The 250,011-nt window shown below is 50.3% G+C and overlaps 13 protein-coding genes across 29 annotated transcripts; 6 read left to right on the plus strand and 7 right to left on the minus strand.

Moving 5' to 3' along the window:
- Window positions 1-18,735: 18,735 nt before the first annotated feature.
- Window positions 18,736-27,163, minus strand: TNFSF4 (TNF superfamily member 4). The gene is made up of 3 exons (XM_069023745.1): window positions 26,815-27,163; window positions 22,277-22,319; window positions 18,736-20,839 (listed from the first exon to the last, which is right to left on the minus strand). The coding sequence occupies exons 1-3, from the start codon at window positions 27,010-27,012 to the stop codon at window positions 20,484-20,486; spliced, it is 597 nt and encodes a 198-aa protein (XP_068879846.1). The 5' UTR covers window positions 27,013-27,163; the 3' UTR covers window positions 18,736-20,483.
- Window positions 27,164-49,151: 21,988 nt separating this feature from the next.
- On the minus strand, window positions 49,152-65,402 carry TADA1 (transcriptional adaptor 1). Its single transcript, XM_069023744.1, has 8 exons — window positions 65,277-65,402; window positions 64,843-64,934; window positions 63,690-63,755; window positions 56,916-57,013; window positions 54,547-54,756; window positions 53,379-53,530; window positions 52,348-52,510; window positions 49,152-51,402 (listed from the first exon to the last, which is right to left on the minus strand). The coding sequence occupies exons 1-8, from the start codon at window positions 65,348-65,350 to the stop codon at window positions 51,250-51,252; spliced, it is 1,008 nt and encodes a 335-aa protein (XP_068879845.1). The 5' UTR covers window positions 65,351-65,402; the 3' UTR covers window positions 49,152-51,249.
- A 15-nt stretch (window positions 65,403-65,417) lies between these two features.
- On the plus strand, window positions 65,418-73,554 carry PRDX6 (peroxiredoxin 6). The gene is made up of 5 exons (XM_069023743.1): window positions 65,418-65,592; window positions 67,402-67,558; window positions 71,523-71,669; window positions 72,178-72,324; window positions 72,904-73,554. Exons 1-5 carry the CDS (start codon window positions 65,501-65,503, stop codon window positions 73,033-73,035), a joined length of 675 nt encoding a protein of 224 aa, XP_068879844.1. The 5' UTR covers window positions 65,418-65,500; the 3' UTR covers window positions 73,036-73,554.
- FAM78B (family with sequence similarity 78 member B) lies at window positions 73,473-81,076 on the minus strand. 3 transcript variants are annotated; one of them, XR_011152602.1, is made up of 3 exons: window positions 80,761-81,076; window positions 74,431-79,358; window positions 73,473-73,695 (listed from the first exon to the last, which is right to left on the minus strand). XR_011152602.1 is itself a non-coding variant. In XM_069023739.1 (2 exons), exons 1-2 carry the CDS (start codon window positions 81,021-81,023, stop codon window positions 78,836-78,838), a joined length of 786 nt encoding a protein of 261 aa, XP_068879840.1. In that variant the 5' UTR covers window positions 81,024-81,076; the 3' UTR covers window positions 73,473-78,835. The 3 variants fall into 3 exon arrangements, 1 of the variants encoding a protein (XP_068879840.1); XR_011152601.1 differs by having other exon boundaries at window positions 73,473-73,771; XM_069023739.1 differs by having other exon boundaries at window positions 73,473-79,358.
- Window positions 81,077-81,234: 158 nt separating this feature from the next.
- PLPP6 (phospholipid phosphatase 6) lies at window positions 81,235-84,580 on the plus strand. Of its 2 annotated transcripts, none has more exons than XM_069023740.1 (3): window positions 81,235-81,305; window positions 81,526-81,944; window positions 83,781-84,580. In XM_069023740.1, the coding sequence occupies exons 2-3, from the start codon at window positions 81,542-81,544 to the stop codon at window positions 84,149-84,151; spliced, it is 774 nt and encodes a 257-aa protein (XP_068879841.1). In that variant the 5' UTR covers window positions 81,235-81,305; window positions 81,526-81,541; the 3' UTR covers window positions 84,152-84,580. The 2 variants fall into 2 exon arrangements, with proteins under 2 accessions (XP_068879841.1, XP_068879843.1); XM_069023742.1 differs by lacking the exon at window positions 81,235-81,305 and adding an exon at window positions 81,346-81,395.
- Window positions 84,581-86,355: 1,775 nt separating this feature from the next.
- On the plus strand, window positions 86,356-91,626 carry LOC138114372 (flavin-containing monooxygenase 5-like). Of its 2 annotated transcripts, none has more exons than XM_069023735.1 (9): window positions 86,356-86,573; window positions 87,903-88,056; window positions 88,267-88,455; window positions 88,536-88,698; window positions 88,937-89,079; window positions 89,424-89,623; window positions 89,922-90,271; window positions 90,594-90,666; window positions 90,896-91,626. In XM_069023735.1, exons 2-9 carry the CDS (start codon window positions 87,925-87,927, stop codon window positions 91,239-91,241), a joined length of 1,596 nt encoding a protein of 531 aa, XP_068879836.1. In that variant the 5' UTR covers window positions 86,356-86,573; window positions 87,903-87,924; the 3' UTR covers window positions 91,242-91,626. The 2 variants fall into 2 exon arrangements, with proteins under 2 accessions (XP_068879836.1, XP_068879835.1); XM_069023734.1 differs by lacking the exon at window positions 86,356-86,573 and adding an exon at window positions 86,601-87,485.
- A 546-nt stretch (window positions 91,627-92,172) lies between these two features.
- Window positions 92,173-97,604, plus strand: LOC138114373 (flavin-containing monooxygenase 5-like). 3 transcript variants are annotated; one of them, XM_069023738.1, is made up of 8 exons: window positions 92,173-92,465; window positions 94,251-94,439; window positions 94,520-94,682; window positions 95,354-95,496; window positions 95,729-95,928; window positions 96,019-96,365; window positions 96,764-96,836; window positions 96,921-97,604. In XM_069023738.1, the coding sequence occupies exons 1-8, from the start codon at window positions 92,331-92,333 to the stop codon at window positions 97,276-97,278; spliced, it is 1,608 nt and encodes a 535-aa protein (XP_068879839.1). In that variant the 5' UTR covers window positions 92,173-92,330; the 3' UTR covers window positions 97,279-97,604. The 3 variants fall into 3 exon arrangements, with proteins under 3 accessions (XP_068879839.1, XP_068879837.1, XP_068879838.1); XM_069023736.1 differs by lacking the exon at window positions 92,173-92,465 and adding an exon at window positions 92,487-93,448; XM_069023737.1 differs by lacking the exon at window positions 92,173-92,465 and adding an exon at window positions 93,488-94,009.
- Window positions 97,605-97,847: 243 nt separating this feature from the next.
- Window positions 97,848-105,657, plus strand: PRKAB2 (protein kinase AMP-activated non-catalytic subunit beta 2). 2 transcript variants are annotated; one of them, XM_069023755.1, is made up of 8 exons: window positions 97,848-97,914; window positions 100,515-100,692; window positions 100,922-101,088; window positions 101,931-102,024; window positions 102,593-102,713; window positions 103,909-104,042; window positions 104,336-104,404; window positions 104,765-105,657. In XM_069023755.1, exons 2-8 carry the CDS (start codon window positions 100,531-100,533, stop codon window positions 104,840-104,842), a joined length of 825 nt encoding a protein of 274 aa, XP_068879856.1. In that variant the 5' UTR covers window positions 97,848-97,914; window positions 100,515-100,530; the 3' UTR covers window positions 104,843-105,657. The 2 variants fall into 2 exon arrangements, with proteins under 2 accessions (XP_068879856.1, XP_068879857.1); XM_069023756.1 differs by having other exon boundaries at window positions 102,593-102,707.
- A 181-nt stretch (window positions 105,658-105,838) lies between these two features.
- Window positions 105,839-134,647, minus strand: PDE4DIP (phosphodiesterase 4D interacting protein). 9 transcript variants are annotated; one of them, XM_069023753.1, is made up of 41 exons: window positions 134,386-134,647; window positions 133,876-133,952; window positions 133,121-133,244; window positions 132,892-133,046; window positions 132,502-132,619; window positions 126,289-126,408; window positions 124,616-124,735; window positions 124,287-124,379; window positions 123,958-124,173; window positions 123,292-123,450; window positions 122,805-122,918; window positions 122,449-122,586; window positions 121,963-122,142; window positions 121,521-121,715; window positions 121,043-121,186; window positions 119,974-120,052; window positions 119,357-119,445; window positions 119,051-119,167; window positions 118,473-118,610; window positions 118,038-118,150; window positions 117,191-117,318; window positions 113,180-113,271; window positions 112,910-113,058; window positions 112,494-112,809; window positions 112,234-112,402; window positions 111,988-112,104; window positions 111,435-111,909; window positions 110,964-111,199; window positions 110,691-110,742; window positions 110,204-110,418; window positions 109,847-110,041; window positions 109,088-109,309; window positions 108,792-108,923; window positions 108,556-108,675; window positions 108,291-108,468; window positions 108,085-108,209; window positions 107,773-107,898; window positions 107,008-107,585; window positions 106,796-106,934; window positions 106,648-106,694; window positions 105,839-106,409 (listed from the first exon to the last, which is right to left on the minus strand). In XM_069023753.1, exons 1-41 carry the CDS (start codon window positions 134,524-134,526, stop codon window positions 106,377-106,379), a joined length of 6,474 nt encoding a protein of 2,157 aa, XP_068879854.1. In that variant the 5' UTR covers window positions 134,527-134,647; the 3' UTR covers window positions 105,839-106,376. The 9 variants fall into 9 exon arrangements, with proteins under 9 accessions (XP_068879854.1, XP_068879851.1, XP_068879852.1 ...); XM_069023750.1 differs by lacking the exons at window positions 132,502-132,619; window positions 132,892-133,046; window positions 133,121-133,244; window positions 133,876-133,952; window positions 134,386-134,647 and adding an exon at window positions 129,882-131,265 and having other exon boundaries at window positions 107,008-107,151; window positions 107,398-107,585; XM_069023751.1 differs by lacking the exons at window positions 132,502-132,619; window positions 132,892-133,046; window positions 133,121-133,244; window positions 133,876-133,952; window positions 134,386-134,647 and adding an exon at window positions 129,882-131,264 and having other exon boundaries at window positions 107,008-107,151; window positions 107,398-107,585; window positions 107,773-107,874.
- An 11,566-nt stretch (window positions 134,648-146,213) lies between these two features.
- PHGDH (phosphoglycerate dehydrogenase) lies at window positions 146,214-149,824 on the plus strand. Its single transcript, XM_069022936.1, has 12 exons — window positions 146,214-146,460; window positions 146,701-146,852; window positions 147,032-147,097; window positions 147,175-147,229; window positions 147,308-147,406; window positions 147,510-147,642; window positions 147,722-147,870; window positions 148,092-148,244; window positions 148,370-148,502; window positions 148,696-148,820; window positions 149,017-149,245; window positions 149,525-149,824. Exons 1-12 carry the CDS (start codon window positions 146,323-146,325, stop codon window positions 149,680-149,682), a joined length of 1,590 nt encoding a protein of 529 aa, XP_068879037.1. The 5' UTR covers window positions 146,214-146,322; the 3' UTR covers window positions 149,683-149,824.
- Window positions 149,825-150,304: 480 nt separating this feature from the next.
- On the minus strand, window positions 150,305-153,777 carry HMGCS2 (3-hydroxy-3-methylglutaryl-CoA synthase 2). Its single transcript, XM_069022830.1, has 9 exons — window positions 153,603-153,777; window positions 152,922-153,361; window positions 152,525-152,650; window positions 152,069-152,233; window positions 151,830-151,998; window positions 151,574-151,744; window positions 150,948-151,054; window positions 150,719-150,844; window positions 150,305-150,638 (listed from the first exon to the last, which is right to left on the minus strand). The coding sequence occupies exons 1-9, from the start codon at window positions 153,713-153,715 to the stop codon at window positions 150,532-150,534; spliced, it is 1,524 nt and encodes a 507-aa protein (XP_068878931.1). The 5' UTR covers window positions 153,716-153,777; the 3' UTR covers window positions 150,305-150,531.
- Window positions 153,778-154,762: 985 nt separating this feature from the next.
- REG4 (regenerating family member 4) lies at window positions 154,763-156,579 on the minus strand. The gene is made up of 6 exons (XM_069023064.1): window positions 156,501-156,579; window positions 155,700-155,775; window positions 155,491-155,588; window positions 155,272-155,409; window positions 155,087-155,192; window positions 154,763-154,924 (listed from the first exon to the last, which is right to left on the minus strand). The coding sequence occupies exons 2-6, from the start codon at window positions 155,761-155,763 to the stop codon at window positions 154,851-154,853; spliced, it is 480 nt and encodes a 159-aa protein (XP_068879165.1). The 5' UTR covers window positions 155,764-155,775; window positions 156,501-156,579; the 3' UTR covers window positions 154,763-154,850.
- A 3,047-nt stretch (window positions 156,580-159,626) lies between these two features.
- Window positions 159,627-243,025, minus strand: NOTCH2 (notch receptor 2). 2 transcript variants are annotated; one of them, XM_069022331.1, is made up of 33 exons: window positions 242,811-243,025; window positions 233,309-233,390; window positions 223,454-223,713; window positions 222,441-222,776; window positions 216,496-216,618; window positions 203,184-203,417; window positions 202,235-202,390; window positions 200,988-201,176; window positions 199,714-199,827; window positions 198,452-198,565; window positions 194,939-195,172; window positions 194,322-194,432; window positions 192,475-192,667; window positions 190,861-191,006; window positions 190,245-190,364; window positions 189,982-190,134; window positions 186,966-187,194; window positions 184,274-184,475; window positions 181,612-181,765; window positions 180,484-180,668; window positions 179,512-179,644; window positions 177,187-177,432; window positions 175,120-175,232; window positions 174,071-174,600; window positions 172,992-173,339; window positions 172,605-172,747; window positions 171,613-171,823; window positions 170,899-170,995; window positions 170,225-170,393; window positions 165,602-165,903; window positions 165,108-165,255; window positions 164,759-164,856; window positions 159,627-163,383 (listed from the first exon to the last, which is right to left on the minus strand). In XM_069022331.1, exons 1-33 carry the CDS (start codon window positions 242,890-242,892, stop codon window positions 162,043-162,045), a joined length of 7,296 nt encoding a protein of 2,431 aa, XP_068878432.1. In that variant the 5' UTR covers window positions 242,893-243,025; the 3' UTR covers window positions 159,627-162,042. The 2 variants fall into 2 exon arrangements, with proteins under 2 accessions (XP_068878432.1, XP_068878433.1); XM_069022332.1 differs by lacking the exons at window positions 159,627-163,383; window positions 164,759-164,856; window positions 165,108-165,255; ... (17 more) ...; window positions 192,475-192,667; window positions 194,322-194,432 and adding an exon at window positions 196,624-196,664 and having other exon boundaries at window positions 194,947-195,172.
- Window positions 243,026-250,011: the final 6,986 nt, after the last annotated feature.

Raw genomic sequence — 250,011 nt, forward strand, 5'->3', positions numbered from 1 at the left:
CAGCTCCCAGACCATGAGAACAAACCATCCTTCCTCTTAACAGGAGGGGACTTTTTCCTTGTGTCTTCCTCTGAAGAAATGGAACTGGAGAGAGGTACATTACAGTGGGATATATCAAACCGGCATCCCGAATTAGCACTTGGCTTCTCCAGGACAGATTCACAGTTTGGAAACCAGAAAATAAGAAGCTGGCCTTCAGCAAATGAGTCACTTGGCTCACCCTGTATTTTGGTTCAGTACTATGTGTACAGTTTAAAAAAGCTCATTGGGATTAGCTCATGAAACGCAGAACAAAATTTAATAACTGGGTTTTTTGCTAGGTTGTATTAGCGCTTGGTAAAACCAAGAGTGAAAAGGCTTTTATGCCTGGTGAATTACCATGATTTCTCAGCCTCTCTGGTCCCTATAGAGCATCATCACTTGATATCACATTGGAACAGTGCACATCGTAGGTGCAGGAGAAGAAAAACCAGAGAAATAAAATCTGATTTTTTTTAAGCTTATGGAAACAAAAGGAAAATGCTGAAGACATTGAGGAATTGGTGAGACAATAAGGGCTTGGTGAAAACATTATCAGCTGAAATCTTGGGAACGAAAAGCATTAGTAGTCTTCAAAAGAGGAAAGAATTACTAGGTTGAAGTTAGCTGATAGCATCAACACAGCACTGTTAATAATTAGCAACACTGCACTCCAGAGTTAAGAATTTTGCTTTGTCCTTACCTGCTTGTGATGGAGCAAACAGAAGACTGTAGAAACCAGGGCTGAAATAATAATCAACACAAATATGAGAGCATAAAAAGCCACTTGCACACATGTGGATTTCCTGTTCTGTGGAGCATTTCCATTCTCCAGCATGGCTGGTGCTTCCATGATGCTTGTCATTGGTACAGCTGGAGGTGAGGATACAAACAGCACCGCAGCTGAGAAAGGCACTGCGAGAATTCCCGAGGTCCGTGTTGCCACAGCGGGACATGGACACAATTATATGCTGGTGATTTCCCCATGCTAATAAGGCCAAGAGGAGGAGCTACAGGATTTCATCATCAGCCCGGGCTAAAAGGCAGTGAATTAGCACTTCCTCACGAAACTGAGGCATGGAACTTTCATTTGGCTCCTGGCCCAGAAAGCCTGAAATGAAACCGGCAACAGGCTGTAGGGCTCCAAAAATCACCTCAGAATATCAAGGCAAGGCATCAAGGTTGAAAACTCTTCAGTGAACACAAAGTGAAGGGATGAGGTACCAAGCACAGGAACCTCACCATACCTGTGTGCCACCTGCTTCTGTCTCTGGAGGTACCAGTGATTGCTTTTTTCTACCTGAGAAGTTGGCACTAGATTGGATCTGGTTCTCATTTTGACAGCAGATCCGAGCGCTGATGATGGGAGGGCATTTTTCCAGTTCCCTGAGGACATGATTCATGCAGTAAAAGTGAAACTACACACACTCAAAAATGTGACGCCACGCAATAGTCTTGGCAGCAAATGGAAACAGCGAATGGAATCCAACTGTCAGCCTCCACTTCCCCCTGACGCCACTGGAGGATGAGGAAGAGTAGGAAAAGAGTTCAGATTTTGTAAATGGCTTTCAATTTGCAGTTTGAAATGAGCTGGCTGAGGCTCAAGGTCTTCCTAAAATAATTTTTACCTTTTCCCTTCCTATTTTTTTCTTACTTGCTTTTTGAATTCCTTACTGTGGGAACAAAATTATGATTAAAGTGTTGTGAGGAGAAGGCAAAAATAAAATTTTTAAAAAGGGGGGGAAAAGGTAAGCTTGAGAAGTAAAAAACAAATATAAACTAAATAAAACAACGAAAAGAAATATAATTTTAACTGTCAACCTTGAAAGTAGTTTCTATTTTTACATTCTGTACATTCTTTTGAGTTTTATTTTAACATGAAAAAGTGCTCTTCATTGGTGTTTATTTTAAAAAGAAATTCTGATGTCACAAAGATGTAACTAAGAGATCTCTGCCAGCTCTTCTGCACGCCCTTTCTGGGGATGGAATGCATAAAAAATAAACTTTATAAACGTTAGTTTTGGCTTATCTCTTCCTTTTCCCAACCCGTGGGCGAAACCTCAACTCTTCTAGCTGCATAAAACAAAAATTAAATATCTGTGTGGTGCAGAGGGGTAGAATGGAAACAGAAATTTGCAAAGGGCACAAGAACAAAACTAAAAAACCTGAAATGCTGTGTTAATACCCTGCTTTGTCTTTCGAATTCTCACTGAGTGATTCAGTGGGTCCTCAGCACAGGTTAAATTTGGGCTGTGCCAGAGAGAAACCTGCTTGTGCTGCCTCCAGCAAAGAGCTGAGCTGAGCTGCTGGGAAGCTCCTCGCTGTGCTGGTGCTGGCACAGGAGGATGCCCCAGTGCCAGCCCAAAGCCCCTCTCCTGGATTTTTGTGGACAAGCCCGGAACTTCTCCACGGCAAAGCGGGAGGGAGCTGAGTGAAGCCAAACCTGGGAGGGCAGTGCTGGACGCAGCTGTGAGCTGCCTGCTTGGGGCTGGCCTCTGGCAGGGCTGTTTGCCCTTCAGGGACATCCTTTGGGGGCAGGTTTAGGGCAAGCCGTGAAAAAGGAAAGCCGTGGGGAGCCTCAGTGTGACTTTCCTGTGTTGCCCCTGCAGTCCCTGGATGTTTTTTGCCTGACTTAGTAGCGATTTCACACGATTAATGTCAAGGAGGCAAGGTACTTTCCACAAAGTCCTTCCAAAGGAAACCATTTAAGGACTTGGCCTGTGTGGGGAGACCTCTTAACTTGTGTGAGCGAACTGTGCCTGCACCAGCCCCTCTCTCCCTTAAAAATCGTCTCCTTAAGCCCTGCATGCAAGAGCCCGGGATTATCTAGCTGTTCCTCAGAGATGAACCAAGTCCTGCTATCACCCTGGAAAGCAGCAGCTGACAGTGTGACAAGTACAGCCCGCCAGCCGGGATTGTGCCCAGCAGCACGCAGAGCCTGCCTCTCCTTGAGCACTCCCACAGGACTCACAAGTCCCGCTTTGACCCCAAAATAGCACTGGTCTGCGGCTCCAACCCTGCGGCCCCACACACCAAACTCACCACTTGCTAAACTCCTGGCTTTGACCACAGAGAGACCTAAGCAATCTTCATTTTAAAGCATACAAATGAGATTTCCTGTGACATCCCATAGAGAGCAGAGACAGAAAAGGATCTAAAACCAAGTACATTAAAAAAACCAGGCCAAACCAAGAAAATACCACAAGAAGAAGTTCTATCAAGGTGTTTTTAACCTGCAAAACAACCACTTGTTTTGTTCAAACATAGAGCTATTATTGCTACCACAAATAGAGCTCAGGGCAGAAAATGTCAGTCCTGGGATGCGAAATTTGCCAGTTACTTCGACAAATACAGGGTTAAAATGGGAATGACACACAAGGGGGGGATCATACAGGATCAAAAAGGATCTGGAGTTGAATGCTTCCAAATATTGAACAGGCTGGACTCTACCTTAAGTCTGTTTTTATTTTACATTAATTATATCATGTTACATTAAGCATGGATACAGTTGCCTATGTGACCCGCTGTTAAGGGGCAGCACTGGAGGGCAGTGGCCAGGGACTGTAAATCTGCCTTTCTGTCATGTTATTTGTAAATATACTGCCAGTGCATGGTGGGGAGCGAGCGCTGGCACTGCCACCCTGTGCCAGCACCCCAGTGATGCCACAAGCCCTGTGCAGGGCTGGAGGAGCCCTGGCAGGAGTCAACAAGCAGCATTTCATTCTGCTGGTCCCACCAGCCTCAGCCAGGCGTAGGAGCAGTGAAATCACTGTTTAAATTAAGCCTCTCTCTCTACTTGCAAGAAGATTTATGGCTGCATCTCAGCTGTATTTTCCCTACAGCAGTTTTTGTTCAGCCATTGTTTAACCTTGTTGCTCTCAGCTGAAAAAAAGGCTAAGCAGAGCAGAAGATGCAATCACAACCAGATTTGGGCTCATTCTCTTCCTCATTCCTCACACTTCTCAAAAGCAGCCTCAGCTCTCGGAATGGGGTTTTGCAACCAGTGTGTATATTGACAGGATGCCCCCTGAATGTTGTTGTCGTCCTTCCTTTTCTTTTTTTCTCCCTCCTCACAGCCTGTTAGGAAGGGATGGAAACAAATCTATTGTGGAAGCAGTTGTGCTCTGCACAGTGCTTAGAAATATAGTCTAATGGTGGACCTGGCAGTGTTAGATTACTGGCTGGACTCCACAATATTAGAGCTCTTTTCCAACCTAAATGATTCTAAGATTCTTAGGAGCAGGATATGATTCTTACCTGACTTTTCACCCTTACTTGCTTCCTCTGGTATCTTTAGAACACAACTATTTGGCAGGCTTCACACCAGCAGTGTCACAGCTCAAAATACATTGAGTTAATTTCTAGTTTTGAATTTCCATTGTGTTGGAGTGTGTAGGTGCAGGTGTTTGACTCTCTGCCAATTTCTTAATATGAAATATCTGTTAAAATGATTACAGAGAGTATCATGTGCTCCACTGTGGACCTCACTTCCTCTGCCCAGCCCTGGGGACTTGTGGTAATGTCTCAGACACAGACTGGAAGTAGCAAATTTACCACACTCATTTTCAGCCAGGAACTTTCCATGACTCTGTGACAACCTTCGTTAGCACGTTTGTCCCAGCCCCTCTTGCTCAGATGCCACCGAACTGTGCTTTGCAGCCTGTCCTCTGGGCAGCTGCTTTCCAAAGCCTCCGTAGTCTCATAAATATCTGCATTTTTCATCATCAAATAAGACACCATCCAGTATAAGGATGAAGTTCGCTTTAACCCTAGAGTAGGTAACCCTGGAGTGCTGACCAGCTTGTTTTCTGTCAAATCAAAGATTGCCCTGTCTTTACTTTGTGGTGTAGCCTGCCTTTATGTGTGTTTGTGGGAAGACTGGCAGGTTTCCAGCTGTCACAGCTTTCCAAGAATATGAGAGAGGCTTATGAAGCATAGGAAAGACCTAGTGGAGTTTCAGCCTTAGTCTACAGGAGCAGAGAAAAAGGAGGATTGATTCATTTGAATTTCAGATCTATCTGTTGCAACGTGTGTCTGGGCACTACTGCTGTCCTTGTTTCTCCCAACTGAGTGTTTTGGGGACACAACAAAATCAATGGGCAAAAATGGAAAAAATTGGAAATCCGTAGGGGAAATGCCAGTAGGAAACCATGGCAGGATGCCTTTTTGGGGCAGCCCCTGGGCACACCGAGTCCCACATCTCAGGGCCACAGTCTGTGCAGTGGGCACAGTGCCAGAGTGAGGGGACCACAGTGGTGAGTTCCCCAGTAGGAATCCAGGATGTTAAGAGTGAAGGAAGTGATTAGAGTTCACTGGAACCTTGTCCTGGCTTGTTTCTCCTGCATTGTCTGCCTTTGTTTTCTATCCGTTTATATTTCATTCAGCCCCTGGCTGCCACGTTGGTGAGGGGTATGATATGAATAGTGACTGAATTCAGGGCTGGGTGAAGCAATGGTCTCATGTTAAATGGGATCTTAGAAATTTGCTGTCTGGGTGTTTGATGTTGTGACTTGTGATTGGAGCCTTAATCCAGCAAAGCCTGGAGTTCCTGGAAACAGACTGGAGGCAGCTCCAGGCCATGAGGTGATGGGCAGAGTACCCTCCTCTTCGGAGAGCTGTGGGACTGGGAAGGGTGGGAAGAGGGGCTGAGTCATCACAGCAGGCTCTCATAACTCCAGAGGACCTACTTCCATTGCACAACAGATGTTCCTGGTTTGGGTTTTACAAAAGTTCTTTCCTGTGAAGATGGAGGTGTTAGACACAGTTTGATGGTTCTATTTAGCCACTTTCTTTTCCTTGTTCCCTACTTAACTCTTCTGTGTCCTTCAGTGGTATCAGCCTGTAAACACTGACTGCTAAAGCAGCCAATTTGCAAGTGTCAGAAACATAACAGGAAGAAATCTCTCCAAAGCAAGCAGCACAAAGGCAGTGGCAGCATCATGTGGGTTGGGTACTGCTATATTGCCACAAGGTTTGGTGTCTTCATCAGCCTAATGAAAAAGAGTAAAACCCGGAGAAATTGTAGAGCAATATTGACTGTGTTCTCTGCATGTGCTGGGGTGAGTGATAGATAAGGGTTTCCCTTTGGGCCAGGGAAGCAAGTGGAAGGAGACCTGCTCCAGACTCTTGGAAGTGTTTGCTTGGGCTAAGGGTGCCAGGGCCATCTAAGCTGTCGGTGCTGCAGGGATAACAGTTTGGATCTCTTGTTGTACATGCAAATTTTTTGAAGAGATTGAGAGTCTCATTCCAATTGCCCAAGTCCTGCCCTCAAACCAAAACAGGAGCAGAGGACTCCAGAGAGGGAGATAGTTCTCTGCCTGACACCCTATAGGAAAATGGTGATTTGCCTAGTCCAAAACTCTAAAGAGTCTTTCCTGATTTCTCAGCCCTTGGGGTTGGAAGAAGGAACTTTCTTCCTTGGGGCTGGAAGAAGCAGTGCAACCTCATTTTCTGCTTCCTCTTGCTGCAAAGGCGGGGGAGCTGTGGCATGAGACCATGAGCGTAAGTGGAAACAATGTGAATGGGACAGGATGAAAAAGTGCTAATTGTGGTCTTCTAAAGACACCAAATAAAGAAGTGGTTGTTCTCGTATTTGCACTCTCCTCACCTAGAGAGTACCAGTGATCATGGTAAATCTGAAAAATCACAGTGGTTCTGCATCAGTCTCAGAAAATCTGTTTGATATTTGCAGATAGATGGGTGAGTTGGTTTTCCATGTCTCAGTAAAGCTGTTGCAGAAACCTTACGCTTGTTCTCTCCTTCAGCTGCAAGCATCACGTGCCCAGGGAGATCCTCTGCCCCCTCACCTCATCCCATCCCATGGCAGGAGCACCAACTGGTTCTTGCATGGTACCTGAAAGGAATTTGTCTAACTAAAGACCCCCAAGACGCTCTCTGTTCTAGGGCTTCACTCTCCTTAAAAATGTGGAGCTTGTCCTCTGTCTCCCTTGGGCTTCCAGATTAAGCCTGTGGCCCCTTTCATATTCACCATGGGCAGATTATGCCTTTCTCTCTGCATCACTCATTTATGGAAAATCTTTGCAGAGGACAGCAGGACTCTTGGGAGATGTTTCCCACATCTCCAAATATCCCAGTTTTCCTTTTAGTTACGTGTCCTGATTCATGCCCTTTCAGGAAGTGGGATACTTGGTTCTAGACACAGCCCTCCCACATGCACCTTCAAGCTTCCACGTACAGAGTGATTTCTGCTTTTTCCACTGAGTGTCATCTCCAACCTTGTCCCAGGACACTGGGATGTGTCCACAGATGCTTTTCTCACAAATTATTTGCTCCTTATTGCATTTCTACTGCAGATAACCCCTGCTTATGCAGAGTATGAACTTGCACTTTCTTCTTCCTCAGTTGTGTCTCGTTTTTTCAGACACCCTCTCCAGACTATCTGAATTTCACCCTGCCCTTCTGTAACACTCTTGCTCTTGTGCCCAGACTTGAGAGCCTACACTTGTACTTCTATACCCAGTGCTGCACATAGCACATTAATCCAAATGGATCATGGGCTCTCACGGTAGGAAAATGTGGGCTGCATGAAAGGAGATGTGACCAACAGATCAGGGGAGGGGATTATGTCCCTTTCCCCTGCTGTGGTGAGATCCCATCTGGAGTGCTGCATCCAGCTCTGGGGCCCTCAGCTCAGCAAAGATGAATTTGTTGAAGTGAGTCCAGAAGAGGACTAACGCAGTTCTTGTGCTCGAGGCACGAGCTCTGGCGTGCCCCAGGTCAGAGAGAGTCCAACTGCGTTCCTCTGTGCGTCGCTGAAGCGACTTCGGCATCAGGAAAAGTGCTGCTGGCTGGGCTCGCTTGCTGGCTGCTTTGCGGAGGGAACACGGCAGGAGCCGATGGGATTGGCTCACGTTAGCTCGGAGACAAAGGAAGAGAGAGGCTGTTCTGGTCGGCCTCCTAACAAGTTTATTGTTAGAAGTTTCGCAACCTGAACAAGCTCAGAAGGGATGGAATACGATGGGATCCTTCCCCAAGGCTTGTCCTCAGTTTTATAGGCAATTTGAAAACCGCGGGGAAAGGGGAAAACAACCAATGAGTTACAAGCCAGGGGGAGGATACAATTTAACAAGAGCCACTGGGGTAAACCGAGAGACGGGAGTTAAAACAGAGAACCAGTGAACAACCGAGTAACCCGGAATTTTCCCGAACCGGGGAGGTGGCTTGTACCCGGGCACTGCCCAGGGGGTGCAGCTTAGGCTTCTGAGCTGCCCATTGACCCACCCTCTGAGTCTGCCTCTTCGGGAAACTCGATCCAGGGGATGGGCTGGGATTGATTGGCATCCCGCTGCCCCAGCCCCGCAGTGAGCTGAGTCACCGCAACAGAGGACCACAAAAATGATCAGGTGGATGGAGCACCTCTCCAATGGAGAAAGACTGAGAGAGTTGGGATTGTTCAGCCTGGAGAACAGAAGGGTTCAGAGAGACCTCATTGAGCCCTTTCAGTACTTATTGGGGGCTTATAAGAAAGGTGAGGACTGACATTTTAGACAGACAGAAAAAGGGGTAGTGGTTTTTAACTAAGAGAAGGTCAGTTCAGACTAGATATACAGAAGAAATTTTTTACAGTGAGAGTGGTGATGTTCTGGCATGGAACAAGTATGTAGCAATGTCTTTTCTAGTGTGAGAGGTTGTGTAGGAAGGATGGGACTCGGGTTTTGTGTGACATTACCGAGCTCTTAGGCATGTTGTGGAGTGCACAGATGCCTGGCATACCCAGGGCATGTTGTGGCAAGGAGCCCAGAGGGAGGAGTGGCGGAAAAAGAGCAGTTACCTCCTTCAGCTCTTTCACTTGCCTTACAAATTGCTTTAGGAAAGTGAAGAACTGTTTGTTTATTCATCCATCCTACTCCTCCTCTGGCAGAGATCCCAGATTGCTGGGATGGGAAAGAGGCAATCCCTCTGAAAGCTGTGAAACCTTGGCATGGTTCTTCCCCAGCCCAGGGCTGGGAGGCTTGCATCACCCACCAGACACAGAAATTTTTCTTCTAATCCTTCAGAAAGACTTAGAGCTCAGAATCTCACATTACATCAGCATCTGGCAGCCTGCCTCTTTCTGCTTCTGCCCTCCCTGATAAAATGAAACTGCCCCACTCTTGCTGTCACTCAGCTTGGAGCTCTGTGTCCATTCTGGGCCAGCCTGCCAAGAGACCAGCTCTGAAAACGTTGGCTGAAAACCTGGATTGCTTGTTACCTCAGCAATGTCAGGGGGCTGTGCAGTGTGAGCCAGGCACCTCCTACCTTCCCCAGGGCTCCCCAATGGGCACAGCCCAGCTAAGGGGTGAGCCCCCAGCCCCTGCCCTGGGCTGTCCCTGCTCCCCACAGTGTTGCTCAAGGGTGGCTGTGCTAATTGTACTCTCTTATTCTTGTGCATGGATGTTTTTATAGTTTCCCCCTCCTGACTTTCTTCACATTGCATCATCAGATGCTGCTTTTATTTCCTCCATCCATTTGAGGAACCGCTGCCTTATGATGGAGCTGGGGCTGTGTCGTCAGCACTTCCAGTGCTGCTTTGCAGAACTCCCTGCCCTTAATCACATGAGCTTTGCAAAAGGGGATTTCTTGCCCTGGCGGGGCAGCAGGTGACAGGCACTGCCATGGGGACATCCAGCCCTGGCACACCATACAAAGCTGGCCACAGAGGGCCCGCAGGCACACAGGGGAGGTAGCCTGGCCTGCCAGTGCTGTGGTTTGACTACTCAGCTCTGGGGACCCATTTTTTGAAGTGTCGGTCTTTCCATTCAACTTTGTATAACAATGGTTAAGTCAAGTGGGCTCAGAGGCCCAGCCAGTGTGGTGGTATCCTGCCTTAGACACCAGGTCTGATGTGTACTCTGTTTCTTTCCTTTCAGTAGTTTCTGAGGGATTTCTTGTGTGTGAATCTGCTGCTTTCTGAGCCTGTCCAACCTTTTAGCTTCCTCCTATGGCAATGACTCCAGAAGGTTATTTGCCTATGGCATGAAAAAACTTTTAGAAGACCTTGTTTTCCATTTAATCCTGCTATCTGTCCATTTAATGAGATGCTCCCTTCTATCTGAGCTCACTTTGTAAGGAGCAGCCAGCACAGACCTCATGTCACCCTCCTGATACTTGTGGATCCGAGGGCCCATGCAGGGTCCTGCAGCTTCAGGGTCCTCTTTGGTCATCCCGGAGTGATGCAGCTCAGGGTGGTCCTTTCTCCTCTGACCATTCATGATCCTGGTACAGAGGCAGGGATCTGGTGGAGAAAAATCTTTGGAATAAGGAGTTAGGATAACCCAGTGCAGGGTTCTTTGGAATCTGTTGCATTGTGCCATCCAGAAGAGCAAAAAGTGCCTCCTGTGCAGTTTGTGGTGAGCAAGCTACATCATAAATACAGCAGCCACGCTGTGCTGTGGCCCATGCCCTCACAAACATGCTCCAAAAGACCACAGGCTGCAGCAGGCACGTCAGTCACCTGTCCCTCATCCTGCCCTGCTCCCTGGGGACAGGATGCACACGCGTGTGGCTGGCGCCTGAGATGCTGTGAGCAGCCCCTGACTGGCTTGGCTGGTGGGCTGGGACCACAGCAGTCTCTCCTGCTCTGAACAGATTTGGCTTGGCAGCTTGTGAACACACTGTGCTGTTAGAAACCCCATGGCTCTGGGTCAGAACTCCTCAGCAGGGGTTTCCTTCCCATGCTTACTTGGCAGATGGTTTCTGAGCTCTATCCAGAGGAGGGCGAGCAGAATGGAAATGCTATGAGGAAAGCAGGCTGGGGATCCTCATCAACCACCCAAGGCAGTCCCTTTCCCTCTCATGCTTGCCAAGAAGCCGGGGAAGAGACATCTGAGCACTGGCCTGGGGCTCAGCCAGTTCTGCCACCCAACACCCTCAGCCTCCCCACCAAGCTGGGTTGCTGCCTATCATCTCTGCACGTTTGCTTTTGTCTTCCCAGAACTGGGTTTCTGTTACTGCTGTCTCCAGCAAGGTTTAGAAAAGCATGAGTCATTCTCAGCCCAGACCAGAAGCAAGGAAAAAAATCCATCCCTTCAGGCACCTTTGTGCATTATCACTGCAAAGTTCCCCAAATTTGTGCTTCCTTGCACAGACTTCCTGACATTTGGGAGATGTCCTGGACAGACCCCATGGCTTGTATGAAAAACTTCCCTGGAAGTGTTTATGAGCAGAAAATATGTAAAGCTCAAGAAGGAAAAACATCTGCTCTTCCTTGCAGACAAAAATGTTACAAATTCAGATATAAGGGTATGACATTTTGTTTTCCTCATAAGGCTTTTATTTGTTTGGCTTTGAAAAAAAACACTGTTATTTTTTAAATAGAGACTCATTTTTACATGAAACATGGAAACAATCTTGATAGGAATTAAGAGAATATTACTGCCTGTGGGAATGTGTTTTCATTTGTATCAAAATTATGCTAATATGATTCAGTCCAACCCTTCAACTGATTTTATCCAGCTACTGAATTGCATTTAAATGGGCTCAGAGGCTTTGGCAGAAATTAAGAGATTTTCACCCAAATCAAGTATGTTTGCTCCAATAAAGGACAGTCACCAGCCTTAACCTAAAATCTAACCTGTCAGTGGGCCTTTCAAAGGGATGGTGCTTGAGTGACTGTGTCAAGATCCACCACTTTCTGTGTACTCAAACCCCTGCTCACTGACCCTCTGCTGCCACTGGGGTATTTATTTGGTAGGTTTTACAGCAACCTATGCTTGGCTTCTGCACGCCCTTACCTAAACGAGTGAGTTTGTTTTAGTAGGGAGCTGGGAAAACAAGGCAATTCCCCAAGCACAGCTCATGGTGGAATAGAGCCAAGCAGTTGAACTGCAGTTTACCTGATGTGGTGCCTGGAGGGTTGAAAGCAAAAGCTGAACCTCTCTGTTTACTCAGCTGCCTTGTCTATTTACTATCAGAACAGAAAAGCTGATTGAGACTCAGGCAGAAGAAAAACTAAGATTTCAGCCAATTTTTCAGCCATAGTTAGGTTTTCTGCCCAGCCCAGAAACCAATGTATGAGCTGGCATTACCAGTTGGCACCTGTTGCATCCCTGTTCAATTATCAACCTCCTTTGGAAGCCTCTCCCATCAGCATCCCCTGGCAAAAGAACTGAAATTCCTTTCCTGCTTCTCTTGGTTAAGTGAGATGTCATTTATGAGTTCACAAACAGGACAGGTTGCTGACAGATCTCAGCTGCCCACACAGCACCTGGCAGGATGATCTCATGTGGTACATTGCTCTCCTCAGGTGAGGGCATAGAGAGGAGGAGCAGGCAGGGAAGATGCAGGAAAGAAAGGAAGGGTATTTTTATGTCTGCAGGTGTTCTGACTTCAGGGCACTCCAGGAAATTGCTGCAAGAAAGGTCTTATGATGACAGGGCAGCCTTGCAGGGCTGTGACATTCCCTCTCACTCCTGCTGTGAAGCAATCCCTTGGGAGCTCCCACCTCCTCATCCACACAGTGCTTGTTTTTTTACAAAGATCCAGATGTTTTCCCCACACATACAAGCTTCCACTTCCCGTATGTGTACCACCTGCCAGCACATCAGGAGATAGCCAGACCTCATAAATGTAGGGGTATCCCAGGCATCTTTTTCCCCCCAAGACTGCCCAAGCTTACTGGCATGTAGTGTAGCTAGAAGTCTCTCTGTTGAGCCTGAAGCTCCCTGGGTGGCTAATTTTCTCATCCTGACATGACTCAGTGTGCCTGTTCTCAGCAATGCTGGATTCTTCTCCCCCTGCTCGAGTTCTATTGCAGTGTAGATGGACACAGGAAATAGCCTAAACCTTCATTCCCAGGGAAACTTTAAAAATCAGACAGAGACTGAATTCTGCTGTTGGCCTGTTTTTGCATGGGAAAAAAATCACATGTGAAAGACAAGCAACAGGCACTGTTCAGCCTGAGATAAGACTTGCACCCACAATGAGGCCTCTCTCACTGCTGCATGGCAGCCATCTCAACCTTCCTGTTGAGCTTGAGTCACCATACAAAGGTGATGGTACAGGGAGAATAAGCCAGAGGCATCCCAACTCCAGTTGCAAGGCTGTGATGAGTGCCACATCCTTCATAAATTTTGCTTTAGGCCCTTTTTTTGATAAGCACCAAAACCAGGTCCAGGAACAGAGACCAGAACTCCAATCACAATCTTTCCTTACTCCCAGCCTTTGGCTTAGGGCCACAGGGGCTGCAGGCAGTGTGTGTGAGAAGTCATGGTCGTACTGGCTGCTCTCTGTGGTTGATGGGGACCTGCCCTAACCCTTGTCTGAGCGTGCCTTCTTCTCATTGCCTTTTTGTGTCATCTCTTGCTGCTTTTATCCCTTTGCTGTCTGCGACCAGAACAGCAGCAAGCAAAACTCTCCATTGTCTGAACAGTGTCAGAGTGATTCCTGCAACCCCCCAGTGGCCAGTCTGGTATTTCAAGCTGGGGAAAACCACCACAGCAATTCAGGGCCATTTCAAACGCAACTGTGAGTCTGGGCCTGAGGTTTATTTTGCCACCGTATTGCTGAATTCATATGCCTTGCTATTTGCTGAAGTTGGTCTTACAGGAGCTGTGAGGAAAACGTGGTACACCTGGCATATCTGCACGTGTGTTTGCAGGGTGTGCAAGCATTGCAGAACAGACTTAGAAACAGCTAAACTGAGATGGACAATACTCAGATATTTGTGACACAATACCCATAACCGCAGTCCCTGCTTAATATGTCTTAATTTGTTGTTGCAGTTTCCTGGGTTTGAAGAAAGTGCAAGAGTCAAAGTGTTGCAAGAATGAGACCAAATGTACTTTCATTTGAAGTATTTTAACATACTCATGCTTTTGATGATCGTGGTCAGGAGGACAAGGAGAAAAAGTTTGAGACCTCTAGGTCTGACTCACTGTGCTCAGTTTGGGAGAGAGGGTGCAACACAGGACAAAGCAAAAAACCAAATTGCTCTCACATGCTGTTGGGGCCACAGTGACCAGAGAGTGCTGGTGTCTCAGGGATAGAGCTGGTGTAGACAAAGCCACTCATTCAGAGCTATGCTCCAGAATTACAAGGCCAGAAAATGTTTCCCTCAGGGTGGGATTATAGTACAGCCTTAGGCCCAAGGAAAATATACACCAGAAGTGAGACATCTGATAGGCATCACTGCTGAACAAAACACCTTAATTAATTCATGTGCTTACGCAGATGACCCTCAATAGATAAGGTCATTTTTCATTACTTGAGAGAACTGCGTTCTTTCCTTATGACTTATGCCTATGTTCTCCAACTAAAGTAGCTTTCTTTTCAATCACAATAATTCTTATCTAAAACAATGTGATTTTACATCCATTTGGTAGGATATGTTGTATTACAGTGACTCCTGATGCTGTATGATTTAGTACTTTGCCTTGGGCTGCTGTTAAGCCAAGGTACTGTCCCAGCCTGCATGTCCTTCCCAGAAGCCTTCCAGGGCCAATTACAGTGCTTTTCATGTGTAGGGTCTGTGAGTGTGGTTTTCCTAGGATCCAAAACACACTGTCCTGGGGAGTTTGTGGGCAGGAGCTGCTCCCAGCCACAGACAGGAATGCTCATCTGCAGGTCAAGAGCTTGCACCCAACACACATGGAGGAGCCACTTGTCTCTCAGCAAAGCCATCTTCACAATCTGTTTGGAACACCCCTCAGAGCTTTCCCTGCTCAGCACCTTTTGGTGATTTTGTCTCTCTCTGCTCTTTTGATCAGCTGTGTTTACAGTGTGAAGCACGGCAGGTGTTAATTATGCAGCACCAGTTGTTTCCACCAAGTTTAGGTTTTGATCACTGATTCAGCCTCTTCTCTGGTCTAACACAGCTTTCTTTACTCAGCATTGTTGCACTGACCTCAAATCTTGGAGTATTTATGGTATGACTGGTGTTCAGTTCAGACCAACACCACCTGCAGCACAGTTCTTGCAGACAGCTAGAGCTTCTCTGGTCCAAACTGTGTGTAGGTCCCTATGGAGGTCTGCAGGGTCAGTGGAGTCTCTCCATCAGTTTCTTTGCAGTTATTTTTGCAAACCCATGCATGGGACAAAGGTGTATGTGACAGCACCCACAACAGCAAGGAGGAGTCCTGGCTCTTTCTGGAATGGGGCAGTGAAGTGTCTGTCTGCATCTGTGACAGCACAGTCAATGCAAACATCAGTTTGGCACATGGGCCATGAAGCACTGGCACAGCAAGGCAGCACCTACACCTGCTTCTAGAAGGAACATTTTTGGAAAAAAGATCAAGCATAACACAAGGCACATCTGGGAGATGACTTGAGTTATTGAAAGCAACTGGAAATGCAGTGGGATTTGTCTCCTGTGACCTGGAGCAAACCTTTTTTGTAAAGTGTGGATACTCTGGGGACAGTGTATAATCTGAGGCTCTTCAGAGTAGGTGAACAGCTGCCAGAGTTAGTTCGTCACATTTTCCAGGGTGGAACACATGGAACCACAGAATCATTTAGGTTGGAAAAGAATTTGACTATCAAGTCCAGCTGTTATCCTAGCACATATGAGACATTAAAGAAGTTTCTTGTTGGCAGTGCGTCACTGTCTCTGGGTCCTATGGGAAGTGATGAAGGGAGAAGCAGATCAATCAGTGTTTCAAAATGCTGCCCTAAAATAACCCCTAAAAAAGTCTGAAACCAAATTTCCTCTGTTTGTCCCCATCGGATGTGTGTGTTCTGCTCACTTTCTTTGCTGGTGACAGTAAGCCAAATAAGCAGACACTGGCAGTAATAGAAACCTTAAATTAACAAAAGAAGACAAAGGAAAGTGAGTCCTTTGAAGTCCTTGAGATAACACCAGTGATATCTTGTCTCAGGCATGTACTTGGTGATGAAACGATAGAGCTGCTGTATCCTTTATGAATCAGATCCTATGCTGGGTTAAATGTTTATCTTTGCAGTGTGTTCAGCACCACCTTTTCTTTATAAAGAAATGGAACAGGTCTCTGGATTGCCAGTAAATAGATGTGAATTTTGCCTTAAAGCAAACAATGAATGCAATTATTAGGAAAGTACATCTGTGACCATATCAAGTTTTATCTTGCCCCAAACTGTGTCCTGTTTACTCTCTGAGCACTGACAGACCATCCAAGCACATTGGCCAGAGGCCCAGCTCTGCACCCTGTGCATTGGCTGGCCATGAACAGCATGGACTACCAGCCCCCACAAACTGCAGAGGCTGGAGAAAGTGCAGGTCTAGGAATGGGAGTGCTCTTGCGCTTGTGAGCAGATGGGACTTGTAATCCCCTTGGGACAACAGATGAGCAAGAGTACAGAGCTATCACACTTAGAAGGTAATTGTGCAAGACGAGGAAGTGGGTGTTTGAGGAGGCAGTGGCAGTGTTTAGGTGTTTGCAGAGGTTTGGTTCACTGAGAGTGAGCTCACACGAGAAACACTCCTTTAGTCCTGCCTTCCAACTCCACACTGTAGTCCCAAAATCCTAAAGACAGTCAATCCATGGACCTGCTACCAGCTTTGCATCTTTCCTGAGCTCTCCTTCCCTGTGCTTGCCTGGGCTCTATCCCCAGTGTCCTTGCTCCCCTGGGACAGGTCAGCCAGCCCCACTGTCCTCTCCTGCCCTGGCCTGTGGGTTTTCTAGTCCTCAGGCTCCTCCTTCCTGGTGCAGTGGGCACAGAGAGCCTCTCCCAGCACAGCATGTGGGGTACCAACAGGGTATGTTCTGCTCTGGGATGCTGAACAGCTGCCAGGGAGTTGCCTCACTGCATGGCATCTCCATGGGGAGATGTGCCCCCAGTCTCCAGTCTGCTTGCTGGGCTTTCTAGCTCTTAACAGCTTTACTCATCTGCTTGGAGAACTGAGCTTTTAGCAGCCTTCTTCATCCACGTGGAGAACTGAGCCCTTAAGCTCCTTCCTCATCCACTTGGAAAATGGGCAAATAACCTCTCTGATCCTTCATGGCCTTAGGGCATATAAGGCTGCAGATAATAAATCCTTCTACTCTGCTGCCACTGTCCTTTCCTGGCCTGGCACTAACTCCTCCCAGTCCTCAGTGAGTGTGTTGCTCAATTTGCTTATTTTGGTGGATTACCCCATAGCTGGACACAAGCATCTCTGGGGCTGGCCTGGATCCCTTGGAAAACAGGAACCAACTGCCAGCTCAGAGAACAGCTCTGAAGTTAGAGATTGAAGTTGCTGAGAAAAGTCTAATAAATCAAACCTTCCCAACTAGTTACTGCAGGAGGCTGCTTGGTTCTATGCCATACTTCCCCATTTTGATAGCTGGATAAGGAAACTAAATTCCTCAGGCAGCTTTCTGCTGCCTGAGCTGACAGTGCTGGCTCTACAACAGCAGCAGTCACCTGCACTTTGCCAAACACACTTCAGCTTTCTTGTTCTCTCTATCTAGCAAAGCTGACAGGCAATAGCTGTGACTCACCCTGGCTGATGAAATGTAAGTGGTGTCTAAAAACCACAGGCTCATCATCCATTATTACTGGTAACCATATGTGGTAGAAAATGAGGTGATTTTCACATGGATGTGAATGGACTTTAAATGTTTCCCATCATTTCTTGTGTAAGCAGAAGCAGCGTGCATCCCATTCTGCTCTGCATCACCTTCAGTAGTTCCCTCTCAGCTGGATTGCAAGATGGGAGCAGCGAGGCCATCTCCTTCCCTGGGGTGGCCATGGCTCGTACATCAGCTTTGTCACCCTGCCCTTTTTTTTACTGTTAGTGAGGAGAGATGGGAAAGAAGAGAGAGAAGGGAAGGAGTACACAGTGGCCACCTCTGTAGCTTGTGTAACAACATGTGTTAGACAAAAAACACAGTAATGACCCAGCTGGTGGCTGTGTCCTGTGAAATGGCCCTCATGGAAAGCCTTGTGGAGGACAGACCATGAGGCCCCCTTTCAGTGGCAGTAAGTACAGGAAGAAGAATGTGCTGCCCCTCTGGAGTTAGGGACTGTGTCCAGGAACTGCCTAGTCCAGCCTTGCACTTCCACACCTCCGGCTTCAAGGGGTGACCTAAACCCTCAGTGCACTGACCTGGCTGAACAGAGCTGTAAGATGGGACTCTAGCCCCATCTGTAAGCTCCTATAAGGCCTTAACAACCCCAGGAACAAAAATTAACGTTTCTCATATCAAAGAGACTTTTAACGTTGTGGAAAAAGGGGTCTCCAGATGCAAACAAAAGGTGATGGTATGGAAACTTACTGATGAAGACAGTCAGTCCCTCAAGTAATTAATGTCAGGTATTGAATTGTTTCAACTTTTATTTCAAGACAAGTGCATGTGTGTGTATATATGTAGGCCAGTCTAGTTCAGCCTGGAAGTACAGTGGAACCAGTGTGTGTAATGCCCTCTCCTGCTCTAAACAAGAAGAAAGGGTGCAGCCTTCCAAAGAACAAATCCATTTGTGTTCTCTAGGCTTAATCTCTCTTGCTATCCTGTGCACCCTGCACACACCATGGCCTGCCCTGTCTGTGTTAGCACACGTTGGGAAGCACTAGCCCTGCATACCCTTGTGGAGAGCTGAAGCAAAAGCTGAACTGTAAAAAAAAGGAAGTATGTGAAAATTGCATATAGTTTTCACACCAGTAGAAATGTCTGCTCAAACACTGAATGTATAATTCACCAGTCACTGCCAAACTCCTTCTCCCCCAGCCCCCACCTTCAAGGGACACTACAAGCCCAAATGTTACAAAGGAAAATTTTATTCTTTTTTAGCAAGAGAAACATATTCTCACTTCAGCTGGGGAGTGTGACAATCCCCATCCTGGGGGCAGGGTGCAGCTGCCTTCAGTCCCCGTGGTGGTAAGCGTGGCCACAGTTATAAGCCCAAATATCCCTTAATGATGAGCATTCTGTGGGTGCAAGTCAGCCACAGCTTCTCAGTTGCAAGGAGAAAAGCTGCTTCTTTCTTTCTTACATGAGTAACTGCTTCAGCCACGGAGGTTTCCCCTGAGGCTCTGGCCTGGCCCAGGTAGGGAAGTTCTTTAGCCTAAAGTACATGGAAAGCTCTCCAAGGCCTGGAAGATTTCCTTAGCTGCCTGTAGCACCTGAGCCTGCAGGAGTGCTCAGCCATGAGTGGGTCAGTCCAGCTCTGGGTGTCTGGGTGCCTGCAAAGCAGGAACAGTCCATGGCACTGGGAGCATTTTCAAAGAGGAGTTCAGTGCTGACAACCTGGTCTGAACCCTTCCCAGTGTTTCTAAGAAATCTGATGTAGCATTCTGACGCCTATCTTTTAAATACATAAATACTTTTAACAAAAGGCTTTTGAGTGTACAGCCAGCAGTGACATGCTGAAATGTTGATGGAGTTCTTTGGGACACACATAGTCAACTTGCCCTTAAAATCTGCCTTGCTTCAACTAAAAATCCCACAGCTGCTGGCTGTGCTGAGGTCATGTGCTGCCTGCGGCATGGGCAGGGCAGGACTTGTCTCCAGTAGCCCCAAGCTGCAACAAGAACAGGGAGGAGCAGCCCAGGATCACTGAGAGCAGTCTGACTTCAGCAAGAGCCAGGCAGGTGTGCACAGGGGCCTCATGGAGGTCGTGCCTGTGAATCCCTGGTGCACACTTGTATGACAAAGTCAAGGGGGGTCACAAGAGCCACCTGAGTCCTCCCTGAGGAAAGGATGCACAGACCTACAGGTTTCACTTGGTCCATTAGAGAGAACTCACCAAATCTAGAAGTCTTCACGTTTTCTCAAGTTTTTATGTGCCTGGATCACTTTGGGTCAAGCCAGTGTGTGTGTGCTTGAAGGAGACTTTCCTCTGAGACCTTACATCTCAAGATGTACATGTCCCACCAGATATTCCTTTGGGTCAGGCTTCAGTAGGCTGCAGACAGCTGGAACAGCCAGTGGGCCTCCTCTCTCAAAGGCTGCTCCCCAAAACCCCACAGCCAGTGCAAGACCTGTGCTTCTGCTGTCCAGTGCAGTCCTGTCAGCTCATTCCAAAATACCTCCTTCTTTCATGGCCTTTTCCTGTCAGAAAGCCTTTATCTGGATCACTCCAAAGGCATTCCCTTGCTGCCTCTTCCCAGTTTTTCGTCTTGCCAGGCGAGGGGTTGTTGAGCAGACTTGTGCTCCTCCTACTCCCAGTGGCTTCAAGACACTTGAGGTATCTTCCTGACTTACCAGACTTTTATTTGAGAAAAAATACAGCACATTTCTACTATATACAGATACTGTCAAGTAAATAGAGAAACCCAGGGTTTCTCTGAATATGAGCTAAGCTTGGGTGACTTTCTTTGGCTTTCATCACTGTTCTCTTCAAGAGCTCCATGCATCCCTTTCCCCAGTGTTGGAAAGATCCATCCTAGGTAGCAAATCAGCTGCACAGAGCTCCAAAGAGGTGAACCCTGCATGCACTATATAAAGCCTGTCTGCACTGTGGTTTATCTGCACTCCCACTGAGGCTTTCTGCAGCCCCAGGGAGGGATTTTAGAGCAGTCTGCCTGTACAAGTACAAAACCTACAGATTGGTAGGGAAGGCTGTACTTTCCATCAGCTCCTACAGTCAGCCCTTGGTGTCACTAACACCAGGCTAAATGACAGACCTGAGATGGTGGCATTGGAGTTGGTCAACAGAGTGATTCTGTCTTCCTGAAACAAGAAGAGCACTGTGGTGAGATTTACTGTGGTGTCGCTTCTCTGCACAGTCTGCTCCCACAGGGCACTTCTGGTTGTTTTGTGTGTCCCCTGCAGGGTCAGCTTCAGCAAGTCCTCCTTTTCCATGTAGATGGAACTCTTCAGGGACACGAGGTAGAGGCCATCACAGGGGATCATGATGGAACCATTTCTGATCTGAATAGGGCCTAATTCAGCACTGAGGTTCATGGCTACCCCCTTGATGCTTTTACCTGGAATGGAAGAGAGCAAAGTTGATGGCAAATGTCTTCTAGGAAATGGGTTGTTTTATACCAGCTGGCTGCAGGAAAGATTGAAAAATACAAGAAAGGGAAGAGTGAGCTAGAGAACAGGGCAGACCAGAGCTAGAATATCATCTACTCTAGACAGACATCATCTACCGTGAAAACTTATAGGTTCCCACTCTTGACTGAGCTGTGCCTTTTGGCACATAGTTTATATGGATTACTCCTCCAAATTTTTATTTATGCACTATTTACTTATTCTGTGTCTTAGAATACAGAAAAATATAGTAAGTAAAGCATAACTTTGAGTTTAGAAACACAGGTTCATAAAAAGAACAGGAAAATTAAGACAGTAAATAAGATGAGGAAAAAGCTTTCAGAGCTGGAAGGAAGACAAAAAGTGGAGATATTGGTGACATAAGCCTTTGTCTTGGGTTTGGCTGTGTTGTTTTTTTTTTAACAGAAGACAGCATGAAAGAGCAGCATAGAGACAGAAACAGAAGGAAATAATTAAGCATAATAAGGAGAAATTAAACCGGAACTTAGCATGAAAGGTTTTCTCTTGGAATGAGCAGTAACAGTTCTGAGAGCTATGCTGGTCATGTTTCTCTGCTGTGCCCCTGGGTTTTTAGCACAGCAGCTGAAACCCCTGGGACCAGGGGACCCAAAAGTTTTCCAGGCAGGCAGCACAGCCCCTCTGGGCTGGGGCCAGATTTCTCAAGCTTTTCCTCTGAAGGGCATGAGTTTCCATTAGGTTGGACTCACTGCTGCCTCACGCTTTTAACTAAAAGGAAAACTGTCAATAATATTTTCAGTATTATTTAAAAATTTTAGTAATTGGTTTTATCATTGAGGTGTGTCATTGGACAAACATCCAATGTAGCTGGCACGCAGAGGAGTACATCTGATATGGTGTGTGCTCTCACCCACTCTTCCCCAGGAAATCATTTACATTTTTCATAAATCAGGAAACCATTGACTTGTTTCAGAAATACCCCAAGAGTGTGCTGTGTGTACTTAGTAAATTCTCAAAAATGCCTTTCTTGTTCATTCACAGAGTGAAAGCTTGTTTTAGGAGATAGGTGAGGGTTGCAGAAATCCATGTAGATTTTCACGTTTTTTGTTCTGCTCTGGGAAAACCCATTTGTTTCATTTTGGCCCCTTGCAGCACTGGGGCAGGCTTGGCCCCTCTCCCCCAACAGCTCACCTGGGACCTGTCCTCCATCAGAAGAAATAGCCATCACTGTGGCACAAAGCACATAAGAGCCATTTAGGTATTTTAGGAGCCACTGGATGCCATGGAGGTCATGATGGTAGAGTGGGGAGTCAGGAGACCACCCAGTGTGCCAGGGGAATGTGGCACAGTGGTGGCTGTTGCACTGGGGGATCATCAAGGGGCCAGGGTCCCCCCACCCCAACACCCACCTGTGTACCGGATGTGGGTCCACAGCACTTTGTCGCTCTGGGTCTGGAAAACAGAGAAGGTAAATCCTTTTTAAGGCACGGGGCTAGTACCTCACTGCTGCTGCTATCACTTTCATTTCCCAGCCAGGATTGTTCATTCCCTACAAGGGCAGAGCAGCTGCATCTCCAAAAGCACAGCAGCCAGCCTCGTTGTCACAGCTGCTGCCAGCCAGCTATGATCTGGACTTATTTTAAATCATTATTATCAAATACTATTTCAGCATGGTTCCCAGCCAGTGCGACTTCCAGCCCAATGCTGAGCCCTCCAGAGCACCCCGGGCAGTGTTTGTTTTGTTTAGAAAACCACGCTGGCATGTGTAATTGAGTCAGACCAGACAGCAAGGAAGGACCTTAGGGTGCAGAGTCTTTTCTGCATGACCTCCTCGAGCCTGACTTACAGTCTGACTTACGGCGCCTGGCAGACAGGCATTGTTCGCAGAGCGGGGACCTTGGAGTGCTGTCTCACCCTCCTGCAGGGCACCAAGAGGTGGGTCTGGCTTTATTGTTCCTTGCACTTTGGGTCAGGCTGTTACTGGGTGTGTGTCTCTCAGGCGCTCTTAAGTGCACTGAGATGGGTTTAAAACTGATTGGAGCACCTCTCCTATGAAGGCAGACTGAGAGAGCTGGGGTTGTTCAGTCTGGGGAAGAGAAAGCTTTGGGGAGAACTTAAAGCATCTTCCAGTACCTAAAGGGGCTTCAATAAAGTTGGAGAGAGACTTTTGACAAGGGCTTGGAGTGATAAGAGGGGGGGGAATGGTTTTAAAATGACAGAGGGCAGGTTTAGATTAGATATTAGGAAGAAATTCCCTGTGGGGGTGGGGAAGCACTGGCACAGGCTGTCCAGAGAAGTTGTGGATGTCCCATCCCTGGAAGTGTTCAGGTTGGATGGGGATTTCAGCAACCTGGTCTAGTGGAAGGTGTCCCTCTCTGCTTATGGCAGAGGGGTTGCAAGGAGATGATCTTCAAGGTCCCTTCCAACCGAAACCATTCTATGGTTCTGTGATTTGTATTTTATGAATGTAACAGAGAATGTGAATGCAAATATAGAAGTATGTATCTTACTGGTCAGATATGAAGACACCAAGCTTCTGTATTGGATTTTTAAATCTGAACTTTGCATCTCAAACTTGTCTCTCGTCATAACCACAGGAGACCCAAATCTGCAGTCTCTGCACAACCACAAGTCTTCAGTGTTTTGCCTGATTAAAGAGTGAAAGCTTAGGCTCAGTGCTCTGTGTTCTTCTCTTTATCTATGCCAAAGGCTTCCTAAGGGAGAAGGTGTGCTGGTGAGATGTGGGTTGGGCTTACTTTCATGTATTTGGCCTCCGGTGTTACAGGGGCAGAGCATCCCTGAGCACTGGGAATGTGGAGAGTGTGAGCACAGACTGCAGATTCAGGGCAAAGGCAAGCGGCAGGGGAAGGCGGCGGGAGCCCGGCTGCCCGGTGTGCTCTGTGCCGGAGCTGAGGTGGGTGCCGGTGCTGGGAAAGGTCTGCTCTGGCACCCTCTAGTGCTGCCACGGCTGATGCTGCGCGCCTGCTCCACCGGCACGGCTGGATGCCACTGACAAACAGAAGCTTTAATCGCCCCGTGACTCTGGTGGAACTATCTCCCTTGGCATTACTATCCCGATCCATTGCCTCAGCTGGAATCTCATGCTTGCTCTTATTCTAGGCACCCGAGTGCACAAGCATTTCTCTCCTGGCTCAGGCGGGATTTCCAGGTAGTTTCTCAGCAAGACAATAGCAAAGCACTGAGTGTCTGAGGTCAAACAACATCTACCTCAATCTGTGTGATCTGGCCACTGGTGGACAGGGTGTATTAAACACAGACAGCCTGGGTGACAAACATGTTGCATTTATAAGAATAGCAGCCCCATTGTCACTAATGCAAATTACCTATTCTACGTATCTCTTCCAGTTATTGCATGATCTCAAAGCACTTTGCAGGTACCTACTGTGAATCCTGCTGAGGGGATAATGTAGTACTGGAAGGACTCTGGGTGCTTGTACCAAAGTTAGTGACCTCTCTTTGTCCTGCCTTCATATGGCATGTGGGAAAGGGTGCCAGGAGGGCTGAGGACACAGAGGCGCTTCTTACTAACAGCTTCAGATTTCCCTGCGTCATTTACACACAGACTCTTCCTTTCTGCCTGGTCAGGATCCCCAAACAGGAGACTTCCTCCCAGCTGGGACACTGTGTCCAGAGCCATGCCATGTGGCAGAAGTTTCAGGAATAAGTTTGTACCTCACAAAGCGCAAAGCTCAGGGGGCTGATTGAGGGGACTGCTGTGATCAACTGCCTGTGTCACACATGGAGGTGTCCTACAGGTGGCAGGTGACCATTCTCTGGAAGTGGGTTGTGCCTTCTCCTCACCAGGAGCTATTAGGAACATGGATTTTACCTCCCATGCAAGAGGAAAGGTGTGGAAAGAGAAGGTAATTCCAGCAGAGGTGGGAATTGCAGATGCAAAAGCAGGCTATCGCTAGCCTTTGTTTTAACTTCCTCATTTGGAAATCTCAGCTGAGGTTTGTCCTCCAAGTGGCATCGTGACAGAAATGAGATCACTGTCCCTTTTTGTTAAGCACAGTCTGGGCTGAAGATGCTGACTTTCCTGAGTATGTGCCATGACATTATTTATGCTATGTTTTCACACAACAGTCCAGGAGGGTTTTTTTCAGAGCCATGTTTCCATGAGGACAATGGAAAGAAATCAAATATGGTCTTTCTGTGAAAATCACAGTTATTCCCTTGTGAATGTAGTTAGTGTGGCACTCTGCACCTTGGAGAACAGAAGGAGACTCTTCCCAAGGATAGGGAGAACCACTCATTCACTCCCATGGACCAGCACTCCCAAGCCTGCCACTCTCATCCTGCTGTGCCCCTACTTCCAAAAAGTCCATCTATCTAAACTCCCTACAAGTCAAGTCAGATCAGTACTGCTACCCCTTCAGGAGACATTTATATGGTCAGTTCATGATTATTCAGCTGAGCCCTGTAATTGCACTGCAGTAAAATCCCCCTCATGTACAGCCCACAAGACCACTCCTGCACAGCACAGCGCACTCCAAACAGGACACCAGGGTTGTCTGTTAAAATAATAGAAACCAGTCCTAACCCTGTAGTTAGCAAGTGTTTAAAATTGAAAAGGTCCTTTGGTGATTCCCAGGACCTGAACTTCTCATCTGTTGCCATTGCTGGTCCTCGAGCACCCTGTTTCAGTTGTTTCTGTTGAGGAAGGGAAACTCCAGGCGTGCACTGTGTCCCCTTGCCTGCTGCTGCTCTCTTGGTTTTGTAAGGCTCACAGGCAGCAATGCCAGACCCTGCTATATTCCTCTGGAAGAGGAACATTTTTATAGAAGAGCCAGATATTGAGAGATGAGGCTTCACAGCCAGAGTGTGACCTGGGAGAGGTTTCTGCACCTTGAGCAGTGTGATTGCTTGCTCTCCTCTGTTGGCTTACAGTGCAACTTCTCTCTCCCAGACTAGTGGAAGGAGAACAGGACTGACCTGAATGACAAGAGTTATCTTTCAGAGTTACCAGGGTCATTGCTGTGAGACTCAGGTCAGCGAAACTTGTGCAAAGCACAAGGGTTTTCATTAGACAGCAGAGGACCCAGAGCATGAGGCCATCCCTCTCTTGCATGGTTACATACCTGGCTTGCTTCTGTGCCAAGCCTAGGTGGGAGGAAAGAATGAACTTGGGTAAAACAAAGCACAACAACCTTTAAAGTGGTACAAAGCTCCTGGAGAAGGAGTGGGAGGAGAAGCCACTACTGCACAAGCAGCACTGAAGTGGCAGTGAAAGGTTGTTGACAATCCACCAGCCTGCAAGCACGTGAGAGAGGCAAACATGTATTTGCTGCAGCTTGTGCTAGAGCATTGTGAGCTTCAAGCATCTCTGTTATTTATACTGTTTGCTCTGGTGTTATGGGCACACGAAACTCTCTCTGGAGACACCAGCATTTCTCACACACGCACAGACATGGATGACTGCTCCTAACCCCACTTTATGGGCAGGCTGAGAGCACCCGAAGGTCTCAGGGGGTCTTCCTAGAACTGGCACAGGGTAACTTGCTTTCTCACACATCTGCCTGCCATATGGTGCACTTCAAAAGTTCAAGAGGTGTTTATGAGCAAATTGGGTTGTCATTCACGCACATGATCTTATTCAACTAAATGGAAATACGCACAAGTCACTGCAAGGAGGGGGGAGAGTGCGAGGGAGTCAGACCTCCCAGGGGTCAGTGAAAAAAACATTCTTGGAACAGTCACTCTGCTGGAAACTTGGCCCCAAACCCTGCACTGGGCAATACTGAATGTTGAGGACAGACAGTTTAAAAAAAAATTAAAAATTACTATCATACAGAAGGGATTAAAAACTTGGGATTTGAATAGGGATAAACTTAAAGCTTTTTTTGTTTCTTAAAAAAAAAAAGAAAATAAAACCTATACAAAGCTTTACAGACCAGCAGACAAAGGGTTGAACATGAGCTCTTACCGTTGTGGGCCGCAGAAAATCTATACCAAGGTAAATCAGGCAGGCAAGCAGCAATATCCACTGAGCAACTGCGGACACGAGGTGCAGCGTGTTCCTAACCTGTCCTCTTTGCCAGTGCTTCCATTCATCCCCCACAGCTTCCCTCTCACAATCCATCTGCTCTCGATCTCTTGGCTCTGCATCCGGCTGTCCTTCCATCCCAGCCTCACTGCCAGCAGCTGCTGGGGAAGGGGCCAAGAGCACAGCAGGAGGCCAGAGGGACCAGGGGATTAATGAGCTCCTGTCTCAGGAGCAGAGATGAAGTGAAGACAGTGCCTTCAGGAGATTGCTTTATGCACAGAGAAGCAGGCGGGGGAACTTCTTTGTGACTAATCTAAATTTCCCCTTCCTTCCTTTCTTTCTTTCTTTCTTTTCTTTCTTTTTTTTTTTTTTAATTTTTTTTTTTTTTTTTTTTGGTTTTCTGTGTGAATGTGGGGGCTGATTTATTGCATCCCAGTTCAGTTTTGAGTAAGGGCCTTTGAAAGGAGAGGTGTTTATATCTTTCATAGCTTCAACTGTGGACGTCTTGATATGTGTTCTTTCCAACAATAGCAAAGAGTTGGGTGGACAGTGCTTGTCTTCACTCAGTCTTTTGTCAGTAAAAGCTCTCACCTCTCTGTTCAGCCTCAGGTGGGGAGATTACAGGGCTGGCTCTCTCCCTTGCTAGCATCATATAAAGCTCTTGAAATCTCTTTTCTATAAAGAAGCAATGAATAGGAAGGGATGTGGGACAGGTGGATAGCATAAGGGATTGGAGAGAAAAGATGCACTTCCCTTTTTACTTTCTTCTTCTGGTTTTAAAGCCATGGGATGTTGTGCAAAGCATAGGAGGGAGGAAATGGAGAACTGTTGGAGAACAACTTCCATTTTTGCACACTCCAAAACCTGTAGTCCAGAAAATGCCTCCAGAGGGACATTCCCTGGCCATCCAGGCTTCCCTCCTGGAAGAGGGAAGCCTGTCCCTTGGGATACCAGCACAACCCTTTGGCTGGTCTATTTGTGACTTTTGCTTGTGACACTCAGAGCTGCCAAGTGTCAGTTGACTGCAGCAGGGACCATCTCCTGTGCTTGTTTTGGGTGACAGACTTTGCTTCACTTTTTGGGGGCAGTCCAGCATTGGTCTTTCCACTGCTCTTTTTGCTGGACTTTTTGCTGCTGTAAATTACCATATCATGACTGAAGTCAGGTGCTGCCTTCTCCTGCTGAGGATAGACCCCATTGGGAGTATTATTACCTGCCTGCCTTCTAGGGATGAGTTGTCAGAAAGTTTCCCTTCCCCAAAATGTGCCCTCTTAGTCTGTCACAAGGCACATGTCCTGACATGTAACCTGCATGCAGAGGAAGCAGGAGTAATGTTCTTTCATGTGTTTTCCCATCTAGGCAAGGATATTTCCTGTGAACATAAACCAAATGTAGAGGGTAGTGCAGCAACTGGGTAGGCAACCTGCCATGAGGACACCCCATGCTCACTGCTCTTGCTCTTGAGTTGATGGTGGATTGAGTCAGGAACACACTCTGGTGTTTGTTGGAGAACACACCACAGGTCATGGAAACTTAGTGAAGAAGGTTCAGCTTTCATATCTTCCACTGGCTTTTGAGTGCATGGAAATTCTTTTTCCCCTCCCACCAGTGGTCACTCTCCTGGGTGTGCTGGAGCTCCTGACTGAGCCCCAGCCCAACAAAGAGGCCCCGGGAACAGCCCTAACCCCCCTAACCCTCCTTCCTTAACCAGAAATATGACTGCAGCTGCGGCAAGGAGGGTTTGTGCTGCCCCAGAGCAGCTCCCTCGAATGCAGAGTGTGAGTTTGGAGGCAGTGGGAGTTTGGTGGTTTGTGACACTTAGCAGTCACACAGCACCTGGGAACACCGGCTGGGATGGGACCCAGGCTTGGCCAAGTCCTGCAGAGGAATGAAGTGATGCCTTGAGGTGCTGCAGAGGCCTGTTGGGGCTGGAGGGATGTGAAGAAGGTTGTTTGCTTCTATGGATCTGCAATGTCATGTCTAGGGCTTATGAGGTCCCCAGGAAAGATGCTCTGAGTGGTCCCAACCTGCTTCCTCCAGGAAAAGAAACTTGGGCTTGCTGCTCGCTTAGTTTCTGCAAAAATGCCAGAATGCTGAGCTAAGACATCCCAAATCCTTGCAAGCCTGTAATTCTCACATTTTTCACACATGCCTTTGAACCAGATGCAAGCTCTTACCTGTCTCCACCTCCTCTCTCCCCGACTCTAGATTTTGTACTGGTTTTGTTTCTAAAACTCTAAAAAATCCTGTGGGTGAAGGTTGTGCTTCTGTATTTCTGAAATTGCCTTGTCATTTCTGTGCTCCTACAGTGCAAGTGTCTCTCAGCCTGAGTTAGCAGCACTGGCAGAACAGAGGATCAAAAGCTGCATTTCAAGTAATGTCCCTGGCATTGTATCCGAAACAGGAAAGAGGACAACTCATTCAGGGGCATCACAAACACCCATGCATAGACTCTTCTGTGGTTTTGATTGCTTTCAGCTTCTCCTCCTGCCTTGCTTATGGAAACCCATAAGTGCATGCTACTTGGTGGCTTTCAGAGGCCCTGCTCTCCCTCTGAAGGAAACCTTCCAGGCCTTTGGAATCCTGACACATCGCAGACCTGCTGCACACATCCAGCATTTGCCAAAATCTCCTGTGTTTATCAAAATTGTTTTGGTCTCTCTTCCACAGGGACCCTAAAGCTGGAGTCTCTTGGGGTTTGCCTCAACCCTTCGCAGTCATCAAGTCATCCAGTGGGCAGGCAGGCTGGGATGGCTTTGGGCATGCTGGTGCTCTGGTCATCTTGTTAGTTTTCCAAAGAAATGCCTCTCAGTGACACATGCAGGAACTTTAATCCAGCAAGGACTGAAGGAAACCAGAGTGAGTTGGTAATGAGGCATGCTAGTTTGTTTGGTTTTGATGACAATCCAATATCTCTTACATTAGTCTGTCATTTATGGGCTTTCCCAGACTGGGGAGCTGAGTGGTTTACAGTTAAGGCTAAATCCTGCTAAATTGTCATGGTTGTACCAGAACTCAGCTGGAGCCCCAGCCTACCAGTGCTCTAGATCAGTGGGAAGGGGTGCAGACCAAGCCCCTGGCCCGTGGGGAGCGCTCTGTGTGTGAGAGCCACAGAGCAGAAGCCTTTAACCAAGACCTGGCAGCCCTTACTGGCACCCACCTTTATTTAGCTCCCATTTCTCAGGGAAAGTGCTCTCATCCCCTCAAAAGGAGGAACTGGGGAGTTATATAGGAGAATTTAACTTCTCAGAAGAACAGTGGAAGAACCAGTTAAACTGTTTGTAAACAGCTACAAGGAAAAAGGAAACAAGTAGCAAGCACTATGGGTTTCCAAGAACAAAACCGGATGTTGTCTGTGGGGCAAGGAAAACTCTTGGGCAGAGGAGTAGCTGTGGGCATGCACTGTACCTTCAGCAATAGTCTTGTTTCTTTTTTTCATAATACCTGTGAAGCATGGTCTGTGTGAAACTGCTGCTCAGCAGGTGGGGAGCTAATTGAGTGATTGTTGATGGTTTGTTAACCAAATGGAAGGAAGCACCTTGTCCTCCTGCCCTTCTGCAGTGTGCCCTTTTCCTTGGGGATCCTCTGGCAAGCCAAGCAGGAAGGAGGACATGCTCACAGGTGAGATCTGGCCTCTCAGCTCTTACTGGTAGCTTTTACCTATAATTTAAGGGTTTGGCCTGCACCTGAAATTAATTACCAGGAGAGCAATGCTGTTGCTCTCATTGCTGCAGTCAAGTAACACAACTTATACCTGATGCTAGGTTGTCTTCTTGTGTGTTTTCCTGTCTTCCACCAAGGCTGTCCTTGCCTCAGGAATAACTGGTGGCATGGCTTGAGTTAGTAAAACAGTAGAGAATAGCAAAGGAAGCCGTTGAGGGGGAGAAAAGCAAAGTGTTACAAAGGCAAGATTTTTTGTTTGCCCCTGCTGCCGCTGTTTAATGTCTCTGTTCACTCCAGAAATAAAGTATTTTATAATTAAGATAGGTTTATTTATCAAAGTCAAGGACATCTGCCTAAAAGGTTTGTGGAGTCCTGCTCCAGTGTCTCTGAACCACATTAACTATTTTTCTCCCTTGGTCATCAGAGCAAAAGACACCAATGTCTTTCACATTCAGCACACCAAGAATCTGTTGATTCCTGTTTGATTTTAGTTGCTCAGTTCATCCTAAACTGGAAAAATATTATCTATTTTTCCATTGCTAAAATAGATTATGAATCTGAGCTGAAAGGTTATTCTTGGAGGTGACAGGCAGAGAAGTCCTCTAAAAATTCAGGAGTTGGACTAAATGATCCTTGTGGATCCCTTCCAACTCAGGATATTCTATGATTCTGTGATTAATTTCGCTTCCATGTGGCTTTTTCTTGCTCATTGTGTACAGCCTCTTTTTGGCTGATATGTGTGTGTGTGTGTGTCAAGGATTTCTGACAGCAAAGGCACTGAGCCAGTAAGGAGGAATTCATGTTAGTCAGGCTACTTTTGGCAGTGTAAATTAGAGACAGAAATGGCGAAAATGCTGTGAAGTCACAAAGAAAAATATTGATATTTAGGCAGAGCCAGGATTCTGTGGAGAGATCACCAAAGAGGAGCATGATCACTTCACTGAGTTAAATCTCACTGTGCCTCATCCCACAGTGCTGCACTGGTATTTTTCCTAGGAAGCTGCTTTATGGGAGCAGGGAGATGAGCAGCGGATGGATTCCCCAGCACACTCCTCCAGCAGCTGCTGGTGCCTCACTGCAGTGTGCAGAGTCCTTTTTCCTGGTTGTCACAGACCCTGGGCCAAGAGAAGGCTGTTTTCCCAGAGGACACAGTGCTGAGCACCGGCTGCATTGGGCACAGCAAATCTAGGCAGGACTAGGACCTGCCCCCCTGGCAGTGCTGGCAGCTGTTCTGGTGCCCGGCCAGGTGGGATCTGTAAGTGGATGCAGTGACTGGGGCAGAGCCCGGTGCTTAGTGGTGGTTTTTCATGTCAGTGCTGTGGTTTCCAGCACAACCCCGATGGGCAGCAGAGCAGCCTTCCCAGCAAGCCAAAGTCAGCCTTGCCTCAGCTGGCAGCCACCACAATTCACACCGGACTTGTCAGGTTCCAAAGATCAGCTGCTGCCCTTTTTTGGATATGACAGGAGATTTTCCCATTGCTGATGGTGGTTTGCCCTGAGCATTGTCTCTCTGTCTCACAGTGGGCCGCTGTGGACTGTGCTGTTCTGTTCCTTGGAGTGGACTTCCCTTATCAGCCATCAGCTGAGTGGGTTGGGGCTAAGCATTCACTGTGACACCTTTGAAAGGTCGAGGTGAACTTAGTCACACACATCTTCCTTCCTATGTTTTACAGCTGCTTCAGTCAGAAATCCCACCGTAACACACCATCTTACGGTAAGATATCAGGAGAGAAAAATCAGATACATCTTTTGACATTTTCCTGGTACAGAGAATAAACAACATGTTGTTTAAAAAAAAAAGAAAGAATTCTACAACGGACACCCAGAAATTGAGCTCTTGCAGAGCTTGCTGGATAGCCCAGCTCCATTCCCACTCATTCCTGTGGTGTTAGAAACCCCAGAGAGGGACATGAAGATCATGATGCCCCAGATACAGCTCTGCTCTGGGTTAAGGAAGTGGTTTACTCTTCCTATCTGGTCCTGCCATCATTGACCTGACTGCTTCCCCTAATCACCCCGTGGGAGTTTTTTGGCCAGCAAAGATGGTCCCAAATTTATTCCTTCTGAAAAGGAGGGGGTTTTGCAGCTTTTGAGTCTTCCTGTGTGTTTCTAACCTGTTCGCTTCTTTTAACCTTGATGGGAATTGCAAGTAGATTTTGGGGAAAGATTTGCAGGCGGAGGTACTTCCTTTTCTTAGCCTTATTATTTCCCTTAAATAGCTGAAGCATGAGCAATTGGGTGATAAGCAAGTAGAGACTGCAGTAGGAAGAAATGGAGTTAAGAGCTGGTGACCTTTCTAGGACAGACACAGGCTGGAGATTGCAACAGCTCTGTCTGCAAATCCCAGCCTCTGTTTTAGGGTGGCTTGTGCTTTTTAATCAGTGGTGATGGCCCTGCATTTACTTCAAACTGTTGCGGTACAGAGGTGGAGAAGGGTTAGATGTTATTACTGCCCCAGCCAAGCCCAGCAAGAAAGATCCATGTGCAGTGCCATTTCCTGCTTAAGCCACTTCACCCCTTTGCCAGTGTTGTATTGGGATGATATTTTAGCATCCTTTGCTGATCAGGATGCATGTAATACCTCTTCACCTGGCTCTCACCATCAGCTTCATCAGCAAAGATTAATCCACTCACCGTGGAACTTCAGAGACTGAATCAGGATCTGGTGTCAATCAAAACACACTGATTAGAGCGATGCTTCACAGCCTTTCCCTCTATGAACCCTTTCCTTTTCTGTTTTCTCAATATTGTTTTCTGATTTCTAACGGCTGTCAGGTTAAACTTCTGGCTAAATTGTTTCCTTCACTGTCTCTCAAATACATGTTAAGGGGTTCTTTAACTTTCCATTCACAGTCATTTAGCTATTGTTCTTTCCACCTGGTCAGTTTGGCTCATAATTTCCCCTAACTTATATTAACTCTTTTGCAATACCTAGTAGCTGTATTACTGGCTGGGGCTGCCCTCCTTTCATTCATACTGACTATAGTCAGATCATGGTCACTGACTAGTGACCTTAAGCCCCGACCACTTCTTCAGCAATTAAAAAACTTCAGCACTTGAAACCCACAAAATATAGTGCTTGCATCCAGTACAATAGTTCCAGTATAACCATTGCAATATTAGGAAATGTCCATCTGAAACCACTGTAAACTCTCCCAACATTCTCCTTGGTCTCACACAAGTCCTGATGGAGATTTTCCTAGCAGCATCACCGTTCCCTTCTCTGGACCCTGCAGGGGGAAGGTTGCTGGGACCTGGTGCCAATCTCTGTTTTAACACAGCACATGGAAAAAACAGTTTTCTCTTTTTAATCCTTTTATTTGCAAAACACTGAATTATCTAGATGCAGCTTTAATGATGGACTGAAAAGTTGTTATCACAACAGGGTTTACATAGGCTTACACTTTTACTTTTTGGGCGAGATGAGGAAAGGCCCATATCTCCAGAAATCAGGCAGCTGCTTACCCAAGGGTGCCCCTGGCAGATAGTCCTTGAGGCCTTCAGTCTTCAAACTTCAGTGCCTGCATGACATTAATCAGCAGCACAGCAGGAGCAGGAGACATTTCCCGGCTGCTGTATCATTCTCCTACAGCCCAGCAGGCAGGCCCGGTTTGCCCGGGGCCGTGCGGGAGCAGCCCGTGGGTGCTGTGGAAGGAAGGGCAGCAGAGCCGTGGCTGTGTTTGCGCACACGCAGGGGCTCCAGGGATGAGTGCGCCCGGCCCCTGGCAGCGCCCGCTCGGGGGGCAGCCAGGCAGCACCGAGAGCCCCAGATGAGTAACCCCGGCCAGAGGCTTTCTCTGTTTTACACACCGCAGCACTCGCTCGGCAGCCTTCACAGCAGGGGCACAGCACCCGGGCTGTGGCTGCCACCAGAGCCCCCAGAGGCTCTGCCTGCCTGTGCCACGCTGCCAGCCCCGAGGGACACGGGCAGGAGTGCAAAGGGTGCCAGCAGTGTGAAATCCAGGCAGGCTGAGCAGTCAGCCCCTCATCGCTGATGTTTGCAGTTGATCGGAGTTTGTTCCCTTCTCCATCTGCCACTTTCACTAGTCCTTAGCTGAAAAATGAACAGCCCAGCCTTGTTTCTCCCCTAGACACCCAGACAAATCTGGGCTTCAGGGACATGTCTGGGGCTCCCTTGCCTGCATCCCCTGGGGGAGCATGAGAGGGGACGCTTCTCTGCAGGCAGGCAAGCAGGTGTGAGTTCCTACCAGTGTGCCACTGGCAGCACAGGCAGAAAATGTACATTCCTCACATAAGCAACACCAGTGGCCTCATCCTGTTCCCCTCTCTGGCTTACCAGGATGAAAGCCCAGAACATACACACAGTATAAATTCCTTCAGCTGCTGGTGTTAGCTATACAGTCTCTGCAGTCTATCCTCCTGACTCCTGAGCCTTTTATCCTAGTTTTCAGCTGGCCTGGCTCACTGTTTGCTAGCCAACCTACCCAACCACACCCTGGTCTCTCTGCCATCCTGGCACACAGGCTGCTTTGCCCCATGGTGTCCCCCCCATCACAGGTACTCCAACCCCCTCACGTGCCTGTGCACACCGAGCAGAGACTCTCAGCAGGGAAACAGCTAAAAAGAGTTTGGAAAGCAGATAGGACATGCTGGAACCGCCAGGCACAGGGCATGGCCAGACAGGCACTTGAGCAGCCCCTTTTGTCCCCCTTTCCCTCTGTTTTCCTGGTTCCTCCTGGTTCCTCCCACCTTGATTCATCCCTTTCCCCAGGCATCCCACAGCAAGTCCTGCGCAGTCTCAGAAGGCTCTTCCCAGCATCCTGTAATGAGCTCCATGTGCCTTTGGCTGATCACCCTCCTTGCTTGGCAGATGGGAAGGGTTTCCCAGTTCCTCACCAAGGCAGATGCAGTAACCCAGGCAGTGTCCTCTCCCTCCCAGTCCACCAGAGCTCACATGTGAAACAGATTATTGGAGCATTTGATGCCTTTCGTTTTCCTTCAGACAGGTCCTCTGGGCAGACACCCACGCTGACATCAAACGGCTCTTAAATATTTTCATTGCGTGACTGCAAAATCAGTAAGTTATAATGCAAGAATTTGACAACATCTCCATCTTGATCATTTATCTCTTCCTTGTCTTGTGTTTAAGGATTCTTTGCTTTTTCAGTGTCTGCAGCTTCATAGAACCTAAAAGGACTAATTCCTTAAGTTGCATCTTCAGTACAGACACAACAGGTAACTCAGATCTGAGCAAGACAGTTTATTCCCCTAAGACAACTTTTCCTTGCCAATATTCTCAGCTCCCTTCAAGGCTGGGCATGGGAGAAAGATCCCCAGATTACCTTGTTTTTCACAGCATCTCTTCTCCTTCCATGGTGTCTGTCCCAGGCAGGGAGGGAGCAGTGGTGGCCAGACCCACCAGCTCCCGTGGGAGCACGTCAGCATTGGGGCATGGCTCCAGGGGGTCACCCGCACCCCACCCGTGGCACCTCAGAGGTGAGGTGAAGCTTTGCTGTCCTGACTCTGCTTCAGATAAACCCCCAGGCAGAAAGAGCCTCAGCCCCAGCCCTGCTCCCTTTATAGCTGGAGAGGCCATCAGCCTGCAAAAAAAAAGTTTGCGCACATAAAAAAAGACATTTCAGGGAAAAAAAGAAAAAAACATAAAAAGGTCTGTCTCAGCCTTTCTTTCGCAATTCTGAGCAATCTTTAGTGCCAAGAACATCAATAAATCTGTGCTTTTTCCCAGGAAATGCTTTCTGTCTGTGGGGGGTGCTGAGAGGGCCACAGCCAGTGGCAGCAGCGCCTGCCTTCCACTGCCCCGGGTTCAAGCAGCCTTGGGAGGAGCTCAAACATGTGTCCTGCCCCCAGGAGGATGGTGTTCCATGTGGGAATGGGATGGGTTCCATGGAGTGACAATGATCAGACAAACCACACATGGATATATTTTCTTTGAAACTTGAGCAAGAAAAGCACTTGCAAGCAGTAAACACATATCTGAATACACTTAGTGTGTTCGAACCGGGGGTTAACACCCAGCCAGGCCCTGCAGGAGCTCATGCAGAGCCTGGCTCCTTTCCTCACCACCCAACCCATGCCTTCAGCTTGTGCCATCTCTCCCACACATCACCTGGGAGGGAGCTGCCAGCCACATTCTTCACTCTGGCCAGAGGAAGATAAATCACAAAATCCTCTTGGACTGCAGCATGGGGAGCAGGCTGGCAGGATGTGGATGCAAGCAAGAGCTGGCCCTGCCTCGGGTGCCCTCTTGCCCTGCTCCCCCACCTCCGTGGGGCGGGCAGTGGCCCTGTGCAGAAGCCCCTCGCTCTCCCCAGAGTGTCAGTGCCAACCACAGCGCGGGATGTCTCCGGCTGCCATCCCCCCATGACTCAACTAGGTCACCGAGGCAGACAGCGACTGAGCAGGGAGGCAGCAGTGCTGCAAGCGGGGGTTTCTCTGCTCTGAGTGCCACAGGCTCTCGCCGACCTGTGACATTTTCCAGTCCTGATTTGAAGACGGAAGTGGTGGGAAATCTGTCTACGCTTAGGCTCACTCTTGCACATACCCTTGGCAGCTCCTCATGGACACTGAACGCTGTGTGAGTCCCAATGGGAGCGAGCTCACTGGCTCTGGGACAGAGGGGAAAGCAGGACACTGCCTCCAAGCTGGTGTCCCATCTGCCTCGATGGTGGATTATGGTAGGAGACCTAGCTGTGAGGCACCATCAAATCTCAAATGGTTTGGGCTTTGTCAGGTTTCATGCCCATCCTTCAGGCAAAGATTCTCCCAGTCAATTTTCTACTTTCTCCACTGATTTTTCTGTGGTTACATTAATCCTGGCAGGCTAATTTTGCTAATGGATAAAAATGTTTGTGGTTATGACTCATTGGTAGTTGCACACTTGCCAAGTGCACAATCCTTGTAGATCTGGGTGGAGATGTGGGTAAGTACTGGAAAATAAAGCCCCAAGGTTGTGATATACTCAGCCCTGTCTCATGTCCACCCTGCCTCCCACACCTCCTCACTGGAATGAAGACTTTTAAAGCCACTGTCTCCCTGGCATCTTATCATGCCAACAGGAGTGTTTGAAGATCTTCCTTTTGGTCCCTTTGCTTTCTAGCATTAGTTTGATATGGGTTTAGGGTTAGGTTTAGGCTTAACTGCAAAGAAATCAGTTTGGGGTTTTTTTATTGTGTTTTTGGTTTGATTGTTTTTGTTGTTTTTGTTTTTTTGTTTTTTGTTTTTTTAAAAAAGACTTCTGGTATTCAGTGGCTGAACAAAGGGAAAAAGAAAAAGAGAAAAGAAAAAAAAATCCTGGAGAAGTTCAGCTGATAATGTGGCAGCATCATCTACACAGTGCTAGGAGCAGTGCAGTCATGTCTCCCCACCCTGTGATATCATCAATACTGCTATGACTTGGGCAGAAGATAGGCTGGAAAAACTGAAACTGCTCAAGTCAGCTGGAAATTTTGAGGTGGAGAGTGTGTCTGCTGCCTCCCAGGAGCCCACCACAGTGGGCAGCCCCAGCTGCACAACCATCCCTGCCCCAGAGCCACACCCGAATGTGTGGCAACACCCCAGCAACCAGAGAGCCCAAGCCCAACAAAGAGACCCTGGGGTGGAGAAAGCAGAGGTGGAGGAAAAATTCCAGGCTCTAAAAAGGAGATGGCTGGTTCTCCTTCAGCCATACATCCTGCTGAAATGAAAGCCAAGGGGTTGTGGGCTGCCAGAGAGGCAGATGCAGGCCAGGAGCTTTGTCAGTCTCTGGCTAGCTCTGGCTGCAGGTACATAAATGTGCACTCCTGAGCAGAGCTCCCCGTACCTTTGCACTGAAAGTACTGACAGAGGCATAGACACAGAGCAGGAGCCTGGGAGCCCCTTCACCCAACATCCCAAACCTGGGGCAGCACTGCTCCCCTAAGGCTGAGAGAATTGGGATTGTTCAGCCTGGAAAAGAGGAGGCTTTGGGGTGACCTGAAACGAGCCTACAAGAAAGAGAGAGACTTTTTGTAAGGACAAGGGGAAATGGCTTCTAACTGAAAGAAAGTGGATTTGGACTAGATATTAGAAAAAAATTCTTTACTGTGAGGGTGAAGAGGCACTAGCAAAGGTTGCCCAGAGGATATGTGAATGCCCCATTCTAGGTTGGACAGGGTTTGGAGGAACCTGTCTAGTGGAAGGTGTCCCTGACTATAGCAGGAGGGTTGGAACTGAATGGTCTTTAAGGTCCCAACCCAAACCATTGTATGATTCTAAGACAGACACCCCAGAGACAGTGGGTGCCAACTGGTCCCTGCTGTCTCAGCACTGTGTCCCTCAAGCTGAGCAGGGGGGTTTGATGCTGGGAGTTGTGGGTTGTTGTCATTTCTTCTTCCCATGAAGAGTCCTTTGTAGGTTTTTAATAAACAGTGTGAATGTAGTCAAATCTGGGGTAAAAAAGCACTACTTATGGCTGTGATTTTCCCAAAGTCACAGCAATCCAGTGCTAGCATCCTCAAGACTTCTGAAATCTTTCAAGATGAAAAACCAAAACCCCACCAGTCAGATACTGACAGGCTTCTGGGGTAGAACGTTTCTCTGTGCTGGACACCAGCTCCTTGAGAGGAGCACTGCCTGTGGAGCAGGGACACAGCCTTGTCCCTGGAGTGCTGCCCTCGCTGCAGGAGCTGCTTGGGGTCAGCTTCAAAGCCTGTTAGGAAACCCAGCACTGCTCTGAGGCCTCAGAAAGGAGTCAAGCAGCCGAGGGAGTTGTGTGTCCGTGCCCAGACAGAGCTGCCTTGGAGGATTAGAGAGCCAAGGGCATCTGAGCTGCAGTTCTCTGGTACCACGGGCGCCTGGTGTCTCAAACCACAGATTGCTTGGGAAGATCTTCGTTTTGAGCAGTTCGTGCCTCTGCAGGAAATCCCAGTCCCTCTGTCTCTGTGCTAGGTGTCATGAGAGCTGAAGGGAGAATGACAAGCTGGGTTCCACAACAAGCAGTTTTGCTATGCAGGAAGCAGGGAGAAATTTCCCTGGAGCCATAACCCAGTGATGCCCCCAGCAAAACAGGGTGGCAGGGGAACCACTGGAGTGAGCCCTGTGAGCTGCGTTCCATCCATCTCACCACAAGCTGACAGTGTGGCACTGCCGAGCCCACTCCGACCATACCTCTCCCCTCTCCTCCCCACCAGTCTAGACTTTTGTGCTTCTTTTAGACATCTTCTCAAGATGATGCCTCCTGGGCTCAAAAAATCTCTTGGCAATCTGCTGTCTGCCAGCTAATCCAGCAAATGATCGGCTTAAACAAATTTAATGACTGCTAAGTGCCGTGAAGCATCACCCATGGTTGCGACACCCCGGCAGCGGCAGGGCTGGATGGCTTGCTGGGCTGGCGGCCTGCGCCTTCCCCTGGCTCAAAATCAGCACAAGCTGATAAATCTTTGGACCCTGTTATCAGCTTCACTCGCCTTCTGGTGACCACCTTGTGAATGAAGCATGATTTGCTCCAGGAGGTCATGTGGGAGCAATGGAGGGAATAAAGTTAATGGGATGGATTTCAGACTACTGACATTTGGAAAGCTGGTGTGTCAGGGTTAGGGTTCCCTGTTTGGGGAGCCAGCTCACTGACAGCAGATCTCTGCAGTGAGTAATGACTTAAGGGCCCTGTGGGAGCAGCATTTCATCTGCTCTCTGGAGCTTCCATATGCCATCAGACAGCATTGTGTCACATGGCCTGGTTGGTGCTGACTCCAGGAGAAATAATTTTGCATTTCTCAGGTTTCCTGTGCATTCCCGCAAAATTAATTCATTTGAGTTACCGGATGCGATATTTCTCTGAGACAGTGCCAAGCTAATGCCAGGAATTTATGTTCCTAAAGGCCTTTTCCAAGCCTAATGATACTATGATTTACAGCACACAAGTTTCCCAAGAGGAGATAAACTGCAGGAAATGAGCTCACAGAGAGGCAGCAGTGGGATGGCAACTGCTCTGTCATGTGTCTGCTGTATGAGGCCTGCTGTGGACCCTATTCATGGGTGCAGAGCCCTCAGAGAAGCTTCTAGCTGACTGCAGTCTCCCCTTTTCAGCCTGCTTCCCTCCAGGCATCGCCACTGTCTCTTCCAGCTCTCTGCACACATGTGCAGCAAAGTCCTGGTGGGCTGCACGTAAACCTTGCACTCCAGAGATGGGCTGTGAGAGTGGGCCAGGAGGAATTCCCCATGCTGGTATTTGCATCATGGCTTCCTCAGGCTTTGGAGGAGCATTTCCCACCACGTGGGACTGCCCAGGGGCTGTGAAAGCACCTGTCAAGGGGTAGCCTCAGCAGGGCCCGCAGTGGTGAATCTCCTGTACTCTTGCGGTTCCATGACTCACCGAGATAAGTCTGAGCTCAAGTGCTCAGTGGGACTGGATGGTTTCATGCTGGAGTGATGAGGGAGCTGGAGGAAGAGCTTGCTAAGCTGCTCTTCACCATTTATGATCAACCCTGGATAACCAGGAGGGTCCCAAATGACTGGAAGTTGTCCAGTGTGAGGCCCACCCACAAGAAGGATGTGGGGAACTACAGGCCTGTCAGCCTGGCCTCAGTGCTTGGCAGGGTTATGGAGCAGATCACCTTGTGTGCAATCACACAGCACACACAGGACAGCCAAGGGATCAGACCCAGCCAGCACAGCCTTAGGAAAGGCAGGTCCTGCCTCACCAAACTGATCTCCTTTTATGACCAGGTGACCTGCCTGGGGGGTGCAGAGAAGGCTGTGGATGTTGTCTACCTGGATTTCAGCAAAGCCTTTGACACTGTCTCCCCCAGCATTCTCCTGGAAAAGCTGGCAGCCCATGTCTTGGACAGGTGCACTCTTGGCTGAGTTAAGAACTGGATGGGCCCAGAGAGTGGTGGTGCCACATCCAGCTGGCATCCAGGCACCAGGGGTATCCCCAGGGATCAGTGTTGTTTAGTGTGGAGAAAGCTCAGGGGTGACCTTACCACTCTCAAGAACTCCCTGAAAGGAGGTTGTAAGCAGGTGGGGATCAGCCTCTTCTCCCAGGCTATTTGTGATAGGACCAGGGAACAAAGTTTTAAGCTGTGCCAGGGGAGGTTTAGGTTGGACATTCAGAGGAATTCCTTCACAGAAAGGGTGATTAGATGCTGGAATTCGATGCCCTGGGAGGTGGTGGAGTCACTGCCCTGGAGGTGTTTAAGGAAAGACTGGATGTGGCACTCAGTGCCATGGTCTGGTTGACAAGGTGGTGTTGGGTCAGAGCTTGGACTCACTGGTCTCAAAAGTCTTTCCCAACCAAACTGATTACAGTGACAAACACTCCAGGAGGAGGCACATAAGGATCTTGTTTACCCAGACACCACCGAATCCTCTCTGTTATTCCACGGACATGTAATTGACTGTGCCTAGCCCAACAAGGGGAAAAGCAGCATCCTCGTGCCAAGTGAGATGCCAGACCCCCTCCCCAGGCAAGCTCTTAGCTGGGGAACAGTGGGTCCTGAGATATCAGCCTTTGTGCTTGAAGGGTGATGGACTTCTGCCTGGTGGTCCTAGGAATTAGACTTTAGATGATGTGCTTTAAATAGAAAACTCACTCCTGAAGTGAGCAGAAAACCATAGATAAGGATGATGTAAAGATATTGTTAAACTGGCAAGGAATTTCCCCAACAAAGTGAGATGTGGTGGCAGCCGCAGCTCTCCCTGATCTCCCTTATCCCCCCGCCTCAGCCTCTGCCAGCCTCCCACCATGGTGCCAGGGGATTTCCAGAAGACCCAAGCACACACACGGAGCCTCCCGCAGCAGCACGCCATGGGCTGGTCCCACAGCACTGTGGGCATTCATTTGCACAATTGGTGATGGCCCCCCAGTGCCCACTTAGCAAGCTGTGCACAGTGGAGAGGAGACATTGGCCATACCCTGGCATCCACAGGGGCTGGGAGGGGAGGTGACGTGGCATCAGCATCCAGACAGCTGCTTCTTGGCAGTCATGCTCAGGCTGTGCAGCCCGGTACTTCCCCAGCTGTTCAGTGATGGTGATGGGGTGGCTGCTCTCTCCCTGTCCCCTTGTGCCCAGCTGTCCTGTGTGCCCAGTTCTCTGGACCCTGGAGTGGCAGCTCTGGATTTGGTAGTGATGCCAAGTAGGGCTGCCACACCTGTCCCTGGGTTTTTTGGGTCAGTGCAGCTGTGAGGCACTGCCCAGCTGTGACAAGCCCTGGGACTGCTGCTGGGAGCAAGGACACCTGGGGCTCAGACACCTGTTCCAGAGGGACAGGCTGAGCCCTACCTCCCGCCTGGAGCAGCTAAAGGGGGCTTTTGGAACCCCATTCTGTGCAGCCTCCCAGATCCCCAGCTCCCTGTTAATCTCCCAAAAGGCATGGACACTGCCCACAGCCTTGTCCTGTGTGGCTGCCAGCAGCTGCACGTCTTCCTGCTTGCTCAGCCTCTGGACTTCTCCAGGCTTTAAACAAGCTGGGCAGCCAGCACCTGCTCCGCTATAGCAGCACAAGGCGGCAGCACTGTTATCCTACCCAGGGGAGAAAATGTGCCTCAGGCATGCTCCAGATATGCCTTCATGCTCTGCTCTTTGAAAAAAATCCTTAGTGCTTCTCTTCCTCCTGAGTTTCAGTTTGAAAAGCAGCTCCAACTCCTCCCTCAACTGTGACACTGACAGGGAACACATTCTCATGCCTGAGGGCACTGGGATCCCAGGTGCGGGACACACAGTGCCTGGCCCTAGAGCACTGATACCAGCCCAGCAGAGAGGGGTGCATGAGACCAAGGACATGTTTCTGCCGGAACTGGAAATCTTGTTTTCTTAAAAACGGTGATGGTCAAAATCATCCCAGCCAGTTCAGCCCAGCCTCTGGCTAAGGACCACAGTTTCCCCTGTGGTTACCATTTTCAGAAAACATTAACAAATAAATAACTAAAGCCCCAGAAAGCAAAAGCCATGACTAATGGTCTTTGAGTTTCCTCCAAGTTTAATATCAGAAGGAAAAACGATTACAGGAATAGGAATGAGACCAGGCAGTGAGGTTGCTGGGAGTGCCAAGATGCTCCACTATCGCCTGGACAATCTGGTATTTAGGAAGTCAGGCCCATGCTTTTATTTGTCACATATTCCCTTCTAGCAGTAGCAAAAGTAAGAGCCATGAAGTGCTCAGGGAAGCAGATGTGTGTCCTCACCACGATGCCAACCAAGGCGCCCATGGGAGCCATGCTCTGCGTGCTCCTCTCCCAGTCTCCATCAGCACCTCAGGACCATGCAGGATGTGCTTCCACAAAGCTGGCCTGGCCTGACACCTCTGCCCCAATAGTGCGACCGAAGCCCTGGTGTGGACCTCGAGCACCTTTGAGGTGGAGCAAGAAGCTGCAGAAGGGGACCCATCAGGTTACTCGCACAGCACAGGCAGAGGCACAGCTGTGGTTAAGCACCGGCCCTGAGGTGCAGCTCATTTGCATCGTGCACCTTCCTCAGCCGCTTTGATGATGCACGTGAGGTTCTGGGTCGGGGTGCCCAGAGCTCCTCTTTACTGCAGGAGCACAGCCCGCTCTCTGGTGAACTGATCACTGTCATCCAGGCAGCCTGGCTGGCTGCGGCCACATCCCTGCTTCCCTCCCTGTTCCCACTGTGGCCAGCTGAGCCAGCAGGAGAGTGGCACACAGGGGACATGGCCCCATTTGTCCATCACTGCCTTCCCAAGAGCCAGTGAGGGTTTGGGTGGGGGCCACAGGTTGGGAGGGAACTTGAGCCTCTTCAGGCACGGGGGAGGCTGCTCCTTCCTCTGCTCACACCTTTGTGTCATTTCTGCAAGATGGGGCAGGGGTTGAGGGTCAAAATTTACCTTTCTGGAAGATATTTCTCAGTCTTGCTGGCCTCACTGCTGGTGTCTCTCCTCCAGACAGCCCATTCATCTTGGCATTGTCTTTTCTCTTCCTTAAAACAAAAGATTAGCCAAGCCTAAAACGTTCACAGTGCAATTGCTTAATCGTAACTGTCTAGCTATAGCCACTGATTAATGACTAAAAGAAGAAATAGCAAAGATGGTTCAAATCTTGAGGGACTTGATACCAGTATTTCAAAGTGTGATTTCCAAATCTGCTGCTCTGTATTAATGATGCTCTTCAGACTTTGTTTGTTTTATTCCTTTATTTTTTGGCTGTGGATGCATAAGTGTAATTTTTATGGGATCAGCAGTGTGCAGGTTCAGCTTCTCCCTTGAGCACTGATGTGGAGGAGGCCAGTTTACATGGATCCAGAGCACAGATTTTCTGTCTACAATGCCAAAGTTGCAAATACATTCACTACTTGCATATCAAGTCCTCAGGAGCTGGAAATAGGAGACTGGGATGAGCTGTAACACTGCCCCCCCCTCCCCGCAGCAGGGAACAGCCAGGCTGAGCAACAGCCTTCAAAATGCAGCACTTTCAGAGTGGCACCTCCTGGCATGAACACGGTGGGTGTCTGTCACCCACAGCTGTTGACCAGCCACAGCTGGGCTGTGTTCAGGTGGTTTTTCATGTCTGTGTGTGCTATGGGGTCTCTGTCTTTGCCCCTCTTTTTTTTTCCACTCGTGGGTGTCCTGAAGACTCAAATGACACTGTCCAAGCAGGGTGAGGGGAGCTGGAACTCACAAAACCACGAGGTCAGAGGAGCAGCTGCCCTGAGAGGCACTGACGTGTCCCTCTGGCAGAGACTGCACCTGTGGCTCGAGGTGTCTCATCTGAGACAATACCCTAAATCAAGCCCTCCATGCTGTGTTTTGCTGGGAAGCTCCAGGAAATTGCAAGAGAACTGTTTTGGCAATGGTGATGGGCTTCCCAGCCATCCCCATGTCCTTTGCAGGGGAGGTCACAGGGTCAGAAAACCACAGGAGCTGCTGCACAACCCCACACTGCCCCCTGCACCCAGCTGGCTGAGCAAAGGCTGCCCTTAACGCCTCCTGGGGTTTGGAGGGCAGGTTCTATCCTTCCTTCCTATCTGTTTCCCATATTAGCTTTTTCAACATTTCTAATTTATAAAATGGGGAACCTCACCACACTGGGATGTGCTGCTGTCCCAGGGGCAAGGACACATGGTTTGGCTCTCTTCTAGCAGGATTTAGGACTTGCTGCATCAGTGTGCACAAGCGGGTTTGGGGCAGCAGAGTATATACTTGATTTTTTTGCCCCAATGCCTTCCCCCCCCCATTTTTTAGCACCACCAACACAAAGAGTTGTCATCTGCAGCTGCTGCTGTTCTCCAGGGCTCTGTGCAGTGCCTGCAACAGCTCCAAAAGGGCCACCAAAGGCAAAGCTCTGCTCTGTGTCCCTGGCTCAGGGACAGAGACACCTCTCTGTCTTGCCTCCCTCCACTCCTGGGGGACGTACTGGCAGAATAAGGGCCACCACACACTGGCATCTACTGCCTGCAATGGAGGTCCAGCCCAGCTCTCACACACCCCCTGCTCACAACTTCCAGGGGAAACCATGAAGTCCAGTTGAGGTATTTTGCATAGCTGGAGGAATTCAGAGATGAATCTCTAACATGTGAGGAAGGAGAAAACCTGCTAATGAGCCTGCAGCACCAATCCTCGGGTGTGAGCCATCAGAAAAACAGCAAGGCTGCACCTGCACCAGGCACTCCCAGGGCACAGGTGCAGAGCCAGGTTCTTGCTCTGGAATCTTTAAGGAATGCAGAGAGTGGATAAGGATCATTCCGAAGCTATTTATTACGGAGCTATTCAATACTCTATTTATTACAGAGTTTAAAACCACATTTGAAAACTTGGAACAAACTTCTGGTGAGTATTTTGGAGAGGTTGGAGAGAGAGGCAAAAATAAAGCAGGCTGAACTGCTTTGTACTTCTTTTTTTTTTTTTTTTTGGTGGGAAAACAGTATTTTAGTGAGAAATTAAAGTTTCAGTGGAAAAAAGAAGTCTGAAATATTTATGTTGCTCTAGGGAAAAACAGAGTAGCTGCTTCCATCAACAATACACCAACAAACTATAAATATCTGAAAATCAAGCCTACATTTCACAGAAAGACTACACTGCACAGACAAGCACCTGCTGCTCCTCTGCCAAATCCAGCTGGAGCATCTCTGTGAGATATAAATAGAAGCACAGGGAAGATTGCTCAGCCAGGGCCAGATCACCTCCTGGCATGCAGAGCTGGCCAGCTGTGCATGTGGAGAGAGCAGCAGGGAAGGAGAAGGGAAACACACCCATCTGCCAGGACTTGGGCAGGAGCCCTGCTGATGCAGTCCAAAACAGGGTTTAAAAGCCTTCAAAGGATTCAAAGAGGTTACAGGGTGCTCTATGGAAAGGCCAGCAGCCCTTCCTGTGGGATGAAAGCAGCCCCAGCTCCTGCTCGTTGTTCTTATTGCAGTGGCATTTCAGAAGTGGCTGTCATTGCACAGAAGCAGATATCTGTGGGGGGCTTTAATTCACAACCCAACGCACCACTGGGAAACTGCGTTCAGAAATTCAAATGGAAACAATATTTTCTCATGATAACCAACAAAGCCCCAGTGAGGCAAGGCTGAAGCTGATCCTCTTTCTGAGGGAGCCATCCTCAGAGATGATTCCTGTGTTTACCTGGGCACCAGATCTGGATGGAGCAGAGCAAGCTGCCAAGCACCTTCCCAGACAGGCATCCAGCCCTGCTCCTGGGCACAGCTCCCAGCAGGTGACTCACAGGGCAAGGACTGGAGATGTGGCTCACAGGCTGTGAAACAGCAACAAAAACCATCTTTCTTGCTCACCAGTCTGGGGAGTGAGGGTTTGGCTGTTTGGGAGTTTTGAGGAGGGCTGCATTCACACCCCTGGGATCCTGCTTGGCATGCAACTGGAAAGGCTTGGTCAGACTTAAGCCAGGTCTTGCAGCTGAAACTGTCTGAAAAGTAACAGATTTTCTTTCTGTCTCCTACACTCGCAGGGATGCAGATCACACTGATCACATCTGTGATGAGATGAACAACTTCACCCCAGCTCAGGCCATGAAGCAAGCCCGGTGAAGCTCTTGAGCACTCTTTCCCCCTCTTCATGAGGTGGCCAGTGGTCTTTCACTACAGATATAGAAGTGGAAGTATAAGCAATAGAAATTCCAAAAGTGGCAACTTTTACTACACTGCACAGTTCCTACTGGGTTAAGAGCGTAAGATGCAATTCTCACTCTTGAGGACAAGGCAGGTGATCTCTTATTCCTTCCCTTCTGTCTTTCCATTTTCTGGGATGACTACAACAAATTCCAGGCCTGCAGCAAGAGGCACAGGTCAGAGGAAAAAGCTGTCAGCGGTGAAGGCCACTAAAAGCACACCAGGTTGCCCAAGATAACTCTGAAGTTCCACTGTAAGTTTATCAGGTAGGATCTGTCAAGAACAGTTTTGCTCAAGCTCAGCTTGCCACACACCTGGCAGGTGCTGGGTGGATCTTGGGGCGCAAGACAGACCCTGCCAAACTAATCTCTGTGCTGCTTTGAAGTTCAGCTCATTTTAGAGGGCTGGCTACTGCAGTGAAGAAAGATATATGTCATGTCACAGCCTACCAGTGATACCTGTCAGTACCATCACCCTGCTCTCAAGGCAGGTCTCCAAGGAAAAACCTTCACTGGCCACGTGGTCACACACTGAACTGGAAATGACAACTTCTCTGGTCTCATCTCTGGAAATAAAGAACCTGCTCTAATTTTGAACTTGGCCCTTCTTTCAGCCAGGGGTGGACAAAGCAGCCACAGGGATTAGCTCAGTTGGTTAGAGCATGGTGCTTATAATGGTTCTAATCCCCACATGGGCCATCCACTTAAGGGATGGACTCATGATCCTTGTGGCTCCCTTCCAACTCAGAATATTCTGTGATCCCTTGCAGCTCCATGACCCAAGAAGCCTGTAAAGCATTGTTTCTCACAAAAACTCACACTTCATGGGAAAGTGCTTTGAGAATATGTGCCTTTCAGTTTTCAGATCTCTGAAATGCAGCTGACCTGAGTTCCTTGTTCGAGCCTTTGTTGTCTAGCAGGCATACCAAATAACCCACATTTTCAGTGTGGAATAGATGACTTGGCTCTTCAGAACACAGGCAAACAGAAGTGAGATTCTAGTGCCATAATCAGCATTTTGTTTCAGAACCCGCCTGTGATGCTGTCGGAGGCTGGGTGCTTTCTTCAGATCTGAGATCCTCCGAGCTGCCCCAGAGTTTCTAGCAAACAAACTTAATGCTTTCATTTTATACCAGAAGCATCACAATTATCTGGGAAATCTCCCTCCCACACCCCACAGTCTGTATTTCGGGTGGCTCGATGATGTCACCACCATACAGTTACTAAGGTTAAACACTGCCTTTAAAAACTTTTTAAAGTTTAAAAAAAAAAAACCTTTTAAAAGCCACTGAGGTCAACTTTTAAGCTCAGGCCCTCTTTGACCAGCTTAAATACAGAAAAACAAAGCAGCCAAAAGAACAGTACCAAAAGAAATCATCCATCTTTTCTCTCCCACTCCCCTCTTAACCACACACTGCCTGCAACTGTTCCCATCCTGCTAGGCCCTCCTGCAGTTCTCTGTTGTTGCCTTTCCCAGTTTCTTCATAATCCTAAAGTGGTCTTCTCATGAAGAGAGCCACCAATATCTGCCCAGACACTGCCTCTTGCCCTGCCTAACTCCACAACACATTCCAAAGGGGATGCAGGAAAGCCAGGAACACAATGACAGCTGCACAGCCCTTTATTACAACGCTGGTCCAACATGAACAGACATGGGGGTCAGGAAAGGAAGTTACAAGAACAGTAACCAGGAAGAAACATCGCAGGTCTGCACCCTCTTCAGTTGTGGGGGTACAGCAGAGAAGAAAACTTCAGAAGAAAATTTCACAAGAAATATGACAAGTCTCCTATCCAAATACATTCCAAATAGGAAAACCAGAATGGAGTGGAACCATGAGCTTCCCCTTTCACATTCCCCCTGAGAAGCTGTGTCTTTGTTTGAAAAGACAGGTGTCTTCCAAGGAAGGCAGGAGTCTCCCTTGAAATGAAAAAAAAAAAAAGCAACCCCCTTCCCTCTGAATTATTATAATTTTGAAATTAAGGGGCTTTCAGGCAAAGATATGAGGAACAGGAATAACAGTTCTTTACTATTATATATCTATATGTGTATAACCAGTCAAACAAACAACAATAACTGTGGCAGTAACAGCAAACAATCCCAAACCCAGTCCCAGCCTTCTCGGCTGTCAGGCCCTTTCCCCTCGGGTGCAGTTCCGCTCGCAGCCGGCAGGGGCGCTGGCGGCTCCCGGTGAGCAGGGCAGGTGCGATGGTTCCCCCGCGGCTGCAGGGGGCGCTCCGGAGCGAGCTCGGGGAGCACGCAGCACCGGTGCCCTGGGATCCTGGGAAGGGACGGGACAAAGGCTTCACAAACCCCTGGGCAGCCGATCCCGGTGTCCGGCCAGACCCTCAGGAACAGCAGGCTGGAACAGCAGGGACGAGCACAAATCCCGGGTGGCAGATGAGATGTATCGAACTCTGGAGCTGCGGCCTGGAGGTCTCAGCAGGCAGGGCGTGCAGGGCTACAGAGTAGCGAAGGCTCGAAACATTGGCGGGAGCAAGGCAGCCGCAGCCGGGCTCCCAGTGGGGAAGGGGAATCCCAGGGCTTGGGAATCCCAGGGTTTCTCTGGTAGAAGGAAGGCAGCTGAAAAACCGCAGCCTGCCGTGCTGACAAATTCCTTCCAGCCTCTCTCTCCATCCAAGCGCTAGACAGCCCACAAACTCAGGTGAAAAAGAGTAGCCAGACAGACCCCTCCCCCTGTGGCCTGGTCTTTTGTTTTTCTTAAGCACCCAGTAATTCGTCCCCCTGGCACCATGTATGGGGAAAATTCTTTAAGAGAAAAAGAAAACAGAAGAAGTCCTAAAACCCCAACAAGCAGTTTCAGTTCCACTAATCTGGAGGCACAGTAAGTGAGTCATACTTCAGCAGGTACCTCCACGTGTGAGGTCAAAACCAGGTCACATAGTAATTAAGACACTTTAATGGAATTCTCATGTTATAATAAGCTTGTTCCCACAGCTGACTCAGGAATACAGCAGAGCACCTGAAACCCAGCAGGTGGAATTTCTCCTTTTAAACAGTGATCTGCACATCTTCCATGTGGAGAGGTGTGCCTGCATATTTTTATAATGAAGTAATACATGGCTGCATATTTTTTACAAGGAGGTGATAGGAGAGATTTGTTCATGCTGCAAATCCAAGGAGTCTCCAACACCAAGACAATTCCCTTTTTGCCTTGTTTTCTCACAGTGTCTAATCAGAAGTTCCTCTGGCAAAAGAGGAACAATTCAGGTCAGCTTACAGAATTCACTCATTTTCACAAGAGGCCACCCCATAACCAATTAATGGAAAGGATCCCACCAGCCACAACAGAAGCTGGACAAGGCCTCTGAAGTCTGAGCTCAGGAGAGAAACTACCTGAGAGGGGAGGGCAAGGAGGCAGATTCTCCATGCTCACAAAAGAAGACAAAAACACACCTTATTTAAAAAAAACCTCTTTTCCACTCTCACATTTATTTTTCCTAAAAACAGTCCTTGCAAATGTGTCTTGTTTCTCTTTTCCAATTCAGTGGCATTGCTGTAAGTACTCCATGGCACATGACTCTGGGGAGGCAGAGGAAGTGTCCCACAACTCAGTCACATTTCCATAGGAAAAGCTGACTCATAAATTACATCATCCTGGAGATGCTGACACAGGTTTGTAAGGAGCATCCGAATGACAAGTCCCAGAACAGGCTGGAGCCACCTGAAGGCTGGCGCAGCTCTAGCAGAGCAGGAGGCCCTCCTTTGTTGCCAGGCGCTGCCGATGGATCTTGTCCTGCTGTAGCTCCTCGTGGTTTGGATGCCAGAGTTTCATGACAATCCTCTCAATGTTTAGAGCATAGACTGTGTGTGCAGGGATAACTTCTTTGTGCACCTGGAAATGCATGTTAGAAAACAAGTTGCACGCTTCCATAGACATTTCCCCACATTGCCCAGGAAATAACCTCCCTCTGCCCCAGGATGCTCTGGGTGCCAGACCTGCAGAGTGGGAATAAAGGCTGTTTCACAGGGAGAGCTGCTCCTGCCAGCACTGCCACACCAGCCAACTTACACCACTTTCTAAGGGAGTGGCATGGTAAGGAAATAGTCATTTTGCTCTTGGGGTGGTAATCAATAATTGGTCATCAAAACCTTAGAAACAACAATTCTGACTAAACACGAGATGACTCTTTGATTACAGCTCTGTGGTCTGTATCCACAGCTGTGAAACAAAATCCCAAGGCCTGTTCACAGCAGAGATCATCAAGGGGGAATTTCTCACAGCTAATTTTAGACATTCAAAGTAGGCAATGTCCCCACAGCTGCCAGAGAGGGAGGGAACCACAGCCATACATCTCCAATGAAAATTCACCCAGCTGACCTTAAATGCCTCCCCAGGGTTGGGGTGATCATAGTTAATCCACTACAGTGGTCTGCATGCCAGGACCAAGTATTCCTCTAAGTACCCAGGTGGAACATGAGAAGTAAGAAGGGACATGCCAGGTAAGTTATTTTGCTGCAGCACTGTCAAAACCTGTCTAGCTCAGTTCTGATATAATCACTGCAGTCTTGCTGCAGAGGAAGAGTTCACCCTTCTTGCACAGCTGTGAGACAGGGATTTCCTCGTCAGCTCTGTGACCAAGGGGAGCAGAACAGGCATTAAACCATGAGTTAACACTGGAACAAATCAAAGCCAAAGAATCTGCCAGGCAAAGAAGGAAAGAGACTGCAGGAGGAGAAAACAAATCCCCCTCCATGCATGTAAACCACGTCTAAGACAGGCAGCTGGCACCCAGGACAATGCTGCCTGTGACACGAAGGTGTGACACGACCAGCTTACCTGCAATGCCTCAAAGAGGTCATACATGTTGACTGGAGGCAGCGATGCTGGCAGAGTGTCCCCAGAGCAGGCCAGGAGCAGGGCTGCCTGCTGCTCAGCATCATCAGGAGCAGGCGGGGGGGCCAGGCTCTGACCTGCTGAGGGCGTCGTGCTGCTCAGGGGGCTGGGGGCAGAGCAAGGCAGGAAGACATCCCAGTCACAAAAACAGCACCAGCTGTGGCAGTCACACAGCAGGGGCCCTGCTTTTCTGCACCAGCTGATGTGGCCCATATGTACATAAAATTATTTCAGCTCTAAAAAAAATTTCTTTTAAATTCCAGTTTGATAAAAAGAGTGCGGACAGATCCTCAACATGCCTCAGCACTGCTTAAATGGTCTCAGCTGTGCAACTTCTGTTCCTTGCAGCCAATAGTTTCTATCCAGCATAAAAATTAAGGCACGCACAACATTAAACTGAAACACTGGCTATTAGGCAGAGCTGTTTGTAGTGCTATAACCAAATCTTAAAACACCCACGACCTCCTGTCAGCTGCTAGAAGCTGCCACAAGCAAGCAAAACTGCCTTCTCATACCCACATGCTGCCAGAGGCACTGCACAAACTCTTTGACACTGAGGCTCCAAACAAGAGGACCTTGAAGCTCTGCTAAGTGGAAATATGTGCCAAGGAACCATAAACACATTTGGATGCGGGAAATAACAGGATGGAAGTGTCCTGCAGGTCCTCACTGACATTTCAATCCTATGGTACAACAGCCAGGCCTAAAGGCAGAGAATTCCTGTGTTACTGAAGTTTCCAAAAAGCAGTAATAAACTAATGGACAAGCAGAGGTAAGGAACAGATAATACTAATACTGTCCTACAGTCCAGTGCTGGGAAATCCCCATATTCTCACTTCCTGTTTAGCTGTACAATCCTCCATACCAATGCCTTCCTAGTGTGTGAAAGCAAAATAATAAAAGAACTGAACCATAGAGTTATTCCAAGACTAGCAAAATCCATTTACATTATCAGTGTGCTGAGAGCTCCTTACCACTCAATTAAATTGTTATAAGCAACAACACTGTTCTTCAGATATGGCTGAGGGTTGACATTGCTTCCAAAGGCATACTTGAAATGGCCATCCCTCAGACGATAGGCTTTCCTCCTGGATATCACAGAGGCCAGAATGTCCTTAAGATGGTTCTGCAAAAAAAACCAAATCTTAGGACGCGCGGTGATGTGTAGGACACTCATGGCTAGGAGAAGGGCCTCACCAACTGGCAAGACAGAAGCAGTGCTGCTATGACCACAAGGACCTAAAGATGGAAGGGAACCAGTATCTGGACAAGCTACAGGATGTTTTCATTATCCAGCAGATGGATACGGAGAACATGGCACTTTGTGAGTACTGTAAGCATCAGCCTGGCAACTATACTTTAGTATGTGATGTCCTGCTTCAAATGTCAAAGGGGTGTCTTCAATGCTAGGAAATTCCCAACCTCTGATTAAGGTTATGATTTCGTAACTGACATTAGATGTTACACTTGAACTGAAATACAGGCCCTGAAATGACAGTGAAAAGCCACTCACTCATCTTTTTCATTTTCCTGAAAAGTGATGGAGAAGGAATCATATGAACAAAACAAGCGGACAACTTCCAAATTTGGCCTCACTCCCAGATGGGGAATTCAGGTTGGCCTCCATATCCTGAGTGCAGAAAGCCATCCACACATCAATGCTCCAAGCAGTGGCTGTGTCATTCCTGGGATGCATAAAGTGAGGCACCACCAATGGCCAAAGCCAAACCAGGGCTTCACCTGCAGATATCACCTGATCCTGTTGCTTCACGGCCAGGCCAGACACTGTGCCTTTAACAGGTTGCTTTTTATAGAACTGGTCAAACTGGCATTCCCATTCCGTCCCTGCTTTTAAGTGACAGGAACAGTATTTTCCACAACAGCTACTTAAGCATGCCTGGGGTACTGTGCAGGTACTTCACAATTAACACTTGCAGGCAGAAGTCCAAGACTTTACATCTAGGGCACTACAAACCTGGAAGCCTCTCAATTCTCACATTACTCTGGGGCAAAAGGGCAATTGAAGAACAATCAGAGCAGCAGGTTTCCTCCCCATGCTGAGGGACAACGCCTCAGACTTGCACACAGAGCCTTTTGCTGCTGGTGTCATGAGACCACTGCTGCCACGCAGCCCAGCCTCACCTCCACAGCGTAAACAACGGCTGTCACTGCCTCCTCAGTGACATTGTCCAGCCCATGCTCATATGCAGTTACAATCATCCTTCCTTCCAGCTGGCCACGTGTTGGCAGCATCATGGTGTGAGAGCACAGCTTCAAATCATCATCTTCCTGAGGATCCTTTGCCACAAACTGCTGGGCTCCCGACAGTGGGTTCTGAGGCTGGAACCGGTGCTGTCATGAACACAACATTAAAGCATAAGATAATATTCATTCAGACCCTTTGGTTCATCAAGGGGACATCCCTTCTCCAAGCAGAAAGCATACTCCTACAAAAACATTAAAATCCTCCCCAGGATACTCTCCCAACCCCCAATGACTTGCAACTGAAGAAATTGCTAAGTCAGTGTTGGTATGCTTTCAGTGAACTTGTCCAGCAGCACCCCAAACCACCTGAACGTTGGGTATCCACAACACACTGCAGCCAGAAATTCTACACACCACATGAAGACTCACCTGCTCTGGTCTGCTCTGTACCTCCCCACCTGCTAGATTTGTTTGATTCTCCTGTGAGTCCCAACTATGGTCAGCCACTGTCCTTTTTATCTCCTTTCACATTACCCAGGCCAGTGACTGGACTTCCACATCTCAGACACCTCCTTCCATGCTGAAGAGTTCTCATCTATTTAGTCATTTCTCGTACAGAAGGGTGTATATTTACTTACTCTCTGTACAGTTTCCCTCTAGACTAAAACCCATGATTCTAAACTTGTGTGATTGATTCTTACATCTCTCTAATGCTTAAAACTTAGACCAATTCCAGCCCTAATTTCATACTCCAGTCTCCCTGTGCACTTTCACTACTCTAAGCAGAGCTGTGTTACTGAGCAGCCACTAATTCTGAGATGGATTATGACTATTTTTCAGAACTGACTTGGTTATTTAGGGAAAAAACTCATCACAGAACAGGAATTCATACCAGAAGGTGGCATTTCCCAGGCCGCATATATTCCAGCACAAATCTTTTGCTGCACTGTGTCTCAAGCTCTCAGTGCTTGTGGTGGCTCCTCAGTCCCCAAATAAAGGGGGGGTAACAAAGCAAATGTAAATTACTGATCCTTGAGCCCAGATATGTGCTTGGCCCAGCTCTAACCCACAAGGGAACAAGACTCATCATACTCCCAACAACTCTCCCACGGCTCTGGAATGGAGATTGCTGCAAGGCTCTTATGGGGCACAAGGACAAACACAGACTTTAAATATGAACAATGAACATGCAGCAAAGTCGATTTCTCACATCTTAGTTTCCAGGGAGAAAGGGGGGCTGCTTTAGTCAAAGGACAGTGTGGCATCAAACTCAGAGTGAAAAACCAATTCATCCACTACTGATGTGAAAGCAGGTTTCCCTCCCCATAATTCTAAAGACCTATGCTTTCATTACAGGAAAGTCACAAGCCTGGAAAAAAAGACCTTCAAAACGTAAGCAACTTTCAAGAGGAATGTGGTTTGGGAGAGCAGAAGCCAACTGGAATGGACCTGTGGTCATTCACAGTGTTACTCTGACCAGTGAGGGAAACATTACGAAATCCCAAGGCACTTCCAAGTTCACACTACTCAGGAATTCCACTAGTCCATTAATCATAACATGCACTTCATACAGTGCTTACTGCCAAGCATTCCTGAACACGTGTATAAACACACACTAGAAATCTGGTGTATTGTAGGGGCATTGAGCAAATCAAATTCTAAGCCTTCCACTACACCACAGCTTGCTTCTCAAACTCTCAGCTACTTGCTGCTGAAGAGTTACAGTGAAGTTTTAAGACAGACAAGGCAACACAGACTGAATTCAGAACATCACAATTCAGGTTGCAGCTGTGAGCACTGCAAAGTATTTCAACAATTTCTAAATACAAGGAGCTTTCAGCTGGACTCACATCCCTCTGGAACACTGGTCTCAAGCGCACACACACAGTGCCTAATCATAGTCCCTAGCAGGGCTCTATGCACCTTATCAAACCCTGCTTGTTGAAGAGAATGCCTCATCCCAAATCTGTGTCACACCAGGCCCTTCCACACTGGTCTGGCAGCACAGAAACAACTGCAGAACAGGGGTGTGACAGTGCTGGGTGGAGGCACAGAGCCTTTGCTGCAAAGTGAACTGGATCTTGCACATTTCTATGCCACCTACCAGAAGACAGCACCTTTGAAAGGCATCTTCAGCTCTGGAACAACTGGACCTTCTAAAAACATTACATCCAAGGAATATCTTGCTTCTAACACATTGGGTTGCAGAGGTAATCACAGAATTCTGTCTGACTGCCTGAATAAATAGGAAATCACTTGCTTTAAGAATCTGGGAGATGTGTAACAAGAACCACAGACACACTTACATCAAACTTTTGGCGAACTGAAGAAATCTTTTTCTTCCCTTTGGGTTTTCCAGGTTTAGTTGCAGAGCCACCTGGCCATGGCAGAGATCCAGCACCTTCTACAAATGGAAAAGAAAAAATAAAACAAAACCAAAAAAGTAACTCGGTGTTGCTGATTTAGGGCCAGGATGAAAGCCTTAACGTTTGGCCACCTGCTAAGCCTTAATCCAAAATCAACAGCCACAGCCCAGAGAAAGGTCTTCCGAGGGGAGAACACTTTTGGTAGCCCTTCTCTTCCTTTGTCAGCCCTTTGCTAGTTTGATTCACTCATCACCCATGACTTATGTAGCAATTTCTGTCCAAACAAAACCCATAGTGAAAGGAGAGAGATAAGCACAGCCTGTCATGAAAGCCAAAAGGAAGGAAAAAGTCATTTGCAGAGAGCTTGCCTGGAGGTGGATTCTCCTCCCACCAACTCCTGGATTATTAATTTTCTCTGTTTCTGTATTTTCAAGTTCTTTTACTCAGAGTTTGGATTACAACGCAGGAGACGCCAGAATTCTTGTTCGGACTTAGTCGTTTATTATATCTTATCTTTAGCACAGCTGCACAGTGTGCCTCCAAGGTTGTCAGGGTGGAAAATGGCTGTGAATTTTAACTTTCCAAGCTTTTTAAAGTCTAAATTAACCAATTATGACATGCTAAGTAATATGTTTTTACTTACAATCCAATTACCAACTTTTCATGCCCGCAATGCAGAACTTTTGACCCAATGATAGAGGATTCAGATTTGTGAAGAAGGAGAAAGAAGAAGACATAAATCCACACCCAAAATCCTCCATATTGTTACACTTATATATAATTGTATCCCAAAAACCTAAATTCTCTAAACCCAGGGTTCCAACACTGGATCAGGTCAAATGTTAAACTATCTGGATTAAGCAGTCTGACTCCCCAGTCCCCCTTCTGCTTCAGCAAGCTTTGTCATGGATCCTTACTAAACACCACAGCTGATTGTTCTGTTACACTGAAGAGAAGGAGAGGGGAGAAAAACTGCAGAGGCCACTGAGCCCAGGAGCAGGATGACACTAATGTGACCAGTGAGTGAACAGCTGAAAAAGAGGTTACTGTTTAGTACCAATAAATAAATATATTTGGTCACATCATCAGCTCAAAAGTCCACTGAATGCTGTCTGACAGCTACACCTACAGTAGGCCAAACCACATCCTGATAATCACACAGCACTTGGAAAGTACAGCCCAGCAAATTTCCTGCTGACAGGTTTACAGCATCTCTGAGCAATTAATTCCTTCAGGAACACTGGGGTTTAAGACAGCACTGCATTGGATCTGTGTGCGCTCGCTGACAGGGAACAAGTGCAACTCAGAGACTGGACAGCCCTCTCGTGGCTACAGAGGCAGCCTCTGCTTTGTGCCTCCAGTACCCTCCTTCCCTGGTTTTGCACTGCAAGTGAGCATCCTTTTCCTTTGGAGCAGAGCATGCCCTGAGCTGGGTCCCTGCCCACCTCCAGGGAGCTTGGACAGCTCAGCTCTGAAGGGACTTCAGCTGCCTTCAAAGCAGAGGCTGAAGCTCTGCTGCCAGGCAATTCTGACAGCACAGTAATGTCTTAGACATTCCCTGGCCACACCTCAGCCAGAATTTGCCTTTTCCTCTAGACAGGGACAAGAAGTGACAGCAGCCTTTCCACATCTCACCACCCACAACCTGGCTATCCTCAGGCACACTCACTGAGCACTGACCAACACCCGGTTGTGGTTCTCTCCTGCTCCAAACAGGCTGCCACAGTTCTCACAAGCTTCACACCAATCTGTGAGTTGATCTCTGGCTGTCACAGCTATGGTTAATTTGCTGTAATCAAGAATTAACTATGTTTAATTTGCTGTAGTTAGGAATTCATAAATACAGTTATACCACAGCCCTGTTTGTAAGGAATTAAGCTGGCAAAAAGACCTTGGCTATGGGCAGCTTCCCACACTCACAGCTGGAGCACAAGCAGAGTGTTCTCTGCCATGGAAAAAAATTTCTAATACATGACTGTAAGGAACAGGCTAAACTAGAGGATTCAGGTGAAGTTTTTGAATGATCAGCTGCTAAGAAGGTATTAGAAACAACCTACACACACACAGATGGCACATTCTTCCTACATAAAAAAAAGTTAACCATGAAGTTTAGCTACGTCCTATTAGAAAGGTGGAAACCCATAGCCTACAAACCCTGTTGTCAAAATCCACCAGTCAGTTTAAGAAATTAAACAATAATAAAAAACCTCCCCGAAACTCATAAGGCTGGTGTCACTACTCATCAATACATCACAGGAGAGGCCCTAATAATGGGACATAGGAAACCACTATGGAACACCACGTCAAAGACCGCACTTGCCCATCATCAGGATCCCAGGATCATCAAAACAATGCTACTTCTCTCAGATGTTTTGGTCTTTACAGGTCTTATTCTTCTTCCTCCTCTCCTCCATAGCAGGTCAGACCCCTTCTCGTCAGGGGAGATTAGGTGCACTAAGGACAGACACACAAATGACCTGTGCTATTCCAGAGCTCTCAATACAAGCACACCTCTAGCTCCCAATGTCACCACACTCCAGGCCCTTCTTCCTTGCCAGAAGTCTCACACAGCTCCACTTGTGACAGTACCCTCAGCTGTGTGACCAGAGAAAGTGCAGTGGATAGAGATGGAAATTGCAAACACTCTTTTCTCTGACAATGTACTACAGATACAATGTTACAGCCAAGTCTGAATTTTCAAAATACCTTTTTTAAAAAAATAATGCAGTAGCTTTTAAATTAAATGGCAATTAAATTTTTAGGCTTTGACAGCAGATCTGAAAGATGCAACTTAATTGAATCTCAATGTGCACATTTAACAAGAACTTAGCCAGACTCAGTTTAAAACACGGAAAAGATAAGATACAATCTCCTATTCTCCACTATAATGAACCCATAGCAGAATTTTTGGTTCCTTTTCCAGGTTTTCATATTACCAAGCCTGATGCACTAGATGAAGAAAGCAAAATTTCCCTCTAGCATTCTAAGAAAACCAGTACTTGTCTTCCTGGCTACAAATGACAACACTGGGTTGGCTCAGGTGTGGAAGATGTCAGCGGCTTTTATTTAATCTTGCTAGCAACGGAATCAGACCTTAACAAGCCACAGCAATGGCTGCTGCTCTGCCTTCCAAGATCAGCAACAGATAAAAAACATTTTTCTAAGAACTGCCACGCCTGCATGGCACCATCACGATGGCACCAGCCAGTCCAGACAGAGCCTGTCAGGTTTTCCTGACATGCTACATGAGGAAAGGACAAAGACACAGAGAAAGTCACCACAGAAGGAAGCAGACAGGCAGAGAAAACACACATTTCCCACTCCCGTTTACTTGATCTTCAGTTTGGGGGTTGTTTGTTTAATCTTCTTGCAGGAACAAGGGTTTTGGTCAGGTATTCTGCTGCTATTTGGCTGATATTCTGCTCACACTCGCATTTTCTTACTTTTCCTCCCTTCTCAACACTCTGGAGAGAAGCAAACACAAACAACTGAGCTCATCTCACGGCTGAAAGCCCTCTAAGCAAAGCCTGCGGACAAACCTGATAAAATAAAATGGTCCTGTTATTCCACATGAGTTCTAATTCACTGAACCATCTTTTAATTGCCTCCAGACTGCTACTAAATAAATTAAATCCTTACATCACTAACTCAAGTGTTTGCAATTGTCTCAGTTTTATTGTTAACATTTAGCTAAGAAAGGAGGTAACAGTTCAAGCAAGACACATATTAACTGAAGAAACCCTGCTAACCTGAGTGCTTGCAACTGTCCAACAAACAAGGTAAGCTTAGTGAGCAAGTCCATGCAAGGTTAAGAAAGGATTTAAACCAGAGTTCCTCTTGATGGATTTTTTTGGGGAAGAAAAAATCCCAGTGTGCTGGTTTGGGGTGGAAGACGGTTAATATTTTCCATACTGGCTTGTATGGGACTGTGTTTTGGATTTGTGCTAAGAGTAATGTTGGTAACACTGGCATGTTTTCATTCCTGCTGAGCAACCCTGACACAGAGTCAAGGGCTTTTTTGCTCCTCACCCCATCCCACCAGCGAGGAGCCTGGCAGTGCACAAGGACTTGGGAGGGGCCACAGCCAGGAGAGCTGACCCCAAATGGTCATCCTTCACATCAGAATAGACAACACAACTTTGCCCTCCCTCTCCACTGCCAAGCCCTAAATGTCCCATGCCAGAGAGGCTGTGGAACTGGGATTTGAAGTTTGGGTGACCAACAGCCTAAGCAGATGAGAGGAGGAAATGCAAAGTATTCTCAAAATGGGTCACATTCACCCAGTGCTCCCCTAAATCCCAGGTGGAACCACTACTTCAAGAGGCAGCAAAATTGGGATCAGATGGGTTTGTTTGCATGGTTCAACATATGTTATAATCACTCCTAAAAAATATTTTCCCCAAGGGTTCTTATTCCAATACAATACAACATCAAGTACAATTTTACCACTGACCACAAGATTATTTTTTAATACAAAATAGCATTTTAAGGATGGTTCTTTCCCCTTATCTCTCACATGAAGGTGGAAAGTACATGCATCAGTAACCCTTGTGATTGCGTGCCAAGTGCCTCAAAAACACTTCTTTAAAGTTACTTCTTTCCATGAATCATGAAGTAAACACCTTCTACCCAAAAGACAGTGGCTGAGACAAAAGCCTGTTAGCTTTCCATTCTTACATGGAGGAGAGAAAAAAAAAACAAACCACAAAAAAAATTAGCAGGTGTCAGACTGGCATCTAGGGGAAGAAAAAGAAATCTAGATGTTAACAGCTAGTATTCCACTTGTACTGCATTTTCCTGGGCTTGCATGTACAACCCTACACCACACACAGCTGACAGTGAGATCTACCAGTCAGTGGCCCAGAAAGAGGTATCTCAGCACAGATCAGCTCCCAAATCATTGGGAGACTCTGCACTCATCTGTGGACAGCAAAACTGAGACTCTAGAAGGGACTAGCAGAACGCACTGTTAGCTCCACAGCACCAAACCATGTCTTTAAGACCACAGACCCATGACTAAACTGACTTATTTCAAGCTGGCTTATGCAACCTGTGGACACAGAGCCAGCCGAAGCTTGCCTGAAAGTCCTGGAGGTGACCAGCACTGGGGAAGGATCATGGCCAGCTGGCTCACCACTAAATGCTATCACTGACCTGCTGAACCACTACAACCAGGGTTCTTCAAGGGCTCCGAAGAGAACAGCTGCAACAGGACAAGAGAAAATCTCCTCCAAGGACTTGAAATTAAAGGTCAGGCAGGAAATAATGAGCATTTGGAAGGCACCTGTGGAGCAGGACCTTGCTCTGCTGGGGCTCCTACCTTCAACACATTCCTAAACAGCCTTGAAAAAGGGACACCTGGGAGAACTTACTGATAAATCCTGACCAGACAGCTGCAGAGGAGCTGCCATGACTAAGTGGCATAAACAGACTGGCTAAAGAGACAAATGACATTCAATACAGCTAAGCCCAGAGTGTGCACACAGGAATAAACAACCCCAACATCAGTCACATGGCAAGAGGCTCTAACCTGACCACTGCCTCTCAGAAGCAGGACCTCTGAGCTATGAACTCTACCTCAACACTCACAGCAGCTCAGTGCTGAGCTCAGAGAACAGACACTGTCTCCCTCCCCCTCCTCATTTAGACTCAGCTGCTCCAGGTAATAATCAGGGGAATCACTGTTCTTGTGCTTTCTTTTTATAATCCATCTGTAATTAATTAATCTAAGTAGAAAGCAAGGAGCAGCAGATTCAGACATAAACCTTCTGATTTACATGAGTCCAGACCCCTAAAGGGAACAAGTTTAGGACACACAAGGTGTTTCTGAAGTTCAATCAAGAGCAAACAAAGCAAGTTTGCAGGTAAGGGTGATTAACATTTAAATAGCACAGCTGGTACAGTTAAGGACCAGCTCCAACACAAAAACCTGTGGGCATCTATGAGTTTTTCAGGTTTTACTTCCTCTAGCTACAACAGGCACCTCCATAACAGGTATTCTGTCCTCTCAAGAAACTCATCTCTCAGGTCCCATGAGCTGTAACAATTTTCTCTCCCCTCCTACACAGCAGTTCCGTATCGCAAATTGCACCTCAATTGGCCTTGCTACCACAGCTCTGCGTTGAGAGCTCTTTTGAAGACCAAACAAAATACACCCTGCAACCCTGAGGACAGCCATTCTAGACACTCAAAAAGTTAAAATGTTACTCTAGATGCTCAAAAATTTAAAATGTTATCTGCAGACAATTGGGTTAATTGGTCATAGCTCAACCAAGGCTCACTGTAAGCACTTTTCTATCAGATATGTACTTGAAATCAAGATCAGTCAGGAATACCCAGCTCTCCAAAATGACCTCCCCAGCAGAGAGAGGAACAAAGTACAGAGGCGGGAGAAAGTGGTAAGCAAAGCAGATCAAAGAGAAAGCTGCATCTGCCTTTACCCTTCAACTCACAGCAGACACCCAATCCAGAAATCAAACCAGATTATCACAGACAGCCATCCAGCATCAGCCTCTAACCAAGCACACACAGCTTAGTCATAGAAGTATCTCTGCTGAAATCAGCTGAATCGCTATTTTGCTACCTTTTTGCCTGTGTGGAAAAAAATCCATGAATATTAAGGCTCAGAAAACTGGGGTACTATGTACACACACCCCAAACACACAAGTGACACAGTGTTACACCCAGTGTTTAATGAGGCTTCTCAGGACTTACCTGGGGCAGAAACCAAGATCTGGCATCGGGTGAGAATAGCCAGGAGGAAATCATTGTGAGAGTGGACTGTGGAGAAAGAGAGAGCTCATTAGCAGCACATCAGTGCCCACAGACACCCCCTCAAAGCCATCCTAAAGCAGCTCCCTAAGCTCTTTCCCACAGCTGGGTTCTCCCCAGCTGCTCAGTTACAAAGGCAGAGTTTTCAATTTAAGTTTTTTTTGAGAGTTTACTTCTATTGGGCCCAGAATCTACTATTATGACAACAACACAAAAGACACTGCACACAGCATGGAAAACAATTAGGTCACTTCTCAGTGTTACACACACACACACATAAAGTGTTATAGCTACTTGTCTCTGTGTATTCAGCCAGTAAGAGGAGGAGCAGCTGTCTCCCCTTGCCATGCAGGCACCAGACTGCACTGCTTTTGGTTTTGCTAGAAAATCCACCAAAACGAGAATCAGCCCCACAAAGATGAAGTCAACTCAAACAGGTTCTAACAAAACAGAACTTCCATGCAGAGGTTTACCAGAACATAGAGTAATCGTGCACTAGAGAAAGTGAAAATAACTTCATAGGCAGGATCAGAGGGTTACAGGATCCTCTTTGGAGTCTGAGCACCAACATGCTCCCTGCCCTGCGATCATGAATATGGAAGCCAGGAGTCCTCACAATGAGCTCAGCAACGCCCATCAGTGTTTGCAGACACACAGAGAAGTAAGGATCAAGGAATCTCATCCTTCAGCACTCCCACCTGCCATTCCCAAAGGCCAGGAAGGACCTGCCTGCAGCAAACTCACCTAGGTGAATTCAGGGTTCCCTCCCCTACTTCGGCCACAACCAAACGCAAAATACAGAAAGGACTGTGTCTCCACAGTGATATTAAAAAATGGCTTTCTGGTTGCTGGAACAGCATATTTTAAATTTTTACCACATTTACGCATGGCCAAATTGCCTCTCAGTGCCCGAGTTACAAAGGGACTTCCCTACGGAGGCCAGGGCACCTCCCACCATTTTAACTCCATTGCTGCCTATTTAACTCCTATTTCCCCCACAGCACTTTCCACTTTCGGGAAGCTCCGTGGAGCCGGGAGGAGCTTCCCACGCCTGGCAGGGCAAGGCAGGGAAATGACACACAAGGTGTTTTTTTACCATTGTCTTGCGTGAGAAGCCTGCGCGCTTCCAGGTCAAACTCCTCCTTACTGATCTTCTGCTTGAACCAGAGCTTCAGGTTGGCCCAGTACCTAGGGAAGAGCAGGGAATCACAGAATCAATTCGGTTGGAAAAGACCTCCAGATCTTTGAGATCATTGAGTCCAACCTACCAACACCACGGTGTCAACCAGACCACGGCACTCAGTGCTGCACCCAGTCTTTCCTTGAGCACCTCTAGGAACGGTGCAGACACCGGAGGAAAAGCACTGTTCCCACACCCAGAAGCAGCGCAGAGGCTTTGCACAGACACAGCACAAACGCGAGGGGTCAGGGGAGGCCGAGAGGGGCCGGGCAGATCGCGCAGCCAACAGCCCCGATCCAGCCGGGCGGGACGGCCCAGACCCGCATCCCCCGCTCCCTGAGGGCACTCACTGCTTCACGTTCTCGCCCAGCGCCTCACTGAGGCTCTTCTTAGCCGCCTCCAGCTCGCTCACGTAGGTCGCCATCACGACCGCTGCCGCCTGAGGGCCGTCACGTGCCCTTCGGTCACGTGGCCGGGGAGGGGGCGGTGCCGGCGCGCAGGCGCAGAGGAGGCGGCGGCGGCTCCGGGAGCAGCAGCGGGAAGTGCGTCGGGAATTGTTGTGGGAGCTGTAGCCATGCCGGGGCTGCTGCTGGGGGACGAGGCGCCTAATTTCGAGGCGGATACCACGCAGGGCCGTATCCGCTTCCACGACTTCCTGGGAGACTCGTGAGTGCTTAGAGTTGTGGGACCGCGACCGGGGGTGGGCGCAGGGGGGTGGGATGTGCGTGCCGCCGGCGCTGCCCGGGGAGCAGGGACGGAGCGGAACCGCTCACCGCGTTCCTTCCACGTGGGTGAACCCCGTGTACGCGGCGCAGTTCCAGGGGCTTGCTCCAAAAATGTGGGTTTTTCTCGTGGGGTCGCAACCCCGCGCCGGAGAGCTCGCGGGGTGGGCACGGCGGGATTCCCGGGGAGCGCGGTGGCGAGAGCCGCCCGTCCCCATCGTCGCCGTCTGCGCGGCCGGAGGGCGAGCCCAGCCCTGGAGGACAGGGAAGAGTCAGAGCCCGGGGCACGGCAAAGCCAGGCTTGCCGGAGCAGCCCTTAGCCCAGGCCAGTCCCGGAGACCAGCTCGGGTGTCACGTACATCCCGGCAGTGTGAGCCCGGGCGTGCGAAGGTGCAGTGACAAAGGCTCTGGTCCTGCTTGAGCCCGACTTGGAAAGACACGTGCCTTCGGGCACCATTTCCCGCACAGCCAGCTGCTCCATTTCTGACACAAGCACAGCGTGTTTGGGACTCACTCCCGGCAACGCTTGGCAGGCTTGAATCAGCGTTTGAGTCCCCTTCTGTCGGTATTGTGAGCTTGAGCAAACGGAGAAAAAACAACCCTCGTAGCTGCAGGCCTTCTGAAACTGGCTGTTCCGGCCTGGTCACACACGTCGTACCTTTCTCCTCGGTTGTTTCCTGCTATTTATTCAAGGAGTGTAGTTATTGTATGAAGAGACGCAGCACCAGTGGCCCGGTAGCTGCCCCGTTAAGTCCTGGTGACCCGTGGCAGTCACACGGCTCTGGCAGAGCTGCAGGGGGCCTCACTTGATCTTTCCAACTGCATTCCCAAATGTCTCAGACAGAACTTCCCCCCACTGCTGTAGTGCTGGGGGCCAGGTGAAGATCGGTGCAGTAAGATATGTGAGTTGAGCTGAGAAATGGTGCAATGAGTCCCTGGCAGGGAATTTGAAGTGCTAGGGGTGCTTTTGCTTTAGTCCCAGGGAAGTCCTGAGAGCCTTTTTGCTCCAGCCCCTCATGCTGCTTGCTGGGCTGCATTGCTGCCTTTCTCTGTGCACTGCTTACCTTACCGGTGAAGTGTAGGATTAGTATTTGCCAGCTCTAAAGACTCAAAATCTGTTGCTGCCAAGCTGTGGCCAAAAGCAAGGTGGCTGTGTCATCGTAACAAGAGCCACAATATGATGTTAACTTCTGGCCTTCCCTGTTGATTAATTCTTACTTTTTCATGAAGTGCATCTAGCAGCTCACAGCAGCAGCTGGGTTTGAGGCTTGGTCCTCTCCCATTCTTTTGAGTTGCATGATATACACGTGTATCTCCTCGTGGAGATGAGGTGTAGGGAGTAGTGGCCAGTCTTGTGAATCAGTGACCATCTCTGCAATAACCTGGCTGACAGGTTGGCATCTGCATCCCCTCACACATGGGGTCTCTGGGTACAGTGTACACATGGCTCCCCCAAACTTCCTCACATGGCACAGTGTTCACCTCCATGTCAAGAACCACAGGCTGTTCCAGTATCTCCTGTAGGATCCTGGAGGGAGAGTGGGAAGCGAGGTGCAGGGAGTTTCTGAGAGCAGGGCTTATCTCATGGAGGTTTCTAGTGATAGGGAAGGAAGAGTTCCCAGGGCAGGATTTCCTTATCAGTGAGACAAGCTGTTCCTGCCCTCCACACCATGCAATCTCTACAGCTTTTTGTTTGCAGCACAAACCAGAATGACATCTCACCTTCACACCAGCTCCTTCCCTCCCCTTCCAGATGGGGTATCCTGTTCTCCCACCCGCGGGACTTCACCCCTGTGTGCACCACGGAGCTGGGCCGGGCGGCAAAGCTGGCAGCCGAGTTCAGCAAGCGCAACGTGAAGATGATCGCGCTCTCCATTGACAGCGTCCAGGACCACCTCTCCTGGTGCAAGGTACAGCGTGTGCAGGCGGGCAGCTTGAGCTGCTGCCTTGCTCCAAAGGCCACAGGAGAAGCCCACACAGGCTTGGAGCTACATATGTCACATCCCAACGCATGGGGGTGCTAAAATTCAGGGCAGGAACGGGAAGGTCTTCTCCATCTTCACAGAGCACCCCTCAAAGTCCAGGGTGCTCTGTGCACTTTGATACAAGAGGAAAACAATGTTACTGCTGTCCCACCAGTAGCCAATAGGGTTAAATCACGTGGAGCTGATGCTAAAACCTCAGAGGAAGGCAACCTATCCATTGACCCTCAGAAAGTTCTGTAATAAAACAGGAAAGGAAAAGAGGCATCAGAAGTGAGGAGGCAATTGTGGTTCATGCTTGGGCAGGGAAAACAGAGGACAAACAGGGACATGTTAAACATAAAACCACAAATAGGAGAATGTTAAATGTAGAATGAACATGAGGGAGTATTAAAAAAAGATAGGAGTGGAGTAACTTAGTGAAGGAACTTGAAAGGAACTAAAGACAAACTTCACAGGGAGCCTGTGTGTGCTGCCAGGGGGAATGGTTCCAGGGCTAGAGGCAGTAGGGGTCTACAATGAGTATTTCAGACAGGAATGGCCGGAGCGTAAAAGTCCCTGGGTGAATTACCTGCCACTCTCTTAGCTCTTAAAATTGGGAATGTTCTCACATATTTTCCAGGGGTGAGAGATGTGTGCAAGAAGAGGCATTAAAGGTGAGAAATGTGTACACTTCGACATTATTTCATGACTGACTGGCTTTAGAAATTAGCTAATTGCCTTATTGCTAAATTGACCTTTGTACCTGAGTAGTGCATGGCCAATGTCCCAGCAAAGGACATTGCCCTCAGAAGGGCCTGGGAAAAGCAATGTACAAATCCCAGTAAATGAGGTTTCTGTGCTAGTCAAACTGGCTGAAGCCAGCAGTCAGATTAGCAAATAACATGTTATTAAACATAACAGAGAGTTTGGGTTATGCTTTTGTAAGGGAGTCTCATCTTGTGGTTGGCTAAAGCCCTTTGTGCTAGGGTATTGCTGACTTCTACAAAGGCTTTGAATTTGCAAGAAGCTCTTCAATGAAATCAGCTTTGCAAAGGGCAGGCTCTTTCTTGCAGGAAAGCATTAAGTTGTGTCAAGGGAGGGAAGTGCTGAGCTCTCTCCAGGACCTGCAGGGATGTGTGGGGTTCAGCAGACTCAGGTGATCTGAAAAAGAGATGAACAACGAGCTGACTTTGCTGATGCTATGGAATTATTCAGCACAACCTCAGGTAAAACCAGAAGCTGCAGATCAGCCTCTCGATGCTGGCTGAGGGGAGCCTTCCAGAAAAACCACAGAGAATGCAGTGATTCAAGCTGTGGTGAGCTTTCTGTCAGGCTGAGAGAAGACTTGGAGACAGAGGTTTGGAAGTGTCAGCTCAGCACCTGTCAGAAAGAAACAGGTGAAAGTCCTCCAGAAAAAAAGATCCAACTGATGAGGACAAATCCACAGAAGACTGGAGTGTTCCATGCAGTCTGTGTTTCACTAGATTAAACTTACAAATCCTAGGAGTGAGCAAACCTTTGGGCAGAACCCTCTGTGCAGCATTCCTAAACACACCTCTGCTTTCTCTTTGGATGAAGCTCCTAGCAGTAGTGAGAGGATGAAGCTGTTTTCCCCCGGAGCCCAGCCTGCAAGGAAGCAAGTGGACAGGAGGGGTGGCCGAAACCCTGCATGAAACAATAAAGAAACTTCTGCTTGCTTTGCTGCCAAATTTCTGTGGGCATATGCAGCCTGGAAAGGTGGGGCCACAGTGTAGCCAATAATCCTTGTGCCACTTTGTGCAGCTGTCCTTTCCAACCAGAGATGTCACAGCTATTCTTATCCATCCCTAGCCAAAAAATAGCCTTGCTCCAGGACCTGGAACAAGCCTGTAGCTCAGCCAGGGATTGATTCCCACTCTCCAACCTCCCCAGTTGGTGTGCTGCTTCTCCAAGGGCTGGATGAATGCCTGAGCTCCCGAAGCAGGCCTGGCTGGCACATGCTGTGCACATCAGAGGTTTCAGTGCTCCCTTTGGCCACTGATACCTGCACCTTGGTGAGTCGGTGGTGAATAAATCACTCCAGTGATGCCTGGTTTCAGCTTGGACTCTGAAAAGAAAATTAGTTAATAGGGAAGTGAGTCATGGGTGTTTTATTGCAAAACAGGGTGTGCTTCGTGAGGCTGTTTTCTAGAGCTCCCCAGGCCATGAAGTTACGTGCACTTTGGAGCAAGTTACAGTCCATAGAATTCAGGTATTACTTTTCAGAAACTCTCTCCATCCTCCAACTCCTGCTCTGAAGAGAGGGATGGGTGGGTCTCATTTGCTGATGTCCTTCTGCAGCCTCTTGTGACTCTGTGGGGCATTCAGCAGCATTTCTCCTCAGCTGAACTCTCCAGCTCTGCTTTCCTTTCCTGCTCTGCTCTGACAAGGCAGGTTTGCAGGACAGCAGAACTGATTCCTTGCTTGCTTCCCAGGCAGGCCTGACCACAACCCAGCCGAGATAAACTGCCCCTTTGAGCAGAGCAGTGGTGACTCAGAAAGGCCTGGGGAGAAAACAAGCAAAGAGAAAAGCTGGAAAGGAAACATCTGGCCACGTGTGCACCACTTGACCTGCTTGCAGCATCCTGAGCAGCTGGGTCAGGGCTACAGCCCCTTTTGTCAGCACCATCAGCCTAGGGGGGCTGAGGAGGGGTGCAGAGCCTGCCTGCTCTTACTGCTGTTGGTGTGCTCTGAGCAGTGCCAAGGTGCAGCATTTCTGACCCTGCCCTCCCTGAGTTCCCTCTGAGCTGGGCCCACCCTGCTCCTCCCCCACATTCAAAGCCTGGAGAAGGCACAGAGATTTGTACATTGAAGTTATCAGCTGAGCTGATAATGCAGCACAGCAGTGTGAGGGAGGCCCACACCAGCATTGCAGTTAGTTCTGTCCCCTTGTAGCATGACAAGGGTGTAAGGAGCAGGCTGCCCTGTTCTGGGGCAGGAACCTTGAATTACACTTGCTTTGATGCTGGCAGCTGCTCTGCCTGTGCTGCCTTGAGCAGGCTCTTCGCAGCACTGCTGGGGCTCAGTGTGACCTGTGAGGGTGGTACTGCAAACTCCAGGGGTAACTTAAATGCTCTGCTCAAGTCCAGACCAGGCTTGGAGATGCTCAAAATACAGTTTCCCTGTATTTGTGAGGCAGCTTAAGTTTGAACTAGTACAGGGAGGAACCTCATAAACCAGGGTCACAAGGAAGAGCCTGCAGGGCTGTGGAGGGGGATGGTTTTCTCTTCTATCCCAGACATGGTTCAGAAGGGAGTGAGCAGTGTCCCAGCACCTGCACTCAGGCTTCCACTCTTATTTTTTGAGAGTCTTTAGTTAAGTAAGCTGTGAGTGACTCACTGAATGGAACTGGTCCCTTGCACAAGACCTGTGAAGTGTTGGACCTTTGTTAGCTGTAGAGTTGCTGGTTTGTTCTGCCAGTAGAGACAACAATTCCTTAAGAGTGCAGTTCAGTTGAGGTGTGACACCAACGCATCTGTCAGCAGTGCTAGATCCCGTACTTGGAGAGAGTTGGAAGAGGGACACTGTTCTCAGTGAAAGGTGGTTAAACCTCTCTGTGTCACTAACACGGGCAGGAATTCCCTGTTGCTCCATACCCACTGCCCGGGCAAAGCAGCTGGTTCACAGGGGGTGAGCAGAGACAGCCTAAGAACTGACCTCCAAGAACAAGGCACAGTCCAGCCTGGCACAAAGGTTTCTGGTTTGTCACCTGGTTTCTGGAAACTTCGTGGAAGGCCATGAGCCCCTGGCTGTGCTATGCCAGCCTGAGACCTTGGGGCCAGGCGAGTCACGAGCTCCTGCAGCACAGCTGCTGAACGTTTCTGCCTGGCCTCTGTCTCTGTGATGGTGCCACAGCCAGGAGCAGGAACATCCCATGGCTTTGTCTTTGCAGGACATCAACGCCTACAACGGGGAACAGCCTGCAGAGAAGCTTCCCTTCCCCATCATTGCTGACAAGAACCGGGAGCTGGCCGTCAAGCTGGGCATGCTGGACCCCGATGAGCTGGACAAGGATGGGATGCCCCTGACTGCTCGCGTGGTGAGTGCTTGTCCCCACAGTGCCTTCCCAGAAGTACAGAACCACGCCCTGCTATCCTGCCCTGTGTCTGTGGGGCAGCTTACCTGGATGGACATGGCCATCCTCCAGAGCTGCGATGACTTCCTTGGGCTGGAACCATGGGTTGTCTCACAGAGAGAGGAAGCACAGCGCTGGCCTTCTGGTGACCCACCCATCCTGGTTGTGCCTGTCCTAGACTTATTTTTGCCAGTCCTTGATCTGCTGGACTTTCCCTCTCCCCTCATGTGCTTGCATTAGAAGGGCACATGTAGCAAAACAAGCTGGCATTGGACACAGGAGCTCCCAGAGCAAAAACACATTCCCTGGGCATCACTTGTTCTCTAGATCCCTACCATGGCATCCCCCTGTCCCAACACCTGTGATCAAGCAGGCCACCTCCCAGGACAGGAGGGAACATCAGGGCTGAGAAGATCCAGCAGAGCACTCAGACAAATCTGCCCAGCCCCTGACCCTGTCTCCCTGTGCTCAGGTGTTCATTTTTGGCCCGGATAAGAAGCTGAAGCTCTCTATTCTGTACCCAGCCACCACTGGGAGAAACTTTGATGAGATCCTGAGAGTGGTGGACTCCCTGCAGCTCACAGCATACAAGAAGGTTGCTACCCCTGTGGACTGGAAGGTGAGAAGCAGAGCAAAGCTCACAGCCAGGCACTGGAAACAGGCACTGAAATGGCAGCCAGCCTCCCTTGGAGGGACACCCACAGGGTGGGGGAAGCAGCAGGTGGAGGCAGCCTTACCTTTAAAGGCTCCTGTTTCTTGCAGCATAAGCTCCCAGTGCGTTGGGCCAGCTCACCCACCTCCTGGCAAAGCACACCTTTCTCCAGGGTTTGGAATCAAGGGGGGGCCAGCACCACCTGTCCAGGGGTGCCTAAGCAATAGGAATGGATAAGCAGACTTGGGCAAGCTGTGGTCCATCCAGCATCACAAAGATGCTCAAACTCTCCCATCCTTATTCCCTGTTCCCATGGAGGTGCCATGAGGAGGAGCTGGGCTGTGGGATCCCATTGGCAGGGCTGGCATATGGCACAGCTCTCCCTTTGGACATCACCCATGTCTCCTGGTGTAGCTCCCACTCAGCCCTCACTGCTGGCTCCAGGCAGAGCTGCACAGGGCGTGCCTGGGGCTGAGCATTCACAGGGAGGCAGTGCCACCTGTGTCAAACCCTGCCGGCTCCTCACCGTTCCCATTTGCTCCCCAGCCTGGTGACAGCGTCATGGTCGTGCCCACCTTGCCTGACGAGGAAGCCAAGAAGCTCTTCCCCAAAGGGGTCTTCACGAAGGAGCTCCCGTCGGGCAAGAAGTACCTGCGCTACACCCCACAGCCAGAGTGAGTGTCTGTCTGTCCGTCCATCCCGCCGGGATGCCAGGAGCCTTCCCAGGCCCAGCTCCTGCCCTTCTGACACCGCACGATCCACAGCCTCGTACCGTCACACTGGTGGTGCACTGCAGTACTAAACCAACCCTCCTGTCCCGTTCACCCCCTACATCCCTTCAGAACTAAACCCTGGGTGTTTTCCTGCCTTGAGCCAGCCCTGCAGGGACGAGATGAGCAGACCAGTGGGGACTCCAGGGCCTGTGCTGTGGCGTCTCTCCTGTTTGGTACCGGCCATGCTTTTTCCAGAGGCGTGGTGAGAAGAGGTGTCCTGCTGGGACAGGGAGCTTTGGGGGCTCCAAACTGCTGCGTGCCTTTCAGAGTGGCCGTCTAACACACCTTTGGTCCCATGAGTAGGGGAGGAGCTGCAGAGCCAAATCTCTCACTTCTTACTGCTTTCTCATCTCTTGCTGGAAGGTGATTGTTTCCAGGTTTTATGGAAGAGGGAATCAAGCAAATAAACTGACCTTCAGTAGTATTTGCAGTGTCCCTTGTGTGCCTGTGCTGGCCCCCATGGCATCCTGCACCATTTGCTTTGTTCCCTGTGGCCGTGCAGCTGGGATTTGTGCCCAAGCTCCTGAGGGGGGTAGCAGCAGCACAGACTGCTCTTGTTCTTGCTCTGTAAGGAAGGCATTTTGGAAAGATAGGTTGTCCCGGGGCACACGGTCTCAGACAAGGCTGTTGCACTGCCCCTGCTGGGAAGGAAGAATGTGTCTCAGCCTGGCCTGCCCTTAGCTGGTAGGTAGGGGGCCCTTCCCTGCTCCCAGGGCATTAGCAGGCACAACATGAGCTGTGCAAACTCCTGCCTGCTCTCCCACACCGCCATCTCAGGGATTTCTCAAGAGATGAGCAATGTTTTAATGTAACAGTAGGAAAGAAACCTGCTTGCCGAATAGCTCATAGGCTGGCTGCCAGCATCCCTCAGTGCCCAGCACAGTCAGCAACGCTCAAAAGGAGCAGCTGTTAAAGAAGTTAGCTGTCTTGGGGCACAAGTGGGGACTGGCAGGTTTGATGTTCAAGGTGAACAATGCACCAGATGCAATGAGATCCCCCTTCAGAATCCCACAGACTAATCCTGGGGCAGCACCCACAACCCTCTTTCATTATCCACCCACCCCCCCCCAAAATAAAAGGGTTTTATTAATTTTTAATTGCCTTCAGGAACTATGCAGTGAATATTGGCATATTTCCCCAAATGGCTTTTAAATGAACCTTTCTTATGAAACTCTGTATTATTCCCATGTATTATTTTGACTAGAAGATAGGAACAGTGGGTCTCTGGGCTGACTTTTGTTCTCACCCTTCCACTCTGCAAGAAGGGGAGGGAGAATGTACAATTGCAACAGGGAAATACCTTTTTTCTGTGTAGTTTTTCAGCTTTATCAAGCTGGGCAGCTTTCCTAGTTCCCCTTGGCTGGTCTGCACGAACTCCTGAGTTTCTTGCTGTTCCCTCACTTTGATCTGGTTTCCTAAGGAAAAAAAGGAATATCTGCCTCCTCCAACTGCCCAAATTTCAACCAACTGCCCAAATTTTCTGGAAGGACACAGCCCCACTGCAACCTTAGTGCAAAGAGCCTGCTCTGAGCATCCCCTGGGGAAGGGCACTGGGGAAGCACAACCACTCTGGGACACCACTGAAGCTACCGGCAAGTCAGGACAAAGTGGAACAAATCCTGTCACCAGACCCAAGGGCTCTACAGCCATCAGGGACAGCCACTGGTCCCACTGCTGAGGCAGGCAGGGGCTGATGATAGAAATTCCATTAATTCCTGCCTGCTTCACAGTGCTGCCGTGGGCCCAGAGTTACAAACCAGCCAGAGAGACTCAAGCAAACACAAGGTTTGGTTCCAGTACAGCTCGAGTAGTTTTCTTTTAATCCCAGAGAAGTGAAATGCAACATTTTTCGAGTTGGTAATAACATCCAGAGACAGAAGTCCAAGCCCCCTACTCAGTAAAGTCATTTGTGTTTAAGGCACTCTGCAAAACCAGCTTTCCTCTCATTCCGATTTTCCCCACGCGGCAGCAGAATACCTGGTTTGGTCTTTTCTCCATAGTGACATTCATACGTCCTGGCTCCTCCCACCATCTCCAGGAACTGGAAACAGCAAATCCAGTGGGAGCTGGACAGAGAAGTGCCAGGAGGCCGGGTCAATAAATAGGGATGGGCACTGGAGGGAGCACGGGGGCTCTGAGCTTCTGCAGGAAGGGGGCAAGCACCGGGTGCCCTCCCTGCAGGCACTGGTGTGACTCCTCTCCCTCACAAAAAGGGGATGGGAGCGTGGGGACCCACAAGCATCCCTCCCCAGAGGTGCTCCCAGCAGCACCCCAAAATACAGGGGGCTGGGTGGGGGGGAGACCCAGCTGCCCCTGCTGTGCAACAGAAATGAACCCCCCCCAACTTCCAGTTGTCAATAAATACCAATAAATAACTTAAATAAATAAATAGATAAATAAATAAGTGACCCGAGGATGGGAAGAAGGGAAGGGGCAGCCCAAGGCTCAGGGCACAGGGAGCGTAAGGGTGGGCATTTCCATGAGCTGCCCCTCCCTGAGATGACGGGGTACTGGTGAGGAAGTGGAGCACAGGGCAGGCATCCCCATGGGGTGGTTGAACACCGAGCCCAGGGGTCTGAGTGCTCATCCAGCCACGGGGAATGAGCCAAACCCAGACTCATGTGGGAGCTCTTGCCCACCACCTCCCCCTTTTTACTTTGAGCAGCACCAGCCCCACAGCCGGGCTCACCCCACACCTCCACCCAGGTGTGAACACACACCTTTTGCCAACATGCAAAATGCCTGCACGTTTCTGTAAACACTGTTTGCACGGGTTTCTTTGCAAACAATTCTTTGCAAACCTTTTTTTTTCTTCTTCTTTTTTAACGGGGAAATGCCCACAAAGACAACCCACGCATCAAACCAAGTTAAGTGCATCAAATCCAGCCGTCAAAGGAGTGGGAATGGAAGCCTGGCAGAAGCCTGGAGAGGTGAACTCAGGCATGGCCCCGGGGCTCAGCCACCACCTGCCTGCAGGCTGGGGCAGCCCCGGGGGCTCAGGCACAGGGCTACAGCCAGGCACAGAGCCTGACACTGGCACCAGGATGTTGCAGACATTCACGGACAGAAATCCAGCTACTGCTGTCTCAGTGTCATGGCAAACAATGTGCCAAGGCTCAGACTGGCCAGCAAATGCCAAAAGATGGCAATGAATTCAACAGCATCCCCGCAGCAGCATCCTCACTCTGGACGCCACGTTGGTGCCACAGCAGCTCCTTGGGCTGACAGCCAGCATGCAGCCCTTTCCCGTGGGTTTTGGGGAGCTGGCTCACACAGCCTCTGGATACAGCATCCTCTCCCAACAGGAAGCCCACCTTGGAGCTACCTGTTTATAGTGGAACCCCTTCCTCTGGCATTTTAGCTCTAATGCTGCCAGAGATGCGTCTGTCCCCCTGGCTCAAAAGTATACACCTGCTTTACTTCAAACCAAAAGGTACTTACCCCTCCTCCCCCAATCCTTAAGGAAAATTGTATTTCAAGTTTCTAACCCATCTCCACACACACTTTTTGAGAAACAAAACATCAGTCATTGCAAAAGCTGCCATCAGTCCCACACCAGGACAAAACCAGAGAGTCTCACAAGAGCAGGACATCTTCCCACACCAGCAAGCTCCCTGTGGGAGCTCTGCTTCAGAAAACACAGCAAACCAAAGCTCAAAGCCCTCTCTCCCTCCAGACCTGTCCCACAGCAAGGCTGTAGCCCCCTGCAAAACCCTGACATAGGCACCGAAAGCAGCAGGTTCCAGCCCAGCGTGAGGCTGCGCGGGAGGAGCAGGAGCACTGGCCCCGGCCCAGGGAAATGTTGCGTCAAGGCGTCAAAATGCAACACTCCCAGAGGAAAAATAAATAAAGAATTGCATCAGCAGCAAACACTACTGAGGACAATAAATAGCACAGGGATTTCACAGGGATTTTTGGTCTAAGATGCCTTGGGAGCCCCTGTGCTGGCGGGGCCCGGGGTGCACACCCCGCCCTGGAAAACAGGAGGCGCGCTGGAAGCTTTGCGGGAGCAGAACCGCGGGGATGTGCCGGCACAGGGAGCTGGGCAGCACCGGGCTGGGCATCCCAGTGCCAGGCTGAGGGCAGCACTGCCAGCACCTCAGGAAAGGCCTTGCATGGAAGCGTCACCCAGCGATCCTCCCCAGGCTCTCCTGCCAGCAGGACAGCACATAGGACCCTCCCAGCAGGAATGACCTGCATCCCCAGGGCAGCACAAACCCCCGCAGTATGAAGGCAGGGCTGCGAGCTGGAGGAGCTGCAGGGCTCATGCCGGGGAGGACAGATCAGAGAAAGCAGCAAAAGCTGTAACCACCTGCCCAGGAGCAATGGAGCACCCAGAGCAGCAGCAGCACAGCCATGGTTTATGCCTCTACTGCAACTCCAGGGTGAGGTCCTGGGAATTGCCAGCTGCATCCCACAGTACCATGCTGCCCCATGGACCAGCCAATGTCAGCCATCCAGGCAGCAAGGGGTGAGGAGAAAGCTAAATAAATCCCCTTGTTACCCCTCCCAAGCACTGCAGCAGCAGGAGGCAGCCCCCAAGCAGCACATTCACCTCCTCCTTCCCAGGCAAACCCAGGCCTGCCCTGAACAGCCACCACTCACATCCCTGCCTTCCACCCACCAGGAAAGCCCATCCCTGCAGAGCCTGGAAAGTTACCACAAGGCGTGCTGTCCCCTCCACTGGTGGCCCAGCCAGTAGCCACCCTGCTGTGGGTGACTGAGGAAGAGGAGGTCTCCATGTGAGCCAGTATTTGCGTGGAAAATGAGCAAGCACCTGACTTCTAGCAAGGGATTGGGGTCTGCAGTGAAGCAAGTGAGTCCAGGGGTACCTCTGAGCTGGTTTGGGTACCCACACACACAGAGCCAGAGAGCACCTTGGATGGGAGAACGGGCACTGCTCCCCATTTCTCACTCGGCTGAGAATCGGTTTTGCTTCCATAAGAGAAAGGTCAGTGGGACTTGGGAAGGGAGGCAGAGGAACTGCAAAGACTTAGTGCACCTTAAAACAAAAGGACATCTAACCTGCCCTTAGATCTCACTCCAAGACAGAAAAGAGCTATGGCATGTCCTACACTCACAACTACTCCAAACACACCCAGACGCATGCAAAACGTGTCCCACTCCCCCTGGGCTGCAGAAAACCCTCCCGGACAGTGGCACCAGCCAGCGCCGGGCTCTGATCAGCCCCCCAGCTCTGCCCGTTCCCACCCCACTCCCGGCCCTCCCGCCCGGTCCCAGCAGGCGGGCGAGGGGTGGATTATCGATCCGAAATGCATAGGTATGGACACGGCAGGGACACGGCGTCCCGGCGGGAAGGGTCACTGCAGCGGCCCCTGCTGCCAGCAGGCACAGCCGCGCTCCTCGCTCCATCTGGGTGGAAAGCAGCATTTGCCACGGGCACGGTTCAACCACACTCATGCTCCTTGCACTTGCCCGCAAGGAAAGACGAGTCCTTTAGGTCAGACAGCCTCTGTGCCAGCTGCAAGTACTCGATTCCGCTTCCTGGGAAACCCTCCAGCTCAGCAAACCCTCTTCTGCGCCCTTGTGCCAGCCAGGCTCTACTTCTGACTGAGGAGGAGCCACGTTTCCAACCACAACAACAAAGGCAGGAGAACCCGAGAGGTCTGCTTTGGCTCAGGAACCCTGTTCGTCTGCAGCAGGCTGGGGACACCCAAGTCCTCACGTGCATGCCTGGCGCTGCCCTACTTGGGAGGTATCACGACTATGGGCTGCCCTCGCTTTGGTCTCCACATGAGGACCTGGGCATCGTTGGCGTTGGGCTTCACTAGTGCATTTGGTGGGATGGGCTCCATCCTGCTGAGGATCCGCGGCTGCTCCTGCTGAGTCCTTCCCACCAGCCGTGCCCGCTGCCCCAGCAGCTGCATGGGATCGACCTCAATGTCCACTCGCATCCTCCACTTTATAGTCTGCAAGATGATCTTCTCCTTGGTGGTTGTGTTCATGGCCACGAGCCAGGTGGTAAAGCTCTGGTCCCTTTTAATCCTGGTCAGCAATGGCACGTTACTGTTGCTCACAGGGACAGCCCACGTCACGCTGGGGTAGAAATTGTCATTCATGCTCACTGAGAACCTGGAGATCTTGTTAGTGGGCCCGACCAGGGTCACGGTTTCTGTGGTGTTTCCATACCAAGGGTAGCTCACGCCATCTGAGTCACTGATGGCTTTTACTCTTCCTTCTCGCAGGTCGGGCAGCTCCCAGCTTGACCTAGTGAATGGGAAGAGAAAGGTGAGCAGGGAAATGTCAGAAACAGTGCCCAGTGAGGGATGGTGAAGCCAGCAACACAGGGACCCTCTCCCTGCCAGCAGCAAACTCTCAGGGACAACCTGAAGAACAAATTCAGCTTCTGTTCCTTTACTGAGACCCACATGTCCAGCTCAAGCCTTTGCTCTGCCAACACAATGCCATTTTAATTAATCTGCAATTAAACTGACTGGGTCAAAACCCACTGCTGAGGCTCTTTGGAGTCACTCTCTCTTTAATCAGCTCCTGCACTGGAGCACAGCCTTCCCAATCCACCAGCTGCAGCACCCTGACCAGGGCAATGGCCCAGCCTGTCTGCAACCCCAACCAAGAGGTCTGCAATTTTTATACCTTAAATACAGAGACATGCACAACAATTAAATCCCACAATTATGCCTTGCCACTGGCACAACAAAATCCCTGCAATATGGCTGGGGGGTGGAATTCAGCCCAAATCTTTGCTGTTGACCATGTTGCCAACACCGTGTGGCTACGGCAAGGCCTGCATGGCAATTACAAGGGAGTAGTGTTGGAGCAGAGGGGCTGGCGCCACACTTCTGCCTCCCCCCCAAATGATGACCTCCACTCACTCCAATGTCCCCAAGTGCTCCAGTGCCCCACACACACCAATCTGTCATGGTACAAGCAAGGCATGTCATGCAAGCAGGCAGCACAAGGGCCTGCTGCTCCCCCAGCACCCACATCTGTGGCACCAGCAGCAGGAGCCCACCAATGAGCTACAGAACAGACCCCTCTGGACATCTCCCCTCTTGCACCAGCCCTTTCAAAAGGCGTGAGACACGGACACAGAGCCTCCCGGCATCCCCACAAGTCACCCGCACACTCAGCCTTGGGAAAGGGTGTTTTCCAGCCACCACTTCTGCCAAGCACAGCAACCTCTCCTTCTTCTAACACAAGCCAAGGGAGCAACTCCCCCAGCACTGCCGGCGCTCACGTCCCAGTCCCAAAGATAATACGATGCTTGGTGGGAGAGGGCGGCCGCAAAGCCCTCGGAAGGGCGATCTGCAGGCCACCGGCATGGTGCAGGAGCCGCTGTGGGGCGCGAGGAGCAGGAATTGTGGGGTTGGGGAGCGGGTGCTGGGGTGAAGGTGTTGCCCGTGCGTGGCTGCGGCTGCGGAGGTGGGGTAGAGGGGCAGCACATGGTGCCGGGGATGCAGCACATGGTGCCGGGGATGCAGCACAGGGTGCCGGGGATGCAGCACAGGGTGCCTGCGGGCGAAGCAGGGCAGGTGCCCGCACCGGGGAGCCAACGCCGTACAGAGCCCGGGGCCCGCCCAGGCCCCCGTGCCCCCATCCCCGCTGCCGTTCCCGGCCCCGTCGCCCCGTGCCCGCCCGCGGTGCTTACACGCCGAGGTCGCTGTAGGTGTTGTAGAACTCCATGTGGTTGCAGGCCTGGATCCAGCCCACCACCCAGGTGTGCCGCCGGGCGATGGGCGGCATGAGGACGCGGGCGGAGGCGCGGAAGTAGGGCGTGCGGTACCGCAGCACCACCGGCGAGCTCTCCTCGATGGCCGTGGCCGCCGGCTCGATGGTGGCCGACACGTCCGACACCACGATCTGCTCCCGGCGCACCCGCGCCTTGCAGGCCACGCTCTGCAGGCACCCCATGGCCGCGGCCGAGCCGCCGTCACCGCGGGCCCGGGGGGGCGGCCGGTCCCGCCGCCGCCCGCCCGTCGCGCATCGCCGCCCGCTGCACGGCGCCCGCACCGGCGCCGGCAGGGCGAAGGCGCCGCTGCCGCCGCGCCTCTTGCGGCCCTCGCCGGCCGCCGTATGCCGGCCGGGGCGGGCACGTGCACGCCGGTGGGAGGGGCGCGCCGGGGGCTCCGCGGCGACCACGTGCGTCACGGGCGGAAGCGGAACAGGAAGCGGAAGCGGCGCCGGGGCCACCCGGTACCGGGGGAAGCGCGGGCGCACCGCACCCGCCGCGTCCTTGGGGACACGCCGGGGACGCACCGAGAGGGGGGGAACCGCGCCCCGGCGGTGCGGTAGCGCGGGGCGGGGGGTACCGGCCAGGGCGCGGGGAGGGGGAGAGGGAGGCGGCCCCGGGCAGGGTGACATGCTGGGTCCCGAGCGGGCCCGGCAGCGGGTGACCGGCGCCGGCCTCCCGCAGGCCGCCTCCCGTCGCCATGCCGAGCCCCCGGAGCAGCCGCGAGCGACGCGCCGGCGGCAGCGGCGGCCGCCTGGAGTTCCTGTCCCTGAGCCAGCGCGGGCCCGCCGCCCCCGACAGCCCCTCCCGCCGCAAGGAGTCCAGCGGCGCCGCGGCCGCCCCGCTGCCCGAGGAGGACTGCATGAAGCTGAACCCGTCCTTCGTGGGCATCGCCCTCAGCTCCCTGCTCGCCATCGACCTCTGGGCCTCCAAGCGCCTGGGCGTGTGCGCTGGAGAGGGCTCGGCCTGGGGCAGCGCCCGCCCCCTCATGAAGGTCGTTGAGGTGTCGGGGCATGGCATCCCCTGGCTGCTCGGCACCTTCTACGGGCTCTGCCAGAGTGACAGCTCGGCAGCCAGGGAGGTGCTGCTCAACCTGCTCTTTGGTGAGGCGGGGGGCTCGCCCCGGGGCTCTGCAGGCAGGGGCTGGGGAGGGGGGCTCGAGGGGTGGGGCAGAGCTGGGTAAACCTAAGCCCCGAGGACAGCAGCTGATTTTGAGCAACCTGTGCAGGCTCATCTGGGATGCCTGGTAGCAGAGGGAGTGACCCTACATCTTAAGGGCATGGTGGCACCGGTACAACTCATCTGTCACCGCTGCAACCACGCACTGCGAAACTCTCGACAGCTTAACTGCTCCTGCAGTTATAAAAAACTCTCAGGGATGAAGCCTCGATTAGCTCTTCAAGCTTGTCAGAACAGCACATTCTTGGTGCAGCTTCCTAGTGTTGAGATACCATCCCATTCCCTGGAAAGCTGCTCTGGCACACAGACGTTCACCCTTGGTTCCCTGCAGGCAGGGCCTTGGTGAATTGTTCTGTACCAGCCAGTGAGAAAACTTGGTTTAAAGCAGGAATGTTAATCTGGCGTGGTGTAGTATTAGACACACACACAGAGTAGCCTAGGTATGTTTAAGAGTACTCCTTTTTGCTTATTTAGAAACTGTAATACCTCCAGATCACCAGACCTTCTCAGATTCCTTGTTGTTACTCTTGTATGAAGTTGCAAATAATTAGGATCTCACACTTAGAATTTGAATTGAAATTTGCTTGGTGGGAAACGTAGGTTTGTGCATCTTTCTCATCTAGTAGCACACGGTTAAATTACAGCCCCACAGCAGAGCGGTGGGAAGGGATGTGGGGGCCTCCAGCCTAACTTCTGCTCCATGGAGATCTGTGCCAGCACCAGGGCCTTGTCCAGACCTCAGTGCTCTGGGCCAGAGCCACCCACCTCTTTGGGAAACTGTCCCAGGGCTGCAGCACCCATATGGGGAAGGAGGATTCCCTCATGCCCAACTTGAATCTCCCAAATCCTGTGTAGAAAGAAAAAAAGCAATCGATCTAGACTTACATGTGAAAAAAAAAGGAAATTTGTTCTTAAATGATTAACCAAAGGAAATGAACTGAAGTGACCAAAAGATTCGGTGTCCAGAAACAAATCTTAGAACAAACAGAAGTTGGTCTCTTACACAACTTCCCTGGAAGAAGTAGCCCTGGCTGTGAGTGCTGTGCTGAGCTAACAGGGATGGAGAAAGCACCCTCTGCCCTACATGAGAAACTGCTCTTGCCAAGTACTGGCTGAACACTTACCACAGGTACTTTGCCTTTTCTATTACAACAGGCTTTGGCTCTCAGGGGACAAGCCACCATAAATTGTCCTTTAATCATCTCTTGGAAACCAAAGCATGGTTAACTTTTTTCCCAGCAGCAGGGAGAAGCCAGATCCCGGGAACCCTGGCACCACACCAACTTTGAGCCTTTCCCACTGACCTGTGCCTTAGTAGAGTGGGTTGATCATTCACCCAGCTGTTTTGACCCCAGTCACCAGGGTAGACAGAGCAATGCAGAGTCAGCACTGCCAGGAAGGGAGTTGTGGGGACTTAATGCCTGTGCTGCCTTCAGATTAAGGAGCAGATTGAGCCCCAAGTCATGGCAAGATCAGATTTTGCACAGAGAGAAAAGCCCTGGGGTGCAGGCTGGGCAGAGCCCTGTTGGCTGTGGCAGGCCAAGGGTCTGGCGGGGCAGGAGGGGTGTGTGCAGAGGAGTAGAGGTGGAGGATGTGCTTATGCTGCTGCAGAAGACCAAGAGCAGCTGAGTGCTGTGCTCTCCGTGCCTGGGTATTGCAGCTGTGGGGAATAATGCTGCCCTCTGGCAGCTTTGAGCAGCCGAGTGCTCCCTTAACCCATTGCTCTGCTTTAAGTAACCCCCTGTTCCTGTCTCTCCCAGCGTTGCTGCTGGACCTGGTGATGGTGGCAGCGGTGAAGGGGCTCGTCAAGCGGCCGCGGCCCACCCACAACAAGATGGACATGTTCGTCACCATCTCGGTGGACAAGTACTCTTTCCCCTCGGGCCATGCCACCAGGGCCGCTCTCGTCTGCCGCTTCATCCTGCGCCACCTGGTCCTGGCCGTCCCGCTGCGTGTGCTCGTGGTGCTCTGGGCTCTCATCGTCAGCATCTCCCGGGTCATGCTGGGCAGGCACAACATGACGGACGTGCTCTTTGGGCTGCTGCTGGGCTATGCACTGTACGGCGTGGTGGAGCACTGCTGGCTGTCCCCGGCCACCGCGCCCGCCCTCTTCGCGCTCTGGAGCCACTGACCGACCGCTGGCTTCATCACAAAGCAGGGGCCGTGTGCTGGTGTTCTGAGCACGCACAGGAACGGGATTCTGGGGCTTGAACTCGCATCCTAAACCACATCAGTCTGGCCAAGACTTCTACACGAGCGGTGCTGCAGGCTCCAGGGCCTGCACTCAGATGTCTGGTGCTTTCTTGCCCTCCTGGTCGGCTGTCAGGGAGGGTCTGCACTGACTCTTCTCTGGTGACAAAAACCGGTCTCTGCAGAGCCTGGGGAGGGCTCAGCACACTCATCCGGCAGCTCACTGCTAATACTGTGAATCTGCATGCGCTCACTGGGCACCTGCAATAGCCCATGGTGTACGTGGTAGCTGTGACTTGCAGAGGTTTCTCTACAATCACCCCTGTATCTGTATCCTATAAATACACTGGTCATGCTGCTGTCATAAGTATACCCTGCACAGCCTGCTCTACAACACCTGCCTGGAGGGGACCCATAGGGGTCTCTCCTCACAGTTAGAAAGAGCTTTGCTTTCTTAAGCAATCTCTTCCATATTGCTCTCAAGTGCTGCACTAAGGCCAGATATTGAGCACACGGCTCCCAGAGCCATGGGGAAAGAATAGTGGGACTGAAGGATTGATCATTCAGTGGGTAACAAGGGAAGCAGCTCCCAGCAGCAGCCTGCTCCTGCAGCTTTTGTCCAGAGCTTCCCAGTTCCTTTTTCCCTCCACAGGACTTTCAAGTCTCTCAGGCGGTACAGTGCATTCACAGCAATTCCTGATCGTTAGCATATTCCAGGTTGCAGAGAGAGTCCTGCAGAGCCAGCCCAGAAATACACGCAGCCCCAGGTCTGAGCCTTGCTTGCACCTCCTGCAGCAAGAGCCACTGCCACAGTTCCCTGTGCAGGCAGGCTGGCTCTCCTCCCCTGGCACCACTGGCAGCCTGTTTTTCACAGAGGGCTGCTGGTCCTTGGCAGGAGGGGACCACAAGGAGCCTCTGTAAATGAGCTGGGGCCAAGACTGAGCCAGAAAATCATAGAATGCACATTATCAGGGACCACAGCCAGGCAGAGAGTGAGGGCTCTGGACTGAGCTCAGATAATGAGCTTAAGCAGTACTCCTGGCATGTGGGTGGAGGGATTTGGCCCAGGTGAGGCTCTCTGTGGTCACTGAGGTCTATTGGTGAACTCAGGCCCTGGAGAGCACCAATTAAGTCGTATTAAGAGCAGGCAGTGTTTGTGCTGTTATCCCAGGTGGAGTGTGCAGGAGCAGCCTGATGGCTGCTGGTATGAGCACCCTGTCAGTGCCTGTCAGTTGTACAGGGGCTGAAATGAAAGTGCTTGATGTGACAGGGCTCCTATGGAGCCGAGCCCTGACCCACTGACAAGGTGAGCCAGTGAAGCTGCCAGGTCTGGGTTGGTGCTCCAGTGACCAAAATATAATCCCCTGGGTTGCACTACACTCCTAGCAGCCAGCTGGGCCAGTCCAGCATGTGCATGGCAACATCCAGACACCCCGGCCAGCCCTCCCAGAGACCAGCCCTGTGGTGGCTGTAGGAGCACAGGCAGGTGGCACACTCTGGGGTGGACAGGGCTTGGTGCTGTGCCAAAACATCTTTGTTCTACCTTTTCCAAAACAGAGAGTGTTTTTTGTCTGCACTTACGGTCTGTTCTTAGAGCTGTTGGGGTCTTCCTCTCTACATCATGGAGGGTACGGCAGCAAACCTGTGCATCTGTGGCTCCCACATACACGTGTGTGCCAAAAGTTGCTCTTGACTCACTTGCAGGACCCTCCATGAGATCCTGGTGGCACCCACCATCACCACTGCACAGCCCTGCTGCTGGGTCACAGGCTGCCTGGCCACCCTCTGACTTCTCTGCTTCTCTCCCGCTCCACCAGAGAGACCTTTGGTCTCCTTCTGTGCTTGTCACTTGTCACTTCTCCTCCAATATGGGTGCCAACTCACTGATAGGACAGGAGCTTTCTGCTCCACTTGTCCCACAACTTTTCTGCCCACTGTGGAAGCCCAGAGCAGACACTGTACAGCAGACACTGCTGGCCACACTCTACATCCTGGGTGCTTGCCAGGTATGGGGAGCTGTGACTTCCATAGATATCAACCAGCGGGCCTTGACCAAAATATCCTGGCATGATCCTGGTGGCTGGCAGCAGAGTTTGTGTGGGCTATGAGTCCAGATGCAGGGGGGTAAAGTCCAGGGCAATGCAGCCTCCTGTCGGGAGAAGGGCAAATTCAGAGGCAACTGTGCACAGAGGTTTTATAGCCCAGCAGAGCGGTTGAGAGCTCAGAGAGGTCCCCTGTACCTGTCACACTTGGGCAGTTCGTGCAGAGCTTCCAAAAGAGCGAGAAGCCAGCTGACAGCAGAGCAGGAAGAGCAGCACTGCCAGTGGTGCCTCCTCTTCATTCCCGTGCTGATCCCTTGCTTGGTAAGATGCTTTTGATGCTTTTTGGCAGGCAGGTACAGAGTGTGGGTTGGCAGCTCAGCACCTCTGCCCCAGGCAGAGATCAGCCCTTGCCAACAGTGAGGGACAGAAAGAGCTTTATTAAGCTTACTGCAAACATAATACTATGAGTTTTAGAAGGTTAAAACCATTTCAGCTGCGGAGCTTGGCCCCTATGCCTTGCTCAGCTCTACGGCAAAGTTCCCTGGACAGGGGAGAGCAAATTTCCTCTGCAGTCCTAAGGGGCTATCTGGCTGCGAGTGTGCCAGGAGACAGCAGAGAGCTCTGGATCCCCCTGGTCTGTGCCTCCTGCAACCTTTTCCTTACTGGTCCCACCACCCTCACACCAGTGGCACCCCAACAGCGTGGTGCTCCTCGGACCGGGGTTCCACTGGCCCCAAGGACTCTGCCAGCCCAGGAGCGAGCCGTGTGCCGACACGTCCAGCCCAGGGGCAGAGGGCATGTGGGCGATACAGTGCCGGCTGCCACTGGAGCAGCCAGAGCTGTGTGTGACCCCAGGTACCAGCATAACCGGGGTTGGACTGATCCTGATAATCCTGGGGTAGAAGTCCAGGACAGCGTTTGTTTACCAAGCACGCAACCACAAGGATCGGCTGCGCCAGCGCCTGGGATGACTCCTTAGGCCGCCGTCCGAGACTGCGGCGACACCGCTGCCGGAACAGCCAGGCAGGCGGCCGGGAGCCAGCCGAGTTCTGGCTTCCTTTCCCTGGGCCCGTGGGAGGAGTGACGGAGGGGGCGGCCTCGCTCCCGGACGCTGCGCACCGTAAAGCCAGGCCGCGCTCGGGCGGCGCGGGTGGGGGGCAGCGCGGCAGAGACCCTCGCACGGCTCCGTGCCTGTCGCCAGCCTTCCATGGGCTGCGCATCCCGTGGCCGCAGGTCGGTGAAGGGTGTCCCCCGCGCTGCCGGCACGCAGCGGGCATCGGGACAGCACAGCAGGAGCCTCCCGGGGAAGGGAGGGCGCAAAGGGCAGGCTGAGGGGCTGTCACCCGCCTGGGAGGGAGCCGTCGGTCCCCACAGAAGGGCACAGCACTCCAGGGCACCTCCATCGCCGGGACTTGGCATGGGCAGGGAGATTTTGAGGCTCCCTGATACTCGGTAGGATTTCCTCCCGGGGCATCCAGAGGCAACACCACAACAGAGCAAAAACCAGCACTGGGGGACAACAGTTGCTTTATAACCCCAGACAAACTTTGAGGGGCTACCTCTCTTGGGACCTCTTTGGTGCACCAAGGTCGAAGTTCTGCACAGTTGCAGCCCTGGTCACTCAGCTCCGCTGTCCGACGCTGTCCCCAGGCAGCCGGTGGTGGAGCGCATCATGGCAAAGAAGGTGGCCATCATCGGCGGGGGCAGCAGCGGGCTGTGCGCCATCAAAGCCTGCCTGCAGGAGGGGCTGGAGCCCGTCTGCTTCGAGAGGACCGGCGACATCGGAGGCCTCTGGAGGTTTGAGGTAAAGCCTGCTGGCCACGTGTCCTGCTTGGGGTCAGCACGGTGACCCTCAGGGGTCGGTGGTGGCTGGTGGGGTGGCAACCGGCCACAGTGGGATCCTCTGGGTGAGACTGAGGGCAGGGGCTCCATGAAAAGGAGCACCTCATCAGCCCCAGCCATCCTTCCCTGTCAGTCCCCTGGCCACCACTGAACCATTACCCCGCTCCCACAGGAGCGCCCCGAGGACGGCCGTGCCAGCATCTACCGCTCCGTCATCATCAACACCTCCAAGGAGATGATGTGCTTCAGCGACTTCCCCATCCCTGAGGACTTCCCCAACTACATGCACAACTCCAAGATCATGGAGTACTTCCGCATGTACGCCCAGCACTTCGACCTGCTCCGCCACATCCGCTTCAGGGTGAGAGCTGGGGGCCGAGGGGGAGGTGGCAGCGGGAACGGGGGGCACAGGGTGTCTGACACCGCTCCCCCTGTGCCCAGACCAGCGTGTGCCGCGTGTCCAAGCGCCCCGACTTCGCCAGCAGCGGGCAGTGGGAGGTGGTGACGGAGAGCGAGGGGAAGCAGGAGGCGGCTGTCTTCGACGCCGTGCTGGTGTGCAGTGGGCACCACACCGACGCACACCTCCCGCTCAGCTCCTTTCCAGGTACTGCCCTGCACACTGGCATGAGGAGACACTCTTAAAAGCTAGTCCATGCCAGTCCCTATTCTCCCTGCTGCTTTCCCTCCTGGCCCCAGTATTTCCCTGCCTTGCTTTGACTCCAGGAGCGCTCCTATGCTCCCCAGGAATGGTTTGGTGGGGCAAGGGAGCATCTCCAGTCTTTACGGGGGTGATCCTCCAACCTGGCACCAGGAAACCAAGCATCCCTCCTTCCTGCTCACAGGAATTGAGAAATTCAAGGGCCAGTACCTCCACAGCCGAGACTACAAGGACGCTCAGGCTTTCACAAACAAAAAGGTTGTTGTCATCGGAATCGGGAATTCGGGGTCAGACCTGGCTGTGGAGATCAGCCAAACAGCCCAACAGGTGAGCAGCAGGAGTGGGGTCCTGGCAGGCAGGCCAGACCCTGTGGGACACTGCCAGCTCCACAAGGACACCAGCACCAAGGCACTTGTACAGCTGCTGCTCCATGCCAGCACTCACTGTGTTTGGCCATGCTGGCACCTGCCAATCCTAGCTGCCAGGCAATTGAGACTTGGTTCCACTCCCCTACAAGATGCCAGTCACCAGCTCCCTCTGCCCTCCGGGTCTTTACCCAGTGCTTGGGCAGCAAAAAGCAGAGTGATCCCAGGGCAAGGGCTTGTCCCCCACAGGGCAGCCCTCCCAGGACCATCACTGCATTCAGGAAGTGATCCTTATTCCTTGTCTAGGTCTTCCTCAGCACCCGCCGGGGTGCGTGGATCCTCAACCGCGTTGGAGATCGGGGCTACCCCATCGACACCATCTTAACCACCCGCGTGAAGACATTCCTGCAGGAGCTGGTCAGCTCATCCATGGCATGTGACTACATGGAGAAGAAGCTGAATGCCAGGTTCGACCACTCACGCTACGGCCTGAAGCCAAAGCACAGGTATCAGCAAACACTCCCCCTGCCCAGAAGGGACCGTCTGCCTCCCTCTGTGTCCTGCCCAGTTTGGCCATTCCATGCTCCCTGTGCTTGGGCTGGGTTAATAGTTTTGTTGTGCCCAGGCAATGTGTGAGGGAGCCACCACTGCCCGTTCCAAGGACTCTTGGAGACACCACCGCAGGGGTATCTGTCAAGCATCCCTGGGGATGAGCATTCCCAGAGCAGGGAGCAGCAACTGGAGCAGGACACTGAACAGAAACACTCCCTTCTCAATGCCCTGATGGCTTCTTGCACCTTCCAGGGTCCTTCACCAGCACCCGACTGTCAACGATGACCTGCCCAACCGCATCATTTCAGGCAGGGTGCGGGTGAAGCCAAACATCCAGGAGTTCACGGAGACATCTGCCATCTTTGAGGACGGCACCAGAGAAGATATTGATGCCGTAGTTTTTGCCACAGGATATAGCTTCTCCTTCCCATTCCTCGAGGGCTGCGTGAAGGTGGTGGAGAACCAGATTTCCCTCTACAAATTCGTGTTCCCCCCTGACCTGGAGAAGCCGACACTGGCTTTCATCGGCCTCATCCAGCCCCTGGGTGCCATCATGCCCATCTCTGAGCTCCAGTGTCGCTGGGCCACCCGTGTCTTCAAGGGTAAGTCAGGCAAACCTGCCCTGTGGATGCAGCCCTGGAGTGAGGGCAGATGGTGCCCAGCCATGTCAAGGAGACAGCAGCTGGTTGTGCCATCCTGGCTATGGTGATGGCATGGCTGCCTTGCAGCTGTCACAGTGAGACGGCCTCTTGTCTGAGAGGGACAGGGACAATCCATACCCTCAGCTCCACAGACTGCTCCTCCCCATCCCAAGGCACTTGGACATGCCTCAGGTGCCAGACCACACACCACAGTGGTGCTGGCAGAGGCACAGCACGCAGGCAAGGCAGCACCGCAGTGGTCGCTGTGTCTTATCCTCCCCAGGGCTGAATGAGCTGCCCCCACGGCACGACATGGAGGCTGACATCGAGCAGAAGAAAGAAGTGATGGCAAAGAGGTAAGATCCCTGTGGGAGCACCAAGGGGCTGCCTTTGGCACAGCTGCTTATGGGCATCCATCCTGTCCCATGGATGCATCCTGGCACATTGTGTGTGCGCCAACAGAGGGCAGGGATGGGGTTGGCCACACTGCCCACAGTCCAGTCTGTCCAATACCGCCATCCTGGTATGCAGGGCATCTGCCAGCTCTGCTTCCAGCACCTACCTGCCCTCCCTCCCTGCCCACAGGTACGTGAAGAGCCAGCGGCACACCATCCAGGTGGATTACATCCCCTACATGGACGAGCTCGCCTGCCAGCTGGGGGTCAAGCCCAACGTGCTCACCCTGTTCCTCACGGACCCCAAGCTGGCGCTGGAGGTGGTCTTTGGGCCCTGCACGCCGTACCAGTACCGGCTGCGGGGCCCGGGCGCGTGGGCGGGCGCCAGGGAGGCCATCCTGACCCAGCAGCAGCGCATCCTCAAGCCCCTGCAGACACGGCACGTGGAAGAGAGCACCTCGGCCCCTGCCATGCCCCTCATCTTCAAGCTGGTCGGGGCCGTGGCCATCCTGGCAGCTGTTTTTGCTTACTTGTAGGTGCTCTGCAAGCATGGGAAGGGAGGCTTTGCAATGTGCTGGGGGTTGGCTGGCCACCCCTGCCCCTTGGCAGCCTGTGCACCCCAGTGGTGGCAGAACCCTTCCTCCTGCCTGGAGGCTGTGACCACGCCATGAGCTCAGGATGCACAGAGCCTCCCCAGCTGCCAAAATAATGCTTGGGCTTCTGCTCTGCACCTGCCCGGGGGGAGTGCTGTCAGGGACAGAGGAGGAAACCTGCTCACTGCAGGCTAAATTCCAGTCCCTCTCAGCCAGCACTCCGGGCCTTTCTGTAACCCAGCCATGCCAATGTTGCCACGCTCGCACCAGAGCTAAGCAGCAAAGGCACAGCACACTTTCTAACTGGATAAATGCATTAAACAGCCAAGTGTCCATCCTGTTACTGACACCATCACGACCCTCCATGTGCTGTGAGAATGCTTACAGGTTTGAGATTGGCCTTGAGTCACTGGCCCACAATAGCATGGGCTGATGCACACACACGTTCCACAGCATGACAGCCTCTCGCAGGATGTGTGCTGCCGGAGCGGGTCCCAGCAGTCCCAGCGGCACAGCTCAGAGCCACCCTCTTCCCCTGCACACAGCCCTTCCAGAAGGTGGTTGGGTGGGCTGGGGACCCAGAGTGGGTAAAGGATGGGGGTCCTGGCCACCACACGCCTGGACTGCTCATGCCAGCCCCCCAGTCATCCCCTAGGTTTGTTTTCCACACCACAACCTGCCAAAATCTGAAGCACAGCCACATCTTTGCCCTGCCCAGCAACTCATGGGGCAATGTCAGCATCGTTAAGAGTTTACAGAATGTAATGTGCGTCTTGCGGCGGGCAGGCACAGGCAGGAGGCGTGGCAGGGCAGTGGAGGAAACCTGTAGATCATGTCTGAAATAAGCACGTCTTGTGACACCCCAGCTGACCTTGGCCACCCACAGGAAGCACAGGGACAGTCACCCCCAAGCTGAGCAGCACCGGACAGCCTCCCTGGTGGGATCTGCCTGGCTCCACAACCCCCCTTCAAGTGTGTTTTGCTCTTGGCCACGGCTTCTCCAGCATCCCTGCCACCACCACACCGTGGGACATGGCTGCCCGGAGAGTAGCTATCATCGGTGCTGGTGCCTCTGGCCTGTGCACCCTGAAATGCTGCCTGGATGAGGGGCTGGAGCCTACCTGCTTTGAGAGGAGCAAGGACATCGGGGGGCTCTGGCGCTTCGAGGTAAGCCCCGTGCAGCCAGCCTGTCCCACGGCAGCAGCACAGATGGGACTGGGATCGCTCCTTGGCAAAGAAGGACGCACCACTCCCCTGCTTTGCATGCGTGCAGCAGGCAGGTTTCCAAGGAAAACCACAGGAAAGTAAACCTGCTTTGGCAGCGTGGTGCCAGCTGGTGTGTCAGGCACATAGGACCCAACGCCTGCTCACCAGCAGCAGGATGAAGCGTCCTCAAGGACTTCACTCCATGGCTTGCTCCCCCAGCTCAGACTTCCCTTTCCCATCCCTCCCTTCCCAGTCTCATCTACCCCTTCCTCTGCTGTTTTGCTCTTGGTCGCTCCCAGCCCCTTCCTACCTGTCATATCTGACCCCCTGTCTGTCCCAGTCTCTGTCCTGCCCAGCTCTTTCTGGGAATCAAGATTGCTCCTCTCCCTGCTTCTCTGCCACTCGCCCACACAGAGACACCGAGTGCTGCCTTCTCTGTGCCTGGACTCTCCCTGCCTTGGAGCAATCCTGGAGTTTGTCTCTGCCCCCGCCTAATGAGGCTGCTGAATTTTATCCCATGGACCCACCAACAAGATGATCAGTGTTCCCACCATGCCCAATATGCATGTGGGAGAGCCCTGGGGAGACACACATAGTCCCATGCCAGAGTGGGGTCTGAGGTGGATCAGTCAGAGTCTGCTGGTTATACCTGTGATGTGTCAAGGACAGGGCTGGTGTAACAGAATCAGAGCAGCAGCATCCATCTGCCAAGGCACAGACCTGGCAAGCGGGAACAGCCACTCAGCAGAAAGCTCTGGAGCTGGCTCCACAACCAGCGAGACCTGATGTGGCTGCCAGGGCAACAGCACCACAGGAGCTTTGGGAATGTGCCACCCCATAGGGGCAAGGAGTGGAAGTGGGGAAACTGAGGCACAAGACCACCATGACCCACTGTCACCACTGCCTAGCTCCTGCCAGTCCAGATGTCTTGGTTTGAAAGACAGGTGTCTGCCTCTCTTGGAATGGAAAATGTAACCCCCTTCACTCTGAATTACTATAATTTTGAAATTAAGGGGCTTTCAGGCAATTATATGAGAAATAGGAATAACAGTTCTTTACTAGTATATATAACAAGACAATAACACAAAAATACTGGCTTAACCTGACAGAGTCAGGATATGACCTGACACCCTGCTGGGCAGGGTGGCGGTACCAGTCCAATTAAGTGGTGGCTGCAGTCCTCTTTGAAGTGGTTCTGTTGAAGTGGTCATGCTGTAGAAAGGTCTGGTCCTCCTCTGAAGGTCCAGTGGTGGTTATGTAGCTCTTGTCCTCTGGGAATCCGGTAGGTAAGGGCTGCTTGTGCTGTTCCAAACCCCAGATTACACCCAGGTGGGAATGCTTGGCTCCTCCCCCTGGGCGGAGCAGCTCACAATGGGTTGATGTAATTCTGTGAGTCAGGCGGTGGGTCCTTGATAGCCCATTAAACAGAGACAGCCCCAGAGGGAGTTGTCAGGGATGAGTCATGGTAGGAGATAACGAGCACTGCCCCACTGCTTTAACAGCTGGTGAAGATGATAATAGAATACATAATTTTGGTTACATCTTACACTGTAACCTAGGGCACTGGACCTACCTCTTCCCTGTTTTTTGGGGTGGGGGTCTCACCCATGGGAGAGTGCTGGATGCAGGGATGGGTGCTACAACCACCTGTGGCTTAATCCTGCACTCACAGGGGAGGTGCCAGGCAGGGCAGGCAGGTAGCCCTGCAGTCCCTGGCCAGCACTGAGCTGTGCCCCGCTCCCACAGGAGCACCCCGAGGACGGCCGTGCCAGCATCTACCGCTCCGTCATCATCAACACCTCCAAGGAGATGATGTGCTTCAGCGACTTCCCCATCCCTGAGGACTTCCCCAACTACATGCACAACTCCAAGATCATGGAGTACTTCCGCATGTACGCCCAGCACTTCGACCTGCTCCGCCACATCCGCTTCAGGGTGAGAGCTGGAGGCCGAGGGGGAGGTGGCAGCGGGAACGGGGGGCACAGGGTGTCTGACACCGCTCCCCCTGTGCCCAGACCAGCGTGTGCCGCGTGTCCAAGCGCCCCGACTTTGCCAGCAGCGGGCAGTGGGAGGTGGTGACGGAGAGCGAGGGGAAGCAGGAGGCGGCTGTCTTCGACGCCGTGCTGGTGTGCAGTGGGCACCACACCGACGCACACCTCCCGCTCAGCTCCTTCCCAGGTACTGCCTGTGGGCTGCTTGCTTGCCTGCTCCCTGACATCCCTAAATGCCTTTGCAGCTTAACACACCAGGTGGGATTGCATGAGTATCCAAAGCATCCTGCTGGCAGATGTCACCGCTGCCAGTGTGCCTCTCCCACCTGAGACAGGCTCCCTCTCCATGTTGCTGGCCAAGCACCTGCTAGGCTCTCCAGCTCCTCACCAAGGCTGGAGGGCTCAGCACTGGTGGTGGGCTTCTCCTCTGGGTGCTAGGGGAAAATGCCTGGAGGGTGTTCAGCTGTGGAGACCCTCTTTGGCTGGGGAATGGGCTGGAGCATACTGTCACCAGGGTCTGGCGAGACGGCACGGACCCTGGTTGTTCCTCTACCAGCAATGCATGGCACAAGACAGGACCTGCAGCAGAATTTTGGGATGGAAGCATGGAATTCTCCAGTCCAAGCCCTGTTTCAAGCCAGGCCAGTCCCAAAGCCAGAGCAGGATGCTCAGGGCTATGCTGAAGGTCTTCCATGCTGGAGATGCCGCCACCCTTCTGGGCACTACCCCAGGGCTGCATAACTCCTGTTGGTCACACTGGTCCTAGCTTGTTCCCAAAACACACCACCAGTCTGAACAGGGGGCAGCCACCCTCCTGTCCCACACCTGAGCCCAGCATGTCTTTCCTCTCTCTTCCAGGGCTGGAAAAGTTTGAGGGCTGGTACCTGCACAGCCGGGACTACAAGAGCCCTCAGCCCTTTTTGGGAAAGCAGGTGGTTGTGGTTGGCATCGGGAATTCAGGCATCGATATCGCAGTGGAGCTGAGCCACACAGCCAAGCAGGTGTGCTGGGGGAGCTCCCGGGGATGGGACCCCAGAAGGCACCGATCATCCCCCACCATCCCGTGTAGGCTCCCCTCCCTCCAGCACCTAGCCACAAGCGCCCCATCCCCTCCGTATGGGGGTGGCTATTGTGGTCCCAGCAGCTGTATTGGCTTCCCTGTCCCTGGAGCACAGCTGGGGCCCAGCCCAGTCTGAGGATGCTGCCATGCTGCCACCTCTCTTCACCTTACAGGTTTTTCTCAGCACCAAGCGTGGGTCCTGGGTGCTGCACCGGGTGGCAGAGAGCGGGTACCCCTCTGACTTCAGCTACATCAGTCGCTTCACGCAGCTCCTCCAGTACCTGCTGCCTCCAAATGTCATCAGTTTTTTCATGGAGAGGAAGCTGAATGCCCGCTTTGACCACACACTCTATGGCCTAAAGCCCAAGCACCGGTGAGTGCCCCAGCAGCACCCCAAGTACCCTTCTCCAGTGAAGGCCATCCTCCTGCCAGGGCCTGAACAAGTTCTGTCTGTGCCTTCCAGGGTCTTTGACCAGCACCCGACTGTCAACGATGACCTGCCCAACCGCATCATTTCAGGCAGGGTGCGGGTGAAGCCAAACATCCAGGAGTTCACGGAGACATCTGCCATCTTTGAGGATGGCACCAGGGAAGATGTCGATGCTGTGGTCTTTGCCACAGGATACAGCTTCTCCTTCCCATTCCTCGAGGGGTTCAAGGTGGTGGAGAATCAGATTCCTCTCTACAAATTCGTGTTCCCCCCTGACCTGGAGAAGCCGACACTGGCTTTCATCGGCTTCATCCAGCCCCTGGGTGCCATCATGCCCATCTCTGAGCTCCAGTGTCGCTGGGCCACCCGTGTCTTCAAGGGTAAGTCAAGCAGGTTTGGGGGATGCAGCTGGGCTCCCCCAGCCACACCAAGACTGGGTTGTTGCTGGTGGCATCCGCTGATACGCTGCCTCCCCACACTCACTTTTTTATCTTCCTTTTACTTCTTCATGAGGACAAAACCCCGCTTTGCATTTTTCTACAACTCTTGCACTGTTCTTCTCTTGTGGGGGCCACTAACAGATCCTGTTGCCTGCAACCACATTCTCCCTTTCCTTTCCTGCTGTTACTTTCTTTGCCCATGTCTCCCACTTTGCTCCTGACGTGGTGGCACGTTCCAAAAGCCCCACATTCAAACAGAGGCCAGGCTGGGCTGCAGAGCCATCCAGACGGTGGCAGAAGCACAGCCCACCCTCCAGCTCCAGCCTCCTTTTGCCCAGGGCTGCAGGGCCTGCCACCGCCTGTCGACATGCTGGCTGAAATCACACAAACCAAGGAGAGAATGGCTCAGCGGTAAGGCCCCTGCACAACACCGCCCTGCTACCCTCACCCCGTGCCCCCTCGTCAAACCTGCCTGCCCTCCCTCCCTGCCCACAGGTACGTGAAGAGCCAGCGGCACACCATCCAGGTGGATTACATCCCCTACATGGACGAGCTCGCCTGCCAGCTGGGGGTCAAGCCCAACGTGCTCACCCTGTTCCTCACGGACCCCAAGCTGGCGCTGGAGGTGGTCTTTGGGCCCTGCACGCCGTACCAGTACCGGCTGCGGGGCCCGGGCGCGTGGGCGGGCGCCAGGGAGGCCATCCTGACCCAGCGGCAGCGCGTGGTCAGGGCCCTGCAGCCGCGGGCCAGCGGCCGCCCTGCCCGCTCCAGCGCCGCGCCCCACGTCCTCACGGTGCTCTTCAGCATCGGCATGATTGTGGCCACCCTCGTCTACGTCTCGCTCTCTCCTTAGGCTCTCTCTAGCCTAAAGTGAAGGAGACAGCGGGTCCTCGCGGCAATCTTCTCCTTTTCCCTTGGGCTATGTCTGTTGTCTCTCGCTAGGTGTGCCGGAGCACGGAGGGTGCAGCCTGGTCTGTTGCACCTTCCCGCTGTGGTACCACCAAGTCTGCTCTGAGAACAGGGATCACTCCCCTTCCCTAAATCCTGGCCCGGCAGCCCCACGAGCTCTTATCTATGGGTTAGGTCACAGAGGTGGTGGGAAAACTGAGAACGTGCCCAAGCGGGGCTCCTCGGGAAAGGGCAATAAAGCTTGTCCCGCCGCAGTGCCCGACTGCGTCAGTCTGTGGGGTCCATCTTGAGAGTCCGTCCTGCCCACGGGCAGCACCCCCGCCGCGCCCGGCCCCATCCCTGCCCGCAACAGACATGGCCGCCTGCGGCTGAGGCAGCGCGGCCGCCGCCCGTGCGCCATTGGCAAGAGCGGGCCGACCGCCCTCAGCAAACATGGCGGGTGCCCGGCGGTGGGGCCGCGGGTCGGGGGCGGGGCGCGGCCGCGGAGCGCGGCGGGGGCGGGTCAGAGCGCCCCGCAGCGGCCGGCGGGGGGTGGCGCCATCTTGGACGGAGGCGGAGAGCGGGGCGGCGGCGGCAGCAGGTGGGGTCGGGCCGGGTCCGGGCCTGGGGACGGCGGGGTGGGTGTCACGGGTGGGTGGGTGTGAGGGTGGCGGCTCCCCGGGCGCCGCTGCGGGTGGCGGTGGGTGAGGCGTGGCTGCGCGTCCCCGCTGTGTAGCCGTGTCCCGCACCTCTCAGCGGTGCAGACTTCCGTCTGGCAGCCCCTCGGGAGGGCCCGGCCCCTGCCGGTGTGTCCCGCTCCTCCCCCGGGTCACGGCAGACCCGCGGGCGCCCGTGGGCCGAGCCCGCCGTGACAGCCCCGCCACCGCCCCCGCCCCCGCCGAGCAGAGCCCGAGCCCTAGCCCTGCCTGCTCGGAGGGAGATTTTCCGCCCCCGGTTTCTCAGCTCATCCCCTTAACCTTACGGCAACCTCCGGGCTCAGCTCTAGTTCCCGTCTCCGAAGGAGGGAGAGCCCGGGCGGATCTGGCTTCCCCGGGCCCCCAGGCGGTGTCAGCCCGGCGGGATGCTGGACCCCGTCCGTCCCTCAAAACCCCCCTGGGAATGCCTGCCAGTGCTCCCCAGTGTTGCTGGACAGAGACCCCATCTGTCCTGCATAAACCCCCTCGGGCTGCCTGCCAGTGTTTCCCAGCGCGGTCACTGGCCGGGTGGGAGAGGCAGCAAGCATGGCACATCCTGGGGTGGGGGGAATGGGTGTAATTCACTTGTCATTTTCCAGGTGGGGACGTGGGGCTGGCTGGAACGGAAGGGCCCTGGTGATGGGGCGGGCAGGCAGGGGCCCACCTTGCTGCGGGTTGCGGCTGGCAGGGGCTTGCTGCCAGACTGGATGTCCTGAGATGGCATGGAGGTTTGCTGGTGTGGGCATCCGTGACTCGGACACACCTGTGTCACATGATTTCCCGTGCTGCAAGGGCTGGTCTGGGTGCAGGAGGGTTTGAACTGTAGAAGTTAATTCAGCAAAGCCAGGTACTGCAGGCTGTGCAGAGACCTGTCCTGGCACGGGCAGGGTGCCTGTCTATGTGGTGCAGGGGATTCAGATGGCACGCGCCAGACAGGAGCCATCGTTTGGGATAAAACTCAGGAAGTGTTTGGAGAGCGTGACCTGTAAGGGACAGAGGTACTGGATTCCTTTTGGAGAAGAGAAAGGGAAGCTTCACATCTGTCAACACCTGCACGTATCTCTCAGGCCTGTCCTGCTACAAAAGGATGTTCAGCCTTTCCTACCTTCCTCCCTGTAGATGAGAAGTAAGGGAGTAGTGGGAGGAAGCTCCTCAACAGCAGGTCTGGAGGTAAAGGGGCAGTTTTTGTGAGGAGCTGTCTGTGCCTCCCCAGAGCAGAGAGGGAAGATGTCAGAGCAAGAGGTGCAGCTCACCTGACCTGGATCTTCAGGTACACTTGATCTGCACTGAGAGGGGTGGGGGTATGGGTTAGCTGCCCACTTGAGCTGCCTTTTAGCCCCCAGGATTTAAGAAATACTGTAGTAATTGTTGCATAATATCCTAAAGCCTGGCTTTGGCTGGCAGCCTTTCTTGGCACCCTTCCTATAACTTGATCTTTTAAACAAACCTCCAAATGTCACAAGTGAGCACATGAAGCAAGGCTGGCTGTCCCCTTGCTTGCCCTACAGAGCCCATGGTAAGTGAAACCTACAAAATAAGCCTGGAAGTGGGCAAGAACCCCAATCCATCTCAGCTCCTGGAAAGAGGGTAAGGCTGAAGGGTCCCGAGTAGCTTGCAGTGGCTTTGTTGTTTGTCCTGAGAGGTGTCTAGTTGTTCATGGCTTGGTCAGTTCTCCTGTTTTGCTTTCTCTGAGCTGGGTGAGATTGGGGATGGCAGCCCATCTCCAGCTGCAGAGGGATGCCAAGGTGGCCAGGGCTGCCCTTCCCTCACCGTGTGCCTCCAGACAGCCAGGCAAACGCTGGCTAGGTCACAACAAATGGTCCTCCTCGCTGTGCTGTGCTGCAGCTGACACGGTGACTTGCCTGGTGAATCATAAGTGAATGCTGCTGGAAGCTGAGCGTTTTGCAGACACCACAGCATTGGCCCCACTCCTTGGACAAGCTCCATCTTGGGTGATTCCACGCAGACACTTGAAATGCTCCCTGTTGCCTTTGCAGGCACAAGGCTCTGCTCTGCTGCCTGCGAGCTCTTGGAGACTTGTTGGGGACTGTAAAACAGCTGCTACTTTCACTCCCTGGCTGTTTTCTTGCTGGATGTAGGGGGTTGTCTGTAGAGCCTGACTGCGGGACTGTGAAAGAGGCTCTGTTAATGCCAGGCAGTTGATTTGCCAATAAAGGTTGGCTTTATTTTTCCCATCAGCTCTACTCTGCCAGCTGCCAAAGGCTGATGAGGGACACAGATTAACTGGTATTGGTTTTGGAGTCTAACAATTACCAGCTTAACTAGAGTGATGGTTCTTAAAGATGTGGCTATAATTAGGTCAAAGTGTCTTGTTTGTTGAATTCCCATTCAGCTCCCAAACTTAGTAGTGGAAATGAACTTGGGGCCTTTTTCAGGATTGCTGTTTGTCTCCATTGGCAAAGAACATTGGGAGATGGCTCCTTTGCTCCTCTCCTTGTTGCCGGAGCCCGTGGGCAAAGGCAGTGTTGTTCTCTGACCCTCACAGGGGCTGCTGAGCTGTCATGGGGAACACCACCAGCGAAAGGGTGTCTGGGGAGCGCCATGGCTCCAAGTCCCACCGCTCGGATGGCTCCAGTGCCTCCCACCCCGCCAAGGAACACCCACACAAGATCATGGTGGGCAGCACCGATGATCCCAGCGTTTTCAGCTCCCATGACTCGAAGGTAGGGGCTGGCTGCTCCCTTCCCTGCCTGCGCCCTGGAGCTTTGGCTCACTGGCTGTGTGGGGCTGTGTTCCCAGCCATTTGAGGGGTCTCTGGGGGGCTGGGAGGCTGGAGGAGCTCTGTGGTGCTCCTGTCTAGGATGTGCAGGTGAGCTGGTAGAGCCCAGGGGGAAGTGAATGTGTTCACAGTTGCCTCTGTGTCTCAGTCAGGCTCTGGTTTTCTTTGCCCAGATTCCTGGGGACAAGGAGTTTGTGTCGTGGCAGCCAGATCTGGAGGAGTCAGTGAAACCATCTCAACAGGCTCGTCCAACTGTGATACGCTGGGCTGATGGAGGCAAAGAGGTCTTCATCTCTGGATCCTTCAACAACTGGAGCACCAAGATCCCACTCATCAAGAGGTAGCGAGTCCCTCAAGTCGCTTACTCTATGTTCCCCTCTGCTCCAGTGCAGAGAATGTTTTCCTTTGCTCACCCAGCTTCTCTCCATTCACCCCAGCTGTGGGTCTGAGACAAATACATGGTCAGTTCCTTCCCTGGGTGGTGCTGCAGGGACAGTGGGAGGTTGTGAAACAGGGACAGGACAGGATGGTCCACTTTGCTTGCCCAGCTGGACATCACACAGCAGCAAGTCCTGGCAGCAGAGCCCTGCCCAGGTATGCAGCAGTCCTCTGGAAGCTGTCAGCTCTTCCTTTGGCTGCAGCATTACCCCATGCCAGGTTGTATTGCTGCCAGTTAGTTAGTTGTTTGTCCCTCACATATCTTCCTGCCCTAATGGTGTTCTCACTGTTCTTCAACACATCTGTGACTTACATGGGAGCTCATGTAGGACTCTGGGCATAATCCTAGCAGATTCATCTGGAATGAGTTTGTCTCAACTGCAGGCTTGACAAACAGAGCTGTCCCACTTGCTCCTGTCCTGCCATGCCAGCACAGGGCAGGAGCTTTGCCCATGCATTCTTCCCAGCCTGTCTTGCACAGGGTGTCTGTCACATCCACTTTTTCTGGGCATGGAGAGCTAGACTGCCACTTGCAGCTGCCAGGGGTTTGAGCCATGCTGGTGCTTGGAATGCTTGTACCTGTTGTGGCCATGCCTTGGGTCACTGATGATAAGCAAGCCTAACTCTGCATGAAGGTGTTGGGGTAGAGGGTCTGAGTAGTGCTGGTTCCTGGGGCCCCATGGAAGAGCAGCATTCAGAGCATCAACAGGGTGATGCTGTTGCACCTCTGTTCTCTCTGCACAGCCACAACGACTTTGTTGCTATCTTGGACCTTCCAGAAGGAGAGCACCAGTACAAATTTTTTGTGGATGGCCAGTGGGTCCATGATCCATCTGAGGTAATGCTCAAAGCTTTATCCCCGCAGATCTTGTCTTCTTCAGGGAGCTAGACAGGATGTAACTGCAGCAGAGGGGGAACAGGAAGGGCAGAGACTATCTGCTGAAACAAAAGGCACACCTCCATCCCCTGAGATATTTCAGAGGCTGGTTCCTCTGGACTTAGTCATGCTTTATGGGGGAGCATTGGGAAAGGGCAGGGAAATTCCAGAAGGCCCTCAAGCCCCGCTGAGAATTGGCTACATGGGAAGATGGGCCATGAGGTCAGCACTTACAAGTTCTCCTCCAAACTGAATCATGCAGTAGCAGCATGGGAAGGACAACACACCTACCGATGGACATGTAGCAGGATGGAGGATGGAAATAGGAGGTGATGTAGGAGCATGGGATAAAGGAAAATCCTCCCAGGGTAAACAGCAGAGATCTACAGGTGTAGGGTAGAGACGGACACCAGCCACCTCTGAGGTAGTGTTGCAGCAAAGACAGCTTGGGCTGGGAGGATGTAGGAAGCATTGAATGTGCCTCAGCTGGAGGTGAACATAGGAAGATTCTCACCCCAGTTCTTTCCAGCCTGTGGTTACCAGCCAGATGGGGACGATAAACAACCTCATCCACGTCAAGAAGTCTGACTTTGAGGTGTTTGATGCATTGAAGGTGGATTCCTTGGAGAGCTCAGAAACCTCAGGTCGGGGTGAGTTTTGTGGCATTACAGCTTTGCATGTGCTATTTTCCACCTCCTCTCCTCTGAGACTCACTGCTCTGAGGTGCACAGACCCCCTGGCAGAGGTGTGGGCCTGCAATGGGGATGAGTAGTGTTGGGCAGCGTGTCCTCCCCAGCCCACAGCTGAGGCCTGGTCCCTCTGGAGGGGCTGTGTTGGTGTAACTTGTTCTGTGCTAGCACCATCCCAGAGCAGAGCTGCTGCCTGTGCGTGGCTGAGGGAGCCATTTTGGACTGGGAAATGCCAAGAACATCAGCCCTTTCTGTCTGATCAACTGTAAGTCATCTGATCCAGGGTACAAGCTAGGTGATAGCAGCATCCAGTTTATTTTCAGCAGCTCCTCTTGGTTTTCATGCTGAGGTAATTTGTACCAGTGCTAGCACATTGCAAACCTCCATGTCTGCTTGTGTTACAGCAGCAGGTTAGGTTACCACGCAGGCACCGGTGGTGCTGGCTCAGTGTGAAATGCTGGCAGGAAGCTCAGTCGTGTGTCTGTCCCTGGTGCAGCCCCATCTCAGATACAGCTCAGCTCCATGTCCTTTCCCAGCCTGGGCAAGAGACACTGCTGGAGAGAAGCCAGCAAGCAGCAGCAGCTCGAGGAGGTGGAGCCCTTCTGGGGACTGGCTGTCCAAATTTTTCAGATCAGATGTAGCTGGGAGATGCAGCCAGTCCAGCTTCCAGTGACCACAAGCTCCCGAGGTCCCTCCCATGTGTGGGACAGCTGCTCAGTCTAGAGTTCCCGTTTGCCTTCCCTGGACCTCCTCATCAGGCAGCACCGAGAGCATGTGGGCAACCATCTCCCTGTGCCCCTGCTGCTGAGGGCGCAGCTCTGGAGCAAGCCAGCTGCTTCCTGCAGGGAGAGGGACCTGGCTGTGCTGAGAGCTGTGTGCTTGAGGGGTCTGTGATGGGTAACATGGGGTGCTTGTGTTGTGTCAGTGCATGTACCAGCTTACAGCCCTGCTTGGAATTGCCATGGGCTCCCCTGGCTGCTTTTTCTGCTGTGAAAAGGCTGAGCTGTTGCTACAGAACAGATACCTGCCCATGGCTTGTGGAGGATGTTGGTACTTGAAAGACCTTGCTGAGTCCTTCTAAGCTTCTTAGGAGCTGCTCTATGTTTGCCCATCCTGCTTCAGTCACTTCATGTCTCTACCTTTGTCTTCTCTCTAGATTTATCCAGCTCCCCACCGGGACCTTATGGCCAAGAGATGTACGTATACCGGCCCGAGGAGCGCTTCAAATCCCCACCCATCCTCCCGCCTCACCTCCTCCAGGTCATCCTCAACAAGGACACCAATATCTCGGTGTGTACCAGCATACTGCCCACAGAGAGAGCCACACTGGGGTCGGAAAGGGAGTCCTGTCTGCAGGGAATCTGGTCTCCCCTTGGCTGGGGTCTGGCCCTTGGCATTTCCTAGGAAAAGCATCACTTTTCCCATTTACTACACTGATTTGGCCTCCTAGCTGAGCTCTGTTCCTGTTCAGAACAGCCAGAGACAGTGGCAGCTGAAGCTGCCTGAGACAGCAGCTCCCTGTGCTGGCAGGAGCTGGGGGATCAGGGCTCTGCTGTTCTCCTGTGACACTCCTCTCCTCCTAGTGTGACCCAGCACTGCTGCCCGAGCCCAACCACGTCATGCTCAATCACCTCTACGCACTCTCCATCAAGGTAAGCGCAGGTGCTGCAAGGGTGCTGTGTGAGGGAATGGGAGATGCCCTGACTCCAGGCACCTGCAGCACCTGCAGGGAGCAGAACCTGGTCAGCTGGGGGATGGAGATGGGACCTGGCTGCCTGGTGAAGTGTGGCACGAACAGGGGCAGAGGGTGTGGCTTCCTGACAATTCCCTTCAGCTGCCTCCCTGCACCGTGATGGAGCTGAGCACGTGTCAGACCCTGCCCTTGCTCTGCCCTGCTGCCCTGTTGTGTATTGGACTGGCTGTGGGACTGGGAACAGCAGGGACAGGCTGGGGCAGCTTCCCAAGCCCCGGGGGTGCCCCAGCCCCACACTCTGACGCTGTGCCTCTTGCAGGACGGCGTGATGGTGCTCAGTGCCACGCACCGCTACAAGAAGAAGTACGTCACCACGCTGCTGTACAAGCCCATCTGAGCTGGGGCCTCACACGCTCCCCACGCAGGACACGAAATGCCGCTTTGTCTGCACACACTGGGCCATGGGACTGTGTGACAACTCTGGCTCCAGCCTTGAACCTGGCAGGGACACAGGCCCCGGCAACAAGCTCAGGGCCACTGGGGCCTGTGACACTGTCCCATCCTACTGGCGTGGTTTAGCTCTTGGTTTCTGCCCACCTGCAGCTTCTCTTGGCTTATGTGAGTCTCTGGGACCACTTTGCTGCTCACCAGAACAGCCTCTCCTCATGCCCAACACGGAAAGGGCTTCACCCTGCCTGTCTTCTCCAGCCTGTGAGGGCCTCAAGCTTGTCCTGGCACTGCACCCAGTCCAGGCTCCAGGAACACATCCTGGTGCTGTCCTGGTGATGAGTCTCCAAGGCCACCTTGTTTGCTAGGGGCTCTGTGATATCCCAGCCTGGCACCTGCCCCCTGTCCCACAGCCCTGGCTGTGGGGCTTCCCACCAGCTTTGAGGAGGGCTCTGCAGCCCCAGCCCTCTGCCAGGTTCAGTGTTGAGCAGCATGATGGACAGTACAGCTGGACCCAGCCACTCTTACCTGCTGCTGTGAGAGCACCGTCAAGGACTGCAACACCCTGTCCCCAACGTCGGGTGCTTCTGTGGGACAGGGCTGACTTTGTCACAGCCAGAGGGGCACCGGCTCCTGCCCACGCTGGAGGGGCCTGGGAAGAGCAGAGCCGGGCAGGCACTCCAGGACCCCGGCTGCACCACCTGCTGCCGCAGCAGTGCCATGGGACAGGGGGTTCTCTATTTATTACAGTATTTATTGTTCTCAGTGCTGTTTGCCTGGTGTTGGAGAGGGGCTCTAGAACAGCAAGAGGAGGAAAGGGAGAGCCCAGTGCAGCACAGAGCTGCCCTTGGGTTGTTAGGGTAGGGCACAGAGCCACCCCCCTGGAGCCAGCCAGTGCCTTTGGCAGGTAATGTGGGGAGGGGGAGCACGGCTGCAGAGACAGGCATGCCAGAAACACCACAACCCAAAGGAAACCTTTATTGGGGACTCTTCAGCCACTGAACAGAGTATGGCATTTCTTACATCTTCCTCCTGCACTGGGGCCCCGACATGCCTGGGAGTCCCCAGAACGCAATTCCAATACCTCTGTCTATATACATATACATACATCCACAAGCAGGGACAGGGACTCATCAGGGTTACAGAGGGGCCCAGGTCCCAGGGCAGGGGGTGCTCAGCGTGGAGGGCTGTGTCACCCCAATCTGAGCACTGAGGGTGGAAGGGAGCGAGTGGTGAAGCATGGGGCAGACAAAGCCCAAGCCAGCAGCTGCTGCTGCCATGCCAAACAAAGGCTGGTGGAGGGCATGCAACCACCACAGCAGTCCAAACCCATTAACTGTGTAGCACTGGACACCCCAGACCCCTTTCCACCCCTGCCCTCAGAGTAGCAGAGACAGGGTCCACTCCAGCCCTCTGGCACAGCACAGCTCAGCAGCCAGTGGGCTGTTCCATGCTGGGCCATTGCTCCTCATCCTGCATGGGGCTCACACAACAGGCAGGGCCTGCTGGGCCTTCACCTGGCAAGAGACAACATGTGGCAATAAGGAAGAGCACTACTGTGCCCTGGGGACATGGACATGCTGGCTGAGGGCAGACAAGGAAAATGTGTCCCCGTGTCCCCCACACACTTCACCCAGCTGGCTCTCAGCACTCCACAACAGCCACCACGGGGTGTGTGCCATCTGTGTCCATCCCCAGAGCATCAGGACAGGGACACCCACCCCTATCCCACACTGGCTGTCAGGACAAACTCACCTCCAGGTTCGTCCTGGCCTTGCGCAGCACATTGTGGGTCCTGGTCACTGCAGGAGAGAGAGATGGGGTCATTGAAGTCCCTGTGCTGCAGAACCACATCAGGCACATGGGACCAGGCTAGCTTGGCTGTGCCACGCAGACCACGTACACTGGCTGACGATGAACTGCTCCATGCTGTCCTTGAGCTGGGCTGTGCTGTGCAGACGCTTGGCTGTGCTCTGCAGAGCATCCTCCCTCTCAGAGAGCCGGGCCCTCAGTGCTGCAATCTCGCCCTGGAGCACCTGCTCCTGGGATGAGAGGAGTGTGGTGAGCAGTGAGCGCCTTGCCCCAGTGCCCTGCCAGCCCCCAGCCCCTGCTCACCTTGCCCTGGTGCTGGGCAGGGCTCACGGGCAGCACAGTGCTCCAGAAGGCAGTGAGGAGAGACACACACTCCTCCAGGATGCCGTGTAGGGTGCTGGCGCTGCCCCACAGGTGCCCCTGCCCTGTGCCTGTCCATCCCAGGGCCTGCGGGAGAAGGGTGCGGGAGCAGGTGCTGCTGGGGCACCCCCATCCCGCTGCACCCGGGCACTTGCAGTGCTCAGCCCAGCGCGGCAGGGCAGTGCCGGCAGCATTCCCTGGGCTGGAGGCTCCCTGTCTCCTGCTAGCCCTGCAGGCCTCACGGCTGCTTCTGGGCTCGGGAGCCACATTATGCACAGTGCGCAGAGGGTCTGGCCCCCAGCTGCTGCCAGCCCTGTATTGCCCACACTTTACCTCCTTTCCCGGGAGTGGACAGCTGGGCAGCCCGAGCGCTGGGCGTGTGAGACACATCAGCTCCCGGGCCAAGGCCTTCCCCTCTATGATGTGCTGCTCCAGGGCTCGGTACGTGTCCAGGCAGCCGACAACGTGAGCCCGTGTCAGTCCCTCGCTCTTCCTCACCAGCACGTCTGCCCCATGTGGCTCTGTGGAACAAGTAGGGCTAGGTGAGCACCACTGCCTGCTCCCCTCATGACCCACCCTGTCCCATCCCAGCCACTTGACTCTGCCCTGAGCTCTGCAGTCTTGCTCAGCAAGGGTGCTGCCACGAGTTTGTCAGGTCTCAGCAGCCCCTGAGGTCTGGCCTGCATGCAAGCAGGCTCTGGTACCCACCGTCCGTCCCTTGAACCACCGACGTGTCAGACGGCAGTCGGGAGAAGAGGGGAGCTGCTGAGTTAGTGCCAACATCCCGCACTGGAGGAGATGGGAAGCAGCCTGGAACAAGAAACATCTGAGCCCCTGTAGAGAGATGTGGCTCTGTGCCTGGGGCTCCTGGGTCCTGGCCTCCCTCTCTGCCTGCCAGCAGGGCCACTGTGTGCCACCTGCTGCCACAGGAGAAGTGTTTGGGACCACCCAAGGGTTGCAGACGGGCCAAGCACCCCAAGAGCAGGAGCTGGGCAGGGACGCTGTGCACGGGTCCCATACCTGCTCGTGTCTCAGCAGAGGGGCCAGGGAGGCTCTCGTAGACGTGCAGCTCTGCGCGCAGGGTCTGTAGGAGCAGGCGCTGCTCCTCACTCTGCTGCTGCAGTAGCGTCACAGAGTGCTGCAGCCTGCAGAAGTGACATATGCGTCCAGTGCCAGCCATGCCACCCAGTCCTGTGGCCCCAGGGCCACAATGGCTGAAACCTCACCTGTTGTTGTCCTCCTGCAGAGAGCGCCGCTCATCACGGAGCTGCCGGACACTCTCTTGGCACTCACTGAGCTCTTCCGCCAGCCTCCGCTGCTTCCCACGCCTCTGGCCCAGCTCTGCTTCAGCCTCCCGTGCCCGGGAGCAGGCAGCCAGGAGTGTCTCCTGCACTCGTGCCAGCTCTGGGGACAGAGCATGTATGTGTCATCGCCACCCCACTCAGCCAGTGCCCTCTGGGACTCAGACCCAGGATGCTGGCCCAGCCCTACCTTGGGAGAGGTGGTCACGTTGGAGCCGCAGGGTCCGGTTTTCCTCATGCAGAGCCTGGTTCTCCCTGCTCAGCTGCAGCCCCAGTTCCGGTGTCTGGGCATAGACATCACTGGGACATCCTGTGGAGGCAACCAGTGCTGAGTCTCTCTCTCCAGTGCCCCATTGTGCACGGGGTGAGCAGTGGGGTGTGCAAAGGCCTGGCCCCCAGCAGCCCTAGCCCCATGCAGCACCATACCACTGGCCTTGCTGGTGGAGGCCAGGCGGCGCTCCAGCTGCTCCCGGAGCCGGTCATTGGTGCAGATGGACTCCTCCAGGCGCTGGCGCAGGTTGCGGATCTCCACCAAGTGTTCCTCCAGCAGGTCTGCCCCTGCCACAGCCAGGGACACAGCTCAGGGCAGGAAAGGCTGTGCCACCTGCCTCTTGCCATCCCCATAGGAGAGCCCTGTCCCACAGTTGTTGTGGTGCCAGATGTCCTCCCAGTTGCCCCACATGCAGGTGGGCTGCCCCTGTGCTCTCCAACATGGACCATACCTGTTAGCTTCTGGCTGGAGGGGTACCCCAGGGGCAGGGCCCCATAGAGCAGCTGGCCAGGCGGGGGCACATCCCAGAGGGCACGGGTGTCAGTGGCCCCGGAGAGCTCAGCCAGGCCCTGCAGTGCACCGTGTTGGCAAAACGATGCTGGGGCTTTGCTGCCCTCTCCAAACGGGCCCAGTGGGACTGTGGGCTTTGCTGGTGCCATGGGCAGTGTCACACCTGCACACACAGGACAAAGTGGGGAGGAGGAGAAGGACAATGAACAGGGAGGAAGAATGGGGCAACAGACTCCTTCCATCTGCTTTTTGCCCCCTTCTTGCTCTGCACAACAGTGCAGCCCAGTGTCCCCCATCGCTGACCTCCTGTCCCAATCAAACCTGTTCCCCCTGAAGAGCAGGGGCTCTCCCAGGACTTGATGATTATGTGACACAAGGCGGAGGGTCTCAGCGCCACTCCTACACAACAACTTACCAAATCAGCCTTTTCCTAGAGGACCTGGGATATGCCAGTGCCCACACCACGGGCCAGTGCTGTCTCTGGATGGGTCCATCCAACCCACCAGGTCCTCTCTACATGAGAGCCACATGTCTCCATTGTCCCCCAGCCAGAGCAGCAGGACCCAACCTCAAAGCCACAGCCCCGAGAAGAAGGAGAAGATCAAGGGCAGGACATGCAGGTCAGAGAGGGTGGGGGTTGATGCGTCACAGCACAGCATGCAGGCAGTACCAAACCCAAGCCAAGAGGCAGCATGCTCACTTTCTCCCAGTTGCCTCCGGAGCACCTGCAGTTCCTGCTGTGCCTCAGCCAGGGAGCAGATAGAATTCCCACAGCAGCCCAGGAGTGATGGGGCCACGGGAGGAGGGGGCCCAGCAGGCAGGAAAGGGGGTAGCCCAGGGGTCAGGTCAGGCAGGGGGGCACTAACAGGTTTGGACAAGGAGTCAAAGTGAAGGCCTAGAGACAGGAGGGAGATGGAGAGAGAGGTTACAGTAGCTCTGGCTCAGCCTGGCAGAGAGCCCTCCTCCCTGGGGCACTGGGGACCCTGGCACACCCTGAGAAGCCAAGTCCCAGTGTCCAGAGGCACCACAGTTGTGGCCCCTGGTCACCGTGCAGTACCTGCATGTTGGGCGGGCTCCTCGTGGCACTGGCTGTACTCGCTGGCCGCATCCCCATCAGAGCAGGGCTCCAGCCCCTCAGAGGTGAAGGATGAGCTGCTGGCAGAGTGGGATGACTCCGAGGGCGGGCAGCTGCTACCTGGGGACTCAGAGCGCTCCTGCAACTTCACTTCCAGGCTCTCAATCACCTTCTTCTCCTGGAGCTCCCGGCTGAGCCTGCAGAGGTGGCCCATCACCAGGTCTGACCTCCATCCCACAGCTCTTTCCTACATGATGCCCCACATGCCGTGTCCCACTAATGATGCAAGGCTGCTCAGAGACATGGAGTGCCCATGGGGCTTCTCATCCCCAGAGCAGAGGCAGCCCCAGGACATCCACCTGAAGAAGAGGCCCCAAGGGTGCCCTGGGCCCCCACCCCAAGAGCAGTGATAGGCCTCAGGGTGCCCATGCCAAGTACATCCCACAAACCCTTCCCTGCGAACAGGTACCTCTGTGCAAGGAGTTCGTGACTGGTTTTATCCTCCCCATCTTGTCGATCTCCTGAAAAACCAAGCCAGAGAAGAGCCAGTCAGTGTCTCCATGCCCCAGGATGCCTAGTCCCAGACAGAGGCATAGCAGGACAGAACAGCCCAGCTCGAAGCAGGTATCCCACACAGCCCATGATGTGAGAGTGTCTACTGCTCTTCACCCATCAAAGCATCCCTTCCTGACCCATTGCACACCCACAATATCCAGTCCCACTGATGCCCAGAGGCACTTACTGGTGCCCAGCTTGTCACTGAGCTTCTCAGCCAGCTGCCTGCCCTGGGCCAGCTGTTCCCGAAAGCCCTGGCCCAGGTAGTAGTCGATGTCAGTGCCACGAAGAAGGTCCTCAAAGGACCGCAGGGCATCCCGCAGGTGCTGGGCCAGGCTGCGGCTCACCCCACGGCCCTCCCGCAGCATCTGCCGCAAGTGGGAGAGCTCCCGAGCCTGTGCCTGGATCAATGAGTTGTATTTCCTAGGAGAGATGGGCAAGCAGGGCAATCACAGGGCAGCCAGACTCCCTGAGAGCACAGCAGGGATGAGGTGCCATGGAGGGAGTCTGTGCACCATCCACTGTTGGGACTCTGCCTCACCATACAAACACCCCAGGAACCTGCCTGAAGGGAAACCACGCAACAAGGAGCCACCACCCTTGGGCAACCCCTGGAAATCCGTGTCTCCCCATCTGGTCCCAGTCCCCAGGGCCATACCCTGGCCAAGTGGCAGATTGCAGCTCCTTGGGCAAAGTGCCTCCACTCCTGGCTGCAGGCAGCTGTGCCTCGAGCAGGGCGACGCGGTGCACCAGGCTCTGCAGGTCACGGTGTGCCCGCAGGGCAGGCGGACAGAGCGTGCCATGGCCATCTGACTGCCAGCCCTCGTCCTCATCTGTGAGGCTGTGGGCTGGGGATGCCAAGGCCTTGGGACCTGGCAGGGGCCGCTCAGCACCTGAGGTGTAGCCACTGGTGACAGAGATGGAGCGGGCACGGCGCTGCAGGCTCTGGATCACCTTGTTGGCATTAAGCAGCTGGGCTTTGAGGTCCTGGATGTGCTGGTGCAGGGCTTCCACATCCTCCAGGGCCATGGTTTTCTGGGAAGTTTTGCCTGCTCTGGACATCCCTGGCTGGCACAGGGACCCCAGCTCCTCACCCAGGCTGGTCTCACTGAATACATCTGGCTCCTCACACTCTGCAGAGAGCACAGTGTGTCATTTCTCCATGCCAATGGGCAAAGCACAGGGATCCCTGGAACCCTGGCTCTCCTTACCAGGGCTGGTAGTCTCATCACGGTCAGCCTCGGTCTCACTTCGCCCACAGGTCTCATAGCCCAGGTCCTGGAAGTCCACCTGCACTTGCTTGCTGAGCTGCTGGGTCTGAGGTTCACCTGCTGGGCAGCCCCATCAGCTCAGGGCCCCCTGGTCAGGATTCACCACCCCTGCCCCATGCACAGCACAGTGCACAGGGCATGCCAGGCTCAGAACATACCCCCACCCGACCCTGGGTTTTAACTCACGGAGCAGGACGTGGTACTTCTCCAGCTGCTCAGCTTGCGCCCGCACTGTGGCCTCCGAGGCAGCAAGCTTATCCTGCAGCTCCTGGCACTGCCTTTGGCCCTGTGCCACCTGGGAGCGCAGCTCTGCGCCCAGCCCTGGCCAGCCCCCACCAGGAACGGAGCCCTCCCCCTGCCGGAGGGAAGATGGGCTGTCAGCTCCCCATTTCCACCCTCATCCCCATCTCTATCTCCATCCCCATCCTGGTTCCCTGTGCACTTACATGGCTCCCGTCCCCTCCACCCGGGCTGCCAGGGCAGGGTCTCTTGGGCATGTCATCCTGGGATCGAGCCTCCAGCGCTGGGCGTTTGGTGGGCACAGTTCCCCTCTCTGCCGGAAACCCCTGGCCATCCCCGCTGCCCCCGGCCGGGCGGTCCCCGAGGGAACTGCGGCTCTTCCGCTGCAGCCTACGGGGCTCAGGGGTCAGGGGGCTGCCCAGCCCAGGCTCCTCCTGCTCCCCGCTCTCCAGCAGCGACGTGGCTTCACCCATCCGCTCTTTCAGCTCGGCGTTTTCCAGGCATAGGCTCAGCATCGCCTTCCTGGGGGCACAGGCACAGTAAAGGACAGGCAGAGGCCGGGATGCAGGATGCCTCGTCCAACCACTCCCCCCCCTTGGCTCCAGAGACCCAGAGCTCTTGCCTGATGTGGGAGACAGAGGAGAAGCCGGCTTCCTCCAGCTGCGCCTTCAGCTCCCGCAGCTCCTCCTCAGCCCGCAGCTCTCGTTCTGGCACGGTGGGTGCTGTGCTCCTTTCAGTGCCCCCGTTTTCCTTGCGGGCCCGGGGCTTGTTCTAGAGAGACAAAGACAGAGGGTGACTGGGACGTTTCCGAAGGGGCTGGGACGCAGTTTGGCAGTGGTGCAGTGCCCAGCTCTGCCACCCCTATTCCCGGCGTCGCGCTGCCCTGACTCGCCTGCTGGATTGCCAAGCCACGGGCTGCCTCCTCCTTCATGCTGTCGGTGAAGTTGGTGCTGGCATCATCGGTGTGTGTACCTGCAGCCTGACCTAGGGGACAGCACAGCACAACGAGGCGCTCAGAGCAGCGGCATTGGCAGCACTGCCTCTGTCCCCTCCTCCCTGCTGACACCCATGGTCACTGCGGGCAGCCCCACGGCAGATGTCTGCTCTCATGCACACCTGCTGCTGGGACACTCCCAGCTGGACTGAGGTTTCCCTGCTGTCCCTGGGCGCTGCCACCCCCTCCCTTCATACTGGAGCCCCAACCCAGCATCCTGTGCTGGCCCGTCACTGAGGGAGGGGACAGCCCCGGGGATGGGAACTCAGCAATGGTACCTACCCCATCCGCGTCTTGTGCTTGCTGCCCTGACACACAGGCACATGCACTGCCCACCCTGCAGCCACTTCACAAGCCACAGCCAGCAGCAGCAGCACAAGCTTAGTCAGAGAACCTTGCTGGCACTGCTCCAAGCTGGCAGGAGGATTGGGGTGCACACCCCACCATCACCTGCCGGGCAGGGGCAGCTTGGGGGCAGCCACCCTGCCCACAGTGCCCAAGCCCTGCTGTCAGGCATGGCCTGGGGCTCCTTGCAAGCCCTGTGCTGGCTTTGCAGAGGTAAAGAGACACTTGTGTCCCATATCACAGTGCATGGGGGGCTTGGGCTGAGCTGGGGTCATGTTCTTCTGCTTGCACACAGCTCTACTCCTGTCCCCTTGGTGCCAAACCCTGGGTGAGGGCTCGAACCCCTTTTCTGGGCAGCTGGGAGATGGGTGCAACCCCTCTCCTCCCTAGGGAGAGGGACATTTAGACAGGGCCCAAGACTATCCCCTAGGGCTGTGCAGGGCCAGGCTCCACAGCTGCCTGTGCACCAAAGGAGTGGTAGCTTTGCCTGCGGCCAAATCCATCACCATCGAATCTGGAGCTGCCAGGCAAGGCAGAACACTGAGCAGGGGAACACAGAGAAATGCTGTCAGGAGAGATGCCAAGCATCACTGGTGAAGGGGAAGCCAGTGGGGAAGCAGCTGGCTCTCAGGAAGAATAGCCAAGGACCAGCCAGGAACATGCTTTGCAGCAGGGCACATGTTTGCACAGGGCACTGTGCTCATAGATGGGGACACACTCAGGAGACCCACATGTGACAAGCAGCTGCCATGAGGCTGCAAAAATGTGGGGCACCTCACTGCTGAACCTGAGTAGACATCACCCTGCATGGTGGAACTTGTCCACTGAAGCAACTGTTGCCCCAGGGAGCAAGGACAGCCATCACGGAAAAATGCGGTTCTGGGAACGAAACACTCGGCAACAGCTGGAAGTGGCAGCAGCATCGCAGGGAAGAAGCAGCTCCTGTAGGTGGCACTCAGCACAGCCAAAGCGCAGCCCTGCGAGTCCCCAAGGACACAACCCGCTGATTGCTGAAGCAGCCAGGGCGACAGCAGTGCCTGTGGGGCCCTGAAGGACGAGGGGATGCAGACTGTCAGCTGCAGGCTTTGCTGGGGGGCTGAGGGCCACGTGGCTCTCGAGGTGGGTCACCATGGCTGAGGGACCACAGCAGGGTGACACACAGCCTGCACAGCTACTCTGGGAACATGGGAGAACCAGCTCTTGTGCCAGGGGACAGCATCCCACCTCTCACCACTGCCCACAGCTCCGCATGGCTCCCAGCGCTCCAGGGCTGAGGAGTAAAAGGGAGCACAATTCTCAAGGAAAAAGTATCCCAAAACAATCTAAAAACAAGGGGCAGAAGAGGAAGCTGGTGCTGAGGAGCAGAGGTGTGTGCACACAGGGCAGCTGTGCCCAGGCTGGTGGTCACCACATGCTTGAACCCTCCATCACAGCAGGAACACACCAGGCTGCTCAGCTCTGTGTGCGCCACCAGCACAGGAGACAAGAGAAGCAACCACAGCACTACTTTCAGCCCAGCCTGAAGACAGAGAATGTTACATGCTTGCAAATTGCACATGGCCCATAAGCATGGGACACCCAGGTACACTGGCTGCACGGGAAACTTCACACTGCTGGGAACAAGGTAAGGGACACAAGGTCCTTGGGGAAGTTCAGAGAGGAAGGAGTGACTTCCATGAAGAGCTGTGAGACAGTACAAAGCACTGCGCCGTTTGACAGAGGGTGATCTCAGGCAGGGAATGCTCAGGGTGGTCATCCTGCAGGGAACGAGCAGCCAGGAATATCAGGGGTAAGAGGAAGCCTTAAAGAACAGACCAGAAAAGTTGGGGCACTTGATCCTAGGATAACACTGCCCTTAAGGGGCACTTCACAGCAGTGACTCTAACAGAGGCAGGGACAGATCTAGAGCAAAACAGACACAGGTGGAGAAGGGAGATTCCTGAGCACCAGCCAAGACTTCTCTCAGCCCATGCCAATGACTCTGGGCTGGGTCCTGGGCTCCATGGTACCAAGGGACCAGGGAGCCAGCTGGGCATCAGTGCCAGGATGGCAGAGGGAAGAGAGAAAGGTAAGGACAGGGACACAAAGGCTTCTACAAAGTGAGAAGCAAAAGGATGAAGAGAAGATGGTGCTACACAGAAAAGAGGAAGGGAATGAGATGAAACACAAGAAAGGAAAAGCTAACAAAATCCAGAGCTGCCCAGCAGCTCCCAGCTGTGTCCCTTCAGGCCACAGGGGAACTGCTGTGGTCACGATGCAGCTGAGTGCTGACCCAGAGGGGCAGTGCTGACCTGCTGCATGCCAAGGGAGAGCTCTGCTGCTTCCCAGCCCCATGTGACACACGGAGGACGAGCCGTCGGTGCAGCACAAGGCACAGGACAGGCGGTGCCAGCTGAAGCAGTTGCAAGGAGCCATGCAGCAGAGCAGTCACAGGTCCAGGTGTGCAACCCAGCACAATGGAGTTCTTCTGCTCCGCCTGCTCCTAGCTCAGCCTCCCCAGCAAGAAGAAGCAGATGCTCAGAGGTGCAAAATTTTCTCCTGCCATTTTGAGAAGTGATTGAGTACAAGATAGCAGATCCACAGCCCACGGTGCACAGGAAGCCTTGGTCATTGGAAGATTGTTGCTACTGTTTTTCAGCTTTCACACCGGCTCCCACACTCCCAGAGGAGGTGGAAGAGGGCCTGGAAGAGGTATGCAGTGGTGCAGAGGGGGACAGTCCCCAGCACCTCAGAAATTGGGTCCTGCCCATGGCCCAAGGGGCACATGGAGCATGTAAGGGACATGTGCACGTACGAGTGAGGGAGCAGACCCAGCCCAGACCCTGGGAGCAGGGACAGGTCTCAGTCCCCCCAAACTGTCAGTCAAAAAGAGGAGAAAGCTCTCCCATGAACGCACTTGCAAGTTAGATTGAAACGATTTACAATTAGGAAAAAAAAGCCAGTCAGTAAAATCATCAACACTGGAGTAGGATTTGGTTTAAGCACAAACTGAATTGCTGGTTCTACACTCAAGTCTTGTGTAAAAGGCCCAGGCAAGTGTCCCCAGGTCTCGAATTCTCCATCTCTGGCACATACTTTTCTCATATACACTGTCTCCCTTTGGGCCAGCCACCATCAACCCAAGGGGTAGATGTCACTGGGTAAGAAAAATGGTGAGGGAATACAAAAACTCACACTCATGCACTTGGGAGATGATAGAAAACATCTGGTGTTTCCTTCAGAGATAGGGAATCTTTATTTGGCCCATGGTGGTGGGAAGAGAAGGGAGATAGAGGGGAATAACTAAAATGGAATGATTTGAATGTGCAAATACATCAGTGGCCACCAGGGTAGGTCAGACAGGAACGTACACGAGACACAGGTGGATTGCACTGATCACCGTTTCCAAAGCAGCTCAAAAATAAAACAAAAACAAGCCCTGCGCCAGTTCTATCGTACCATCACTAAGTACCAAAGCTTAGAGTCAGTGAGACGGGTTAGTGAACCGTTTCCGTGGCAGGCGGGCGAGCGCCAGTGCTCAGAAGGCATGCTGGGGTAGGACTCTCACACGCTCCTGTTCCCCACCTCCTATGGCGCCCTGTGTCTCCAGCCTGCTCAAACACTCCAAGCTTCTTCCAAGAGCTTCTTCCAGCTGTCCCCGGAGCTCGTGGACCCCTTCCAGCTCCACCTGCAGAGCGTGGTCTCTCGCAGCACTAAGCAGACACGTGGCACAGAAGGGAAGAGGGTTAGACAGGCCACAGCCAGCGCACAGCAAACTGGCCCCTCCATCAGGGACACCGACACCAGGCACAGCCCCGGGTGCTCTCCAGGCAGCTCAGCCACCTCCTGCTCACCTCAGACCTCTCCAGAGCACAGCCACCCCCAAAAAAGGCCCCAGCCCATGCTAGGGGCCGCGTAGTCACAGCTGTTCTTCAGTACTTTCCCAAGCACTCCACTTATGTGCTCCCTTGCTATCAGGTAGCTCAAATATCCCAGAGGCTGCAGCCCTGTGAAGGGCAGGGTATTAATGAAGGGAACAGGCAACTGCCTGGACAAGCATCTAGAGAGATCCTTACCACCCCAACAGTTGGCTGGGAATTTGACAGCAGTCTCTGAAAGGTGGCCAAGTGTGGGTAGAAAACTGAGCTGGGAAGAGATAAGCCAAGGAACAGAGATGGAAATCCCATGACAATGGGGGGAGTTTAAGGGAGCATTTAAAGCTGGCCACTGCAGCCTCTTCAAGGGAAAAAGCCTAAAACTTGGACTCTCAAAGAAGGTTTTGGCTGATCCTTTGCCTAGACTCCTTCTTTCCCCACTGAAAAGCTCTCAGACTTGCTGAATGATCCCGGCTTCAGGGATTGCCCCACTGGACCACCCACACCTGCCCTGGCAGGAGAGCAGGGCAGCACAGAGCCAAGGCAGCCTCACTTACCTGTCTGGATGTGTGTGAAACTTCACCAGGCTGCCATAGAGCTGCCTCTCTGCCTGAAGAGCTTCATTTAATCGATTCCTCTCAGCCACCAGCCCTTCCAGCATCAGTAACAACTGGTTAGAGAGAAGAGACAAGAGCAGCTCTTAAACAGAGACAGAAATCAAAGGAGGTATCTAGCTGTCCCTGACGAAGTGGGGGTTCTCCTTCCTCTCTTGCTTGTGTCCAAGTTGATCCATGTCATCCCTGGACTCCCAAAAACCTTTGTCCTTTGGACAAGTGCTAAAGAAAACTGATCTTCTCTGTATTCCCACATTCACACAGTCAGCTTCCAAGAACAAGCGCATCTCAGCACATGCAAAGGCTGAAAACAAAGCCTCGTAACTGAGTACCAGAAGAAATACAAACATAGCCAAGCTTGCCCCACTGGCACACTACCTGCTGCCTTCTGTTTCCAGTAGCCTCCTGTCCTCGTGACTCTGCTACGGCCACTTTCTCCCGAAGCACCAGCACCTCTTGTGTCAGCCTTTCCACAGCTGGAATTTCTTCAGGATCCACCAGCTGCATCTGCAGATCCTGACAACCAACAAACAGCAGGAGGGCTCAGTGAGGAAGGGATCAGTAACAAAGACAGCTGGACCTTCACAAACCTCCCTGGAATGCAACTGCCAAAGGTTTCCAGTGTTTGCAGAGATCCAGGTCTCCTAAGAAAAAAATGCCAAAGCACTGAGAGTGGATTAGGCACAAACCATAGCCTGCAATAAGAACCAAGAAGGGACACGATGCATTCTGATTAAAGGACTTGAAGGAGGGTGTTTGGTTAAAAAACAAATAACAACAGTCTGGGGGTTTATGGCCTTTGCCTTCTGGCCAAAGGAACACAGAAAGCTGTAGGCAAACGACCAGCAACAGCATCCACAGCCAGCCAGTCACACTGGTCTGAGGATGTGTGGGACAAAAAGACTCCTCTGCAGCCTTCCCAGGTGGAACTGACCCAGCCTAGCATAGTATCTCACCTTGATGAGGTCCTCTTTGATCTGGATGGTTCTGGTCAAGGACTCGATATCCGAGGCCTGCACCTGCAGCTCCTCCTCCTGTGTGGCCACGACAGACTGGAGAGCAGTGAGCTCCTGCTGCAGAGGGAAGAGAAGCCCGTCAGAGACTTCTGAAAGCCCATACCCCCCCTGCAAGCTGCTGCCCCATTTCTCTCACAACAATGAGAGGTACCCTCACAACAGTGGGATCCAAAACCTCCAGTGAGGGGCACCCCTAAGGTCTGCTGAAGGTAAGGGAGATCAGCACAGGCTCCATCACAAGCTCACCCTGCTTTCTCTTTCCTTCTTCGCCATTAGCTCCAGCTCCTCTTTGGCATTGATAAGATCCTTCTCCAGTTCTGCTGCTGACATTGTAACTGCAAGACAACTTGGTTACTGCAGGAACACTATGTGTCAGTTCAGACCTCAGGATCACACACAATTCCTCTCTGGCAAGACAGGGCCCTGTCTTGCTTGTGCTCCCCATCACACTGTCTCTTAGTAAATGCTCTTCTTCCCTGCTTGATCTTTCAACACCAGCCCAAAGCAACAGCAACATCACAGGCTTGCTGTCCTACCCCTGGCAAAGTTCAAGTGTCCTGGTTCCAAGGCAAAGCCCAAAACAGTTACAATTACCTCAGCTCAGCCTGAAATGCAGTCAAAAACTCTCCAGTGGACAGCATGAGATCTTGAGTAGAAACACCTCACCTCAAACCCAACAGCAGCCTTTCTCTTTCCCTTACTCCCATCCTCAGACATCACCCAGAAGAGAGGCACAGCTTTATTTCAAAATTCTCTTGTTCAATGCTCTCCACTCTTCCACAGTTTTATGTAATCATGTTTCCCCCACAGCAGAAAGCCCTGGTCATATTTGGGGACCTCAGAAGAAGCTGCCCCACTCTCACCTCCCTCTGTCCTGCAGCTGCTGTCCTCCTGTGGGGATCCAGCAACGACTGTAGTTCCACAAGCTCTTTGCAGTATTTCCTGAAAACATAAAAATCTGCAGGTTTGCATTTTCATGGGGAACACACAGCTTCCCCAGAATTCCAGGACTGCCTGCTGGCTGTTCTGTTGACACCTCTAAAATGTGAAAACACAACGAAGGGGATATAGCCAGGCAGCAGAGACAAGTGAATTGCACCCAGAAGTTGTATGTGTGGGGAACAGGGCACTTGTTTTATTTGGCACCAAGAAGCTGCTGGAATCAAGTGTCTTCACAGTAAAGATTAAAGAGGTTTCACTCAACTGCAGCAAGACCATCTTTCAATTGAGACTCATCTTCATCTCAGATGTGGCCCAAAGGGACCATGCAGGAAGGAAGACACATCTCTGGAAGTCTCTAGAGCTCACTGATCCTGGGAATAGAAACCTGTTTACAGCTGCTTAAAAACATTCAACACATCAGCTCACCAATAAACTGTTAACAGCTGCTCAAGCAGGAGCCATGGCATATGCAGCCTTGGAGCTGTGTTCAGCCTCAAAGGGGGTTTTAGCAAAGCTGCTTTAAAAATACCAACTCCAATTGTGGAAGAGACAGCAAACAGCCAGCAGGCTCTGCCAAGAATTAGTAGGACCTAAATTTAGCTCTCTTGTCCCCTCCAGAATGTGACAATGTCAGGGAGGGGATTACAATACAGCAAGGCAGCCCAGCCCAAGGAAGGAGTGGGTCAATGCTGGAAGGTCAAAGGGTGGATGTCTTTCATACTCTCACGTGCCTCAAGGATTCAATTACTGCTCCATCAAAACAAAAAGAGACACTGAGTGACAAAGGCTGGTGAAATCAAGATCAGAACATTCAGGCAGCATTCCTGCTCCTCAGTTTCTTCTCCTCCTATAGGAAGTCTTTTCCCTAATCCCACTTTCATTTCTATCATTCTCTGTGGTGCTCTTCTCTCTCCTATTTCCTTCTGTGGCAATCAGTTCTTTCTGAAGCCCCAAGGCCACAGGCAGAGAAACACAGTGCATGATTCTTACTTGTATGGATTGTTTGTCCTGCTTCAATGGCCTGGCACCAGCTGACTGGGTCCCAACAGGGTCCTTCCCCAACAGGTGCTGGCGCAGAAGTTGTAGCTCGCAGCTCCTTTCAGCCAAAGCCTGTGCCATCTTCTCTGCAGCCACCTGATTGAGGGGGAAAATTAGGGATAGGGCCAGGACCAGGGGTAGGATCCTGGTCCCTCTTCTTCCTTAGAGACTAAGGGAAACCATCTCAGTATTTATCTGTCACTCGAGACTCAAAGTGCTCTGCAAACCAGCCTGGCAGCCACTGCTCCTGGCCACTCACACCCACTCCAGTGCAGCCTTCCCATCTCTACTCGCCAGCGAGGCTCAGCCTCTCACCTATGGAGGAACAAACTCCTCCATTTCTCTCAGCCCACTCACGGGCTTCTCTTTGCTTAACAAAAGCCAGGGCCACCCACCTCAGCCTCCAGCTGCGGAACTGCACAAAACTCACTCTGCTCTGCTGCTCCTTGGTGCTCAGAGCCTGCAGCAGCTCCCGAATTTCAGCATCATGCTCCATGGTTTGACGGTTCCGGTCACTGAGGAGATCCTGCAGCATCTTCTCCTTGTGCTGGAGACGCAGGCACAGCTCCTCTGCTACCTCACTCTGCCCGGGGCCCAGCTTGCACAGCAGAGTTGCTGTAAGTTCCTGAACAAGAGGGAGGAAAGGAGAGAGACTGCTACTGTCAAACTGGAAGTTGTTCAAGGACTCTTCAGCTCAGGGTGTAGCTGAGAGAGCAGAGTCAGCAGGCACAGGTATGTAAAGGGGCCAAAAGCAGCCAGCCTCCAAACACTGAGCACAGCTTCAGGTGAGGCAGGCAGCAGGCTCTGGTTTGGGACCACTCTCTCTATGGACAAAGTGGCTGAAGGCTCAGAAAGCCAAGCTAAGGCCTTACCTCCACTTCCTTGTTCCTGTCATGCAGGCAGGTTTGCAACTGTTGGATGATCCCCTCCTGCTCCTTCTGCCTGCTGCAAGATTTGGCCTCAATCTCCTCTTTGAGCCAGCGGAGGTTTTGGCAGGTTGCTGAGACCTGCTCCAGTTCCAGGGTTTTGGCTTTCAGGAGGCTCTCCAGGCTCTGAGGACCACAACAGAAGCAGCTCAACCAGGGACAGAGACTTAATCCTGAATTAAGCAAAACTGGAAATACCAGTCTCTACTGCTAGCAGAGTCACACAGATTCACCCATCTGTTCCAGCTGTCCTCTACACCCAGCCCAGAAACAGGAGTGACCCAGGAACTTGCCCTACACACAAGACCAGTGGAAGCCAAACACCTGCAGACACTCTCCCCAGCAACCACCAGAGCATTCACAGGAAGCTCTGTCTAACACCACGGCCCCACAGCCATGCTGGACTCTGCAGGCCCAGGTCCAAGCACTCACGTGAATGGTGGCCTCGTTGCTGGAGAGGACATTGCGCAGCCTCTGCAGGTCACAGCCACGCTCCCGGATTGAGAGGCGGAGCTGTTGTAGCTCTTGCTCCTTCTTCTCCAGGGCACAGAACTTCTCATCCACCGCTCGCTGTGTGAAAGAGGGGATCATTCAGAGGGGGGCGCTGCAGCCAACACTCCCTGTATGTTGGACTTCAGCTCCCCCTTCCAGGGGGACTCCTCTCAAAAGGATGAGCCACAGGGAGCGTGCAAAAGATATGGTCACCCCTGGGGTCAGCCTGGGGCTGATGGTAACCCAAAGGCTGAGCCTCAGGGACGACTGAAACATTGCCTACAATATGTGCTCACCTCCAGAGCAGCATCCCTGTCACTGACACGCTGCTGCAGTTTCTCCAACATGGCATTCATGGCTGCAGGGCTCTTCTCCAAGCTTTGCTGGCATTGCAGAAGCTCCCTGGATTCCTAGAGATCACACACACACCCTAGTCAAACTGACAGCACAGTAACCTCCCCCACCTCCGAGAGCAGCACAGGAGAATCAGGGATAACTACCTCCACCCTATGCTTGCTCTAGCCTTCACATTAAAGGGTGGTAGTCCCAGCACCTGGGGCTGGCTGACTAGCACCTGCCAGGGCTCACCAGGCATTCCTGTGGGCTGAGGTACATGGATACCTGTGCCTTATTCCTCATCTTGGGGGCCCAGAAGCCTCTCTTTCCTTCCTTTCTTCAAAGGGCATGCATGAAAACTACAGACAGACTTTTGCATGGCCAAATACCAAAGGAGGAGCAGAGATTCCATCTATTATGCTCAACTCAGATCTTTCCGCATCTCACCTGCAGAAGCTGCTCCTTGCGAGCCAGCTGCTGAGTCAAACGCTGAACTCTCTGCTCCTGGGCCTGCAGCTCATGGCTTTTCTCCCACTCCAAAGTCTGGAGCTGCTGAGCCTTGTCCTGCAGCTCTGCCTGCAGCTGTTGTACCACAGCACGCAGCTCCTGCAAGGAAAAAGCACATACCTTGGAATTCAGTCCTCAACATGCAGGCCAGTGTAAGGAAGCCAAGAACAGCTAAAAATTATCTGCAAGGCTACAACTTTCACATCTCAAAACACACTTTCATGATGGTGAAGTTTGAATTTATTTCATTTCCCAGGGTACCCATCCATCTAAACCCCTTGCTCTGGCCACGGGCAGAGCTTTAGTCAAGCACAGCTAACCTGTGCAGCAGGGGACATGAACATCACAAAAAGAGATGGGACATTTGCACCAGCCAAAGATGTACAAGTGACAACATACCCACTATCAAGGGTCTTTGCTGATTTTAAATTCTCAGCTATGACACAAGGAGGCTGGAGAATTTTCCTTGCCACATGTGGCAAGGGGTTAGGCAAGTGTGCCCAGGCTCCTGTCAGCAGAAATGATGAATGAGAGCAGAGTATTGACTACATCAGTGCTTCTTAGTTGTGTAAACCCAGAAACTTCCAGGCTAAGTGCTTGTCATACCTGGCTGTGTTTCCAGGTTGCCTCTTTCTGCTGCTCTTCTTCATGGACTGTGGTCTCCAGGAGCTGGGTTGTTCTCTTGGCTTCAGCCAGCTGATGCTCTTTCTGGCGCTGAGCTCTCTTCAGTTTCTGCACCTCCAGTTTGGTGCAGAAAAGTGTGTTTTGGAGATCGAGCAGTGACATTTGCTGCTCCTGGGGTGACAGTGGGCTCTCTGACACCTACCAAAAGACAGGGTTCAGAGAAACTCAGAGATTCTCTTCACATGAGGGATTTAAAAACCAGGATCCCTGCAGAATGAAACCTGACGTATTTGAGGCCTTCCAGGACATACCTGCAGCTGTCCCAGATGGTTTCTGTGTAACATGTCCCGCAGCTTGGCCATCGTCTCATTCTGCCCTTCAATGATGTGGTACAGCTCTTCTGTCTGAGTCCAAGCACAGGAAGCCCAGTCAGTGGCAAACCAAGCACAAACTCTCCCATCCCAAGCCTCCAGCCTGGACTATGACACCTCAGCACCACATGAAAGGGTTTTGCAAGAAGTAATTTACTGAGATGCAGGATGCCAAGCAATGGCTCAAGCATTCCTTTTCAACCACTGTCCACAGGGCTAGCACAGCTCCCTGTTCTGGTGAGCACCACCTGCCCACCCAAAACTGTTACCTTACTCTCTTTGCTCTTCAGGGCCTCATTCAGACTCTGGATTGTACGATCTTGCCTTTGTGATGTTTCTTGGACAGATTTTAATTCAAAATTCAATTCGTTCAGCTTTTCCTGTAACAACTGAAGACAGAAATAGGTTGGGTTTATTTAATCCTGCCTAATGCTCTATGTAAACACTCTTAAGACTCCCTCCACTCCTTACTCCATACAGCCCTGGTGCTGACGACATCAAGATCAGTGTGGGAGTCTGTAAACACTGTTGGAGCTGGGTGGAGACTAGTGAGTAAACACATATAGGACTTATTCTAGTGCTTCTGCTCCCTTAGGTGCAGGGCAGAAGTTTCAGGCTTGGGTTCACAGATCATACTGCCTCCCACATACTCCAGCAGAGTCTTACTCAGGCTGGCCAGCAGCCCTCCCTCCCAGTTTCTATCATTTGTTTCTGTTTCCTCAAAAGGAAAGGGGCTGCTTGAGCCCAAAATCCTCCCAAAAATATGAAAGAAAAACATCAGCATGAAGAAGCTACACATTCACTGATCAAATCAGTGGCTTATTTAGCATTAAGTTCTGGCATCAGCACAACAGACCCCAGCCAGTGCCAGCATGCCAACAGTATGGCTGTAAAGCAAAGGGGAACCTCTCGCTGGTCTCCATGGCTGGTTTACAACCTGAGAAACTTTTGCCTTTGATACTCTCACCCTAAAGAAAATACCACCCACTCAAACAGTTTCAGGACAGTTTGTTGCTTTCACCATAAAGCTCATGACACAGCACATGTTGTGCAGTTAAACAAGTGCTCATTAGCATTTTTAAACATGCTGTCTCTTGGCATTCTTCAAGTTGGATGATACACCTCTTCCTATGAACTTACTCAAGACTCAACTTCTTAAGGAGCTGGTGCTGCCACATAATTTCCTCTTGTTGCTCATTAGTTTACACACCTGTCCTGTTATCTCTTCTCCAAGAGACACTCCCCCTAACCTGTTTAAACACTTCTAACTGCATTTACTGGGCCTTGGGTCTCTATTTCCGTCAAGCTTTGCAGTCCAGGAAGCTTCAGCACCTTATGGCTATCCCCAGATTTAAATAAATATTCCATCCCAGTTTTTCTTCCACACTTAACCTGTTTTTCCAGAGGATGTAATTTACTTTAGTGTTCAAGAGCATAATTAAAAACATATACCTTTCTCAACAGGTGTTAATATTGATCTGCCCCAAGAGAACTCAGATACATGTTTCTTTACCAAGTATTTAAACAGAAATGAAACCAGGACCCTCTCTACATTGATCTCCCTTGCTGCTTGAAGACAGAATGCAGCCCTCACCCCTCTCTCCTGCACCAGGCTCAGCCCATGCAAATCCAAGAGACAGGGAAATAGCCCTGTGCGTCTCTCCTTCATCAGCTCCTGGAAGGCTCAGCAGGCAAGTGGAAAGTTCTTTCAAAATAATGATTTACAAAATTAAATATGGAAAAATTACACAGCCCAGCTGCAGGAAAAAAAAAGTAAATGCTTTTCATTCAAGCTGGCAGACAACTGAGACTAACACAGCAGCACACACCCTTGCTGGGAGAGAGGTGCAGGTACCTGCCTCCAGCCAGGCCAGAAGGCACCCTCTGACACTAACCACATCAGACTCACTAGGCAGTGGATGTGCTGCTCATGAAGACATACCTTGTTGGCAGCTTCAAAGTGCTGGATTTTGCCCTGCAGCTCTGCCGCACGCACATCGGACACGTGCTCCCCTGCTGCAGGGTTACCTGGAGCTGGCTGCTGACGTTCATCCTGCAAATTCTGAAAGGAGAAAAACAGCAAAAAATGAGAGGATGGCTCAACTCTTGCAATGGCTTCTATTCAGCTGTTGGCCATCACAGACCCTGCAGCATGGGTTTAAACACGCTCCATGTGCGTTTCTGACTGGCTCTGATACATTATTCTGCCCATGTTTCCCTTCACCTGGGTGCCAGGCTGGCACCTGGCAGCTCTCTGCCTCATCTGCCAGAAGTGCCCTGGTGCCCCAAGGCTCTGATTGGGCTCGCTGTCTCTCCTCATTGCTGAACCGAGAACCCAGCAGCTTGTTTAGCTCTAACCACAGTCTATGGGCCAATGATGGATCTTCTCCCCACACTCAAGCCATATCCCTGAAATCTGCTCCCCTTCCCATGCACCCTGCTGGCCTTTTAAAAAAGCTTCAAAGCCAGCACCGAAATGGTTCCCACGTTCTACCAAGGTTCTGTGTCTTTATCAAAACTACAACCTTCAATCCTTCCCACCAGCTCCCCTCCTGTCACAACCTAGCAGCCACCCCCTGCTCTGAACCTCTCCACTTGTGATTTTCTGGGCTCTCCTTCACGATTCCCAGTGCTCCAGCACCCACACCATGTACAATTCCCTGCAGCTCCTCAAACAGGAGCAAATTCAGTGCCACAGCTGAGATTTTTTTTCATGACACATACCCATTTATTGGGAATGTAAACAGCCTACTTTGTGACACGTGGCCTGCCAGACCCGGCTGGCTGAGCACAACACTAATCCCTTGTCATCCCTCCTTACAATTTCTGCATCTCCCGCCCAGTGAGTTAACTCCTTAGGGCAGCACTCCATTCCAGCCACCTCCTTAGCCCTCACAGGACTCCTTCAGTATTCCTGAATATTATCAGTGACACGAGGCTGACTGCACTGGTGCCTGCTCTAGGTGGGAGCCCTGGAAAGGGCTGCAAGGATGCAGCACAGAGGCCATGGAAATGTGGCAGGGCTTTTTGGAGCACACACAGGAGCACCAGATCCAGGCAGTGCAGCACAGTGAGAACAGTCAGCTCTGATTAGCTCTGTCAGACTGAATCCTCCTCTTCAGCAGCCACAGAAACGCTGTCTGTGGGAAAGCCAGGCAGCACAGGGAAGCTCCTTCAGGTCTGTGCACTGCTTCTCACAGACAGAAGTAACACTTCCCTTTACCCTGATGTTTTGTTAGGATTTTAGAGAAAACTTACAGTCATGGTGATTACAAATTTTCTCTGCCAGCAGGCTTTGAGTGAGACAGGGAGAGCTGCTGGAATCTGTCACAGCAGCTATTTTGAAATAAGGTTGATTAAAACAGAGAGAAAAAAAAAAAAGAAAACCACATTTCGTCAATTTTCACATTAAAAAAAAAAAAAAGGGCAGAAAACCTGGAAGGAGCTAACAGCAGGGAGGGGAAAGGCAGAGCCAGCTCCAGAGTCCAAAGTTCCAAAGCCCAAGCTGCCTCCCTGCAGCCATGTCAGGAGCAGAGCTCCCCAGCAGCTTCTCCAACATCAGCATTTTACTGACAATCTCTCCTCAGCACAGCCCCAGCTGTGCCAGCACACGCTGACCCCAACAGAACACTTCTTTAAAAAATAATAATCATAGCATTATCTGAGCCTGCCAAACTCAGATCTGCCCAGCGCAGCAGCACTGCCTGGCTGTCAATAGGGCACCACTTCCCTCGCTGCCAGCACAGCACTGCAGGCAGCTTCGGGAGCCTCTCACAAAGGCTCCGTTTGGTGCCACTTCCCTGGGACTGTGGTGGGCAGGGGAGGAATTGCTGGTTCAAGAAAATCCCCGGGAAGACGGTACCTACAAGGTCACCAAAATGCTCCATAAATTTAAAGAACTGCAAAAGCAGTAAGAGAACTGTGGTCCTCTATATCCTAGATATTCCTTTCACATTTATGCACAGGAATTGCTGGATGGCAGCAGCACCTGACTTATAGGAAGAGTGTTGCTTTTACAAAGAGAAAGAAAAATCATTTGTACAAGAACTATTTAGCCTACCAGCTGCATCTGCCTTCCCATTTTTGTTCTTAAAGCCATCGGAAGGATTAAGCCCTTCCCCCGTCAGCCAGACCCTGCGCCGAAGAGCTGCGCCGAAGAGCTGCTACTGTCACGGCAAGGAACCGGCAGTGAAAAATCCCGCAGGATAAATTCCTGGCAGGGACGGTCGGATGGCAGAGGCTGAAGAAACACTTCAAAACACAGTTCCTGGACGAGGATGGCCATGTGTGACACAAAGCCAACCTGTAAACACACCACGCTTACTGTGCCACGTTGTTCAGAGAAAGCCCAATTTTATCCTGCAAACACATCCCTAGCAGTGAAAATCTTCAGCAAATGACACGATGCCCTGGTTCACATCCTCAGCCGCCGGCTGCCAGCGCGATGCCTTTGTGCTCCAGATGAAAACTAGTTTTCCTACGTTCCTCCCTAGCATCGTTTCTTGAGCAGGCTTTTATGGAAAAAAGCACACGGCTCCGGGAAACGCCCGAGCAGATGGGGCAGCAAGCAGCGCCGGGTAAAGAGGAAGAGCAATTCAGCACTGCCGCGGTTGCCATAGTAATAAACGAGCATTTTCCTAATCCCCCAGGCTACCTACAGCATTAGGCAGCACTAAGGCTGCTAATGGGAATGCAATTAGGCTGACACGGATATTCCTGAATTGAACCTGACTGAGGCCTTCTATTCGTTACGGAAAGTAGTAAAGAAGTTACAAGTTCAGCTTTTTGACTGCATACTAAACAACATTTCATTAAAGTCAGCGAACCAGAGGCAACCGGGAGCTAGGACTGCTATCAAGACAGATAACAGCATCCCAAAAGCAGGAGCTTTCATCACCCCTCAGCAACACCTGCCACTAATTGATAGACCTTTTCAAAGGATCAGAAAATAAACCAATTATCTTGAATACCAACCCTAAAGACATCCTCTGGCACAAATCCACCTGCAAGGAAAACACCTTTTCCTCAGGGCACACGCCACAGATGCCTGGGCGGCTCTGGCAGGTCGGAGGCCTGACCTGCAGAGGCAGCGCTGGAGGCAGGCGTTCCTCAGACTCCAGCCATTACTCAGGCACAAAGAAAACGCATTTGCTGCAAAACACATGCCCAGAAGCTTAAAATACTCCCTTTGGTTGTGGATAAAAGCCACACCGACTTCTTAAAGGTGAAGTGAAACTGGTGTTTTCTCAGCAGGAAAATGACAAAGAGCTTAGACCCACCTAGCAGACTGCATTGTCAGGGAGGGCTGATGGGGGGGGGAAGGTTCATTTCCCAGAACACCGGGAGGAAACGGGAGACAAGAGAATGACTGAGGAGAGAGGCAGCACACCTAAAAAGGACCGAGCTGCCTATTCTTAGCCCCGGTTCAGCCACACGTGGCTGTCTGCATTATCTCAGCACAGAAGAATCCCCAGCGGGCTCAGCACTGGACCACGAGGACAATGCTCAATGGAACGGTGGCACCGTGACCTCTACCTGTACCCGCAGCGGCATATAATCCTCACAGAGGTCATCCCACAGCTCCTGCAGTTCAGAAATTTCCAGGGGAAGGCCCAAAGGAGCTCTGGAAAACGATTTTCTGTCTGTGTTCAGGAAGGCAGAACTAGCACACGCTAAGCCAGCAGAAGCACTGCCATCTGCCAAGTCACGGCTGAGCTTGGGAGGGGGCAAGCTGGACTTCACAGGAATAGGTAGTCGGCTGCCTCGGGGGCTCTGAAGGGGTTTATAGTCCAAAGTCTTAATCAAATTGAGGGCCAGCTCCAGCCTGTTCCCGCTCAGTGAAGAGTTTGGGGTCATGCGGTCATCTGAGAAATCGTCACATTTCCCATTCCCTTTCAGCCCCTTATCTGCATCTTCATCCTTCTGCTGTGGAGGGCTTGCCTCCACAGTGGTGTCCAGGGACTCAACAGAGGATGCAGGCGTGCCTTCCTCCATGCTGTCCCCATCCACAGCCACCCTGGAGCTTATGGACTCGGCCACATCACACACAGATGACTCCTCGTTGCCTATGCTGGCTGACCAGCGGCTGGACAGCCCGCAGGAGATGCTCCTGGCCACCTTTCGGGGCACTTTGCAGATGGCTTCATAGTCAGCATCAGCCACACGCAGGGCAGCACAACCCCGGCAGCGCCGCGGGCGGTTCCCTGCTCCCTCAGAATGGTGGCAGCTGTGTGGCTCCAGGCCATGCTCTTCTTGATCCATCCAATATTCAAACCCAGAGTAAGTGAAGTCCTCCTGAAGGAGGGCAGCGTACCGTGCATCAGGCAGGTTGGAAAGGTCCACAGTTCCCTCCCCAGCCCTGTCCTCCGTGCTGGAGTCATCGTTATTCCTGCGGTACATGCTTGCGATGCAGAACTTGAGACGGTCCTTCTCCAGCAGCAGCTTCTGCAGGCGCTCGATGGAGAGGGCTTCGATGCGGGCGATGACAGTGTCGAACCTGTAGATGCGGTCCAGCATGAAGGCACACTTGCTGCACGCGAATTCGGACCTGCCATCCCGGCACAGCTCCCTGCCCAGGACGTGGGAAAGCAGCACCTGCAGATTCAGCTTGGCAGCCGTGTGAAAGATCCATCGCCGCTGGTTGCCACACAGCTCCCGGCCGCAAATCCGGCAGTTTTCCTTCATCCTCCCTCCCTCCTGGCACCCAAACCTACTCCTGCAGGCTCTCAGACCTTCCCGAGGTCAGCACATCTCCCTCAATCCCTGAGCCCACCGGCACGTCTCACCGCACCAATCCCCTCTTTTTAGAGTGGTGACACGCCGGGACTCTTGATGCAACAGAAACATCCCACCCTACACCACCTCCTTCACATCTTCACAGCCACACCTGGGCTGCCCCTTCTCCTGGCTGGCCCCCTCGCCCCTCCGATGCTGCTCCCTCGCCTCACAGCTCGACCCCCTGATGCTGCCCCCTCTCTCCTCACAGCCCCCGTCCCCGGAGCTGCCCCTCACCGCGGGCTGCCCCTGCCCCTCCCGCCCCGGCCCCACCGCCCCGGCCCCACCGCCCCGAGCCGATGATGCTCCTGCCACGGCAGCGCCCGGCTTCTGGCTCAGATTTCAAGATGGCGGCGGAGCCAGCCTCCCGCGCATGCGCAGTACCCGCAACGACTGGCGGGATATGTAGTTGCCACGCCCGCGTTACGCATGCGCAGTGGCGGCCCGCGCCCTGCCCGGACACACGGGCAGCGCCGGGGGTCGCGACAGAGACACTGACAGCGATCTATCGCGACGCGACAGCGTAAGGGTCCAGTCTCAGTGCCAGAGCCACCCACCCACCCACACACTAGTGCTTGGCTCCAATGCAAGTGCCTGTCCCAGCTCCCTACCCCAGTGCATGTGCCACGTCCCCGTCCCAGTGCCAGTGCCTGTCCCACTGCCAGGTTCCCACCCCGATGCCTGTGCCACGTCCCTGTCCCAATGCCAGCACCTGCCCCAGTGTCAGATCCTCACCCCAGTGCCACATCCCCGTCCCAATGCCAGTGCCTGTCCCAGTGCCAGGCCCCCACCGCAGTGCCAGTGCTACATCCCAGTGCCAGCCTGCCCCAGTGCCCGGCCCCAGCAGGCAGTGTGGGTGGGCATATCCCCACAGCACAGTGCCACCAGCACCTGCACAGCAGCCCATGCCCGTGGGCAAACACCAGGGTTCCCTCAGGACCACCACACAGGCAGCTCACTCACGCACTGATGGCCCACGGCTGCTGGGGACAGCACCGTGCCACCAACATGCAGCACGGCCAGAGCTGTGCAGCTGCCAGGAACATGCCACTCTGATCTCTCACAGCACCGAAATCCTGCCTGGCACCATGCCAGGCTGCCGGGAGTATTTTAATACTTGGGATTTAAATGGCAGACGGGAGCAAGCAGCACCAACACCCGCAGAAGGACTGCACAGGCTGGTGGCCTGTCCCCTGACAGCTCACACCATGTCCTCTGAGGCCCCCTGCTCCTCCCAGTTCCTGGCAATCACCCGACCCTGCCAGCCTGAACATGGCACAACCCTGGCCACAGCCCCAAAAGGGGACAGGGATGACAACAACCAGCCAAGCCCTGAGTGGATGTCCTCCTCCCTGGGGTCCCCCCACTCTTGCCCACTTACCTGCCCCTCCATGACTGGAGACCCCTCCAGGCGCTGCTGCAGGTCACGCTTCTCTGCTGACAGCATTTCCACAAGCTGATTTGTGGCAGCCAGCTCTTGGGTCAGCTCTTCGATCCTCCTGAAAGGGACAAAAGGGCATGGGATACTCAGGGATTGGGTTGGCCCTGGGATGACACTGGGGTCAGCTGACAGATGCCAATCTCTGGGGCAAAGCAGAGCAGCCTCAGGACTGCTCCCCCTTCCCCACAGCCCAGGTCTCCCCTCTTGGGGTGACCCCTGCACCCCACCAGATATGCATAGTGCATCAGTCATGCCCAGCACAAGCGCCCTGGTAGTCCCCAAGGACTGGCACAGGGCACAGCATAGAGGGCACATGTCCTGGACACTTACCTCTGGGCCATGGTGCCACAGCCATCGTCACTCCTGTCCTCCTGCTTTGTTCTTGCCACTTCCTTCAGCTTCCCTGTCAGCTCCCGGCATTTCTCTGCCTCAGCTCTGGCCAGCGCTGTGGCCTGCTCGGCCTCACTCCGTGCCAGCCTGGCCTCCTGCATGGCAGCAAGGTGAGCCCCCAGGCACCGGCCCCTGGCTCCTCCCTGGCCCCCACTATCCCTTGACTCACTTCCTGCAGGAGCTGGATCTTGTTCTCCAGGAGCTCGTAGACGTGCTCCGACTCCCGCTGCCGCTCCTCATACTGCTGCCGGAGCACGGCCTGGCTGCGGGTCGTCTGGTTCTCTGCGGCCACCCTGCCAGGCACAGCACGGTGTGCCACTGTGTGGCATGGCATCTCCCATGACATGGCATGGGTTGACACGTGCAGCGTGGAACAGCATGGCATGGCCCAGCATGGCACGGCCTTTGTGGAAGTCTCCACCCCAAAGAAGCTGGGCTGGGTGATCTGTACCACTCCAGGTGCCCTCAGCCTGGCTGTCCCCATGTCCTGCACACTCCCAGCACTGCTGCCCTGGGGACACAGCTCCTGTGGCAGCACCGGGACCTGTTTAGGCTCTGACTCACCAGAGCACTCCCCACACACTCCCAAAACCAGGGCCTCCCCAGCTGCTGTGCCACTGGCCCCCCTGCCATCAATGCCCCACGGTGAGACACCCATGCCATGGCCCCTGGGCACAGCACTGCCCTCCCCCACCAAACAGGTGCTGTCCTTTATTTTTGGCTGGCGCCGGGGCTGTAAGAGGAGCCCTGTGGATGCCCAGCCCCATTGCAAACCCCTCCAGCCCCACTGCAGGCCCCTCTACTGCCTGCTATGGGCAGGGTGCAGGCAGACACCCCCCGTCCCCGTGCCCCCCACAGCCACTGCAGGCAGCGCATGGGCACCATGTCTGCCCCGGGGTGAGGGGCTTGGCCAGCCCCACTCACCATGTGTTGTCCAGAGCTTGTTGCTTCTCCTGCAGCTCCCGCTTCAGGCTCTCCACCTCCACCTTCAGCTCAATGTTCTACGGAGCAGGAAGGAGGTGGGTAGGATGCCCTCATGCTTGCCTGAACCCCCCAGCCCCACTGCCCACACGAATGAAGCAGGAGTGGTATGGGGAGCCCCCACCCCACAGCAGGGCTTTGGGTGCTCCTGTCAGTGAGCGGCACAGGTGGAATTTTAGCCTGTCGGCGCCGGGATGGGGTGTACCCACTCCGTCTGTCTGTCCCCAAACTGGCACTGTCACCCACCCCGGGCACCCCACCAGGCAGGGGACGGCCTTCGCAACCCTCTCCCCACTCCTGTCAAAGGAAATGAGGGACAAACTCCCACACAGCAGCTCCCCCAGCCCCAGTGCCCGATGCCCTCCCTGGCATCCCCCCGGCTACATTCCCCGGACCCCATTCCCTCCCAGAAAAGAGAGGAAACCTCCTCACCCATCTCCTACAGGCACTCACCCGCCGGTAAACATCGTCTCGGCTGTCCTCGCCCTTCTGCTGGACGCGCTCCTCCAGAAAATAGATGCGGAGCTTGAGGCTGAAATTCTCCTTTTTGAGGTCATTGAGGTGCTGGGAGAGCGTGCGGTACCCGTTAGCCATGGCCGGCACTCCATGGGGCGGGCATCCCGGCACCGCTCACATGGCGCCGCCGGGACACAGCCTAGGCTCCCTGCCCGCCCGCAGCTCCCGTCGCTGGCCCCGCTGCTCTCCCTTTCCTCTTTTTTTCGCCTCCCAGAGCTATTTGAGGAATCGCTGGAGCGGGGACAGCGGGTGGTGAAACCCGAGCCCCGGAGGCCCCCACGCGCCGCAGCCGTGAGGGCGGTGAGGGGAGCGTGGCGCCCGGCCGGGCTCAGCCCCCTCTCCCTTTGCCTCCACCACCTGCCCGCGACCCCTCCTGCACTCCACACCCCTCTGCTGTGTCCAGGGGACCCGGCATGAATCCTGCAAGCATCCGGCAGTGCCTGGAGGGCCCTGGCGATGCCATGGGGGGTCCCAGCGCCCCGCGGTCTCACCTGCTCGAAATCCCGCAGGGTCTGTGTCTGGGCGAGGGGACCCATCTCCAGATCCCGGAGGAGACACGTTTGCACCAAGGGGCCAGGCTGGGGCTGGGCACCCGAGGGGCCACTGGACGCCCTCGGCTCGGCTGGCACAGGGTCCTCATCGCCTTCACCCCATGGCCCTTCTTGGGAAGCTGGCAGGGAGCAAAGGCGAGCAGCAGTCAGACGAGCAAAGTGGCTGCTCCACACCTCGTCTGCCTCCGAGGAGAGACACGGGGATGCCTTGGGGCCCAGAAAGCCACTGGCCATCCCTGAGGCAATGCACGGGCGCATCCCCCTCGGTGGGGCACGGGAATGGGCCATGCAGGGTACCGGGGGCTCTCGGGGTGCCTTACCCGCCATGTGTCCGGCTCCGGGGACCACAGCTGGCACGTCACTGCTGCAGGGGTCCCTGCGGAGAGCAGCGCATGGCCGTGTCACACACAGCATCGGGGGTCCAGGCCTGGCCCCCCCGCGCCACCCCACGCTGTGCCAGAGGGACCGGGGAGGGTGGTGGGGAGCCCACTGGTGTCTGTGCACACGTGGGGATGCACGTGTGTGTTCCCACAGCCACTGGGCAGCGGCTCTGAGTGCAAAGACACGAGGCCCTGGGGGCTGTGCAGATGGCGGTGTCCCCTTAGTAGCACTTTAGCTCCATTAGCAGCCCTGTCAGGGCCACCTGAGCCCCCACAGCAGACCAGCACAGCCCCCAGGGAGGATCTGGGGAACGAGGCAGGGCTGGCCCTGGCTGCTCTCTGAGGGACCCTGTGCCTCTGAGCTGTCATGGCTCACCAGCTCCCCACCACAGCCATAATCAGGTTTATTTTCAGCTCAGAAGTGTGAGTCATTTCATGATTTAAAAGAAAGAGAGAAACCCCAACAAATAAAAAAAAAACCCTGGATTGTTGGGATTTTTCCCTTTTAAAGAAATCAGAATGTTTATTTTCTAATCTCAGCCTGACAGCTTTTTGGTGGGGCCCCATGAGCAGGGAGGTGGGCACGTGCCCCAGCACCAGTGTGGGCACAGTGCCCTGCCCACGTGCACAAGGCTGAGCCCCAACAGCCAAGTAGGGACAGCATGTTCCTGTGGCACAGGCCATGGTAGGGTCCCCAGGACCATGTCCCCAGAGCCTTCCACACCACACCAGCACCCTGCAGCAGGGGACACAGCACTGCCAGCCTGACAGGGAGCAGGGGAGGCAGACACAGGCTGCCACAACCCCTGCAGCAACAACCTGTCATGGAGGGCAACTGAGGCATGATGACTTTAAACACACTGTCACTGGTCAGGTGTGGCTGTGTGTCCTGCCAGGCACCATAGCTGGCATGATACCCAGAGACAAAGCAGCCAGAAGTGTTGTACCTGGAGGCACAGCACCCAGAGGTTCAGTGCCCAGGGGCATCTTACCCAGAGGTATGGAACCCAGTGGCACCCAAGTTTCAATAACCATAAGTGTGATGGTTGAGGAGACCTGATACCAAGAGGCACATTATCCAGGGAGGTGTGACACTCCAGAAGGACCAGTACCCAGGGTGTGACACCCAGAGACAAAACATCCAAGGAGCCACGATACCCAGACTCAAGATGCACAAGGATGCACAACACTTAAGGAAGCACAGTACCCAGTGGCATGATATCCTAAGGCGTGATGTCCCTGGAGGCAAAATACCCAAAAAGGCACATTAACCAGTGGCATAATATGCAAGGCTCAACACCGAGAAGGGTAATACCCAGAGGCACAACAAACAAGGAGCCAACAAACACTTGATGCACAAGGAGACACAATGCCCAGAGGCAGGATACCCATAGGGACAGTACAATAGCCAGGGAGCTGCAAATCCTGGGGATGCTGTGGGGTGATGACCAAGGAGCCAGGCAAGGGCTAAGGCTTACTATCTACAGCCTACACTGTGTACCCTCCACGTTAACTTTGCAGATGGAGATGTGCATAGTTGACATCAAGAAAGGGTGAGCTGGGCAAAGGAAGAGGTTCTGTGAGATGAGATTGTCCTGCTTTGGCTCTGAAGAACTGCATAGAACGGAACAAAGTCCTGTGACTGGAACTTTGAAGGACACCGTGGCCAAAAAAGTAACTTTCTCCGGATTAAGGGTTATTTAAATAATGAAACACACACCGCTGCACAGGCTAATAAGCTTAATGAAATACCTGCTGCCACATATATGTCTCTATTACACAACTCTCCACCTAGATCATGCCATATGTAACATAGGAGGAGGGCGATAAGATTGGGCTATACATAAAGAGGGTAGAAATTTCACCTAGTTAGGAGGAAGACCCAAAAATACCTTGGAGACAGGCAATGGGCTACTCTCCTCTCCCTTGTCCCAAGCCAGGGACACCTTGCTAGGTTTTTGCATGTTATTGTTATTATTACCTGGGTTGACACAAGTGTGCACCATCCTGAGAGGGAACAGAATGGGCCCAAAAATGTTGGAAAAACAACAATAAAACAATTGTTGATGCAGTATTGAGGGCAACTGATCTTGTGTGCAAAAGGAAATCAGAGCACCCTCTCTCCTAAAAAATGGCAGATGTAGAATATACTGCTTTGAAATCAGAAAAGGAGCAACTTAAAATGTATTTGGCCACAGCTGAAAAATAGGGAAAAGCAACTGCAGAAACGTTTAGGGGAAGAGAAGGAGATAAAAATAAAAATTGGAAGAAAAGGTAGAGATGATGCTTGTGTGAGCTCCTGATCCCCCTGACATCATACAGATTAGAAAACTAATCATATTCCCTGAGGAACAGGATGGAGACATATGGGGTGACCCCAATGCCAGAGAAGTGGGGGAAGATGATTCTTTGTCTCCTTCAAATTCCCCTGAGGATGAAGCCAGATGCATTATTAGAAACAGAAGAGACAACTGAACCTTGAGGAGGAGTAGGAAATCATACCCAAGAAACAATCCCATTCAATCTGATTCAGTTTGAAAAGTGCTGTGTCCCTAAGCCAGGGTGGACTGAAATTCAGCAGGTGGAATCCTATGAATGCATACGTAATGACAGCCCATACATTCTGATTCCAGGTGGGCCTCCTCAACTATTAATGACATTTCTAATAGATAAGGGAACACATGTTCCAGTATTAACACAGCAGGACACTGAAAAACTGGGCAGAGTTGAAATCACTGGAATGAACGGAGCAAGTGCTATGTGCCAAACCACCAAGGCTAATTTATGGCTCCCAGGCGATAAGCACGTGTCCTCCCCTTGCTTTGCAATAAAAGATCACAATGAAAACATTTTTGGTTTCAATGTTCTGAGCAGCCAAACCTGGCAGCTGATGCAGAGCAACTTTTGGTCCTCCCGTTCAACCCTGACCCTAAAAGAAATCCAGATACTACAGTGCATTCACCCCACATGGCACTTACACTCCCTCATTCAAAAGCTACTAATGTACCACGATACAAGTCTGCTGCAGCACAAAATTGAACTCCTGAAGTTACAGCTGATTTCGAAAAAAGACAAATCAATGCCAAAGCCCACTCCCTATATAATGCACCAATTCATAACTCACCAAACTTTCACCCCATACAATTCACCAGTCTGGCTAATCCAAAAACTGGAATGGAGATGGCAATTAACTGTTGATTACTGATGCGTAGACAGGGTGGGACCAGATTTGGAGAAAAGATGCCAATACTGAGCCTTTAACCACTGCTGTGCCAAACATTGAGGAACTGGTAACTCAGCTTCAGGGAGTGCCCCAGTGATGGATGGCAACCCTGGGTGTAAAAGATATGGTTTTTGTGATTCCACTCCAGGAACACAACAAGGCTTGATTCAGGTTCACCGGGAAGGAGTGTAGCATATTTTTAATAGGCTGCCCCAGGGATATAAACACTCTTCCACTATTGCTCATAAAGCCCTGGCAAAGTCTTAGCCACAGTCTTGCCCCACCAAAGGTTATGGTGTATCAGTAGATCAATGACACCATCATCATCGAATGATCCCAGAATGGCCTGGTTTGGAAGGAATCTTAAAGATCATCTCATTCCAACCCCCATGGGCAGGCACACCTTCCACTAGCCCAGGTTGCTCAGGGCCACATCAAGCCTAATGTTGAACACTTCTGGCAATGGAACATCCACAGCTTCTCTGGGTAACCAGTGCTGGTGTCTCACCACCCTCAGAGTAAAGAATTTTTTCCTACTATCCAATCCAAACCTACCCTCTGTCAGTTTGAAGCCATTCCCCCTTGTCCTGCTCTTGTAAAAGGTCTCCCTCCGTCTTTCTTGTGGGCTCCCTTCAGGTACTGGAAGGCCACAATTAGGTCCCCCTGAAGCCTTCTCTTTTCCAGGCTGAACAAACCAAATTGTCTCATAGAGAGAATTCTCTCAAATTCCCTCAGAGAGGTGCTCCATCCTTCTAATCAGCTTGGTTGGGTAATACCCTATGGTGGTTTTGCCTGCAAGGAAAAATGTGAGCCTTGAGCAGTCCTACATCCCAGCATCAGGGGCCCAAGCAGGAGGTTAAGTTCTTGGGAGTCTATTGGATTAAAAAAGCCACTTCTGTTCTCCTGCAAGCCCTGGAAAAAACAGAACATGGGCAGAACCTACGTAACATAAAGGAGTGACAGCATGTTCTGGGGACTCTAGAATTATTAAGAGAACTGAGGTTGTCCCAACAGCTTGGTCCCCCATGTACCTGACCAACTCTATCTATGGGGAATGGGGGTTCAGTGAACATGGTTCCCATTTTAATCTGTATCAAAAGGGGCTGGAAGAGCCAGAGAGAGCACTAGACAGTAGCTGCCACTCTTTCAATGACACTGGAACAAGATATTCCTATCTAGAGAAGGGCTTGCTGTCCCTGGTGGGGAGGTGACACAAACAGAACAGATAAGGAAAGAACAAAGGAAAGGACAGAGTGAGAGTTTTGGGGGGAATACCCAACTGACTGATACCAGGCCATCCTGTGCTAGTTACAATTCTTCAGACTGGGACTGTGGCAATGGTATTAACAACCGAAAAATAACCTTATGCTTGGAAACAAGTATTACTGCTCAGGGCCACCCTGACGCGGGGCCAGCCCAGTGCAGTGGCTGCCTGCGGGCTCTGGGGTGAATGAGCAGAGCACCCACTTTCCCGAAGTCCAGCTGCCCGGCCAGCACCCCACACAGCCAGGGTGGCAGCCCCCTGCCTGGCCATGGGAATGCTGGGCTAGCAGGAGCCCAGGGCTCTGCCACGGCCATGACTGGTTGGGCTGAGCGGGGGGTCTCTCTGTTCCCCCCCCCCCCCATGCCCAACACTGGGAATTTGTTTGCTGTTAAGGGGAGGTCACTGCAGTGCTGCTGGGGCTGCAAGAGGACAAGAGCCCTTTCATGCTGGCTGTGCCAGCCTGGAGCATGGAGCAGAGCTGCCGGCACAGCACAGAACAAGGGGGGCACAGCCCTGGGGCCCCCCACTCAGCAGGCAGCACTGACCACTCCCATGTACCTCCAAGCCCTGACACGAGGGGCACCACGCGGCCCTGACTCAGAGCACTCACTGACTCACAGGATCACCATGGCATCACACCAGGGCCACTGCAGCCACTTGCCGGCAGCGGCACCCTGGGGTGCCATCGGGGAGAGGGGAGAACACAGGGCTGGCAGCCAGGGCCAGGGCACATGGGCTACATGAGAGTGGCTGCTGCCCACGGGGAAAGCATCCTGGGGTAAAGCATCCCCAAAGCACCAGGCACTAGAACCCAGCAACAGCAACTCACCTACTTCTGCTACTGGACCACCTCCAGCGGGGAGACAGATGGACAGAGGGATGGATGGAGGGATGGACGGCAGGCCCCAGCCCCGTGCTCAACAACAGCCAGTCTGTGTGCCAGTGGCTCCAGGCTGGCAGAAGGGTCGTGGCAAGGGCCAGGCAAGGCCAGGGAGAGTGTGGCAGCTTAGATGATGAGCCTGGCACATCCCAGCTCCCTGCTGACTCGTTGGCACAAATGCCTCAGCGGGGGCGGAGTGCCACCACGGAGGAGGTGGAGCGGGGACAGCCGTCCACAAACACGGTGGCTGCCTGAGCGTGTGAGCACAGCACAGAGCGCACGGCACGGCCACCCACCGGCCTGCACACGAGGCACGGCAACAAGGTCTCCATTGAGCACAGCAGGACGGGGGGAGCCGGGGGCTGGCGTTACCCACGCTCCCGGAGACGCGGCTCCCGGCGCTGCACCTCAGGCGTGGCAGTCGGCACAGCTCCCGAGGCCCAGCAGCCCTGGATAGGTGCCGGGACAAACGGTCTGGCCGGCGGCTCGGCGTGGAATGGGGGATGGGCAGAGCCAGGGGAAGAGCAGGCAGGATGAAAAGGGGGCTGCGGAGATGGGGCAAGCCAAGCTCCCTGCACCAACACCCTGAAGCCTTCCTTCAGGGCCATGCTCGGCCCAGCACCTCCCAGTAAACCTCACATACCCAGTGCACCGAGGAGAGCTTAGTGATGGTGCAGGCACCAGCCGAGGATCCTACAGGATCATACAGTTCCTGCCCTCTCCTCTGGCGCACACACATTGCCCTGACACCCACAGGTCCCCATGGCACAGGGCAACGAACACCAGTGTGCCCTCGGTGCTGGACAAGGGACCCATGTCCCTTTCATGCACACCAGTGACTCCCGAGTTCTCTTGGGCTTGCCTGGTGCAGGGCCCCGAGAGCCGCCAACCCGGGGTCCAAAAGCTCCGTCACCAGCCCAAACCCACGGTACCCCAGCAGCAGGAAGGGGCACCCACGGCCCAAGGGAATGGGGCTTGGGACAGGGGGTGTCCGGCCCTGCACAGCCCCGAGGGAGCACTGATCCCGGCCGCATCCCAGCCGCATCCCGGCGGCACCGATGCCGGGAGGTACCTGGGCCTGAAGCTGCCGCGGTATCACCACAGCCCAGCGTGGGCAAACGCAGCCCCCGCGGGTGTCCCGGGCACAGGCAGCCCTCTGCGTGCCCGGATACACGGACATCCCGACCCGCATCATCCCGGACACGCGCACCCGTGGATGTCACACGCGCGCACGGACACGCTCCTCACCTCCGCCTCGGGGCCCGCATCCTGCCCCGCCGGGCTTCGCCGCACCGGGCCGGGCGGCACCGGGCCACGCACCAGCGGCACCGGGCTGGCCAGCACCGGGCCGGCCACCGCGGGCACCCGGCCGGGCCGCCGGGTCCCCGCAGGCGCTGCCGAGCCGGCCCAGCGTGCGCCGGGGAGGCGGCTCTGCGGCACCGGCCGGCTCCGCCCGCCTCTGCTTCCCCTCCTCCTCCTCCCTGCCTCCATCCTTCATCCATCCCTGCCTCCCAGCATCCCTCCCTCCCTCCTGACCCCGCATCCATCCATCCTTCCTTCCTCCCTTCCTTCCTCCCTTCCTTCCTTCCTTCCTTCCTTCCTTCCTTCCTTCTTTCCTTCCTTCCTTCCTTCCTTCCTTCCTTCCTTCCTTCCTTCCTTCCTTCCTTCCTTCCTTCCTTCCTTCCTTCCTTCCTTCCTTCCTTCCTTCCTTCCTTCCTTCCTTCCTTCCTTCCTTCCTTCCTTCCTTCCTTCCTTCCTTCCTTCCTTCCTTCCTTCCTTCCTCCCTCCCTCCCTTCCTCCCTCCCTCCCTTCCTTCCGAATTCCTTCCGAATTCCTTCCTTCCTTCCGAATTCCTTCCTTCCTTCCGAATTCCTTCCTTCCCTCCTTCCCCCCTCTGACCCCCACCTTTCCTTCCCTGCTCCCTCCCTCTGCTCTCTCCCTGATCCTTCTCTACATCTGCCTTTAATCTCCCCAGCCCCCCCGCCCAGCCGCCATCCTGTCCCGGCTGACACAGCCAACCCCTGCCCCAATCCCCCACTCCATCCAGTCCCTCTGGACTGAGCCCCAATCCTTCCTCACACTTCAGTCCCCCAGAAACAATCCATGATCCCTTCTTCCAACTTCACAGTCTCCCCAAAAGACACCCAATTAGCCAGGATCCCCCAAGGCACCCTCAACCCTTCATCCTGACACCCCAGTTACGTGCCCAGTCATTGTTGTCATCCCCTTCCTTGGATGCCTCCATCTCAACCTGACACCCCCAATCCCCTTTGCCACCCCAGAGGCCCATGAGTCCCCAGGTGTTGCTCCAGCCCCACAATACCCTCACTTGCTCTCTAATTGTCCATGACTTCCCAGTCCTCCACTGCGACATTCCTACAGACCTTGATCCCCATAAACCCCCTTGAACACCCACCATCCCAACCAAAGACCCCCAGTCTCCCCACCAGTTTCCTCTTCTTCACCACTCCCTGTCCCAGCTCCATTAACCCCAGTCCCCTTTGATGCCCCTAATTCCTTTCCCTACTTGACACCCCAATAGCAGTGCTGCCCCTGACTCCTCCCCCAGCCCCATTCCCCCTGCAGGGACCCTCCTCCCAATTCCCTGTTGCTTGACCCTATTCTCCTCTGTCCTGCACCCCTACAGCCCTTCAACCAGCTGTCCCCATGGTCACCCCACCTGCCAGCAAGCAGAGTCTGTCCAGGACCCTTGTGTGGAATGACAACCAAGGAGCCAGGCAAGGGCTAAGGGTTACTCTCCACACCCTCTGTGTTACCTGCGTGGATGGAGAACCGCAGAGTTGGTGGCAAGAAAGGATGAGCTGGCTGAAGGAGGAGGTCCTGTGGCGATGGCACGGTCCTGCTTTGGCTCTGACATATGGAACAAAGTCATATGACCAGAAATTTGGAGGACACAGTGGCCAAAATGGTAACTTTTGTCTGATTAAGGACCATTTGAATATTAAATTATGCACCCTGCATATGCTAATAAGCTTAATACTACATGGTACCACTTATATAGCTCCATACTCTCCACTTAGGTCATACTCTACTAACATAGGAGTAGGGGGAGAAGTTTGAGCTGGATTATGAGGCAGGTATAAATTTTAACTGGTTAGGAGGAAGACCCAAAAGTACCTTGGAGACTATCAATGGGCTACTCTCCTCTCCCTCCTCCCAAGTGGGGACACCTCCGTGGTAAGTTTCTGTGTACAATTGTTATTATCATCACGCTGGTTAACACAACATTATTGTTACTGTTAGAGCTCTATTGCAAGTGGTGCATTTATCAACAGCAATTCTGTATCTGTGTTTCTGCTGCTTTGATAAACTGCACTGTTCATGAATCTGTGATTATGAAGGTTCTTACGGAATGTGACTAAACCTATGGTGCTGAATTAATAAGCTGCACTATTTGTGAAGCTGTACTTGTGGAATTTCCTACTGAACACGACCAGACCTATAGTGCCAAATTGGTTATACTCAGAACATAAGCTCAGCTGTCCCCAGCCCTCTGATCTCTGAGGACCGGCTGGAACACAGGTGGGTTTATTTTCTGCCGAATTTCTTACTCTGAACGCAATACCTGGTACAAATGAGGTCAGCAGAGGGGTGCTGTGCCCCCATAACTCCCACACTCCATGCCCGTTGTGACTCATCAGCCACGACGGCCCGAGTCCTCCGGCACCCATCCCGCTGGCCCTGCCAGCTTTGGGTCCCCTCCAGCCTTTGGGTCCCCTCCATCTGGCTCCCGTGGGGGGCAGGGAGTGGGGGGACATGCCTGCTGGCACGGCCACCCCGCCAGCACTCCCAGTGTCCCAGCAGGCCCCCGGCGGGAGCCGGAGTGCCGTGCGGCTGTGTGTCTGGCCACAATCCCCAGGAGAGGGCACCAGCTGGCCGGGAAAAGCGATGCCACAGCGCTGCCTCAGGCCGAGATGGCTTGGCCACGCGTGTCCTCCGCACAAGTACGCCACAGGCGTGGGAGAGGAGCCACGGAGGCGCTGGGCAAGCCCGGGCGGTGGCGGCACGGGGAGCAGGGAGCCGGGATGGCAGGTCCTGATGTGTCCTTCGGGCACCTTGAGCAAGGTCCTAATGGCTAAAAGAGAGGCCAGGGCCGGCGCCCGGCTGTGCCGAGGGCTGCGGGATAGCGGGCCGTGTTCCAGCCACAGCGGGTCCCGCAGTGTGGGTGCCCTCAGCCCACGCCACGCGTGAGGCTGTGGAGAGGGAGCCCTGTCGCGGTCCCCGGGTCACAGTTCTCTGCCAAGGGGCCGTTTCGGGACCGCGGCAGATTTCACCAGCTGCTGCCCTTGACCGCATCTCTCACCCCGTGCTGGCCGCCCTGGACTTTCCCCGCTCTGGCGTCACGGTTGTTCCCTGGCTGTGGCTGCCGTGTAGCACCGGCTGTAGGTGGTGCCAGGCTGTACACAGCTCCAGGGTGAGCATAATGCTGGGCTCTCCCACCTCAGGGGCGCTGCCTGTGGCGAGGACAGTCATCCTGTTCTGTCCGCTGGGACAGGCCCATCACTTGGACTCTGCTTGGTTTAACAGCCTCCAGGACCACCCAGGTCTCACACAGGGCAGTTTGGCTCAGACCTGCTGCCTGGGGCAGAGCCTGGGGAAAGGCCCAATCCCATTAGGACCCGGCTTGGGAGCACTGCATCATCTGCTCACTCCCAGTGCATGGAAAGTGGTGGAATGAAGGGCCAGACCCTGCTCCCCATGGGCAGGATCTGGGATGTGTCTGGTCCAGGTGCCCTGTGAAGGTTTGGCCGCATCCACATGCCGGGCTGTGCCCCCTCAGCATCGTGTTTCAGGGCCAGCACTCCCACGGCGAGGTCACTGGATGCAGCCACGTGGCTCTTGCCCCATGGAGGGCGTTTGCTGGGTGGCTCCCATGCACCCCACATCATTGGGAGCCAGTGGCCAGGCCTGGCCTCGTGTCCCCGGCCTCTTATCAGGGGCATTACTCAACAGCGGGCAAAAAGTCGGGGGTGTGCAGGGACCATGGCTCTGCCTCACTTCTGAGCTGTGGGGTCTAGGGAACCCCCATTCCTGGGCGAGCTGGGGAGGGCATGGCTGGGCTCGCCATGATCTGGGGTCGCGTTGCTTCCTGCCAGCGGCACCCCCAGCTTTGTGGCTGCCACTGCCGTCCCCCTCCTGCCTTGCTGAGCTGTGATATGCGGGACGGGGAAACTGAGGCACGGACGCGGTGCGCAGGGTCGGGACACGCTCCCCCCGGTTTTGTGGCTCCCCGACCAACGGGGTCCTGGCGGGGCACCTCCTTCCTTTTCTCTGGGGCTGCTGGGGGCCCCGGCCCGGCCCCGCAACCCCCGCCTCCTCCCTCCCTCCTCCCGGGGGCGGGGGGATGAGGGGGGGACCGGGCGGGCTGGGGCGGGGAGGGGAAGGGAAGGAGGTGGGATCATGGGGACGGGACCCAATGAGCCCGAAAAACGTGCACCGTTCGCAGCTCTTTTAGCGCGGCGGAGGGGCAGCAGCAGCCTCTCGGCGGCGTGCGGAGAGAGCCGGCACCCCTGTCCCGTGCCGTCCATCCCCGGCTCGTCGGGCCCGCTCCCGCCATGGCACTGGGCAAGCTGCAGAAAGTGCTGATCAGCGACAGCCTGGACCCCTGCTGCCGGGAGATCCTGCAGGCTGGCGGGCTCCGGGTGCAGGAGAAGCCCGGCCTGAGCAAGGAGGAGCTGCTGCGGGAGATCCGGGTGAGGCAGGGCTGCACCTACGCGTGGTGGGTGCGTGGGGGGGTAGGCACAGCTGCAGGCCGGCGGTCCCGGGTGGCAGCGGACCCTCTCGACCGGTCCCCGCCTCCCGTCTGATGCAAGAGCCCGGCCGGTTTCGCACGGCAGATCCCTGACCCCGGCAGTTGCTGTCCCCATCCCGTGACCCACCCGGGACCACCGGCCCCGGCCCTGGTCCCACTCGTTGTGTCTGTCACCCCTTAGGACTGCGATGGGCTCATCGTCCGCTCGGCCACCAAAGTCACGGCCGAGGTGCTGGAGGCGGCAGAGAGGCTGAAGGTGGTGGGCAGAGCTGGCACTGGCGTGGATAATGTGGACGTAGAGGCAGCCACCAGGAAGGGCGTCCTGGTCATGAAGTAAGAGCAGGCGTGTGGGGACGTCCGTGCCTGTGATCCTGGGGAGGCAGGGGAGGCTTCAATAGGGTGCCCTCCCCACCCATGGCACCCCTGGCACCACCCTGTGTATCTCCATCCTCACGGGGACAGACCCCTGTCAGCCCAGAGGACACACCACTGACACCACTCTCCATCCCCAGCACACCCACTGGGAACAGCCTCAGCGCCGCCGAACTCACCTGTGGGATGATCCTGTGCCTGGCCAGGTGAGCACAAGGCAGGATGCGGACAGAGGTGTGCCCTACAGCCCCCTGCCCCACACTGACCCCAGCCTCCTTTTTAGGCAGATCCCACAGGCAGCTGCCTCCATGAAGGAGGGCAAGTGGGACCGTAAGAAGGTAGGAGGCAGGTGAAGCACCTCTGGGTGGTGGGTGCCCATGTGGGGTGTGCTCACTCACTCTCCCTGTGCTCCCCAGTACATGGGCATGGAGCTGAACGGGAAGACGCTGGCTGTGCTGGGGCTGGGACGCATCGGCAGGGAGGTGGCCACCCGCATGCAGGCGTTTGGCATGAAGGTAAGGAGATAGGGCAGGGAGGAGTGATGGAGAGCATGGACCTCTCTGACCTGGCCAGAGCCACCATGCCAGGCTGTAAGACCAAGCGCCCACTCTGCCTCAGACCATAGGCTACGACCCCATCATCACCCCTGATGTCTCAGCCACCTTTGGTGTGGAGCAGCTGCCGCTGGAGCAGATCTGGCCCCGCTGTGACTTCATCACGGTGCACACGCCACTGCTGCCGTCCACCACAGGTATGGAGTGGGCACAATCACAGGGAGGTTTGGGGAGAGCTGGGGCAGCCCCCAGCTGCTCATAGCCCTCCTTCTGCAGGGCTCCTGAATGACAGCACCTTTGCCAAGTGCCGCCGTGGTGTGCAGGTGGTCAACTGTGCCCGCGGTGGCATCGTGGATGAGGGTGCGCTGCTGCGGGCGCTGCAGTCGGGGCAGTGCGGCGGGGCTGCCCTCGATGTCTTCACACAGGTGAGTGGGACTGTTGGGACCCCCCAAGCTTGGCTTTGTCTCAGCATCACCTTAGTTTTGCCCAAACCAGGGCAGGGCAGCCTGGCAAACCCTGGGGGACTGGGACCAAGAACAGCCCTTCTCAGCTTCTCTCCTTGCAAAGGAGGTGGGGTAAATCCCCCCTGCTCTGACCTCCGAGGTGGATGCTGGGAGCTGATGGCAGGATGGAATTGTGTCTGCAGGAGCCCCCAAAGGACCGTGACCTGGTGAACCACCCCAACGTCATCTCCTGCCCACACCTGGGTGCCAGCACTTGGGAGGCACAGAGCCGCTGTGGCAAGGAAATCGCCATGCAGATCGTGGACATGGCCACGGGGAAGGGGCTGACTGGTGTAGTGAGTCCCCCTGCAGCACCTGACCTCTGGGCCTCAGTCCCTCCAGCTGTAACCCATGGGTGCATTGGGAGCAATGCTCCATGTGTGATCCCTGGCAGGCTCTCACTGCTCACTCTCTCCCACAGGTTAATGGGCAGGCTCTCAGCAAGGCTTTTGCACCCCAGACCAGGCCCTGGATCGCCCTGGCCAGGGCCCTGGGCACGGTGCTGCGCACAGTGGGCAAGCAAGTGCAGGGTAGCGTGCAGGTCTGCACCCTAGGTGAGCCTGGGTGTGGGGACCCCCACGGGCAGGCAGGAGAACAGATGGACAGAAAGGTGGTTGATGGTGGGATTGGAGCCCAGGGGTGTGCAGGGATGGATGAGAGGATGGATTGGGTGGGAGGAAGGACCAGCTCCAGGCGGGCCTGACCCCTCTGCTGCTGGCTCATCCATGCCTCCTCCCTGCACCCCAGGGACACCCCTGAAGGAGGCTGGGAGCTACCTGACGCCTGCTGTGGCCGCGGGCATGCTGGCTGGAGGGACACAGGAGGTGACCCTGGTGAATGCCACACTGCTGGCCCAGGAGGCTGGGCTGAAGGTGCGTGAACACCTAGGCTCTGCACCTCAGCCTGTTGCACCTTCCCCACCAAGCAGCATGAGCCTGGGGGCACCCTACTGGGCTGCTAATGCAGCACTCCGGCTGGATGTTCCCTGGGGTGCCTCCAAGGACGTTCCTTCCCCATCCCCAGCCTCACGCAGGACCTGGGCACTGAGTGGCCACATCTCTCTGGCAGGTCACAACCACCCACAGTGATGTGGCCCCCGAGCCCGACAGCAGCACCGGTCTGGTGCAAGTGTCCCTGCAGGGCACCCCACACCAGGTGACGGGGACAGTGCAGGGCAGCACCCCGGTCCTGCGGCAGATCAATGGGGCCACCTTCAAGCAGCCAGCCCCGCTGTCCAGCCCTCTCCTCCTCTACAGAGCCAAAGCCTCTGATCCCAGTGCTCTGGCCACGCTGACCGGTGAGTCCCTGTGGCAGCCCTGAGCTGTAGGGACAGCCTGGGGAGCCCCCATGTCCGACCTAGAGCTGAGCCCCTGCTGCAGCAGATGTTGCCTGGAGAGATGGATAGATGGGGAGTTTGGGCAGGGGGTTGTGTGATACGGAGCAAAGGACTTGGGGTGGTGGAAGAAATGGCATCATGGGCTTCTGAGGGTGTTGGGGTGAGCAGAGGCTCAGCTCCCTGCTGGGTGTTGGGGCAGTGGGGCAGCCTGTGGTCCCTAATTCCTGTCCTCCTCTCCAGGGCTGCTGAGCAAGGCAGGGGCCCAGCTCCTGTCCTACCACAGCTCCAGCTCGGTGACAGGGGAGCAGTGGAGCATCGTGGGGCTCTCAGCCCCCCTGTCCAACCTCAGCGAGCTGAAGCCATGTGTCACAGAAGTCTTCCAGCTCCACCTGCTGTAGACCCCGACTGCTGACAAGGACTCTCCCCATGGCCGCAGCATCTGGACCCTCCCCCAGCTGGGGAAGCATTGCACGTGGCCATCCCTGACGCCCACACTGGGTTTGGGGTGGCCCCACATTCAATAAAGGGTCTAGAAGGAGAGAGCATGTGGTGCCTTGTCTGTGCGGTCCTTTGTCCTCAACCCCAAACCCCCTCCCTCCCTCCCCTGCTGCTTCCTGACCCTGCTGCTGTTTGCTGAAGGGTGCAAAGGTCTCTGTGGCTGCCGAGGTCCTGTCTGGCCACAGTCCTGTGCTGGGACATGGCCCAGAGAGCAGCACTGCAAGGGGGATGAGCCCTCCCGTGAGTCCCTGTGTCACTTGTGCCCTCCTGCCCACAAGTTTTGCCATGAGGGTGTTTCAATTTAATGACATCATGGGGAAAATGCCATCTTGCCCCCCCAAACTGGAGACTGGAAGGTTGGGGTTTACTTGGCTCCCCCAAAATGTCAGGGCATACTCCCATGTCTAACAGGGTAGGTGGCCATGAAATAAATCCTGTAAGTGGCTGCGATCCAGATGATCGTTAAGACAGAGGGACCTGGGGCAGGAGGAGACCACTCAAGACCAGGAGCCAGAGCCGGGCTGCTGCCCCCTCCCATCCACACCTTTATTCCCCTGCACTGCCCAGGTGTCTGCAGAAGATGCCACCCTCTCCAACAGCTCTGGGGTCTGAGTGACTGCTGGCCATTCCCCAGCCATCCAAAGTGAAGTTTCCCACAGAGGCCAGCCCCAGATGCACGGATGAACAGGGATGAAAATGGGAAAGAGATCATCCCCCTCCGCAGGGCTCACCACTCTGGTGATCCCACTCTAGATGGGCTTCCTGGAATATTCGCGGCGGTACTTGGAATCCACCCGTGTCAGGTACCAGGTTCCAGGGAAGAGATCCGCCTGGGAGCCGTGGGGAGCGTGGTCAGCTGCAGGGAGAGGCCAGTGATGCTCAGGGGTGTTGTGGGGTCCCAGCAGGGCAGGGTCACATCCCCCCAGCCCCACTCACCCAAGTGATGGGTTTCCTCCCGTTTTTTCATGATCTCTGCGAAGTCCTGTGGGGCCACGCGCTTGCGGGCATCCAGGCGAGCGGGCAGGTCAGCCAGGCTGGAGACCAGCTTGTCCAGGGGTGAGCCTGGCAACGGGCACCCCGCGTGTGAGATGGCACCGCTGGCAGCCCTGGCCCCACAGCCCCACGCTGCCCTCCCTTCCCAGTCCCTCACTCCCCTGGGGCTCACCTGGGGCTGCGTCCTGTGAGACGCGGAAGGAGAACATGCTGGCCGCCAGTCCTGAGCCGTAGGAGAAGGCACCGATCCGGGAGCCAGCCAGGTCCTGTGCTGAGCACCTGCAGCGAGAGGTTATGGAGTTAGAGGAGATTTGGGGCGATGGGGATACAGGGATGTAGGGGTAGTGTAGGGGGCTGCCTCCTTTGCAGGCAGGCCGATCCTTGGGCCTCAGGGCCACATTTCAAAAGGAATGTGGCCCTGGAGTGTGGTGGTGCCAGGGATATCCAGGACAAGGCTTTTGTTCCCCTCAGAGCCTGTCTGTTCCCATGGCTCCTTTCCCATGGGGGTCACTCATTCTACTGGGCACGACAACAGGGGTTTTCATCCTCCTGGTGGTGGCAGAAGAGCTTTATGCACTGGCCCAGCTCCAGCAAGTTGGGATGAAAAGACTGGCAGGGAGATGGCATGGAGCAGGATGCAACCATGCTGGAGGTTGTGTGCAATGAAAGCATCAGGTCCCTGTTGAGGCAGGGGAGATGAGTGCTGGGAGATGAGTTCTGGCCCTCTATCCAGCCAAGGATTGCCCTCCCCAAAACGACCTCCTCCCTCTCCCCAAGCCAGCATTTTGGGGGACTCACTGGGACAGGAGGGAGGCCAGGCAGCCATACATGGATGGTGTGTACATGTTGCCATTGCGGGAAGAGAGGAGCAGGGAGGGCTTGGTCTTCTGGTTGAAGATGTCCTGGCTGGCTGCCTGGAATGCCTTCTCCACCTCCTTGCTGGTGTAGGTGTCCTCCAGCTTCACACCACTGCCCAGAGAGAGACCAGCTCAAACCCCAGACCAGCACATTCCTGGCTGGGCTGAGGGATGGGGGACATGGCACAGGGACCCACCGGAAGGACTGCAGCCCCTTGTAGAGGCCGGAGGCTGTGTCGGGGTTGGGAGAGGCCAAGAAGTCGTTCAGCAGCAGCCGCCCCACAGACTTCTGCACCAGCTTGCAGAAGGGCGAATGGAAGATGACGTACTTGAAGTCATCGAGGGTGAAGGGCCTCTGGATGCCAGCTGGGAGGCAACATGGGGCCATCAGTATCCAGGGGGCTGTGATGGGCACCTCGGGGCTGCTGCCACTTACCCTGCTTCCACTGGGTCTCCGCCTTCCGTCGGTACACGGCGTAGCAGCGGTCCAGAGCCCGCAGGTAGCACTGGATGGAGAGCTGCCCATCCACCACCGGGTACTCAGAGGACAGATTCGGCTTGTAGAAGTCGTAGGCGTGCTCCATGTGGGTTCCGCGCAGGCCTGGAGGCACGGGAAGAGCCAGCTGTCAGAGAGCATCGGGACGTCCCAGCCCAGTGGCAAACACCCAGGGGTTGTGCCTGCCATGCCACCCCTGGAATCCAGCAGCCTCCCTGAGTCACTCCATGGTGCCCACAGGGATGTGGCTAGCCAGCACCCTGGAGTACCCAGCAGGGTCTGGCAGAGCCAGCGCTGCTGGAGCTGAGCAGCTCTGCCCGGGGCTGGGACGTGGATGTATGGCCCCCAGGGACAGCACCCACCAGCTCGCCATCCCCAGGGTCGCATGACACCAACCTCTCTCCAGCACCAGCGGGGCGTTGGGTCCCACCAGCATGGCAATGGCTCCGGCACCTCCCGTGGGCCGTGCATTCCCCGTGGCGTAGACAGCAATGTCCCCACACACCACCACAGCATAGCGACCTGAGGGAGGACAGAGGGACTGGCAGGGCCATCAGTGGGTGGAAGCCTCCATCCCATGGCCCTCATGGAGATGGTGTGTTCCCACCTCCACGCTGCCAGGTGTCACACCAAGGCAGGAAAGAAACAGGGGTGATGGAGAGCCTGAAGGGTGCAGTAGCTCCCTTTGAAGTGGGAGTAACTCTGGGTTTCAGGCCACCTCCTGTCTCCTTCCCCTGTCCCATGGCACCCACTCAGCATCCAGCCCCACGGCACGGTGTCTGCCTGCACTCACCATCCCAGGCACTGGACTCCACCCAGGAGGCCGCATTGAAGAGCGACGCCGTTCCCCCATAGCAGGCGTTGGTGGTGTCGATGCCCTCCACGTCAGTGTTGCCAGAGTCATGGAAAAGTTGCATGAGGACGGTCTTGACAGCCTTGGACTTGTCAATGACGGTTTCGGTGCCCACCTCCAGGCGGCCGATGGCATCCCAGGAGAGGCGCCCGCGCTCCACCAGCCGCTGCACCACCGTCAGGCACAGGGAGTTGATGTCCTCGTGGGCAGCGCAGAAGCCCATCTGCTTCTGGCCCAGGCCGCGTGTGTACTTGCCGGCCTCCACTCCATCAAACCGCTCCAGCTCCTCCTGATCCACGTACTGGGCAGGGAAGTACACCTCCAGGGCCAGGATGCCCACGTCCTTGGGCCAGGCACCTGTCCCAGCGGCACTGGAGAGGCTGTGGGACAGAGGGAGTGGCAACAATCCCATGGCAGCCTTGGGGAGAGAGGGTGGCCCTGGGGAGATGCCACCAGTGAGCAGCCCAGGCTGGGAGCACCCCAAATCCCTGCTAGCTCCCTGTGCCTGGCAGTGCTGCGGGGAGGAGGGAGAGGCTCTGCTTCCTCAGCAAGGTGTAAGAGCTCAGCCAGCTCCCCACCCCTACCCTGGTTATGTCTCCAGCCCCCCCTGGGGATGCTCACCATGCCCTCTGCCAAGCCGTGGGATGCTGGGCGCCCCGGGGCGCCTGCTCTGACCCCGGCGGTGCCCGCCTCGCCCCCAAGCAGCGTGCGGCGCGCCCGACCAAGCGCAACATCTTCGCCCTGGCCACTGCACGGACGAAAGGACGGCCGACCGGACAGATGGACAGCGGGATGGGCCTGGCGTAGTGCTTTTATAAACTGCGTGGGCAGCTCGGCACAGCCCTCCCGGCCTTTATCAGCCTGCCGGACCCTGGCGCTCAAAGGTCACCGAGCGCCAGCCAACACGACAGGGGCAGTGGAGCTTCGGAGGGGGGAGCTTGCGAGATGTCTCCGTCTTGTGCCCCAAAGCCTGGGGACACGGAGCTGGAACAGCAGGCGGGCTGTCCCGCAGCCCCGGCTGCCCTGGGGCAGCGGCAGCTCCGGTGCCAGGCTCACCAGCACAGCCGTGGTCACCGCGCAGTGAGCACGGCGCTGTGTGGCCTCCCCGGCTGCCCCCGCGGTCCTGGGGAGGGAGCAGAGGGCGGTCAGGCTTTGGTGCCGGCACCATCCGTGCTGCCCGGGACGCAGTCCACCTCTGACACGTGCCGCAGCTCTGGCGGGGTAAAACCCCATGAGCTCTGTGGGGGCAGAGCCATCTTCAAAGCCGCAGAGCAAACAGCCACGTGATGCCTGTGGCAACATAACAGTGACACAAAAGAGACCTTTGGTCCCAGTGCTGCTGTCAGCATGGCCGTGGAGCAGTGTTGCAGCCCCCAGATCCCTGTGGAGCTGTCTGCACATGGGAGACCACCACTCCCCATGCCTGCAGACCCGGCGCAGCTTCCACCCCCACCCACATCTGTGCCCCAGATCTCCATGGACCATCCCCATCCTGGAGACACTCCTGTCCCCCCACCTGCTCCCCAGGGGCACCTGTTGTATTTGGCACCCGAGGGCTGGTATGAGCAAACACGAGTGCTCAGCCAGGAGAGCCACTGGCCCCGCAGCTCCTGGGGACTCATCCCCAAACATCCCTGCCAGCACCGGCAGCGCTGAAGCCCCTGGAAGCTGGGAAGCTCAGGGAGCCGTGGCAGGGCCTGTTTCTCTCTCTCGCGGACCAGCCCAGGGCTTTGCACCAGCACCAAGCTCACACAGCACTTGCATGCTTCTTTTTTTATAGATGTATTTATAGGAATTGTGGGGACAGAGACAGAGGTGGCACGGGAGGAACATCGCCGGCGCGGGGTCCTCCACGGGCCAGGGCAGTGCTCAGTGAAAGGGGTAGAACTTGCAGACGTAGTGATGCTTCCGGGAGCAGTCGGCGCTGGACCACGTAGAGAAGCCTGCAGGAGAGACAGGCGGAGTTGGCGGGGGCCACGGCGAGGACGGGCACCAGCTGTGCCCATCGCAGCCCTCCAAGGGGATGGGACCTGGAGGAGGAGGGAGGCGGGGGAATGCCGGCCGAGCCCAGGCACTGGGGGTGGATGCACAGACCGGGCACTCACCGCTCTGGTGGGTCAGCACGGCGCATCTCCCCCCTCGGGCACCGTTCCCAGGCACCCCAGTGGCGACACTGTAGTTATTCCCACTTGTCCACTGCCAGGCCTGGCTCTGTGCAGGGAGAGTGGGGTTCAGAGGCATGGCCCTTCTGTCCCCCAGCCCCCCATCACCCCTGCCGCCCACACCTCACCTCTTCACTCTTTTGGAGTCCAATCCATACGGGCTGCACGCGCTGGTAGTAGGAGATGGCTCTCCCCAGGATGAGTCCCTCGTAGGCGTCCTCCACCCACGCCAGGTGGGCGCTTTCCTTGACGTCCTGGCACTGCCTCTGCGGGGAGAGCTGTCAGTGCCAGGGCTCCTCAGGGAGATGGGGAGGTCCCTGTCCACCTGTGTACCCCGGTGGGCTTACCTCAGCCTCGTCCCAGGTCCGGGGCTCAGAGAAGTACTTGAAGCAGCTTAGCCCGTAGTAGGACCAGCCGTCGGGGCAATAGTTTATGTACCTGCCATCTGTTTGGGGAGAGCAGGGATGAGGGACAGCCGGCATCGCAGCCCGGAGAGGAGCGTGGCTCTCTCCTGGCCCCACTACGGAAGCAGCTGCCCCCGAGCCGTGGCACTCACCGACTCCGTGCAGGAGTCCCGCGCAGCCCAGCAGCAGGAGGGCGAGTCTGGCCGCTGCCGCCATCCTCCTTGCTCCCTGTAAAGGCTCGGGAGGGTCACACAAGGTCCTTTGGGGACAGGGGATGCCACCTGTGCCCAGAGAGTGCAAACCTGCCCCGCTGTGGGCTGAGCCTAGCCCCTTTGAGCTGCCTGCAGAAGATTACAGGCTGTGCCTCCCTCTCCACTCCCCGGCACAGGTCACTGCCCCATGCCTGCACCCCACGGCCCAGGCATGGCTTGGAGTTCCCAGCCCACGCTGGCAGCAGATTGTCCTGGCCCCATCAGTCCCAGATTCGGCAGGAGGCATCTGGGAGAGCCAAGCTGCTCTGTGGGGACAAGGGGAGAGTGCTGTCGCGGACACGGGCCGGGGGACCCCATCCCTGCCGTGGTGCAGCAGCGGCAATAGCACAGGCAGAGCCGGGGCCGGTGCAGCTGCAGGGACTGCGTGCACGGCGGCGTTTTCACGCCCTGAGCTCGTAGCGCTGCCCAGGCTGGGGAGGCAAATCGGCCGCATCAGCGCAGTTCCCCTTTCTCTGGGCTAATCCCCGGGCACTGGGGCCAGTTTGCAGACTCAGCTCGTCTTCCCCTCAAAGAAGCAGCGACAAAAGTCAACGCAGGGCTGAAAAATGCATCATCACAGCCTGCCCCATCCAGCGAGGGCAGAGCTCAGGTCCCCCGGCAGCTACCAGGGAGAGGGACCAGCTCCTGTTCGCCCGCCAGCCAGCTCTGAGCAGCCCGAGGCCCCAGCTGCCTCTTCCTCACCTGTTGTCCAGAGATGGTGAGGAATAGCGGCTTGTCGCGGGTCACCGGGAGAGGAGAGGAGCTGCCCTTTATAGCCTGGTACTCATCAGCACCTGTGTTTGCCCAACTCAGGTGATTCTCACCATAAAAATCTTACTGCTGACCCCCCTCCATCCCCCCCACTTTGCTGGAAAATCGCCCAGCTCTCCACTCTGTTTGTATTTAACGTATCTCCAGAAACAGACAGGAAGAACCTGTCCTAGTTGGTCAATAAACCCCTTGCAATTATCATTAATTGCTCCCGCGATACAGATATAATCTTCCAGCCCAGAGCAGCCTGGCACCTGGCAGGGATGCCCGCTGGGCCATCCCTGGATTGCCCGGGGGCTGGCAAGGATGAGCCCCGGGGCTGATCCCCCGATCCCGGCCAAAGCATCCCTGTGGCCAGCGGCCGGGCCGTGGGTCCGACCCCCTGGCACTGCCCCTGTCCCCAACCAAGGGATGGCACCCGGCCGGGCCCCGCGCCCTGCCCGGCTCTGCCATGCGTCACTCACACACCGCCCTTGTTTGAACTGCCGGGGGATGTTTGCGAGCAGGATGCGGGACGCCGGGATGTGGGAACAGCCTGCAGCCGGGGGCTGGCGGTGCCATCAGAGCGGGGAGGGTGCCCAGCCCTCAGGCCCGGCGGTGACGCAGGGCTTCGTCACTCCGTGTCCCTCCTGGAGGAAGGGGCAAGTCCCGCATCAGCAGCCCCCCACTGCCCCTGCCCCAGGCGGGTCCCTGCAGCCCCGACCCGGGGAGGCTGCTGCCGGCATGGAGCCACAGGGATGAGCCCCTGGCCCCAGCAGCTGGAGACCTTCGGCAAGGTCTGGCACAGCCTTTTCTGCCATGGTCCTTGCTTCTTGCCCCGGGGTGTCCTCTGCACCTCTGGGAGGCAGCTAGAGTTCTCCACGTTCCTGCTGCCACCACGCTGCTCTGGAGCGTCACTTTGCTGGCTCCTGATGGACCAAAGCAGCTTTGAAAGATCATCCTGCCGCCTGTCTCGTGGCTCCCGCAAAGCTGCCAGCTCCTGCCGCTGCCAGCTCCAGCCAATGGCTGGCTCTCCTTCCCCCCAAAACCCTCGGTGCAGGCCAGTGGGGAGGAGAGGAGCTGCCCTTTAGAGCCTGGTGCTCACCAGCACTAGTAGTGTGACCCAGGAGGCAGCAACCTGCAGAAGATCCAGAGCCAGGGCTGAGCCCTGCTTCCCCCTACATGGACAGCTTACTGTCAGGCTCAAGCCATGTACACTCCATGGATCTCCATGGGATCTCCTCTGTGGCAGCATTTGCTGAAACATGCAGCCAGTGAACGCTGCTACACCCACAGAGAGCAGCTCCATGCCGGCATGCAGAGGCAGGTCTGGCTTCTGCCCCGGGGAGGGAGGAGGATCAGACCCTTCTCTGTCACCCACAAAGTGGGATAGAGCTGCTGCTGCTTGCTAGGCACGCTGGGATCCAAGGGGTAAAACCTTCTCGTGTCGAAACACAGCTGCTGTCTGCTATCACTTCTGAAAGAAACAACACCTGCCACACATCACCTGCCCTGATCAATAGGGGAACCCTGCAAACAGCAACTCCCCAGAAAACAGAACTCCACCCCTGATTTATGAAAAACTGTGAAAAAGTTCCCCAAAAGAGCCCGAGGCTCCTCCACTGCTCCTCAGTTAGATAAGGGATGCTGCAGCTCCCTGCCTGGGTGGTTCCGTTTGGATGCAAGACAGCAAGTTCCCACAAGCCCCTGGCCATCCCAGGCTGGGGAAGAGGCATGAGCAGTCCCGAGCAGACACAGCTTCAAGTCTCAGCCTGAGCACCGGTAAACTCAATGCAGCTGTGCCAGGGGCTCGGCAGAGCTTGCTAAACTTTGGCACAGATGTGCAAGCTGTGGGAGAACATGGATGAATGCCTGCCGGAGGTTTGGACTCACCCAGCTGGCTCTACCAGGAGATAAAGGAGCTGCACTGTTTGAATATTAAACCCTTAAAATACCCCCAGCAGCTTTAGTCCAGCTTGGCATCGTAATTCAATTACTGGCTCCATCCAAATCCGTAGTGAGAGCTGGAAAACAGCCATGTGAGCACCACTGGAGCCCAAGGCTTCAGTGGCACCTCTGTGCTCCCAGTACAGCACGGCAGCTACTGACAGTTTGTTTTCCGACTGCTCAAGTCAAACTCGTCAAGCCTGAGGCCAGTACAGAGGAGTGGTGATTCCCTGTTTCAGAGGTTGCAGAATCACTCATCTTCATGCTCTTAGTTTAGAGAAATGGAGGCTCAGGGGGGACCTTATCACTCTCTACAACAACCTGAAAGGAGGCTGTGAACAGGTGGGGGTTGGTCTCTTCTCCCAGGCAAGAAGCAACAGAATGAGAGGAAATGGGTTCAAGTTGCACCACAGGAGGTTTAGAGAGGATACAAGGGAAAATTTTGTCAATGAAAGGGCAGTCAGGCAATGGATCAGACTGCCCAGAAAGTAGTGGAGTCACCATCCCTGTAATGTTCAAAACCCATCTGTATGGCATTTCGGGACATGGTTTAATGGTGAACACAGCAGCACCAGGTTAAAGGTTGGACTCTATGATCTTAGGGGGCTGTTTCAACCTCAGGGATTCTATGCACCAGCTGCTGAGACAAAGCCGGGGGGCAGCCTCAGCTCCAGGGACGAGGGTGTTCTTCCCTGCTGGAAGGACAGAAACAGCTGAGGGAAGCATGCAGGATCTGAGAGAGCGAGTGAATCCACAGATCCACTGACCACTGCCCGACCCACCCTTGCTCACCACCTTTCTAACAGCCACACAAATGCACCAGCCCTTCCCTGGCTCCCACGGGCAAGCAAGAACTCTTATCCAAAGTGCCCAAGAAAGGGCCCATCCCAGTCCTCCCCATCCTTCCCAGTATGCCCAGATGCTTGGCTGCCAGTTACTGCTTCCTTCTCAGATAACCAAGAGACCCAAAATCCATCTGCTACACACACACACCAGACTGCTTCCAGCTCCCTTGGGTGGAGCTAAGTGGTGGGGTTCATGTGGTGCTGAGACAGCACCACTGATTAATTTATAATCTAGTGGCTGTGCACAGTAGCCAGGAAAACAAATGAAAACAGCAGCACACAGACACTGGGCACATACTTTTTATTCTGGGGATAAAAATTGCTTATACATTTGGCAGCAACTATTTTCATAAAAGACTTTTATAAAAAATGTAAAAATAAGCAAATATTTTCCATTATTAATATAGGAAAATGCTGCTGTGTGAATGGTTACTCTACAACTTACGAGATAAAATACCACCTTAAGGAGATATTATCTTTACAAGTAGTTAAAAAAATAAAAAAAAAAAAAGAGAGAAGAAAGGCAGAGGGCCATCGTATTAACAGGCCAGGCACAGAACCGGCTTCATTCCACAGAAAGCACTCATCTTGTAAAAGGTAGCCACATATATAAAAAGGCACTTGGTTATTTGGGGCTAATGAGCAAAAGCCCTTTGTTTCTTTAGCATCGATGTAGCAACACTTCATTATTCGCAGTGAAACATGTACCTGGACAGACCCCCAGGAGGCTGCAGGCCCCTCCCTGGAGGTCTGAGTCGGCTGCAGCTAAACTTCAGAGGCCACGCTGCAGCGAGCGTGCTGGGGAACGCTGTGTGCTCCGTGAAAAGCAGTAACTTCACACAGAATTAAAAACTTCAGCCCAAAATGACAGCCCCGGGAACCAGCTCCTCCTGAGGCCCTGCCTTCATGTACCATTGAGTGGAATTGGAAAAAAAAAAAGAAAGCAACTTTGACTCGATGAGAATGGAAAGAAACACCAGAGACAATACTGTACACGGTAGGGTGTTGGATGGCCTGCTCGGAGAGGAGCAGCCCTCAGTCCTTTGGCAGCAGCTGACAGCCCCGAGCTCTTTGGAAGACGTGTCTGCAGCGTTCCCCTGAAGAGGTAGGAGCAAACCATCCCCACAAATGTTCACTTCAGCTGCTGGCTGGTCTGGAGCCCTTCAGAGAAGCGCTACTCTTGTGGACAAAGCAGAAAGAGCGGCTGTTTGTCTAAGGTCAGTGACAGCTGGCTTCCACAACTCCAAAACTATCGGGGGAGCTGCAGGACGAACAGCCCTGCTGTCCCACAGAGCACATGGGGCACCTTGGCTGGGAAATCTCAACACAGGCTGAAGCTGAGAGCAGAGGGCAGCCCCAAACCTGTGAACCGAACTGCAGGAGGCAATGGTTTCCAGGCTATTTGGTCTGCTGCCACAGCCCAGCTCCTGGCTTCTGGCATGCCACTCCTGCTGCTGGAAGCCTGCTCGTCAGTCAGTGCTGCAGCCTCCGTGGGCTGGGAGGGGAAGACAAGGCAGCTCCGACCCAGGGCTGGAGAAAAAGGGACACTTTCCAAAGGGCTGGATGCTGTTCCTGACGCAGAAGGATACACACAGCAAACATGTAACCACATGTTTGACACTTCTTGATACTACCATAAAGAGGCAGCATATGGTATCTGGAGGACAGGACACACAGCCACCCTTGGATGGAGGGGAGGGGACTACTGTGCAAGAACGCTGGGAGCTTGTGTTACCAGTTTTTGAAACACTCAAGAGCTCATCCCAAGAGCTTCCCAAAAGGCCTGGATCAGTTGCAGTGCATCTCTTCTGGCATGGGAGCCCACGAAGGCAGTCATGGACACTCCTGGCAGGATGGGGGCACGGGGAGGGTAGTGTGTCAAAATGGTCAGAGGTGTCTCAGGGAAGAGACACACAACACTGGAGAGATGTGCCCACGGGCCACCGTGGCAGGAAGACCAGGTCAGACCAGCGTTTTCAGGAGGGCAAATAACAAAACAAACAACCTAAAAAGACTATATGTATATATAATCTCATAATACCTGGGGAGCAGGCAGTGAGAACACTAAGGGGTGTTAGTGGGTCTCTATAAGACAAAGACTCTTGAAGAGGGAAGGGTGAAGCTGTGTGACAGGAGGTGTCACTTAACCTGCAGGTGGTTTTGGGAGGTCCTGCTCGCTTGCTGAGCAAGAGTGGACGAGGGAAGGAGAGGGTCTAGGAATGTGAGTGCAGCTCTGAGCTGTGTCAAGACAAGGCAACTTGAACTTGAGGAGAACTAGTAGAAGGTGCTTCAGAGAGAGGTTACGTGGGTAACAGAAGGAGTAACAAAATAAGGATACAAAGCTGGTTTTGGCTAAATTTCTGGAGAAATGACCACAAGATGTATTAAGCTGAAGAGCTGTCTCCCCAAAGCAATGGTGGAACACGTTTAAAAGCAGACTGGAGAATCCAGTGCAGACAGCAGTCACATCCAAGGTGCGTGGGAGTTGGTTAGAAGTGACCCAGCTGGTCTTCTCCATCACCAGCTTCTACAGTTCTCTGTTTAGCATAAAAGCATACAAGTCTACAGCGACCACAGTCCCTCCAATGAAAGAACATCCTGGGCTCATTAAGACTCTTGGATACTAAAATGGTTCTTCATTTCCATCCTGGAAGACCTTCATGAGTTCTGGAGTCCGCTTTGGGCTGCACCTTGGGCAGCCCTCAGGCGTACACCTGCATGTTGTTCCGCTGCTGCTCTGTCATGTGAGCGGCCGCTGGCCCGCGCTGGTTGTTACTGGGACTGGTTGCCACGTCAGACCAGTCAGAGGCAGAGTGTGGGGAAGAGCTTGACCATTGATCTGGAGATTCGGGCGACGGAGTCAGGTACGGGTGCTCCCCTTGTAAGTGCCGGTTGTGGCTAGGAGTCCGTTCTGTGGCCGAGGAGTAGCAGCTGTGCTGGGAGGGAGGCGTGGGGTATTTCCCCATCGAGCTCTGGAACTGGTGGTAGGCCGGGAGGACTGTTTGAGCCACCTGCCCATCCTGCTGAGGGATGGCAGCCATGGAGAACGAGGCGCTAGGCATCTGGGCTAGATCTGGGATCTGGTACATGGAGCTAAGAGGGCCAGCCATGTTCTGAGCGCAGTTTGACTGGGCCTGCTGCGGCAGTGCTTGCTGGTTTATGCTGCCCTTGGGAACCAGCTGGAAAGTCATGATGGGTGGCAAAGACTCCCTGGATACCCCCAGGTGCTTCGCGTCTGCTTGAACCAAGCCGCTCTGCTGAGAAACACTGGGGTGGGCATGCATCACCTGGGGCACCATGCCAAACATCTCGTTGTACTGGGACTCGTTCACCTCCATGCGGTTCATCCACTCGGTGGAGACGTTGCCTGGCCGGAGCCTGCCAAGCCCACTGTTGGGAGGGGTGGTTCTGTGCTGTGAGAGCAGCTGGCTGACAGATGGGAGCACCGTGCTGGACCCACGTCCCAAGGGCTGCATCTCATGGAGGTTGGAGAAGGACATGGTGTGCGCAGCCTGCACCGATGGAGCGGTCAGCAGCGAGCTGGGTGACGAGTGCAGCACCCCTGGTGAAGGCATCACAGGAGAAGAGGTTGGTTCAGATGCAAAAGCATGGGGCGATTCCAGAGAATCCACCGGTGACAGGGTCACTGAGCTCTCCGAAAACTGCCCCTTCCCCTCGCTGAGGGACTTCTTCCTTCTCCTCTTTGCATCTTTGGTGAGGCTGGTGGGCATGCCTTTGGCATTCGGTTTCCGCGACTTCTTGCTTAGTGAAGCGTGTTTCAGGTTGAGGAAGGACCTGTTGGGGCCACAGATGACCGGGGAGAGGGCAGAGTTCAGCATGGCCCCGGGGTGCCCGGCGGGGCTGTGGGCCACATTGTACTCGTTGAGGAGCTGCACGATGTCGTGGTGCATCCGGTCCTGGGCCACATCCCGGGGCAGCCGGTCCATGTGGTCCGTGATGTCTCGGTTGGCAAAATGGTCCAGCAAGATTTTTGCGGCTTCGAAACTGCCTTCCCGAGCAGCAAGGAAGAGTGGAGTCTCCTCCTGGAATCACAGAGAGTAAAATAGTTTAGCAGCTTCAGTGTAGGGGGACTGAGGTCACAGCTCACAGCCCCTTTCGGTGTGGCAGCCTGGGAAGCACTGTTGAATGCAGTGTCACATTAACAGTCTCCAAGGCCCATCCACCCTGAGAGGTGCCCACCGAAAAAGGCAGATTACAGATAATTTCACACACATCAGTGGAGCACAGGCTGAACTACCTCAGCAGGAAGGGCACTATTGTGCCCTGGATGCTTGGAGGAACCATGAAAGCACTTGGTGCCTTTCTCCCATTGCTCCCTTTAAAGGAAGGGTACAAAAGGCTAAAACAGCCCAGTGAGGAACTGCAGCTTGTTGGTAGTGATGCCTTTTCCTGGTCTTAAAATCAAGACTCAAACACAGTTAGAAGGGAAAAAGGGATTTTACCTCTGTATTTATTTCAAGGAACCTTAGGTGCACCACGTCCAGGTGGAATGTGCCGAAATGCAGCCCACAACCACCCCCCCCCCCAAAAGATCTGGTATTTCATTATAGGTCTTACTAATTAGCATATCTATCAAAGATTCCCCAATGAGAGGCTTGAATGAGCCCCCCCCCTCCCCAAGGAACCTTCCCCTGGATGGTTCTATCTTAGTTCACAAAATGTGTTCTGGAGAGGACCTTGGGGTCTGGGGCACACTGATCCCTAACTACGAAGCTTCTAAAATGTCTCTTAGCTTGACAAATAAGTCTAAGAATGTAGGCTAAAAAACACTAAGAATACAAAAGCTATAAAAAGGTATATAAAGGGGTATAAAAGAAAAGGCAAAAAATCATCATGGCATCATTAGCTCTAAAATCCACAGAGCAATACATAATAATCCAAAAAAGAAACTTTAGGCAGAGGAGAGAAATCAAGGACTAAGACACAACAGCAACTAATAGTGAAGCTATAGAACTTGTGCACAATGCAGACAGTCTGTCAAACAGAGGGGCTTGTCCCCCATATCCACCCTGCACTGAGATCCCTGGAAACGTGACAGGACACAACTGCTGCTGTGCTGCCAGATACCATTCTCTCTGCTAACTGGAATCCAGCTGTTTGACACCAGCAGCACTTCACCTGCTGCTCTCACACACCACTGACTGTGTACTGCATTCCTTCCCTGCCAGGAAAGCAGACAGCATTGATGCCCAGCACTTGGCCAAACAAGGAAGGGAACTGCTCTCCTGTATCAGAAACCCTGTAAGACATCGAGCACGTAGGGAGAACTCACAGTCTGGCTTTGGAAGACCTGCACTGAGCACCCAGTTTAGAAAATCTGAACTTAGTTCAGTACCAACAGCGAAGAGATGCTTTGCGTTAGGAAGCACAGGCTTGCTGAGCACCCCCACACTGTACCTTGTTATCCTGCATGTCTCTGTTGGCTCCATTTTTCAGCAGTACTAGTGTTGCTTCCACGTTGTTGACAGCAGCAGCCCAGTGAAGAGCAGATTTACCTGCAGGGAAAACCCAACAACTTCAGTAACAAACCAAGGAGTTATTTTGCTTCTCCTCCAGGATAGTTTAACCAAGCCACTGTGCAGCAGCCAGTTGTTCATTACTGTTGGGGGACTTTGCACGAGAGCCCAGTGTGTGATTTAGCTACAGAATTCATTAACAGCCCCCACTCTGGGAGAGCAGAACCCACCCCTCCCTGCTCACACCAGGCCAAATATTTGCCCAGTCTGGTACATGGTGTCCACATTACCGTGGTCATCTACGGCATTCACATCAGCCTGGCAATTAATGAGCTCGGCCACCATCCCTTCCACAGCCAGACGTGCAGCCAGAATTAATGGGGTCGTCCCATCATTCATCCGAGCATCCAAGTCTGTCACTCTGTTACGGATCAGGATCTGGACAACAGGGGAAGACAGATTTTTTTTTCAATACCGCTACAGACCAAGACTGAGGATTTGGCAGAATCTCAAGAGAAATTTTACAACGAAAAAGCAGCCTGAGCACTGAAATGTAAGGACCCAGAAAACAGGTGACAGGGGCAAACAGACCAAATAAATACATGCTAGATGATTTATGCACGCTGAGTTCTTCAAGCTATGAATACCCGAGGAAACTAGACGTAAAATAGCTCTGCCTGGCCACTGCACTGTGGAAGGCACAAGAGCAGGGTTGTGAGTGAACAGAGCATAGCTTCGACAGGTTCCTATAAATACAGAGCCCAGAGTTGTCCAATGGCCATACCTGGAAGACCCCCTGGGCGTCAGCAGCCACAGCTGCGTGCAGGGGTGTCCGTCCCATGTTGTCCCGAGCATTGGCATCCGCCCCAGCATCCAGGAGCCGCTTGGCAGCGTCAGCTCTGGAGTAACGGGCTGCCAGGTGCAGAGCCATCTCCCCAGTGCGGTCTGTCTGTGCCTGCAGGTTGGCTCCCTGGTAGATCAAATCTGTGATGATGTTTGCTGAGGAGTCTTCCCCGTCCTCGTCATCCTCGCTGATGTCGGAGCCACCCGCACGCAGAGATGCCAACATCAGCGGAGTACATCCATCTGCAGTGGGGAAGATGGTGATACAGTAACCTGGCAGTGAAGCAAAGGCATGGAAACCTTCCCACAATCCCTCCCCCTTGAGCACCTACAGCTACAGACAATCCCTCCAGTTGCTTTAACCCAGACCTGTTCTCTTTTCTTAAAGCCCAACAGAGTTAGCAAGTTGTTTTCCATCCAAGCAGGACATTAGTACCTACTGCAACCCCAAAAGAACTTAAGATATTCCTCTAAAGACTAAGATCATTTTGCTGCTGAAAAAAAACTTTGCTGCTGAAGTGGAAAACTTGCACAAAAAGTAAAGGCTAGATGAATTCCAAAAGAGAAGCAAGGTCTATAAAAATCAAAGTTGTCTGACAACTAAGTGTAACTGTTCATATAGATGTTCTAATCATATCCCTGGGGAAAAGAAACAGTTGAAGGAAAAATTGCTGAGCAACTAGCCACTGATTATTGGTGACATTGGTGACATTTACTTCGGATATTAACCTGAAGTTAAATGCAGACAAAAGCCTTCCTATCTACAGCAAGATTATCATGAGAAGGACCCTGAAGTTGTGACAGTCAAGCACTCAAAGCTGACAAATGCCCCAGGATTAATGCTCTCACACAGTCTGAATACTGTAGGAGATACTGGTCTTACTCTCCTCAAGCCTCTAGTAATGGGCTCACACTGATGGGATGTCCACAAAGGCTAGTCACACTTGTCCAACCAGGTTCCCTGCATTGTCAGTGGACAGAGAAAGGCTCCTCCAAACCTCTAATTTAACTTAGCTCCCTTGGATTAATCTCCCTCTCTGCTGACCAGAGAGAACAGTGCAGGAAGACCACCTCACGCTGCTGATTTTTCACCCTTGTTAATACCCTCCTTGATGCAGGATAATTAAGATTTAAAACATCTCCATGTATTTTCAGCAATCCATAAAAATGCGAAGTGCTTCAGTTTCAGCAGCCTCTGAACGTTACATGGTATTTGCTAAAACCCAAAGACTGCAGCTGTAGACACTGATGCTTCCTTACTGATTTTACTGCTTTACTGCACGCCCTTCAGAGGCACCTGGAACGTAAGAGGGACTGAGATGGCACCAGAAGTGAACCACACTCTGTGCTAATCGCTCCACTGGAGCTTACCAGCAGACTTACAAGACAATCTTTTCAGTAAGTATCTGATTTATCCCATGGGCAAGCAGGGGACAAACAACAGCTTCTCTGCCTGCACAGCTCCCAGTCACAGTGCAACACACATAATGAGGTTCTGTGCACATAAACAAGGTGGTATCTCCTATTGAAAGTAACACAGAGAGCGCTAATGCCTGGCTCCCATTTCCCAGCTTCTGATTACTGAGCCTTCCTGGCTCTCTGCTTTAGGACAGTTCCAAAACTTTCCAGAAATCTAAGGTTCCAGCCGGGGCACAGCGAGGAGCAGGCTCTGCCCCGGCTCCAGCAGCATGCACGCTCCTCCTAGTGGCTCACCACCACAGGACACACAGCCTTCCACCCGGCTCCTTTCCCAGGATTTGTTGGACGGCAGCAAAGTGTTGACGTATGGGCCCGGGTTCAGTTCCAAGATCCAGTCCTGTCTATAGACCCTCTCTCCTGCTCTCCAAAGCTATACCTCCTTTTGTGTTTCTCCCTCCCACTGCTGGCTCTGCTCCCTTGTCCCAAATGAACACTCCTCAGTATTCCAGTCAGGCTGTGGTCTCCTCCGTACTGCCACAACACAAAGAGCAGAGAGACAGAGCACAGAAAGGAGCTTTCCTTTCCTCCAGCACCACAGCTCTGGGAAAAACCATTTGCAGGATAGGTCTTGCTCAATCACTGCAGTTGTCCTGGACAATCATGCCTAGCTGCTCCACAGGGACACAGCTATAGCACAGTATTAAATCCTTGGAATAATTAGCTGCCACCCTCCACAAAGTTTCTCAGGTACGTGCAGCTCTTTTCAGAGCCTTGCAAGTTAGCCACACACGGTTGGTTTTATGAGGCTAGCAAAAGCACATCCAGCTAGACAGTCACAATTAAGTGCTTGATGGACTACTAGAGAAAAAAAAGCTGTGGACACAATGTCTTTTTTCCTCCTTCCAGCTTGTTCTCTCAAAGAGCTGGAAAAGAACCCAAAAACATCCAGCTGGAGGCAGACACCCAGCATGGAAAATTCCAGTCTAAACCACTGAAGTTTTAGTAATTGAAAAAAAAAAAAAAGAGGGGCATATAATAGGGACAGTTCATCAATTTTAATTATAGGTGGTGTTACCAGTTATGCCTATAATTGCATTTCCCTGGTTACACACTCACAATAACTCTGGAGAAAAGAATGTCCTCAGTGCTCTGGGGGACACAGTAAAAGAATAGCATGGGGAGACAAAGGTGGTAGCAGCATTTTATGAAAACTCTTCTGTTTGCTGTCTTTCAGTAGGACAGCCCCTGAGTACATGTAAAATGCAGAGTGAGATAGCAAAGTCAGGAGTTCACCAGACAGGTACACCTGAAGGTCAGGCACAATGTACTGAAAGCTGGGATGTAAGGAACCCACAGGCAAAATCTCTAGGCAATGCTTCTGGAGGACACTGGAGCTCCTGGATCCCTCTAAATTTGAGAGGCTGCAGAAGGTGCTGGGTTAAGAGAGGGAACAAACCCTTGGTATACCGAGGTGTTTCTCCTCTCTCTACAAAGGATCTCTACTGTTCAATCTGCACCTGCAGCCAGGATCTAACTCACCCAGTTTCAGATGGCTCCAGCCCAGACACTCGCACTCAAGTCAGTCAGCCTGAACCCCCTTTGTAATTAATTAGGGGCAGCAAAGCATTACTGGGGTGTGAACCCTCCAGTTCTCAGACTTCTTGAGACACAGGGGAACTACCTCTCAGAAGGGCCCATTTTTTCTATCTGCCTGCAAAAGTGAGGGTGGCCAGGGCAGAGAAACAGCCACATTAACTATGAGGAATCCTACCCCTTCTTACTAACCCATTATTCCAACATCTCTCAGACTTTTAAAATTATTTCTGGCCCTGACAGCTGCTTGCTTCTGACGCCACAGAGAGAAATAACTTAGAGCAGCTTGCTGCAAGCTTCACAGTTGTATGTGGATGGCAGGAAAACTACTCACAGGTCAGTATTATTTCATTGCTATTGTTGGACAAAGCTTTGGGTGAACATGAAAATAAGCAGTCTGGAGTCTTAAGAACATTACTGCCTGTACTTGGAAAGCTTTTACCCTGCCACACAACTAGAAGATTCAATAGGGGAAATAAAGAAAAGCTCAAATTTGGCAGAAACGGATGGTTTATGTTCTCACACTCATTACACAGAAATCCCTCCTTCTCTTTGCATTTAGGAGAGCTAACGGGTCAATGAGCAGAAAAGACAATAGAAAGGAACTTAGAGAATGGGTCCAGTCATCCTTATATTGCATGGAAATATTCCCACAAAACTCAATAAAAAAAGGAATCACAGCAATATCATCAGCATCACCTCTCTGCATATGAACAAGAGCCATGTTTGCAGCTCTTCCAACCAGAATAGAGTTCTTGGTCAACTGTCTCCTCTCAGAACCCAGACACCAGTTATTACCAGATGACCCACCCAGTCCCTTACCAGCTTATACAGCTTTAGTACTACACTCATAAAAAGCAGGAGACTGTTCCCAGGGCATCTAGTCATTTGGGACTGAGGGAGAGCAAGCCTGTCTGCATGTTAAAGAAACCTTCAAAGTCCACAGTTCTGTTATGAATTCAATGAGTTCATCATCATAAGCTGAAAATATAAATCAAGGAATAAAAAAATTCATGAACAATCTTGCTGCATTGCTGCTCTGTTCCATGACAGACACCTCACATGCTGCTAATCAGGGCAGACTGTCTGCCAAAAAGTCATCTTATTCAGGAAAACGCAATCAGTTGCTTCCACAACTGATAACAGACACCTCATAAAATGTGCAAAGTTGGTAGTTAGAAAAGTCTGGCATAGATCTCTGCAGCGATCCTGCTGGAGAAACTGGGGGTTATTTCCAGCAAAATTATGCATTCAGAATTTCTGACAATATCGCTTAGGTACACACTGTTATAAATGAGATTCTACAATTGTTTGCTAAGCAAACTCTTTCTCTCCTGGCTACATGATATTCCATGTGCTACAGACCATGGTTTAACCTTTCCAGCTTTCTCTTCTGGAGTGCACCCTGTGCTTTCCTTGAGCACCGTAACATTTCTGCTGATGTTCCTGCACACTCCGTTTACTTTTGAACATTAGCAGCCCCAGCCATTGGAGACGGGGGGGTTGGTGGGTGAGTGACTGGCAGGACACACAGACACTCTTGAGTACTGACCTGGCCCTCTGACATTGACATCCAGAACATCCACTTCTTGATCTGCCTGAGGGGGTGTGAGGGCGAGTGAGGTGCTCCCGCAGACATCTGCTGCCTCCAGGTGTTGCTGTGTCCACTGGCGCTGGTCTATCTGCTCATCACCTTCTGGCAGCAAGGCCTGGTCCTCAGCCTGGGCACAGGAAATAAGCAGTTGCTTCAAAATACCCATCAAGTGGCCAAAGACACTGAAAGTCCTCAGGGTGTTCTTAGTTTTGGCAGGGTTTCTTGGAGTTTGGGTAGGGATTTTTGTTGTGTTCTGGTATTTTGTTTGCTTTCTTGTTGTTTTAGGGGGTTTTGTTTTCTTTTAAGCTAATGGTGCTCTCCATTTGCTTCTGCGTGGCATTCTCAGCATTCATACCTCCACCGTACATTATCAGGCCTGAACTGCAAGACATTACATTAACCTTCTTGTCTCTTTTGCTGCAGTAGGGAGGGGACACTGGAACAGAAGGTACTTTCTCTACTTTCTCCACCAGCCTGTGGTGGCAGTGTTAACCTGAGGATTTGCTCCTCAGATACCATTAATAATACATTACAAATCCCTAAGCCAAGGGAGGCTTTGAGCAAGGGAAGTTAAAGCAGATGTTTGTCTCACTAGCAGTTTCAGATGGTATTTAAGTCTTGGAGCTCCTTACCTTAGCTCTCTTTGGCTGAGGCCCACCATCACCTGCCCAGTGCTCAGTTGTCCCAGGATCAGCCAGGTTACCCTCTGGTATCTGGACTGACAGATTTCTGACAAACAAGGAGGACATATCACATTGCAGGCTGAGCAGGAGCTACTTCTGCTACTTACCCTGCAGAGACTAACAGCGGGCTGCTTGTCAGTTTGGTAGGTTACAAACAGAGGAACCAAGGAATTGCAAATTTCAGGCAGCCAACAGTGGCATTAAATGCACTTAGAACTGCAAAGTTGTTTAATTCAGTGGCAAGCCAAAACTGCACAAAACTTTTGAAACTTGTCATTATTTCTGAGTCACTTTTTTGATGCATTAAGCTAGAGATATTAGAAGTTTGTTGTCATCTATCAACCTAAAAAGGCCGCACCTATTCCAGGAAAAAATTAGGCAAACAGTGCCTGGCTGCTGATCTATACTGCTCAGTGTCAGAAAACCAAACAAAACCAGGAGATCAGATTCCTTGTTGGCATTTTATACATTACAGTTAATTAAAATTCTTCTGTCCAAAACAGGTGTTTTTAAATTTAGAGGAATAGCCTGAGAAATTCTATCTTAAAAGGAAGCTTTCTCTATTGGAGTTAAATGCCTTTGATGAAACATGTATCAGCCACATTCTCAAAATCCTCTAAGCCACTAATAAACAGAACGTCAGTGGCCTAAACGCAAACTTACTTGAGTCCAACAGCGTCTTCCCCAACGGGCTCTCTGCGTTTATGGTTACTGGGATCCCTGCGCAGGATAAATCCCTCTGGGAGCCACAGAGAACCATGTTTGCGCTTACGCTTCGCCATCATCACACCCAAGAGAAGGATTACCAGGATGATCAAAGCTGCCACAGCAAGCAGGTAAAGCAGCTGGGTCTTTGGTGGTAACAAGGGCTCACCTAAAAGTTCCAGTTAAAATACAGTGTGATTAACAAAGTGGAGACAACAATCTCCAATCTACAGACTCTCTTTTCTCACTGTCCTTCCCACAGGGAACATACTGTCTCTACAGAGAGTTTAGGCTTCACTGAGACTGTTTTAAGCACATAGCTCTTCTTTTTGGCCTCCTTTGGTCTGGTTTCTCAAAGTATTTTTTCGAGTATATGGCTGCTGAATCAAAGACCTTGCTCCTTCCTCCAGCCACCCTCAGCATAGAGGGAGATGATCTACGTGAAGATACAAGTGTGACCCAACTAGGAAAAGCAATAATGCCAATCCAGTACAGGTTTGCAGCTGAGCCTCAGACTGAAGGAGAGGGAGCAGAAATCAAAGAGATTACATATGGCCAGAGAAGAAAACATCTGGTAGACTGGACTGAGGAATGCCTCCCAGCCTTTCTCTCTAAATAGCACCTTTTCCATTGAATTCATGGCTTGAAGCACATGAATGGTTTTAGTGCAGAGATCACCACTGCAGTGCTGTAGCACAAGAGATTACTGATTCTACAAGTATTAAAATGACTGGGCTCTTAATTAAATGTCCTGTCTTACTAACCAGATGTCCCCTCTGTGCACTTTGCACAAACATACCCCTATAATTGGGGACAACCAAGTTAGCTCCCAGAAACCATACTGAACACCGAGACACAAGAAGATGATGATCAATAATCTGAGTATTTTGCAAGCCCAAGTTTGATGACTGCCTCCCTCCAGAAGCAATTTTTCCTCTGCAATTACTCACTTTGGACAGACACGAAAGGATAGGGCAACATGCCCTTGATGGCCTGAGCAGCTAAGAGAGCTGCAGCAGCTTCTGTGTTGTGAAAGCATTGCTCTGAATCCTCTGCACACTGGCGGTTGTCAATCTCCAGGAACACCTTGGTGCTGCAGAGACACAGTAAGAGGGCACAGAAGTCAGTGACAGAAACTTAGGCCAAAGCACTAGGTTAAACTGCAGCTTTTACGTTAATCCTTCTACCCCAACACTGAACCAGGCAGTTGCAATAGTGTTACATTTTCCCATTTAAAAAACAATCTACAGCCCTAGAAAGTCTAGAATGCCCCACACAACTACAAGCAAGAGTTACCAGCACAATAAGGCCAGCGGGAGACAAAGTGATCCACTTACCCAATAACCTCTTGCTCCAGTTCTCTGTGCTTGCGAACGACCACGAGCGATCGACGGCTCCGTGCTGCTGATTTCTCCCCATAGTATGGAAATACCATGGGGTTCCCCTGGGAGTCCAGCTTAATCCTCAGGTTGGTGTGCAGGAGCGTTCCCAGAGTGCGCAGGAAGCTGCGGACATCCCCCAGCAGCTCGTCAGGGGGCATCAGGACCACGATGATCAGGGTGCCTTCTGCCAGCTTCTCAGCCTTGTCCCCAGCGCAGTCCAGGCCGTCCCAGCCGCACTCCTCGCTGTTGCAGCCCTGGTCACAGCGCCCATCTGCGTAGTGATCTGCACAGTACTTGTCATACCTGCAGTAGTGAGAGGGTTACAGGCAGCACGCAGGACTGACACACTCTGCACAGCATACCTGCAGTCTAGGGGCCCAGGTTTTACACACTTTGTCATCATTTGAGGTAAAATAACACTCATAATCAGCATGTAAGGAGAAAAAATACAACCCCAGGATAAGCTCGTAAAAATAGGAAGCACAGAACACCTCAAGAACCCATTATTTAATTCTGGAAAAAGTGTAAGAGAACTGCTTATTCTGTTTACTGAGATATCTAACACGTCCTGCCTCACCAAAGGAGAATCATCACTTCAAAGCCGTAGCATTTGTCACAAATAGCTGAAGAGAAAGAAGTGCCACTACAAACAAACTAGAAAACACATTCAGAGGTAGCAAACACAGCTGGGATTAAAATACAGGTATTGCTGGTATGGAGCAATACCTGTAAAAATTCAGGATAGCAGGCAGTACTACTAAGATCTAGTACAAGGCAAAATGCCTCCTATTTACATTTCCAGGGAAAGCAGGGCACATCCATCAAGCAGGTTAACACATTACCATTGTTCAGGTTATCGACTTAGTGCACGGCACACAAATTCCAAAAAGAGATGAGAAGTACACAAAGCAGCAGAAACTCCTTGATGCCAAACTTTCAGCAAGGAGAGCAAGAGAAACAATGGAAGAGAAGGGAGCAGCAGGCAGGAGCTATGTTAGTCACACAGAGAAAATGTTCTCAGCATCGAGCCTTACTTGCATGTCCTGCTATTTTGCTGACACTCAAAGTTGTCAAACAGGCACTCGGGCGTGTTGCAGAACTCGTCACACTGTCCATTGAAAAGCATCCAGCAGCGCAGCGAGGAGGAGCAGTTGGCCCAAGGATCCTCCATTGTCAGGGAGCAGTCGCCTCCATCCCACTGGCACGCATGAGTGTTACAGTCTTCATCACAATAGCCATCCCTGGCTTTTTCTGCACACTGGGAATCCAGACATCCTCGCGGCTCCGGGCTGAAAGTTACGGGCTGTTCACAGTGGCTGCCCTGGGTGTGGACAGGGCACTGACAGTAATAGTAAGGAGGCTGAGAATGAGGGTGGCAGCTGCCCCCATTCTGGCAGGGGGCACTGGCACAACCCGGGTTAGTCTGGCATTCCTCTCCCACAGACAGCTTCGGGCAATAGCACCGGGGACCAGAAGATGTTTGGATGCACTGCTCCCCCTTCTTGCATTTCACTTGTCCGCAAGTACTGTGGCTGCTGAACTCACATTTTGCTCCAGAATAACCCTACGGGGTGGAAAAAAAAGGCAAAACAATCAGTCTCACAAACTTATTCTTCAGTACTCTGAGGACTGGAGGCAAGGTGTCATGGGCAAATCCTTTCTCCTCTGTAACTCCTCTAGCCTCATTGCAGGAGCCATGACTTTCTGGACCTAACCTCATAGATGGACTAGGAAATCACAAGGCTCTGTTACATTTTGAAAACAGCCTAGAAGAGCCACAAACAAGGGGAGTCTTGCAGTGAGCACAGAAAACACAGGACTGCAAAAAACCAGTTGTAATTTAATACTAGGTTTAAGACAAAAAAGCCAGCTATGATACTTCAAGGCCATATTTGTTTGGGGTAATAACAGGCAGCATCACTCTCCTAAGGCACGTGGAAGCCCTGGGCTTCCCTGCTAAGTAGATAAAGTAAGGGATGTGGGTAAAGAGTGTCCAGTCTTCACCTACAGTGAACCAGTGAGAATCTAGCCAGAGAGCTCTAGAGCTGAGGCAGGCAGTGCAGTGTGAGGACACGGTGCTTACCGGAGGACACTGGCAGATGAAGCCATCGGGCATATTGCTGGCGACAGCGCAGGTACCGCCGTTCTGACAAGGCTTCCGGGGACACACGTCTATCACACTCTCACAGTGACGACCTGAGAGGGAGGGACAGGGACAGGAGAGCAGAGAAATGTGTGTGTGCTCACTCCAAAAAGCCATCACAAAGCAAAACACTCCTGTGAATAACCAGCGAGCTGAGCACTTCAGTGAGACTTTTCCCTCCAAAAAGGGAGGGAGCATCTCTTTGTATAGCATGTGGTCTCTACGTAGCTGCCTAAGCAGTGAAAGAGCAAAGCACAACCCCAGAATCCACAAGATGTATTTGGAGGCAGCTGACCTTGTCTGCCTCCTCAAGAACACACACAACATGGCACAAGACAGAATTTGCTACTGTCACCTCCAAGTCAGCCAGGAAGAGAGGCTGAAAGTGATGTACTACACCAGATTGGGGGTTCCTAAGACTTTACTTTTTAGGAGATGCTCAATGAGTCCAAGGGCAAATCACACTGTAACATGAATGAACAACCCTCAGGACCAGATGCACCATGAGTGAACAGGAGAACCACGCAGAGTCTCTTCAGACTGATCAGCCAGAGGCCTTACTGCACTGACCAGCTTTGCAGCAGCTCCCAGCTCAAACTGACAGCAAACTTCTAAAAGATGGGGATGACCTAAGCATGACTTGGACCCCCTAGGAAAACATTAATAGAAGTCTCCAGATGTGCAGCCAAGACTTTGCAGACAGGAGCAGACAGGGCAGGATGGCCCACAGAGTCCTGGCATCCTACCAGTCACAGACCACAGCAAAGCCACCTCATCCTCCCCAGGAAGAAGGGTCAATGTGGAATGTGCAGAAGACAGACAACTAGAGGAGGAAGCAGGCTCCCCCTCTGTGCCTAACATTTCCAGACAGACTTCATGTCAGACACAGCAGCTCTCCCTGCTCCTCCTGGGGTGCAGCAGGCCTGCACTCCCCACACCACAAGTTCCAGCAACCCTTCCATGAGGGTCAGAAGCTACATGAAGCATAATTCATAAAGACAACCTTAACAGACAGGCTTAAAATAAACCCATCTGATGGCCTGCACCAGTGTCCCACCAGCTCCACTTCCCTCATATATCACTCTTTCAGGAACTTCTTTTGGCAGTCTAAGTAATGCATTCAAGAACTATTACGTGAATTCTTCAAATTAATGTCTTAGTGATTTCTTTGCATCTGAAACTCACAAATTTAGTGGAAAATCACAGCATCTTTAAATTTTAAGAAAAAATAAGAATATAAACTGCTGGTAAATCATGCAGAGAAAGTCACTGGTAAGCAGGGAAAGTGAAAGGTTTTAATGGAGGAAAACTGAATGCATAAGAAGTTAAACTGACATCGAAAATGGAAAGCTGAAAGTTAAGACATCTGGAGACTATTAGACCAAACTTAAGCCCAGTGGGAGGCAGAAAGCAGAATAGCAGCAATACTAACAAAGAGGAGATCTAGAGAGAGTGAGACATAAGTCTCACAGTGTGAAATTCTTGCAAAGTTGTGATTCAGAGTTGGATTGTGGAAGGATCACCAAGCTAGGAATGTACAGCCTGTCTATGCACAGAATACTCCATCCTGACCACATCACCAAGGAGGAAAGGCAGCAAGGAGTAGAAAAAGAGGCTAAAAGCTAATTATGATACCATGACACTGATTTATAGAGAAAATGCACATGCTGCTTTGCAAAAGGAAAAGCCATGGAGAAGCTGACACATGAACTGTTGCACTTTCAATGCTAGAAATGTGAAATTATGAAGGAAAGAAAAGTACCACAGGGAAAGAAAAGTCCTGGAAGCCAAGTGTCTCAGGAGATTCCTTTGTCTGAGACAGCTCTGGAAGCCAGATTTCTTAGAAGGTTTAAAAGAAAGACAGGTTTAAAAATTGAGACATGTTGTAGAGAAACAATCAGATATTGTGAAGGGAAATGACTCGATAACACCACTGCCAGAAAGGGAAAGAACTACCATTTCTCAAGATACTGCTGTGAAATTGGAAGCATGTTTATGACTACTCACCAGTGAAGGCACTGCGACAGATGCACCTATAATCATTTGTCAGCTGGACACAGTCCAGGCTCCCTCGAGGGTTGCAAGGATTGGAGAGGCACTCGTTGATATCCCCCTCGCAGCGCTCTCCTGCGAAGCCTTGAGGACAGAGGCAGCTGTAGCCCCCGATCTGGTCAATGCACTGCCCTCCATTGAAGCAGCGGGGAACTCCCGAGTCTGAAACGCAGTCATCAACATTCTCCTCACAGAAACGGCCTGTCAACACAGGAAAAAGTCACAGCTTGAGGATACAGTGCCATGGCTGCCTTTTCTACACTGCTCATCAAGTTTTAAGGCCATGTCACACACAGTCCCTGAAATAAGCAGGTAAAGATCCCAGCTTAATACACTCCATACCCTCTGCAGACAGTCAGCTTCAGAGCAGGCTTAGGGTACATGTGTTTTACATCCAGGCTGTCCTCAATGCTAGGCCATGCTGGTACTTAGCAGCTTTCATACTTGACTTAATTTAAGGGCATAATTAAAAACACCAAACCAAGCCCAAAAAAGATGCACTTAATTTAGCCCTGAGACTGAACAGGGCCCGGGAGCCCTGTGCTGTCCTTGAACGGCTGCGAGCTGCCACCAGGCCCTGCGCTTCAGGCAACCCTAGAACTGGACAAAGAACATTAGTAGCAACAGCATTAAAACAAGCTACAACTAACCAACAGATAAGCAGCTCTGATGAAACACTGATTCCTCCAGTGTGGCTTCTGGGGACCTACAGTGAACCCCTGCCATCAGCCAGGGAGGATAATTTCTTCTCCTCTCTGCGGGATTTCCTTTCAAGGGACAAGGTCTGGTGCTGGTTCTGCCTTCACTGCACAGTATAACAGATGCAAGGGGACAGAGAGGGAAAGCTGAGCAAGTAGTTTTGTCTGTTATTATTGTTGTTCCAACCAGAGCAAGTAAAATCATTCACCTAAATATGGAGGATGCTTATACTGGCATCAGTAAAGTATTAATTTCAGACTGGGCCAGGACAAAAGCTTTACTGTCCTAAATAATTGTATCAAATCTTCTCCAATTCCTTTCATTTACAAAAAAAATAAATCTGTCACATCCAAAAAGTAATTAATCTCAACAAAGAAGGACTGAAGGATTAAATGCAGTACACTCAGAACCTCTCAAAGGAGGATGGAGGATTTAGTGGAATACAGAAATTCTGGCAATGCAGATATTGGTACATAAATACACTCTTGGATGTAGAGACCTAAAAAGCAGGTTTGTTTCTGGTTTTGTTTTATTGCACTTTTTTTGCCCTTTTTTTTTAATTGAAGAATAATATTAAGAACAATACATGAAGAATTGGTAGTGCAGTGATTTGCAATGAAATAAACACTTATCCAGAATGGGGAGATGTGCTGAGAGCCACACTAAAGTGAATGAACTGGTAATAAGCATGGGCAGGAGGCAAATACATTATTCTATAATTGTACCTATATTTACTTTATGAACCAAGAATTTAGCTCTATCTGACATCTGAAGATTTTGCCTACATTGAGATGACACACTTCAGAAAGAAAAAGTTCAAAGGAATGTAACATTTTTAACTGACTTGAGAAATAAACTTAAAAAAAGAACATAAAGTGAGAAAGCATTCACTGACAGGTTAAAATATGAAATCCTGAATATTTTCAAAGGTAGAAGCCAGGTTCATAGGTCAGATATAACAGGGAAGGCTAGGTTTCAAGAAACATGAGAATAAACAGGCTGTGGAACCGTGCTTTCTGAAAACCACTGATATAAACTATGGACTACTTTTTTTTTTTTTCTCTAAGGAGCTTTTAATAAAAGAGCTTGAATTTGCTGAAATAGTTTAAGGTAGCCTAGAGTCACTCAACTTCTTTTCCACAAAAGACTCCGGGACAGAGGACAATGAAAGGCAAAAATTTAAGCAAGTAAAGGACATTGGAAATTACGCAAAAACCAAGAAAGTTTCCTATTTATTTCATAGCACCTTAGCCAAAAAGAAACCTTGGATTTACTATATCGAAACAGATAGGTTTGGGAGAGACCTTAACAGCAATCTCATGCATCCAGATTGCCAAAGATGGATCATACATTCCCAAGGGACCCTGCCACGACCTATTCCTTTAAAAGAAAAAAATTAAAAGGGAGGGAAAAAAGCAGCATTTATTTTTAAAGAGAAAATATGTATCTCAAGGGATTCAGTGTACTTTGGGAACATTCTTCAAAGAACATAATGCGTTCCCTTTAGACTGTGTCACATGAAACCAGTAGTCAAAGAAAATTCCCTCTTGTAACATTCACTTTAATTGCTGAGCTTCATACCCCGAGTTCCTGGTGGGCAGGAGCACTTGAAATGATTGATGAGGTCGATGCACGTCCCTCCGTTCTGGCAGGGCTGGAACTGGCACTCATCCACTTCATATTCACAGTTGACACCCTGGTATCCAGCCACACACTGCCAGCAAAGAAATAAGTGTGAATACTCTTCTAACAGATACATTAGCAGACATCTCAGAAAGGCTAACACAGACAGGAGGAGCCCTTCAATGGGGCAGATTAGGACTGCCTTTGTAGCTGAACAACTGCAAGTGATTTCAAGGGCTGCACAGCCAGCAGCTTAAGCACACAACTCGACCATGTGACACTCAACAGCACACTGCAAATTTGAATTCGAGTGATTTGACTGCTGCAAAACAGAGCAGATCAAATCCTGATACCCTCTAGCACTGAAACTGGCTTAGTAGTTTTGGCTTAAGGTTTACATAAAACTCATTCTTTCCCTCTGGGCATGGGCTTCCAAGGTGCTCTACCATTCTGTAAAGCTTAGCAAGGTTGATAAACCATAATCTCATGGCCTACACTGCTCTCTGCATCAGCAGTAGGAAACAGAAAGCAGTGGAATGCACTTCCCACCCTGAGAGGGAAGAGATACTTGGCCCATCCAACAGGGAAAATACAATATTCCTTTAATACATTTTACAAATATTTTAATATAAACCACACCTCAGGCAAAAAGTCTTTCCAGATAAGAACCCCCTCTCTAGTGACACAAAGAGTTCAAATGCTCATCAACCACAGCTCCTTCCAATCACACCTCTTAATCCAGTCTTAAAAACCTCTCAGGAGCACCATTTCTGCTACAGCCAGATTAAAAATTCCTTCCAGGTGCAGGTTGCTTTTATCCCCTCTTTGAAGGTACTCTACCACTTGCATGTGTTTCTGATTTCTTCTGATTCCTTTGTATCACTATGCCCTAAGTATTTAGGCCTCTTCCTAGCAAGCCCCCAGCATTACCTCGCACTGGTATCCACCCAGGTGATCCCGGCAGGTGGCTCCGTTCTGGCAGGGGCTGGACTCACACTCATCCAGCTGCACCTCGCAGTAACTGCCCGTGTAACCCACCTGGCACTGGCAGTGGTGGGTGTTCCCCACGTTGAGGCAGTGACCAGAGTGCTGGCACAGCTGGTCCACTGGGACTCCTGAAACAAAGTTAAATCAAATGAGCAAACACATAAAACATGCTTGCTGCCAGTGCTGGTAGCTCAGCCAGGAATGGATAGGGGTACGTCCAACAAATTGAAAGGCTGAAACTTAAAAATTAAAAAGTTACTCCTTAAATTACAGTGGATCAGAACCAAAACTGGCTTACAAATGAAGTCACTGTTCTGTCCTCTTTGGATCACTGGATTCAACATTGGCATTAAGTATTTGTACTGCTGTATTACTTTATCACTGGCTGGTGAATACATATGTGAATTACTATTGCTGCTGTACAAAGGTTCAATGTTTGTACCTAGAACATTCCCAAAATTATGGGAGCTTGACACCTTTCTCCTTCGACACTGAACCTGCTTGTCTGGATTTCCTGGACAAAAATGGCATGACACTGTCCGTCTGCCTGGGCTACAAGCCATGTTCCTGGACAAAATTCACTCAAAAACCAAATCTTTTACATATACATCATCTGAAGTAGAAAATTACTACTTTGAGGGGCCATGGTATAACCTATAAGGCTAAACAGTGCATGTAGTAATTAGTATTCTCTTCAAAAATACTTATCATGAGTTACAAGATGCCTTTCTTGTACAAGGATGACACATCTAAAAGCTAGCTTGTCTGGGATTTAGCAGAAAGGCATGAAGAGCTGATGCATTTTCCAAAAAGGCAGTCCATGTAAAAGAGTACTACTGAAACTCTGAGACCTCATAAAATATTTAATTCTTCCTTTCTGATACGTTTGGGAATGGGGAGAATCAAGAAAGCCTTGACTCCGAACTACACACTTGCAGAGAGTATTTTACTTGAGAAGTGACCATCATCAAGCACCTAGAGGCAGAGCTCCCCAGGAAGTCCACAGGTGCAGGGGCAAACGAGATGCATGGGGCAATGTTTTCAGTTAAAGCACAGAGGATGCTGATTTACCTCTCTGTGAAGCTGCCACTTGACACGAGACATTGGGCACGTCGCAGTAAGCACCAGTCCAGCCAGGTGGACAGACACACCGAGTCTGGGCCAGAGTCTGGACACACGTGCCTTTGTTCTTACAGGGAGACTTGCTGCACAGGTCCATAAGTGACTGCAGAGAGAAAAAAAAAAACCACATGAAATGTGGCAAGTAAGAAACACCACTCAGAGAACAAGTTCAAGATGCAAAGAAACAGACCTCTGTAATACTGATTTCCCTGTGGCACTGGAAACAGTAGGACAGTACTTCCCAAGTCTAAGCCAGGTATGTTACTGACAGTCTCATATGCCTAGGAAAGTGCAAGTGTACAGAGGAGTAAACCCCAGATGGCAGCATTATTTCAAAATTCTCACACTTTACCATAAAGGTGGATCTTTGGCTGGCTTAGTTTGAGAAAATCTGGTTTTATCTCAGACTAGCTTTCTACTTCCACATTAGCAGGAGGCTCCCAGCTATTCTCCCCAGCTCCCCCCATCTCCACTGTGTTTTGAGGATGACAGATGTGTTCCACATTTTGATCCATGCTTTTCCTTTCTATCATTAGCTCACCATACCTGCTTTTGGCCCCATTTGCTACAGCATGGTCTCTCTGAGTTTCTGTGTCTTCCGAGATTCAATTGAAACCCCCAACAGTTTTATGAACTGAAGATAGGCTAAACCATATTGCTTTTCTTGACTCCTCATATTAAAACAGAGTCTAAAACTCAATAAATCATCATATGAAAGTGAAGACCCAAAATAACTCTGTCTGACGTAATACAAACCAACCACTAACCATAATTTCCTTTTTAAGCAATTCACCTTCAAATTAATACTGTTATTTGATTGATTTCAAGCTGACTTGGGGAAGGGTGAGGTTTTTAAAGTGAGTAGCATTGAATTTTGGATGTAAAATGCAATTTCAATTGCAGAAAGTTCTGCTTTTCAGATGCAAACTGTCTCCTCACAGATTAAAGTAAAAAAAAACAAAACTGTGCTTTCACAGGCAACCAAAAGGAAACTTGGAATTAAGTTTTATCACATGTAGTTGAGCGTGAAGAAGAAAAAACACTGAGCCTCTTGCTTCTGCATTTGTAATGAGTAGCTGACTGTTTTACATGCAAATTCTAAAACTTATGAATCATTGTCTGATTTTGTGCTGCTTATTTAGCTTTGCTAATTAGGTCAAGCCAGTTTACCACTAAGACAAGAACTACAGTGTAGCTGTAATCTATAAATCTCCCCAATACAGCTTTGAGTAGTACTTATAAATTCAGAAAGTTCTGGTTCCTTGTATAAAATGGGTAATACATTACAATCAAGCTTCTCTGAACATAAAGCAGACTTTCTGAGAATTCACAACATTTAATTTGGGAAAAGGAACATTAATCCTTTTCTCCAGTAAAAACAAAGCAAACAGAAGAGGAACTACTGAACTTCACAGTACTTCATGATCACTCTCAATGCTAATTCTCCCAATGAGGTTTAAGTGGTGTGCCCAGAATGCATAATTAGGGTAGCAGAAGGGCTGCTTTTTTCTATCACTTCATTACTTTGCATTCACTTCCTCCATTAGCAATACCTAGAAGCAGACCTGACAATTTAATGTCTAGCAACATACTTCTGAAAAGCACCTCCCCCACTGCCACTAAAATGCTTCTTTCCAACACTCACTGCTTTACAAAGACATGTTGGCACGAAAGAGAGCTGCAGAATTCTTACAAAATTGCAGTGTTTTCCAGCAATTTAAGAAATTCATCTTTTTTTTTTTTTAAATAGCAGCACTCAAGGCTGCTGGTGAAGGAAGCCAATATAGTGTTTACCATTCCAAAAGTAGAAATAGTCTCAAATAATTCTTGCTGTTTTGATAAGAACAGAATTAAAAGAAAGAACTCTCATTTGAAAAACAGCATTCTGTTTCCACTGTGCTATGCCAAGTTAGAGTTTTTAATAGGTACTAGTCAGTCATTTACAGTATTCAGGGTTTGCAGCTCCTGTGGAAAACTGTAAACTGCCTGAACTTAAGCATGCAACTACGGCTAGAGATTTTTATTGAGGTTGTGAACAGGACAAGCACGTCATTTACTGCCCCAAAACATTTTCTGGCTTCTCATGAAAAAAAATCTACAGCCTACCCTGATAAAACTTACCTCCCTGTAAAAAATGAACCAGTTAAAGCTAAATCCTGCTAATCAGACTGATATTCTGCATTTTGTTTTGTGCTTGTTTGCCGTTTGGGCTTTTGTTGTTTTTTTTTAATACAGGACTCTGTCTTCAATCAGGACAGTTTTATGCTTTGAATGAAATGCAGCCATTTTCAAGGCTAACAGCTGGTTTTCATTTAAGAAAACTAATCTAGAAAGTTCCAGTGACACCTGCTCTCGTAAACAACCAAACACTTTTCTCCTCCTTGCAAAAAGACAGGAGTTGAATCTAGATGATTTTTACGGTCTTTTCCAGCCCATTCTATGATTTCCAGTTTTGAACAGGGGCACCTAATGGGCCAACCACCCCTTACCAGGACTGAAGGAACAGGAGCTCAGCCACGTTTGGCACCTCACATCTCTCCCAGTCAGCTTTGCTGCTGGACAGCTCAAACAGCAAAGCCCCGGGCAAAAGAGGCCACAAGAAGTCACCCACCTTGCAGTTCTTGCCAGTGTAGCCCAAGGGACATATACACCTGTATGTGCCCAGACTGTCCAAACAGGTGCCCCTGTTCAGGCAAGGATGAGAGTCACACTCATTGATTTCTGTGAGGCAGAAGGGTCCCGTAAACCCCAAGGGACACTGGCAGGTGAAGGAATTGATTCCATCCACACAAGTGCCTCCATTGAAACAGGAGCTGCAAGAAAGGGGGAAGAAAGGTAAGCTGAGACAAAATGCAATTAGCTCACAGACAAAACAGCACATAAACCCGACTGAAATAAGGGAGAAAAGCAGGTGTCAGGATCTTCTGACCACTGCTAACTTCTTGCTGAAGAAGCATAAATCAGAAAACAGCAATCCTAGGGGATTCCAGCTCACCCTCCAGCTCACTTCCTTTTACCTCAGCAGGCCAAGAAAGTAAAGCAGGGTTTTAATGAGTCATTAGTGATGGATGTAACTTATTTAATGAAATCTTCCCAGCTTCAATGTGACCGCAAACAGTACCTCGTGTGGCTTGCTTAAACTGATAAATTTTATTACAAATTACAATTGTATTACAAATTATGAGAAACAAAACAATTTGCCTTTTTTAAAATCTTCAAAGGAGTCAGAGGTATGGTTTCTCAAGGAAAAAGTTCATACAACATGCAAAACACAAGCATGTTCTTCACTGAAATGATGTGAAAGTATTGGTATTGCTAAATCCCTTCCTTCTCTTCTCATGAGAATCTTAAGTCCTGATTTGTAAAACTACTTATACATGCCCTGGCAGAATTCAGATCAAAGGAATTATCCCCCTCCCCCCCAATCTTCTGATCATAAGAACTTCTGCCAGATTAGGTGTCCTAGGGAGAAGTGACTGGGAAAGTTTGGAGAATTGATGCCTCATGCAAAATGGACTCCATTTTCCTTGTAAAGGCACTCCTGCTCCTCTGAGAATAACCCTAGATTAGACTTGAGATAATCAGTTTGATAAAGTACACAAACCAAATTTCTGCCTGCTATCTGCTTTGTGCACTGTCAAAGGGTATTTCCATGAGAGAAGTCACTGACTCACCTCCCTGAACTCAGTGCAGGGAAGCAAGTTTTAAATATCTAAATTCTGATTGTGATTACGGTAGAGATGTCAACATTAACCTACTTATCAAACATTTAACTGCTTATCAGAAGTTCCTCTGTCTTGGAGGCTGAATTCTGTTCTACAGGGAGAACAAACTGCCGTTTACATCCATGGCAAAGCAGGGAAGACAGAGGAACTGCCAATCACTTGGTGTGTTTCACTGAAATCAGGTACCAAAAGGAGAGGGCACTCTCTCATAGGCAGGTTCTCACACAACACATGGAAGAATCACTTGAACCAAATTCAAATTAGCCAACCCCCATGGTGCTCTTAAGTACAGCTCGGTAACTTTGGTTGAGAAGGTGTGACTGGTTTAGCTTGGCAGAGTGTTGAAAATTGCTACATCCTTAATTCATACCTGCAAGACTGGTTCCTGTCCTGACTGATAACAAAAACAAAAACAGGATGAACCTCAAGGAAGAGCCAGGAGTTCTGCTAAAACACCCAGCCTACTTCACTCCATTAAACAACTGTTGTGCAAATTAAACACACCCTCATCAGTGACACAATCCTGTTCTTAAGAAAAAGATATTAAAATACCTCCTCCCCAAATGCAATTTTGTAACAGGTAGGAAAGACCTTTTCTATTCGTGCAGAAAATACATGAGAAAACCAAGAGTTTTGCATAATTTGTCTCTGGTAACTAGACTAGAACAGATTACTTCTGAATTATTTTATTAACCATTTCAAGTTTTAAAGAAATCGTTAGAAATTGTTTCTTATTTGAGAATCTGAAGTTACTTACATCAATCCTAACGAAGCTTAAAATAAATATGAAGGCAGATGATGGAATCACATGTTTAACTCTCAAAGAGCTCTTAAAACTACCACATGAACCATTTATATAAGGATCAGCTGTTGAACGTTTCAACTCAGTTCCACACTTCCCCCTTTAGAACCACCAGGTTTTATCTCAACACTGCTACACCACATCCAATTTGTGAGCATTAAAAGATCTCTGATGATTAAATCTTTCCAGCACAGAATTTAGTGGATTTAGTGTTTCTCCTGGTTGCTTCTTCATATTATTTGTTGTCAATAACTCAGGACTAATTTTTTTTCTGCCTTTCTAACAGTTGGCCATTGCTTCCATTTTTGCAGCTTTTGTATTTCTCAACAGAGTAACCATTCATAACCAATTATTTCCCCTCCCCTATGTGATAATGGTCTTCTAAAAATATGAATTATTTATATTTCAATAAGCTAGCATCTCTGTTTTAGCTTTTGCTAAACACTATCACATTCATCCTAAAATGGAACTAAGTTCCTAACCAGTTAGAAGAACATTAGAAAAAACTGAGGACCGGGCAACTGTCTTTCAGCTAAGCCAGCTTTCCTTGCAAGAATCACATTCATCCTAAAATGGAACTAAGTTCCTAACCAGTTAGAAGAACATTAGAAGAAACTGAGGACCGGGCAACTGTCTTTCAGCTAAGCCAGCTTTCCTTGCAAGAATCACAAGTATGTCTGTGAGAAATGGCAGCAAAACAATTCCCCTGGTTAAAAACTGCTTCTGAGCAGGACTGGCTTGAAGGCAGGAGCACCCAGTGTGTGAGGGTACCTCACCTCTCAGTGCACTCGTCGATGTTGTTCTCGCAGTTGGTTCCCTCAAACCCAGGCGGGCACTTGCAGGTGTAGCTGTTGACATAGTGGGTGCACGTGCCCCCATTCCTGCACGGCTCACTCAGACACTCATTGGTGTCTGTTTGACATTTATCCCCATGAAATCCAGGCAGGCAGATGCACGAGAAGGAGTTTATCCCATCCACGCACGAAGCTCCGTTCTGGCAGGGATCTGAGACAGAAGCATCACAGTGAGTGTTAAAATGGGTAATAGCGAAGGGCCAGGCCTAGAGTAGCTGCTTTTAGGGAAAAAAAGAGACACACAGACCAGAGTGTGACAGAGTACTAACAAGTTTTTCTGAGCCACTTTACGGAACGGGTAACTGGAAAGCATTATCAATAACAAATTCACAAAAAGGTGTGGATCAAGGCCAACCTTCAGGGCCTAAAGGTTTCTCTGCTGGAATTTGTTCAACCAGAACCCAACACCTCTTGGTTTAAAACTCAAATGCTGCTTTTGTGACAGATGCTTACTGATACAATAAAAACAGTGCAGCAACTGTTTCTTCTTCCTTCCCAAGTTTTATTCATAAGAGAACTCAGCACATTCTCTCTTTTCCAGACACTGCTTAACACAAGAGGGAACTTGTGTGCTTAATTTTCAGCATGAAAGCAGTCCAGCCAAATCAAATGTGTATGTGTGTATTAGCACATATATGAGCACTTACGCATTACTGAGCACTTGACATTTTTCCCAGCATCAAGGATGGATTGGGGAAAGGCTGGCAGAAAAGCACACAAGCTCATTCATCACCTTGGATTCTCCTCAATCACTGCATTTCTTGATATTTTCTTTATCCCTGCCATGCTCTTGCTACTTGCATATCACTGCTTTTTGGTCTAAGCCACCCCCTACTACTGTATTCCTTCTGCTTCCACAAGTACCAATCTGCCAGAAAGACTTATGCCATTCAATAATTTCTTCCTGCTTTTCTCCTTCCACTTTTGGATTTAAGACCCACATTCCTGAAGCCAGATTCCTTTTCTACTCTGCATTCCACAGAGCAAAATCCTAATATATGAAGGCAGAGAGGGAAACTGGGAGGGGGGAGGGAAAAATGGAGAAAGCAAGGGGGTTGAAAAACAGGTTACCAAACCTTTTTTTGGATTTAGGACTATCTTTAAGTACCACTAAAATAGGAACTTGAAAATGCAAATAGACTCCACTGAAAATTTGCAATTTATCATAAGTACAAGATAATTCTGCTTACTGGGAAATGAAGAAAAGAAATGTGAAAGGTAATTAAAGCTCATTTATTGACTGAGAAATATGCTCACATGTTAAAAATGTGTATTATGAGACACACCTGCATCCATTTAAAGGTCATTTGACTACTGCAGAGAGAGAGCACATTCAAAGCAAGACCCCTGGCAGCTATAAAATGTTGTGTCTGTGGCAGTCAGCCATTGTATGAGTGAAGCCAAAAGCTGTGCATTAATTCTCTGTGCCACACAGTTACTGACAGAAGGAGACGGGGGTATCAACTTTTCAATAAGTTCCTGTTGTTGGAGGGTTTGTTTGCTTCATAGATTAAAGACATTTGGCTCAAGGCATGGAAGGTTTTTGTTATGCTAAATGAAATCAGCTGTAGCAGTAATGTGAAATGCTTCTTCAACCTCATGGGTGTGCTGCCTAAGACAACACAGAGTGAATCTCACAGCTCTCAGAACACTTAGGAGGAGGGAGAGAGATGTCCCAGCTGTTTGAAAAAGCAAGATGAACACTTGGAAAACGTTTTTATCTTCAGACACCCACACAAAAACTAACAGGACAGGCAATAATTTTGTTGGCTTCAGTAAGCAAAGCTCTGGGTCACTGCACCATGACACTTTTTGTACTGTACCTGTTTGCTCAGAAAGAAGGAATCAAAAGCTCAGCCTGAGCCAGACATCTCAAAAGTTCTTTGAGCAGTGCTGCTTTGGGGGCTCCCACGGTAACTTTTGCTAACAGACCTGTTTGGATCCCTCTCTACAGCAGTCATGAATTTACATTTTTTTTTCCAATGCAAAACACAACTTGCTAAGTTCACGCCTAAAGTCTTCAAAACTCCATTTTGGTTTTAAGCTGATAGTAAAAAGTGGGGGATTGCGGTTTTTTTTGGTTTTGGGATAGTTGTTTTGGGGTTTTTTGTTCATTTGGTTTGCTTGGGTTTTTTTAAAGACCTGGCCAATCTAAGAATTACAGCATTGTGGACTCCTCCAAGGTTTGATAAAGCTCTTTTCAAATAGTAACAGATGAACTTTTAAACACGTGACATTTCTCAGGAGACTCTGATTTTATCTGATGATGATATAGAATATGCCCAGTAAGAAAAAGAAGCTACTATGTATTTGGTTTCCCTTGTAAACAGCAGTGTCAAGGACATGAACTTAATACTTGTTTCCTTGCAATCTGAGCCACTTCAGTACTCATCAGTGTATGGGCTACCCTCCGGCAACTGATACCTATTCCAGAACAGAGGGCCCTCCTGCTGCTTAATTTGTTTTCAAATATGGACGAACTGGAACTGCAACAGGACCCACTCTTCCCAGAATATTCATGTCAGACAGACATTTCAGGAAATACTGCTATACCCCAGATTCCCACCACACCTCAATCAAACTTAACGTTGAAATACAGGTAAGCCCTGCAGTGGCACTTTAACTTGATGTATTAAAATTTCAGGCAAATATAATTCTGCACTTAACAGTGCTTCTTATTAAAGTATGTAAACTCTAAGGACCTTTTCAAGTTAAGGATCTGGGAGCAACAACTGCAATCAATTAGGACACTATGGTCCATTTCCAGCAGCCAAACATGATGGATTTTGACTGCCTCAGACATCACCAAGCTGAAGTTTGTGGGTTTTTTTCTTTCGGCACGAGATTATAAAAGACCTTTCAGAATCTGTCAACCAGCAGTCAGCAAAATTATTTTTGGGAAAAACTGGAAAACATAGAACAATGTGCTGATACCCACTTGAAAGGCAGTCATCGATGTTACTGTCACAGTCCCCTCCAGTGAAGCCAGGCCGACATTCACACAGGTAACTGCCCTGGATGTTGTGGCACAGAGCATGGTTTTTGCAGGGCTTGGAGAGACACTCATCAATATCCACCGTACATCTCTCCCCTGAAACACGGAGAGTCCAGCAGTGAGACCCCTCATAAAGCAATAGCCAAGAGGCTCAGTGCCAGCACTGCTCAGCACTGAAAGCACAGCACATTCCCCATCCATTTTACCTTCCCAGCCAGGGGCACATTGGCAGGTGTAGCCTTCAGAGTCAGGAGATTCTTGGCAGATTCCCGAGTTCTCACAAGGATTAGGGGAACAAGGAGAAACCACCACCTGGCAGTTCACACCTGGAGAGCAGAAGCAGAAGAATATGCTGCTAAGAGCTTGGTGCTTCTTGGAAGAATGAACAAAGAAGTTGTAACTCATATGATTATCCCACACGGCAGTGGAAAGCACTGCCACGTTTTGAAAAATCACAGCAGAAGGAAAAGGAATGCAGAGCACTCCTCATGGGATCAGTGTAGAAGCAGCCATGGTCATCCTGAGTTTAATGCCCCTCCAATTTCCAGTGCATTTATGTAAATTTCATAGTTTACAAGGAAAATTAAGCTAACCTTCCAACAGGACATTTCTTAATGAGTCCAAACAAGGCTTAGACAAGCCCTTGCTAAGTATTCTGCTACTGTATCATGTCTACATGAACTGACTGTAATTTAACTTCATACAATCATGGCATTTCCCATCTTCATTACTATTTCCAAGAAGTTTCATGAAAAGAAATGACATTAAAAGTGCAATGAAATAAAAAGGAAAAAGACAACAAACTTTTCCCTGAATTTTCACCTTTGAATCCTTTCCTACAGGTACATCTGTATCCATTCAACAGATCCTCACAAGTTCCTCCATTCTGGCATGGGTTTGATTTACACTCATTCCCTTCTGTTGAACAGTAATCTCCTATCCAGCCGGGGTCGCAGACACACTTGTACCTTGAAAGGCAAAACAGCATTAATTTTAGAGCATTCTGAAGTTACTCCTCTACCAGTTTCTCCTGCAGATTAGTTTTGGAGAGAAAACCAGAAGAACTCTCTTTAGAAGAGCCCTAAGTTATTTTAGATTGCTTACCCCAGCTGTATAGTTTTGAAAATACTGAAAATAAACCCTCCCTTAAAACCACACTTCCCTCGTTACAGTTTTCACAAAGTGTTCAGTCAACCAGCAGTATGTGTCTGCTTTGATAAGACCATCCCAACATATTCAAACAAAGACAGAAAAAAAAAATTTAAAAAAAAAGTGGAGGGGAACAATAGGTTCCAAAGATAACTAGACTGATTTAATACCAAATAGTGGTTTCAAATGAAAACAGCTGGCTGGGAGCAGGAGCAATCTTCTCCATCACATTTCAAAATCTGAAGTAGTGCACACTCCACCCATATGACGTAGAACCAAGGACTTGGTGAATCACCCTGGACTCAGGCCACACAACACACACTGGCCTTTCTCCCTGCCCTACAAACACGGCTTCTCTTACCTGGCACACTGTGAGGTGTACGTGGGTATAAATGTAAATGCAGGTGACAGATGAGATGGACAAAAATCTGTTTCCCAAGCTTACGAGGAGGCTGAATTAGCAATAAAGGCAGCCTTCCTGCCAGCTCCCGGGAAAGTACTGCATCCTGCCCTACAGAGCTACCCGCAGCAGTAAATCACTTCCTTGCCCAAGTGCTGACAACACTTCCCAGGATGTGGCACATATTTGGGAGGCTATTCCATGTATAGTTGAGAATTTTAACAAACAAAACAGCCCCATCCTTACCATTACCAAAAAGAAGTCTGATTTAGGGCTCCCAAAATCAGCATTTGGTCTTCCTGGATGGGAAGATTCAGAAGCAACTACTGCCATCAAAATAGCCAGAGAGAATTTTCCTTTCTTTTCTCAGACATGTAACAATGTGAGTAAAGCTAACAAAATCTCAGCCTTGGACAAAGTGTCCTGAGTCAAATATCCATCCCTAGTGCAAAAGTTGTCAGCCTGTTCCTTGATACAGTGTTTGGTTAGGAAGAACAGCACTAGCTAATAAAGATCATCCCCATGCTTGATGCTTTAAGGGTTTGATGGAATAGATTCCTGCTGCTCCCCAAAGATTTAATTTGGAACCATTTCTTTATTTTAATTGCACTCACTTAACCCACTAAAATCACCAAACCCTCCCTCTAAGATGGTGGCAGGACATCCTGCATTACGTGCCCATGCAAAACCAGCAAACAACACAAGGCGGGACAGAAAAACCTATGCTGAAACCTATGCTGAATGAAGGTCTACACCTTACTGGGATTATGTCATGGCCATCAGATAAATTGGGATCCTAATCTGAGAAATTACAGAAATATAGGAAGTCTGGACAAAGCAAGAAACAGTACTACAGAAGGCAGCAGGTAGGTTTAATGAGTAGTTACCCAGTAGCAATGTGTGTGCAGTTGCCATGCACACAGGGGTTACTGAGGCAGCCATCTGCCTGGGACTGGCAGTGGGGATGGTGGAAGCCCTCAGGACACACACACCGAAAGCCGTTCACCTCGTTGATGCACGTCCCACCGTTGTGGCAAGGGCTGGATGTGCACTCGTCGATGTCTGCATTACAGCGGGGGCCTAGAGGGAAAAAACAGCACTTACTAGGCAGCATTTCTTAGAAGAGTGTTTGCTTTGCATATCTGCAAGAACACACACTGAGACACAGCCCAGGGAAGCCAATGCAGCAGCATGGAGCTCACATGCCTCCGTGCTTTAACTCAAGCCAAGAGAAGCAATTTCTGAGAGATGCAGCACTTTCCTGTGCCTGGAAAACAGCACTTGCACTCAACCAGTATTTATAAACCATTCAAGAATCTCCACTAAAAATCACTGGTTAATATTGATTAGGAAAACAAAAATCACTCAGCTGTATCATGCTTGCAACAAACCTCTTGAGCTCCACTTGTCACAGCCCTTCTCCTCTGTTTTGAAGTACCTACCCTTTGAACAACCAATACTGCCCAAATGTCTGCAGTAAATACAGTTCTTGTGGTTTATTGCGCAAAAGGGGCTCTAAAAAACACCGTTTCCTGTTTTGCCTGCCTCTGATTACGACTGCAAGATCCTTGAAGTAGTGACCAAAAGGTCTTGTGAGGCTGGAAAGCTAAACAGAGTGAATGATGCAGTAAGTTGAAAGCATTTTTAACATAAGGAAATGACAGAGTAACAAGACCCCAGCAAGCCAGCTCCTTAAAGACTGGAATATGCCAATTCATCATATTACTGAATTATTTTAACAGCATAACAGTAAGAAATTCAGCAGGATAACAAATATGGTATGCCAGCAACAAAGAAGAGTGGAAGGCATGAGTGATCAGGATCAGCCCTCATCTTGTTCTGGGGACTAAGAGTACCACCATGCCAGAGCTGCAGGAAGGAAGGAGCGTCAGAAGTTTAGAAAGACCCCAAGAGAAAAGCACAAGACACATGAAACCTTTTAGTGCTCTTTCTAATGCATTTCAGATCTATTCTAATCAGAATCATTCAGTAATAAACAGTGACAAACGTGATGAGAAAACTGTTATAAACAGTACCAACTGCCTCACAACAATTATTTTATATTACCCTCCATGGCTCAAAACACAAAGTCCCTTATAGGCAGTGGTGAGATGTACTTTAGTCATCAGAAAGAGTCCTGATGTTGACTTAAAGTTCTAAACATGGATCCAGAAGTGTCTAACCACTTCTTTTTTCAGCCCCACTTTTACTGTACCAGAGAAATTTTATAGTTTAAAAAGAAAACAGAACAGACCATGCTATGAAAGAAAAGTACTGAAAAAATCAGGTTGTTCATCTGGAGACTTCAGAGTGGGAAGCAACTCATGAGAACACCAAGTTAATGCTTTGATTTCACAGAAATAGAAATACAGTTCATGGTCAAAGCCCAGGGTAGTGTCTAATCAAACACCTCTCCATATTGTCCACAGTCTCTCTGTCCCTGGAAAGAGGCTGTAAATAATAAACCAAAGTCATGTGGGTTTATATGTTATAAAACCAAGAACCATGAATTGGACTTAATTACCTAACAAGAATGGCATTTCACAGCACAGATTAGGCCATTTTTCTGCTTAGTAGAACTGGCTGTAATGTAAGACGCTAAGATCCAAAGATTAGAAGGATTTACCGAGATACCAACTGAATCCCTTGCAGTCAATATGCAAAGAACAGCTTCCCTGGCTACTCTGATAACTATCTTCAAAACAATTCAGAGCTCTTGGGTAGCTGACTTTACCTGTAAATCCAGGTTTGCAGGCACAGTTGTAGCGATTAATGCCATCAATACAGTCCCCGTGAATGCAGGGGTTACTGGCACAGTCGTCAAAGTTATTTTCACAGTTTACTCCTGGATTAAAAAAAAGGAGTTAGAGGAATAAGGAGGGCAAAATCTTACAAAGAAGGCAACAAAGCTATTTCCCCAAAATAGCCAAATTAAGAATCCCACCTGCTTCAAAGTTACATTGGGGGCAACTTAAACAGGTGATGATGCAGAAGCACTGCAACACCAAGGAACGTCACCTGAGTCACTGGGTGCTGACTGAACATGACCCTTAACTTGTACTAAATATTTAAACAAAGGAATAAACCTTTTTGAATGCTATGCCTAATTTTTCTGCATGCCTGATTTTTTTGGAGTAAAGAGGAAGCAAATTCTCCCAAGATCATTTGCAGTACCAGTGAGGCTTAGGCAATCCAGGCAAGCACACCAAAGTTCAGCAAGGAAAAGTAATGTGAAAATGATACTCTCATACCATAATCTGTCTCAAATTTAGCACACACCAAAGCACGCAAGAAATTGCTACATGCTTGAATTCTGTTTGAATCCAAGCCTTCCACTTGGGTTTTATGTACCTGAGGTGCCCAGCAAACAGTTGCACTGGTAGCCATTGACCAAGTCGATGCAGCGCCCTTGATGGAGGCAAGGATTGCTGTGGCACTCGTCTATCTGCTCACTGCATATGGCACCCATGTAGCCAGGATTACAGATACACGTGTAGGAATCAATCCCATCCTGGCATTCCCCATGGTGGCAAGGATCAGGATCACAGTTGTTGATATTCTCCTCACAGAGAAGGCCAGTAAAACCTGAGGACAAATGAGCAGGAGTAAGTAAGAAGTTAACTGGTAGGATGCTGCAGTGAATACAATGCAGGTATAGAAAGAATTGTATCAAGAATCAGCAAAGTAGCAGAGAGCACAAAGAGTAACTGGGCACCTCAGCTGCATTTCCAGCTCTGGAACACAACGCTCTCCACTGTTCACAGCACTACGGAATAACATCATGCACAGAGAACCCTGGCATTGGAAGTGGTCACCTTCAGTTTATTTGGAACAGTAGCCATGAGAGGAAACATGTAAATCTCCAACAGAAATATTTACTTGCATCAGTATGAACTATCTGAAGGCACACTCCTGCCATTATTTCCTCTACACAGTAACAGGGGGACAGAGTGGGGCTGACCTTGTTAGAATGAGAAATTACTGTGAAGATGCTGCTGAAACCTTCCCAAGGGAGCTCCCTTGGCTCATGGTCAAAGCTTCTGCAGCTCTGCTTATTAGAAGGTTTCTTGCCTCTTTCGTTGGGAAACGTTTGAGTAACTGGAATCAAGCACCAACTGCAAATTTATTGAAGGCTGCATGCAACCTCTTGGTTAGGAGGAATGAAACAAGCAGCAATTTGGCCTGTTTCATTCTGCTTCAGCTGGGAAACATCCTGAGCAACAGAGACAGACAGAACCTATGCACAAAAAGGGCTAAAGGGTTCAGGAAGCTAAGAGCAGCAAACAACTCCTTCAAAAGCCCTGTTTTCCATGATGGAGCAGAGATATATGAGACAGGGAGAATTTCAAATAAATGGTTTTCAGAGCTGCGGTTTTGGAGCAACAGCTCATGCTGCCTTCCAGCAGCTGAAGATCAGGAAGGTAGAACTTCAAATTTCAAGACACCAACTGGAGAGTGATACAAACCAAGCTGCAGGGAATTTCAACAGCTGAAGAATGGTTCTCACCTGAGTATTATAAGTGGATAAGAGGCTCCCCATTTTTCATACAGGTTTGTGGTTATTTCTGTGGTCAAACATACCAGGTGACGGCTAACATTTCCAAGTTCTGCGAACGTATGCTTGGATGAATGGGTGTGGAAGTGGGTGGGGAAAGGGAAGGGAAGCTAGTTAGAGAGATGGATATAAAAAGATGTTAGGGAAGGAGGAAAAACAAACCGATAAGGGAACAAACAGTGGCAGAAGGGGGGAAAAAAAGAGGGCAGAGACAAATAAAAGAGGAAGGACCTGAAACAACTCAAGAAAAGAAAAGCCATGATCTACCACTGGGAAGGAGAAGTGGAATAATGCCAGAAGGGAAAGAAAAGACAAAAAGCAAGCAGTAAATAGAGCTATCTGTACAGCATTTGGCCAAACATTTTGCAGTTTTCAATCACGTCAGCAGCCGGTGATTACCATTCAGGGAACAAACATATCACTCGTATTATGAGATTAATAGAGCAAGAACATATTCAAACATTATTGTCCAGTAACTGACCTGCCCCCATGAAGAATTCCACATTTCAGTCTTATAGAAGGCTGTCAATATTAAATATAATACTTAGCACACGTTCATTCAAAAGTCATTACCTTGCCTGCTATTGTGGCTCAACTGAGCCACTTCTAGATCAGGTATATTCCTGGATCTCTTATAACTGAACATACCTCACCAAAACATGATTTCTCTCTTTGCAGACAAGAGTTAGACTAGGAAAAAAACATGTGAATATAGAACATGAGAATCCTTCAGACAGGATGGAAAACAGCCCTAACACAGAGTCCCTCTTCCATTTTCAGTCAAAGATTTAACCAAGGATTTTACTAAGAACTGCTGCTTCAGTAACATGCATTTGGTTGCTTTCAGCCTAAAAATGCTCCATACATCATTTGCCTTCATGGAAGCAGTTGTTTTCCCTCCTCTGGTGGGAAACCTAGAATTTCTGTACTGAGGTGATTTATGCAGTTTTAGTGCCAAATTCAGAACCTGCTTTTCAAGGCACATCTCTCTACACTGTCCTCCTCCACATGACCCAAAATCCTCCTAGGCCTGATAAGCTCTGCACTCTCAGTGAATGAAAGCAACCAGAACACACATCAGCTTGAGAAAGACTAAGACAGTTTCCAAGTTTGGATAAGATTTGAGCTTTTTCTTCTTTTTACAAGTGTCTGCTTAGTTTGTCACATGAAGTAATCAAAAGGAAAATTCTGACCACAGTAATTATTCCTCTCCTGGTCAGAACTACTGCATTCTCCTTCTTCGAACAAATTCAGTGCCTCTTCAGGAACTTTGGGAATGGTGGAGACCAAGTGTGTGAAAAGGCAGACTGTTTTTAGGCTAAACTCTCCTACATTCTTTGCAGTGAAGTCAAATTTGTCTTAACAATTTGTTTATTGGAATGATTCAAAATGAGAAAAGCTGCACATAAATCTAACCAACCTCACTGCACATTGCTGGGACTAAGATAACTCCAGGAATAGTTCAGCTTCTTCCCTAATGGAAGAGCTAAAGCCAAGGCATTTCATACCTGAATCTGTATCATGAGCAGTGTATCAGGCACCCTTAACTGAAAGCAACCAAGAGTAGTTCCTTACTGAGAATTAGAATATAACAGCTCTGAACCCTCTTATTTGACCAGATGTAAAAACAAAGATAAAAAAATATCTACATCACCCCTGGAGGTCAAAAGATAACAAAATCCTATAATTAAACCTGACGCTTCTAAATATGTAATTTACCAGGCATTAAAAAAAAAAATACCTGAGTTCCAGCCACAACTCTATCAAAATTTGTGTGATACCTGACAAATCATTTCAACTATTCCTTGGCAGGCAGCTACTATGTGGTATTTCTTCCACAACTGTTACTGCATTTCAGTCTTAGCCTTTTGACATTAAATAGCCTGATGCAACAGAAATCAGAATGCACAGTAGCACTGCTCTGTCCATCTCTTGGTTTTGAACTGTACATGATATAATCTGACTTGGGAGAAAGGAAGGTAAGCCACAGATAATAGCCTTCACACCGATGTTTTTCCGTATGTGGAATCCATAGTTAATACAGAAGAAGCTGTCATCTTCTGTGAAGCAAAAGATGGTGCTGAAAGAGGGAGACCAGAACTCCCACTAATTGCAAACTTAACTGCCACAAGTGAAAGGCTTTCTCTACTTAAATACTCTTCCCTGCACAAAGGAGTAGACAAAGCTTCACAACAAACAAACAGCATTTCAGAGAAAGAAAGAAAGAACACTGACATCTTTGTGACCAGCCTTTCATGTATTTAGGTTACATGTTATGTCCATCCAGGGGCTCTGAACACAAGACTGACCTGTGGCACACTGGCACTCGTAGCCATTGGGGTGGTCAATACATTTGGCTCCATTGAGACACGGCGTGCTGGAACAGTCATCTATGTCAATCTGACACACAGCACCACTGAATCCTGCAAGGCAGAGAAACAGATGGAAATCCAGGATCACTCAAAGGAGTTCATCTAGACAGCTGCACTGTCAGGAATTATCTATTAGCAAATCCTCAAACCCACCCAAATATAAGATCAGCAAATCTACATTCAACGGCATCATTAAGCACACACACCATGCCCTGGGTGGATTGGTTCCTCATCCAACCCACCATCCAAAGATTCTGTCTTCCAGGTCAAAGGAGACTCAGCTTGAAAACTGAGATGGCCAAGTCAAACAGAAATAAAGCAGATGGAGCACAAGTGGTGTCCACCACTGGACAGTATGCCTGCCTGTAAAACTGAGACCCCACCAATAAAAAACTTTCGGGCAATCAAAGCAAGTAGCTAAAAATAAAACAACAGTGCATACATCACTAAAGTCTTCAGACTAGAATTACTACAGCAGTATGGAATGTGGTACAATATAGCACTGGAACTTTTGAAACACTTGTTGAAATAGCTAACAAACTACTGACAGGTGATGTCAGATGATGCAGAACCTTGGGCACTCCAAGAAAAAAAAAAATCAGGAATTTTTCCTGGAGGAAGGTGCCAAAGCAAGAGCCTGAACATCATTAGTCAATAAGAAGGGATGTGAGCAGGCTTTTGTCATGTATATTCTGAACTCAAAATTTTTTGTAAGCCATGAAGAAGACAAGTGATGTTCACCCTACAGCTACCATTGATCCCTCCGTTCAGCACTCTTCTAGTGAAGCCCAATCCACCTCCCTCCTCATGCAAGCAGCATAAACTATACTGATGCAAAATCACCTTCTGCCTAAAAACCTCAGAAAAAGACAAGAAGCATGCAGGGGGTCTGATCTTTAAAATGTGTTGAGAATCTCACTACAATTTCCACAATAACAGAAGCTTGTGTTGCCGACTACCCTTTTGGATGAGGCGTCCAACTGTGTGTTTCTCAATGCTTACCCAGTTACAGGCACAATATTACTGGAACCAATACGGGACTATTCTTATTTAATAGTGATTGCAACTTACTCAAACAGGTGCTGCCCTAAGAACAACAGAAACTCACAACAGAAACTCATAAGAAACATATCACCCACAACATCTGTGCAGTTCTTGGTAGGGTGAAGCAGGAAAAGCTTCCAGAAATAAGAACTCACCAGGAGGACAGACACAGAGGAAGCGGTTGACTTTATCAAGACACACTCCATTGTTCACACAGGGATTACTCAGACATTCATCAATATCTTCTTCACAGTGAACACCTTTAAAACCTGTTAAAAAAGTAAAAATAAATAAGAAGAGGTGACCAAAGGCCTTTGAAAGTGCCCTTGAGAGTGTAACTGCCTCTTATACCAGTGCTGAAAGTCTAAGCAGAGTTCCATTGCAAGTTTGCAGTCTGGACAGAAACTATGAGGTAAGAATATACACCAGAGGTTAAAAATGGATGTTGAAAGAGTAGGTTTCACTGTTACTGAAGATGCTCACCTAATCAGCAGCAGCAGAAGTCTATGCTGAATTCACACCTAATGTTTTCTTCCACTTGAGAAGGGGTTATGTCAATTACTTTGAAAAGTATCAATACTATCAATATATATCAATAATGTATTATTTTATACCAATGTAACGTAAAAGGTATATAAACAAACACAACAGATAGTTTTAGCTCAAGGGCTTTTAGCTAATGGCAGAGTATAAGAAAAATATTAAGAAGGGTGAAATACTTGGAACTAGAGTTCCACCTTTCAAAACAGATTGTATGCTAATAAATAATATATTAATAAAAACTCATTGTAGTTGTCAAGGTATCAGCTGATCACCTGCAGGCATCACAATTCTTTATTTATATTTATATTTTTAGTACTTTATAAGTCTGTGCAACTGGCAACTTGCATCCTTTTCTTTTTTCACCACTTTCTATCAAGAGTGCAAAATAGAAGACTAATACTGGTCATTGGTTACATCGGCCATACAAATTTCACAAGCACAATTTCAATCAAGTAGCTTCCTTTACAGTTATTTCCTCAGGTCAATGAGAACTTGCATTATTTGGGATATTTTAAACAAAGAAAAACCCCAAACAGCATTATCCCAAATCGTCATACACATACCTCAAAACACAGTCAGTCTCACACATGCCGTTTACCAGGTATGGTAACAAATATGTGCACACATACTCAGCTCAGAAGGCTAACTTCCTTCGCTGATGTAGAGACTGGTTTCTGTCTCAGTCCTCTAATTGCTTTCTCCCTCCCACACACAAATTCCAGGTCCTCCTGGCTGGTGCCACAACAGCAGGCTCTCTCCCACTATTTAGCCTCATCCCTTTGCAGCTTTGTGTTCCACCTCAGCAGAGCTGGCAGCCCTCCCTAAGCTCTGCCTTCTGGGTTCTTCCTTTGCTGGAAGTCCCATCTGTGTCAGAAACTCCCCTCACCTGGCATACAGAGACACGTGAACCCTCCAATTTTATCCAGGCAGGTGGCATCATTTTGGCACGGATTTGAGTGGCACTCATTGATGTCCATCTCACAGCGAGGTCCTGTGTAGCCCTTCAAACACTCGCAGTGGAAGGAGCCCTCTGTGTTAACGCATTTCCCGGCGTGTTCACACGGATTGCTGTTAGCTGCAAGAAAAGTATATACATGTGTCAAAACCTCTCCTCAGAGCAGGAAAGCCACAGCACTCTTTATTAGTCATGGTCTTTTCCAGTGGGCATTCCTTTCCGGCAAGTAACACTGGGGAAAGACTGTTCATCCTTCTGGGGAAAGGCTGCTGAAGAAAACAGTGGCAGTTACTTGCCTGTCAGGGGCAAAAAGAAGGAATGCTGTCACTACCAGGAACCAAAGGAGTAACTCTGCTTCACATTAGTAATGACAGTTCTTAAGAGAAAAGTATCAGCTAGCAGGGATTAGAGAACTAAGGATGCTTTCAAGACCTTATTTCCAGATCATATTTTACATTTACTTCACTCCTGAGGCTGACAAGATGTCGCCACAGCCACAAAACAGCCAAACTTGTCCTTTGTATGTTTTCAAAAAGGAACAGCACTCTTGTCCAAGGCAGACAGAATAAAATTCAAAGAGGTGCTTCTTTCCAACTCTTTCCATAAGTGCTGGTTAGGCATTACCTTCACGCATCACACTCTAGAAGCATGAACGAGCACTCACAAAACTGTAAGTAAGTCTCTAAGAGTCCAGTTAATCCCCAAAACAACACAACAGCATGCTATCAGAGAACTACAGCTTCAAAAGCCCACGTGGTCACCAGTCTTGGAAGGCACTCAAAAGATCCAGCCATATTCTGGCTGTCAAACAGCTTTGATATATTTGTACTGAGGCCGTAGCTGCTACAGCTCCCACATGAACTGCGGTACTTTCACTGCACCCTGCAGTTCTAAGGGACAGCTTAATTATCACATCTGTTTGCATGCACTCCCCACACAATGCTAAAGCCCTCTTGCACAAGGAGGAATAGTTAAGCATCTCGCTGCTTTTCATATTCCAGTTCAAACATGGAGAACTATTCTGGCTCAGCCCTTTGCCCCAGGTCTCACACAAGGTTTAAAACACAACCAAAGACACTGAAATGGAAGGGGGAGAGCAGGAAAGGAGTCACACTTGTGTGGAGAAGCTATGACAAAATGTGTATTCTAGCACTCACAGAGAGCAAACAGAAACTCACCCATTGCACATTCATCCACATCCTCAGTGCAGTCTGCTCCCTTATGGCCTTGAGGACAGGTGCAGATGTAGTTTCCATTCACAGGGTTGGTGTCACACAGAGCACCTTTCTGGCACGGATTGCTAACACAGGCATCATCCAGGTGGCACAGAAGACCTAGAGAAGCATCCGAGAGTTTATTAAAAAAGAGAAATGAAGCAGTCAGACTGTACTTTACAAAAATTCCATGTCCTGATATTTCAAATAGAGACTCCCACAGCTAGAAACTTGAGCAGTATCTTACAGGCTTAAGCCATAGGGAATTCATCACACACTTATAGAACATTATATTTAAATACAAATTCTGTTACTTTAGAGGTGTCTCCAGCACTTCTGAAGCAGTAAAATGACTGACCATTATCAAAATCACTTCCTTGGAGCAGTTAACTAACTCTTCTCTCAAGCCAGCATGATAATTTTTCTGACAGCTGAAAAGGTGCCCATGAAGCTCACTTAAATTCAGATATGCAGAGCACTTTTATTTCCATATAGTTAAGAGACACACTTTCACCTAACCTAAATCAGAAATTTTTCCACTGTACCAGTGAGGATGCCCAGATCCTCACAGAGTCACATAAAAATATCTAAATGTGCCTTCTAGACTCATACAATTATTATATGGGACATAGAGGAAGTCACACTCATGTGCAGCTTCTCAAGCAAATACAGATTCTGCCAAGGGCTAGAAAAAGATCTTTTCTTGCAACCTAAACTGTAGTAAGTTTGTCTGGTAGCCTGATACAAATACTTCTTTGTCCCAGGCTACAGGGGTTTAACAGGTCTTTGCTCATGAACAGTGCTTTTCCTTTTGTTCTTCCTGGTTTGGTGGCGAAGTGTGTGCCACCAGTGCACAAACCCCAGGAAGCACCTTCCATGAAGTACCAGACTTAAGCAAGTTTTCTGCCCTTACCTGCCTTTCCCTCTGGACAAATGCATGAGAAAGAAGCCACTCTGTCAATGCAGGTGGAGCCATTGGCACAGGAGGCAGTGAAGCAGTCATCGATGTTCTTGCTGCAGTCGTCCCCGCTCCAGCCATTGACACAGACACAGGCATAGCCCCCGTTGTGGTTGGTGCAGGTGCCCCCGTTCTGGCAGGCATTGGGCTGGAGCTGGCATTCATCCACATCCTCAGTGCAAAACTGGCCTGGTGTACAGAAACAAGCAGGTTTAATAACACTTCACACACTCAGACTCATGGAGGTTCTTGTACAGACAACATGACCAAAGGGGATGCTGTAGTCCAGCTTGATTGCCACTCCTTAATTCCAGCACATTTGAGTGCCAGAACTTCCACAACACTGTCATCAAATTAGGCAGCGACAGCTAGCATCCCTAAATGACCCCAAAGCAGGAGCTGGACTGCAAATGACTTTAAAAAGAATGACTTAAAAAAGACACAGTGTGAGAGCCAGCAGGCAGCCTATAGCACATGAAGATACATCCGCAAGGAGATGAGAAGCAAAAAGAACGAAGGGCTACCTGCAGGGCAGCCAGAGGGACTAAGAGAGAAGATGGCATGACAAGAAAATCTTGGCCAAAGTAGTATCAACAGGCCAGCAGCAAGGTAACACTTGTCAGGAGAACTTAATTTTTTCCTATATAATTATGCAATGAAGATTACTCGGTGAGGAAGAATAAAATTCTTAAAACTCTTCTACCTGTAATACTCATTTTCCTTGCTCCAGGTATTGTACAGACAACCACAAATACATGGGGGTTTCTTGGCTGTTGAGGGGTTTTGTTTTTTTCAGTCACAAAATAAATACTCTAAAAATGTTCTTATGACTGGCGATATTAGAGAGAAGAAAACAAATGTACACTCTCAGGGAGATTTAAGGAAAAGGACCAAAGGACCAGTAAGCATGAAATAATTTTCAAAGGATACTGAACTTTACAGTCACATCTATGGAAAGCTCTGCAATTCACACTTAGTGAAGTTTTGGTTTTTTTTTCTGAAATCCATCTTGCTCTGACATGAAAATCTGGAGAACCTACCACTTGCAATAATGTTTTGCTTCAACAGTTATTCACCTTCCCCATTAAAGTTGTACAGTTTACTTTTAAGCCAAAATTTTTTAGCTGAAGTTTCAAGTAATTTTGAGTTTCCTGAACAGATAAAACTTCGTGAGCACCAGCTCATTTTTTCCCAGGCTGGCATATGGGTACACATGTGCAACCACAAAGTGCTGATCCCAGTCCACAATCTTCTTGATAAACTATTTCTCCCCTTTCAGTTACATTAAAAGCTCTCTAAGCACTGAAATATTGCCCCCCCTCCTTTTTTTTTTTTTTTTGACACTTCTTGGTAACTTGCTTTTGTCACCCTTCCTAAAACATTGATAGGATGCACACAGCATCAGAAGATGGCTCTATCAGAGAGTAAGATTTAATTTGTCTGATGTGACCTTCCCCTCTTCCCCAGCTGACACCATCTCCTCTCCCACTATCTTTCAGCAGCTTTCTGTTAGTTGGGTCAAGACTCTTCAGTAAATCTGCTGTTACCACAAGATTCTCCCATTCCTCTTCTCCAGCTACTCTATCTGCTGCACACTTACATTTGCATGGAATTCCCCTCATATTCCAAGAATAAGAAATTCAAGAGCAGGCCATAGATCTTCTCTGCCAATGCACCTGGGCTCCAAATTATTATTCAGGCTTGCCAAACTAAAAATACTTATTAGGTGTTGATAAGTCACCTTGTTCATTAATGGCACAGAAATAATGATGCAAGAGCACAGACACACCCTTCTCCAATATGCCAAACTGAAACATTTATCACGAGCAGGAATCCAAAAATGTCCAAACTTAACCATGTTTAACCATCTACTATACCCATGATTCCTTTTGTTTTCTAAGTACGTAGATAATCTTAGCCTTTGATCCTGTGAGACCTGATTTTTTTTTCACTTAGTGGCAAAGAAATAAAACTATTATTAAAAAAATAAGTTGCACAACTGTGCTCTGCGCATATGTTCCATTCTCTGGTAGGACTACTTCAAAACAATAATTTTATCACTTGAAAAACCGTAACAAAATTTTGACAGTAATAATAATTACAACAGAGTTTTCAGAATCAATCTTCAATTCCCAGTTTGCTTAGTGAAACAGTTGGGGAGAAATCAAACCCTTGCTATTGTTATCTGTAAAACACCTCTGTGCATTATGAACAAACAAACCATGCATTTGTCATACTAGAAATGGTTTGTTCAGTGTTGGCTTATCAGTGGTCACCCTGAAAAGAGTCAGTGAGCTGGGGCTGGTTCTGAGCAGTCACGCGTATCTCTCAACACAATTGACTTGCTTCAAGAAAAAATAATCAAGACGTTATTTGCTTATTATAAAAGTGATTTTCCTTCTTTTCTTGGAGGGGGCCCAGCCCAGATCAAAGGACGCCCTCTCTGACGAACTCTCGCAGCATTTACATCCTTTTGGCTCAGCCAGCCTGAGCTGCTGCCACCAACGCGTGAAGAGGTTTTCAGCCACACCACTCCACAGTGTGATGCCTCTCAAAAAAACCACTTGCCTTTTGACTGGCTGAAGGGAACTCCTGAAATATAACATTCTGTGGACTTTCAGCAAGGGCGATTGAGTGTGGGAGTACATGCTTTCAATTTGCATCTTTTTTGCATTTGGGGGGTTTTTTGTTGTTGTTTGTAAGGTTTTTTTAAGCAAAGATAAGCACACTACTCCCCCATATAAACTATCAGGGCTTGGTTCTGACTTCACACTGCAAGTGCCACTAGTAATACCAACATTTAGGACTTTTTCTAGCTTTTTTTTTTTTACTAGTACTCATTCTCCACTTCTAGAAAAGACAGTACCAAGTGACATCATCGTGTCCTTATAATACCCTATGTCCTAGGCTATTCCATTTTTCTGCAGCCCTAAACTAAAACAAACTTTTAAAAGGTCTATCAATGCCTCCAAAAGAGAAGAAAAATGCAGAGCTTAAACTTCTTCAAGCAATTGAACTGTATCTTAAAGGCATGCCCCATTTGAGCTCCTTGAATCTGATCTTCACTTAGCTTCTCTGATTGCTAATGCTCCTTTTGCAGCTACCAAATCCCAACTGTATTTGTGCTTAATTATGAATATGAATCAGAGCCCCAGCTTAATGGAGTTTGTTTTAAAAACAAAGGAAATTCAATTCAATATATTAAGAGGCATAAATGAACAATTAACTATTGCATTTTACTATTGAGTATTTTAATGAAAAGACCTTGTTCTTAATTGAAAACTTCTGCCAGGTTACTGAGATTTGAAATCAAATGAGACAAGAGTTCTCTGAAACAGTTTATTTATGGGATGCTGCTTTGACTTAACTGTAACAAAATTAAATATATTTATTTGTAGCCAAGTAGTTGGCAAGCTTATTTTCTGCTTGTTAAGAGTTTCAGGAAGAATCAAGTCCTTCATTCACAGAACTGAAATTCAACTTCCAAGTGCAAAGGCCATTATGGATCGTACAAACTGCACGGCGTAATACACATCCCTGTAACCCAAGTGACTTCTGAATGCCACAAATACTGAATGTTAATTCATCCATCTGCAAGTTTGTGTAGGTGTTTCTTTTCTTGTGCTCTTGCTAGTTTCAATTAAATTTCTAAAAGACACATAGCAACAAACATAGGCTAAACTAGTGAAGTATGAATACACTTACTGAACAATATTTTAATGGAAATGTAGAAACATACATGCAAAAGACAACAAGAAAGGAAACAATTTACTCCAAGACAGTAATAAAAACCCAGCCTGACCTTGATATTTGCAGAGCCTGGGAAATCAGTAAAATGCCAACTCAGGTTCTAAGTGACCTTGTACAAAGTAAACAGCTAGTCCATGTGGTATTTCAAAATTGAAAACTAGAAGTAGAAAAAGGGAACAGCCTTCAACACTTAGCATTTTTTGCCCACTATGAAACTAAGTTACTTCCTGCATATTTCCCCTCAGAAAAGCCATATGGAATAAGTCAGACATGTTTGCTGCTTTGATTGCTCCCATTTTTAGAGCCTCAGGAACTGCAAGGAACTGCAGGAGCTTCTCTTTTGGCAGACATGGGGTTCAAGGCCTCCCTCAAGTAGTTGTACCAGATCTCATTGATAAGAAACAGCCAGCCCTTCTCCACGTCAGAAAGAAAATAAAGCCTGATTAAAACAGGTAAAGCAGCACACAAAATTAGAACAATCCTACACTGAAAGTGAGGAGCATTAGCTTGAACAAACAAGTCACTAAAACCGTCACCCTGGAAAGCAGCACCAGACATCTCCAAAAGCTGATCCTACCAAACCTTAGAGGGCTTGCATGAATCTCAATTCCAACTGCATTGATCCTGCAGCTGAATGCAGGACCTTCAGACAGTTCAATCAGAGGTCTTCATCTTTGGCAGAACAGACTTTCCATAAAGGAGAAAATTTTCTTGGCCTCTTAACAGCTCTCCAGCAGGAAAGTCTGCTGATGCACAGCTGGAGTATCAGAGGCTAAAGCTCCTGAGAGCAGATCTAATACAGTTTAATCACTAAAAACATTTAGTGGGGCAAAGGGTGCAAATACTTTGTTGTGCCTTGAAAAAAAAAATCAGTTCCTTGAAAACTGAGCTGGGAGGAGACTGCAGTGTCCCATTTCTCTCAAAATCACAACTGCCCCAGCAGTGGGCTCAGACTGAACTGGAACTCATAATATCTTACAAGTTTAGTGATACTGGAAAGGTAATTTGGTGAGAATTGCAAACTGGTCCTCAGGGTCTTAAAAGACTCACTGTGAGCGGAAGCATCAGGTTTCAAGAAGATTTTATGCCCTCATCCACTCAGTAGCTGAAGAAGTTTGTCACCTATCTCAGACTATCACTCCAGCACAAAGGGAAGAGCTCACCAGCTCTCCTGAAAGGACTACCTGGGAAGTATAAACCAGATATAGACAGAAACTCTCCAAAAGTGGCTTAATTCACAGAATGTTCCAGAGATTGTTTTGAATACAACCAGTGTAGCTCAAGAAAGCATGGCTCATTAGAACTGTTTGCATTTTTAATCCAAGTTTCAAAGGACTACTAAGCGAGAAGGTGAACAGCATCTTATCAAGACTCAAGAAGGGGCTAAGAGATAAGGAACAGTATTTGTATAAATAACCAAATCTAATCATGGCAGAAGGTCATCAGTGCCACACTCCAAAGAATTGTGCAAGTTTCTTCTCCTCTCTAATCACACGTGTGTATATTCAGGATGCCAGCTGGCAGACCACATCTGGCTGGGAAGGACATTCCTCTGTCCAGTTCTGTCTTGTAACACAAGAAAAATATCTGCACTGACAGTGCAACCCAACATGTACATCTGTCAGCTCAAAGCTCAGTCTCCTCATGCTCCTGTGTGAGTCTCCTCAGCAAATGGAAAGGGGAAAAATTGCATGGAACCATTGGGCCTTCTAGGAAAACGGTATCCATAAAAAATACTTTAGCTCCCATGTTTTTGAATTGTGTATTTGTAAAAGCATTCCATTTAATCTTTAACCCACAGAACCATCTATACTCCTTGAAATAACTCAGTAACAATGCACACAGGCACTGGAGCATCTAATTAATGACCGAGGTGATGAAACAGTAGACAGAGGTAGCTTTAACAAAATAACATTATATTTTCCAAGAGGAAGCCAGGGATTTCAGACAGATTCAACCAAGTGAGGCAGCTGGGCTGTGCAAGAGCAGGTGAGGCTCGATGCACAAACGCCAAGCAAAATACAAAGGCAAACAGACTTGCAGCAGAAAGTTTGGGTTAGGCACTCCTTGAGGAAACATCAGCTTCCCTAGAAGAGCTCAGTGGGGACCTCTGCTCAATCACAGCTTTAATCAACAAAATAAACATCTCTGAGCTGACATTTGACTGCAAGGAACAATAACTAATGCAAACACTTGTTGTGCAATGGCGATGGCACAGCCTCAGTCAGGAATACATTTTGCAGTATTGAAGCCACCTCCTCTGAATGAAGAAAGAGGTAGAATTCATAATCTGACAGACCAATGGAGAGACAAATTTCCTATGAGACTTATAAAGGAAGTGCTTTTCTCCACAAAGGGAGAAAGACCGCTAATTAAGAGTATAATACCTAGTTATTGCAGGGAAGATACAGCACATGGCAAAGTCTACAAAAGAAAATATTTCATTGTTTACATAATTTGCTTTATTGGCACTAGGTAGCTCAAACCAGAGAGCTTCAAACTTCTCTGAAAAAGGCAACACCTTTATACAGACCAAAATGTCCTGAGCAATAAACAGGCAATACTGAAAGGGATCTCAAGTATGATGCCCAAATTACATCCGAATTCTAGACCCTTCAACAAAGCTGTCTCCACAGCTCCCTGCAGGCAATCCAACAAATGAGACTGATACTTTCAACTCCAACGATCATTTCAGGGCATACAGAATTCCATGGACTGCACTGTTTGCACCTGCCAGAGTGGAATGTGTATTTAGTAAAGGTCTTCCCTGTGCTTAGGTATTACAGTAGTTTCCCACAAAAAAGGACTGAAGCCAACTATTTTTTCCCGTGCAGGACTTTTCTAAAGAAGAATCATCACAGCTCTCAAAAACGTGCTCCTTCCCCAGGATCTTACAGCATCTTTCTTCCAGAGCAGCAAAGCAGTAGCAGCCATTCCCAAACCTCAGGTGCTGCTTTTATTAGATCTCAAATAGATGTCAAATGCCATCAAAGAGACCATAAAATTTAAGAGCTTAATATAGAATTTGAACAATTGAAGATGAATCTACAATTGTAATGAGCAGAGTACACATCTGTGTTTATTTTAGGCTAATATGGTGGAGAAAAGAGTTTAATTTCATAACCACATGGGAAGCATGCAGTGGAACTAATGGGCTTTTACAAGGGATTTTACAACCCCCAGATACAAAACTCTGGGCTTTAAGAGACTTATGCACGGCCTGATCCAATAAATACTGCCCTAAATCACTCCCCACAGACTACTGGGTAGAGGGCAGGCCTGACTGAACTCTTCAGAGGCAGTAATACAAATGATCAGAACATGATTCATTAAAAATTCATTAAAACTGATGCACTAATGACAGACTGGTTTAATATAGTGGTGGCAGGTGAAATGACTGGGGACAGCAGCAGGACAGAGAAGTAACCTACAGGAAATACACATCACCAAGCTACTCTCTGCTCTGTCCTTCTCTTTACCTCCTCTGGAAAACCCAGTGAATCAGGGAAATACCAAACAAATGAAAAGATCTGCAAGGCAAAAAAATTTAACAGTTGGAGCCAAAACTTACAGTGAAAGCTTCATATTCTCAAGCTATCTCAGCAACCCATCTTCAGTAATTACCCAAAGACAAATCACCTCATTTTAAGTACAAGGGAAGGGACAGGAACTGCCAGAAACAAGTCAGCTGGAGATGTAACAACTGTTACCTATTAGTCTGGTCTCACAGCACACATCCACCAACCTAGCCTCACCAGAGGGGTCTGGCCTAGCTTGTTTTGGTGCCAAACACATAAAAGATGTACTGAAAACCTAAGGACATCTCCACAAGAGATCATTTGGCACGTTTGACTGCTAAGAGTATTTCCCGACCTGGAAAGTCACCAAAGGCGTAAGGGAAGAGGCAGCAGCGTGGTCTGAATTGGATGCTGTCATTGTGTCATCGGATCAGCTCAGCTGTTAACACCTCAGGTGTTTTATTACTGCTACCTCCCACCCAAGGCTTGCAGTTGGGAAATGAAAAGCAGCACCAAGCAAACAGGAGGTTGTGGTAGGTGTTCCAGAATCCATACTGGATAAAGGACTAAGGGTGTAACTTCTAATGCCTCTGAAATCCATCCGCTCCACACAACACTGAGATCAAGGGCCACAAGAGAAATAAACAGCATACAGGATAAAGTCTGTTTGTGTCCAACACTTCAAATCATTTGTACACTCAAACTTGGAGCTGCCAACTCTGGAGGCTGCCACATGCTCCCTGCTCCTTTGTATCTGCCAATTCAAACATGACAGAAGAAAACGAATCATAATCCCTCTCGGCCTCTTTCAGAGCTGTCTCTTAGAGATACTACTGCAGCGACATCAGCCAACTTGTCAAGCTTGGCACAGACAGATCTCAGCCAGTACCAAAGAGGCCACTATGCTTTTTAATAAAGCCTGGAAAAGCACCAGAAAGCTCATCACTGCTACACTGCTGAGGAAGACGACTGCACTTCTCACAGGAGCATGACCCAGCCTCCCTGAGCTAACACAAAGGTCTTGGGATGTCATCTAGGATCACACAACCAGGAGAGGAAAAGAGAACAGCCCCGACAGGGCTCTCTGTCACATAATCGTCATCGCTCTCCAGAAAATAACAAGGATGTATATTTAATGATTTAGGAGACTGCTATGTTCAATATTTATGATCCATGTCACCTATTGTCACAGTTAGTTCCTCTACGTTTTGAGCCTCTAAGTACTCTAAGAAGGCAGCAATTATTGGAACACTAAACTAATGTGACTTGTCACTGTATACTTTGGTGACAAAGAAGCTGAGGAAAGTAGCATTTGGCACAGAAAGTTTTAAAAAACAAAATACCAGAGCATATGACCTTACATTAAAGTGTTAAATGTTAGCCTTTTGATGTTTATCCCCCTTCTTAGTAAAGAAAAGTCATGACTGCCCAGAGTTTAAGACTGAGATTTTCAAAGAAAACCAAGGTAGGGAACAAATATTACTCTAATTAAATAGGAATAGAACCCTTAACACCCCACTTTGAAAATTCCTGCCTAAAGCTCTGCAGAAAAAGTAACCCTTGTGCTAGTGTTTAAGAGCATATGACCAAGCTAACAGATATTTTAATTAAAAAGCATAGCCATGCTGCCTGAAGAGCTTTTCTGCTCAAGACAAACATTTGCTGCTTAAGCTAGCTCCCAGTGCTGGAGTTCTTTGGTGGAGTCAGCTGTTAGCACACCGTGCTTCCCTTGGAGACAAAGGTCGCCTAGATTTTAAAATATACAGTTCACTGGACTCCTCTTTTCAGGGGAAAACAAAGCCTAAATAAATACAACTGCCATGGGAGTCTCACCTTCCCAGCCACAGGGGTAGAAATAATGAAAGGGAGCAAGCAGGCCAAGCCTGCAACTGAAGTACTACAATGTAGGTCTTCCAAAACCCACTTGAGAGTGGGCACAGTGTCCCCCAAACCCAGAGACTCATCCCACAGCTTCTGATGCACCGCTTCAGGAGCAAATTGTGCAAAAGACTTAACTCCATGGAGGACACAAATCTTTATCTCTGCTGTGCACTCTTCCTGAAACATGATTTGGGCCAAAGACAGATTGACAGCGAGCCTCTGAAACACTGCAGACTTTTCAGGAGAGCAGGAGTCTTTCTTAGACATACAAGAAAACCTAAGCATTTATAGCATTTTATATTGGCAATCACTTAGGCACTCAAATTCTCCATATGTCTTTCTTGACCCAAAGCTGCACAGCTTAGATCAACAATCAACAGGTGCATTTTAAAGTTTTGTTTCTTTAGATGAATTGTAGCTAGAATGACTGAGTATCCTTTAAACCCTCATATGGTTTCCCTATGTGTGTGGAAGGACACCCTAATCTTCCATATGACTTTCAACCCAGACTGCCATCACTTCCTCTGCATCCACTCACCATGAGACTGCTCTGTGGATTTTAATTCCTGATCCCAGGAAAAAAAAAAAAAAAAAGGCAAGAAAGGGGGAAAAAAAAGCAGCTGGATAGGATTTTTTACTAGATTAGTGAGTTAAAGTGGCACACTCCAATGAATCCCAGAGCCAGCCCAAGGAAAAGGGAAGAGTGTATGGGAGCAGGGAGAGAAGGTAAAGACTTTCCTCCTCAGACCACAATGAGGCTGGTTTAACTGCTGCAGAACAGCAGCATAAAACAGCCTTCACATGGCATTTTATCCTGACATTAGCCAGGATTTTTGACTAACTTTGACTTGAATCACACTTACACCAAATTCTCTGGCCTGTCATGCACAGACTTCACACTTTCACAAAAGCACCCAGGACTGTTGAAAAGGTGGAGTTTGATTACACATATGCAACACTGTGCTTTGAAAGGACCCAACAAACACTGGTTCTAACAAAGGCTGTATCCTGGGACAAGATAAAGTCATCTTTAAACAAACCAACAATCAGTTAACATTCAGCAGCAGGAAAGATCTGGGGCAGTTTCACACAAACACACCCGAGTCTGTCTTGTCAGTTACAAATTATGAGATTGATAATCACTATAACCATACGAAATACGAGAACTTTGAAGGTGACAAAAACACTGGTGACAGCAGGAATTTCACATCATTGTTTTTGAAAGGCAAGATTTTATCTTTACGGAAAAAACAGCAAAATGAGAATGAGAAGGCAGGCACTTCAACAGAAAAGGAGCAGTGAGCTCTGTTTGAGGAGCAGGAAATAAGACTGAAAGCAAACAGTGTCACAAAGGTGGGAGCAAGCAGAAAATAAGAGTATTTTTTTTTAAAAATGCATAGTTATGTAGCCCAGCCTACCACCTGTCAGGGAATTACAAGAGGCAGATGGTAACCAAAAGGAACTGGGACAGATTCTGTTTCAGTAAAGGTTGCTTTAGTATTACCTTACACAAAACTTTTCTTGATCAGCTGCAGTACAGCTTCTTGATTTTTCTAGCAAGGAATGGGACTGTTTTCTCTGTGCCATGAAGCACAAACTATATTAACAAACATAAGAGAGCATCACCCACAGCACAAAGATTAAGTAAAGACTAAAACTGCAGACAAACTCAATTTTCCCCAAGAATGGTTGATAAATACTTAAAAGCAGAGACTGTTAGGAAGACAGCACATCTACACTGACAGGTATTTTTAGAAAATTTAACATCCTTTCATTTTTGGCTGAAGTTTCCTTACAGATATGCGTATTTGGGCCCCTTTTTTTTAACCTCATTTTCTCATTGGAAGCTTTTGTTTTCCTGAAGTGCTTATTCTCACAGTTTGGCCCTGTTGAGCTATAACATTTATCAGGACAGACTCCAAAAGAGTTGCCTGCTCAGCTCTCCCCTCTTCACTTACCTTAGAGAAGATTTAAAATGTTATAAAGCCCCTTTGTGTAAACAATGGGCCTCCACTTACGCATTTCCTTAACGCTGAATAACTAATGTTTTATTGTTTACTCCTGTCAGCATCAACTGCAGTTTAATCTTGAAAAAATATCATCTTTCTCTCCAAACTATTCCACAAGTCCTCTATCCACCTTCCCTGCTTCGTACCCTGCCTCAGTGTCACCTCTCATGTCTCCAAGCTGGATGTGTATTGCTTTCCTCACCTCCTTGGTCTCTAATTGAAGATGCAGGAAAGGGATTGAAGTCCATTCAGAAAAAAAAAAAAGTTTCTTTCAAGAAAACGCTATCGAGATGACAGAGAGGAGTCATAGAAACTTGCACTGAGCATTTCAGACAGGACAGTTCAGTTCCATAAAGGTTCTAACCTTCCTTGCTCAAATAGCCAAGCTGCTGTTTCCTAAATTGTGAGATCATTTTTATTTCCACACTGACCTAAGCCTAGAAAGACAACAGCCTTGAGAAGCCATCACCTAAAACCACTACTGCACTGATAACCTCAGCTGAACCATAAACAAAGGAAATTCTCAGAAAGCCCATTCCATCAAATTGTGTTAGAAAGCCATGGGAACATAACACTTCGGGAGTTCCTCTCTCTTTCCAGGGTTTCACCGGAGGGAAGCATCCTTCACACACACAAGGTTTTCTGGAAAGACCATCCACACTGGAGAAAGATGGCACAAGATAGGCCACAACACAGGTCTGACAATTTTTCCCAACATTAATCAGAGCCCATAAGAGGTTTAGAGACGGAATCACCACAACTGCAGAGTTGATTGGGGAGACAATCTACCACAAAACCAAACAGAATCACAGCCTATTGCCACCAAGGCCTCTTTCAGGCAAGTTGCAGAAGTCATTCCTGGCTGACAGCAGACATCCACCTAAATCCTGTAAGCCAAGCTAAATTTATGATGCCAAAATAACCCCTTGGAGACTGTATGCTCATGATCATTATATCCTCTCTACTTGGGAGTAAGACTGAGATTAATTTGCTACGGACAGATGCTAGGAATCATAAGGTTTATAATTTCTGTGGAATGAAGCAAGACTTTAGGGGTTACTAAGGGTTTGTTGTCTCCACACCTAAGCTCTCATGTTTTCCTTTACAGGTTTCACTCTGCAGGCTTTCAGGACATGGAGAAGCAGTACAGAAGCAAGGACACTTGCTCATTGAGGGGAGGACTAATTTTCTCCTGTTTACACGTAGTTTCAAAGAGTTATGCAAGCTGTGGTGCACCTCACTCTCATGTGGTTTTAACTTAAGAATATATAATTTTTTTAAGTTAATGAGGGTTCTTAACTGGCAGCCTCCTTTGCAGTTAATGACAAACTGTTTACAATGAGAATGAATGTTCTCTGAGGAAAAAAAGCATTTTAAAGCTGGTTTTAGGTCTTTCTTTTTACCTATGATTTTCAAATAAGCGCAAAACCATACTCAACTGAAAAAGTGTGCCAGCTAAGAAAGACTAGTATGACTCAAAAAAACTCACCCCATAACCGGAGGTATTTGTTTATTTTTGAGGTATGGAGACATTTTGCAACTAAATATGACACTGAGTTTCCGGTAAGCTGCTTCCTTATATTGTGCATAACACTTTCTTGAAATTCATGCTTTTTTTCCCCTTCAGACTCAGAGTAAAACTAGACTCATCTACGTAGCAAAAGTAGCTTTGCTAGTCAGAGAAATCTAGATAAAAATAAGTCAAGCAGAAAAATAATAGTAGCAAAACCCTAAGCTTCCCCACTTCTCTTCCCTCCTTTTTCCCCCACCTATGCCTCCTTTCAGATTTGCCCTGTTGCTCAGCAGCATTACTATAATCAATATGATCATTATCCCATCTTAGAAATATCCCTAAACGTATCAGCAAAGCATTGTTATGTGCCCACTGCTGTAACAGCAAAGCTGTGTTCTGTGCTTTTGGAAAACATTTATCCATTTACAAAGTATATCCATATGAGAAGTGCAACTCATGGGGAAATTGCCCTTCGTTGTAGTGGTTTTGATGCCAACAGCTTTCTTTTAAGGGCTACACTGGCATCTGCCCCTGATTGCAGCCACAGGCACAGGGTGAGGGCCACAGTCTGTGTGCTGGTCCCCCACAGAACGTACCTGTCCACTGGGGCGGGCAGCGGCAGTTGTAGGTGTTCACCCCATCCACACAAACCCCCCCGTTCAGGCACTTGTGATTCGGGCAGTCGTCGACGTTGTGTCCACAGACGCTTCCCTCGAAACCTGGACAAAGCAGAAACAACAGCAGACTGAAATGGGCTTCCAACCTCTTTTGAAGAGAATTCACCCCTCACGAAGCTTCCCCTCCTTTTTTTTCTTAAACATTTGCCCTGTTAACCCAATCCTGATGAACCTCTACGCAGCACGACTTTGTTGAATGCCTTTGCTAATAGCATGCAGGTCAGGTGACACAGTTAAAACACTTCTACCATGGGTAGATGGCCAACTATGTTTTCACAACCCAAAAGACATGAGGATTTTCTCTTTAAGTGACTAAGGGGCACTGTCATTCAAAGCAAACAAAGTGAAGACCAAGACATTCCATTTACCATGAGATAAACTTCTCACTGCCCACCAAGCATCAGCCAGGACAAGTTTTTCCCATGGCCAAAAAAAGTGCTGGCATTCACTTCATGGATACCTCAGCACAATCTGCCTTGGATATGTCAAAGAAAGATCATTCATGCTTTGAAAATGAGCTTCTGAACTCCTGATCTGGCTCTCTTCAGTGTTAGACAAGTCAGTCAATGAACAAATCAGCCACCACCCAAGTGATGCTTAGATACTAAGCCCTGCCTGAAAAGCAGAAGAAATCAGATACCCTTTCCCAAAGAAAATCCAGGCTCCTAATGAACACAGCCACACTGACAAAATACCCTTGCTAGAGCTCCCTCTCCTTTTCAAAGAAGGAGAAGTGGGGACATTAGGGAAGGGAGCTGTCAATGATGTGTCTTCCCCTTGATTTCCCCCGCCGATTTATTTCATGCTTCATTAAATAAACCTGCCATTTCTGCTGGATGAGAGAGCTATTTATCAAAGCACAAGTGGAATGCATGCTAATGTGGATGAAGTAAATGATTCCAGAACACACATGTTAATTTAAAACACCAGCTCTGCCTCTTCACTGCTTTGGAATGTAATATTAACATGACACAGTTCTCTCATCCAAAATTATGCTTTAACCCCTCTACTTTTGATGCCCTGTTCCAGACACTTCCATAACATCTGTGTCAAGTCACACAGACCCTCTAAGTGACATCTGGTCCAATGCAGATCGTGCTGTGTGGCAGATGAGACTGAGACTATAAAGCTCTGAGGCGGCTTCTCCAGACTGCTGCTGCTCTCAAGACACTTGAGGTGATTCATGTGCATTCCCATCCCTTGAACTTCTCCAGCTCTACAGAAGTGCTGGGAAGTACCAAGCTGTATCAAGTGCATTAGCATCTATCAGCAAGGAACAGGCTCAACATTAAAAAAACAAAACAAAACAACCAAACCAAAACTAAAAGACCTTCAATATTACTCTCTCCCTTCAAAGCCCTTCCAACCTCCACCCAAGATCCCAGAAATTTCATGGCAGTAGAGAAGCTTATAACAGAGAGGAAATATAATATGCTTAGCCAGAGTCCTAATCATAACAGCAGCATCTTCCTGGCAAAAGCTTCTGAGGAACAACTACCAGGGAAAACAATTAGCTTTAGATCCCTATGTTTAAGACTGTATAAAGCTACCAAGCTTGAGCAAAGGTTCAGCTGTAAATCTCAGGGGTGTCCTATCAGCTTGTGTTTCAACTTGGAGGAATCATCCCACTGACCACAGACTGCACTCAGGCCAGCATGTGATCAGCGTGGAAATACACCCACAAACACAAAGACAAAAGGTTTAAGTTTTTATCCCTTCAGTTTAGATAATATGAAGACCAGCCCTACTTTCTAGTAAACACATTTCTGACAGCAGGCATTTAAACTATCTCACTGTACTTTACACAAATTTAAAGTGGCCCAATTATTTTGAGAATAAAGCATGGAAGTCACCCCAACACTAAAATCTCACCAAGCCATTCTATATTTTCAGACTTTAACCAGTTATACTACCAAACAGCTGCTCTGAGATATGTGAGCTTTTCTCTAGCTGGGTCCCAGGATCTAATTTTGCAGTTATATAACCTAACTCTTTTCCAGAAAGCCAGAGTTCACTGTTTTGATGTATTTGGACACCTGACACTGTTTCCTGTTCCCCCCTGTGCTGGGACTCACATGTTGTCCTGTGTTTTCTCCCTGCACAAGAGCAGTTTGCAATACATATCCTGACTTTTGTTCCATATCTGCAAGCACATCGAACTAAGGAATGAGAACCTCAAGGGGAAAAGTGCTCCCACTGCTAACAGCATGTTGTTCCTCCCCTAGTACACAGACTGACACAGGCAGATAACTTTATTCCTATGTCATCTGAAATCTCCACCCTGTTCCAGAGCATCACATCCAACTCCCTCCAAATCTTACTCCTTTAGCCTTATTTCAACCTATAAACTACACCTCAGACTTTCTACAGGGCCAGTTAGTACTGGGGACAGGAAATTATGCCTGAAAGATGTCAGGTTATTTCCAGACTTAGGGTCTGCTGACAGGAAATAAGGGATGTAGAGAGCTAAAATGAAGCTGGGCTACTCCAGGTAGCATCTAGGCTACTCATCTGGAGCAGAGGGGCACCCACTCCACCTGGAACCCCCAAGGCTGCTGCCATGGAGAGCCTGAGAGCTCATCTCCAAACCTCAGCAAGCAGAGGCTTCCCACCACAGGAAGTTCCGTATGTGTCAGTCCCCACTCATGGTGCTCACCGCACAGCGTGATGCTCGGCCAGGAACCGGCGTGAGGTTACTTCCTCTTCCCAGGAAGTATTCCAGCTCTCATAAACAGCCTGCTCCAGCCTGACAGATCATTTCCTGAACAAGCCCTTGGAATTCCCTAGGGTCCTTATCTTAGTTAATGGGTAATTATTTTGATGGATAACAATGAATAATCACTTTCCCAGCTAAGAACTTCCTCTATTGACTTGTTTAACATTCCATTAAAGGTTACTTGCCAAATGAAGTCCTTTTTTGTCAAATATTTATAACTACGAGCTCATTCTTATATTCAAAGGAGTTGCTAATGCTTCAGGTTACATCTCCTTCAAGGAATTTTTTTTTTTCACTACTACACTGTTATGATTGACCTAACATGCTCACTTTGTCTACAATCCTGTTTCTACCTAAATCAACAAAGCCCAGAGGAAAAATGATTACGCTAGATAAAAATGAGGTTACCTTCCAGACAGATGCAATACCAACAGTGTATATATATAACTTCACTTGATGCTTGCCACCAAATGCTGACTTAACACACATGACTTCATGGATTACCTAATGCAGAATTTGTTTGTGTATATCCACAAGTGACATGGGAACCTGTGAATTTTAAATAGCAGCTGGACTACACTGTACATAAACAGTACTTGTATGACAGTAGAAAAAGCTGCTGTGACATACAACTCCAGGTTCTAGGTTTTTCCTACCTTTTCAAGCTCTCACTTTCACCTATCTGTATTTACAAAAAGATTAAACTCACTGAAACGCTAAGAAGGAAACATCTACAGAAAACAAGAACCCATTTCAGAGCCAGTGCAGGAGTAGCCTAATTATGCCTAAATTGCTGCTTGGGCACAGTTTCTTCAAAGTAGTTTTACAGGTCACAAGATGCAAAATCCCATCAAAAACCACTCCAGCAGTTCAAGATACATAACTGCCTCCTGCCTCTGTGGCCACAACGCTGAGCGATGGCACCATCTTAAGGCAGTCCAGAAGGGCCAGAGCAATTCCATTTATAGTCACAGTATCATCGACATTGCTCCAATTCAGAGACGGAGTCTAAAGAGGAATTTCTAGTCCATAATCTTGGCACACTCTTCCAGAGGAGCAGGCCTTGTTCACATCCTCCCTAGGCGTGACAGGCCACCATTTCTCTTCTCTTTCTGTTGACCTTTCCTTCCCAGACTGAACCTTTTCCAACACTTCAGAAATTTTGCTCTGCATGCTCTGCACTAAGAGGGGAAAGAAATGGCTGGGTGCCCTATCTTTATCAGTTTAATGTAAGCATTTGGGCCTCTCCAACAGCTCCCTTTTTTGCTGTTTTTCAAATGACTAGCTTTAAAAATCAAGCTAGCAAAACAGCATGGCCAACTTAAACAAATACAGGAAATAGAAAAGTAAAGGCTCTCAGAGCCACATTAACTCACTCCCACTATAAACACTGTGTAACAAGTCAGAAAAGACAGCTAATAATCCAAAATGTGTGAGGAGTGTAGGTGTGTAGCTGTTACTATAGTAATCTCATTTTCATTTCCTGACTATATTTCAGCCAGCCCACACACTTGTCTAAGGGAAAATCTGCTCCTACTCAGTCTCGTGCCCCTGTAAGAGAATCACTAAAGCAAACTGTCTCATCAGCTTTACAGGATCAAGTCCTTCCAACTTCATCTTTCTCTCTTCTTCCCCCCACCACACTGCTCCTGCATGAGGCCTTAAAGTCCTTGAACTGGCTAAACAGATATGACTTTTAAGAAAATTCTGAACTTCTGGACAAGACTGCTAATCCAGAGAGACTTGATTTATAATTTCATTTTAAAAAGATGCAAAGCAGAAAAGCAATAAATTCCTCCAGGGTAACTGTTAGTTAAGATACTGCATTTTCAAAGACTCTTTCAAAGCACTCTCCCTTCAAGCATAGTTAGAATAATCGCTTTCAAAAATAAAGATGATCCATCCTTCTATTTTAAGGTTGACTTTGCTAAATTCTTCAAAGTCACATGCTTGCTCAGACAACCCAGAAAGTAGTTGTGCAGACACTAAGGTTGGCAACGTACATTTAATGTCATTTCAGACAACACCTCAAGACAAAGGTCTCCAAAAAGAGAACATTTTTCACAAATTCTAAATACCCTTTCCACACAGACCTGTGACTCCAGATGATCCTCATGAGAACACAGCCACTCTATATTCATCCTAAACAGCATAGGGCAGCTACATCTTTCTCATAAATAACAACAGAGACATGCTTATGGGAATGGAGTTTACTTTTCTAGATTACCACACACCAAGTCTGTGTGTGCCAAACTGCAATACACTCAAGTAGGAAGTCTAGTCAAAAGCATTTCCAAACAATCAGTTTCCCATGGAGTTGAATTACTCAGTAAAAAAAAAAAATCAGCCTAAAAATACCCTGATATGCAAAGACGACTAGTACTGCCCTGTGGTCAAGGATGACAAGTGGATAGGGAGGAGGATGGGATGAGACCACCATCCCAACCAGGTGACACATGGTCATGTGTAGAGATGGGTGCCGTGGTGACTGGAGCACAGCTTGACACGAAACCAATGCAGCCCCTGATCCTGAGCTAGCGTGCCACCCCTGCTGTGCATGAACTCAGGGCAGCTAACAGCATCAAAAAACAAGCAATCAAAATTTATCTGGAGACAAAAAGGGTGTGGTGAGTTGGAACTGATATCTTGTTAGATTTGGAGGAACTGGAGAAGGAAAAAAAGAAAAGAATAGAACTTGGTGTGTCTTATGGGAACAGATGGAGAAGGAGAAAGACACATGTTCATTCTGCATTCAAACACTGAAGTTAACGGAGGCCTTTACTGACACAAAACTACGTATTGGTAGATGTTTATGTTTGTAGATTTCACATTCCAAATGGGCATTATGAGATACCACCCTAATCTCCTTGAATCTACCTCATAGTTTTTACCTATCTGATTCTCTGACTCTAACTGGGTTCCAAAGAAATCTGTCATTTCTAACCTTCTTCCCTTTCCTTCCTTTCTGCATCATGAAACCCCAGCACTCACAAATTAACATCCTACAGAGCTTCCCACCCTGCTGAAGTTTCTCCCTTCCACCTGACATTGCACACATATCCCACAGAAACTCCGAGACAAGTTTTTGGAAGAACACAGACAGGAGAGCAGTGACAAGACTACAAACCCAAGCTCTTTGAAGCGTTACCTGGCAGGCAGTTGCACTCGAAGGTGAAGTCACTGGTTTGATGGCAGGTGCCCCCGTTCATGCAGGGTGACGGGGAGCAGGGCACGTACACGCTCTCGCAGCGGTGTCCTGTGTAACCCGGCTTGCACTGGCACCGGTAGGAACCGGGCAGATTGACACAGGTCCCACCGTGCTGGCACAGGCCTGGCGTGGCACATTCATTCACATCTATCTCACACTTCTGGCCAGTGTAGCCAGCCAGGCAGGTGCAGGAGAACTTATTTCCAGACACAGTGCATGTACTCCCATTGGCACAAGGTTGAGATGTACAGGCATCAATCCACTGGCATTCCTTTCCTGCAGGAAATCAAGACCGATTAACAAAACGTTATTTCTGTAGAAAACAGTATGTCTTTCAGGCTACCTCAAATTTTTTAGTGTACTAAATCTTCACATTATTACAGGAAAACTGATGTCTGCCTTTTACCATATTATATTTGAAATGAAAATTAATTTGTGGTTACAGTATGAAGTAATTTACCAGGTTGCAGCAAGATATAGAATGTTGTGATTTATAAAAATGACCTGAAGTCATACTACACACACTGACAGTCACTCTTCTTCTACCTCCCCTTCAAGAGTGAAAGGAATAAATTCCCATGCTTCCCCTCAGGCATCAAAATATAGTTTTCTCATAGAAAGATTTTGCTGGCCAAATTTGCTCCTTTTTTTTTTTCTAGAGACTAGACTCTGAATTCAAAGTGTAACAGCCACTCCAGAGTAGTTTCTGCATTCAGTTTTCCCATGTGGACAACCCCACAAGATCCAAATATTTTTCTGCTTATGTGTAAAGGGTAGGGAGTCTGATTCCCTATTCCCCTTTGCTTTTTTTGGTCATGAAGTCATTTAGACTTCCTCTCATTTCCTGTGCTGGAGCTCGAAAATTTGAGAGCGTATTACAACTGCCCCAGAACATTCCAGGGTGAAGCAATTCCCAAAGGAGGGGGTCTGGAGGTACAAATGCAGAAGCCCACCTGTGAAACCTGGAAGACAGACACACTCGTACGTGTCCTGGCTGTGGGGGTGACAAGTGCCTCCATTCAGGCAGGGCTGGGACACGTAGCAAAGGTGAGATTCCGAGTACTGACATTCCTCCCCTGTGAATCCCGGAGCACACTTGCAGGTCGGTTTTCCTATCAGGGATGCAGCTTCACAAGTTCCCCCATTCTTACAGGTATTGCTTTCACAGGGGTTTCTGTACTGACAGTAGTCTCCAAGAAAGCCTTCTCGACACCTGCAGCAGAAAAGAAATGAATTGCAGCAGTCCCACCTGAAGCCTTGCTGTTCTGGGAAGATTCCAGGAATGAAGTCCCATGACCACGGAAGGCCTTGAAGTTTGCCGTAATTGAAAACCTAAAGGCTGACGTCACACATGTAACAGGGACTTCCTGTGGGACTGTCTCAAGTGAGACCACTGAAAACTTAAGTTCAAATGGTGAAATCGCTCACTGCAAAATAAATACCACATTCAGTCAGAGTTGTATCAAATGCAGAACCTTGTTCTTGTACTTCCCTTCAAAACTTCAGTAAAAACCTAAGTGTTAAAGAACTGCTGAGTAACGATTACTTGCACCTACTCCCATTCTGACAAGCATCCTTTTTTAGAAGAAAATCAAGCAGTTTAATAAGGTATTAACACCAGGTATTATCCATCTTCCAAAAATATTTATAAACATTGTGCAAATGCAGTGTCTGGGGACCTGAAGATCTGTAGCAGATCTTTCTCCACAACGCTCCCGTGAGACAGGAATATACTGTTATCCTCATGCTGATAAGTGCATCTGGGACTGGGACTTGCTGAAGCCTGCACTCAAATAGCAACACAAGCACTGCAGTCAGGTCTCCCACGCCCCTGGCTAGCACCCTAACGACAAGGTCATTGTTCCTCTGTCTCCCACAGAAAAACGAGTACACACACACTATCTACAACCAGGGCAATATTTTATACAAAGATCTCCAACTGCAGAATAATTGCAGTTACTTCTCTCTAACCTAAACTTATGTCAATACAGTCTGACTACGCTTGTCAGCTGTAATCCATCTTTTAACTGGCCTTTGTACTATGGATTTTCCATTTAACTGCCAGAGATAGAGGATCCAGGCAAGCAAGCCGGCAAAGCCCACCTCTGTGCGCCCCCCCCAACCCCCCCCCAGCTCCATGTGCTTCTATCTGGTAGCAGAAAGCTGCAAGGGAATACACTGGATAAAAATAACACCTAACACACAGGACTGTCCACTTGCAGCTCTTTCTGTAGTGCACAGCTGCCTGCTCTAACTGGCGAGTAACTCAAGACACAGCCCCAGAGAAAACATATTTCATTGTAAAAAAAATTAGAGGTGAACATTAGATATGCTTTGTTCCAGATCAGGAAAGGGGCAATTATTAAATCAGTGAGTTACTCATATCTAAAGGGAGGAGATTCCAACTGCAAGAAGCACACAAACTCTCTAGGCCTCAAATAGGAATGTAACAGTAAAGAGACTGCTTTTTTCCTTATGCACTTAAAAGTGTACTGTAGATTGGAGGGGGGGAAAAGCAAAACCATACAAACAACAACAACCACCACTGCCAAAAAAAAACCCCATCACAATAAAACCCCACAACTAACCAGACAGGCTCTAAAATCCAGCTGAAAAATCAAAGAATGGTCATGAAGTTTTAAACAGAATCCTACAGGAATCTGCCTTTGTTACTATGCTATTCAACATATCTATTGATTATTAACAATGGAAAACATCAATGCTGGTCAAATATGTAGGTAAGAGAGAAGACAGGTTCTTGATAGTAGCAACATGCTTAATAAGGCACTCAGCATCCAAAATGCCCTTTAGCACTGCAAAGTCATACATCTAGAAACAAAACACATAGGGCATCTACCCCAAAACAGGAAACTGAGCTGGGAACAACACACTTGCTCTGGGGGTTCCTAACAGTCAGATAAATTCCTAGCGTGACAGTTTGGCCAGGAATACTTTACACGTACAAACGGCAAATATCAAGTGGGAATAAATGAGATTATGCTACACGCGATAAATGCTTGGTACAACCATTACATCAGTTCTGGTGTTTGCTCTTTGAGAGCGAAGAACTCAAATGAATTCAAAGAAGCCAACAGTAATGATTATTAGAAAACTCTGGCCACAATGAAAAGCTCAGGTGGCTCAGTCTATTAGCAAAGGGAAAAGGAAACAAGACAATTAATCAAAAGCTCCAAGTATCCACTATAAAACACAGATTTAACAATAATCCCCAATTTAGAAGATACCAGGAAAACAGAACTGAGCATTTAAAACTTTAAGCTAGATGAATTCAAATTAGAAAAAGGGTTGTATCTTTATTTTCAGACACAGACTTACACACAGTCTCTCAGCAGCAGAGAGAAACAACTGGAACAACGCATTTAAGGTTGCAGTGGAATTTCTCCATCACTCATGCTTGTTTAAAAGAACACCAGGATTGGCTGTTTCAGGGAGAGTATGCACGCTAGTTCAAACAAAGCTATTCAGAGAGGTTATTATCCAAGTTATGCAAGGGGTCATTACTAGATGACCACAACTGTTTTTTCTCATGTTAAAATTTATTAACTAGCTTTAGCCATATGTCTAAAGCAGGAAAGTCATATGTGCGTAATTGTAATTTACCATTGCCCACGCCCAAATTAGGCTCCTTTCACCATACCTTAATACTTTCAACTTCATACCCAGGAACAGACATGAAAGAAGAGATTTTGCAGGGCAAGGAAGGATTAATAAAGTTTCAGAAAGCAAATCCTGAGACAATACCAATGCAGAATATCCTCTACCTCTTGTGCCATCCTCAGTGTAACAGCCGAAGGCTGTGGGTCAGCGTGAGCTGCAGCCACATCACACAAGAGGCAGTCTTGGGGTATTCTGGGCCTAAACCACAGCAGTGCTATAGGCTTCCTTTAACATCCAAAATCTCTCCTTGCTTCAGGTTGGAAATCAGTCCAAACGCCAGCGGGCTACAGCATGGCTTTGTAGGAGCTGGATCACATCGAAATCTGGCACCCGGCAAAGACAGCTGTGCCAGAAGCTGGAGCACTGCTCGACTCCCACGGCATTCAAGCCTGCACATGGTGCACTGGCTCTGCTCAGAGACCGTCTGGGCAACCACAGTTAAATCATGTCTCTGGACATCTATGTGCAGCTGATGGTTGTGTAAAGACAAACTGAACTTCAGTCCCAAAAGTCTTACAAGACTTGGTTATAGGGGTTTCTCCTGGTTTCATCACCACCACGCAGCAGCACACCAAGCTCCTCGGACTAACAGCCGCAGGCACAGGACATGCACTTCTCTTTACCATGAAAGAAAGAGCAACAAACCAAAACTTCACAGAACCCCACCTAGGCCATCTCATCAGGCCAACAAGAGCTCCTCCAACACCACCCACTCCACCAGCAACTACAAAATAAACCAAAACACACCTAGAATTTAAGTGCTAAAGTGCTTTTTCATTTAAAGGCTGTAAAGCAAACCAGAAAGTCTAGAGGAACATTTCAGGTTTTGTCCACAAGTAAATAAACCCCCAAAATGTATCTCCTCTCCAACCCCCAGCACTCAGGGATACTGGAAGGTACATTTAACTGTTGCCCCTAGACAAGAGGGAGAAGGGAGCCTAAACACTGATTAAGAGTATTTCTGGTATGAATTAAAAGAAAAGCTGAGATGTGTGCTCTGAGACAACCATCACCCACAAACAGCCCAGCATTTTGTACACAAATGTTCTGGTACAAAGTTGAAGAGTACTCCAAGACCAGGCTTGTTCTGGTATCTTCTGAAGCTAATCAGAAAAACATGAGGGAGCACTTCAAGAGGGAACAGCAAAAACTCTTTTAACTTTAGTTCTTTATATTTGGAAGAGGGAACATGCCTGCATGTGGAAAGATGGTAGGTCAGGTACACATGGCCCTTGTACCCACCATTTTGTTCTCCTCCTGGAGAAGTGCTTGGTCACAGAGTTATGCTATTTTGCCCTCCAACAATTCAGTGCAATCCTTTTTGAATGTTAAAGAACAAAAAACCTACAGTCCAGATTTTCAGTCATGTCTCCTGTCATCAACATTTCTAGGCACAAATACTTGTAATTTAGTTCTAAATGTTGGTGTAGACAAACTGCAAATATTTGCTCCTGATTCATGTTGGGCACCACATTGTTTCTCTAAAAATAGAAGCAAAAACTGAAAACATGCAGTCTAAGTCCAGACATTTTTAAAGGATATGATTAAACTCAACAGCAGCTCCAGCTTCCCACCACCCCTGCTCTGCTCTCATCCCAACCTACTCTTTCAAGTTCTCTTTAGGAGAGGAAAAAAAACCCACTTGTCTACAGAGCAGCTTAAAATTGTAGCAGCTTGTGTCAGCTCCAAATGACATGCTCAGAACAGGAAACCAAATCTTTTCCAAATAAAAGCCACTGTTTCTCCTCAGTTTTCCATCTAACACTCAGAAAAAGAAACAGGAAGATGAAGTTTTTTCTGGCACTTTCTGGAAGCACATGAGGTCTCTTAACCTACTTCAACAGGAATTTAATCTTTTAAGAACAAATTTCACATATAACTTAATTCAAATCATGATTTCTGAAAGCTAGAGAGTTTGAAATGGGAAAATGTCCTGTGGGCTGCATCAGCTATGCAGCTGCTTCTAATTAAAGCTTCTCCTTTACTCTCTCTGGGCTACTTTCCAGCACAAATACTTTAGAGCTCAGCCTTTTTTTTTTTTCCCCTCCTCCTTTTCAGCTCCAGCCTGCATTTGCCTTAGCTCAGGCTCTCATGGAACTAAACAAGAGATGTAAAAACAAAACTAAGGTATTTATCCAAATTTGAAGCATCCACAAGTCCAGAGAGCTGCATTCATTCTAACAACCTAATGCTGCAAATCAAAGTAGAAGACTCACAAAAAGCTGTGCTTTTGACTCTTCTGCCATGAAACTACATTGAAGCTACCTTCCAAAACTTAGTTCTCTCCGGCTTTCAATAGACTTCTGGAAAATAAGCCTGGTCTGATGGAAAAACTTCCTCATCTGCTGTACTATATTTGCCTGGGCACATTCATAAGACAGCGTCTTCAAATGCACCTTATAGACAATTTTAACCAGACTTCCAGATGTTTGATTTTCATGGGAGTTTTCTACTCAGGCCCATGATATCATCTGGAGATGCACAGAAGAAAGCAGATGGTTTTAATTTAAAAAGCGAAGGGAAGAATTTCCTCGTAGTCCTGCTTCTCCCCCCTTCAACTCAACACTCCCTCCACTTTGATTGGAAGATGCTTCGACGCAGAGAGAGAAAAAATGCTGTCTGATGACTAACGTGAGAAGGGTCTCAGCTATTTTGTTACAGATTTTAACCAGACTTCCCTCTGGCTCCGGGGTTCTGACTCCCACACCTACACCTCCTCTCAGGAGGGAGAACAGGATTCTCTGGTTAGCTTTACAAACGCTCCTTCCCATGTCTCAAGGCGCCCATTTATGCGTCATACTTTGAATGCAAACGATGGGATGGGACGGCCTCCCTGCCCTGCCTTTAAAGCAGCACACAGCTATTGTTCCCAGTCCACAGAAAGTGACTCTACAGAGAACCATTCCACAGTGCTCCATGGAGCAACAGCAGCCATAGTCTGAACAGACAAGGTTTAGTTCAGCTTTTTTTGCCCATGAGAGCTCTGAAGAGCTTTTGGTATGCACAGGTAATGCACAGTAGAAAATTATGACTGAAAAATCACTACTGTGTTCCCAGAATTTAAGCTAGCAGTGCGTGTACTCTCCCCTTTTTCCTCTACCCTAGTCTCAAGGGTCTCCTTTAACTTCTGAAAGGAGACAGAAGGAAACAGAAAAGGGCAGACCATTCTCAGAAAGGGACAACTTCTCAACTTCTGCATTTAGCCTCTTCTGGAAAACTCTCAGACCTCATCCTGCTACAAGGTCTCCTATGGGTATTCCCCATTCACTAGTCTAGGAGAGATTAGTCTCTTGAGACAGATCCTAAGCAGATATCAGCTGCAGTCTCAGAAGCAGTTCTGTAGTCCAGGATCTTGCCTTCAGCCCCAGAAGTCCTCTTAAATCCAAGTAAAAATTCATTTATGAAGATCCATCTTGAAGGAAAGGTAGGCACACAAAGCTGTACAAACCCTGACAGCTTGGGGCATGAAAGGATGTGCTGAAGGAGACCGTCCTTTTGGCACTCCAGTGTCCCCATTTGACTAAGCACAGCTCTGACGGTTTTTTACACCATCAGGAGCAACAAAAGACCTTAGTGTTAAAGCAGCACTTGGTTTCACAGCAGTACAGCTATCCCTTCTGGATACACAAATTGCAACAGTCCTAAGGTCAAAAATTCAATCGTCAAAGCCTGCCAAGCACAAGAAGTAGCAATGCCCAGTTTCCTCCCTAAATCTTGCAGCACCCCTATGTCAACTCCCTTCCCACTTCTGCTTCTCTCCCTGGCACAGTCTTGTTTCTGCTCCTTGCCACTGGGGTGGGAAGCTGGGAGAGGCCACAGCTGTGGAACATGGGGAAATCAGTAAAGAGACTCTGCTCTAGGGCCCTGCCCCATTCCAAGCAGAGGCACTGCCCAATTCCACATCCACCTGCAGCAGAGCAGATCCTTGTGCTCAGAAAACAGCAGGCAGTGATGCCAAAATCTCTGCTCTGCTTGTCCTTGAAACAGCTCCCTGTACCCACACCTTCCTTCCCAGCCTGCTGCAACTGCAGAAAGGCTGCAAGTTCACAGCACTGTCCCAGGGACTCTTCCTACCGCATCTTCCCGATCATCCAGCAGCAGGGAGACTAGAAATTGCTTTGCTGTGATGGTCACAATTGGCATTAAGCAGCAAGGAACTGTTACCCTGCTTCTCTTTGGACGTGAGAGGATGCAAGAAGGCTCCTTCATGTTTGACACCTCAACATGTAAAAGGCTGCCTGGAGATGCTTTGAGGAAAAAACCCCACCCATCACAACAACAAAACACCCATCACAGTGCAAAGCAAAGCCAAACTCCAAACTGAAACTGTCTTTTGTCACAGCAGGACCTAGAAAGCTTGGAAGGATGGGTCTCCTTCACTGCTGCTACAGATACAGACATATTCTGTGGAATAAGGCCTGCATCCTCACCCTGAGAGTCGCCGAATGAGTGTAGAAAGACCTCTCACACAAAAAATCTGGCTTTGGAAGATGCAAACACAGGAATGTGTAATTTTCTAAATATAAAATCAAGGTCAGAGAAGGTCAGTAACTCTATCGAGCAGTGCCACAGAATGACAGCCATGGGCCAGCAGCATCACCAGGGGAACAGAGCTACTTAAAGGGCGCTCACAAGAGCAATCTGATAAAGCTCCAACCCTGGCTTCCTCACAAGGGTCACAATCACTGTTCCCATAACAGATGCCAGATACACCATCCTAAAGGTTTCTTAGCAGAAAACAGCTTTCTCTTTTAATGGAGTAGATGCCCCAGGATTTTCAGACAAAGAAAGCTGCTTCAGCAATATGCTGCCATCCACTGCTGGGCCAAATATCTAGACTAGGTGTTTTGTTATCAGTGCTTACTCATATCTTATCACATTTGGTTATTGCTGATGCAGGTTCACCCTCAGCAGTTCACTTGATTCTTAGGAGACAGCAAGACAGACGGGATGATCCAACCACACACTACAACAAACAACTCAGCCAAGAGGAGATACAGAAAGTGGAAGAGAGCCTGTTATAATAACTTATTGCCCAGCAGAGGAAGTACTGCAGATAACTTGAAAAAAGTGGAAGGGGTGGAGATGCTGCTAATCATTGAGAGATCCTGCAGACCTAGAAGCCAAGCTACTTGCTTTAGTAATAAATTCCGTTTCCTGAGCAAAACATTTCTACTCTTACAGCCATCAAAAATTCAGAAAGTCATTTAGGTTACTAAACCGGATAGAAAGTTCCCCTATTCAGAGTTCCTCATAGTGCAGGAAAGAAAAAAAAAAAGTTAAAACCAAAACAGGATGCTAAGAATCAGCTTGCTAAAGGTAGAGACTCCACAATTGAGGTAGGTTTTGCTACTTTTTTCCTTCCTTTCTGCAAAAAAAGTGTTCTTGAGCCAGAACTAAAAAACAGACACTTACTAATCTCTGTATACAGTTCTCTATTAGCCTTTCCATTTAATATAGCACCTGCAAAGGAACTGAGCTGTTTCTTGAAGAAGCGGTTGGCTTAAAACCTGCAAGAACACTTTGCACAAGGAAGAAGGCAACATTAGAGTTATAAACGTGTGCTAAAAAAATGTAACAGTGGTCAAAGCTGCCACTGTAATGAGGGAAATGTGTCAAGATCTGGACTGCACTACAAATAGTGCAGAAGCCAATCAGATGAACCAGTTTAGGCTGTAAAAAACAATTGTTAAGACATGGTTAAGAGGAGCACACAAGTTGGAGAAAATGTCCTTAGGAAGGTACAAGCAGCACCAATATCAATACCAGTCTTGTTTATTATCTTTATTGTGACCTACATACTTTGGCTCCAGACTAGCATGCTTAAGTACACATCAGAAAGACCTACAAAAGACACCTATTTCTTGTTTCATTCTTAGAATACAAGTGAAATGCACAAAAAGTTCCTCCCAGCTCTCTTTTCAGCAGGGCAGCTCATTTAAGTTGACATCAACATAAAAGCATGGAAAGGAAAAGAATAGGAAGCAGCAAGAGTTAGAAGTTTTAGAAGAAACCTACAGGGAATAACAAGTTACATGTTTGCTTTTCTGTGGCCTTTCTGCACATCAGGTATTGATTCGAAGCTGAGAAGAACCTCAAATTAGATTTTGATTTCCCCTTTGTGTGCCACAGGTGCAATTTAAGTACATTGAGCTTTATGTACCACACTAATAGAGAACTAAAGGTTGTGGTTAGGGAAGATGGAAGTGTAGAGAAGTGTGAAGAGCAGAGCTGTGTGTTAGCCAAGCTAAATCAACAAAGAAAATTCACTAACATTTAAAAAATGCTGGCATTAAGATAATGTTTTAGCATGCTAGAAAATGACACAACTTGAACTGATGAAGTAAACAACCTTTAGAAAATCTGTTTACTGCAGACATAGTAAATTAACCCAGCCAAAAAGAGAGGATTCATCCTCTGGCAAAATATCACTTCAATTAAAAAAAAAAAAATCTAAGTACTGCAGTTTGAAAGGTGAACTGCATTTAAATAGATGTGATATTCTCCAGATAACACACACCCTGCCAAAGCTCCTGCTGATGAGCTTCCCATGCAGCAACAAAGTGAAGGCACCATTGAAGAAGGGTGTCAACATTTACCAAAATCAATTTACATGATGAAAACAAATGTGGATGTTTGGTTGGGGGGTTTGTTAGTGTGTTTTAGCAACTCACAGGTATTACTTGCTCTCAAGCAGTAGAAGGGAATTGGCACACCTCAGAGTGCAGAATAGTTCTGAAAAACCTCAAAAATATTCAAATTGAGGCTGAAGGTTTATAAAGTAAGGCAAGCTATAAGATGGAGAGCAAGTTTCAACTTAGCTTGTGGGTCTGGAAACAAGGTACAGAGTTTACCTCTATGATTGGTTTGACCTCAGTTCCCAACCCAGTACAAAGAAATCCAACTCACAAGATCCAAACCCAAATAGTGAACAAGAATTCCAGATTTCTTACATTACAAAAAGCTAGCACACAAGAACTAGCGTATTATAAAGAAACACCAACTGTGCTAAAACTGTTAGGCTGAAAGAACCCAGTAAAAAATCTTTAAAATTCACATTTCCTTCCTGGCTAGGATCCTGAAGGAAAGAAAATGGGTAATTAAATTGATTAGAAATGAAACCAACTTACTTGCAATATCCTGTACCATTTTGATATGGAATGCACTTTCCCTCATTAACACATGGCTTGGAATCATCCATACACTGCAGAGCTGAAAGGAAAGAAAAGAAAACAACCATCAAACCTGTAGCCACAATACATGTCAGGTCAAAGCTTCATTAGCATATTTGGGAGAATGAAAATTTTATAGGACTGGAACAAAAACAAAGACACTATCACATAGTTTAATTTCATCTCTGGCAGCATCAAAAGAGCCAGACTGAAAGAAGAATCAAATACAGATTTGTTCATCAGGCAACCAAATCTTTCCAGAATTTCTTTAAGGTAGGTTTTCAAAGCAAAGTGTGCAGTAATTTCAGCAAGCTGCAAAGACATTCATGTCAGCACCTGCGTACTTTGGGTTGAGTGTCCTCAGTCACTGCTTTCTGATCAAAATTCTGGACTGAAATTCTCTGAAATACAAAGCAGCTACTCCTAAGCCTTCTTCCAGAATATTTTGTCTCAAATCCTTTCCTTCTTTTTCTCTATCTCTAGGGACACCAGGCACTGAAACAGGGCATGTGACCCTCATGAGCTGACATACTGAATGTCACCAGCAATCCAGAATTTGCTGCAACATGTACTGTTGTGGCACTCTGATTTCAGACAGGATCATGTTTGCGAGTAAGTGGAAAACACGAGAGCTGTTAACAACTTTCAGCAAAGAATTTGGTATTTCTAAGGAGGAGATGTTCTGTAACTCCAACTTGACATTTTCACTGCTGTGTATTTAAAAAGGCGTTAAGTATGACACAGCTCAGGGCCAGTAAATTTTTATCCAAGTCTACTGGAAGCTCTAGTGAAGTCTGTCCTGATGGAACCTCCAGCTCTGGCAAGTGTTTTTCCCTTCACAGGGACATTATGCACTCAGTAGCTGTTTCCGAAGTGACCAGAAGGGTGAGAACTGTGGAAACTCTGCAGGAGCAGAGGGCACTTTGGAACCACAAAAATTTAGGCAGTCCACCTAGACCACAGCCTGACATTCCAATAGCACCAAACTACCAGATAAAGCTCTCAGAACCAGATCAGCTGGGTCCTATCCTAAGCTTATCCACATACCAAGAAGTCACAAGCTCTTCCCAGCCTCCAGTTCTGTCTCCTGGCCCCAAACTCACACACTTCCATGCCTTTACAGATCCCCTTTCCGCAACCTTATTGCGTTTGGGAAAGCATTTAACCAATCTTAATTAAAGGCACCTAGAGGCATCAATAATATCCAACCACCTAAACTGCCTACTTGTGAGCCAGCTGTTGTAGGGTTGACTGCCCCCCCCTTTTTTTTTTTTAAGGATGCTTTTCCTTTCTTCAAGTGGTATTAAATTTTCAGTACAAACTCAGCAAGGGCATCAGGGAAAACTGGTCCAAACCACCACTGAGGTCGATATGCTGGTGACTAAGGAATAAGACTCAGAAACAGAAGAGTTAACACAGCAGTCCCACTAAGTTCTCCCTGCAACCAAACCAAATTCAGTCCAGCAACTGGACAACTTGGAACAGACTCCAGTTCTGCTGTCCAGGGCTTGAAGTGTTATTTCTCAATAACCCTGGAGCACATAAACAGGTCACACACACTACAAGGCACTATAGGAACGTTTCACACTTGCAATCCCTACAGAGAATACAGTTAAATTAAACCCAGCTCCCCAGGAAAATTATCAGTGTTTCCCACAATACAAGTACGCTAGTTGCTGTTAACTCGATTTCTGAAAAAGGGGCACTTGGATGGTGCTGCTTCTGCAGAGCTCTCAGGAAATGAACAAAATTCCACTCTGAGCCCCTTTCAGATAACCCCTGAGGTCAGGGTTACTAAGCGACAGAAATATTAACACGGATTTTGCATGGCATTCCCCCCCACAGCGGGCAGAAACACGCTGACTTGCACCTGTCTGACAATTTCTATCCCATTTAACCGCAACCTCCACATGGCTTTGACTCCAAACTTCATCTGCTGCTGTCTAACACTGCAGCAGCTTGTTTTCACAGCAAAGATTAGCTCTAGTTAGCAGGGCTCGGTTACACCGTGTCCACGAGAAACTGCACTGTGTCCAAGGGGAAGTGTCAGGATTCCAACGACTCCCACCACCCTGGCTACTCTGGGGAAATGGAGGAGGGTGAAAGCGAGCCGTGCCACATTTCAGAGAGCCAGGAAGGGAAGCAAGCTTGGTATTCTCATCTCACTACCTTGAATTTTCATTCTTTTCACACCAATCAAGCCAGTGAAGCAAATACTCAGAGGATTATTTCTTTTGTGCTCATGCTTTCAAACACAATTTTGTAATCTCATCGAGTACCCGCGTCCCCAGTGAGAACTGAGCAGCCAGCTGATTTTGTAACCCACATAGTAAAAGCTTAACCAGCACTTGGCCAAAAACACCTTCCAGCACAACTGCACGGAGGGGAACAAGAGGCTGATGGCTTTTGGGGTCACAGTAAGGATCCAAATCAAGGATTCCAGTTTGGCTTGCTCGGCCAAATACAGACACAGCAGAGAGGCTTTAGCAAAGTAATGATTCATTTTGCTCAGGTTTTTGACAAATTATTCCCACCTTGAACTGCTGTTTAGCAGGTCATTAAACTACTACCAGCCTTTACAGTTCTTTCACAGAGACAATGGGATAATAAACTTTTAAATATATATTTTGCCTATAGTAATTCAGAAGTGAAAGAAGCCAAGAAAACACAAAAATACTTTGTACTTTTTCATCTCTAGACTAATACAGGCTGAACAGAAACACTTTGAAATGCAACTAAAGCTGAAGTGAATGTAAATGTAACCATATTCTACATTAAAATAAGTATTAAAGAGTCATGTGACTTCTCTTGGAAAAAAAGAAATCACAAGGGAAATAGAAGACTACAGTTCTCACAGTAAAATTAGCATTTCTGTGCACAAAGCACTGTCTTCCTGTATTTCACTATATCTTTCATAATTTCACAACAGATGCAAAACCAAGGCATTTCAACACAACTCACTTCAAAAGCTACTTCTTTGCTACTCTACCATGTTGTGATCGAAAGTTAAAAGTACCAGAAACTACCTTCTACCTCAGCCAGCACAAAAAGTTTGTTTTGCTACATGCACTGTGTTAACTGGAAATACTCTGGTGTGTACAGCATGAGAGAAGGCAGCCTTGCCTTGAAAAGATAAAGCCACTTTTCTAGAAGCCATATATAGACAGCATCAGAACACTGTCAAGGCTTTGACAGCTGCTTTTGACAGTTTTCTTCAGTGTTTAACACAAACAGAAATGGTGAATTGTTGGGTGGTTTTCTGGGCTTGCCATAGCCTGGCAAAACCACCGAGACTGCCAGAAGGTGGGTTAGCCTCATGGATTTTAGGCATATTACAGGGATATTGGGAAGACACCCCATGGTTTTCAAAAGACTGGCTTCTCATGGAGAGGGCAGGCCATTTCAGGAGTACCCAATTTCTACAGCCACTGTAGCCAAGTTTGAAGGATACTTCTCAGGAAAGGGCTCTTGAGTGCAGGCAGGGTGAATACTCTAAGTGATACTACCCAGCCTGGAGTCCAAACAAACCCTTGCACATGCCTGCATTGAGATGCAAACTCTAACCTGACATTTAACATCCTATTAAAACTATTTTCCAAGGCCAGAGGGAAAACCAGATAACCACTGTTGTAAAATGAGCACAAGATACACTATAGGGAATGCTGTGATTTTTGACATCCAAATCCAAAGCTCACAACTGGAGCACAATTCCACCTAGATTTAATTTTTCTTTCTGGCTAAAGAGACAGCTAAAATCTAGGGGGAAAAGAAAAGTTTTCATTCCGCCTCAGTGCTCTTTACAATGCCAAGATGATCTGGACATTGTGATTTGGTTTCCACACTTCATCTGCCTTCTATAAATTCAAATATTTTCTGGGCTATAAAATTAAAAGAAATAGTGTAGGATTAAGATCAGAAGCTCTGTCAGAGTTGAGCTTTTAGGAGAACTTTGCAATAGGGAAATCAAGCCATTACCAGAGCAAGTCTGAAAGGGCTTTGTTGTAACTACCCAAAGGAAAGTAATGCCACTAAACTCCTTGCCCACAAGTTCACAAAAAGTAGAGCCGAAATAGAAATGAAAAACACCAAAACAATTAATGCTGCACGAAAGAGACATTATAAAGCTGATTTCCTGTAGCTTTGTGGTCGATTATCCTGCCTCTCAGAAGGTGCAGGCTCTGTACCAAAGGTTTTATTTTAAATAAGGGGAGAGTAATGTCCCAGCAGAGAATGCAGCTGAGCTGCTGGTACAGCTTTCTCCTTGGGAGGACACTATATGTGTCTCTCTCTCTCTCCTCTTTCTGTCCATAAGCATTTCATTATGTTCATAGAAACACAGTATCGGAACCGAGACCTTTGTCCTATGTAGTTAAAGCCTGTCCATAAGTTCAAAAGCTCTCTTGTGGGAGTGGGTGGAAAACAACCTACTTGAACATAGAAAAAAAGTCAAGCTAAAAATGCATTTAAGATTAGACAGAAAGCTGAAGGACAAAATAGGTTTCTATAACCTTTATGCAGTCAGTGAATTTTCTGTCTCGATTGAGATTCATGAGAAACAGCCTGTCATTTCAACCATGCTAGCTATTATGTATTAAGGGAGTGGAGGAAAAAGGATTTGAAGCCCTCTAACAACAGCAACACAAAACGCATGGAAAATCCAATGCTCAGGGTTGCTTGTCAGAGGTGGATCAGCTCTGAAGAGGACGACCATCAGCATGGCCAGAAACACCAATTACACAACAAACCAAGGGGGTCTCAAATTCCAAGGGAGAGAAAGACAGCTGCTGATTCCCTTCAGGAAAAACAGAGCGTGAAAAAAGCAGTTAATGCTGAAACATGAGGTACATTCTGCAGGAAGGTCCTCGATGTGCAGAAAGGGACAAAATGCTTCCACAGCAGCACTGCACAGCACACAAAAAACCGCTGGAAGATGTGGTAAGGAGTAAGCAGCACTGTACATATGGAGAGAATACCCAAAGATAACCAAATTTTGGAGGAAAACCACAAAGGACTAATTACGCTATTCACTAACCTCAAGAGATTACAGTTCCAGTGAGATTATATAGCAGGGAAGAACCCACTAGTAAATACCTAGCTAAATACTAGCTAGCTAAAAATGAGCTTTTTTTTTTTTCTGAAGAACAGATCATCCTATGGCAGGCACATGGAGGGGGGAGGAAGCAAACTGGTAAAAATCCTTACTGTGAAAATGCAGTAAAAACTTATACTCAGCTCAGATTTAGAAACCATTAACATTTGGGGAATTTAAACAAGCTCACCAGTTTGCACTTCACACAGAGGGTAGTAGTTAAAGACAAAGCTTGTCTACAGGGCATGGAAATAGTCTGTAAAGTGAATTGCTTTAATCAGATTAAGACATCTCCACTGTTTTTACACACAAAAGCCTGAAATCAATTGGATAATGCAAGACTCATCAACTGAGAAGCTAAGCAGAGCTCAGAGGAGTGAGAAGGCACTCAAACAACAACCTATACCTTTTGGGAAAGAAAACTCTAATATCTGTATTTCCTTCACAAATTCTCTAGGCAAGTGCAAAAAATTTGAAAAGAAAATATTTAACTGGATTTGAGAAGAACAAGCCTGTAACCATGAAGAAGTTCTGCTTTAGAAGTTCATCAGGTTGCTTTTTTTTAAATTTGAGGATGCCAATAGCAAATCTGACTACATGAAGCTCTCAGACATGCAGAACCCCATGACCTGCCATCATCTGGTTCAAATCTCTCTTTCAAACATTTAGGATCAGCAAAAATCTACCAATTGACCTTCCTAAAAGCAGAGCTGGGAAGCATCCTGGAGATTCACAGGTAGAGGTAAAGTCTTTCATCATCAGGGTCTTAGGCCCAGGAAGCTGCAGAAACACTGATATCTGTATCAGATGCAGCTGCAGTTCATGTGACACTGCTGCTGCTGAAAACTATTGATAAAAACTCACATTATAATAGATACTGAATTTAGGATGAACTTGTAACACAGTTTGAAAGGCTGTCAGCCACCATATTCTCCATCTCCTCATACAGCTACTGTTCTCTGCTTTCCCCCATTTGCAGTTTTCCAAACAAAGCCAAAATGCCTAAAATCCAGAACTGCAACATAAAGCACTTAGGGGAAAAAAAAAAGTTTTCAACAAAAAAAATGTAGGGAAGGCAATTAAAGAGCTGAAGAGGTATTGGTGTTTCCATGGCAATCTGGCAGTCAGGAGCCATGCTCGCCTCTTCTCCTAAGTCTTCCGTCATTCTGCAGCACTAAATCTTTATTAATTTGAACATTGAGCATGTCTGCCCGTGCAGAAATGTTATCCCACTGCTTGTGCCGAGCAGCGCTTCCGCAGCCGTCCAGGGTGATGTCAGAGAGACGAGAGGAAGATGCATGGAACAAACAGCAGACGCCCGTGCCATTTTGAGATACAAAGCTCTTTTTTCATCCCCATGGCAGTCTAAAAAAAGGACATGTGCCCTAGGAACAGACTATTTTCTAAACAGAATGAACTATTATTTCTGCCAATCTCAGATGACCCTGCTTAGAATGATATAAGCAGTATTTCTCCCAGACAAGCCCTTGACTTCTGTTGGCAAGATGATTTCAAAGTGAATTCAGAGAAACTGAGAATACAACACATGTGCTTAGGAAAGCTCTTTTTTCCACAACATGGATGACCTTTCCCTAAGGCGTCCCAAAGGAGCGGTGACAATAATCACTGTATCAATGCTCTACTGAAGAGTACAAATTAGACAAGAGTACAAATTTAAAGGAAATTATGTTACACCTGGAGCTACTATTGTAACTGCTTGGGTTTGATGCTAAGTAAGATAGATTCCCGAGTCCAGAAGAAACAGACTGCTGCTGCTTTTCCACCTACACCTCATCCTGGATTCAAAGTCCAGCCACCCACACCCTCTCATGGCACAGACACCAGTTTTGGAAATGGGAGAATCCGAAAAGGACCAGAGCCTATTGAAGGGAATCACCCACTTGTTGCAACAGCAGCAAATGAAAAAAAGAGGGAGGGCAGTAGCTGTGGAAGCTGACAAAAACCCAACCCATCCACTGAAAGAGATTCGAATGCCAAATGCCACCAGAGGCGTGAGTCCTCCTTTCCCAAGGATTCAAGTCCTGAGAACATGAGCAGGAGGATCTTCACGTATATTTAATCTGACTAAGTGATGCCCTGCAGGAAGTGATGTGAGTTAGCCAGATTCTCATAATGCTCCCTTTTGAAAGTCTAAATCAGCATCTTTGATAAGAACAAATTTGATAGATGGTAACACCTTCAGAAAATCAAGTCAAACTTGCTCTCCCATAAGCAAATCCACGTCAAGCAGACCGGCACTATCAGCATTATCTGAAATCCTTCAAATTTCACTGTGTGAATACTAAAGACCACAAACTGCAGTCCACGCCAGCACAGCACCGATTAAAAATGGATTGTAACCTGTTAGAAACACGGGCTGGCAGGCAGCAGAGCCTGGCAAGGCAGAGCACCAGAGTTAATGACAGCAGGTAATTAGGGTGGGCTTAACAGCCGGGATCTTTCTGCCTGATCAGAAGAGAAGCAAATGGTTCACAGCAATTATCAGGTGAGTATCCTCACCAAAAGCGCAGGTGTTGCTGCCCCACCCCAGCTTACTGCACCTTCAACTGCAGCCCTTTGCAAAACTAAACTGGAAAAGCGAGTTGCTACACCATGGGGCTTGCATGATGAGACAAGGCTGAGTAGTCCAAACCATAGCGCTCCGTGCATCCAGAAGCCTCCTATTTATTGACCAAGAGGGCTGACATCAGGTACCTGCCCTCTCTTGCACAAGAGCATCAAGCCAGTTGAATATACACCTGAAAATACCCTCTCAGTGACTTCATCTTTCCCTTTCCCATTAATTCAAGCCGCAGCTCCCACTCCCAGGAACCAGATGCAGGTCAGTATCTTACGAACAACAGGAGTCACTTTCAGCCTGGATTTGTCATCTCTGCCAACCAGCCTTTGTTCAGCACCAGGAAGAGATTTCACCCACAAAGGCAAAAAATTTTGGCAGCATGGGATGACCTCAACCACCTTAGGTGTCTGCCCAGGCAAGTGACAACAGGTGATGCCACAGCTACTTCTCTCGGCCCCTCAGGGAAAGGGCCAGCAATAAGCTGCTAAGTTGTTCATATGAAAGTACAGTTTGACTAAGTGGACGTGACATTTAGTCTTTAGAAAATTAAGTATTTTTCTATCTTACTGGACTGTGTAAGCCATCTCCAGAAATAAGAGTGCTACTATGCACCACAAGTCTATACTACCACAAAAGCGTATTTCTAAGACACCTACCCTTGAAAGGCCCTCTAATTTTCCTTTTGAACAAACCTAGCCGAAACACACTTGTGAAACAGCTTCTTTTAACTCCAACCATCTTCTTGCAACATATTAGCAAAACTAAATCAGCTTTCAGAGGGGATTACTGGAAAAAAACCCAACAACATTTCTCCCAGGAGACAAATACTGACCATTTCAAAGTCAAAACAGATCGATTGACTGACCCAACTACTCTTATTCAAACCAGCAAGAAGTGGTTAAAACTCTGCATACAGCATTTTCCACTCCAAAACCATACTGAACAACAAAACTACTGAAAATACCAGTGTCTTGCTTGCTCAGCCCTAACAACTTCCACTAACACTCTCTCCCATTGCTGCACTGTTTGTAAGTCATCTGAAAAGCAACCCAGCCTCTCAAGAGTAAAAAGAAGGAATGAGAAGGCACGCAAGTAATCAATGACTGCTGGTCCTCGATAGCTTTAACGCGGTTCAAGACTGCACGAGCTTTACTCCGGGAGCAGGAGCTGCTGGAAGTGCCATGAGATTTCCATCAGAACCAACCAGTTATGGCTATGAACCAGCGCTCCAGACAAGCTTCAAATATAATGCAAACGCCAGCGTGCAAGGGGAAACAGTGACAAAAAGCGGCACTTCCCTCAGATGTACACACATGGCTTCATCGCGCCTGGATTGATGAGGAGGAGGGCACGCAGAGATTCCCTCTGTGTGTGCAGGAATGTCCCCAACAAAGGCTCGGTGCGCAGGTATGCGAAGCGACGGGCGCCGCAAAGCCTTCCCTCTCGTGCTTTGAACCCCCGACCCCCCAGCTCCCCGGGAGCAGCGCATCCATCACTGCCGCGCTCGGCCAGCCAGGGGCGGCTTCCGCGGCTCCCCCGGCCAGCGGCTCCCGAGGGAGCGCCGTTCCCACGGGGCTCAGCCCGCCGCCCCCGCCCGGCTCGGGGCCGCTCGCACAAAGCGCCGGCGGCCCCGGGCCCCCCGCGCGATGTCACCCGGCCCCGGTGCCCTTCCCCGGCGGCAGCGCGGGGAGGCGACACGGACGCCGGGATAGAGCGGCCGGTCCCCCCCGCGCCGCCCCTCGCTCGGAGCCCTGCCGCAGCCCCCCCCTCCCGCGCTCCCCGGCACTCACCGGCGGCGGGCTCGGCGCGGCGCAGCACGGCCAGCACCAGGGCGAGGAGCGCGGCGAGCGCGGGCCCCGCTCCGCGGGCCATGGCCACGGCCGCTCCCGCCGCCACGGGCTCGGCGGAGGGATCTGGGTGCCCGCCCCACGCGGAGGGACACGGCCGCACGCGCCGCCCCCGCTTCCTCCGCCGCGCCGCTCCGCGCCCCGCCCCTCCCGTGCCGCCGCCAGGGGGCGCCCGCCCTGCGGGGACTGAGGGGCGGGGACGAGGAGGGGAAGGGGGAGAGGGGGGAGCGGGGCTGGGCCGTGGGGATGGGGGCGGTGGGGGAAATGGGGGAGCGGGGCTGGGCCGTGGGGATGGGGGCGGTGGGGGAAATGGGGGAGCGGGGCTGGGCCGTGGGGATGGGGGCGGTGGGGGAAATGGGGGAGCGGGGCTGGGCCGTGGGGATGGGGGCGGTGGGGGAAATGGGGGAGCGGGGCTGGGCCGTGGGGATGGGCGGCCATGGGGGAAATGGGGGAGCGGGGCTGGGCCGTGGGGATGGGCGGCCATGGGGGACACCGGGGATGGGAGTGGAGGGGAGGCAGTGAGGATGGGGGCCCTAGGGGCTGAGCCGTGGGCATCGGGAATGGTGCAGAGCAGCGGGGGAAAAGTGCAGGGATGCGTGCAGCACGACAGGAAACAGTCGGGATGGGGGCACAGGAGGCTGGACCGTGGGTAGGAGGGATGATGGGGGGCAGTGGGGATAGGAGCGGATGGCAGCAAGGGTGGGGGAATGGAGGGTGAGGGCAGCCGGACACGCCGTGCCCCTGCGGGGTGATGGCGACAGTGGCCGGTACCCACAGGGGAGGACAGTGGGGCTGTCCACCTGACATGCTGCGCTGCCCTTCGCTCAGATGTGGGGTGGAGGCAGCTGCTGGGCAGGGATCTGGAGTGTTCCCCAGATCGGGATGGGAAATCCAAAACCAGCCTCAGCCACCAAGGCTCACCCCAGTGAGCAGGGAATCTTCTGGAGCAGACGGACAAGCTCACTGCCCCATGGCTCACCCCCACAGCTGCTCCTGCTGCAAATGCCCAGGAGGAGGACCTGAGTTCCCACGGAAGAGGTCTCAGGAGGACAGCAGATGGATTCAGCCTCAAGATCCCTCCCAGTCCTCAGCTATCATTTAAAGCGTTAAAAATCCTTCTGCCCTGGCTCAGACTCCCGAGGACTGAGAGCCCTTTGTGTGCCGTGCTGACATGGCAGCCTGGCCGTGAAGGCAGGATTGTACCGGGTCTGGGGGAGAGAGGGGGCAATGAATAAACCTCACTGTTTTCCCCCGTAATTCTCCAGATCCCGGAGTTCCTCCCAAGCATGGGGCTGGACAGTCAGTGCCCTAACCCCATTATGATTTTTCCAGGTATTCCAGTGCAACACATTGACAACTCCCCCACCATCCTGCACAGCTGCCAGAGCTTCCCATCGCCGCTCCAACAGCTGCTTGTGGGCAGACAGTTGTGCCTCACAGCCATGACGGCCATTCCACAGGATTGCTCCTGGCACACTGCCCTCCCTGCAGCTCCTCACCTGCTGAGGTGGAGGCCAGACCCCCAGTATGCCCCAAAACTTTCCACATATAAAATGACGGGTGGCACTGACCAGCACTTAAGTTAAAATGATGACAAAGCCAAGCTGGGAGTTTGAGGAGGGACAGGCAGGGAATCTGACAACAAAAGGGGCTTGGGGATCCTCTCCTGAGTGCAAATTCAGGAAGAATTCTGGTGTTTCACCAAGAGCTGCCTTTTCCAGCTCCCCTCAGTGCTGAGCATTACTTATCACCCCGACCTTGAAGTGGCTCATCCTCCACTTTGCTTCACTTTGCCTGAGCACAGGGCTCTGAGCCCCAGCACGCGGCCAGGATCCACGGCCTCCCTGGCACAGCTCTTGGAAGCAAGCAGCTCCAGCTGGAAGCTGAGGCTCACTGGGAGAATCTGGCCAGGAAGAGGGAAGATGTTGTTTCCCTCCTGCGGGTCTGGGGAACCTGCTGTTTGCTTTTCTCTCTCCACTCTGACCTTGCCCTCATGGGTGCACATGGATTCAGCTGCTCATGGGAGAGAGCGTCCCATGGCAGCTCTGTTGGGGAGATAAAAGGGATGAGAGTAGCCATCAGTGGGTCCTCTACATGATAGAGGCTGGGAGTGACTGCATCCGGATGGACAGAGTGGATTTTGCTGCTGGGAAGGTGAGGGCCAAGCTGCTCTTGGCTGCCCTGGCAAGCTGAGTTGCCTGTGCCAGGAGGGAATGCACAAAGCAGAGCAGAAAGGGACAGGGACATGGGCCCCACTGTGTTCCCATGTCAAAGTTCTTCAATGAGCTCCCCATCATCCTCATGATCCTGTCATTAAGCAATAAATCCTATACAGAAGAGTTGAAAATGTGTTTCAGTATTTCTTCATCTTCATGCAGCCCTACTACACACTACCTCACCCCCAGTTTCCCACCCAGAGAAGACCAGCAGCTGACACAGGAACTGGAGAGCTCTGGCAAGGTTTCCTGCAGTTTCCATCTGGTTTCTGACCATGCCTTGCTCCTCTTTGCCAACGGAGTGTCTCACCCATGTGCGGGGACCAAGCCCTGGCTGCTCAGGGTGGCAAGGGGAGGCAGGCAGAGTGCCTGGCACAGGGCTGGGTGAGCTCTGGCACTGGAAGCGATGCCAGTGGAGGGATTAGGAGAGCTGAACAGGCTCCATATCCACGGCAGAGTTATTTAAATGGCTCCAGCAATTAGGGAAATCCTGGCACTTCATCTGACAAAGACTGGGGGAGATCAGGCCCTCTCTGTGGCTTCACTCAGAGTCTCACCCTGCCATGAATTTGGTTCCTGCTCCACAGAGCATCCATGCACTTTTCTCAGAGGGAGAGCCCATAGGGGCAGCATCTCCTCACATCCCAAATGCCCCACCTCTCTGCAGCCAGGGAATTCTGACAGGCAGACATGCTGAGGGCTCTGCAGTGCTCTCCCCGCTCTCCTCGCAGAAAGCAAAATGCATTTGAACAATGAAAATGCATTCTGAGGTGCTTTTTGTGTGTCTGTAGCTGGTCGGTGTGGGTCATGGCAGTACTGTCCTTTGCCTTGGAGGAACTGCTGATTTCAACAGCTTTGTATTGGCTTGCTCAGAATAAATTGTGTTTTCTTGCAGTAACATTTCAGTGACATTGACAGCGGTTCAGGCATTCAGACCTCAGTTAGGCCCACACCCCAATGCCTATCTTATATCCCAGTATTTTACATGTTATCCCAGGTAAGTGTTGCCTCTTAACCTGCCCCTGATCTGGGGTCCTTAGGACAAGCATGCTTGAGTCATATGTCACAGCTTTCTCTTTTGTGAACAGAAAAGCTGGAACCCCATTAAAATGGAAGCTGAGGGTATTTCAGTTACAGGATGTCAGCAGCCAAGAGGTTTAAGAAAAGCAGGAGGGAGAGAAGCTTCCAACAAAATCCTCAGGGCTGGCAGCCTTGTGCCTGTGCTACAAATAGCTTGTCCTGTGGCTCATCTGCAAACTCTTAACATACACATGACTTGGCTTATGCCATGATTACCTTACCTGCCAGCCGGTCTTAAAAAGAAACAGAGAAGTGCAAAGGCATTCCTGCATCAAGCCCTGCAGGAATGCACTGGGCTCCCTTCTCCGCCTCTGCTGCTTAATCGCCAGGGGAATTCGTACCCTCTGCCTTACCCGCAGCTGCCTGCTCTCAGCAGCCCCTGGAGTATTTAAATTGCAGATGGAGTTGTGTAGCTTTTACCAAAGTTGGTCTGACGGACAGAGTGGCCATTAAGCTCCCGAAATGCCCCTGGCTCTGGGCATGCAATGCAACAAGAATCCACTGATTTGTGGTCACCCTCCAGGTCACAGCCAGCTCTGTAATGATGGCGTGGCTCAAGGAACAGGCAGCTGCTCACCACAATCACTGGGTTCCATTTTTTGAGTCTGTATCCAGGACTGGCTGAATTAAAGGGAATCTGTAACTCTCCCTCTTAATCATCAGCCTCTAGGTAGCTACAGCAGTGATTTGCAGTGGGCAAATCCTGCTCTTCTCCCAGTGCATGCACAGCCCATGCAAGCCACCCTTCTGGTGGCATGATGTGGCGCAGCTCCCATCAGGTGTGGTCCCCATGCATGTAGGGGCACAGGAAAGCAGGATAGGGGCTCATGGCTATGAAGCGGGGAACATGAAACTCCAGAAAAGGTCCTGAGGAGCCACACACAGCTCAGCGTCTCCAGGCTTGGGCACCACAGGAAGCCATGCAGGTCCCAGTGAGTAGGATTTGGGGTCACTGTGGCTCCAGTGAGCACGTTTTTTTCTGATCTTCTGTGCAAATCCTGTCTCTGCTGCCAGTTTGGGGGGGCCCCAGTTGCGGCCGAAAGGGAGGGTGCACTTTTGTTCCGGGTGCTGTGCCACAGTGGGGCTGGGGAATCCCGTTTGCAGTGAGCATGGGCAGCGTGCCAGGGAAGCAGAGTGTGCTGGGGTGGCTAGAGAGCACCCGCAGGGCTGGGGGGTGCAGAGGGAAGGAAAAGACCAAAAAAAAGCAATGACAGAGGAAACAGGTTTATCATCTCTCTGCAGAGCGCTGGGGCTCAGCCACAAGGGGTTTTCTGAGCCATGATTCAAAATCACACTGGACTGCTCCATGCAGCCCTGAGCTCTGAGAAAGCCTCGTGGCAGGGCCCAACAACCCCGCTGGGGTGTGCACAGGGAGCAGGGACTCCCCAGCTTCTGCTTTATCCTCTGCGGTGGGTTTGTGAGCTCAGACATAAATGCAGCCAGCTGGGAGCAGCCATGTGACGCTCTGCAAGGCTCGGTGATGTGGGCAAACCCCGGGGCAGCCCTGCAGGGGACCCAAATGCTGCACAAGACGGGGGAGAGGCTGGGGCAGGTGGCATGAGTGCTCCAGGGAAAGCAGAGCCATGAATACATCTGGGCAGACAGGTCAGAGACTGTCCAGGAAGTGCAGGCAGGGTATCTGCAGTGGAGAAGTCAAACCCCACCTCTCCTCAGTGCAGGATCCTCAGCGACCCCAAAAGAGCTCAGGTCTGGGGTGACCAACTGGGACAGAGTGGGGAGGGGGTCAGGGGCTATGCAGGTGATCCAAGGCCTGCCCTGGGGCTTGCCAAGTGCTCAGGACCAGCCCAGCTGCATCACCGGGGACAGGGGAGGTGGTGCAGTTCAGGGGTGCTCTGGGGCAGGATGTGGCACTGACTCAGGCCAGTGCAGGAGGGTTGGTCCCACAGTCAGCTGTTCCTGGCCAGCTGCCAAGCCAGCACCCTGCCCTCAGAAAAGCCTTCACTTTCAGGTGGCAGAAAATCGACATCTTCTTTTCCCAAAGGTCACACGGAGGTAACCCAGCAGAGCAAAGTGTGAGGGGCAGAGGGCACCTCCTGAGCTCCTCAGCGTGGCTCTGTGGTACACCCCTCCCTAGCCTGGTGGGATTCAGAGCCCTTCAGAGCTGCTGTGGCCTCACACTGGCCACCCAGGGAAGGAGAATAAGGAGTAGAGTGTTCAAAGACTGAACTTCAAGCCCTGCTGCCCTGGCCAGTGCTGTCCAAGCACTTCTCTGGTGTCAGGTGCCCCGGGCAGGTGCTGCAGGCGCAATCCTCCACACCACTGGGACATTCACCCATGGCAAAATAGCTTCCAGAAACCATCTGTGGCCAAACTGCCCTGGGGTCCCATAGGAAAAGATGCTGAAACTGGATTTTTCTCAAAACCTACTCAAAAGAGGGGTTTGCAAGTGTGAAGAGCTGCTTCAAAGCAAAGGAAGCAGCTGGTGCCCGAGCCAACACAGAAACCAAAACCCTGCTGCTCCCAGAGCGGTGACAGTGCAGAGAGTGGCCACAGCCTGTGCCAGGTGAGACCCGGTTTATATTTGACACGGTGGCTGGAGCACCCAGCCAGCTTTTGCCATCCTGCTGCACTCTTACTCTCCAGAGTGCTGTGCCACACCCATGGCAAGTTTGGCAGCATCTGGGAACCAGCTCTGCCTGTCTGCTCTTGCTGCTTACCTCTGGGAGAAAACCCTCATCACCCAACGCCAGCGTGCCCAGCAGTGTAGACCACCCAGTGGGCAGCGGGGTACACAGCCATGTCCCCGGTACACAGGCCCTGCTCCCTCCAGCAGGCACTGTCCCCAACAGCACCCTGGACCACACAAAGGGACACAAAGACACCCAGAGGTGCCCAGACCTGAGCTGAGCGGTTCCAGCAGCAAGCACAGCCAAAACTGGACAGCTTTCTAACTCTGTGCTCACATGATGAGCAGAGCAGCTCCCAGGACACTCTGCACCATCATCTTTTCTTTTGCGCTCTCCCTGTATCCCGTGCCAAAAGTTTCCCGGTGGCAATGGGCACACTGTGGGAGAAGGGAAAGCTCAGCTCTGCTCTGCTCTCTAGACCCGCCAAGAGCAGGGGCTCAGGTGCTACAGAGGTGCCAGGAGTTTGCACTGCTGCCAGGTCCCACTTCCCCTCTCCTCCACATGTGCCTGACGTGGGACAAATGCCTCTGCCAGGCTGAGGGGGGCAGGTGCAGGAACTGGGGAGAAGCCCAGCGACGAATCCGGCAGGCAAAGACTGTTCCAGAGCCTCTGGAAGTAGAGGGGCAGCTCAAAAAAAGAAGTGAAAATGGAAAGGGTGCTGGGTAGGAGGTGACAGGCAAACGTCCTGCGGGAAGTGTCTCCATCCATCTCAGCCGCAGCACCCCGGCTGCACGATGGGATGAGGCCAGGCAGCGCTGCCTGGCGCGGCACAGTCCGGGAGCCCTTGGCAAGCACATCCCCGCCTTCACGGGGAGGCTGCGGCTCTCTGGGGAGGCCAGGGCATGGCAAGGAGCTGTGGGTGCCCTGAGGAGGAGCCCCCTTTGTGTCCCCAGCCCCGCACCGCGCCGCAGCCCTGCGCAGGCACTGCCATCTGCAGGCAGAGCCCCGGCGCCGGCTCCGGCCGCCGCCAGCACCGCGACCCCCGAGCCGGCAGGGACCCGGCCGCCGCCCCCAGCACGGCTGCGGCCACCGCCCGCCGCCGCACACCCGGGCAGGGAGCCCTGAGCCACGGGACTCGCCCAGCCACGAGCAGCCGTCATTACACACATGGAGAAAAGGGCAATGGCTTCTCCTCCCCTCTGCCCAAGCAGCCGCACAGGAGCTGAGCTCACTCAGCTGCTCAGGAGGAGCAGAGACCCC

This window comes from Aphelocoma coerulescens, chromosome 8 (assembly GCF_041296385.1).
Source record: "Aphelocoma coerulescens isolate FSJ_1873_10779 chromosome 8, UR_Acoe_1.0, whole genome shotgun sequence".
Lineage (NCBI taxonomy): Eukaryota > Metazoa > Chordata > Aves > Passeriformes > Corvidae > Aphelocoma > Aphelocoma coerulescens.

What these genes read in the sequence shown, in the direction of transcription:
- PRDX6 (XM_069023743.1), top strand. Translation starts at nt 65,501, where the DNA reads ATGCCGGGGCTGCTGCTGGGGGACGAGGCGCCTAATTTCGAGGCGGAT. An exon ending in ACCACCTCTCCTGGTGCAAG is followed by an intron (nt 67,559 to 71,522) that starts GTACAGCGTGTG and finishes TTGTCTTTGCAG; the next exon opens with GACATCAACGCCTACAACGG. An exon ending in TGCCCCTGACTGCTCGCGTG is followed by an intron (nt 71,670 to 72,177) that starts GTGAGTGCTTGT and finishes CCCTGTGCTCAG; the next exon opens with GTGTTCATTTTTGGCCCGGA.
- LOC138114373 (XM_069023738.1), top strand. Translation starts at nt 92,331, where the DNA reads ATGGCTGCCCGGAGAGTAGCTATCATCGGTGCTGGTGCCTCTGGCCTG. An exon ending in GGCCTAAAGCCCAAGCACCG is followed by an intron (nt 95,929 to 96,018) that starts GTGAGTGCCCCA and finishes TGTGCCTTCCAG; the next exon opens with GGTCTTTGACCAGCACCCGA. An exon ending in GGCCACCCGTGTCTTCAAGG is followed by an intron (nt 96,366 to 96,763) that starts GTAAGTCAAGCA and finishes CCTTTTGCCCAG; the next exon opens with GGCTGCAGGGCCTGCCACCG.
- PLPP6 (XM_069023740.1), top strand. Translation starts at nt 81,542, where the DNA reads ATGCCGAGCCCCCGGAGCAGCCGCGAGCGACGCGCCGGCGGCAGCGGC. An exon ending in GCTGCTCAACCTGCTCTTTG is followed by an intron (nt 81,945 to 83,780) that starts GTGAGGCGGGGG and finishes TGTCTCTCCCAG; the next exon opens with CGTTGCTGCTGGACCTGGTG.
- PRKAB2 (XM_069023755.1), top strand. Translation starts at nt 100,531, where the DNA reads ATGGGGAACACCACCAGCGAAAGGGTGTCTGGGGAGCGCCATGGCTCC. An exon ending in AAGATCCCACTCATCAAGAG is followed by an intron (nt 101,089 to 101,930) that starts GTAGCGAGTCCC and finishes CTCTCTGCACAG; the next exon opens with CCACAACGACTTTGTTGCTA. An exon ending in CTCAGAAACCTCAGGTCGGG is followed by an intron (nt 102,714 to 103,908) that starts GTGAGTTTTGTG and finishes TCTTCTCTCTAG; the next exon opens with ATTTATCCAGCTCCCCACCG.
- TNFSF4 (XM_069023745.1), bottom strand. Translation starts at nt 27,012, where the DNA reads ATGGAAGGACAGCCGGATGCAGAGCCAAGAGATCGAGAGCAGATGGAT. An exon ending in ATTTTCTGCGGCCCACAACG is followed by an intron (nt 22,320 to 26,814) that starts GTAAGAGCTCAT and finishes TCTGTTTTCCAG; the next exon opens with ACCCAGAGCGACAAAGTGCT. An exon ending in GACCCACATCCGGTACACAG is followed by an intron (nt 20,840 to 22,276) that starts GTGGGTGTTGGG and finishes CTTCCATTCCAG; the next exon opens with GTAAAAGCATCAAGGGGGTA.
- LOC138114372 (XM_069023734.1), top strand. Translation starts at nt 87,460, where the DNA reads ATGGGCTGCGCATCCCGTGGCCGCAG. An exon ending in TGCGCATCCCGTGGCCGCAG is followed by an intron (nt 87,486 to 87,902) that starts GTCGGTGAAGGG and finishes CGCTGTCCCCAG; the next exon opens with GCAGCCGGTGGTGGAGCGCA. An exon ending in GGCCACCCGTGTCTTCAAGG is followed by an intron (nt 90,272 to 90,593) that starts GTAAGTCAGGCA and finishes TATCCTCCCCAG; the next exon opens with GGCTGAATGAGCTGCCCCCA.
- PDE4DIP (XM_069023746.1), bottom strand. Translation starts at nt 131,030, where the DNA reads ATGAAGGAAAACTGCCGGATTTGCGGCCGGGAGCTGTGTGGCAACCAG. An exon ending in ACAGGAACAAGGAAGTGGAG is followed by an intron (nt 121,716 to 121,962) that starts GTAAGGCCTTAG and finishes CCTCTTGTTCAG; the next exon opens with GAACTTACAGCAACTCTGCT. An exon ending in GGTGGTTCAAGGGACGGACG is followed by an intron (nt 107,586 to 107,772) that starts GTGGGTACCAGA and finishes CTTGTTCCACAG; the next exon opens with AGCCACATGGGGCAGACGTG.
- HMGCS2 (XM_069022830.1), bottom strand. Translation starts at nt 153,715, where the DNA reads ATGTTGCGCTTGGTCGGGCGCGCCGCACGCTGCTTGGGGGCGAGGCGG. An exon ending in GGAGACCCAGTGGAAGCAGG is followed by an intron (nt 151,999 to 152,068) that starts GTAAGTGGCAGC and finishes GTTGCCTCCCAG; the next exon opens with CTGGCATCCAGAGGCCCTTC. An exon ending in GGAGGAAACCCATCACTTGG is followed by an intron (nt 150,639 to 150,718) that starts GTGAGTGGGGCT and finishes CTCTCCCTGCAG; the next exon opens with CTGACCACGCTCCCCACGGC.
- FAM78B (XM_069023739.1), bottom strand. Translation starts at nt 81,023, where the DNA reads ATGGGGTGCCTGCAGAGCGTGGCCTGCAAGGCGCGGGTGCGCCGGGAG. An exon ending in ACCTACAGCGACCTCGGCGT is followed by an intron (nt 79,359 to 80,760) that starts GTAAGCACCGCG and finishes CCCATTCACTAG; the next exon opens with GTCAAGCTGGGAGCTGCCCG.
- PHGDH (XM_069022936.1), top strand. Translation starts at nt 146,323, where the DNA reads ATGGCACTGGGCAAGCTGCAGAAAGTGCTGATCAGCGACAGCCTGGAC. An exon ending in ACTGCTGCCGTCCACCACAG is followed by an intron (nt 147,643 to 147,721) that starts GTATGGAGTGGG and finishes CTCCTTCTGCAG; the next exon opens with GGCTCCTGAATGACAGCACC. An exon ending in CCCAGGAGGCTGGGCTGAAG is followed by an intron (nt 148,821 to 149,016) that starts GTGCGTGAACAC and finishes TCTCTCTGGCAG; the next exon opens with GTCACAACCACCCACAGTGA.
- REG4 (XM_069023064.1), bottom strand. Translation starts at nt 155,763, where the DNA reads ATGGCGGCAGCGGCCAGACTCGCCCTCCTGCTGCTGGGCTGCGCGGGA. An exon ending in GGGACTCCTGCACGGAGTCG is followed by an intron (nt 155,589 to 155,699) that starts GTGAGTGCCACG and finishes CTCCCCAAACAG; the next exon opens with ATGGCAGGTACATAAACTAT. An exon ending in CGTGCTGACCCACCAGAGCG is followed by an intron (nt 154,925 to 155,086) that starts GTGAGTGCCCGG and finishes TCTCTCCTGCAG; the next exon opens with GCTTCTCTACGTGGTCCAGC.
- NOTCH2 (XM_069022331.1), bottom strand. Translation starts at nt 242,892, where the DNA reads ATGGCCCGCGGAGCGGGGCCCGCGCTCGCCGCGCTCCTCGCCCTGGTG. An exon ending in TGTGGATGAATGTGCAATGG is followed by an intron (nt 201,177 to 202,234) that starts GTGAGTTTCTGT and finishes CTTTTCTTGCAG; the next exon opens with CTAACAGCAATCCGTGTGAA. An exon ending in TCCTTTCGTGTCTGTCCAAA is followed by an intron (nt 171,824 to 172,604) that starts GTGAGTAATTGC and finishes TGGAACTTTTAG; the next exon opens with GTGAGCCCTTGTTACCACCA.
- TADA1 (XM_069023744.1), bottom strand. Translation starts at nt 65,350, where the DNA reads ATGGCGACCTACGTGAGCGAGCTGGAGGCGGCTAAGAAGAGCCTCAGT. An exon ending in CTGGGCGAGAACGTGAAGCA is followed by an intron (nt 64,935 to 65,276) that starts GTGAGTGCCCTC and finishes GCTCTTCCCTAG; the next exon opens with GTACTGGGCCAACCTGAAGC. An exon ending in CCGTTGTTTACGCTGTGGAG is followed by an intron (nt 53,531 to 54,546) that starts GTGAGGCTGGGC and finishes TTTTTTTTGCAG; the next exon opens with AACCATCTTAAGGACATTCT.